Below are 288358 nucleotides of genomic sequence, written 5' to 3'. Positions count from 1 at the left end.
ACTTCAAATTAGGAAGAAAGACTTTGAAAATCTTCAATCAACACAAAGTGACCATCGACCTCAATGGGCTTCAATGGATGTAAATCGACGATATCTGATAAAGTTAGATGCAAGCTCACTCGAATATATAAGAAATATTGAAAATCGACTTCAAATTAGGAAGAAAGACTTTGAACATCTTCAATCAACACAAAGTGACAATCGACCTCAAAGGGCTTCAATGGATGTAAATCGACGATATCTGACAAAGTTAGATGCAACTCACTCAAATATATGAGAAATGTTGAAATTCGACTTCAAATTAGGAAGAAAGACTTTGAAAATCTTCAATCAACACAAAGTGACAATCGACCTCAATGGGCTTCAATGGATGTTAATTGACGATATCTGAAAAAGTTAGATGCAAACTCACTCAAATATATAAGAAATGTTGAAATTAGACTTTAAATTAGGAAGATAGACTTTGAAAATTTTCAATCAACACAAAGTGACAATCGACCTCAATGGGCTTCAATGGATGTTAATCGACGATATCTGAAAAAGTTAGATGCAAACTCACTCAAATACATAGGAAATGTTGAAATTCGACTTTAAATTAGGAAGATAGACTTTGAAAATTTTCAATCAACACAAAGTGACAATCGACCTCAAAGGGCTTCAATGGATGTAAATCGACGATATCTGATAAAGTTAGATGCAAGCTCACTCGAATATATAAGAAATGTTGAAAATCGACTTCAAATTAGGAAGAAAGACTTTGAACATCTTCAATCAACACAAAGTGACAATCGACCTCAAAGGGCTTCAATGGATGTTAATCGACGATATCTGACAAAGTTAGATGCAAACTCACTCAAATATATGAGAAATGTTGAATCTCGACTTCAAATTAGGAAGAAAGACTTTGAAAGTCTTCAATCAACACAAAGTGACAATCGACCTCAAAGGGCTTCAATGGATGTAAATCGACGATATCTGACAAAGTTAGATGCAACTCACTCTAATATATGAGAAATGTTGAAATTCGACTTCAAATTAGGAAGAAAGACTTTGAAAATCTTCAATCAACACAAAGTGACAATCGACCTCAATGGGCTTCAATGGATGTTACTCGACGGTATCTGACAAAGTTAGATGCAAACTCACTCGAATATATAAGAAATGTTGAAATTCGACTTCAAATTAGGAAAATAGACTTTGAAAATTTTCAATCAACACAAAGTGACAATCGACCTCAATGGGCTTCAATGGATGTTAATTGACGATATCTGAAAAAGTTAGATGCCAGCTTACTCAAATATATAAGAAATGTTGAAATTAGACTTTAAATTAGGTAGATAGACTTTGAAAATTTTCAATCAACACAAAGTGACAATCGACCTCAAAGGGCTTCAATGGATGTAAATCGACGATATCTGACAAAGTTAGATGCAACTCACTCTAATATATGAGAAATGTTGAAATTCGACTTCAAATTAGGAAAATAGATTTTGAAAATTTTCAATCAACACAAAGTGACAATCGACCTCAATGGGCTTCAATGGATGTTAATTGACGATATCTGAAAAAGTTAGATGCCAGCTTACTCAAATATATAAGAAATGTTGAAATTAGACTTTAAATTAGGAAGATAGACTTTGAAAATTTTCAATCAACACAAAGTGACAATCGACCTCAAAGGGCTTCAATGGATGTTAATCGACGATATCTGAAAAAGTTAGATGCAAACTCACTCAAATACATAAGAAATGTTGAAATTCGACTTTAAATTAGGAAGATAGACTTTGAAAATTTTCAATCAACACAAAGTGACAATCGACCTCAAAGGGCTTCAATGGATGTAAATCGACGATATCTGATAAAGTTAGATGCAAGCTCACTCGAATATATAAGAAATGTTGAAAATCGACTTCATATTAGGAAGAAAGACTTTGAACATCTTCAATCAACACAAAGTGACAATCGACCTCAAAGGGCTTCAATGGATGTTAATCGACGATATCTGACAAAGTTAGATGCAAACTCACTCAAATATATGAGAAATGTTGAAATTCGACTTCAAATTAGGAAGAAAGACTTTGAAAATCTTCAATCAACACAAAGTGACAATCGACCTCAAAGGGCTTCAATGGATGTAAATCGTCGATATCTGACAAAGTTAGATGCAACTCACTCTAATATATGAGAAATGTTGAAATTCGACTTTAAATTAGGAAGATAGACTTTGAAAATTTTCAATCAACACAAAGTGACAATCGACCTCAAAGGGCTTCAATGGATGTAAATCGACGATATCTGATAAAGTTAGATGCAAGCTCACTCGAATATATAAGAAATGTTGAAAATCGACTTCAAATTAGGAAGAAAGACTTTGAACATCTTCAATCAACACAAAGTGACAATCGACCTCAATGGGCTTCAATGGATGTTACTCGACGGTATCTGACAAAGTTAGATGCAAACTCACTCGAATATATAAGAAATGTTGAAATTCGACTTCAAATTAGGAAAATAGACTTTGAAAATTTTCAATCAACACAAAGTGACAATCGACCTCAATGGGCTTCAATGGATGTTAATTGACGATATCTGAAAAAGTTAGATGCCAGCTTACTCAAATATATGAGAAATGTTGAAATTCGACTTCAAATTAGGAAGAAAGACTTTGAAAATCTTCAATCAACACAAAGTGACAATCGACCTCAAAGGGCTTCAATGGATGTTAATCGACGATATCTGAAAAAGTTAGATGCAAACTCACTCAAATATATAAGAAATGTTGAAAATCGACTTCAAATTAGGAAAAAAGACTTTGAAAATCTTCAATCAACACAAAGTGACAATCGACCTCAAAGGGCTTCAATGGATGTAAATCGACGATATCTGACAAAGTTAGATGCAACTCACTCTAATATATGAGAAATGTTGAAATTCGACTTCAAATTAGGAAGAAAGACTTTGAAAATCTTCAATCAACACAAAGTGACAATCGACCTCAATGGGCTTCAATGGATGTTACTCGACGGTATCTGACAAAGTTAGATGCAAACTCACTCGAATATATAAGAAATGTTGAAATTCGACTTCAAATTAGGAAAATAGACTTTGAAAATTTTCAATCAACACAAAGTGACAATCGACCTCAATGGGCTTCAATGGATGTTAATTGACGATATCTGAAAAAGTTAGATGCCAGCTTACTCAAATACATAAGAAATGTTGAAATTAGACTTTAAATTAGGTAGATAGACTTTGAAAATTTTCAATCAACACAAAGTGACAATCGACCTCAAAGGGCTTCAATGGATGTAAATCGACGATATCTGATAAAGTTAGATGCAAGCTCACTCGAATATATAAGAAATGTTGAAATTCGACTTCAAATTAGGAAAATAGACTTTGAAAATTTTCAATCAACACAAAGTGACAATCGACCTCAATGGGCTTCAATGGATGTTAATTGACGATATCTGAAAAAGTTAGATGCCAGCTTACTCAAATATATGAGAAATGTTGAAATTCGACTTCAAATTAGGAAGAAAGACTTTGAAAATCTTCAATCAACACAAAGTGACAATCGACCTCAAAGGGCTTCAATGGATGTTAATCGACGATATCTGAAAAAGTTAGATGCAAACTCACTCAAATATATAAGAAATGTTGAAAATCGACTTCAAATTAGGAAGAAAGACTTTGAAAATCTTCAATCAACACAAAGTGACAATCGACCTCAAAGGGCTTCAATGGATGTAAATCGACGATATCTGACAAAGTTAGATGCAACTCACTCTAATATATGAGAAATGTTGAAATTCGACTTTAAATTAGGAAGATAGACTTTGAAAATTTTCAATCAACACAAAGTGACAATCGACCTCAAAGGGCTTCAATGGATGTAAATCGACGATATCTGATAAAGTTAGATGCAAGCTCACTCGAATATATAAGAAATGTTGAAAATCGACTTCAAATTAGGAAGAAAGACTTTGAACATCTTCAATCAACACAAAGTGACAATCGACCTCAAAGGGCTTCAATGGATGTTAATCGACGATATCTGACAAAGTTAGATGCAAACTCACTCAAATATATGAGAAATGTTGAAATTCGACTTCAAATTAGGAAGAAAGACTTTGAAAATCTTCAATCAACACAAAGTGACAATCGACCTCAATGGGCTTCAATGGATGTTAATTGACGATATCTGAAAAAGTTAGATGCAAACTCACTCAAATATATAAGAAATGTTGAAATTAGACTTTAAATTAGGAAGATAGACTTTGAAAATTTTCAATCAACACAAAGTGACAATCGACCTCAAAGGGCTTCAATGGATGTTAATCGACGATATCTGAAAAAGTTAGATGCAAACTCACTCAAATACATAAGAAATGTTGAAATTCGACTTTAAATTAGGAAGATAGACTTTGAAAATTTTCAATCAACACAAAGTGACAATCGACCTCAAAGGGCTTCAATGGATGTAAATCGACGATATCTGATAAAGTTAGATGCAAGCTCACTCGAATATATAAGAAATGTTGAAAATCGACTTCAAATTAGGAAGAAAGACTTTGAACATCTTCAATCAACACAAAGTGACAATCGACCTCAAAGGGCTTCAATGGATGTTAATCGACGATATCTGACAAAGTTAGATGCAAACTCACTCAAATATATGAGAAATGTTGAATCTCGACTTCAAATTAGGAAGAAAGACTTTGAAAATCTTCAATCAACACAAAGTGACAATCGACCTCAAAGGGCTTCAATGGATGTAAATCGACGATATCTGACAAAGTTAGATGCAACTCACTCTAATATATGAGAAATGTTGAAATTCGACTTCAAATTAGGCAGAAAGACTTTGAAAATCTTCAATCAACACAAAGTGACAATCGACCTCAATGGGCTTCAATGGATGTTACTCGACGGTATCTGACAAAGTTAGATGCAAACTCACTCGAATATATAAGAAATGTTGAAATTCGACTTCAAATTAGGAAAATAGACTTTGAAAATTTTCAATCAACACAAAGTGACAATCGACCTCAATGGGCTTCAATGGATGTTAATTGACGATATCTGAAAAAGTTAGATGCCAGCTTACTCAAATATATAAGAAATGTTGAAATTAGACTTTAAATTAGGTAGATAGACTTTGAAAATTTTCAATCAACACAAAGTGACAATCGACCTCAAAGGGCTTCAATGGATGTAAATCGACGATATCTGACAAAGTTAGATGCAACTCACTCTAATATATGAGAAATGTTGAAATTCGACTTCAAATTAGGAAAATAGATTTTGAAAATTTTCAATCAACACAAAGTGACAATCGACCTCAATGGGCTTCAATGGATGTTAATTGACGATATCTGAAAAAGTTAGATGCCAGCTTACTCAAATATATAAGAAATGTTGAAATTAGACTTTAAATTAGGAAGATAGACTTTGAAAATTTTCAATCAACACAAAGTGACAATCGACCTCAAAGGGCTTCAATGGATGTTAATCGACGATATCTGAAAAAGTTAGATGCAAACTCACTCAAATACATAAGAAATGTTGAAATTCGACTTTAAATTAGGAAGATAGACTTTGAAAATTTTCAATCAACACAAAGTGACAATCGACCTCAAAGGGCTTCAATGGATGTAAATCGACGATATCTGATAAAGTTAGATGCAAGCTCACTCGAATATATAAGAAATGTTGAAAATCGACTTCAAATTAGGAAGAAAGACTTTGAACATCTTCAATCAACACAAAGTGACAATCGACCTCAAAGGGCTTCAATGGATGTAAATCGACGATATCTGATAAAGTTAGATGCAAGCTCACTCGAATATATAAGAAATGTTGAAAATCGACTTCAAATTAGGAAGAAAGACTTTGAACATCTTCAATCAACACAAAGTGACAATCGACCTCAAAGGGCTTCAATGGATGTTAATCGACGATATCTGACAAAGTTAGATGCAAACTCACTCAAATATATGAGAAATGTTGAAATTCGACTTCAAATTAGGAAGAAAGACTTTGAAAATCTTCAATCAACACAAAGTGACAATCGACCTCAAAGGGCTTCAATGGATGTAAATCGACGATATCTGACAAAGTTAGATGCAACTCACTCTAATATATGAGAAATGTTGAAATTCGACTTTAAATTAGGAAGATAGACTTTGAAAATTTTCAATCAACACAAAGTGACAATCGACCTCAAAGGGCTTCAATGGATGTAAATCGACGATATCTGATAAAGTTAGATGCAAGCTCACTCGAATATATAAGAAATGTTGAAAATCGACTTCAAATTAGGAAGAAAGACTTTGAACATCTTCAATCAACACAAAGTGACAATCGACCTCAATGGGCTTCAATGGATGTTACTCGACGGTATCTGACAAAGTTAGATGCAAACTCACTCGAATATATAAGAAATGTTGAAATTCGACTTCAAATTAGGAAGAAAGACTTTGAAAATTTTCAATCAACACAAAGTGACAATCGACCTCAATGGGCTTCAATGGATGTTAATTGACGATATCTGAAAAAGTTAGATGCCAGCTTACTCAAATATATAAGAAATGTTGAAATTAGACTTTAAATTAGGTAGATAGACTTTGAAAATTTTCAATCAACACAAAGTGACAATCGACCTCAAAGGGCTTCAATGGATGTAAATCGACGATATCTGACAAAGTTAGATGCAACTCACTCTAATATATGAGAAATGTTGAAATTCGACTTCAAATTAGGAAAATAGACTTTGAAAATTTTCAATCAACACAAAGTGACAATCGACCTCAATGGGCTTCAATGGATGTTAATTGACGATATCTGAAAAAGTTAGATGCCAGCTTACTCAAATATATAAGAAATGTTGAAATTCGACTTCAAATTAGGAAGAAAGACTTTGAAAATCTTCAATCAACACAAAGTGACAATCGACCTCAAAGGGCTTCAATGGATGTAAATCGACGATATCTGACAAAGTTAGATGCAACTCACTCTAATATATGAGAAATGTTGAAATTCGACTTTAAATTAGGAAGATAGACTTTGAAAATTTTCAATCAACACAAAGTGACAATCGACCTCAAAGGGCTTCAATGGATGTAAATCGACGATATCTGATAAAGTTAGATGCAAGCTCACTCGAATATATAAGAAATGTTGAAAATCGACTTCAAATTAGGAAGAAAGACTTTGAACATCTTCAATCAACACAAAGTGACAATCGACCTCAATGGGCTTCAATGGATGTTACTCGACGGTATCTGACAAAGTTAGATGCAAACTCACTCGAATATATAAGAAATGTTGAAATTCGACTTCAAATTAGGAAAATAGACTTTGAAAATTTTCAATCAACACAAAGTGACAATCGACCTCAATGGGCTTCAATGGATGTTAATTGACGATATCTGAAAAAGTTAGATGCCAGCTTACTCAAATATATAAGAAATGTTGAAATTAGACTTTAAATTAGGTAGATAGACTTTGAAAATTTTCAATCAACACAAAGTGACAATCGACCTCAAAGGGCTTCAATGGATGTAAATCGACGATATCTGACAAAGTTAGATGCAACTCACTCTAATATATGAGAAATGTTGAAATTCGACTTCAAATTAGGAAAATAGACTTTGAAAATTTTCAATCAACACAAAGTGACAATCGACCTCAATGGGCTTCAATGGATGTTAATTGACGATATCTGAAAAAGTTAGATGCCAGCTTACTCAAATATATAAGAAATGTTGAAATTCGACTTCAAATTAGGAAGAAAGACTTTGAAAATCTTCAATCAACACAAAGTGACAATCGACCTCAAAGGGCTTCAATGGATGTTAATCGACGATATCTGAAAAAGTTAGATGCAAACTCACTCAAATATATAAGAAATGTTGAAATTCGACTTTAAATTAGGAAGATAGACTTTGAAAATTTTCAATCAACACAAAGTGACAATCGACCTCAAAGGGCTTCAATAGATGTAAATCGACGATATCTGACAAAGTTAGATGCAATCTCACTCAAATATATAAACAATGTTGAAAATCGACTCCAAATTAGGAAGAAAGACTTTGAACATCTTCAATCAACACAAAGTGACAATCGACCTCAAAGGGCTTCAATGGATGTTAATCGACGATATCTGACAAAGTTAGATGCAAACTCACTCAAATATATGAGAAATGTTGAAATTCGACTTCAAATTAGGAAGAAAGACTTTGAAAATCTTCAATCAACACAAAGTGACAATCGACCTCAAAGGGCTTCAATGGATGTAAATCGTCGATATCTGACAAAGTTAGATGCAACTCACTCTAATATATGAGAAATGTTGAAATTCGACTTTAAATTAGGAAGATAGACTTTGAAAATTTTCAATCAACACAAAGTGACAATCGACCTCAAAGGGCTTCAATGGATGTAAATCGACGATATCTGATAAAGTTAGATGCAAGCTCACTCGAATATATAAGAAATGTTGAAAATCGACTTCAAATTAGGAAGAAAGACTTTGAACATCTTCAATCAACACAAAGTGACAATCGACCTCAATGGGCTTCAATGGATGTTACTCGACGGTATCTGACAAAGTTAGATGCAAACTCACTCGAATATATAAGAAATGTTGAAATTCGACTTCAAATTAGGAAAATAGACTTTGAAAATTTTCAATCAACACAAAGTGACAATCGACCTCAATGGGCTTCAATGGATGTTAATTGACGATATCTGAAAAAGTTAGATGCCAGCTTACTCAAATATATGAGAAATGTTGAAATTCGACTTCAAATTAGGAAGAAAGACTTTGAAAATCTTCAATCAACACAAAGTGACAATCGACCTCAAAGGGCTTCAATGGATGTTAATCGACGATATCTGAAAAAGTTAGATGCAAACTCACTCAAATATATAAGAAATGTTGAAAATCGACTTCAAATTAGGAAAAAAGACTTTGAAAATCTTCAATCAACACAAAGTGACAATCGACCTCAAAGGGCTTCAATGGATGTAAATCGACGATATCTGACAAAGTTAGATGCAACTCACTCTAATATATGAGAAATGTTGAAATTCGACTTCAAATTAGGAAGAAAGACTTTGAAAATCTTCAATCAACACAAAGTGACAATCGACCTCAATGGGCTTCAATGGATGTTACTCGACGGTATCTGACAAAGTTAGATGCAAACTCACTCGAATATATAAGAAATGTTGAAATTCGACTTCAAATTAGGAAAATAGACTTTGAAAATTTTCAATCAACACAAAGTGACAATCGACCTCAATGGGCTTCAATGGATGTTAATTGACGATATCTGAAAAAGTTAGATGCCAGCTTACTCAAATACATAAGAAATGTTGAAATTAGACTTTAAATTAGGTAGATAGACTTTGAAAATTTTCAATCAACACAAAGTGACAATCGACCTCAAAGGGCTTCAATGGATGTAAATCGACGATATCTGATAAAGTTAGATGCAAGCTCACTCGAATATATAAGAAATGTTGAAATTCGACTTCAAATTAGGAAAATAGACTTTGAAAATTTTCAATCAACACAAAGTGACAATCGACCTCAATGGGCTTCAATGGATGTTAATTGACGATATCTGAAAAAGTTAGATGCCAGCTTACTCAAATATATGAGAAATGTTGAAATTCGACTTCAAATTAGGAAGAAAGACTTTGAAAATCTTCAATCAACACAAAGTGACAATCGACCTCAAAGGGCTTCAATGGATGTTAATCGACGATATCTGAAAAAGTTAGATGCAAACTCACTCAAATATATAAGAAATGTTGAAAATCGACTTCAAATTAGGAAGAAAGACTTTGAAAATCTTCAATCAACACAAAGTGACAATCGACCTCAAAGGGCTTCAATGGATGTAAATCGACGATATCTGACAAAGTTAGATGCAACTCACTCTAATATATGAGAAATGTTGAAATTCGACTTTAAATTAGGAAGATAGACTTTGAAAATTTTCAATCAACACAAAGTGACAATCGACCTCAAAGGGCTTCAATGGATGTAAATCGACGATATCTGATAAAGTTAGATGCAAGCTCACTCGAATATATAAGAAATGTTGAAAATCGACTTCAAATTAGGAAGAAAGACTTTGAACATCTTCAATCAACACAAAGTGACAATCGACCTCAAAGGGCTTCAATGGATGTTAATCGACGATATCTGACAAAGTTAGATGCAAACTCACTCAAATATATGAGAAATGTTGAAATTCGACTTCAAATTAGGAAGAAAGACTTTGAAAATCTTCAATCAACACAAAGTGACAATCGACCTCAATGGGCTTCAATGGATGTTAATTGACGATATCTGAAAAAGTTAGATGCAAACTCACTCAAATATATAAGAAATGTTGAAATTAGACTTTAAATTAGGAAGATAGACTTTGAAAATTTTCAATCAACACAAAGTGACAATCGACCTCAAAGGGCTTCAATGGATGTTAATCGACGATATCTGAAAAAGTTAGATGCAAACTCACTCAAATACATAAGAAATGTTGAAATTCGACTTTAAATTAGGAAGATAGACTTTGAAAATTTTCAATCAACACAAAGTGACAATCGACCTCAAAGGGCTTCAATGGATGTAAATCGACGATATCTGATAAAGTTAGATGCAAGCTCACTCGAATATATAAGAAATGTTGAAAATCGACTTCAAATTAGGAAGAAAGACTTTGAACATCTTCAATCAACACAAAGTGACAATCGACCTCAAAGGGCTTCAATGGATGTTAATCGACGATATCTGACAAAGTTAGATGCAAACTCACTCAAATATATGAGAAATGTTGAATCTCGACTTCAAATTAGGAAGAAAGACTTTGAAAATCTTCAATCAACACAAAGTGACAATCGACCTCAAAGGGCTTCAATGGATGTAAATCGACGATATCTGACAAAGTTAGATGCAACTCACTCTAATATATGAGAAATGTTGAAATTCGACTTCAAATTAGGCAGAAAGACTTTGAAAATCTTCAATCAACACAAAGTGACAATCGACCTCAATGGGCTTCAATGGATGTTACTCGACGGTATCTGACAAAGTTAGATGCAAACTCACTCGAATATATAAGAAATGTTGAAATTCGACTTCAAATTAGGAAAATAGACTTTGAAAATTTTCAATCAACACAAAGTGACAATCGACCTCAATGGGCTTCAATGGATGTTAATTGACGATATCTGAAAAAGTTAGATGCCAGCTTACTCAAATATATAAGAAATGTTGAAATTAGACTTTAAATTAGGTAGATAGACTTTGAAAATTTTCAATCAACACAAAGTGACAATCGACCTCAAAGGGCTTCAATGGATGTAAATCGACGATATCTGACAAAGTTAGATGCAACTCACTCTAATATATGAGAAATGTTGAAATTCGACTTCAAATTAGGAAAATAGATTTTGAAAATTTTCAATCAACACAAAGTGACAATCGACCTCAATGGGCTTCAATGGATGTTAATTGACGATATCTGAAAAAGTTAGATGCCAGCTTACTCAAATATATAAGAAATGTTGAAATTAGACTTTAAATTAGGAAGATAGACTTTGAAAATTTTCAATCAACACAAAGTGACAATCGACCTCAAAGGGCTTCAATGGATGTTAATCGACGATATCTGAAAAAGTTAGATGCAAACTCACTCAAATACATAAGAAATGTTGAAATTCGACTTTAAATTAGGAAGATAGACTTTGAAAATTTTCAATCAACACAAAGTGACAATCGACCTCAAAGGGCTTCAATGGATGTAAATCGACGATATCTGATAAAGTTAGATGCAAGCTCACTCGAATATATAAGAAATGTTGAAAATCGACTTCAAATTAGGAAGAAAGACTTTGAACATCTTCAATCAACACAAAGTGACAATCGACCTCAAAGGGCTTCAATGGATGTAAATCGACGATATCTGATAAAGTTAGATGCAAGCTCACTCGAATATATAAGAAATGTTGAAAATCGACTTCAAATTAGGAAGAAAGACTTTGAACATCTTCAATCAACACAAAGTGACAATCGACCTCAAAGGGCTTCAATGGATGTTAATCGACGATATCTGACAAAGTTAGATGCAAACTCACTCAAATATATGAGAAATGTTGAAATTCGACTTCAAATTAGGAAGAAAGACTTTGAAAATCTTCAATCAACACAAAGTGACAATCGACCTCAAAGGGCTTCAATGGATGTAAATCGACGATATCTGACAAAGTTAGATGCAACTCACTCTAATATATGAGAAATGTTGAAATTCGACTTTAAATTAGGAAGATAGACTTTGAAAATTTTCAATCAACACAAAGTGACAATCGACCTCAAAGGGCTTCAATGGATGTAAATCGACGATATCTGATAAAGTTAGATGCAAGCTCACTCGAATATATAAGAAATGTTGAAAATCGACTTCAAATTAGGAAGAAAGACTTTGAACATCTTCAATCAACACAAAGTGACAATCGACCTCAATGGGCTTCAATGGATGTTACTCGACGGTATCTGACAAAGTTAGATGCAAACTCACTCGAATATATAAGAAATGTTGAAATTCGACTTCAAATTAGGAAGAAAGACTTTGAAAATTTTCAATCAACACAAAGTGACAATCGACCTCAATGGGCTTCAATGGATGTTAATTGACGATATCTGAAAAAGTTAGATGCCAGCTTACTCAAATATATAAGAAATGTTGAAATTAGACTTTAAATTAGGTAGATAGACTTTGAAAATTTTCAATCAACACAAAGTGACAATCGACCTCAAAGGGCTTCAATGGATGTAAATCGACGATATCTGACAAAGTTAGATGCAACTCACTCTAATATATGAGAAATGTTGAAATTCGACTTCAAATTAGGAAAATAGACTTTGAAAATTTTCAATCAACACAAAGTGACAATCGACCTCAATGGGCTTCAATGGATGTTAATTGACGATATCTGAAAAAGTTAGATGCCAGCTTACTCAAATATATAAGAAATGTTGAAATTCGACTTCAAATTAGGAAGAAAGACTTTGAAAATCTTCAATCAACACAAAGTGACAATCGACCTCAAAGGGCTTCAATGGATGTAAATCGACGATATCTGACAAAGTTAGATGCAACTCACTCTAATATATGAGAAATGTTGAAATTCGACTTTAAATTAGGAAGATAGACTTTGAAAATTTTCAATCAACACAAAGTGACAATCGACCTCAAAGGGCTTCAATGGATGTAAATCGACGATATCTGATAAAGTTAGATGCAAGCTCACTCGAATATATAAGAAATGTTGAAAATCGACTTCAAATTAGGAAGAAAGACTTTGAACATCTTCAATCAACACAAAGTGACAATCGACCTCAATGGGCTTCAATGGATGTTACTCGACGGTATCTGACAAAGTTAGATGCAAACTCACTCGAATATATAAGAAATGTTGAAATTCGACTTCAAATTAGGAAAATAGACTTTGAAAATTTTCAATCAACACAAAGTGACAATCGACCTCAATGGGCTTCAATGGATGTTAATTGACGATATCTGAAAAAGTTAGATGCCAGCTTACTCAAATATATAAGAAATGTTGAAATTAGACTTTAAATTAGGTAGATAGACTTTGAAAATTTTCAATCAACACAAAGTGACAATCGACCTCAAAGGGCTTCAATGGATGTAAATCGACGATATCTGACAAAGTTAGATGCAACTCACTCTAATATATGAGAAATGTTGAAATTCGACTTCAAATTAGGAAAATAGACTTTGAAAATTTTCAATCAACACAAAGTGACAATCGACCTCAATGGGCTTCAATGGATGTTAATTGACGATATCTGAAAAAGTTAGATGCCAGCTTACTCAAATATATAAGAAATGTTGAAATTCGACTTCAAATTAGGAAGAAAGACTTTGAAAATCTTCAATCAACACAAAGTGACAATCGACCTCAAAGGGCTTCAATGGATGTTAATCGACGATATCTGAAAAAGTTAGATGCAAACTCACTCAAATATATAAGAAATGTTGAAATTCGACTTTAAATTAGGAAGATAGACTTTGAAAATTTTCAATCAACACAAAGTGACAATCGACCTCAAAGGGCTTCAATAGATGTAAATCGACGATATCTGACAAAGTTAGATGCAATCTCACTCAAATATATAAACAATGTTGAAAATCGACTCCAAATTAGGAAGAAAGACTTTGAACATCTTCAATCAACACAAAGTGACAATCGACCTCAAAGGGCTTCAATGGATGTTAATCGACGATATCTGACAAAGTTAGATGCAAACTCACTCAAATATATGAGAAATGTTGAAATTCGACTTCAAATTAGGAAGAAAGACTTTGAAAATCTTCAATCAACACAAAGTGACAATCGACCTCAATGGGCTTCAATGGATGTAAATCGACGATATCTGACAAAGTTAGATGCAAGCTCACTCAAATATATAAGAAATGTTGAAATTCGACTTCAAATTAGGAAGAAAGACTTTGAACATCTTCAATCAACACAAAATGACAATCTACCTCAAAGGGCTTCAATGGATGTTAATCGACGAGATATGACAAAGTAAGATGCAACTCACTCAAATATATGAGAAATGTTGAAATTCGACTTTAAATTAGGAAGATAGACTTTGAAAATTTTCAATCAACACAAAGTGACAATCGACCTCAAAGGGCTTCAATGGATGTTAATCGACGATATCTGAAAAAGTTAGATGCAAACTCACTCAAATATATAAGAAATGTTGAAATTCGACTTTAAATTAGGAAGATAGACTTTGAAAATTTTCAATCAACACAAAGTGACAATCGACCTCAAAGGGCTTCAATGGATGTAAATCGACGATATCTGACAAAGTTAGATGCAAGCTCACTCAAATATATAAGAAATGTTGAAAATCGACTTCAAATTAGGAAGAAAGACTTTGAACATCTTCAATCAACACAAAGTGACAATCGACCTCAAAGGGCTTCAATGGATGTTAATCGACGATATCTGACAAAATTAGATGCAAACTCACTCAAATATATGAGAAATGTTGAAATTCGACTTCAAATTAGGAAGAAAGACTTTGAAAATCTTCAATCAACACAAAGTGACAATCGACCTCAAAGGGCTTCAATGGATGTAAATCGACGATATCTGACAAAGTTAGATGCAAGCTCACTCAAATATATAAGAAATGTTGAAAATCGACTTCAAATTAGGAAGAAAGACTTTGAACATCTTCAATCAACACAAAGTGACAATCGACCTCAAAGGGCTTCAATGGATGTTAATCGACGATATCTGACAAAGTTAGATGCAACTCACTCTAATATATGAGAAATGTTGAAATTCGACTTCAAATTAGGAAGAAAGACTTTGAAAATCTTCAATCAACACAAAGTGACAATCGATCTCAAAGGGCTTCAATGGATGTTAATCGACGATATCTGACAAAGTTAGATGCAACTCACTCAAATATATGAGAAATGTTGAAATTCGACTTCAAATTAGGAAGATAGACTTTGAAAATTTTCAATCAACCCAAAGTTACAATCGACCTCAAAGGGCTTCAATGGATGTTAATTGACGATATCTGAAAAAGTTAGATGCCAGCTTACTCAAATATATAAGAAATGTTGAAATTAGACTTTAAATTAGGAAGATAGACTTTGAAAATTTTCAATCAACACAAAGTGACAATCGACCTCAAAGGGCTTCAATGGATGTTAATCGACGATATCTGAAAAAGTTAGATGCAAACTCACTCAAATACATAAGAAATGTTGAAATTCGACTTTAAATTAGGAAGATAGACTTTGAAAATTTTCAATCAACACAAAGTGACAATCGACCTCAAAGGGCTTCAATGGATGTAAATCGACGATATCTGATAAAGTTAGATGCAAGCTCACTCGAATATATAAGAAATGTTGAAAATCGACTTCAAATTAGGAAGAAAGACTTTGAACATCTTCAATCAACACAAAGTGACAATCGACCTCAAAGGGCTTCAATGGATGTTAATCGACGATATCTGACAAAGTTAGATGCAAACTCACTCAAATATATGAGAAATGTTGAAATTCGACTTCAAATTAGGAAGAAAGACTTTGAAAATCTTCAATCAACACAAAGTGACAATCGACCTCAAAGGGCTTCAATGGATGTAAATCGACGATATCTGACAAAGTTAGATGCAACTCACTCTAATATATGAAAAATGTTGAAATTCGACTTTAAATTAGGAAGATAGACTTTGAAAATTTTCAATCAACACAAAGTGACAATCGACCTCAAAGGGCTTCAATGGATGTAAATCGACGATATCTGATAAAGTTAGATGCAAGCTCACTCGAATATATAAGAAATGTTGAAAATCGACTTCAAATTAGGAAGAAAGACTTTGAACATCTTCAATCAACACAAAGTGACAATCGACCTCAATGGGCTTCAATGGATGTTACTCGACGGTATCTGACAAAGTTAGATGCAAACTCACTCGAATATATAAGAAATGTTGAAATTCGACTTCAAATTAGGAAAATAGACTTTGAAAATTTTCAATCAACACAAAGTGACAATCGACCTCAATGGGCTTCAATGGATGTTAATTGACGATATCTGAAAAAGTTAGATGCCAGCTTACTCAAATATATAAGAAATGTTGAAATTAGACTTTAAATTAGGTAGATAGACTTTGAAAATTTTCAATCAACACAAAGTGACAATCGACCTCAAAGGGCTTCAATGGATGTAAATCGACGATATCTGACAAAGTTAGATGCAACTCACTCTAATATATGAGAAATGTTGAAATTCGACTTCAAATTAGGAAAATAGACTTTGAAAATTTTCAATCAACACAAAGTGACAATCGACCTCAATGGGCTTCAATGGATGTTAATTGACGATATCTGAAAAAGTTAGATGCCAGCTTACTCAAATATATAAGAAATGTTGAAATTCGACTTCAAATTAGGAAGAAAGACTTTGAAAATCTTCAATCAACACAAAGTGACAATCGACCTCAAAGGGCTTCAATGGATGTAAATCGACGATATCTGACAAAGTTAGATGCAACTCACTCTAATATATGAGAAATGTTGAAATTCGACTTTAAATTAGGAAGATAGACTTTGAAAATTTTCAATCAACACAAAGTGACAATCGACCTCAAAGGGCTTCAATGGATGTAAATCGACGATATCTGATAAAGTTAGATGCAAGCTCACTCGAATATATAAGAAATGTTGAAAATCGACTTCAAATTAGGAAGAAAGACTTTGAACATCTTCAATCAACACAAAGTGACAATCGACCTCAATGGGCTTCAATGGATGTTACTCGACGGTATCTGACAAAGTTAGATGCAAACTCACTCGAATATATAAGAAATGTTGAAATTCGACTTCAAATTAGGAAAATAGACTTTGAAAATTTTCAATCAACACAAAGTGACAATCGACCTCAATGGGCTTCAATGGATGTTAATTGACGATATCTGAAAAAGTTAGATGCCAGCTTACTCAAATATATAAGAAATGTTGAAATTAGACTTTAAATTAGGTAGATAGACTTTGAAAATTTTCAATCAACACAAAGTGACAATCGACCTCAAAGGGCTTCAATGGATGTAAATCGACGATATCTGACAAAGTTAGATGCAACTCACTCTAATATATGAGAAATGTTGAAATTCGACTTCAAATTAGGAAAATAGACTTTGAAAATTTTCAATCAACACAAAGTGACAATCGACCTCAATGGGCTTCAATGGATGTTAATTGACGATATCTGAAAAAGTTAGATGCCAGCTTACTCAAATATATAAGAAATGTTGAAATTCGACTTCAAATTAGGAAGAAAGACTTTGAAAATCTTCAATCAACACAAAGTGACAATCGACCTCAAAGGGCTTCAATGGATGTTAATCGACGATATCTGAAAAAGTTAGATGCAAACTCACTCAAATATATAAGAAATGTTGAAATTCGACTTTAAATTAGGAAGATAGACTTTGAAAATTTTCAATCAACACAAAGTGACAATCGACCTCAAAGGGCTTCAATAGATGTAAATCGACGATATCTGACAAAGTTAGATGCAAGCTCACTCAAATATATAAACAATGTTGAAAATCGACTCCAAATTAGGAAGAAAGACTTTGAACATCTTCAATCAACACAAAGTGACAATCGACCTCAAAGGGCTTCAATGGATGTTAATCGACGATATCTGACAAAGTTAGATGCAAACTCACTCAAATATATGAGAAATGTTGAAATTCGACTTCAAATTAGGAAGAAAGACTTTGAAAATCTTCAATCAACACAAAGTGACAATCGACCTCAATGGGCTTCAATGGATGTAAATCGACGATATCTGACAAAGTTAGATGCAAGCTCACTCAAATATATAAGAAATGTTGAAATTCGACTTCAAATTAGGAAGAAAGACTTTGAACATCTTCAATCAACACAAAATGACAATCTACCTCAAAGGGCTTCAATGGATGTTAATCGACGAGATATGACAAAGTAAGATGCAACTCACTCAAATATATGAGAAATGTTGAAATTCGACTTTAAATTAGGAAGATAGACTTTGAAAATTTTCAATCAACACAAAGTGACAATCGACCTCAAAGGGCTTCAATGGATGTTAATCGACGATATCTGAAAAAGTTAGATGCAAACTCACTCAAATATATAAGAAATGTTGAAATTCGACTTTAAATTAGGAAGATAGACTTTGAAAATTTTCAATCAACACAAAGTGACAATCGACCTCAAAGGGCTTCAATGGATGTAAATCGACGATATCTGACAAAGTTAGATGCAAGCTCACTCAAATATATAAGAAATGTTGAAAATCGACTTCAAATTAGGAAGAAAGACTTTGAACATCTTCAATCAACACAAAGTGACAATCGACCTCAAAGGGCTTCAATGGATGTTAATCGACGATATCTGACAAAGTTAGATGCAAACTCACTCAAATATATGAGAAATGTTGAAATTCGACTTCAAATTAGGAAGAAAGACTTTGAAAATCTTCAATCAACACAAAGTGACAATCGACCTCAAAGGGCTTCAATGGATGTAAATCGACGATATCTGACAAAGTTAGATGCAAGCTCACTCAAATATATAAGAAATGTTGAAAATCGACTTCAAATTAGGAAGAAAGACTTTGAACATCTTCAATCAACACAAAGTGACAATCGACCTCAAAGGGCTTCAATGGATGTTAATCGACGATATCTGACAAAGTTAGATGCAACTCACTCTAATATATGAGAAATGTTGAAATTCGACTTCAAATTAGGAAGAAAGACTTTGAAAATCTTCAATCAACACAAAGTGACAATCGACCTCAAAGGGCTTCAATGGATGTAAATCGACGATATCTGACAAAGTTAGATGCAAGCTCACTCAAATATATAAGAAATGTTGAAAATCGACTTCAAATTAGGAAGAAAGACTTTGAACATCTTCAATCAACACAAAGTGACAATCGACCTCAAAGGGCTTCAATGGATGTTAATCGACGATATCTGACAAAGTTAGATGCAACTCACTCAAATATATGAGAAATGTTGAAATTCGACTTCAAATTAGGAAGAAAGACTTTGAACATCTTCAATCAACACAAAGTGACAATCGACCTCAATGGGCTTCAATGGATGTTACTCGACGGTATCTGACATAGTTAGATGCAAACTCACTCGAATATATAAGAAATGTTGAAATTCGACTTCAAATTAGGAAAATAGACTTTGAAAATTTTCAATCAACACAAAGTGACAATCGACCTCAATGGGCTTCAATGGATGTTAATTGACGATATCTGAAAAAGTTAGATGCCAGCTTACTCAAATATATAAGAAATGTTGAAATTAGACTTTAAATTAGGTAGATAGACTTTGAAAATTTTCAATCAACACAAAGTGACAATCGACCTCAAAGGGCTTCAATGGATGTAAATCGACGATATCTGACAAAGTTAGATGCAACTCACTCTAATATATGAGAAATGTTGAAATTCGACTTCAAATTAGGAAAATAGACTTTGAAAATTTTCAATCAACACAAAGTGACAATCGACCTCAATGGGCTTCAATGGATGTTAATTGACGATATCTGAAAAAGTTAGATGCCAGCTTACTCAAATATATAAGAAATGTTGAAATTCGACTTCAAATTAGGAAGAAAGACTTTGAAAATCTTCAATCAACACAAAGTGACAATCGACCTCAAAGGGCTTCAATGGATGTTAATCGACGATATCTGACAAAGTTAGATGCAAACTCACTCAAATATATGAGAAATGTTGAAATTCGACTTCAAATTAGGAAGAAAGACTTTGAAAATCTTCAATCAACACAAAGTGACAATCGACCTCAATGGGCTTCAATGGATGTAAATCGACGATATCTGACAAAGTTAGATGCAAGCTCACTCAAATATATAAGAAATGTTGAAATTCGACTTCAAATTAGGAAGAAAGACTTTGAACATCTTCAATCAACACAAAATGACAATCGACCTCAAAGGGCTTCAATGGATGTTAATCGACGAGATCTGACAAAGTTAGATGCAACTCACTCAAATATATGAGAAATGTTGAAATTCGACTTTAAATTAGGAAGATAGACTTTGAAAATTTTCAATCAACACAAAGTGACAATCGACCTCAAAGGGCTTCAATGGATGTTAATCGACGATATCTGAAAAAGTTAGATGCAAACTCACTCAAATATATAAGAAATGTTGAAATTCGACTTTAAATTAGGAAGATAGACTTAGAAAATTTTCAATCAACACAAAGTGACAATCGACCTCAAAGGGCTTCAATGGATGTAAATCGACGATATCTGACAAAGTTAGATGCAAGCTCACTCAAATATATAAGAAATGTTGAAAATCGACTTCAAATTAGGAAGAAAGACTTTGAACATCTTCAATCAACACAAAGTGACAATCGACCTCAAAGGGCTTCAATGGATGTTAATCGACGATATCTGACAAAGTTAGATGCAAACTCACTCAAATATATGAGAAATGTTGAAATTCGACTTCAAATTAGGAAGAAAGACTTTGAAAATCTTCAATCAACACAAAGTGACAATCGACCTCAAAGGGCTTCAATGGATGTAAATCGACGATATCTGACAAAGTTAGATGCAAGCTCACTCAAATATATAAGAAATGTTGAAAATCGACTTCAAATTAGGAAGAAAGACTTTGAACATCTTCAATCAACACAAAGTGACAATCGACCTCAAAGGGCTTCAATGGATGTTAATCGACGATATCTGACAAAGTTAGATGCAACTCACTCTAATATATGAGAAATGTTGAAATTCGACTTCAAATTAGGAAGAAAGACTTTGAAAATCTTCAATCAACACAAAGTGACAATCGACCTCAAAGGGCTTCAATGGATGTAAATCGACGATATCTGACAAAGTTAGATGCAAGCTCACTCAAATATATAAGAAATGTTGAAAATCGACTTCAAATTAGGAAGAAAGACTTTGAACATCTTCAATCAACACAAAGTGACAATCGACCTCAAAGGGCTTCAATGGATGTTAATCGACGATATCTGACAAAGTTAGATGCAAACTCACTCAAATATATGAGAAATGTTGAAATTCGACTTCAAATTAGGAAGAAAGACTTTGAAAATCTTCAATCAACACAAAGTGACAATCGACCTCAAAGGGCTTCAAAGGATGTAAATCGACGATATCTGACAAAGTTAGATGCAACTCACTCTAATATATGAGAAATGTTGAAATTCGACTTCAAATTAGGAAAATAGACTTTGAAAATTTTCAATCAACACAAAGTGACAATCGACCTCAATGGGCTTCAATGGATGTTAATTGACGATATCTGAAAAAGTTAGATGCAAACTCACTCAAATATATGAGAAATGTTGAAATTCGACTTCAAATTAGGAAGAAAGACTTTGAATCTCTTCAATCAACACAAAGTGACAATCGACCTCAAAGGGCTTCAATGGATGTTAATCGACGATATCTGACAAAGTTAGATGCAAACTCACTCAAATATATGAGAAATGTTGAAATTCGACTTTAAATTAGGAAGATAGACTTTGAAAATTTTCAATCAACACAAAGTGACAATCGACCTCAAAGGGCTTCAATGGATGTAAATCGACGATATCTGACAAAGTTAGATGCAAGCTCACTCAAATATATAAAAAATGTTGAAAATCGACTTCAAATTAGGAAGAAAAACTTTGAACATCTTCAATCAACACAAAGTGACAATCGACCTCAAAGGGCTTCAATGGATGTTAATCGACGATATCTGACAAAGTTAGATGCAAACTCACTCAAATATATGAGAAATGTTGAAATTCGACTTCAAATTAGGAAGAAAGACTTTGAAAATCTTCAATCAACACAAAGTGACAATCGACCTCAATGGGCTTCAATGGATGTAAATCGACGATATCTGACAAAGTTAGATGCAAGCTCACTCAAATATATAAGAAATGTTGAAATTCGACTTCAAATTAGGAAGAAAGACTTTGTACATCTTCAATCAACACAAAATGACAATCGACCTCAAAGGGCTTCAATGGATGTTAATCGACGAGATCTAACAAAGTTAGATGCAACTCACTCAAATATATGAGAAATGTTGAAATTCGACTTCAAATTAGGAAGAAAGACTTTGAAAATCTTCAATCAACACAAAGTGACAATCGACCTCAAAGGGCTTCAATGGATGTAAATCGACGATATCTGACAAAGTTAGATGCAAGCTCACTCAAATATATAAGAAATGTTGAAAATCGACTTCAAATTAGGAAGAAAGACTTTGAACATCTTCAATCAACACAAAATGACAATCGACCTCAAAGGGCTTCAATGGATGTTAATCGACGATATCTGACAAAGTTAGATGCAACTCACTCAAATATATGAGAAATGTTGAAATTCGACTTCAAATTAGGAAGAAAGACTTTGAAAATCTTCAATCAACACAAAGTGACAATCGACCTCAATGGGCTTCAATGGATGTTAATCGACGGTATCTGACAAAGTTAGATGCAAACTCACTCGAATATATAAGAAATGTTGAAATTCGACTTCAAATTAGGAAGATAGACTTTGAAAATTTTCAATCAACACAAAGTGACAATCGACCTCAATGGGCTTCAATGGATGTTAATTGACGATATCTGAAAAAGTTAGATGCAAACTCACTCAAATATATAAGAAATGTTGAAATTCGACTTTAAATTAGGAAGATAGACTTTGAAAATTTTCAATCAACACAAAGTGACAATCGACCTCAAAGGGCTTCAATGGATGTAAATCGACGATATCTGACAAAGTTAGATGCAAGCTCACTCAAATATATAAAAAATGTTGAAAATCGACTTCAAATTAGGAAGAAAAACTTTGAACATCTTCAATCAACACAAAGTGACAATCGACCTCAAAGGGCTTCAATGGATGTTAATCGACGATATCTGACAAAGTTAGATGCAAACTCACTCAAATATATGAGAAATGTTGAAATTCGACTTCAAATTAGGAAGAAAGACTTTGAAAATCTTCAATCAACACAAAGTGACAATCGACCTCAATGGGCTTCAATGGATGTAAATCGACGATATCTGACAAAGTTAGATGCAAGCTCACTCAAATATATAAGAAATGTTGAAATTCGACTTCAAATTAGGAAGAAAGACTTTGTACATCTTCAATCAACACAAAATGACAATCGACCTCAAAGGGCTTCAATGGATGTTAATCGACGAGATCTAACAAAGTTAGATGCAACTCACTCAAATATATGAGAAATGTTGAAATTCGACTTCAAATTAGGAAGAAAGACTTTGAAAATCTTCAATCAACACAAAGTGACAATCGACCTCAAAGGGCTTCAATGGATGTAAATCGACGATATCTGACAAAGTTAGATGCAAGCTCACTCAAATATATAAGAAATGTTGAAAATCGACTTCAAATTAGGAAGAAAGACTTTGAACATCTTCAATCAACACAAAGTGACAATCGACCTCAAAGGGCTTCAATGGATGTAAATCGACGATATCTGACAAAGTTAGATGCAACTCACTCAAATATATGAGAAATGTTGAAATTCGACTTCAAATTAGGAAGAAAGACTTTGAAAATCTTCAATCAACACAAAGTGACAATCGACCTCAATGGGCTTCAATGGATGTTAATCGACGGTATCTGACAAAGTTAGATGCAAACTCACTCGAATATATAAGAAATGTTGAAATTCGACTTCAAATTAGGAAGATAGACTTTGAAAATTTTCAATCAACACAAAGTGACAATCGACCTCAAAGGGCTTCAATGGATGTAAATCGACGATATCTGACAAAGTTAGATGCAACTCACTCAAATATATGAGAAATGTTGAAATTCGACTTCAAATTAGGAAGAAAGACTTTGAAAATCTTCAATCAACACAAAGTGACAATCGACCTCAAAGGGCTTCAATGGATGTAAATCGACGATATCTGACAAAGTTAGATGCAACTCACTCTAATATATGAGAAATGTTGAAATTCGACTTCAAATTAGGAAGCAAGACTTTGAAAATCTTCAATCAACACAAAGTGACAATCGACCTCAATGGGCTTCAATGGATGTTAATTGACGATATCTGAAAAAGTTAGATGCAAACTCACTCAAATATATAAGAAATGTTGAAATTAGACTTTAAATTAGGAAGATAGACTTTGAAAATTTTCAATCAACACAAAGTGACAATCGACCTCAAATGGCTTTAATGGATGTTAATCGACGATATCTGATAAAGTTAGATGCAAGCTCACTCAAATATATAAGAAATGTTGAAATTCGACTTTAAATTAGGAAGATAGACTTTGAAAATTTTCAATCAACACAAAGTGACAATCGACCTCAAAGGGCTTCAATGGATGTTAATCGACGATATCTGGAAAAGTTAGATGCAAACTCACTCAAATATATAAGAAATGTTGAAAATCGACTTCAAATTAGGAAGAAAGACTTTGAAAATCTTCAATCAACACAAAGTGACAATCGACCTCAAAGGGCTTCAATGGATGTAAATCGACGATATCTGACAAAGTTAGATGCAAGCTCACTCAAATATATAAGAAATGTTGAAAATCGACTTCAAATTAGGAAGAAAGACTTTGAACATCTTCAATCAACACAAAGTGACAATCGACCTCAAAGGGCTTCAATGGATGTTAATCGACGATATCTGACAAAGTTAGATGCAAACTCACTCAAATATATGAGAAATGTTGAAATTCGACTTCAAATTAGGAAGAAAGACTTTGAAAATCTTCAATCAACACAAAGTGACAATCGACCTCAAAGGGCTTCAATGGATGTTAATCGACGATATCTGAAAAAGTTAGATGCAAGCTCACTCAAATATATAAGAAATGTTGAAATTCGACTTCAAATTAGGAAGAAAGACTTTGAACATCTTCAATCAACACAAAATGACAATCGACCTCAAAGGGCTTCAATGGATGTTAATCGACGAGATCTGACAAAGTTAGATGCAACTCACTCAAATATATGAGAAATGTTGAAATTCGACTTTAAATTAGGAAGATAGACTTTGAAAATTTTCAATCAACACAAAGTGACAATCGACCTCAAAGGGCTTCAATGGATGTAAATCGACGATATCTGACAAAGTTAGATGCAACTCACTCAAATATATAAGAATTGTTGAAATTCGACTTCAAATTAGGAAGAAAGACTTTAAAAATTTTCAATCAACACAAAGTGACAATCGACCTCAATGGGCTTCAATGGATGTTAATCGACGGTATCTGACAAAGTTAGATGCAAACTCACTCGAATATATAAGAAATGTTGAAATTCGACTTCAAATTAGGAAGAAAGACTTTGAACATCTTCAATCAACACAAAATGACAATCGACCTCGAAGGGCTTCAATGGATGTTAATCGACGAGATCCGACAAAGTTAGATGCAACTCACTCAAATATATGAGAAATGTTGAAATTCGACTTCAAATTAGGAAGAAAGACTTTGAACATCTTCAATCAACACAAAGTGACAATCGACCTCAATGGGCTTCAATGGATGTTAATTGACGATATCTGAAAAAGTTAGATGCAAACTCACTCAAATATATAAGAAATGTTGAAATTAGACTTTAAATTAGGAAGATAGACTTTGAAAATTTTCAATCAACACAAAGTGACAATCGACCTCAAAGGGCTTCAATGGATGTAAATCGACGATATCTGACAAAGTTAGATGCAACTCACTCAAATATATAAGAATTGTTGAAAATCGACTTCAAATTAGGAAGAAAGACTTTGAACATCTTCAATCAACACAAAGAGACAATCGACCTCAATGGGCTTCAATGGATGTTAATCGACGGTATCTGACAAAGTTAGATGCAAACTCACTCGAATATATAAGAAATGTTGAAATTCGACTTCAAATTAGGAAGAAAGACTTTGAACATCTTCAATCAACACAAAATGACAATCGACCTCGAAGGGCTTCAATGGATGTTAATCGACGAGATCCGACAAAGTTAGATGCAACTCACTCAAATATATGAGAAATGTTGAAATTCGACTTCAAATTAGGAAGAAGGACTTCGAAAATCTTCAATCAACACAAAGTGACAATCGACCTCAATGGGCTTCAATGGATGTTAATCGACGATATCTGAAAAAGTTAGATGCAAACTCACTCAAATATATAAGAAATGTTGAAATTCGACTTTAAATTAGGAAGATAGACTTTGACAATTTTCAATCAACACTAAGTGACAGTTGACCTCAATGGGCTTCAATGGATGTTAATCGACGATATCTGACAAAGTTAGATGCAACTCACTCAAATATATGAGAAATGTTGAAATTCGACTTCAAATTAGGAAGATAGACTTTGAAAATTTTCAATCAACACAAAGTGACAATCGACCTCAATGGGCTTCAATGGATGTTAATTGACGATATCTGAAAAAGTTAGATGCAAACTCACTCAAATATATAAGAAATGTTGAAATTAGACTTTAAATTAGGAAGATAGACTTTGAAAATTTTCAATCAACACAAAGTGACAATCGACCTCAAAGGGCTTCAATGGATGTAAATCGACGATATCTGACAAAGTTAGATGCAACTCACTCAAATATATGAGAAATGTTGAAATTCGACTTCAAATTAGGAAGAAAGACTTTGAAAATCTTCAATCAACACAAAGTGACAATCGACCTCAAAGGGCTTCAATGGATGTTAATCGACGATATCTGAAAAAGTTAGATGCAAACTCACTCAAATATATGAGAAATGTTGAAAATCGACTTCAAATTAGGAAGAAAGACTTTGAAAATCTTCAATCAACACAAAGTGACAATCGACCTCAAAGGGCTTCAATGGATGTAAATCGACGATATCTGACAAAGTTAGATGCAACTCACTCTAATATATGAGAAATGTTGAAATTCGACTTCAAATTAGGAAGAAAGACTTTGAAAATCTTCAATCAACACAAAGTGACAATCGACCTCAATGGGCTTCAATGGATGTTAGTTGACGATATCTGAAAAAGTTAGATGCAAACTCACTCAAATATATAAGAAATGTTGAAATTCGACTTCAAATTAGGAAGAAAGACTTTGAAAATCTTCAATCAACACAAAGTGACAATCGACCTCAATGGGCTTCAATGGATGTAAATCGACGATATCTGACAAAGTTAGATGCAAGCTCACTCAAATATATAAGAAATGTTGAAATTCGACTACAAATTAGGAAGAAAGACTTTGAACATCTTCAATCAACACAAAATGACAATCGACCTCAAAGGGCTTCAATGGATGTTAATCGACGAGATCTGACAAAGTTAGATGCAACTCACTCAAATATATGAGAAATGTTGAAATTCGACTTTAAATTAGGAAGATAGACTTTGAAAATTTTCAATCAACACAAAGTGACAATCGACCTCAAAGGGCTTCAATGGATGTTAATCGACGATATCTGAAAAAGTTAGATGCAAACTCACTCAAATATATAAGAAATGTTGAAATTCGACTTTAAATTAGGAAGATAGACTTTGAAAATTTTCAATCAACACAAAGTGACAATCGACCTCAAATGGCTTTAATGGATGTTAATCGACGATATCTGATAAAGTTAGATGCAAGCTCACTCAAATATATAAGAAATGTTGAAATTCGACTTTAAATTAGGAAGATAGACTTTGAAAATTTTCAATCAACACAAAGTGACAATCGACCTCAAAGGGCTTCAATGGATGTTAATCGACGATATCTGGAAAAGTTAGATGCAAACTCACTCAAATATATAAGAAATGTTGAAAATCGACTTCAAATTAGGAAGAAAGACTTTGAAAATCTTCAATCAACACAAAGTGACAATCGACCTCAAAGGGCTTCAATGGATGTAAATCGACGATATCTGACAAAGTTAGATGCAAGCTCACTCAAATATATAAGAAATGTTGAAAATCGACTTCAAATTAGGAAGAAAGACTTTGAACATCTTCAATCAACACAAAGTGACAATCGACCTCAAAGGGCTTCAATGGATGTTAATCGACGATATCTGACAAAGTTAGATGCAAACTCACTCAAATATATGAGAAATGTTGAAATTCGACTTCAAATTAGGAAGAAAGACTTTGAAAATCTTCAATCAACACAAAGTGACAATCGACCTCAAAGGGCTTCAATGGATGTTAATCGACGATATCTGAAAAAGTTAGATGCAAGCTCACTCAAATATATAAGAAATGTTGAAATTCGACTTCAAATTAGGAAGAAAGACTTTGAACATCTTCAATCAACACAAAATGACAATCGACCTCAAAGGGCTTCAATGGATGTTAATCGACGAGATCTGACAAAGTTAGATGCAACTCACTCAAATATATGAGAAATGTTGAAATTCGACTTTAAATTAGGAAGATAGACTTTGAAAATTTTCAATCAACACAAAGTGACAATCGACCTCAAAGGGCTTCAATGGATGTAAATCGACGATATCTGACAAAGTTAGATGCAACTCACTCAAATATATAAGAATTGTTGAAATTCGACTTCAAATTAGGAAGAAAGACTTTAAAAATTTTCAATCAACACAAAGTGACAATCGACCTCAATGGGCTTCAATGGATGTTAATCGACGGTATCTGACAAAGTTAGATGCAAACTCACTCGAATATATAAGAAATGTTGAAATTCGACTTCAAATTAGGAAGAAAGACTTTGAACATCTTCAATCAACACAAAATGACAATCGACCTCGAAGGGCTTCAATGGATGTTAATCGACGAGATCCGACAAAGTTAGATGCAACTCACTCAAATATATGAGAAATGTTGAAATTCGACTTCAAATTAGGAAGAAAGACTTTGAACATCTTCAATCAACACAAAGTGACAATCGACCTCAATGGGCTTCAATGGATGTTAATTGACGATATCTGAAAAAGTTAGATGCAAACTCACTCAAATATATAAGAAATGTTGAAATTAGACTTTAAATTAGGAAGATAGACTTTGAAAATTTTCAATCAACACAAAGTGACAATCGACCTCAAAGGGCTTCAATGGATGTAAATCGACGATATCTGACAAAGTTAGATGCAACTCACTCAAATATATAAGAATTGTTGAAAATCGACTTCAAATTAGGAAGAAAGACTTTGAACATCTTCAATCAACACAAAGAGACAATCGACCTCAATGGGCTTCAATGGATGTTAATCGACGATATCTGATAAAGTTAGATGCAAGCTCACTCGAATATATAAGAAATGTTGAAAATCGACTTCAAATTAGGAAGAAAGACATTGAACATCTTCAATCAACACAAAGTGACAATCGACCTCAAAGGGCTTCAATGGATGTTAATCGACGATATCTGACAAAGTTAGATGCAAACTCACTCAAATATATGAGAAATGTTGAAATTCGACTTCAAATTAGGAAGAAAGACTTTGAAAATCTTCAATCAACACAAAATGACAATCGACCTCGAAGGGCTTCAATGGATGTTAATCGACGAGATCCGACAAAGTTAGATGCAACTCACTCAAATATATGAGAAATGTTGAAATTCGACTTCAAATTAGGAAGAAGGACTTCGAAAATCTTCAATCAACACAAAGTGACAATCGACCTCAATGGGCTTCAATGGATGTTAATCGACGATATCTGAAAAAGTTAGATGCAAACTCACTCAAATATATAAGAAATGTTGAAATTCGACTTTAAATTAGGAAGATAGACTTTGACAATTTTCAATCAACACTAAGTGACAGTTGACCTCAATGGGCTTCAATGGATGTTAATCGACGATATCTGACAAAGTTAGATGCAACTCACTCAAATATATGAGAAATGTTGAAATTCGACTTCAAATTAGGAAGATAGACTTTGAAAATTTTCAATCAACACAAAGTGACAATCGACCTCAATGGGCTTCAATGGATGTTAATTGACGATATCTGAAAAAGTTAGATGCAAACTCACTCAAATATATAAGAAATGTTGAAATTAGACTTTAAATTAGGAAGATAGACTTTGAAAATTTTCAATCAACACAAAGTGACAATCGACCTCAAAGGGCTTCAATGGATGTAAATCGACGATATCTGACAAAGTTAGATGCAACTCACTCAAATATATGAGAAATGTTGAAATTCGACTTCAAATTAGGAAGAAAGACTTTGAAAATCTTCAATCAACACAAAGTGACAATCGACCTCAAAGGGCTTCAATGGATGTTAATCGACGATATCTGAAAAAGTTAGATGCAAACTCACTCAAATATATGAGAAATGTTGAAAATCGACTTCAAATTAGGAAGAAAGACTTTGAAAATCTTCAATCAACACAAAGTGACAATCGACCTCAAAGGGCTTCAATGGATGTAAATCGACGATATCTGACAAAGTTAGATGCAACTCACTCTAATATATGAGAAATGTTGAAATTCGACTTCAAATTAGGAAGAAAGACTTTGAAAATCTTCAATCAACACAAAGTGACAATCGACCTCAATGGGCTTCAATGGATGTTAGTTGACGATATCTGAAAAAGTTAGATGCAAACTCACTCAAATATATAAGAAATGTTGAAATTCGACTTCAAATTAGGAAGAAAGACTTTGAAAATCTTCAATCAACACAAAGTGACAATCGACCTCAATGGGCTTCAATGGATGTAAATCGACGATATCTGACAAAGTTAGATGCAAGCTCACTCAAATATATAAGAAATGTTGAAATTCGACTACAAATTAGGAAGAAAGACTTTGAACATCTTCAATCAACACAAAATGACAATCGACCTCAAAGGGCTTCAATGGATGTTAATCGACGAGATCTGACAAAGTTAGATGCAACTCACTCAAATATATGAGAAATGTTGAAATTCGACTTTAAATTAGGAAGATAGACTTTGAAAATTTTCAATCAACACAAAGTGACAATCGACCTCAAAGGGCTTCAATGGATGTTAATCGACGATATCTGAAAAAGTTAGATGCAAACTCACTCAAATATATAAGAAATGTTGAAATTCGACTTTAAATTAGGAAGATAGACTTTGAAAATTTTCAATCAACACAAAGTGACAATCGACCTCAAAGGGCTTCAATGGATGTAAATCGACGATATCTGACAAAGTTAGATGCAAGCTCACTCAAATATATAAGAAATGTTGAAAATCGACTTCAAATTAGGAAGAAAGACTTTGAACATCTTCAATCAACCCAAAGTGACAATCGACCTCAAAGGGCTTCAATGGATGTTAATCGACGATATCTGACAAAGTTAGATGCAAACTCACTCAAATATATGAGAAATGTTGAAATTCGACTTCAAATTAGGAAGAAAGACTTTGAAAATCTTCAATCAACACAAAGTGACAATCGACCTCAAAGGGCTTCAATGGATGTTAATCGACGATATCTGACAAAGTTAGATGCAAACTCACTCAAATATATGAGAAATGTTGAAATTCGACTTCAAATTAGGAAGAAAGACTTTGAAAATCTTCAATCAACACAAAGTGACAATCGACCTCAAAGGGCTTCAATGGATGTAAATCGACGATATCTGACAAAGTTAGATGCAAGCTCACTCAAATATATGAGAAATGTTGAAAATCGACTTCAAATTAGGAAGAAAGACTTTGAACATCTTCAATCAACACAAAGTGACAATCGACCTCAAAGGGCTTCAATGGATGTTAATCGACGATATCTGACAAAGTTAGATGCAACTCACTCTAATATATGAGAAATGTTGAAATTCGACTTCAAATTAGGAAGAAAGACTTTGAAAATCTTCAATCAACACAAAGTGACAATCGACCTCAAAGGGCTTCAATGGATGTTAATTGACGATATCTGAAAAAGTTAGATGCAAACTCACTCAAATATATAAGAAATGTTGAAATTAGACTTTAAATTAGGAAGATAGACTTTGAAAATTTTCAATCAACACAAAGTGACAATCGACCTCAAAGGGCTTCAATGGATGTAAATCGACGATATCTGACAAAGTTAGATGCAACTCACTCAAATATATGAGAAATGTTGAAATTCGACTTCAAATTAGGAAGAAAGACTTTGAAAATCTTCAATCAACACAAAGTGACAATCGACCTCAAAGGGCTTCAATGGATGTTAATCGACGATATCTGAAAAAGTTAGATGCAAACTCACTCAAATATATAAGAAATGTTGAAAATCGACTTCAAATTAGGAAGAAAGACTTTGAAAATCTTCAATCAACACAAAGTGACAATCGACCTCAAAGGGCTTCAATGGATGTAAATCGACGATATCTGACAAAGTTAGATGCAACTCACTCAAATATATGAGAAATGTTGAAATTCGACTTCAAATTAGGAAGAAAGACTTTGAAAATCTTCAATCAACACAAAGTGACAATCGACCTCAATGGGCTTCAATGGATGTTAATTGACGATATCTGAAAAAGTTAGATGCAAACTCACTCAAATATATAAGAAATGTTGAAATTAGACTTTAAATTAGGAAGATAGACTTTGAAAATTTTCAATCAACACAAGGTGACAATCGACCTCAAAGGGCTTTAATGGATGTTAATCGACGATATCTGATAAAGTTAGATGCAAGCTCACTCAAATATATAAGAAATGTTGAAATTCGACTTTAAATTAGGAAGATAGACTTTGAAAATTTTCAATCAACACAAAGTGACAATCGACCTCAAAGGGCTTCAATGGATGTAAATCGACGATATCTGACAAAGTTAGATGCAAGCTCACTCAAATATATAAAAAATGTTGAAAATCGACTTCAAATTAGGAAGAAAGACTTTGAACATCTTCAATCAACACAAAGTGACAATCGACCTCAAAGGGCTTCAATGGATGTTAATCGACGATATCTGACAAAGTTAGATGCAAACTCACTCGAATATATGAGAAATGTTGAAATTCGACTTCAAATTAGGAAGAAAGACTTTGAAAATCTTCAATCAACACAAAGTGACAATCGACCTCAATGGGCTTCAATGGATGTAAATCGACGATATCTGACAAAGTTAGATGCAAGCTCACTCAAATATATAAGAAATGTTGAAATTCGACTTCAAATTAGGAAGAAAGACTTTGTACATCTTCAATCAACACAAAATGACAATCGACCTCAAAGGGCTTCAATGGATGTTAATCGACGAGATCTGACAAAGTTAGATGCAACTCACTCAAATATATGAGAAATTTTGAAATTCGACTTCAAATTAGGAAGAAAGACTTTGAAAATCTTCAATCAACACAAAGTGACAATCGACCTCAATGGGCTTCAATGGATGTTAATCGACGGTATCTGACAAAGTTAGATGCAAACTCACTCGAATATATAAGAAATGTTGAAATTCGACTTCAAATTAGGATGATAGACTTTGAAAATTTTCAATCAACACAAAGTGACAATCGACCTCAATGGGCTTCAATGGATGTTAATTGACGATATCTGAAAAAGTTAGATGCAAACTCACTCAAATATATAAGAAATGTTGAAATTAGACTTTAAATTAGGAAGATAGACTGAAAATTTTCAATCAACACAAAGTGACAATCGACCTCAAAGGGCTTCAATGGATGTAAATCGACGATATCTGACAAAGTTAGATGCAACTCACTCAAATATATAAGAATTGTTGAAATTCGACTTCAAATTAGGAAGAAAGACTTTAAAAATTTTCAATCAACACAAAGTGACAATCGACCTCAATGGGCTTCAATGGATGTTAATCGACGGTATCTGAAAAAGTTAGATGCAAACTCACTCGAATATATAAGAAATGTTGAAATTCGACTTCAAATTAGGAAGAAAGACTTTGAACATCTTCAATCAACACAAAATGACAATCGACCTCGAAGGGCTTCAATGGATGTTAATCGACGAGATCCGACAAAGTTAGATGCAACTCACTCAAATATATGAGAAATGTTGAAATTCGACTTCAAATTAGGAAGAAGGACTTCGAAAATCTTCAATCAACACAAAGTGACAATCGACCTCAATGGGCTTCAATGGATGTTAATCGACGATATCTGAAAAAGTTAGATGCAAACTCACTCAAATATATAAGAAATGTTGAAATTCGACTTTAAATTAGGAAGATAGACTTTGACAATTTTCAATCAACACTAAGTGACAGTTGACCTCAATGGGCTTCAATGGATGTTAATCGACGATATCTGACAAAGTTAGATGCAACTCACTCAAATATATGAGAAATGTTGAAATTCGACTTCAAATTAGGAAGATAGACTTTGAAAATTTTCAATCAACACAAAGTGACAATCGACCTCAATGGGCTTCAATGGATGTTAATTGACGATATCTGAAAAAGTTAGATGCAAACTCACTTAAATATATAAGAAATGTTGAAATTAGACTTTAAATTAGGAAGATAGACTTTGAAAATTTTCAATCAACACAAAGTGACAATCGACCTCAAAGGGCTTCAATGGATGTAAATCGACGATATCTGACAAAGTTAGATGCAACTCACTCAAATATATGAGAAATGTTGAAATTCGACTTCAAATTAGGAAGAAAGACTTTGAAAATCTTCAATCAACACAAAGTGACATTCGACCTCAAAGGGCTTCAATGGATGTTAATCGACGATATCTGACAAAGTTAGATGCAAGCTCACTCAAATATATAAGAAATGTTGAAAATCGACTTCAAATTAGGAAGAAAGACTTTGAAAATCTTCAATCAACACAAAGTGACAATCGACCTCAAAGGGCTTCAATGGATGTAAATCGACGATATCTGACAAAGTTAGATGCAACTCACTCTAATATATGAGATATGTTGAAATTCGACTTCAAATTAGGAAGAAAGACTTTGAAAATCTTCAATCAACACAAAGTGACAATCGACCTCAATGGGCTTCAATGGATGTTAATTGACGATATCTGAAAAAGTTAGATGCAAACTCACTCAAATATATAAGAAATGTTGAAATTAGACTTTAAATTAGGAAGATAGACTTTGAAAATTTTCAATCAACACAAAGTGACAATCGACCTCAAAGGGCTTTAATGGATGTTAATCGACGATATCTCATAAAGTTAGATGCAAGCTCACTCAAATATATAAGAAATGTTGAAATTCGACTTTAAATTAGGAAGATAGACTTTGAAAATTTTCAATCAACACAAAGTGACAATCGACCTCAAAGGGCTTCAAAGGATGTTAATCGACGATATCTGATAAAGTTAGATGCAAACTCACTCAAATATATAAGAAATGTTGAAAATCGACTTCAAATTAGGAAGAAAGACTTTGAAAATCTTCAATCAACACAAAGTGACAATCGACCTCAAAGGGCTTCAATGGATGTAAATCGACGATATCTGAAAAAGTTAGATGCAAACTCACTCAAATATATAAGAAATGTTGAAATTAGACTTTAAATTAGGAAGATAGACTTTGAAAATTTTCAATCAACACAAAGTGACAATCGACCTCAAAGGGCTTTAATGGATGTAAATCGACGATATCTGACAAAGTTAGATGCAACTCACTCAAATATATAAGAATTGTTGAAATTCGACTTCAAATTAGGAAGAAAGACTTTAAAAATTTTCAATCAACACAAAGTGACAATCGACCTCAATGGGCTTCAATGGATGTTAATCGACGGTATCTGAAAAAGTTAGATGCAAACTCACTCGAATATATAAGAAATGTTGAAATTCGACTTCAAATTAGGAAGAAAGACTTTGAACATCTTCAATCAACACAAAATGACAATCGACCTCGAAGGGCTTCAATGGATGTTAATCGACGAGATCCGACAAAGTTAGATGCAACTCACTCAAATATATGAGAAATGTTGAAATTCGACTTCAAATTAGGAAGAAGGACTTCGAAAATCTTCAATCAACACAAAGTGACAATCGACCTCAATGGGCTTCAATGGATGTTAATCGACGATATCTGAAAAAGTTAGATGCAAACTCACTCAAATATATAAGAAATGTTGAAATTCGACTTTAAATTAGGAAGATAGACTTTGACAATTTTCAATCAACACTAAGTGACAGTTGACCTCAATGGGCTTCAATGGATGTTAATCGACGATATCTGACAAAGTTAGATGCAACTCACTCAAATATATGAGAAATGTTGAAATTCGACTTCAAATTAGGAAGATAGACTTTGAAAATTTTCAATCAACACAAAGTGACAATCGACCTCAAAGGGCTTCAATGGATGTAAATCGACGATATCTGACAAAGTTAGATGCAACTCACTCAAATATATGAGAAATGTTGAAATTCGACTTCAAATTAGGAAGAAAGACTTTGAAAATCTTCAATCAACACAAAGTGACATTCGACCTCAAAGGGCTTCAATGGATGTTAATCGACGATATCTGAAAAAGTTAGATGCAAACTCACTCAAATATATAAGAAATGTTGAAAATCGACTTCAAATTAGGAAGAAAGACTTTGAAAATCTTCAATCAACACAAAGTGACAATCGACCTCAAAGGGCTTCAATGGATGTAAATCGACGATATCTGACAAAGTTAGATGCAACTCACTCTAATATATGAGAAATGTTGAAATTCGACTTCAAATTAGGAAGCAAGACTTTGAAAATCTTCAATCAACACAAAGTGACAATCGACCTCAATGGGCTTCAATGGATGTTAATTGACGATATCTGAAAAAGTTAGATGCAAACTCACTCAAATATATAAGAAATGTTGAAATTAGACTTTAAATTAGGAAGATAGACTTTGAAAATTTTCAATCAACACAAAGTGACAATCGACCTCAAATGGCTTTAATGGATGTTAATCGACGATATCTGATAAAGTTAGATGCAAGCTCACTCAAATATATAAGAAATGTTGAAATTCGACTTTAAATTAGGAAGATAGACTTTGAAAATTTTCAATCAACACAAAGTGACAATCGACCTCAAAGGGCTTCAATGGATGTTAATCGACGATATCTGATAAAGTTAGATGCAAACTCACTCAAATATATAAGAAATGTTGAAAATCGACTTCAAATTAGGAAGAAAGACTTTGAAAATCTTCAATCAACACAAAGTGACAATCGACCTCAAAGGGCTTCAATGGATGTAAATCGACGATATCTGACAAAGTTAGATGCAAGCTCACTCAAATATATAAAAAATGTTGAAAATCGACTTCAAATTAGGAAGAAAGACTTTGAACATCTTCAATCAACACAAAGTGACAATCGACCTCAATGGGCTTCAATGGATGTTAATCGACGATATCTGACAAAGTTAGATGCAAACTCACTCGAATATATGAGAAATGTTGAAATTCGACTTCAAATTAGGAAAAAAGACTTTGAAAATCTTCAATCAACACAAAGTGACAATCGACCTCAATGGGCTTCAATGGATGTAAATCGACGATATCTGACAAAGTTAGATGCAAGCTCACTCAAATATATAAGAAATGTTGAAATTCGACTTCAAATTAGGAAGAAAGACTTTGTACATCTTCAATCAACACAAAATGACAATCGACCTCAAAGGGCTTCAATGGATGTTAATCGACGAGATCTGACAAAGTTAGATGCAACTCACTCAAATATATGAGAAATGTTGAAATTCGACTTCAAATTAGGAAGAAAGACTTTGAAAATCTTCAATCAACACAAAGTGACAATCGACCTCAATGGGCTTCAATGGATGTTAATCGACGGTATCTGACAAAGTTAGATGCAAACTCACTCGAATATATAAGAAATGTTGAAATTCGACTTCAAATTAGGATGATAGACTTTGAAAATTTTCAATCAACACAAAGTGACAATCGACCTCAATGGGCTTCAATGGATGTTAATTGACGATATCTGAAAAAGTTAGATGCAAACTCACTCAAATATATAAGAAATGTTGAAATTAGACTTTAAATTAGGAAGATAGACTTTGAAAATTTTCAATCAACACAAAGTGACAATCGACCTCAAAGGGCTTCAATGGATGTAAATCGACGATATCTGACAAAGTTAGATGCAACTCACTCAAATATATAAGAATTGTTGAAATTCGACTTCAAATTAGGAAGAAAGACTTTAAAAATTTTCAATCAACACAAAGTGACAATCGACCTCAATGGGCTTCAATGGATGTTAATCGACGGTATCTGAAAAAGTTAGATGCAAACTCACTCGAATATATAAGAAATGTTGAAATTCGACTTCAAATTAGGAAGAAAGACTTTGAACATCTTCAATCAACACAAAATGACAATCGACCTCGAAGGGCTTCAATGGATGTTAATCGACGAGATCCGACAAAGTTAGATGCAACTCACTCAAATATATGAGAAATGTTGAAATTCGACTTCAAATTAGGAAGAAGGACTTCGAAAATCTTCAATCAACACAAAGTGACAATCGACCTCAATGGGCTTCAATGGATGTTAATCGACGATATCTGAAAAAGTTAGATGCAAACTCACTCAAATATATGAGAAATGTTGAAATTCGACTTCAAATTAGGAAGATAGACTTTGAAAATTTTCAATCAACACAAAGTGACAATCGACCTCAATGGGCTTCAATGGATGTTAATTGACGATATCTGAAAAAGTTAGATGCAAACTCACTCAAATATATAAGAAATGTTGAAATTAGACTTTAAATTAGGAAGATAGACTTTGAAAATCTTCAATCAACACAAAGTGACAATCGACCTCAAAGGGCTTCAATGGATGTTAATCGACGATATCTGATAAAGTTAGATGCAAACTCACTCAAATATATAAGAAATGTTGAAATTAGACTTTAAATTAGGAAGATAGACTTTGAAAATTTTCAATCAACACAAGGTGACAATCGACCTCAAAGGGCTTTAATGGATGTTAATCGACGATATCTGATAAAGTTAGATGCAAGCTCACTCAAATATATAAGAAATGTTGAAATTCGACTTTAAATTAGGAAGATAGACTTTGAAAATTTTCAATCAACACAAAGTGACAATCGACCTCAAAGGGCTTCAATGGATGTAAATCGACGATATCTGACAAAGTTAGATGCAAGCTCACTCAAATATATAAAAAATGTTGAAAATCGACTTCAAATTAGGAAGAAAGACTTTGAACATCTTCAATCAACACAAAGTGACAATCGACCTCAAAGGGCTTCAATGGATGTTAATCGACGATATCTGACAAAGTTAGATGCAAACTCACTCGAATATATGAGAAATGTTGAAATTCGACTTCAAATTAGGAAGAAAGACTTTGAAAATCTTCAATCAACACAAAGTGACAATCGACCTCAATGGGCTTCAATGGATGTAAATCGACGATATCTGACAAAGTTAGATGCAAGCTCACTCAAATATATAAGAAATGTTGAAATTCGACTTCAAATTAGGAAGAAAGACTTTGTACATCTTCAATCAACACAAAATGACAATCGACCTCAAAGGGCTTCAATGGATGTTAATCGACGAGATCTGACAAAGTTAGATGCAACTCACTCAAATATATGAGAAATTTTGAAATTCGACTTCAAATTAGGAAGAAAGACTTTGAAAATCTTCAATCAACACAAAGTGACAATCGACCTCAATGGGCTTCAATGGATGTTAATCGACGGTATCTGACAAAGTTAGATGCAAACTCACTCGAATATATAAGAAATGTTGAAATTCGACTTCAAATTAGGATGATAGACTTTGAAAATTTTCAATCAACACAAAGTGACAATCGACCTCAATGGGCTTCAATGGATGTTAATTGACGATATCTGAAAAAGTTAGATGCAAACTCACTCAAATATATAAGAAATGTTGAAATTAGACTTTAAATTAGGAAGATAGACTGAAAATTTTCAATCAACACAAAGTGACAATCGACCTCAAAGGGCTTCAATGGATGTAAATCGACGATATCTGACAAAGTTAGATGCAACTCACTCAAATATATAAGAATTGTTGAAATTCGACTTCAAATTAGGAAGAAAGACTTTAAAAATTTTCAATCAACACAAAGTGACAATCGACCTCAATGGGCTTCAATGGATGTTAATCGACGGTATCTGAAAAAGTTAGATGCAAACTCACTCGAATATATAAGAAATGTTGAAATTCGACTTCAAATTAGGAAGAAAGACTTTGAACATCTTCAATCAACACAAAATGACAATCGACCTCGAAGGGCTTCAATGGATGTTAATCGACGAGATCCGACAAAGTTAGATGCAACTCACTCAAATATATGAGAAATGTTGAAATTCGACTTCAAATTAGGAAGAAGGACTTCGAAAATCTTCAATCAACACAAAGTGACAATCGACCTCAATGGGCTTCAATGGATGTTAATCGACGATATCTGAAAAAGTTAGATGCAAACTCACTCAAATATATAAGAAATGTTGAAATTCGACTTTAAATTAGGAAGATAGACTTTGACAATTTTCAATCAACACTAAGTGACAGTTGACCTCAATGGGCTTCAATGGATGTTAATCGACGATATCTGACAAAGTTAGATGCAACTCACTCAAATATATGAGAAATGTTGAAATTCGACTTCAAATTAGGAAGATAGACTTTGAAAATTTTCAATCAACACAAAGTGACAATCGACCTCAATGGGCTTCAATGGATGTTAATTGACGATATCTGAAAAAGTTAGATGCAAACTCACTTAAATATATAAGAAATGTTGAAATTAGACTTTAAATTAGGAAGATAGACTTTGAAAATTTTCAATCAACACAAAGTGACAATCGACCTCAAAGGGCTTCAATGGATGTAAATCGACGATATCTGACAAAGTTAGATGCAACTCACTCAAATATATGAGAAATGTTGAAATTCGACTTCAAATTAGGAAGAAAGACTTTGAAAATCTTCAATCAACACAAAGTGACATTCGACCTCAAAGGGCTTCAATGGATGTTAATCGACGATATCTGACAAAGTTAGATGCAAGCTCACTCAAATATATAAGAAATGTTGAAAATCGACTTCAAATTAGGAAGAAAGACTTTGAAAATCTTCAATCAACACAAAGTGACAATCGACCTCAAAGGGCTTCAATGGATGTAAATCGACGATATCTGACAAAGTTAGATGCAACTCACTCTAATATATGAGATATGTTGAAATTCGACTTCAAATTAGGAAGAAAGACTTTGAAAATCTTCAATCAACACAAAGTGACAATCGACCTCAATGGGCTTCAATGGATGTTAATTGACGATATCTGAAAAAGTTAGATGCAAACTCACTCAAATATATAAGAAATGTTGAAATTAGACTTTAAATTAGGAAGATAGACTTTGAAAATTTTCAATCAACACAAAGTGACAATCGACCTCAAAGGGCTTTAATGGATGTTAATCGACGATATCTCATAAAGTTAGATGCAAGCTCACTCAAATATATAAGAAATGTTGAAATTCGACTTTAAATTAGGAAGATAGACTTTGAAAATTTTCAATCAACACAAAGTGACAATCGACCTCAAAGGGCTTCAATGGATGTTAATCGACGATATCTGATAAAGTTAGATGCAAACTCACTCAAATATATAAGAAATGTTGAAAATCGACTTCAAATTAGGAAGAAAGACTTTGAAAATCTTCAATCAACACAAAGTGACAATCGACCTCAAAGGGCTTCAATGGATGTAAATCGACGATATCTGAAAAAGTTAGATGCAAACTCACTCAAATATATAAGAAATGTTGAAATTAGACTTTAAATTAGGAAGATAGACTTTGAAAATTTTCAATCAACACAAAGTGACAATCGACCTCAAAGGGCTTTAATGGATGTAAATCGACGATATCTGACAAAGTTAGATGCAACTCACTCAAATATATAAGAATTGTTGAAATTCGACTTCAAATTAGGAAGAAAGACTTTAAAAATTTTCAATCAACACAAAGTGACAATCGACCTCAATGGGCTTCAATGGATGTTAATCGACGGTATCTGAAAAAGTTAGATGCAAACTCACTCGAATATATAAGAAATGTTGAAATTCGACTTCAAATTAGGAAGAAAGACTTTGAACATCTTCAATCAACACAAAATGACAATCGACCTCGAAGGGCTTCAATGGATGTTAATCGACGAGATCCGACAAAGTTAGATGCAACTCACTCAAATATATGAGAAATGTTGAAATTCGACTTCAAATTAGGAAGAAGGACTTCGAAAATCTTCAATCAACACAAAGTGACAATCGACCTCAATGGGCTTCAATGGATGTTAATCGACGATATCTGAAAAAGTTAGATGCAAACTCACTCAAATATATAAGAAATGTTGAAATTCGACTTTAAATTAGGAAGATAGACTTTGACAATTTTCAATCAACACTAAGTGACAGTTGACCTCAATGGGCTTCAATGGATGTTAATCGACGATATCTGACAAAGTTAGATGCAACTCACTCAAATATATGAGAAATGTTGAAATTCGACTTCAAATTAGGAAGATAGACTTTGAAAATTTTCAATCAACACAAAGTGACAATCGACCTCAAAGGGCTTCAATGGATGTAAATCGACGATATCTGACAAAGTTAGATGCAACTCACTCAAATATATGAGAAATGTTGAAATTCGACTTCAAATTAGGAAGAAAGACTTTGAAAATCTTCAATCAACACAAAGTGACATTCGACCTCAAAGGGCTTCAATGGATGTTAATCGACGATATCTGAAAAAGTTAGATGCAAACTCACTCAAATATATAAGAAATGTTGAAAATCGACTTCAAATTAGGAAGAAAGACTTTGAAAATCTTCAATCAACACAAAGTGACAATCGACCTCAAAGGGCTTCAATGGATGTAAATCGACGATATCTGACAAAGTTAGATGCAACTCACTCTAATATATGAGAAATGTTGAAATTCGACTTCAAATTAGGAAGCAAGACTTTGAAAATCTTCAATCAACACAAAGTGACAATCGACCTCAATGGGCTTCAATGGATGTTAATTGACGATATCTGAAAAAGTTAGATGCAAACTCACTCAAATATATAAGAAATGTTGAAATTAGACTTTAAATTAGGAAGATAGACTTTGAAAATTTTCAATCAACACAAAGTGACAATCGACCTCAAATGGCTTTAATGGATGTTAATCGACGATATCTGATAAAGTTAGATGCAAGCTCACTCAAATATATAAGAAATGTTGAAATTCGACTTTAAATTAGGAAGATAGACTTTGAAAATTTTCAATCAACACAAAGTGACAATCGACCTCAAAGGGCTTCAATGGATGTTAATCGACGATATCTGATAAAGTTAGATGCAAACTCACTCAAATATATAAGAAATGTTGAAAATCGACTTCAAATTAGGAAGAAAGACTTTGAAAATCTTCAATCAACACAAAGTGACAATCGACCTCAAAGGGCTTCAATGGATGTAAATCGACGATATCTGACAAAGTTAGATGCAAGCTCACTCAAATATATAAAAAATGTTGAAAATCGACTTCAAATTAGGAAGAAAGACTTTGAACATCTTCAATCAACACAAAGTGACAATCGACCTCAATGGGCTTCAATGGATGTTAATCGACGATATCTGACAAAGTTAGATGCAAACTCACTCGAATATATGAGAAATGTTGAAATTCGACTTCAAATTAGGAAGAAAGACTTTGAAAATCTTCAATCAACACAAAGTGACAATCGACCTCAATGGGCTTCAATGGATGTAAATCGACGATATCTGACAAAGTTAGATGCAAGCTCACTCAAATATATAAGAAATGTTGAAATTCGACTTCAAATTAGGAAGAAAGACTTTGTACATCTTCAATCAACACAAAATGACAATCGACCTCAAAGGGCTTCAATGGATGTTAATCGACGAGATCTGACAAAGTTAGATGCAACTCACTCAAATATATGAGAAATGTTGAAATTCGACTTCAAATTAGGAAGAAAGACTTTGAAAATCTTCAATCAACACAAAGTGACAATCGACCTCAATGGGCTTCAATGGATGTTAATCGACGGTATCTGACAAAGTTAGATGCAAACTCACTCGAATATATAAGAAATGTTGAAATTCGACTTCAAATTAGGATGATAGACTTTGAAAATTTTCAATCAACACAAAGTGACAATCGACCTCAATGGGCTTCAATGGATGTTAATTGACGATATCTGAAAAAGTTAGATGCAAACTCACTCAAATATATAAGAAATGTTGAAATTAGACTTTAAATTAGGAAGATAGACTTTGAAAATTTTCAATCAACACAAAGTGACAATCGACCTCAAAGGGCTTCAATGGATGTAAATCGACGATATCTGACAAAGTTAGATGCAACTCACTCAAATATATAAGAATTGTTGAAATTCGACTTCAAATTAGGAAGAAAGACTTTAAAAATTTTCAATCAACACAAAGTGACAATCGACCTCAATGGGCTTCAATGGATGTTAATCGACGGTATCTGAAAAAGTTAGATGCAAACTCACTCGAATATATAAGAAATGTTGAAATTCGACTTCAAATTAGGAAGAAAGACTTTGAACATCTTCAATCAACACAAAATGACAATCGACCTCGAAGGGCTTCAATGGATGTTAATCGACGAGATCCGACAAAGTTAGATGCAACTCACTCAAATATATGAGAAATGTTGAAATTCGACTTCAAATTAGGAAGAAGGACTTCGAAAATCTTCAATCAACACAAAGTGACAATCGACCTCAATGGGCTTCAATGGATGTTAATCGACGATATCTGAAAAAGTTAGATGCAAACTCACTCAAATATATGAGAAATGTTGAAATTCGACTTCAAATTAGGAAGATAGACTTTGAAAATTTTCAATCAACACAAAGTGACAATCGACCTCAATGGGCTTCAATGGATGTTAATTGACGATATCTGAAAAAGTTAGATGCAAACTCACTCAAATATATAAGAAATGTTGAAATTAGACTTTAAATTAGGAAGATAGACTTTGAAAATTTTCAATCAACACAAAGTGACAATCGACCTCAAAAGGCTTCAATGGATGTAAATCGACGATATCTGACAAAGTTAGATGCAAACTCACTCAAATATATAAGAAATGTTGAAATTAGACTTTAAATTAGGAAGATAGACTTTGAAAATTTTCAATCAACACAAAGTGACAATCGACCTCAAAGGGCTTTAATGGATGTTAATCGACGATATCTGATAAAGTTAGATGCAAGCTCACTCAAATATATAAGAAATGTTGAAATTCGACTTTAAATTAGGAAGATAGACTTTGAAAATTTTCAATCAACACAAAGTGACAATCGACCTCAAAGGGCTTCAATGGATGTAAATCGACGATATCTGACAAAGTTAGATGCAACTCACTCTAATATATGAGAAATGTTGAAATTCGACTTCAAATTAGGAAGAAAGACTTTGAAAATCTTCAATCAACACAAAGTGACAATCGACCTCAAAGTGCTTCAATGGATGTTAATCGACGATATCTGAAAAAGTTAGATGCAAACTCACTCAAATATATAAGAAATGTTGAAAATCGACTTCAAATTAGGAAGAAAGACTTTGAAAATCTTCAATCAACACAAGGTGACAATCGACCTCAAAGGGCTTCAATGGATGTAAATCGACGATATCTGACAAAGTTAGATGCAACTCACTCTAATATATGAGAAATGTTGAAATTCGACTTCAAATTAGGAAGAAAGACTTTGAAAATCTTCAATCAACACAAAGTGACAATCGACCTCAAAGGGCTTTAATGGATGTTAATCGACGATATCTGATAAAGTTAGATGCAAGCTCACTCAAATATATAAGAAATGTTGAAATTCGACTTCAAATTAGGAAGAAAGACTTTGAAAATTTTTAATCAACACAAAGTGACAATCGACCTCAATGGGCTTCAATGGATGTTAATCGACGGTATCTGACAAAGTTAGATGCAAACTCACTCGAATATATAAGAAATGTTGAAATTCGACTTCAAATTAGGAAGAAAGACTTTGAAAATTTTCAATCAACACAAAGTGACAATCGACCTCAAAGGGCTTCAATGGATGTTAATCGACGATATCTGATAAAGTTAGATGCAAGCTCACTCAAATATATAAGAAATGTTGAAAATCGACTTCAAATTAGGAAGAAAGACATTGAACATCTTCAATCAACACAAAGTGACAATCGACCTCAAAGGGCTTCAATGGATGTTAATCGACGATATCTGACAAAGTTAGATGCAAACTCACTCAAATATATGAGAAATGTTGAAATTCGACTTCAAATTAGGAAGAAAGACTTTGAAAATCTTCAATCAACACAAAGTGACAATCGACCTCAAAGTGCTTCAATGGATGTTAATCGACGATATCTGGAAAAGTTAGATGCAAACTCACTCAAATATATAAGAAATGTTGAAAATCGACTTCAAATTAGGAAGAAAGACTTTGAAAATCTTCAATCAACACAAAGTGACAATCGACCTCAAAGGGCTTCAATGGATGTAAATCGACGATATCTGACAAAGTTAGATGCAACTCACTCTAATATATGAGAAATGTTGAAATTCGACTTCAAATTAGGAAGAAAGACTTTGAAAATCTTCAATCAACACAAAATGACAATCGACCTCAATGGGCTTCAATGGATGTTAATTGACGATATCTGAAAAAGTTAGATGCAAACTCACTCAAATATATAAGAAATAGTGAAATTAGACTTTAAATTAGGAAGATAGACTTTGAAAATTTTCAATCAACACAAAGTGACAATCGACCTCAAAGGGCTTCAATGGATGTAAATCGACGATATCTGACAAAGTTAGATGCAACTCACTCAAATATATGAGAAATGTTGAAATTCGACTTCAAATTAGGAAGAAAGACTTTGAAAATCTTCAATCAACAGAAAGTGACAATCGACCTCAAAGGGCTTCAATGGATGTTAATCGACGATATCTAAAAAAGTTAGATGCAAACTCACTCAAATATATAAGAAATGTTGAAAATCGACTTCAAATTAGGAAGAAAGACTTTGAAAATCTTCAATCAACACAAAGTGACAATCGACCTCAAAGGGCTTCAATGGATGTAAATCGACGATATCTGACAAAGTTAGATGCAACTCACTCTAATATATGAGAAATGTTGAAATTCGACTTCAAATTAGGAAGAAAGACTTTGAAAATCATCAATCAACACAAAGTGACAATCGACCTCAATGGGCTTCAATGGATGTTAATTGACGATATCTGAAAAAGTTAGATGCAAACTCACTCAAATATATGAGAAATGTTGAAATTCGACTTCAAATTAGGAAGAAAGAATTTGAAAATCTTCAATCAACACAAAGTGACAATCGACCTCAAAGGGCTTCAATGGATGTTAATCGACGATATCTGAAAAAGTTAGATGCAAACTCACTCAAATATATAAGAAATGTTGAAAATCGACTTCAAATTAGGAAGAAAGACTTTGAAAATCTTCAATCAACACAAAGTGACAATCGACCTCAAAGGGCTTCAATGGATGTAAATCGACGATATCTGAAAAAGTTAGATGCAACTCACTCTAATATATGAGAAATGTTGAAATTCGACTTCAAATTAGGAAGAAAGACTTTGAAAATCTTCAATCAACACAAAGTGACAATCGACCTCAAAGTGCTTCAATGGATGTTAATCGACGATATCTGAAAAAGTTAGATGCAAACTCACTCAAATATATGAGAAATGTTGAAATTCGACTTCAAATTAGGAAGATAGACTTTGAAAATTTTCAATCAACACAAAGTGACAATCGACCTCAATGGGCTTCAATGGATGTTAATTGACGATATCTGAAAAAGTTAGATGCAAACTCACTCAAATATATAAGAAATGTTGAAATTAGACTTTAAATTAGGAAGATAGACTTTGAAAATTTTCAATCAACACATAGTGACAATCGACCTCAAAAGGCTTCAATGGATGTAAATCGACGATATCTGAAAAAGTTAGATGCAAACTCACTCAAATATATGAGAAATGTTGAAATTCGACTTCAAATTAGGAAGATAGACTTTGAAAATTTTCAATCAACACAAAGTGACAATCGACCTCAATGGGCTTCAATGGATGTTAATTGACGATATCTGAAAAAGTTAGATGCAAACTCACTCAAATATATAAGAAATGTTGAAATTAGACTTTAAATTAGGAAGATAGACTTTGAAAATTTTCAATCAACACATAGTGACAATCGACCTCAAAAGGCTTCAATGGATGTAAATCGACGATATCTGACAAAGTTAGATGCAAACTCACTCAAATATATAAGAAATGTTGAAAATCGACTTCAAATTAGGAAGAAAGACTTTGAAAATCTTCAATCAACACAAAGTGACAATCGACCTCAAAGGGCTTCAATGGATGTAAATCGACGATATCTGACAAAGTTAGATGCAAGCTCACTCAAATATATAAAAAATGTTGAAAATCGACTTCAAATTAGGAAGAAAGACTTTGAACATCTTCAATCAACACAAAGTGACAATCGACCTCAATGGGCTTCAATGGATGTTAATCGACGATATCTGACAAAGTTAGATGCAAACTCACTCGAATATATGAGAAATGTTGAAATTCGACTTCAAATTAGGAAGAAAGACTTTGAAAATCTTCAATCAACACAAAGTGACAATCGACCTCAATGGGCTTCAATGGATGTAAATCGACGATATCTGACAAAGTTAGATGCAAGCTCACTCAAATATATAAGAAATGTTGAAATTCGACTTCAAATTAGGAAGAAAGACTTTGTACATCTTCAATCAACACAAAATGACAATCGACCTCAAAGGGCTTCAATGGATGTTAATCGACGAGATCTGACAAAGTTAGATGCAACTCACTCAAATATATGAGAAATGTTGAAATTCGACTTCAAATTAGGAAGAAAGACTTTGAAAATCTTCAATCAACACAAAGTGACAATCGACCTCAATGGGCTTCAATGGATGTTAATCGACGGTATCTGACAAAGTTAGATGCAAACTCACTCGAATATATAAGAAATGTTGAAATTCGACTTCAAATTAGGATGATAGACTTTGAAAATTTTCAATCAACACAAAGTGACAATCGACCTCAATGGGCTTCAATGGATGTTAATTGACGATATCTGAAAAAGTTAGATGCAAACTCACTCAAATATATAAGAAATGTTGAAATTAGACTTTAAATTAGGAAGATAGACTTTGAAAATTTTCAATCAACACAAAGTGACAATCGACCTCAAAGGGCTTCAATGGATGTAAATCGACGATATCTGACAAAGTTAGATGCAACTCACTCAAATATATAAGAATTGTTGAAATTCGACTTCAAATTAGGAAGAAAGACTTTAAAAATTTTCAATCAACACAAAGTGACAATCGACCTCAATGGGCTTCAATGGATGTTAATCGACGGTATCTGAAAAAGTTAGATGCAAACTCACTCGAATATATAAGAAATGTTGAAATTCGACTTCAAATTAGGAAGAAAGAATTTGAAAATCTTCAATCAACACAAAGTGACAATCGACCTCAAAGGGCTTCAATGGATGTTAATCGACGATATCTGAAAAAGTTAGATGCAAACTCACTCAAATATATAAGAAATGTTGAAAATCGACTTCAAATTAGGAAGAAAGAATTTGAAAATCTTCAATCAACACAAAGTGACAATCGACCTCAAAGGGCTTCAATGGATGTTAATCGACGATATCTGAAAAAGTTAGATGCAAACTCACTCAAATATATAAGAAATGTTGAAAATCGACTTCAAATTAGGAAGAAAGACTTTGAAAATCTTCAATCAACACAAAGTGACAATCGACCTCAAAGGGCTTCAATGGATGTAAATCGACGATATCTGAAAAAGTTAGATGCAAACTCACTCAAATATATAAGAAATGTTGAAAATCGACTTCAAATTAGGAAGAAAGACTTTGAAAATCTTCAATCAACACAAAGTGACAATCGACCTCAAAGGGCTTCAATGGATGTAAATCGACGATATCTGACAAAGTTAGATGCAAGCTCACTCAAATATATAAAAAATGTTGAAAATCGACTTCAAATTAGGAAGAAAGACTTTGAACATCTTCAATCAACACAAAGTGACAATCGACCTCAATGGGCTTCAATGGATGTTAATCGACGATATCTGACAAAGTTAGATGCAAACTCACTCGAATATATGAGAAATGTTGAAATTCGACTTCAAATTAGGAAGAAAGACTTTGAAAATCTTCAATCAACACAAAGTGACAATCGACCTCAATGGGCTTCAATGGATGTAAATCGACGATATCTGACAAAGTTAGATGCAAGCTCACTCAAATATATAAGAAATGTTGAAATTCGACTTCAAATTAGGAAGAAAGACTTTGTACATCTTCAATCAACACAAAATGACAATCGACCTCAAAGGGCTTCAATGGATGTTAATCGACGAGATCTGACAAAGTTAGATGCAACTCACTCAAATATATGAGAAATGTTGAAATTCGACTTCAAATTAGGAAGAAAGACTTTGAAAATCTTCAATCAACACAAAGTGACAATCGACCTCAATGGGCTTCAATGGATGTTAATCGACGGTATCTGACAAAGTTAGATGCAAACTCACTCGAATATATAAGAAATGTTGAAATTCGACTTCAAATTAGGATGATAGACTTTGAAAATTTTCAATCAACACAAAGTGACAATCGACCTCAATGGGCTTCAATGGATGTTAATTGACGATATCTGAAAAAGTTAGATGCAAACTCACTCAAATATATAAGAAATGTTGAAATTAGACTTTAAATTAGGAAGATAGACTTTGAAAATTTTCAATCAACACAAAGTGACAATCGACCTCAAAGGGCTTCAATGGATGTAAATCGACGATATCTGACAAAGTTAGATGCAACTCACTCAAATATATAAGAATTGTTGAAATTCGACTTCAAATTAGGAAGAAAGACTTTAAAAATTTTCAATCAACACAAAGTGACAATCGACCTCAATGGGCTTCAATGGATGTTAATCGACGGTATCTGAAAAAGTTAGATGCAAACTCACTCGAATATATAAGAAATGTTGAAATTCGACTTCAAATTAGGAAGAAAGACTTTGAACATCTTCAATCAACACAAAATGACAATCGACCTCGAAGGGCTTCAATGGATGTTAATCGACGAGATCCGACAAAGTTAGATGCAACTCACTCAAATATATGAGAAATGTTGAAATTCGACTTCAAATTAGGAAGAAGGACTTCGAAAATCTTCAATCAACACAAAGTGACAATCGACCTCAATGGGCTTCAATGGATGTTAATCGACGATATCTGAAAAAGTTAGATGCAAACTCACTCAAATATATGAGAAATGTTGAAATTCGACTTCAAATTAGGAAGATAGACTTTGAAAATTTTCAATCAACACAAAGTGACAATCGACCTCAATGGGCTTCAATGGATGTTAATTGACGATATCTGAAAAAGTTAGATGCAAACTCACTCAAATATATAAGAAATGTTGAAATTAGACTTTAAATTAGGAAGATAGACTTTGAAAATTTTCAATCAACACAAAGTGACAATCGACCTCAAAAGGCTTCAATGGATGTAAATCGACGATATCTGACAAAGTTAGATGCAAACTCACTCAAATATATAAGAAATGTTGAAATTAGACTTTAAATTAGGAAGATAGACTTTGAAAATTTTCAATCAACACAAAGTGACAATCGACCTCAAAGGGCTTTAATGGATGTTAATCGACGATATCTGATAAAGTTAGATGCAAGCTCACTCAAATATATAAGAAATGTTGAAATTCGACTTTAAATTAGGAAGATAGACTTTGAAAATTTTCAATCAACACAAAGTGACAATCGACCTCAAAGGGCTTCAATGGATGTAAATCGACGATATCTGACAAAGTTAGATGCAACTCACTCTAATATATGAGAAATGTTGAAATTCGACTTCAAATTAGGAAGAAAGACTTTGAAAATCTTCAATCAACACAAAGTGACAATCGACCTCAAAGTGCTTCAATGGATGTTAATCGACGATATCTGAAAAAGTTAGATGCAAACTCACTCAAATATATAAGAAATGTTGAAAATCGACTTCAAATTAGGAAGAAAGACTTTGAAAATCTTCAATCAACACAAGGTGACAATCGACCTCAAAGGGCTTCAATGGATGTAAATCGACGATATCTGACAAAGTTAGATGCAACTCACTCTAATATATGAGAAATGTTGAAATTCGACTTCAAATTAGGAAGAAAGACTTTGAAAATCTTCAATCAACACAAAGTGACAATCGACCTCAAAGGGCTTTAATGGATGTTAATCGACGATATCTGATAAAGTTAGATGCAAGCTCACTCAAATATATAAGAAATGTTGAAATTCGACTTCAAATTAGGAAGAAAGACTTTGAAAATTTTTAATCAACACAAAGTGACAATCGACCTCAATGGGCTTCAATGGATGTTAATCGACGGTATCTGACAAAGTTAGATGCAAACTCACTCGAATATATAAGAAATGTTGAAATTCGACTTCAAATTAGGAAGAAAGACTTTGAAAATTTTCAATCAACACAAAGTGACAATCGACCTCAAAGGGCTTCAATGGATGTTAATCGACGATATCTGATAAAGTTAGATGCAAGCTCACTCAAATATATAAGAAATGTTGAAAATCGACTTCAAATTAGGAAGAAAGACATTGAACATCTTCAATCAACACAAAGTGACAATCGACCTCAAAGGGCTTCAATGGATGTTAATCGACGATATCTGACAAAGTTAGATGCAAACTCACTCAAATATATGAGAAATGTTGAAATTCGACTTCAAATTAGGAAGAAAGACTTTGAAAATCTTCAATCAACACAAAGTGACAATCGACCTCAAAGTGCTTCAATGGATGTTAATCGACGATATCTGGAAAAGTTAGATGCAAACTCACTCAAATATATAAGAAATGTTGAAAATCGACTTCAAATTAGGAAGAAAGACTTTGAAAATCTTCAATCAACACAAAGTGACAATCGACCTCAAAGGGCTTCAATGGATGTAAATCGACGATATCTGACAAAGTTAGATGCAACTCACTCTAATATATGAGAAATGTTGAAATTCGACTTCAAATTAGGAAGAAAGACTTTGAAAATCTTCAATCAACACAAAATGACAATCGACCTCAATGGGCTTCAATGGATGTTAATTGACGATATCTGAAAAAGTTAGATGCAAACTCACTCAAATATATAAGAAATAGTGAAATTAGACTTTAAATTAGGAAGATAGACTTTGAAAATTTTCAATCAACACAAAGTGACAATCGACCTCAAAGGGCTTCAATGGATGTAAATCGACGATATCTGACAAAGTTAGATGCAACTCACTCAAATATATGAGAAATGTTGAAATTCGACTTCAAATTAGGAAGAAAGACTTTGAAAATCTTCAATCAACAGAAAGTGACAATCGACCTCAAAGGGCTTCAATGGATGTTAATCGACGATATCTAAAAAAGTTAGATGCAAACTCACTCAAATATATAAGAAATGTTGAAAATCGACTTCAAATTAGGAAGAAAGACTTTGAAAATCTTCAATCAACACAAAGTGACAATCGACCTCAAAGGGCTTCAATGGATGTAAATCGACGATATCTGACAAAGTTAGATGCAACTCACTCTAATATATGAGAAATGTTGAAATTCGACTTCAAATTAGGAAGAAAGACTTTGAAAATCATCAATCAACACAAAGTGACAATCGACCTCAATGGGCTTCAATGGATGTTAATTGACGATATCTGAAAAAGTTAGATGCAAACTCACTCAAATATATGAGAAATGTTGAAATTCGACTTCAAATTAGGAAGAAAGAATTTGAAAATCTTCAATCAACACAAAGTGACAATCGACCTCAAAGGGCTTCAATGGATGTTAATCGACGATATCTGAAAAAGTTAGATGCAAACTCACTCAAATATATAAGAAATGTTGAAAATCGACTTCAAATTAGGAAGAAAGACTTTGAAAATCTTCAATCAACACAAAGTGACAATCGACCTCAAAGGGCTTCAATGGATGTAAATCGACGATATCTGAAAAAGTTAGATGCAACTCACTCTAATATATGAGAAATGTTGAAATTCGACTTCAAATTAGGAAGAAAGACTTTGAAAATCTTCAATCAACACAAAGTGACAATCGACCTCAAAGTGCTTCAATGGATGTTAATCGACGATATCTGAAAAAGTTAGATGCAAACTCACTCAAATATATGAGAAATGTTGAAATTCGACTTCAAATTAGGAAGATAGACTTTGAAAATTTTCAATCAACACAAAGTGACAATCGACCTCAATGGGCTTCAATGGATGTTAATTGACGATATCTGAAAAAGTTAGATGCAAACTCACTCAAATATATAAGAAATGTTGAAATTAGACTTTAAATTAGGAAGATAGACTTTGAAAATTTTCAATCAACACATAGTGACAATCGACCTCAAAAGGCTTCAATGGATGTAAATCGACGATATCTGACAAAGTTAGATGCAAACTCACTCAAATATATAAGAAATGTTGAAATTAGACTTTAAATTAGGAAGATAGACTTTGAAAATTTTCAATCAACACAAAGTGACAATCGACCTCAAAGGGCTTTAATGGATGTTAATCGACGATATCTGATAAAGTTAGATGCAAGCTCACTCAAATATATAAGAAATGTTGAAATTCGACTTTAAATTAGGAAGATAGACTTTGAAAATTTTCAATCAACACAAAGTGACAATCGACCTCAAAGGGCTTCAATGGATGTTAATCGACGATATCTGATAAAGTTAGATGCAAGCTCACTCAAATATATAAGAAATGTTGAAAATCGACTTCAAATTAGGAAGAAAGACATTGAACATCTTCAATCAACACAAAGTGACAATCGACCTCAAAGGGCTTCAATGGATGTAAATCGACGATATCTGACAAAGTTAGATGCAACTCACTCTAATATATGAGAAATGTTGAAATTCGACTTCAAATTAGGAAGAAAGACTTTGAAAATCTTCAATCAACACAAAGTGACAATCGACCTCAAAGGTCTTCAATGGATGTTAATCGACGATATCTGAAAAAGTTAGATGCAAACTCACTCAAATATATAAGAAATGTTGAAAATCGACTTCAAATTAGGAAGAAAGACTTTGAAAATCTTCAATCAACACAAAGTGACAATCGACCTCAAAGGGCTTCAATGGATGTAAATCGACGATATCTGACAAAGTTAGATGCAACTCACTCTAATATATGAGAAATGTTGAAATTCGACTTCAAATTAGGAAGAAAGACTTTGAAAATCTTCAATCAACACAAAGTGACAATCGACCTCAAAGTGCTTCAATGGATGTTAATCGACGATATCTGAAAAAGTTAGATGCAAACTCACTCAAATATATAAGAAATGTTGAAAATCGACTTCAAATTAGGAAGAAAGACTTTGAAAATCTTCAATCAACACAAGGTGACAATCGACCTCAAAGGGCTTCAATGGATGTAAATCGACGATATCTGACAAAGTTAGATGCAACTCACTCTAATATATGAGAAATGTTGAAATTCGACTTCAAATTAGGAAGAAAGACTTTGAAAATCTTCAATCAACACAAAGTGACAATCGACCTCAAAGGGCTTCAATGGATGTTAATCGACGATATCTGATAAAGTTAGATGCAAGCTCACTCAAATATATAAGAAATGTTGAAATTCGACTTTAAATTAGGAAGATAGACTTTGAAAATTTTCAATCAACACAAAGTGACAATCGACCTCAAAGGGCTTCAATGGATGTTAATCGACGATATCTGATAAAGTTAGATGCAAGCTCACTCAAATATATAAGAAATGTTGAAAATCGACTTCAAATTAGGAAGAAAGACATTGAACATCTTCAATCAACACAAAGTGACAATCGACCTCAAAGGGCTTCAATGGATGTTAATCGACGATATCTGACAAAGTTAGATGCAAACTCACTCAAATATATGAGAAATGTTGAAATTCGACTTCAAATTAGGAAGAAAGACTTTGAAAATCTTCAATCAACAGAAAGTGACAATCGACCTCAAAGGGCTTCAATGGATGTTAATCGACGATATCTGAAAAAGTTAGATGCAAACTCACTCAAATATATAAGAAATGTTGAAAATCGACTTCAAATTAGGAAGAAAGACTTTGAAAATCTTCAATCAACACAAAGTGACAATCGACCTCAAAGGGCTTCAATGGATGTAAATCGACGATATCTGACAAAGTTAGATGCAACTCACTCTAATATATGAGAAATGTTGAAATTCGACTTCAAATTAGGAAGAAAGACTTTGAAAATCATCAATCAACACAAAGTGACAATCGACCTCAATGGGCTTCAATGGATGTTAATTGACGATATCTGAAAAAGTTAGATGCAAACTCACTCAAATATATAAGAAATGTTGAAATTAGACTTTAAATTAGGAAGTTAGACTTTGAAAATTTTCAATCAACACAAAATGACAATCGACCTCAAAGGGCTTTAATGGATGTTAATCGACGATATCTGATAAAGTTAGATGCAAGCTCACTCAAATATATAAGAAATGTTGAAATTCGACTTTAAATTAGGAAGATAGACTTTGAAAATTTTCAATCAACACAAAGTGACAATCGACCTCAAAGGGCTTCAATGGATGTTAATCGACGATATCTGATAAAGTTAGATGCAAGCTCACTCGAATATATAAGAAATGTTGAAAATCGACTTCAAATTAGGAAGAAAGACATTGAACATCTTCAATCAACACAAAGTGACAATCGACCTCAAAGGGCTTCAATGGATGTTAATCGACGATATCTGACAAAGTTAGATGCAAACTCACTCAAATATATGAGAAATGTTGAAATTCGACTTCAAATTAGGAAGAAAGACTTTGAAAATCTTCAATCAACACAAAGTGACAATCGACCTCAAAGGGCTTCAATGGATGTTAATCGACGATATCTGAAAAAGTTAGATGCAAACTTACTCAAATATATAAGAAATGTTGAAAATCGACTTCAAATTAGGAAGAAAGACTTTGAAAATCTTCAATCAACACAAAGTGACAATCGACCTCAAAGGGCTTCAATGGATGTGAATCGACGATATCTGACAAAGTTAGATGCAACTCACTCTAATATATGAGAAATGTTGAAATTCGACTTCAAATTAGGAAGAAAGACTTTGAAAATCTTCAATCAACACAAAGTGACAATCGACCTCAAAGTGCTTCAATGGATGTTAATCGACGATATCTGAAAAAGTTAGATGCAAACTCACTCAAATATATAAGAAATGTTGAAAATCGACTTCAAATTAGGAAGAAAGACTTTGAAAATTTTCAATCAACACAAAGTGACAATCGACCTCAAAGGGCTTCAATGGATGTAAATCGACGATATCTGACAAAGTTAGATGCAACTCACTCAAATATATGAGAAATGTTGAAATTCGACTTCAAATTAGGAAGAAAGACTTTGAAAATCTTCAATCAACACAAAGTGACAATCGACCTCAAAGGGCTTCAATGGATGTAAATCGACGATATCTGACAAAGTTAGATGCAACTCACTCTAATATATGAGAAATGTTGAAATTCGACTTCAAATTAGGAAGAAAGACTTTGAAAATCTTCAATCAACACAAAGTGACAATCGACCTCAATGGGCTTCAATGGATGTTAATTGACGATATCTGATAAAGTTAGATGCAAGCTCACTCAAATATATAAGAAATGTTGAAATTCTACTTTAAATTAGGAAGATAGACTTTGAAAATTTTCAATCAACACAAAGTGACAATCGACCTCAAAGGGCTTCAATGGATTTTAATCGACGATATCTGATAAAGTTAGATGCAAGCTCACTCAAATATATAAGAAATGTTGAAAATCGACTTCAAATTAGGAAGAAAGACATTGAACATCTTCAATCAACACAAAGTGACAATCGACCTCAAAGGGCTTCAATGGATGTTAATCGACGATATCTGACAAAGTTAGATGCAAACTCACTCAAATATATGAGAAATGTTGAAATTCGACTTCAAATTAGGAAGAAAGACTTTGAAAATCTTCAATCAACACAAAGTGACAATCGACCTCAAAGGGCTTCAATGGATGTTAATCGACGATATCTGAAAAAGTTAGATGCAAACTCACTCAAATATATAAGAAATGTTGAAAATCGACTTCAAATTAGGAAGAAAGACTTTGAAAATCTTCAATCAACACAAAGTGACAATCGACCTCAAAGGGCTTCAATGGATGTAAATCGACGATATCTGACAAAGTTAGATGCAACTCACTCTAATATATGAGAAATGTTGAAATTCGACTTCAAATTAGGAAGAAAGACTTTGAAAATCTTCAATCAACACAAAGTGACAATCGACCTCAAAGTGCTTCAATGGATGTTAATCGACGATATCTGAAAAAGTTAGATGCAAACTCACTCAAATATATAAGAAATGTTGAAAATCGACTTCAAATTAGGAAGAAAGACTTTGAAAATCTTCGATCAACACAAGGTGACAATCGACCTCAAAGGGCTTTAATGGATGTTAATCGACGATATCTGATAAAGTTAGATGCAAGCTCACTCAAATATATAAGAAATGTTGAAATTCGACTTTAAATTAGGAAGATAGACTTTGAAAATTTTCAATCAACACAAAGTGACAATCGACCTCAAAGGGCTTCAATGGATGTTAATCGACGATATCTGATAAAGTTAGATGCAAGCTCACTCAAATATATAAGAAATGTTGAAAATCGACTTCAAATTAGGAAGAAAGACATTGAACATCTTCAATCAACACAAAGTGACAATCGACCTCAAAGGGCTTCAATGGATGTTAATCGACGATATCTGACAAAGTTAGATGCAAACTCACTCAAATATATGAGAAATGTTGAAATTCGACTTCAAATTAGGAAGAAAGACTTTGAAAATCTTCAATCAACACAAAGTGACAATCGACCTCAAAGGTCTTCAATGGATGTTAATCGACGATATCTGAAAAAGTTAGATGCAAACTCACTCAAATATATAAGAAATGTTGAAAATCGACTTCAAATTAGGAAGAAAGACTTTGAAAATCTTCAATCAACACAAAGTGACAATCGACCTCAAAGGGCTTCAATGGATGTAAATCGACGATATCTGACAAAGTTAGATGCAACTCACTCTAATATATGAGAAATGTTGAAATTCGACTTCAAATTAGGAAGAAAGACTTTGAAAATCTTCAATCAACACAAAGTGACAATCGACCTCAAAGTGCTTCAATGGATGTTAATCGACGATATCTGAAAAAGTTAGATGCAAACTCACTCAAATATATAAGAAATGTTGAAAATCGACTTCAAATTAGGAAGAAAGACTTTGAAAATCTTCAATCAACACAAGGTGACAATCGACCTCAAAGGGCTTCAATGGATGTAAATCGACGATATCTGACAAAGTTAGATGCAACTCACTCTAATATATGAGAAATGTTGAAATTCGACTTCAAATTAGGAAGAAAGACTTAGAAAATCTTCAATCAACACAAAGTGACAATCGACCTCAAAGGGCTTTAATGGATGTTAATCGACGATATCTGATAAAGTTAGATGCAAGCTCACTCAAATATATAAGAAATGTTGAAATTCGACTTTAAATTAGGAAGATAGACTTTGAAAATTTTCAATCAACACAAAGTGACAATCGACCTCAAAGGGCTTCAATGGATGTTAATCGACGATATCTGATAAAGTTAGATGCAAGCTCACTCAAATATATAAGAAATGTTGAAAATCGACTTCAAATTAGGAAGAAAGACATTGAACATCTTCAATCAACACAAAGTGACAATCGACCTCAAAGGGCTTCAATGGATGTTAATCGACGATATCTGACAAAGTTAGATGCAAACTCACTCAAATATATGAGAAATGTTGAAATTCGACTTCAAATTAGGAAGAAAGACTTTGAAAATCTTCAATCAACAGAAAGTGACAATCGACCTCAAAGGGCTTCAATGGATGTTAATCGACGATATCTGAAAAAGTTAGATGCAAACTCACTCAAATATATAAGAAATGTTGAAAATCGACTTCAAATTAGGAAGAAAGACTTTGAAAATCTTCAATCAACACAAAGTGACAATCGACCTCAAAGGGCTTCAATGGATGTAAATCGACGATATCTGACAAAGTTAGATGCAACTCACTCTAATATATGAGAAATGTTGAAATTCGACTTCAAATTAGGAAGAAAGACTTAGAAAATCATCAATCAACACAAAGTGACAATCGACCTCAATGGGCTTCAATGGATGTTAATTGACGATATCTGAAAAAGTTAGATGCAAACTCACTCAAATATATAAGAAATGTTGAAATTAGACTTTAAATTAGGAAGATAGACTTTGAAAATTTTCAATCAACACAAAGTGACAATCGACCTCAAAGGGCTTTAATGGATGTTAATCGACGATATCTGATAAAGTTAGATGCAAGCTCACTCAAATATATAAGAAATGTTGAAATTCGACTTTAAATTAGGAAGATAGACTTTGAAAATTTTCAATCAACACAAAGTGACAATCGACCTCAAAGGGCTTCAATGGATGTTAATCGACGATATCTGATAAAGTTAGATGCAAGCTCACTCGAATATATAAGAAATGTTGAAAATCGACTTCAAATTAGGAAGAAAGACATTGAACATCTTCAATCAACACAAAGTGACAATCGACCTCAAAGGGCTTCAATGGATGTTAATCGACGATATCTGACAAAGTTAGATGCAAACTCACTCAAATATATGAGAAATGTTGAAATTCGACTTCAAATTAGGAAGAAAGACTTTGAAAATCTTCAATCAACACAAAGTGACAATCGACCTCAAAGGGCTTCAATGGATGTTAATCGACGATATCTGAAAAAGTTAGATGCAAACTCACTCAAATATATAAGAAATGTTGAAAATCGACTTCAAATTAGGAAGAAAGACTTTGAAAATCTTCAATCAACACAAAGTGACAATCGACCTCAAAGGGCTTCAATGGATGTAAATCGACGATATCTGACAAAGTTAGATGCAACTCACTCTAATATATGAGAAATGTTGAAATTCGACTTCAAATTAGGAAGAAAGACTTTGAAAATCTTCAATCAACACAAAGTGACAATCGACCTCAAAGTGCTTCAATGGATGTTAATCGACGATATCTGAAAAAGTTAGATGCAAACTCACTCAAATATATAAGAAATGTTGAAAATCGACTTCAAATTAGGAAGAAAGACTTTGAAAATTTTCAATCAACACAAAGTGACAATCGACCTCAAAGGGCTTCAATGGATGTAAATCGACGATATCTGACAAAGTTAGATGCAACTCACTCAAATATATGAGAAATGTTGAAATTCGACTTCAAATTAGGAAGAAAGACTTTGAAAATCTTCAATCAACACAAAGTGACAATCGACCTCAAAGGGCTTCAATGGATGTTAATCGACGATATCTGAAAAAGTTAGATGCAAACTCACTCAAATATATAAGAAATGTTGAAAATCGACTTCAAATTAGGAAGAAAGACTTTGAAAATCTTCAATCAACACAAAGTGACAATCGACCTCAAAGGGCTTCAATGGATGTAAATCGACGATATCTGACAAAGTTAGATGCAACTCACTCTAATATATGAGAAATGTTGAAATTCGACTTCAAATTAGGAAGAAAGACTTTGAAAATCTTCAATCAACACAAAGTGACAATCGACCTCAATGGGCTTCAATGGATGTTAATTGACGATATCTGATAAAGTTAGATGCAAGCTCACTCAAATATATAAGAAATGTTGAAATTCGACTTTAAATTAGGAAGATAGACTTTGAAAATTTTCAATCAACACAAAGTGACAATCGACCTCAAAGGGCTTCAATGGATTTTAATCGACGATATCTGATAAAGTTAGATGCAAGCTCACTCAAATATATAAGAAATGTTGAAAATCGACTTCAAATTAGGAAGAAAGACATTGAACATCTTCAATCAACACAAAGTGACAATCGACCTCAAAGGGCTTCAATGGATGTTAATCGACGATATCTGAAAAAGTTAGATGCAAACTCACTCAAATATATAAGAAATGTTGAAAATCGACTTCAAATTAGGAAGAAAGACTTTGAAAATCTTCAATCAACACAAAGTGACAATCGACCTCAAAGGGCTTCAATGGATGTAAATCGACGATATCTGACAAAGTTAGATGCAACTCACTCTAATATATGAGAAATGTTGAAATTCGACTTCAAATTAGGAAGAAAGACTTTGAAAATCTTCAATCAACACAAAGTGACAATCGACCTCAAAGTGCTTCAATGGATGTTAATCGACGATATCTGAAAAAGTTAGATGCAAACTCACTCAAATATATAAGAAATGTTGAAAATCGACTTCAAATTAGGAAGAAAGGCTTTGAAAATCTTCAATCAACACAAGGTGACAATCGACCTCAAAGGGCTTCAATGGATGTAAATCGACGATATCTGACAAAGTTAGATGCAAACTCACTCTAATATATGAGAAATGTTGAAATTCGACTTCAAATTAGGAAGAAAGACTTTGAAAATCTTCAATCAACACAAAGTGACAATCGACCTCAATGGGCTTCAATGGATGTTAATTGACGATATCTGAAAAAGTTAGATGCAAACTCACTCAAATATATAAGAAATGTTGAAATTAGACTTTAAATTAGGAAGATAGACATTGAAAATTTTCAATCAACACAAAGTGACAATCGACCTCAAAGGGCTTTAATGGATGTTAATCGACGATATCTGATAAAGTTAGATGCAAGCTCACTCAAATATATAAGAAATGTTGAAATTCGACTTTAAATTAGGAAGATAGACTTTGAAAATTTTCAATCAACACAAGGTGACAATCGACCTCAAAGGGCTTCAATGGATGTAAATCGACGATATCTGACAAAGTTAGATGCAAACTCACTCTAATATATGAGAAATGTTGAAATTCGACTTCAAATTAGGAAGAAAGACTTTGAAAATCTTCAATCAACACAAAGTGACAATCGACCTCAATGGGCTTCAATGGATGTTAATTGACGATATCTGAAAAAGTTAGATGCAAACTCACTCAAATATATAAGAAATGTTGAAATTAGACTTTAAATTAGGAAGATAGACTTTGAAAATTTTCAATCAACACAAAGTGACAATCGACCTCAAAGGGCTTTAATGGATGTTAATCGACGATATCTGATAAAGTTAGATGCAAGCTCACTCAAATATATAAGAAATGTTGAAATTCGACTTTAAATTAGGAAGATAGACTTTGAAAATTTTCAATCAACACAAAGTGACAATCGACCTCAAAGGGCTTCAATGGATGTTAATCGACGATATCTGATAAAGTTAGATGCAAGCTCACTCAAATATATGAGAAATGTTGAAATTCGACTTCAAATTAGGAAGAAAGACTTTGAAAATCTTCAATCAACACAAAGTGACAATCGACCTCAAAGGGCTTCAATGGATGTTAATCGACGATATCTGAAAAAGTTAGATGCAAACTCACTCAAATATATAAGAAATGTTGAAAATCGACTTCAAATTAGGAAGAAAGACTTTGAAAATCTTCAATCAACACAAAGTGACAATCGACCTCAAAGGGCTTCAATGGATGTAAATCGACGATATCTGTCAAAGTTAGATGCAACTCACTCTAATATATGAGAAATGTTGAAATTCGACTTCAAATTAGGAAGAAAGACTTTGAAAATCTTCAATCAACACAAAGTGACAATCGACCTCAATGGGCTTCAATGGATGTTAATTGACGATATCTGATAAAGTTAGATGCAAGCTCACTCAAATATATGAGAAATGTTGAAATTCGACTTCAAATTAGGAAGAAAGACTTTGAAAATCTTCAATCAACACAAAGTGACAATCGACCTCAAAGGGCTTCAATGGATGTTAATCGACGATATCTGAAAAAGTTAGATGCAAACTCACTCAAATATATAAGAAATGTTGAAAATCGACTTCAAATTAGGAAGAAAGACTTTGAAAATCTTCAATCAACACAAAGTGACAATCGACCTCAAAGGGCTTCAATGGATGTAAATCGACGATATCTGACAAAGTTAGATGCAACTCACTCTAATATATGAGAAATGTTGAAATTCGACTTCAAATTAGGAAGAAAGACTTTGAAAATCTTCAATCAACACAAAGTGACAATCGACCTCGAAGGGCTTCAATGGATGTTAATCGACGATATCTGATAAAGTTAGATGCAAGCTCACTCAAATATATGAGAAATGTTGAAATTCGACTTCAAATTAGGAAGAAAGACTTTGAAAATCTTCAATCAACACAAAGTGACAATCGACCTCAAAGGGCTTCAATGGATGTTAATCGACGATATCTGAAAAAGTTAGATGCAAACTCACTCAAATATATAAGAAATGTTGAAAATCGACTTCAAATTAGGAAGAAAGACTTTGAAAATCTTCAATCAACACAAAGTGACAATCGACCTCAAAGGGCTTCAATGGATGTAAATCGACGATATCTGACAAAGTTAGATGCAACTCACTCTAATATATGAGAAATGTTGAAATTCGACTTCAAATTAGGAAGAAAGACTTTGAAAATCTTCAATCAACACAAAGTGACAATCGACCTCAATGGGCTTCAATGGATGTTAATTGACGATATCTGAAAAAGTTAGATGCAAACTCACTCAAATATATGAGAAATGTTGAAATTAGACTTTAAATTAGGAAGATAGACTTTGAAAATTTCCAATCAACACAAAGTGACAATCGACCTCAAAGGGCTTTAATGGATGTTAATCGACGATATCTGATAAAGTTAGATGCAAGCTCACTCAAATATATAAGAAATGTTGAAATTCGACTTTAAATTAGGAAGATAGACTTTGAAAATTTTCAATCAACACAAAGTGACAATCGACCTCAAAGGGCTTTAATGGATGTTAATCGACGATATCTGATAAAGTTAGATGCAAGCTCACTCAAATATATAAGAAATGTTGAAATTCGACTTTAAATTAGGAAGATAGACTTTGAAAATTTTCAATCAACACAAAGTGACAATCGACCTCAAAGGGCTTCAATGGATGTTAATCGACGATATCTGATAAAGTTAGATGCAAGCTCACTCAAATATATGAGAAATGTTGAAATTCGACTTCAAATTAGGAAGAAAGACTTTGAAAATCTTCAATCAACACAAAGTGACAATCGACCTCAAAGGGCTTCAATGGATGTTAATCGACGATATCTGAAAAAGTTAGATGCAAACTCACTCAAATATATAAGAAATGTTGAAAATCGACTTCAAATTAGGAAGAAAGACTTTGAAAATCTTCAATCAACACAAAGTGACAATCGACCTCAAAGGGCTTCAATGGATGTAAATCGACGATATCTGACAAAGTTAGATGCAACTCACTCTAATATATGAGAAATGTTGAAATTCGACTTCAAATTAGGAAGAAAGACTTTGAAAATCTTCAATCAACACAAAGTGACAATCGACCTCAATGGGCTTCAATGGATGTTAATTGACGATATCTGAAAAAGTTAGATGCAAACTCACTCAAATATATGAGAAATGTTGAAATTAGACTTTAAATTAGGAAGATAGACTTTGAAAATTTCCAATCAACACAAAGTGACAATCGACCTCAAAGGGCTTTAATGGATGTTAATCGACGATATCTGATAAAGTTAGATGCAAGCTCACTCAAATATATAAGAAATGTTGAAATTCGACTTTAAATTAGGAAGATAGACTTTGAAAATTTTCAATCAACACAAAGTGACAATCGACCTCAAAGGGCTTCAATGGATGTTAATCGACGATATCTGATAAAGTTAGATGCAAGCTCACTCAAATATATAAGAAATGTTGAAAATCGACTTCAAATTAGGAAGAAAGACATTGAACATCTTCAATCAACACAAAGTGACAATCGACCTCGAAGGGCTTCAATGGATGTTAATCGACGATATCTGACAAAGTTAGATGCAAACTCACTCAAATATATGAGAAATGTTGAAATTCGACTTCAAATTAGGAAGAAAGACTTTGAAAATCTTCAATCAACACAAAGTGACAATCGACCTCAAAGGGCTTCAATGGATGTAAATCGACGATATCTGACAAAGTTAGATGCAACTCACTCTAATATATGAGAAATGTTGAAATTCGACTTCAAATTAGGAAGATAGACTTTGAAAATTTTCAATCAACACAAAGTGACAATCGACCTCAAAGGGCTTCAATGGATGTAAATCGACGATATCTGACAAAGTTAGATGCAACTCACTCAAATATATAAGAATTGTTGAAATTCGACTTCAAATTAGGAAGAAAGACTTTAAAAATTTTCAATCAACACAAAGTGACAATCGACCTCAATGGGCTTCAATGGATGTTAATCGACGGTATCTGACAAAGTTAGATGCAAACTCACTCGAATATATAAGAAATGTTGAAATTCGACTTCAAATTAGGAAGAAAGACTTTGAACATCTTCAATCAACACAAAATGACAATCGACCTCGAAGGGCTTCAATGGATGTTAATCGACGAGATCCGACAAAGTTAGATGCAACTCACTCAAATATATGAGAAATGTTGAAATTCGACTTCAAATTAGGAAGAAGGACTTTGAAAATCTTCAATCAACACAAAGTGACAATCGACCTCAATGGGCTTCAATGGATGTTAATTGACGATATCTGAAAAAGTTAGATGCAAACTCACTCAAATATATAAGAAATGTTGAAATTCGACTTTAAATTAGGAAGATAGACTTTGACAATTTTCAATCAACACTAAGTGACAGTTGACCTCAATGGGCTTCAATGGATGTTAATCGACGATATCTGACAAAGTTAGATGCAACTCACTCAAATATATGAGAAATGTTGAAATTCGACTTCAAATTAGGAAGAAGGACTTTGAAAATCTTCAATCAACACAAAGTGACAATCGACCTCAATGGGCTTCAATGGATGTTAATTGACGATATCTGAAAAAGTTAGATGCAAACTCACTCAAATATATAAGAAATGTTGAAATTAGACTTTAAATTAGGAAGATAGACTTTGAAAATTTTCAATCAACACAAAGTGACAATCGACCTCAAAGGGCTTCAATGGATGTAAATCGACGATATCTGACAAAGTTAGATGCAACTCACTCAAATATATGAGAAATGTTGAAATTCGACTTCAAATTAGGAAGAAAGACTTTGAAAATCTTCAATCAACACAAAGTGACAATCGACCTCAAAGGGCTTCAATGGATGTTAATCGACGATATCTGACAAAGTTAGATGCAAACTCACTCAAATATATGAGAAATGTTGAAATTCGACTTCAAATTAGGAAGAAAGACTTTGAAAATCTTCAATCAACACAAAGTGACAATCGACCTCAAAGGGCTTCAATGGATGTTAATCGACGATATCTGAAAAAGTTAGATGCAAACTCACTCAAATATATAAGAAATGTTGAAATTCGACTTTAAATTAGGAAGATAGACTTTGACAATTTTCAATCAACACTAAGTGACAGTTGACCTCAATGGGCTTCAATGGATGTTAATCGACGATATCTGACAAAGTTATATGCAACTCACTCTAATATATGAGAAATGTTGAAATTCGACTTCAAATTAGGAAGAAAGACTTTGAAAATCTTCAATCAACACAAAGTGACAATCGACCTCAATGGGCTTCAATGGATGTTAATTGACGATATCTGAAAAAGTTAGATGCAAACTCACTCAAATATATAAGAAATGTTGAAATTCGACTTTAAATTAGGAAGATAGACTTTGAAAATTTTCAATCAACACAAAGTGACAATCGACCTCAAAGGGCTTCAATGGATGTTAATCGACGATATCTGATAAAGTTAGATGCAAGCTCACTCAAATATATAAGAAATGTTGAAAATCGACTTCAAATTAGGAAGAAAGACATTGAACATCTTCAATCAACACAAAGTGACAATCGACCTCAAAGGGCTTCAATGGATGTTAATCGACGATATCTGACAAAGTTAGATGCAAACTCACTCAAATATATGAGAAATGTTGAAATTCGACTTCAAATTAGGAAGAAAGACTTTGAAAATCTTCAATCAACACAAAGTGACAATCGACCTCAAAGGGCTTCAATGGATGTAAATCGACGATATCTGACAAAGTTAGATGCAACTCACTCTAATATATGAGAAATGTTGAAATTCGACTTCAAATTAGGAAGATAGACTTTGAAAATTTTCAATCAACACAAAGTGACAATCGACCTCAAAGGGCTTCAATGGATGTAAATCGACGATATCTGACAAAGTTAGATGCAACTCACTCAAATATATAAGAATTGTTGAAATTCGACTTCAAATTAGGAAGAAAGACTTTAAAAATTTTCAATCAACACAAAGTGACAATCGACCTCAATGGGCTTCAATGGATGTTAATCGAAGGTATCTGACAAAGTTAGATGCAAACTCACTCGAATATATAAGAAATGTTGAAATTCGACTTCAAATTAGGAAGAAAGACTTTGAACATCTTCAATCAACACAAAATGACAATCGACCTCGAAGGGCTTCAATGGATGTTAATCGACGAGATCCGACAAAGTTAGATGCAACTCACTCAAATATATGAGAAATGTTGAAATTCGACTTCAAATTAGGAAGAAGGACTTCGAAAATCTTCAATCAACACAAAGTGACAATCGACCTCAATGGGCTTCAATGGATGTTAATCGACGATATCTGAAAAAGTTAAATGCAAACTCACTCAAATATATAAGAAATGTTGAAATTCGACTTTAAATTAGGAAGATAGACTTTGACAATTTTCAATCAACACTAAGTGACAGTTGACCTCAATGGGCTTCAATGGATGTTAATCGACGATATCTGACAAAGTTAGATGCAACTCACTCAAATATATGAGAAATGTTGAAATTCGACTTCAAATTAGGAAGAAGGACTTCGAAAATCTTCAATCAACACAAAGTGACAATCGACCTCAATGGGCTTCAATGGATGTTAATCGACGATATCTGAAAAAGTTAGATGCAAACTCACTCAAATATATAAGAAATGTTGAAATTCGACTTTAAATTAGGAAGATAGACTTTGACAATTTTCAATCAACACTAAGTGACAGTTGACCTCAATGGGCTTCAATGGATGTTAATCGACGATATCTGACAAAGTTAGATGCAACTCACTCAAATATATGAGAAATGTTGAAATTCGACTTCAAATTAGGAAGATAGACTTTGAAAATTTTCAATCAACACAAAGTGACAATCGACCTCAATGGGCTTCAATGGATGTTAATTGACGATATCTGAAAAAGTTAGATGCAAACTCACTCAAATATATAAGAAATGTTGAAATTAGACTTTAAATTAGGAAGAAGGACTTTGAAAATCTTCAATCAACACAAAGTGACAATCGACCTCAATGGGCTTCAATGGATGTTAATTGACGATATCTGAAAAAGTTAGATGCAAACTCACTCAAATATATAAGAAATGTTGAAATTAGACTTTAAATTAGGAAGATAGACTTTGAAAATTTTCAATCAACACAAAGTGACAATCGACCTCAAAGGGCTTCAATGGATGTAAATCGACGATATCTGACAAAGTTAGATGCAACTCACTCAAATATATGAGAAATGTTGAAATTCGACTTCAAATTAGGAAGAAAGACTTTGAAAATCTTCAATCAACACAAAGTGACAATCGACCTCAAAGGGCTTCAATGGATGTTAATCGACGATATCTGACAAAGTTAGATGCAAACTCACTCAAATATATGAGAAATGTTGAAATTCGACTTCAAATTAGGAAGAAAGACTTTGAAAATCTTCAATCAACACAAAGTGACAATCGACCTCAAAGGGCTTCAATGGATGTTAATCGACGATATCTGAAAAAGTTAGATGCAAACTCACTCAAATATATCAGAAATGTTGAAATTCGACTTTAAATTAGGAAGATAGACTTTGACAATTTTCAATCAACACTAAGTGACAGTTGACCTCAATGGGCTTCAATGGATGTTAATCGACGATATCTGACAAAGTTATATGCAACTCACTCTAATATATGAGAAATGTTGAAATTCGACTTCAAATTAGGAAGAAAGACTTTGAAAATCTTCAATCAACACAAAGTGACAATCGACCTCAATGGGCTTCAATGGATGTTAATTGACGATATCTGAAAAAGTTAGATGCAAACTCACTCAAATATATAAGAAATGTTGAAATTCGACTTTAAATTAGGAAGATAGACTTTGAAAATTTTCAATCAACACAAAGTGACAATCGACCTCAAAGGGCTTCAATGGATGTTAATCGACGATATCTGATAAAGTTAGATGCAAGCTCACTCAAATATATAAGAAATGTTGAAAATCGACTTCAAATTAGGAAGAAAGACATTGAACATCTTCAATCAACACAAAGTGACAATCGACCTCAAAGGGCTTCAATGGATGTTAATCGACGATATCTGACAAAGTTAGATGCAAACTCACTCAAATATATGAGAAATGTTGAAATTCGACTTCAAATTAGGAAGAAAGACTTTGAAAATCTTCAATCAACACAAAGTGACAATCGACCTCAAAGGGCTTCAATGGATGTAAATCGACGATATCTGACAAAGTTAGATGCAACTCACTCTAATATATGAGAAATGTTGAAATTCGACTTCAAATTAGGAAGATAGACTTTGAAAATTTTCAATCAACACAAAGTGACAATCGACCTCAAAGGGCTTCAATGGATGTAAATCGACGATATCTGACAAAGTTAGATGCAACTCACTCAAATATATAAGAATTGTTGAAATTCGACTTCAAATTAGGAAGAAAGACTTTAAAAATTTTCAATCAACACAAAGTGACAATCGACCTCAATGGGCTTCAATGGATGTTAATCGACGGTATCTGACAAAGTTAGATGCAAACTCACTCGAATATATAAGAAATGTTGAAATTCGACTTCAAATTAGGAAGAAAGACTTTGAACATCTTCAATCAACACAAAATGACAATCGACCTCGAAGGGCTTCAATGGATGTTAATCGACGAGATCCGACAAAGTTAGATGCAACTCACTCAAATATATGAGAAATGTTGAAATTCGACTTCAAATTAGGAAGAAGGACTTCGAAAATCTTCAATCAACACAAAGTGACAATCGACCTCAATGGGCTTCAATGGATGTTAATCGACGATATCTGGAAAAGTTAAATGCAAACTCACTCAAATATATAAGAAATGTTGAAATTCGACTTTAAATTAGGAAGATAGACTTTGACAATTTTCAATCAACACTAAGTGACAGTTGACCTCAATGGGCTTCAATGGATGTTAATCGACGATATCTGACAAAGTTAGATGCAACTCACTCAAATATATGAGAAATGTTGAAATTCGACTTCAAATTAGGAAGAAGGACTTCGAAAATCTTCAATCAACACAAAGTGACAATCGACCTCAATGGGCTTCAATGGATGTTAATCGACGATATCTGAAAAAGTTAGATGCAAACTCACTCAAATATATAAGAAATGTTGAAATTCGACTTTAAATTAGGAAGATAGACTTTGACAATTTTCAATCAACACTAAGTGACAGTTGACCTCAATGGGCTTCAATGGATGTTAATCGACGATATCTGACAAAGTTAGATGCAACTCACTCAAATATATGAGAAATGTTGAAATTCGACTTCAAATTAGGAAGATAGACTTTGAAAATTTTCAATCAACACAAAGTGACAATCGACCTCAATGGGCTTCAATGGATGTTAATTGACGATATCTGAAAAAGTTAGATGCAAACTCACTCAAATATATAAGAAATGTTGAAATTAGACTTTAAATTAGCAAGATAGACTTTGAAAATTTTCAATCAACACAAAGTGACAATCGACCTCAAAGGGCTTCAATGGATGTAAATCGACGATATCTGACAAAGTTAGATGCAACTCACTCTAATATATGAGAAATGTTGAAATTCGACTTCAAATTAGGAAGATAGACTTTGAAAATTTTCAATCAACACAAAGTGACAATCGACCTCAAAGGGCTTCAATGGATGTAAATCGACGATATCTGACAAAGTTAGATGCAACTCACTCAAATATATAAGAATTGTTGAAATTCGACTTCAAATTAGGAAGAAAGACTTTAAAAATTTTCAATCAACACAAAGTGACAATCGACCTCAATGGGCTTCAATGGATGTTAATCGACGGTATCTGACAAAGTTAGATGCAAACTCACTCGAATATATAAGAAATGTTGAAATTCGACTTCAAATTAGGAAGAAAGACTTTGAACATCTTCAATCAACACAAAATGACAATCGACCTCGAAGGGCTTCAATGGATGTTAATCGACGAGATCCGACAAAGTTAGATGCAACTCACTTAAATATATGAGAAATGTTGAAATTCGACTTCAAATTAGGAAGAAGGACTTCGAAAATCTTCAATCAACACAAAGTGACAATCGACCTCAATGGGCTTCAATGGATGTTAATCGACGATATCTGAAAAAGTTAAATGCAAACTCACTCAAATATATAAGAAATGTTGAAATTCGACTTTAAATTAGGAAGATAGACTTTGACAATTTTCAATCAACACTAAGTGACAGTTGACCTCAATGGGCTTCAATGGATGTTAATCGACGATATCTGACAAAGTTAGATGCAACTCACTCAAATATATGAGAAATGTTGAAATTCGACTTCAAATTAGGAAGAAGGACTTCGAAAATCTTCAATCAACACAAAGTGACAATCGACCTCAATGGGCTTCAATGGATGTTAATCGACGATATCTGAAAAAGTTAGATGCAAACTCACTCAAATATATAAGAAATGTTGAAATTCGACTTTAAATTAGGAAGATAGACTTTGACAATTTTCAATCAACACTAAGTGACGGTTGACCTCAATGGGCTTCAATGGATGTTAATCGACGATATCTGACAAAGTTAGATGCAACTCACTCAAATATATGAGAAATGTTGAAATTCGACTTCAAATTAGGAAGATAGACTTTGAAAATTTTCAATCAACACAAAGTGACAATCGACCTCAATGGGCTTCAATGGATGTTAATTGACGATATCTGAAAAAGTTAGATGCAAACTCACTCAAATATATAAGAAATGTTGAAATTAGACTTTAAATTAGCAAGATAGACTTTGAAAATTTTCAATCAACACAAAGTGACAATCGACCTCAAAGGGCTTCAATGGATGTAAATCGACGATATCTGACAAAGTTAGATGCAACTCACTCTAATATATGAGAAATGTTGAAATTCGACTTCAAATTAGGAAGATAGACTTTGAAAATTTTCAATCAACACAAAGTGACAATCGACCTCAAAGGGCTTCAATGGATGTAAATCGACGATATCTGACAAAGTTAGATGCAACTCACTCAAATATATAAGAATTGTTGAAATTCGACTTCAAATTAGGAAGAAAGACTTTAAAAATTTTCAATCAACACAAAGTGACAATCGACCTCAATGGGCTTCAATGGATGTTAATCGACGGTATCTGACAAAGTTAGATGCAAACTCACTCGAATATATAAGAAATGTTGAAATTCGACTTCAAATTAGGAAGAAAGACTTTGAACATCTTCAATCAACACAAAATGACAATCGACCTCGAAGGGCTTCAATGGATGTTAATCGACGAGATCCGACAAAGTTAGATGCAACTCACTCAAATATATGAGAAATGTTGAAATTCGACTTCAAATTAGGAAGAAGGACTTCGAAAATCTTCAATCAACACAAAGTGACAATCGACCTCAATGGGCTTCAATGGATGTTAATCGACGATATCTGAAAAAGTTAAATGCAAACTCACTCAAATATATAAGAAATGTTGAAATTCGACTTTAAATTAGGAAGATAGACTTTGACAATTTTCAATCAACACTAAGTGACAGTTGACCTCAATGGGCTTCAATGGATGTTAATCGACGATATCTGACAAAGTTAGATGCAACTCACTCAAATATATGAGAAATGTTGAAATTCGACTTCAAATTAGGAAGAAGGACTTCGAAAATCTTCAATCAACACAAAGTGACAATCGACCTTAATGGGCTTCAATGGATGTTAATCGACGATATCTGAAAAAGTTAGATGCAAACTCACTCAAATATATAAGAAATGTTGAAATTCGACTTTAAATTAGGAAGATAGACTTTGACAATTTTCAATCAACACTAAGTGACAGTTGACCTCAATGGGCTTCAATGGATGTTAATCGACGATATCTGACAAAGTTAGATGCAACTCACTCAAATATATGAGAAATGTTGAAATTCGACTTCAAATTAGGAAGATAGACTTCGAAAATCTTCAATCAACACAAAGTGACAATCGACCTCAATGGGCTTCAATGGATGTTAATCGACGATATCTGAAAAAGTTAAATGCAAACTCACTCAAATATATAAGAAATGTTGAAATTCGACTTTAAATTAGGAAGATAGACTTTGACAATTTTCAATCAACACTAAGTGACAGTTGACCTCAATGGGCTTCAATGGATGTTAATCGACGATATCTGACAAAGTTAGATGCAACTCACTCAAATATATGAGAAATGTTGAAATTCGACTTCAAATTAGGAAGAAGGACTTTGAAAATCTTCAATCAACACAAAGTGACAATCGACCTCAATGGGCTTCAATGGATGTTAATCGACGATATCTGAAAAAGTTAGATGCAAACTCACTCAAATATATAAGAAATGTTGAAATTCGACTTTAAATTAGGAAGATAGACTTTGACAATTTTCAATCAACACTAAGTGACAGTTGACCTCAATGGGCTTCAATGGATGTTAATCGACGATATCTGACAAAGTTAGATGCAACTCACTCAAATATATGAGAAATGTTGAAATTCGACTTCAAATTAGGAAGATAGACTTTGAAAATTTTCAATCAACACAAAGTGACAATCGACCTCAATGGGCTTCAATGGATGTTAATTGACGATATCTGACAAAGTTAGATGCAACTCACTCAAATATATAAGAATTGTTGAAATTCGACTTCAAATTAGGAAGAAAGACTTTAAAAATTTTCAATCAACACAAAGTGACAATCGACCTCAATGGGCTTCAATGGATGTTAATCGACGATATCTGACAAAGTTAGATGCAACTCACTCTAATATATGAGAAATGTTGAAATTCGACTTCAAATTAGGAAGATAGACTTTGAAAATTTTCAATCAACACAAAGTGACAATCGACCTCAAAGGGCTTCAATGGATGTAAATCGACGATATCTGACAAAATTAGATGCAACTCACTCAAATATATAAGAATTGTTGAAATTCGACTTCAAATTAGGAAGAAAGACTTTAAAAATTTTCAATCAACACAAAGTGACAATCGACCTCAATGGGCTTCAATGGATGTTAATCGACGGTATCTGACAAAGTTAGATGCAAACTCACTCGAATATATAAGAAATGTTGAAATTCGACTTCAAATTAGGAAGAAAGACTTTGAACATCTTCAATCAACACAAAATGACAATCGACCTCGAAGGGCTTCAATGGATGTAAATCGACGATATCTGACAAAGTTAGATGCAAGCTCACTCAAATATATGAGAAATGTTGAAATTCGACTTCAAATTAGGAAGAAGGACTTCGAAAATCTTCAATCAACACAAAGTGACAATCGACCTCAATGGGCTTCAATGGATGTTAATCGACGATATCTGAAAAAGTTAAATGCAAACTCACTCAAATATATAAGAAATGTTGAAATTCGACTTTAAATTAGGAAGATAGACTTTGACAATTTTCAATCAACACTAAGTGACAGTTGACCTCAATGGGCTTCAATGGATGTTAATCGACGATATCTGACAAAGTTAGATGCAACTCACTCAAATATATGAGAAATGTTGAAATTCGACTTCAAATTAGGAAGAAGGACTTCGAAAATCTTCAATCAACACAAAGTGACAATCGACCTCAATGGGCTTCAATGGATGTTAATCGACGATATCTGAAAAAGTTAGATGCAAACTCACTCAAATATATAAGAAATGTTGAAATTCGACTTTAAATTAGGAAGATAGACTTTGACAATTTTCAATCAACACTAAGTGACAGTTGACCTCAATGGGCTTCAATGGATGTTAATCGACGATATCTGACAAAGTTAGATGCAACTCACTCAAATATATGAGAAATGTTGAAATTCGACTTCAAATTAGGAAGATAGACTTTGAAAATTTTCAATCAACACAAAGTGACAATCGACCTCAATGGGCTTCAATGGATGTTAATTGACGATATCTGAAAAAGTTAGATGCAAACTCACTCAAATATATAAGAAATGTTGAAATTAGACTTTAAATTAGCAAGATAGACTTTGAAAATTTTCAATCAACACAAAGTGACAATCGACCTCAAAGGGCTTCAATGGATGTAAATCGACGATATCTGACAAAGTTAGATGCAACTCACTCAAATATATGAGAAATGTTGAAATTCGACTTCAAATTAGGAAGAAAGACTTTGAAAATCTTCAATCAACACAAAGTGACAATCGACCTCAAAGGGCTTCAATGGAAGTTAATCGACGATATCTGAAAAAGTTAGATGCAAACTCACTCAAATATATAAGAAATGTTGAAAATCGACTTCAAATTAGGAAGAAAGACTTTGAAAATCTTCAATCAACACAAAGTGACAATCGACCTCAAAGGGCTTCAATGGATGTAAATCGACGATATCTGACAAAGTTAGATGCAACTCACTCTAATATATGAGAAATGTTGAAATTCGACTTCAAATTAGGAAGAAAGACTTTGAAAATCTTCAATCAACACAAAGTGACAATCGACCTCAATGGGCTTCAATGGATGTTAATTGACGATATCTGAAAAAGTTAGATGCAACTCACTCTAATATATGAGAAATGTTGAAATTCGACTTCAAATTAGGAAGAAAGACTTTGAAAATCTTCAATCAACACAAAGTGACAATCGACCTCAAAGGGCTTCAATGGATGTAAATCGACGATATCTGACAAAGTTAGATGCAACTCACTCTAATATATGAGAAATGTTGAAATTCGACTTCAAATTAGGAAGATAGACTTTGAAAATTTTCAATCAACACAAAGTGACAATCGACCTCAAAGGGCTTCAATGGATGTAAATCGACGATATCTGACAAAGTTAGATGCAACTCACTCAAATATATAAGAATTGTTGAAATTCGACTTCAAATTAGGAAGAAAGACTTTAAAAATTTTCAATCAACACAAAGTGACAATCGACCTCAATGGGCTTCAATGGATGTTAATCGACGGTATCTGACAAAGTTAGATGCAAACTCACTCGAATATATAAGAAATGTTGAAATTCGACTTCAAATTAGGAAGAAAGACTTTGAACATCTTCAATCAACACAAAATGACAATCGACCTCGAAGGGCTTCAATGGATGTTAATCGACGATATCTGGAAAAGTTAGATGCAAACTCATTCAAATATATAAGAAATGTTGAAATTCGACTTTAAATTAGGAAGATAGACTTTGACAATTTTCAATCAACACAAAGTGACAATCGACCTCAAAGGGCTTCAATGGATGTAAATCGACGATATCTGACAAAGTTAGATGCAACTCACTCAAATATATAAGAATTGTTGAAATTCGACTTCAAATTAGGAAGAAAGACTTTAAAAATTTTCAATCAACACAAAGTGACAATCGACCTCAATGGGCTTCAATGGATGTTAATCGACGGTATCTGACAAAGTTAGATGCAACTCACTCAAATATATGAGAAATGTTGAAATTCGACTTCAAATTAGGAAGAAGGACTTTGAAAATCTTCAATCAACACAAAGTGACAATCGACCTCAATGGGCTTCAATGGATGTTAATCGACGATATCTGAAAAAGTTAGATGCAAACTCACTCAAATATATAAGAAATGTTGAAATTCGACTTTAAATTAGGAAGATAGACTTTGACAATTTTCAATCAACACTAAGTGACAGTTGACCTCAATGGGCTTCAATGGATGTTAATCGACGATATCTGACAAAGTTAGATGCAACTCACTCAAATATATGAGAAATGTTGAAATTCGACTTCAAATTAGGAAGAAGGACTTCGAAAATCTTCAATCAACACAAAGTGACAATCGACCTCAATGGGCTTCAATGGATGTTAATCGACGATATCTGAAAAAGTTAGATGCAAACTCACTCAAATATATAAGAAATATTGAAATTCGACTTTAAATTAGGAAGATAGACTTTGACAATTTTCAATCAACACTAAGTGACAGTTGACCTCAATGGGCTTCAATGGATGTTAATCGACGATATCTGACAAAGTTAGATGCAAACTCACTCAAATATATAAGAAATGTTGAAAATCGACTTCAAATTAGGAAGAAAGACTTTGAAAATCTTCAATCAACACAAAGTGACAATCGACCTCAAAGGGCTTCAATGGATGTTAATCGACGATATCTGAAAAAGTTAGATGCAAACTCACTCAAATATATAAGAAATGTTGAAAATCGACTTTAAATTAGGAAGAAAGACTTTGAAAATCTTCAATCAACACAAAGTGACAATCGACCTCAATGGGCTTCAATGGATGTTAATTGACGATATCTGAAAAAGTTAGATGCAAACTCACTCAAATATATGAGAAATGTTGAAATTCGACTTCAAATTAGGAAGAAATACTTTGAAAATCTTCAATCAACACAAAGTGACAATCGACCTCAAAGGGCTTCAATGGATGTTAATCGACGATATCTGAAAAAGTTAGATGCAAACTCACTCAAATATATAAGAAATGTTGAAAATCGACTTCAAATTAGGAAGAAAGACTTTGAAAATCTTCAATCAACACAAAGTGACAATCGACCTCAAAGGGCTTCAATGGATGTAAATCGACGATATCTGACAAAGTTAGATGCAACTCACTCTAATATATGAGAAATGTTGAAATTCGACTTCAAATTAGGAAGAAAGACTTTGAAAATCTTCAAACAACACAAAGTGACAATCGACCTCAATGGGCTTCAATGGATGTTAATTGACGATATCTGAAAAAGTTAGATGCAAACTCACTCAAATATATAAGAAATGTTGAAATTAGACTTTAAATTAGGAAGATAGACTTTGAAAATTTTCAATCAACACAAAGTGACAATCGACCTCAAAGGGCTTTAATGGATGTTAATCGACGATATCTGATAAAGTTAGATGCAAGCTCACTCAAATATATAAGAAATGTTGAAATTCGACTTTAAATTAGGAAGATAGACTTTGAAAATTTTCAATCAACACAAAGTGACAATCGACCTCAAAGGGCTTCAATGGATGTTAATCGACGATATCTGATAAAGTTAGATGCAAGCTCACTCAAATATATGAGAAATGTTGAAAATCGACTTCAAATTAGGAAGAAAGACATTGAACATCTTCAATCAACACAAAGTGACAATCGACCTCAAAGGGCTTCAATGGATGTTAATCGACGATATCTGACAAAGTTAGATGCAAACTCACTCAAATATATGAGAAATGTTGAAATTCGACTTCAAATTAGGAAGATAGACTTTGAAAATTTTCAATCAACACAAAGTGACAATCGACCTCAAAGGGCTTCAATGGATGTAAATCGACGATATCTGACAAAGTTAGATGCAAACTCACTCAAATATATGAGAAATGTTGAAATTCGACTTCAAATTAGGAAGATAGACTTTGAAAATTTTCAATCAACACAAAGTGACAATCGACCTCAAAGGGCTTTAATGGATGTTAATCGACGATATCTGATAAAGTTAGATGCAAGCTCACTCAAATATATAAGAAATGTTGAAATTCGACTTTAAATTAGGAAGATAGACTTTGACAATTTTCAATCAACACAAAGTGACAATCGACCTCAAAGGGCTTCAATGGATGTAAATCGACGATATCTGACAAAGTTAGATGCAACTCACTCAAATATATAAGAATTGTTGAAATTCGACTTCAAATTAGGAAGAAAGACTTTAAAAATTTTCAATCAACACAAAGTGACAATCGACCTCAATGGGCTTCAATGGATGTTAATCGACGAAATCTGACAAAGTTAGATGCAACTCACTCAAATATATGAGAAATGTTGAAATTCGACTTCAAATTAGGAAGAAGGACTTTGAAAATCTTCAATCAACACAAAGTGACAATCGACCTCAATGGGCTTCAATGGATGTTAATCGACGATATCTGAAAAAGTTAGATGCAAACTCACTCAAATATATAAGAAATGTTGAAATTCGACTTTAAATTAGGAAGATAGACTTTGACAATTTTCAATCAACACTAAGTGACAGTTGACCTCAATGGGCTTCAATGGATGTTAATCGACGATATCTGACAAAGTTAGATGCAACTCACTCAAATATATGAGAAATGTTGAAATCCGACTTCAAATTAGGAAAATAGACTTTGAAAATTTTCAATCAACACAAAGTGACAATCGACCTCAATGGGCTTCAATGGATGTTAATCGACGATATCTGAAAAAGTTAGATGCAAACTCACTCAAATATATAAGAAATATTGAAATTCGACTTTAAATTAGGAAGATAGACTTTGACAATTTTCAATCAACACTAAGTGACAGTTGACCTCAATGGGCTTCAATGGATGTTAATCGACGATATCTGACAAAGTTAGATGCAAACTCACTCAAATATATAAGAAATGTTGAAAATCGACTTCAAATTAGGAAGAAAGACTTTGAAAATCTTCAATCAACACAAAGTGACAATCGACCTCAAAGGGCTTCAATGGATGTTAATCGACGATATCTGAAAAAGTTAGATGCAACTCACTCTAATATATGAGAAATGTTGAAATTCGACTTCAAATTAGGAAGAAAGACTTTGAAAATCTTCAAACAACACAAAGTGACAATCGACCTCAATGGGCTTCAATGGATGTTAATTGACGATATCTGAAAAAGTTAGATGCAAACTCACTCAAATATATAAGAAATGTTGAAAATCGACTTCAAATTAGGAAGAAAGACTTTGAAAATATTCAATCAACACAAAGTGACAATCGACCTCAAAGGGCTTCAATGGATGTAAATCGACGATATCTGACAAAGTTAGATGCAACTCACTCTAATATATGAGAAATGTTGAAATTCGACTTCAAATTAGGAAGAAAGACTTTGAAAATCTTCAAACAACACAAAGTGACAATCGACCTCAATGGGCTTCAATGGATGTTAATTGACGATATCTGAAAAAGTTAGATGCAAACTCACTCAAATATATAAGAAATGTTGAAATTAGACTTTAAATTAGGAAGATAGACTTTGAAAATTTTCAATCAACACAAAGTGACAATCGACCTCAAAGGGCTTTAATGGATGTTAATCGACGATATCTGATAAAGTTAGATGCAAGCTCACTCAAATATATAAGAAATGTTGAAATTCGACTTTAAATTAGGAAGATAGACTTTGAAAATTTTCAATCAACACAAAGTGACAATCGACCTCAAAGGGCTTCAATGGATGTTAATCGACGATATCTGATAAAGTTAGATGCAAGCTCACTCAAATATATGAGAAATGTTGAAAATCGACTTCAAATTAGGAAGAAAGACATTGAACATCTTCAATCAACACAAAGTGACAATCGACCTCAAAGGGCTTCAATGGATGTTAATCGACGATATCTGACAAAGTTAGATGCAAACTCACTCAAATATATGAGAAATGTTGAAATTCGACTTCAAATTAGGAAGATAGACTTTGAAAATTTTCAATCAACACAAAGTGACAATCGACCTCAAAGGGCTTCAATGGATGTAAATCGACGATATCTGACAAAGTTAGATGCAAACTCACTCAAATATATGAGAAATGTTGAAATTCGACTTCAAATTAGGAAGATAGACTTTGAAAATTTTCAATCAACACAAAGTGACAATCGACCTCAAAGGGCTTTAATGGATGTTAATCGACGATATCTGATAAAGTTAGATGCAAGCTCACTCAAATATATAAGAAATGTTGAAATTCGACTTTAAATTAGGAAGATAGACTTTGACAATTTTCAATCAACACAAAGTGACAATCGACCTCAAAGGGCTTCAATGGATGTAAATCGACGATATCTGACAAAGTTAGATGCAACTCACTCAAATATATAAGAATTGTTGAAATTCGACTTCAAATTAGGAAGAAAGACTTTAAAAATTTTCAATCAACACAAAGTGACAATCGACCTCAATGGGCTTCAATGGATGTTAATCGACGAAATCTGACAAAGTTAGATGCAACTCACTCAAATATATGAGAAATGTTGAAATTCGACTTCAAATTAGGAAGAAGGACTTTGAAAATCTTCAATCAACACAAAGTGACAATCGACCTCAATGGGCTTCAATGGATGTTAATCGACGATATCTGAAAAAGTTAGATGCAAACTCACTCAAATATATAAGAAATGTTGAAATTCGACTTTAAATTAGGAAGATAGACTTTGACAATTTTCAATCAACACTAAGTGACAGTTGACCTCAATGGGCTTCAATGGATGTTAATCGACGATATCTGACAAAGTTAGATGCAACTCACTCAAATATATGAGAAATGTTGAAATTCGACTTCAAATTAGGAAAATAGACTTTGAAAATTTTCAATCAACACAAAGTGACAATCGACCTCAATGGGCTTCAATGGATGTTAATCGACGATATCTGAAAAAGTTAGATGCAAACTCACTCAAATATATAAGAAATATTGAAATTCGACTTTAAATTAGGAAGATAGACTTTGACAATTTTCAATCAACACTAAGTGACAGTTGACCTCAATGGGCTTCAATGGATGTTAATCGACGATATCTGACAAAGTTAGATGCAAACTCACTCAAATATATAAGAAATGTTGAAAATCGACTTCAAATTAGGAAGAAAGACTTTGAAAATCTTCAATCAACACAAAGTGACAATCGACCTCAAAGGGCTTCAATGGATGTTAATCGACGATATCTGAAAAAGTTAGATGCAAACTCACTCAAATATATAAGAAATGTTGAAAATCGACTTCAAATTAGGAAGAAAGACTTTGAAAATCTTCAATCAACACAAAGTGACAATCGACCTCAATGGGCTTCAATGGATGTTAATTGACGATATCTGAAAAAGTTAGATGCAAACTCACTCAAATATATGAGAAATGTTGAAATTCGACTTCAAATTAGGAAGAAAGACTTTGAAAATCTTCAATCAACACAAAGTGACAATCGACCTCAAAGGGCTTCAATGGATGTTAATCGACGATATCTGAAAAAGTTAGATGCAAACTCACTCAAATATATGAGAAATGTTGAAATTCGACTTCAAATTAGGAAGATAGACTTTGAAAATTTTCAATCAACACAAAGTGACAATCGACCTCAATGGGCTTCAATGGATGTTAATTGACGATATCTGAAAAAGTTAGATGCAAACTCACTCAAATATATGAGAAATGTTGAAATTCGACTTCAAATTAGGAAGAAAGACTTTGAAAATCTTCAATCAACACAAAGTGACAATCGACCTCAAAGGGCTTCAATGGATGTAAATCGACGATATCTGACAAAGTTAGATGCAACTCACTCTAATATATGAGAAATGTTGAAATTCGACTTCAAATTAGGAAGAAAGACTTTGAAAATCTTCAATCAACACAAAGTGACAATCGACCTCAATGGGCTTCAATGGATGTTAATTGACGATATCTGAAAAAGTTAGATGCAAACTCACTCAAATATATAAGAAATGTTGAAATTAGACTTTAAATTAGGAAGATAGACTTTGAAAATTTTCAATCAACACAAAGTGACAATCGACCTCAAAGGGCTTTAATGGATGTTAATCGACGATATCTGATAAAGTTAGATGCAAGCTCACTCAAATATATAAGAAATGTTGAAATTCGACTTTAAATTAGGAAGATAGACTTTGAAAATTTTCAATCAACACAAAGTGACAATCGACCTCAAAGGGCTTCAATGGATGTAAATCGACGATATCTGACAAAGTTAGATGCAAACTCACTCAAATATATGAGAAATGTTGAAAATCGACTTCAAATTAGGAAGAAAGACATTGAACATCTTCAATCAACACAAAGTGACAATCGACCTCAAAGGGCTTCAATGGATGTTAATCGACGATATCTGACAAAGTTAGATGCAAACTCACTCAAATATATGAGAAATGTTGAAAATCGACTTCAAATTAGGAAGAAAGACATTGAACATCTTCAATCAACACAAAGTGACAATCGACCTCAAAGGGCTTCAATGGATGTTAATCGACGATATCTGACAAAGTTAGATGCAAACTCACTCAAATATATGAGAAATGTTGAAATTCGACTTCAAATTAGGAAGATAGACTTTGAAAATTTTCAATCAACACAAAGTGACAATCGACCTCAAAGGGCTTCAATGGATGTTAATCGACGATATCTGATAAAGTTAGATGCAAGCTCACTCAAATATATGAGAAATGTTGAAAATCGACTTCAAATTAGGAAGAAAGACATTGAACATCTTCAATCAACACAAAGTGACAATCGACCTCAAAGGGCTTCAATGGATGTTAATCGACGATATCTGACAAAGTTAGATGCAAACTCACTCAAATATATGAGAAATGTTGAAATTCGACTTCAAATTAGGAAGATAGACTTTGAAAATTTTCAATCAACACAAAGTGACAATCGACCTCAAAGGGCTTCAATGGATGTAAATCGACGATATCTGACAAAGTTAGATGCAAACTCACTCGAATATATAAGAAATGTTGAAATTCGACTTCAAATTAGGAAGAAAGACTTTGAACATCTTCAATCAACACAAAATGACAATCGACCTCGAAGGGCTTCAATGGATGTTAATCGACGATATCCGACAAAGTTAGATGCAACTCACTCAAATATATGAGAAATGTTGAAATTCGACTTCAAATTAGGAAGAAGGACTTCGAAAATCTTCAATCAACACAAAGTGACAATCGACCTCAATGGGCTTCAATGGATGTTAATCGACGATATCTGAAAAAGTTAGATGCAAACTCACTCAAATATATAAGAAATGTTGAAATTCGACTTTAAATTAGGAAGATAGACTTTGACAATTTTCAATCAACACTAAGTGACAGTTGACCTCAATGGGCTTCAATGGATGTTAATCGACGATATCTGACAAAGTTAGATGCAACTCACTCAAATATATGAGAAATGTTGAAATTCGACTTCAAATTAGGAAGAAGGACTTCGAAAATCTTCAATCAACACAAAGTGACAATCGACCTCAATGGGCTTCAATGGATGTTAATCGACGATATCTGAAAAAGTTAGATGCAAACTCACTCAAATATATAAGAAATGTTGAAATTCGACTTTAAATTAGGAAGATAGACTTTGACAATTTTCAATCAACACTAAGTGACAGTTGACCTCAATGGGCTTCAATGGATGTTAATCGACGATATCTGACAAAGTTAGATGCAACTCACTCAAATATATGAGAAATGTTGAAATTCGACTTCAAATTAGGAAGATAGACTTTGAAAATTTTCAATCAACACAAAGTGACAATCGTCCTCAATGGGCTTCAATGGATGTTAATTGACGATATCTGAAAAAGTTAGATGCAAACTCACTCAAATATATAAGAAATGTTGAAATTAGACTTTAAATTAGGAAGATAGACTTTGAAAATTTTCAATCAACACAAAGTGACAATCGACCTCAAAGGGCTTCAATGGATGTAAATCGACGATATCTGACAAAGTTAGATGCAACTCATTCAAATATATGAGAAATGTTGAAATTCGACTTCAAATTAGGAAGAAAGACTTTGAAAATCTTCAATCAACACAAAGTGACAATCGACCTCAAAGGGCTTCAATGGATGTTAATCGACGATATCTGAAAAAGTTAGATGCAAACTCACTCAAATATATAAGAAATGTTGAAAATCGACTTCAAATTAGGAAGAAAGACTTTGAAAATCTTCAATCAACACAAAGTGACAATCGACCTCAAAGGGCTTCAATGGATGTAAATCGACGATATCTGACAAAGTTAGATGCAACTCACTCTAATATATGAGAAATGTTGAAATTCGACTTCAAATTAGGAAGAAAGACTTTGAATATCTTCAATCAACACAAAGTGACAATCGACCTCAATGGGCTTCAATGGATGTTAATTGACGATATCTGAAAAAGTTAGATGCAAACTCACTCAAATATATAAGAAATGTTGAAATTAGACTTTAAATTAGGAAGATAGACTTTGAAAATTTTCAATCAACACAAAGTGACAATCGACCTCAAAGGGCTTTAATGGATGTTAATCGACGATATCTGATAAAGTTAGATGCAAGCTCACTCAAATATATAAGAAATGTTGAAATTCGACTTTAAATTAGGAAGATAGACTTTGAAAATTTTCAATCAACACAAAGTGACAATCGACCTCAAAGGGCTTCAATGGATGTTAATCGACGATATCTGATAAAGTTAGATGCAAGCTCACTCAAATATATAAGAAATGTTGAAAATCGACTTCAAATTAGGAAGAAAGACATTGAACATCTTCAATCAACACAAAGTGACAATCGACCTCAAAGGGCTTCAATGGATGTTAATCGACGATATCTGACAAAGTTAGATGCAAACTCACTCAAATATATGAGAAATGTTGAAATTCGACTTCAAATTAGGAAGAAAGACTTTGAAAATCTTCAATCAACAAAAAGTGACAATCGACCTCAAAGGGCTTCAATGGATGTAAATCGACGATATCTGACAAAGTTAGATGCAACTCACTCTAATATATGAGAAATGTTGAAATTCGACTTCAAATTAGGAAGAAAGACTTTGAAAATCTTCAATCAACACAAAGTGACAATAGACCTCAATGGGCTTCAATGGATGTTAATCGACGGTATCTGACAAAGTTAGATGCAAACTCACTCGAATATATAAGAAATGTTGAAATTCGACTTCAAATTAGGAAAATAGACTTTGAAAATTTTCAATCAACACAAAGTGACAATCGACCTCAATGGGCTTCAATAGATGTTAATTGACGATATCTGAGAAAGTTAGATGCCAGCTTACTCAAATATATAAGAAATGTTGAAATTAGACTTTAAATTAGGTAGATAGACTTTGAAAATTTTCAATCAACACAAAGTGACAATCGACCTCAAAGGGCTTCAATGGATGTAAATCGACGATATCTGACAAAGTTAGATGCAACTCACTCAAATATATGAGAAATGTTGAAATTCGACTTCAAATTAGGAAGAAAGACTTTGAAAAGTTTCAACGAACACAAAGTGACAATCGACCTCAAAGGGCTTCAATGGATGTAAATCGACGATATCTGACAAAGTTAGATGCAAGCTCACTCAAATATATAAGAAATGTTGAAATTCGACTTTAAATTAGGAAGATAGACTTTGAAAATTTTCAATCAACACAAAGTGACAATCGACCTCAAAGGGCTTCAATGGATGTTAATCGACGATATCTGACAAAGTTAGATGCAAGCTCACTCAAATATATAAGAAATGTTGAAAATCGACTTCAAATTAGGAAGAAAGACTTTGAACATCTTCAATCAACACAATGTGACAATCGACCTCAAAGGGCTTCAATGGATGTTAATCGACGATATCTGACAAAGTTAGATGCAAACTCACTCAAATATATGAGAAATGTTGAAATTCGACTTTAAATTAGGAAGATAGACTTTGAAAATTTTCAATCAACACAAAGTGACAATCGACCTCAAAGGGCTTCAATGGATGTAAATCGACGATATCTGAAAAAGTTAGATGCAAACTCACTCAAATATATAAGAAATGTTGAAATTCGACTTTAAATTAGGAAGATAGACTTTGAAAATTTTCAATCAACACAAAGTGACAATCGACCTCAAAGGGCTTCAATGGATGTAAATCGACGATATCTGACAAAGTTAGATGCAAGCTTACTCAAATATATAAGAAATGTTGAAATTAGACTTTAAATTAGGAAGATAGACTTTGAAAATTTTCAATCAACACAAAGTGACAATCGACCTCAAAGGGCTTCAATGGATGTAAATTGACGATATCTGACAAAGTTCGATGCAACTCACTCAAATATATGAGAAATGTTGAAATTCGACTTCAAATTAGGAAGATAGACTTTGAAAATTTTCAATCAACACAAAGTGACAATCGACCTCAAAGGGCTTTAATGGATGTAAATCGACGATATCTGATAAAGTTAGATGCAAGCTCACTCAAATATATAAGAAATGTTGAAAATCGACTTCAAATTAGGAAGAAATACTTTGAACATCTTTAATCAACACAAAGTGACAATCGACCTCAAAGGGCTTCAATGGATGTTAATCGACGATATCTGACAAAGTTAGATGAAAACTCACTCAAATATATGAGAAATGTTGAAATTAGACTTTAAATTAGGTAGACTTTGAAAATTTTCAATCAACACAATGTGACAATCGACCTCAAAGGGCTTCAATGGATGTTAATCGACGATATCTGACAAAGTTAGATGCAAGCTCACTCAAATATATAAGAAATGTTGAAAATCGACTTCAAATTAGGAAGATAGACTTTGAAAATTTTCAATCAACACAAAGTGACAATCGACCTCAAAGGGCTTCAATGGATGTTAATCGACGATATCTGAAAAAGTTAGATGCAAACTCACTCAAATATATGAGAAATGTTGAAATTCGACTTTAAATTAGGAAGATAGACTTTGAAAATTTTCAATCATCACAAAGTGACAATCGACCTCAATGGGCTTCAATGGATGTAAATCGACGATATCTGACAAAGTTAGATGCAAGCTCACTCAAATATATAAGAAATGTTGAAAATCGACTTCAAATTAGGAAGAAAGACTTTGAACATCTTCAATCAACACAATGTGACAATCGACCTCAAAGGGCTTCAATGGATGTTAATCGACGATATCTGACAAGGTTAGATGCAAACTCACTCAAATATATGAGAAATGTTGAAATTCGACTTTAAATTAGGAAGATAGACTTTGAAAATTTTCAATCAACACAAAGTGACAATCGACCTCAAAGGGCTTCAATGGATGTAAATCGACGATATCTGACAAAGTTAGATGCAAGCTCACTCAAATATATAAGAAATGTTGAAAATCGACTTCAAATTAGGAAGAAAGACTTTGAACATCTTCAATCAACACAAAGTGACAATCGACCTCAAAGGGCTTCAATGGATGTTAATCGACGATATCTGACAAAGTTAGATGCAAACTCACTCAAATATATGAGAAATGTTGAAATTCGACTTCAAATTAGGAAGAAAGACTTTGAAAATCTTCAATCAACACAAAGTGACAATCGACCTCAAAGGGCTTCAATGGATGTAAATCGACGATATCTGAAAAAGTTAGATGCAAACTCACTCAAATATATAAGAAATGTTGAAATTCGACTTTAAATTAGGAAGATAGACTTTGAAAATTTTCAATCAACACAAAGTGACAATCGACCTCAATGGGCTTCAATGGATGTTAATTGACGATATCTGAAAAAGTTAGATGCAAACTCTCTCAAATATATAAGAAATGTTGAAATTAGACTTTAAATTAGGAAGATAGACTTTGAAAATTTTCAATCAACACAAAGTGACAATCGACCTCAAAGGGCTTCAATGGATGTTAATCGACGATATCTGAAAGAGTTAGATGCAAACTCACTCAAATATATAAGAAATGTTGAAATTCGACTTTAAATTAGGAAGATAGACTTTGAAAATTTTCAATCAACACAAAGTGACAATCGACATCAAAGGGCTTCAATGGATGTTAATCGACGATATCTGAAAAAGTTAGATGCAAACTCACTCAAATATATAAGAAATGTTGAAATTCGACTTTAAATTAGGAAGATAGACTTTGAAAATTTTCAATCAACACAAAGTGACAATCGACCTCAAAGGGCTTCAATGGATGTAAATCGACGATATCTGATAAAGTTAGATGCAAGCTCACTCAAATATATAAGAAATGTTGAAAATCGACTTCAAATTAGGAAGAAAGACTTTGAACATCTTCAATCAACACAAAGTGACAATCGACCTCAAAGGGCTTCAATGGATGTTAATCGACGATATCTGACAAAGTTAGATGAAAACTCACTCAAATATATAAGAAATGTTGAAATTCGACTTTAAATTAGGAAGATAGACTTTGAACATCTTCAATCAACACAAAATGACAATCGACCTCAAAGGGCTTCAATGGATGTTAATCGACGAGATCTGACAAAGTTAGATGCAACTCACTCAAATATACGAGAAATGTTGAAATTCGACTTCAAATTAGGAAGAAAGACTTTGAAAATCTTCAATCAACACAAAGTGACAATCGACCTCAATGGGCTTCAATGGATGTTAATCGACGGTATCTGACAAAGTTAGATGCAAACTCACTCGAATATATAAGAAATGTTGAAATTCGACTTCAAATTAGGAAGATAGACTTTGAAAATTTTCAATCAACACAAAGTGACAATCGACCTCAATGGGCTTCAATGGATGTTTATTGACGATATCTGAAAAAGTTAGATGCAAACTCACTCAAATATATAAAAAATGTTGAAATTAGACTTTAAATTAGGAAGATAGACTTTGAAAATTTTCAATCAACACAAAGTGACAATCGACCTCAAAGGGCTTCAATGGATGTAAATCGACGATATCTGACAAAGTTAGATGCAACTCACCCAAATATATAAGAAATGTTGAAATTCGACTTCAAATTAGGAAGAAAGACTTTAAAAATTTTCAATCAACACAAAGTGACAATCGACCTCAAAGGGCTTCAATGGATGTAAATCGACGATATCTGACAAAGTTAAATGCAACTCACTCAAATATATGAGAAATGTTGAAATTCGACTTCAAATTAGGAAGAAAGACTTTGAAAATCTTCAATCAACACAAAGTGACAATCGACCTCAATGGGCTTCAATGGATGTTAATCGACGGTATCTGACAAAGTTAGATGCGAACTCACTCGAATATATAAGAAATGTTGAAATTCGACTTCAAATTAGGAAGATAGACTTTGAAAATTTTCAATCAACACAAAGTGACAATCGACCTCAATGGGCTTCAATGGATGTTAATTGACGATATCTGAAAAAGTTAGATGCAAACTTACTCAAATATATAAGAAATGTTGAAATTAGACTTTAAATTAGGAAGATAGACTTTGAAAATTTTCAATCAACACAAAGTGACAATCGACCTCAAAGGGCTTCAATGGATGTAAATCGACGATATCTGACAAAGTTAGATGCAACTCACTCAAATATATGAGAAATGTTGAAATTCGACTTCAAATTAGGAAGAAAGACTTTGAAAATCTTCAATCAACACAAAGTGACAATCGACCTCAAAGGGCTTCAATGGATGTTAATCGACGATATCTGAAAAAGTTAGATGCAAACTCACTCAAATATATAAGAAATGTTGAAATTCGACTTTAAATTAGGAAGATAGACTTTGAAAATTTTCAATCAACACAAAGTGACAATCGACCTCAAAGGGCTTCAATGGATGTAAATCGACGATATCTGACAAAGTTAGATGCAAGCTCACTCAAATATATAAGAAATGTTGAAAATCGACTTCAAATTAGGAAGAAAGACTTTGAACATCTTCAATCAACACAAAGTGACAATCGACCTCAAAGGGCTTCAATGGATGTTGATCGACGATATCTGAAAAAGTTAGATGCCAGCTTACTCAAATATATAAGAAATGTTGAAATTAGACTTTAAATTAGGAAGATAGACTTTGAAAATCTTCAATCAACACAAAGTGACAATCGAACTCAATGGGCTTCAATGGATGTTAATTGACGATATCTGAAAAAGTTAGATGCCAGCTTACTCAAATATATAAGAAATGTTGAAATTAGACTTTAAATTAGGTAGATAGACTTTGAAAATTTTCAATCAACACAAAGTGACAATCGACCTCAAAGGGCTTCAATGGATGTAAATCGACGATATCTGACAAAGTTAGATGCAAACTCACTCAAATATATAAGAAATGTTGAAATTCGACTTTAAATTATGAAGATAGACTTTGAAAATTTTCAATCAACACAAAGTGACAATCGACCTCAAAGGGCTGCAATGGATGTAAATCGACGATATCTGACAAAGTTAGATGCAAGCTCACTCAAATATATAAGAAATGTTGAAAATCGACTTCAAATTAGGAAGAAAGACTTTGAACATCTTCAATCAACACAAAGTGACAATCGACCTCAAAGGGCTTCAATGGATGTTGATCGACGACATCTTACAAAGTTAGATGCAAACTCACTCAAATATATGAGAAATGTTGAAATTCAACTTCAAATTAGGAAGATAGACTTTGAAAATTTTCAATCAACACAAAGTGACAATCGACCTCAATGGGCTTCAATGGATGTTAATTGACGATATCTGAAAAAGTTAGATGCCAGCTTACTCAAATATATAAGAAATGTTGAAATTAGACTTTAAATTAGGTAGATAGACTTTGAAAATTTTCAATCAACACAAAGTGACAATCGACCTCAAAGGGCTTCAATGGATGTAAATCGACGATATCTGACAAAGTTAGATGCAAACTCACTCAAATATATAAGAAATGTTGAAATTCGACTTTAAATTAGGAAGATAGATTTTGAAAATTTTCAATCAACACAAAGTGACAATCGACCTCAATGGGCTTCAATGGATGTTAATTGACGATATCTGAAAAAGTTAGATGCAAACTCTCTCAAATATATAAGAAATGTTGAAATTAGACTTTAAATTAGGAAGATAGACTTTGAAAATTTTCAATCAACACAAAGTGACAATCGACCTCAAAGGGCTTCAATGGATGTAAATCGACGATATCTGACAAAGTTCGATGCAACTCACTCAAATATATGAGAAATGTTGAAATTCGACTTCAAATTAGGAAGAAAGACTTTGAAAATCTTCAATCAACACAAAGTGACAATCGACCTCAAAGGGCTTCAATGGATGTAAATCGACGATATCTGAAAAAGTTAGATGCAAACTCACTCAAATATATAAGAAATGTTGAAATTCGACTTTAAATTAGGAAGATAAACTTTGAAAATTTTCAATCAACACAAAGTGACAATCGACCTCAATGGGCTTCAATGGATGTTAATTGACGATATCTGAAAAAGTTAGATGCAAACTCTCTCAAATATATAAGAAATGTTGAAATTAGACTTTAAATTAGGAAGATAGACTTTGAAAATTTTCGATCAACACAAAGTGACAATCGACCTCAAAGGGCTTCAATGGATGTAAATCGACGATATCTGACAAAGTTCGATGCAACTCACTCAAATATATGAGAAATGTTGAAATTCGACTTCAAATTAGAAAGAAAGACTTTGAAAATCTTCAATCAACACAAAGTGACAATCGACCTCAAAGGGCTTCAATGGATGTTAATCGACGATATCTGAAAAAGTTAGATGCAAACTCACTCAAATATATAAGAAATGTTGAAATTCGACTTTAAATTATGAAGATTGACTTTGAAAATTTTCAATCAACACAAAGTGACAATCGACCTCAAAGGGCTTCAATGGATGTTAATCGACGATATCTGAAAAAGTTAGATGCAAACTCATTCAAATATATAAGAAATGTTGAAATTCGACTTTAAATTAGGAAGATAGACTTTGAAAATTTTCAATCAACACAAAGTGACAATCGACCTCAAAGGGCTTCAATGGATGTAAATCGACGATATCTGACAAAGTTAGATGCAAGCTCACTCAAATATATAAGAAATGTTGAAAATCGACTTCAAATTAGGAAGAAAGACTTTGAACATCTTCAATCAACACAAAGTGACAATCGACCTCAAAGGGCTTCAATGGATGTTAATCGACGATATCTGACAAAGTTAGATGCAAACTCACTCAAATATATGAGAAATGTTGAAATTCGACTTCAAATTAGGAAGAAAGACTTTGAAAATCTTCAATCAACACAAAGTGACAATCGACCTCAATGGGCTTCAATGGATGTAAATCGACGATATCTGACAAAGTTAGATGCAAGCTCACTCAAATATATAAGAAATGTTGAAATTCGACTTCAAATTAGGAAGAATGACTTTGAACATCTTCAATCAACACAAAATGACAATCGACCTCAAAGGGCTTCAATGGATGTTAATCGACGAGATCTGACGAAGTTAGATGCAACTCACTCAAATATATGAGAAATGTTGAAATTCGACTTTAAATTAGGAAGATAGACTTTGAAAATTTTCAATCAACACAAAGTGACAATCGACCTCAAAGGGCTTCAATGGATGTTAATCGACGATATCTGAAAAAGTTAGATGCAAACTCACTCAAATATATAAGAAATGTTGAAATTCGACTTTAAATTAGGAAGATAGACTTTGAAAATTTTCAATCAACACAAAGTGACAATCGACCTCAAAGGGCTTCAATGGATGTAAATCGACGATATCTGACAAAGTTAGATGCAAGCTCACTCAAATATATAAGAAATGTTGAAAATCGACTTCAAATTAGGAAGAAAGACTTTGAACATCTTCAATCAACACAAAGTGACAATCGACCTCAAAGGGCTTCAATGGATGTTAATCGACGATATCTGAAAAAGTTAGATGCTAACTCACTCAAATATATAAGAAATGTTGAAATTCGACTTTAAATTAGGAAGATAGACTTTGAAAATTTTCAATCAACACAAAGTGACAATCGACCTCAAAGGGCTTCAATGGATGTAAATTGACGATATCTGACAAAGTTAGATGCAAGCTCACTCAAATATATAAGAAATGTTGAAAATCGACTTCAAATTAGGAAGAAAGACTTTGAACATCTTCAATCAACACAAAGTGACAATCGACCTCAAAGGGCTTCAATGGATGTTGATCGACGATATCTGACAAAGTTAGATGCAAACTCACTCAAATATATGAGAAATGTTGAAATTCAACTTCAAATTAGGAAGAAAGACTTTGAAAATCTTCAATCAACACAAAGTGACAATCGAACTCAATGGGCTTCAATGGATGTTAATTGACGATATCTGAAAAAGTTAGATGCCAGCTTACTCAAATATATAAGAAATGTTGAAATTAGACTTTAAATTAGGTAGATAGACTTTGAAAATTTTCAATCAACACAAAGTGACAATCGACCTCAAAGGGCTTCAATGGATGTAAATCGACGATATCTGACAAAGTTAGATGCAAGCTCACTCAAATATATAAGAAATGTTGAAAATCGACTTCAAATTAGGAAGAAAGACTTTGAACATCTTCAATCAACACAAAGTGACAATCGACCTCAAAGGGCTTCAATGGATGTTGATCGACGATATCTGAAAAAGTTAGATGCAAACTCACTCAACTATATAAGAAATGTTGAAATTCGACTTTAAATTATGAAGATAGACTTTGAAAATTTTCAATCAACACAAAGTGACAATCGACCTCAAAGGGCTTCAATGTATGTTAATCGACGATATCTGGAAAAGTTAGATGCAAACTCATTCAAATATAAAAGAAATGTTGAAATTCGACTTTAAATTAGGAAGATAGACTTTGAAAATTTTCAATCAACACAAAGTGACAATCGACCTCAATGGGCTTCAATGGATGTTAATTGACGATATCTGAAAAAGTTAGATGCCAGCTTACTCAAATATATAAGAAATGTTGAAATTAGACTTTAAATTAGGTAGATAGACTTTGAAAATTTTCAATCAACACAAAGTGACAATCGACCTCAAAGGGCTTCAATGGATGTAAATCGACGATATCTGACAAAGTTAGATGCAACTCACTCAAATATATGAGAAATGTTGAAATTCGACTTCAAATTAGGAAGAAAGACTTTGAAAATCTTCAATCAACACAAAGTGACAATCGACCTCAAAGGGCTTCAATGGATGTTAATCGACGATATCTGAAAAAGTTAGATGCAAACTCACTCAACTATATAAGAAATGTTGAAATTCGACTTTAAATTATGAAGATAGACTTTGAAAATTTTCAATCAACACAAAGTGACAATCGACCTCAAAGGGCTTCAATGGATGTTAATCGACGATATCTGGAAAAGTTAGATGCAAACTCACTCAAATATATGAGAAATGTTGAAATTCAACTTCAAATTAGGAAGATAGACTTTGAAAATTTTCAATCAACACAAAGTGACAATCGACCTCAATGGGCTTCAATGGATGTTAATTGACGATATCTGAAAAAGTTAGATGCCAGCTTACTCAAATATATAAGAAATGTTGAAATTAGACTTTAAATTAGGTAGATAGACTTTGAAAATTTTCAATCAACACAAAGTGACAATCGACCTCAAAGGGCTTCAATGGATGTAAATCGACGATATCTGACAAAGTTAGATGCAACTCACTCAAATATATGAGAAATGTTGAAATTCGACTTCAAATTAGGAAGAAAGACTTTGAAAATCTTCAATCAACACAAAGTGACAATCGACCTCAAAGGGCTTCAATGGATGTTAATCGACGATATCTGAAAAAGTTAGATGCAAACTCACTCAACTATATAAGAAATGTTGAAATTCGACTTTAAATTAGGTAGATAGACTTTGAAAATTTTCAATCAACACAAAGTGACAATCGACCTCAAAGGGCTTCAATGGATGTAAATCGACGATATCTGACAAAGTTAGATGCAACTCACTCAAATATATGAGAAATGTTGAAATTCGACTTCAAATTAGGAAGAAAGACTTTGAAAATCTTCAATCAACACAAAGTGACAATCGACCTCAAAGGGCTTCAATGGATGTTAATCGACGATATCTGGAAAAGTTAGATGCAAACTCATTCAAATATATAAGAAATGTTGAAATTCGACTTTAAATTAGGAAGATAGACTTTGAAAATTTTCAATCAACACAAAGTGACAATCGACCTCAAAGGTCTTCAATGGATGTAAATCGACGATATCTGACAAAGTTAGATGCAAGCTCACTCAAATATATAAGAAATGTTGAAAATCGACTTCAAATTAGGAAGAAAGACTTTGAACATCTTCAATCAACACAAAGTGACAATCGACCTCAAAGGGCTTCAATGGATGTTAATCGACGATATCTGGAAAAGTTAGATGCAAACTCATTCAAATATATAAGAAATGTTGAAATTCGACTTTAAATTAGGAAGATAGACTTTGAAAATTTTCAATCAACACAAAGTGACAATCGACCTCAATGGGCTTCAATGGATGTTAATTGACGATATCTGAAAAAGTTAGATGCCAGCTTACTCAAATATATAAGAAATGTTGAAATTAGACTCTAAATTAGGTAGATAGACTTTGGAAATTTTCAATCAACACAAAGTGACAATCGACCTCAAAGGGCTTCAATGGATGTAAATCGACGATATCTGACAAAGTTAGATGCAACTCACTCAAATATATGAGAAATGTTGAAATTCGACTTCAAATTAGGAAGAAAGACTTTGAAAATCTTCAATCAACACAAAGTGACAATCGACCTCAAAGGGCTTCAATGGATGTTAATCGACGATATCTGAAAAAGTTAGATGCAAACTCACTCAACTATATAAGAAATGTTGAAATTCGACTTTAAATTATGAAGATAGACTTTGAAAATTTTCAATCAACACAAAGTGACAATCGACCTCAAAGGGCTTCAATGGATGTTAATCGACGATATCTGGAAAAGTTAGATGCAAACTCACTCAAATATATGAGAAATGTTGAAATTCAACTTCAAATTAGGAAGATAGACTTTGAAAATTTTCAATCAACACAAAGTGACAATCGACCTCAATGGGCTTCAATGGATGTTAATTGACGATATCTGAAAAAGTTAGATGCCAGCTTACTCAAATATATAAGAAATGTTGAAATTAGACTTTAAATTAGGTAGATAGACTTTGAAAATTTTCAATCAACACAAAGTGACAATCGACCTCAAAGGGCTTCAATGGATGTAAATCGACGATATCTGACAAAGTTAGATGCAACTCACTCAAATATATGAGAAATGTTGAAATTCGACTTCAAATTAGGAAGAAAGACTTTGAAAATCTTCAATCAACTCAAAGTGACAATCGACCTCAAAGGGCTTCAATGGATGTTAATCGACGATATCTGAAAAAGTTAGATGCAAACTCACTCAACTATATAAGAAATGTTGAAATTCGACTTTAAATTATGAAGATAGACTTTGAAAATTTTCAATCAACACAAAGTGACAATCGACCTCAAAGGTCTTCAATGGATGTAAATCGACGATATCTGACAAAGTTAGATGCAAGCTCACTCAAATATATAAGAAATGTTGAAAATCGACTTCAAATTAGGAAGAAAGACTTTGAACATCTTCAATCAACACAAAATGACAATCGACCTCAAAGGGCTTCAATGGATGTTAATCGACGATATCTGACAAAGTTAGATGCAAACTCACTCAAATATATGAGAAATGTTGAAATTCGACTTCAAATTAGGAAGAAAGACTTTGAAAATCTTCAATCAACACAAAGTGACAATCGACCTCAATGGGCTTCAATGGATGTAAATCGACGATATCTGACAAAGTTAGATGCAAGCTCACTCAAATATATAAGAAATGTTGAAATTCGACTTCAAATTAGGAAGAATGACTTTGAACATCTTCAATCAACACAAAATGACAATCGACCTCAAAGGGCTTCAATGGATGTTAATCGACGAGATCTGACAAAGTTAGATGCAACTCACTCAAATATATGAGAAATGTTGAAATTCGACTTTAAATTAGGAAGATAGACTTTGAAAATTTTCAATCAACACAAAGTGACAATCGACCTCAAAGGGCTTCAATGGATGTTAATCGACGATATCTGAAAAAGTTAGATGCAAACTCACTCAAATATATAAGAAATGTTGAAATTCGACTTTAAATTAGGAAGATAGACTTTGAAAATTTTCAATCAACACAAAGTGACAATCGACCTCAAAGGGCTTCAATGGATGTTAATCGACGATATCTGAAAAAGTTAGATGCTAACTCACTCAAATATATAAGAAATGTTGAAATTCGACTTTAAATTAGGAAGATAGACTTTGAAAATTTTCAATCAACACAAAGTGACAATCGACCTCAAAGGGCTTCAATGGATGTAAATTGACGATATCTGACAAAGTTAGATGCAAGCTCACTCAAATATATAAGAAATGTTGAAAATCGACTTCAAATTAGGAAGAAAGACTTTGAACATCTTCAATCAACACAAAGTGACAATCGACCTCAAAGGGCTTCAATGGATGTTGATCGACGATATCTGACAAAGTTAGATGCAAACTCACTCAAATATATGAGAAATGTTGAAATTCAACTTCAAATTAGGAAGAAAGACTTTGAAAATCTTCAATCAACACAAAGTGACAATCGAACTCAATGGGCTTCAATGGATGTTAATTGACGATATCTGAAAAAGTTAGATGCCAGCTTACTCAAATATATAAGAAATGTTGAAATTAGACTTTAAATTAGGTAGATAGACTTTGAAAATTTTCAATCAACACAAAGTGACAATCGACCTCAAAGGGCTTCAATGGATGTAAATCGACGATATCTGACAAAGTTAGATGCAAGCTCACTCAAATATATAAGAAATGTTGAAAATCGACTTCAAATTAGGAAGAAAGACTTTGAACATCTTCAATCAACACAAAGTGACAATCGACCTCAAAGGGCTTCAATGGATGTTGATCGACGATATCTGAAAAAGTTAGATGCAAACTCACTCAACTATATAAGAAATGTTGAAATTCGACTTTAAATTATGAAGATAGACTTTGAAAATTTTCAATCAACACAAAGTGACAATCGACCTCAAAGGGCTTCAATGGATGTTAATCGACGATATCTGGAAAAGTTAGATGCAAACTCATTCAAATATAAAAGAAATGTTGAAATTCGACTTTAAATTAGGAAGATAGACTTTGAAAATTTTCAATCAACACAAAGTGACAATCGACCTCAATGGGCTTCAATGGATGTTAATTGACGATATCTGAAAAAGTTAGATGCCAGCTTACTCAAATATATAAGAAATGTTGAAATTAGACTTTAAATTAGGTAGATAGACTTTGAAAATTTTCAATCAACACAAAGTGACAATCGACCTCAAAGGGCTTCAATGGATGTAAATCGACGATATCTGACAAAGTTAGATGCAACTCACTCAAATATATGAGAAATGTTGAAATTCGACTTCAAATTAGGAAGAAAGACTTTGAAAATCTTCAATCAACACAAAGTGACAATCGACCTCAAAGGGCTTCAATGGATGTTAATCGACGATATCTGAAAAAGTTAGATGCAAACTCACTCAACTATATAAGAAATGTTGAAATTCGACTTTAAATTATGAAGATAGACTTTGAAAATTTTCAATCAACACAAAGTGACAATCGACCTCAAAGGGCTTCAATGGATGTTAATCGACGATATCTGGAAAAGTTAGATGCAAACTCACTCAAATATATGAGAAATGTTGAAATTCAACTTCAAATTAGGAAGATAGACTTTGAAAATTTTCAATCAACACAAAGTGACAATCGACCTCAATGGGCTTCAATGGATGTTAATTGACGATATCTGAAAAAGTTAGATGCCAGCTTACTCAAATATATAAGAAATGTTGAAATTCGACTTTAAATTAGGTAGATAGACTTTGAAAATTTTCAATCAACACAAAGTGACAATCGACCTCAAAGGGCTTCAATGGATGTAAATCGACGATATCTGACAAAGTTAGATGCAACTCACTCAAATATATGAGAAATGTTGAAATTCGACTTCAAATTAGGAAGAAAGACTTTGAAAATCTTCAATCAACACAAAGTGACAATCGACCTCAAAGGGCTTCAATGGATGTTAATCGACGATATCTGGAAAAGTTAGATGCAAACTCATTCAAATATATAAGAAATGTTGAAATTCGACTTTAAATTAGGAAGATAGACTTTGAAAATTTTCAATCAACACAAAGTGACAATCGACCTCAAAGGTCTTCAATGGATGTAAATCGACGATATCTGACAAAGTTAGATGCAAGCTCACTCAAATATATAAGAAATGTTGAAAATCGACTTCAAATTAGGAAGAAAGACTTTGAACATCTTCAATCAACACAAAGTGACAATCGACCTCAAAGGGCTTCAATGGATGTTAATCGACGATATCTGGAAAAGTTAGATGCAAACTCATTCAAATATATAAGAAATGTTGAAATTCGACTTTAAATTAGGAAGATAGACTTTGAAAATTTTCAATCAACACAAAGTGACAATCGACCTCAATGGGCTTCAATGGATGTTAATTGACGATATCTGAAAAAGTTAGATGCCAGCTTACTCAAATATATAAGAAATGTTGAAATTAGACTTTAAATTAGGTAGATAGACTTTGGAAATTTTCAATCAACACAAAGTGACAATCGACCTCAAAGGGCTTCAATGGATGTAAATCGACGATATCTGACAAAGTTAGATGCAACTCACTCAAATATATGAGAAATGTTGAAATTCGACTTCAAATTAGGAAGAAAGACTTTGAAAATTTTCAATCAACACAAAGTGACAATCGACCTCAAAGGGCTTCAATGGATGTTAATCGACGATATCTGGAAAAGTTAGATGCAAACTCACTCGAATATATAAGAAATGTTGAAATTCGACTTCAAATTAGGAAAATAGACTTTGAAAATTTTCAATCAACACAAAGTGACAATCGACCTCAATGGGCTTCAATGGATGTTAATTGACGATATCTGAAAAAGTTAGATGCCAGCTTACTCAAATATATAAGAAATGTTGAAATTAGACTTTAAATTAGGTAGATAGACTTTGAAAATTTTCAATCAACACAAAGTGACAATCGACCTCAAAGGGCTTCAATGGATGTTAATCGACGATATCTGACAAAGGTAGATGCAAACTCACTCAAATATATGAGAAATGTTGAAATTCGACTTCAAATTAGGAAGAAAGACTTTGAACATCTTCAATCAACACAAAGTGACAATCGACCTCAAAGGGCTTCAATGGATGTAAATCGACGATATCTGACAAAGTTAGATGCAACTCACTCAAATATATGAGAAATGTTGAAATTCGACTTCAAATTAGGAAGAAAGACTTTGAAAATCTTCAATCAACACAAAGTGACAATCGACCTCAAAGGGCTTCAATGGATGTTAATCGACGATATCTGGAAAAGTTAGATGCAAACTCATTCAAATATATAAGAAATGTTGAAATTCGACTTTAAATTAGGAAGATAGACTTTGAAAATTTTCAATCAACACAAAGTGACAATCGACCTCAAAGGTCTTCAATGGATGTAAATCGACGATATCTGACAAAGTTAGATGCAAGCTCACTCAAATATATAAGAAATGTTGAAAATCGACTTCAAATTAGGAAGAAAGACTTTGAACATCTTCAATCAACACAAAGTGACAATCGACCTCAAAGGGCTTCAATGGATGTTAATCGACGATATCTGGAAAAGTTAGATGCAAACTCATTCAAATATATAAGAAATGTTGAAATTCGACTTTAAATTAGGAAGATAGACTTTGAAAATTTTCAATCAACACAAAGTGACAATCGACCTCAATGGGCTTCAATGGATGTTAATTGACGATATCTGAAAAAGTTAGATGCCAGCTTACTCAAATATATAAGAAATGTTGAAATTAGACTTTAAATTAGGTAGATAGACTTTGGAAATTTTCAATCAACACAAAGTGACAATCGACCTCAAAGGGCTTCAATGGATGTTAATCGACGATATCGGATAAAGTTAGATGCAACTCACTCAAATATATGAGAAATGTTGAAATTCGACTTCAAATTAGGAAGAAAGACTTTGAAAATTTTCAATCAACACAAAGTGACAATCGACCTCAAAGGGCTTCAATGGATGTTAATCGACGATATCTGGAAAAGTTAGATGCAAACTCACTCAAATATATGAGAAATGTTGAAATTCAACTTCAAATTAGGAAGATAGACTTTGAAAATTTTCAATCAACACAAAGTGACAATCGACCTCAATGGGCTTCAATGGATGTTAATTGACGATATCTGAAAAAGTTAGATGCCAGCTTACTCAAATATATAAGAAATGTTGAAATTAGACTTTAAATTAGGTAGATAGACTTTGAAAATTTTCAATCAACACAAAGTGACAATCGACCTCAAAGGGCTTCAATGGATGTAAATCGACGATATCTGACAAAGTTAGATGCAACTCACTCAAATATATGAGAAATGTTGAAATTCGACTTCAAATTAGGAAGAAAGACTTTGAAAATCTTCAATCAACTCAAAGTGACAATCGACCTCAAAGGGCTTCAATGGATGTTAATCGACGATATCTGAAAAAGTTAGATGCAAACTCACTCAACTATATAAGAAATGTTGAAATTCGACTTTAAATTATGAAGATAGACTTTGAAAATTTTCAATCAACACAAAGTGACAATCGACCTCAAAGGTCTTCAATGGATGTAAATCGACGATATCTGACAAAGTTAGATGCAAGCTCACTCAAATATATAAGAAATGTTGAAAATCGACTTCAAATTAGGAAGAAAGACTTTGAACATCTTCAATCAACACAAAATGACAATCGACCTCAAAGGGCTTCAATGGATGTTAATCGACGATATCTGACAAAGTTAGATGCAAACTCACTCAAATATATGAGAAATGTTGAAATTCGACTTCAAATTAGGAAGAAAGACTTTGAAAATCTTCAATCAACACAAAGTGACAATCGACCTCAATGGGCTTCAATGGATGTAAATCGACGATATCTGACAAAGTTAGATGCAAGCTCACTCAAATATATAAGAAATGTTGAAATTCGACTTCAAATTAGGAAGAATGACTTTGAACATCTTCAATCAACACAAAATGACAATCGACCTCAAAGGGCTTCAATGGATGTTAATCGACGAGATCTGACAAAGTTAGATGCAACTCACTCAAATATATGAGAAATGTTGAAATTCGACTTTAAATTAGGAAGATAGACTTTGAAAATTTTCAATCAACACAAAGTGACAATCGACCTCAAAGGGCTTCAATGGATGTTAATCGACGATATCTGAAAAAGTTAGATGCAAACTCACTCAAATATATAAGAAATGTTGAAATTCGACTTTAAATTAGGAAGATAGACTTTGAAAATTTTCAATCAACACAAAGTGACAATCGACCTCAAAGGGCTTCAATGGATGTAAATCGACGATATCTGACAAAGTTAGATGCAAGCTCACTCAAATATATAAGAAATGTTGAAAATCGACTTCAAATTAGGAAGAAAGACTTTGAACATCTTCAATCAACACAAAGTGACAATCGACCTCAAAGGGCTTCAATGGATGTCAATCGACGATATCTGACAAAGTTAGATGCAAACTCACTCAAATATATGAGAAATGTTGAAATTCGACTTCAAATTAGGAAGAAAGACTTTGAAAATCTTCAATCAACACAAAGTGACAATCGACCTCAAAGGGCTTCAATGGATGTAAATCGACGATATCTGACAAAGTTAGATGCAAGCTCACTCAAATATAAAAGAAATGTTGAAAATCGACTTCAAATTAGGAAGAAAGACTTTGAACATCTTCAATCAACACAAAGTGACAATCGACCTCAAAGGGCTTCAATGGATGTTAATCGACGATATCGGATAAAGTTAGATGCAACTCACTCAAATATATGAGAAATGTTGAAATTCGACTTCAAATTAGGAAGAAAGACTTTGAAAATCTTCAATCAACACAAAGTGACAATCGACCTCAATGGGCTTCAATGGATGTTAATTGACGATATCTGAAAAAGTTAGATGCAAACTCTCTCAAATATATAAGAAATGTTGAAATTAGACTTTAAATTAGGAAGATAGACTTTGAAAATTTTCAATCAACACAAAGTGACAATCGACCTCAAAGGGCTTCAATGGATGTTAATCGACGATATCTGAAAAAGTTAGATGCAAACTCTCTCAAATATATAAGAAATGTTGAAATTAGACTTTAAATTAGGAAGATAGACTTTGAAAATTTTCAATCAACACAAAGTGACAATCGACCTCAAAGGGCTTCAATGGATGTTAATCGACGATATCTGAAAAAGTTAGATGCAAACTCACTCAAATACATAAGAAATGTTGAAATTCGACTTTAAATTAGGAAGATAGACTTTGAAAATTTTCAATCAACACAAAGTGACAATCGACCTCAAAGGGCTTCAATGGATGTAAATCGACGATATCTGATAAAGTTAGATGCAAGCTCACTCAAATATATAAGAAATGTTGAAAATCGACTTCAAATTAGGAAGAAAGACTTTGAACATCTTCAATCAACACAAAGTGACAATCGACCTCAAAGGGCTTCAATGGATGTTAATCGACGATATCTGACAAAGTTAGATGCAAGCTCACTCAAATATATAAGAAATGTTGAAAATCGACTTCAAATTAGGAAGAAAGACTTTGAACATCTTCAATCAACACAAAGTGACAATCGACCTCAAAGGGCTTCAATGGATGTCAATCGACGATATCTGACAAAGTTAGATGCAAACTCACTCAAATATATGAGAAATGTTGAAATTCGACTTCAAATTAGGAAGAAAGACTTTGAAAATCTTCAATCAACACAAAGTGACAATCGACCTCAAAGGGCTTCAATGGATGTAAATCGACGATATCTGACAAAGTTAGATGCAAGCTCACTCAAATATAAAAGAAATGTTGAAATTCGACTTTGAATTAGGAAGATAGACTTTGAAAATTTTCAATCAACACAAAGTGACAATCGACCTCAAAGGGCTTCAATGGATGTAAATCGACGATATCTGACAAAGTTAGATGCAAGCTCACTCAAATATATGAGAAATGTTGAAAATCGACTTCAAATTAGGAAGAAAGACTTTGAACATCTTCAATCAACACAAAGTGACAATCGACCTCAAAGGGCTTCAATGGATGTCAATCGACGATATCTGACAAAGTTAGATGCAAACTCACTCAAATATATGAGAAATGTTGAAATTCGACTTTAAATTAGGGAGAAAGACTTTGAACATCTTCAATCAACACAAAGTGACAATCGACCTCAAAGGGCTTCAATGGATGTCAATCGACGATATCTGACAAAGTTAGATGCAAACTCACTCAAATATATGAGAAATGTTGAAATTCGACTTCAAATTAGGAAGAAAGACTTTGAAAATCTTCAATCAACACAAAGTGACAATCGACCTCAAAGGGCTTCAATGGATGTAAATCGACGATATCTGACAAAGTTAGATGCAAGCTCACTCAAATATAAAAGAAATGTTGAAAATCGACTTCAAATTAGGAAGAAAGACTTTGAACATCTTCAATCAACACAAAGTGACAATCGACCTCAAAGGGCTTCAATGGATGTTAATCGACGATATCTGATAAAGTTAGATGCAACTCACTCAAATATATGAGAAATGTTGAAATTCGACTTCAAATTAGGAAGAAAGACTTTGAAAATCTTCAATCAACACAAAGTGACAATCGACCTCAATGGGCTTCAATGGATGTTAATTGACGATATCTGAAAAAGTTAGATGCAAACTCTCTCAAATATATAAGAAATGTTGAAATTAGACTTTAAATTAGGAAGATAGACTTTGAAAATTTTCAATCAACACAAAGTGACAATTGACCTCAAACGGCTTCAATGGATGTTAATCGACGATATCTGAAAAAGTTAGATGCAAACTCACTCAAATACATAAGAAATGTTGAAATTCGACTTTAAATTAGGAAGATAGACTTTGAAAATTTTCAATCAACACAAAGTGACAATCGACCTCAAATGGCTTCAATGGATGTAAATCGACGATATCTGATAAAGTTAGATGCAAGCTCACTCAAATATATAAGAAATGTTGAAAATCGACTTCAAATTAGGAAGAAAGACTTTGAACATCTTCAATCGACACAAAGTGACAATCGACCTCAAAGGGCTTCAATGGATGTTAATCGACGATATCTGACAAAGTTAGATGCAAACTCACTCAAATATATGAGAAATGTTGAAATTCGACTTCAAATTAGGAAGAAAGACTTTGAAAATCTTCAATCAACACAAAGTGACAATCGACCTCAAAGGGCTTCAATGGATGTAAATCGACGATATCTGACAAAGTTAGATGCAACTCACTCTAATATATGAGAAATGTTGAAATTCGACTTCAAATTAGGAAAATAGACTTTGAAAATTTTCAATCAACACAAAGTGACAATCGACCTCAATGGGCTTCAATGGATGTTAATTGACGATATCTGAAAAAGTTAGATGCAAACTCACTCAAATATATGAGAAATGTTGAAATTCCACTTCAAATTAGGAAGAAAGACTTTGAACATCTTCAATCAACACAAAGTGACAATCGACCTCAAAGGGCTTCAATGGATGTTAATCGACGATATCTGACAAAGTTAGATGCAAACTCACTCAAATATATGAGAAATGTTGAAATTCGACTTCAAATTAGGAAGAAAGACTTTGAACATCTTCAATCAACACAAAGTGACAATCGACCTCAAAGGGCTTCAATGGATGTTAATCGACGATATCTGACAAAGTTAGATGCAAACTCACTCGAATATATAAGAAATGTTGAAATTAGACTTTAAATTAGGTAGATAGACTTTGAAAATTTTCAATCAACACAAAGTGACAATCGACCTCGAAGGGCTTCAATGGATGTAAATCGACGATATCTGACAAAGTTAGATGCAACTCACTCAAATATATGAGAAATGTTGAAATTCGACTTCAAATTAGGAAGAAAGACTTTGAACATCTTCAATCAACACAAAGTGACAATCGACCTCAAAGGGCTTCAATGGATGTTAATCGACGATATCTGACAAAGTTAGATGCAAACTCACTCGAATATATAAGAAATGTTGAAATTCGACTTCAAATTAGGAAAATAGACTTTGAAAATTTTCAATCAACACAAAGTGACAATCGACCTCAATGGGCTTCAATGGATGTTAATTGACGATATCTGAAAAAGTTAGATGCCAGCTTACTCAAATATATAAGAAATGTTGAAATTAGACTTTAAATTAGGTAGATAGACTTTGAAAATTTTCAATCAACACAAAGTGACAATCGACCTCGAAGGGCTTCAATGGATGTAAATCGACGATATCTGACAAAGTTAGATGCAACTCACTCAAATATATGAGAAATGTTGAAATTCGACTTCAAATTAGGAAGAAAGACTTTGAAAATCTTCAATCAACACAAAGTGACAATCGACCTCAAAGGGCTTCAATGGATGTTAATCGACGATATCTGACAAAGTTAGATGCAAACTCACTCAAATATATGAGAAATGTTGAAATTCGACTTCAAATTAGGAAGAAAGACTTTGAACATCTTCAATCAACACAAAGTGACAATCGACCTCAAAGGGCTTCAATGGATGTTAATCGACGATATCTGACAAAGTTAGATGCAAACTCACTCGAATATATAAGAAATGTTGAAATTCGACTTCAAATTAGGAAAATAGACTTTGAAAATTTTCAATCAACACAAAGTGACAATCGACCTCAATGGGCTTCAATGGATGTTAATTGACGATATCTGAAAAAGTTAGATGCCAGCTTACTCAAATATATAAGAAATGTTGAAATTAGACTTTAAATTAGGTAGATAGACTTTGAAAATTTTCAATCAACACAAAGTGACAATCGACCTCGAAGGGCTTCAATGGATGTAAATCGACGATATCTGACAAAGTTAGATGCAACTCACTCAAATATATGAGAAATGTTGAAATTCGACTTCAAATTAGGAAGAAAGACTTTGAAAATCTTCAATCAACACAAAGTGACAATCGACCTCAATGGGCTTCAATGGATGTTAATCGACGGTATCTGACAAAGTTAGATGCAAACTCTCTCGAATATATAAGAAATGTTGAAATTCGACTTCAAATTAGGAAGATAGACTTTGAAAATTTTCAATCAACACAAAGTGACAATCGACCTCAATGGGCTTCAATGGATGTTAATCGACGGTATCTGACAAAGTTAGATGCAAACTCTCTCGAATATATAAGAAATGTTGAAATTCGACTTCAAATTAGGAAGATAGACTTTGAAAATTTTCAATCAACACAAAGTGACAATCGACCTCAATGGGCTTCAATGGATGTTAATTGACGATATCTGAAAAAGTTAGATGCCAGCTTACTCAAATATATAAGAAATGTTGAAATTAGACTTTAAATTAGGTAGATAGACTTTGAAAATTTTCAATCAACACAAATTGACAATCGACCTCGAAGGGCTTCAATGGATGTAAATCGACGATATCTGATAAAGTTAGATGCAAGCTCACTCAAATATATAAGAAATGTTGAAAATCGACTTCAAATTAGGAAGAAAGACTTTGAACATCTTCAATCAACACAAAGTGACAATCGACCTCAAAGGGCTTCAATGGATGTTAATCGACGATATCTGACAAAGTTAGATGCAAACTCACTCAAATATATGAGAAATGTTGAAATTCGACTTCAAATTAGGAAGAAAGACTTTGAAAATCTTCAATCAACACAAAGTGACAATCGACCTCAAAGGGCTTCAATGGATGTAAATCGACGATATCTGACAAAGTTAGATGCAACTCACTCTAATATATGAGAAATGTTGAAATTCGACTTCAAATTAGGAAAATAGACTTTGAAAATTTTCAATCAACACAAAATGACAATCGACCTCAAAGGGCTTCAATGGATGTTAATCGACGATATCTGACAAAGTTAGATGCAAACTCACTCAAATATATGAGAAATGTTGAAATTCGACTTCAAATTAGGAAGAAAGACTTTAAACATCTTCAATCAACACAAAGTGACAATCGACCTCAAAGGGCTTCAATGGATGTTAATCGACGATATCTGACAAAGTTAGATGCAAACTCACTCGAATATATAAGAAATGTTGAAATTCGACTTCAAATTAGGAAAATAGACTTTGAAAATTTTCAATCAACACAAAGTGACAATCGACCTCAATGGGCTTCAATGGATGTTAATTGACGATATCTGAAAAAGTTAGATGCCAGCTTACTCAAATATATAAGAAATGTTGAAATTAGACTTTAAATTAGGTAGATAGACTTTGAAAATTTTCAATCAACACAAAGTGACAATCGACCTCGAAGGGCTTCAATGGATGTAAATCGACGATATCTGACAAAGTTAGATGCAACTCACTCAAATATATGAGAAATGTTGAAATTCGACTTCAAATTAGGAAGAAAGACTTTGAAAATCTTCAATCAACACAAAGTGACAATCGACCTCAAAGGGCTTCAATGGATGTTAATCGACGATATCTGACAAAGTTAGATGCAAACTCACTCGAATATATAAGAAATGTTGAAATTCGACTTCAAATTAGGAAAAAAGACTTTGAAAATTTTCAATCAACACAAAGTGACAATCGACCTCAATGGGCTTCAATGGATGTAAATCGACGATATCTGACAAAGTTAGATGCAACTCACTCAAATATATGAGAAATGTTGAAATTCGACTTCAAATTAGGAAGAAAGACTTTGAAAATCTTCAATCAACACAAAGTGACAATCGACCTCAAAGGGCTTCAATGGATGTTAATCGACGATATCTGAAAAAGTTAGATGCAAACTCACTCGAATATATAAGAAATGTTGAAATTCGACTTCAAATTAGGAAAATAGACTTTGAAAATTTTCAATCAACACAAAGTGACAATCGACCTCAATGGGCTTCAATGGATGTTAATTGACGATATCTGAAAAAGTTAGATGCCAGCTTACTCAAATATATAAGAAATGTTGAAATTAGACTTTAAATTAGGTAGATAGACTTTGAAAATTTTCAATCAACACAAAGTGACAATCGACCTCAATGGGCTTCAATGGATGTTAATTGACGATATCTGAAAAAGTTAGATGCCAGCTTACTCAAATATATAAGAAATGTTGAAATTAGACTTTAAATTAGGTAGATAGACTTTGAAAATTTTCAATCAACACAAAGTGACAATCGACCTCAAAGGGCTTCAATGGATGTAAATCGACGATATCTGACAAAGTTAGATGCAACTCACTCAAATATATGAGAAATGTTGAAATTCGACTTCAAATTAGGAAGAAAGACTTTGAAAATCTTCAATCAACTCAAAGTGACAATCGACCTCAAATGGCTTCAATGGATGTTAATCGACGATATCTGAAAAAGTTAGATGCAAACTCACTCAACTATATAAGAAATGTTGAAATTCGACTTTAAATTATGAAGATAGACTTTGAAAATTTTCAATCAACACAAAGTGACAATCGACCTCAAAGGGCTTCAATGGATGTTAATCGACGATATCTGGAAAAGTTAGATGCAAACTCATTCAAATATATAAGAAATGTTGAAATTCGACTTTAAATTAGGAAGATAGACTTTGAAAATTTTCAATCAACACAAAGTGACAATCGACCTCAAAGGTCTTCAATGGATGTAAATCGACGATATCTGACAAAGTTAGATGCAAGCTCACTCAAATATATAAGAAATGTTGAAAATCGACTTCAAATTAGGAAGAAAGACTTTGAACATCTTCAATCAACACAAAGTGACAATCGACCTCAAAGGGCTTCAATGGATGTTAATCGACGATATCTGACAAAGTTAGATGCAAACTCACTCAAATATATGAGAAATGTTGAAATTCGACTTCAAATTAGGAAGAAAGACTTTGAAAATCTTCAATCAACACAAAGTGACAATCGACCTCAATGGGCTTCAATGGATGTAAATCGACGATATCTGACAAAGTTAGATGCAAGCTCACTCAAATATATAAGAAATGTTGAAATTCGACTTCAAATTAGGAAGAATGACTTTGAACATCTTCAATCAACACAAAATGACAATCGACCTCAAAGGGCTTCAATGGATGTTAATCGACGAGATCTGACAAAGTTAGATGCAACTCACTCAAATATATGAGAAATGTTGAAATTCGACTTTAAATTAGGAAGATAGACTTTGAAAATTTTCAATCAACACAAAGTGACAATCGACCTCAAAGGGCTTCAATGGATGTTAATCGACGATATCTGAAAAAGTTAGATGCAAACTCACTCAAATATATAAGAAATGTTGAAATTCGACTTTAAATTAGGAAGATAGACTTTGAAAATTTTCAATCAACACAAAGTGACAATCGACCTCAAAGGGCTTCAATGGATGTAAATCGACGATATCTGACAAAGTTAGATGCAAGCTCACTCAAATATATAAGAAATGTTGAAAATCGACTTCAAATTAGGAAGAAAGACTTTGAACATCTTCAATCAACACAAAGTGACAATCGACCTCAAAGGGCTTCAATGGATGTCAATCGACGATATCTGACAAAGTTAGATGCAAACTCACTCAAATATATGAGAAATGTTGAAATTCGACTTCAAATTAGGAAGAAAGACTTTGAAAATCTTCAATCAACACAAAGTGACAATCGACCTCAAAGGGCTTCAATGGATGTAAATCGACGATATCTGACAAAGTTAGATGCAAGCTCACTCAAATATAAAAGAAATGTTGAAAATCCACTTCAAATTAGGAAGAAAGACTTTGAACATCTTCAATCAACACAAAGTGACAATCGACCTCAAAGGGCTTCAATGGATGTTAATCGACGATATCGGATAAAGTTAGATGCAACTCACTCAAATATATGAGAAATGTTGAAATTCGACTTCAAATTAGGAAGAAAGACTTTGAAAATCTTCAATCAACACAAAGTGACAATCGACCTCAATGGGCTTCAATGGATGTTAATTGACGATATCTGAAAAAGTTAGATGCAAACTCTCTCAAATATATAAGAAATGTTGAAATTAGACTTTAAATTAGGAAGATAGACTTTGAAAATTTTCAATCAACACAAAGTGACAATCGACCTCAAAGGGCTTCAATGGATGTTAATCGACGATATCTGAAAAAGTTAGATGCAAACTCTCTCAAATATATAAGAAATGTTGAAATTAGACTTTAAATTAGGAAGATAGACTTTGAAAATTTTCAATCAACACAAAGTGACAATCGACCTCAAAGGGCTTCAATGGATGTTAATCGACGATATCTGAAAAAGTTAGATGCAAACTCACTCAAATACATAAGAAATGTTGAAATTCGACTTTAAATTAGGAAGATAGACTTTGAAAATTTTCAATCAACACAAAGTGACAATCGACCTCAAAGGGCTTCAATGGATGTAAATCGACGATATCTGATAAAGTTAGATGCAAGCTCACTCAAATATATAAGAAATGTTGAAAATCGACTTCAAATTAGGAAGAAAGACTTTGAACATCTTCAATCAACACAAAGTGACAATCGACCTCAAAGGGCTTCAATGGATGTTAATCGACGATATCTGACAAAGTTAGATGCAAGCTCACTCAAATATATAAGAAATGTTGAAAATCGACTTCAAATTAGGAAGAAAGACTTTGAACATCTTCAATCAACACAAAGTGACAATCGACCTCAAAGGGCTTCAATGGATGTCAATCGACGATATCTGACAAAGTTAGATGCAAACTCACTCAAATATATGAGAAATGTTGAAATTCGACTTCAAATTAGGAAGAAAGACTTTGAAAATCTTCAATCAACACAAAGTGACAATCGACCTCAAAGGGCTTCAATGGATGTAAATCGACGATATCTGACAAAGTTAGATGCAAGCTCACTCAAATATAAAAGAAATGTTGAAATTCGACTTTGAATTAGGAAGATAGACTTTGAAAATTTTCAATCAACACAAAGTGACAATCGACCTCAAAGGGCTTCAATGGATGTAAATCGACGATATCTGACAAAGTTAGATGCAAGCTCACTCAAATATATGAGAAATGTTGAAAATCGACTTCAAATTAGGAAGAAAGACTTTGAACATCTTCAATCAACACAAAGTGACAATCGACCTCAAAGGGCTTCAATGGATGTCAATCGACGATATCTGACAAAGTTAGATGCAAACTCACTCAAATATATGAGAAATGTTGAAATTCGACTTTAAATTAGGGAGAAAGACTTTGAACATCTTCAATCAACACAAAGTGACAATCGACCTCAAAGGGCTTCAATGGATGTCAATCGACGATATCTGACAAAGTTAGATGCAAACTCACTCAAATATATGAGAAATGTTGAAATTCGACTTCAAATTAGGAAGAAAGACTTTGAAAATCTTCAATCAACACAAAGTGACAATCGACCTCAAAGGGCTTCAATGGATGTAAATCGACGATATCTGACAAAGTTAGATGCAAGCTCACTCAAATATAAAAGAAATGTTGAAAATCGACTTCAAATTAGGAAGAAAGACTTTGAACATCTTCAATCAACACAAAGTGACAATCGACCTCAAAGGGCTTCAATGGATGTTAATCGACGATATCTGATAAAGTTAGATGCAACTCACTCAAATATATGAGAAATGTTGAAATTCGACTTCAAATTAGGAAGAAAGACTTTGAAAATCTTCAATCAACACAAAGTGACAATCGACCTCAATGGGCTTCAATGGATGTTAATTGACGATATCTGAAAAAGTTAGATGCAAACTCTCTCAAATATATAAGAAATGTTGAAATTAGACTTTAAATTAGGAAGATAGACTTTGAAAATTTTCAATCAACACAAAGTGACAATCGACCTCAAACGGCTTCAATGGATGTTAATCGACGATATCTGAAAAAGTTAGATGCAAACTCACTCAAATACATAAGAAATGTTGAAATTCGACTTTAAATTAGGAAGATAGACTTTGAAAATTTTCAATCAACACAAAGTGACAATCGACCTCAAATGGCTTCAATGGATGTAAATCGACGATATCTGATAAAGTTAGATGCAAGCTCACTCAAATATATAAGAAATGTTGAAAATCGACTTCAAATTAGGAAGAAAGACTTTGAACATCTTCAATCGACACAAAGTGACAATCGACCTCAAAGGGCTTCAATGGATGTTAATCGACGATATCTGACAAAGTTAGATGCAAACTCACTCAAATATATGAGAAATGTTGAAATTCGACTTCAAATTAGGAAGAAAGACTTTGAAAATCTTCAATCAACACAAAGTGACAATCGACCTCAAAGGGCTTCAATGGATGTAAATCGACGATATCTGACAAAGTTAGATGCAACTCACTCTAATATATGAGAAATGTTGAAATTCGACTTCAAATTAGGAAAATAGACTTTGAAAATTTTCAATCAACACAAAGTGACAATCGACCTCAATGGGCTTCAATGGATGTTAATTGACGATATCTGAAAAAGTTAGATGCAAACTCACTCAAATATATGAGAAATGTTGAAATTCCACTTCAAATTAGGAAGAAAGACTTTGAACATCTTCAATCAACACAAAGTGACAATCGACCTCAAAGGGCTTCAATGGATGTTAATCGACGATATCTGACAAAGTTAGATGCAAACTCACTCAAATATATGAGAAATGTTGAAATTCGACTTCAAATTAGGAAGAAAGACTTTGAACATCTTCAATCAACACAAAGTGACAATCGACCTCAAAGGGCTTCAATGGATGTTAATCGACGATATCTGACAAAGTTAGATGCAAACTCACTCGAATATATAAGAAATGTTGAAATTAGACTTTAAATTAGGTAGATAGACTTTGAAAATTTTCAATCAACACAAAGTGACAATCGACCTCGAAGGGCTTCAATGGATGTAAATCGACGATATTTGACAAAGTTAGATGCAACTCACTCAAATATATGAGAAATGTTGAAATTCGACTTCAAATTAGGAAGAAAGACTTTGAACATCTTCAATCAACACAAAGTGACAATCGACCTCAAAGGGCTTCAATGGATGTTAATCGACGATATCTGACAAAGTTAGATGCAAACTCACTCGAATATATAAGAAATGTTGAAATTCGACTTCAAATTAGGAAAATAGACTTTGAAAATTTTCAATCAACACAAAGTGACAATCGACCTCAATGGGCTTCAATGGATGTTAATTGACGATATCTGAAAAAGTTAGATGCCAGCTTACTCAAATATATAAGAAATGTTGAAATTAGACTTTAAATTAGGTAGATAGACTTTGAAAATTTTCAATCAACACAAAGTGACAATCGACCTCGAAGGGCTTCAATGGATGTAAATCGACGATATCTGACAAAGTTAGATGCAACTCACTCAAATATATGAGAAATGTTGAAATTCGACTTCAAATTAGGAAGAAAGACTTTGAAAATCTTCAATCAACACAAAGTGACAATCGACCTCAAAGGGCTTCAATGGATGTTAATCGACGATATCTGACAAAGTTAGATGCAAACTCACTCAAATATATGAGAAATGTTGAAATTCGACTTCAAATTAGGAAGAAAGACTTTGAACATCTTCAATCAACACAAAGTGACAATCGACCTCAAAGGGCTTCAATGGATGTTAATCGACGATATCTGACAAAGTTAGATGCAAACTCACTCGAATATATAAGAAATGTTGAAATTCGACTTCAAATTAGGAAAATAGACTTTGAAAATTTTCAATCAACACAAAGTGACAATCGACCTCAATGGGCTTCAATGGATGTTAATTGACGATATCTGAAAAAGTTAGATGCCAGCTTACTCAAATATATAAGAAATGTTGAAATTAGACTTTAAATTAGGTAGATAGACTTTGAAAATTTTCAATCAACACAAAGTGACAATCGACCTCGAAGGGCTTCAATGGATGTAAATCGACGATATCTGACAAAGTTAGATGCAACTCACTCAAATATATGAGAAATGTTGAAATTCGACTTCAAATTAGGAAGAAAGACTTTGAAAATCTTCAATCAACACAAAGTGACAATCGACCTCAATGGGCTTCAATGGATGTTAATCGACGGTATCTGACAAAGTTAGATGCAAACTCTCTCGAATATATAAGAAATGTTGAAATTCGACTTCAAACTAGGAAGATAGACTTTGAAAATTTTCAATCAACACAAAGTGACAATCGACCTCAATGGGCTTCAATGGATGTTAATCGACGGTATCTGACAAAGTTAGATGCAAACTCTCTCGAATATATAAGAAATGTTGAAATTCGACTTCAAATTAGGAAGATAGACTTTGAAAATTTTCAATCAACACAAAGTGACAATCGACCTCAATGGGCTTCAATGGATGTTAATTGACGATATCTGAAAAAGTTAGATGCCAGCTTACTCAAATATATAAGAAATGTTGAAATTAGACTTTAAATTAGGTAGATAGACTTTGAAAATTTTCAATCAACACAAATTGACAATCGACCTCGAAGGGCTTCAATGGATGTAAATCGACGATATCTGATAAAGTTAGATGCAAGCTCACTCAAATATATAAGAAATGTTGAAAATCGACTTCAAATTAGGAAGAAAGACTTTGAACATCTTCAATCAACACAAAGTGACAATCGACCTCAAAGGGCTTCAATGGATGTTAATCGACGATATCTGACAAAGTTAGATGCAAACTCACTCAAATATATGAGAAATGTTGAAATTCGACTTCAAATTAGGAAGAAAGACTTTGAAAATCTTCAATCAACACAAAGTGACAATCGACCTCAAAGGGCTTCAATGGATGTAAATCGACGATATCTGACAAAGTTAGATGCAACTCACTCTAATATATGAGAAATGTTGAAATTCGACTTCAAATTAGTAAAATAGACTTTGAAAATTTTCAATCAACACAAAATGACAATCGACCTCAAAGGGCTTCAATGGATGTTAATCGACGATATCTGACAAAGTTAGATGCAAACTCACTCAAATATATGAGAAATGTTGAAATTCGACTTCAAATTAGGAAGAAAGACTTTAAACATCTTCAATCAACACAAAGTGACAATCGACCTCAAAGGGCTTCAATGGATGTTAATCGACGATATCTGACAAAGTTAGATGCAAACTCACTCGAATATATAAGAAATGTTGAAATTCGACTTCAAATTAGGAAAATAGACTTTGAAAATTTTCAATCAACACAAAGTGACAATCGACCTCAATGGGCTTCAATGGATGTTAATTGACGATATCTGAAAAAGTTAGATGCCAGCTTACTCAAATATATAAGAAATGTTGAAATTAGACTTTAAATTAGGTAGATAGACTTTGAAAATTTTCAATCAACACAAAGTGACAATCGACCTCGAAGGGCTTCAATGGATGTAAATCGACGATATCTGACAAAGTTAGATGCAACTCACTCAAATATATGAGAAATGTTGAAATTCGACTTCAAATTAGGAAGAAAGACTTTGAAAATCTTCAATCAACACAAAGTGACAATCGACCTCAAAGGGCTTCAATGGATGTTAATCGACGATATCTGACAAAGTTAGATGCAAACTCACTCGAATATATAAGAAATGTTGAAATTCGACTTCAAATTAGGAAAAAAGACTTTGAAAATTTTCAATCAACACAAAGTGACAATCGACCTCAATGGGCTTCAATGGATGTAAATCGACGATATCTGACAAAGTTAGATGCAACTCACTCAAATATATGAGAAATGTTGAAATTCGACTTCAAATTAGGAAGAAAGACTTTGAAAATCTTCAATCAACACAAAGTGACAATCGACCTCAAAGGGCTTCAATGGATGTTAATCGACGATATCTGAAAAAGTTAGATGCAAACTCACTCGAATATATAAGAAATGTTGAAATTCGACTTCAAATTAGGAAAATAGACTTTGAAAATTTTCAATCAACACAAAGTGACAATCGACCTCAATGGGCTTCAATGGATGTTAATTGACGATATCTGAAAAAGTTAGATGCCAGCTTACTCAAATATATAAGAAATGTTGAAATTAGACTTTAAATTAGGTAGATAGACTTTGAAAATTTTCAATCAACACAAAGTGACAATCGACCTCGAAGGGCTTCAATGGATGTAAATCGACGATATCTGACAAAGTTAGATGCAACTCACTCAAATATATGAGAAATGTTGAAATTCGACTTCAAATTAGGAAGAAAGACTTTGAAAATTTTCAATCAACACAAAGTGACAATCGACCTCAAAGGGCTTCAATGGATGTTAATCGACGATATCTGAAAAAGTTAGATGCAAACTCACTCAAATATATAAGAAATGTTGAAATTCGACTTTAAATTAGGAAGATAGACTTTGAAAATTTTCAATCAACACAAAGTGACAATCGACCTCAAAGGGCTTCAATGGATGTAAATCGACGATATCTGACAAAGTTAGATGCAAGCTCACTCAAATATATAAGAAATGTTGAAAATCGACTTCAAATTAGGAAGAAAGACTTTGAACATCTTCAATCAACACAAAGTGAAAATCGACCTCAAAGGGCTTCAATGGATGTTAATCGACGATATCTGACAAAGTTAGATGCAAACTCACTCAAATATATGAGAAATGTTGAAATTCGACTTCAAATTAGGAAGAAAGACTTTGAACATCTTCAATCAACACAAAGTGACAATCGACCTCAAAGGGCTTCAATGGATGTTAATCGACGATATCTGACAAAGTTAGATGCAAACTCACTCGAATATATAAGAAATGTTGAAATTCGACTTCAAATTAGGAAAATAGACTTTGAAAATTTTCAATCAACACAAAGTGACAATCGACCTCAATGGGCTTCAATGGATGTTAATTGACGATATCTGAAAAAGTTAGATGCCAGCTTACTCAAATATATAAGAAATGTTGAAATTAGACTTTAAATTAGGTAGATAGACTTTGAAAATTTTCAATCAACACAAAGTGACAATCGACCTCAAAGGGCTTCAATGGATGTTAATCGACGATATCTGACAAAGTTAGATGCAAACTCACTCAAATATATGAGAAATGTTGAAATTCGACTTCAAATTAGGAAGAAAGACTTTGAACATCTTCAATCAACACAAAGTGACAATCGACCTCAAAGGGCTTCAATGGATGTTAATCGACGATATCTGACAAAGTTAGATGCAAACTCACTCGAATATATAAGAAATGTTGAAATTCGACTTCAAATTAGGAAAATAGACTTTGAAAATTTTCAATCAACACAAAGTGACAATCGACCTCAATGGGCTTCAATGGATGTTAATTGACGATATCTGAAAAAGTTAGATGCCAGCTTACTCAAATATATAAGAAATGTTGAAATTAGACTTTAAATTAGGTAGATAGACTTTGAAAATTTTCAATCAACACAAAGTGACAATCGACCTCGAAGGGCTTCAATGGATGTAAATCGACGATATCTGACAAAGTTAGATGCAACTCACTCAAATATATGAGAAATGTTGAAATTCGACTTCAAATTAGGAAGAAAGACTTTGAAAATTTTCAATCAACACAAAGTGACAATCGACCTCAAAGGGCTTCAATGGATGTTAATCGACGATATCTGAAAAAGTTAGATGCAAACTCACTCGAATATATAAGAAATGTTGAAATTCGACTTCAAATTAGGAAGATAGACTTTGAAAATTTTCAATCAACACAATGTGACAATCGACCTCAAAGGGCTTCAATGGATGTAAATCGACGATATCTGACAAAGTTAGATGCAAGCTCACTCAAATATATAAGAAATGTTGAAAATCGACTTCAAATTAGGAAGAAAGACTTTGAACATCTTCAATCAACACAAAGTGACAATCGACCTCAAAGGGCTTCAATGGATGTTAATCGACGATATCTGACAAAGTTAGATGCAAACTCACTCAAATATATGAGAAATGTTGAAATTCGACTTCAAATTAGGAAGAAAGACTTTGAACATCTTCAATCAACACAAAGTGACAATCGACCTCAAAGGGCTTCAATGGATGTTAATCGACGATATCTGACAAAGTTAGATGCAAACTCACTCGAATATATAAGAAATGTTGAAATTCGACTTCAAATTAGGAAAATAGACTTTGAAAATTTTCAATCAACACAAAGTGACAATCGACCTCAATGGGCTTCAATGGATGTTAATTGACGATATCTGAAAAAGTTAGATGCCAGCTTACTCAAATATATAAGAAATGTTGAAATTAGACTTTAAATTAGGTAGATAGACTTTGAAAATTTTCAATCAACACAAAGTGACAATCGACCTCAATGGGCTTCAATGGATGTTAATTGACGATATCTGAAAAAGTTAGATGCCAGCTTACTCAAATATATAAGAAATGTTGAAATTAGACTTTAAATTAGGTAGATAGACTTTGAAAATTTTCAATCAACACAAAGTGACAATCGACCTCAAAGGGCTTCAATGGATGTTAATCGACGATATCTGACAAAGTTAGATGCAAACTCACTCAAATATATGAGAAATGTTGAAATTCGACTTCAAATTAGGAAGAAAGACTTTGAACATCTTCAATCAACACAAAGTGACAATCGACCTCAAAGGGCTTCAATGGATGTTAATCGACGATATCTGACAAAGTTAGATGCAAACTCACTCGAATATATAAGAAATGTTGAAATTCGACTTCAAATTAGGAAAATAGACTTTGAAAATTTTCAATCAACACAAAGTGACAATCGACCTCAATGGGCTTCAATGGATGTTAATTGACGATATCTGAAAAAGTTAGATGCCAGCTTACTCAAATATATAAGAAATGTTGAAATTAGACTTTAAATTAGGTAGATAGACTTTGAAAATTTTCAATCAACACAAAGTGACAATCGACCTCGAAGGGCTTCAATGGATGTAAATCGACGATATCTGACAAAGTTAGATGCAACTCACTCAAATATATGAGAAATGTTGAAATTCGACTTCAAATTAGGAAGAAAGACTTTGAAAATTTTCAATCAACACAAAGTGACAATCGACCTCAAAGGGCTTCAATGGATGTTAATCGACGATATCTGAAAAAGTTAGATGCAAACTCACTCGAATATATAAGAAATGTTGAAATTCGACTTCAAATTAGGAAGATAGACTTTGAAAATTTTCAATCAACACAATGTGACAATCGACCTCAAAGGGCTTCAATGGATGTAAATCGACGATATCTGACAAAGTTAGATGCAAGCTCACTCAAATATATAAGAAATGTTGAAAATCGACTTCAAATTAGGAAGAAAGACTTTGAACATCTTCAATCAACACAAAGTGACAATCGACCTCAAAGGGCTTCAATGGATGTTAATCGACGATATCTGACAAAGTTAGATGCAAACTCACTCAAATATATGAGAAATGTTGAAATTCGACTTCAAATTAGGAAGAAAGACTTTGAACATCTTCAATCAACACAAAGTGACAATCGACCTCAAAGGGCTTCAATGGATGTTAATCGACGATATCTGACAAAGTTAGATGCAAACTCACTCGAATATATAAGAAATGTTGAAATTCGACTTCAAATTAGGAAAATAGACTTTGAAAATTTTCAATCAACACAAAGTGACAATCGACCTCAATGGGCTTCAATGGATGTTAATTGACGATATCTGAAAAAGTTAGATGCCAGCTTACTCAAATATATAAGAAATGTTGAAATTAGACTTTAAATTAGGTAGATAGACTTTGAAAATTTTCAATCAACACAAAGTGACAATCGACCTCGAAGGGCTTCAATGGATGTAAATCGACGATATCTGACAAAGTTAGATGCAACTCACTCAAATATATGAGAAATGTTGAAATTCGACTTCAAATTAGGAAGAAAGACTTTGAAAATCTTCAATCAACACAAAGTGACAATCGACCTCAAAGGGCTTCAATGGATGTTAATCGACGATATCTGAAAAAGTTAGATGCAAACTCACTCGAATATATAAGAAATGTTGAAATTCGACTTCAAATTAGGAAAATAGACTTTGAAAATTTTCAATCAACACAAAGTGACAATCGACCTCAATGGGCTTCAATGGATGTTAATTGACGATATCTGAAAAAGTTAGATGCAAACTCACTCAAATATATAAGAAATGTTGAAATTAGACTTTAAATTAGGAAGATAGACTTTGTAAATTTTCAATCAACACAAAGTGACAATCGACCTCAAAGGGCTTCAATGGATGTAAATCGACGATATCTGACAAAGTTAGATGCAACTCACTCAAATATATGAGAAATGTTGAAATTCGACTTCAAATTAGGAAGAAAGACTTTGAAAATCTTCAATCAACACAAAGTGACAATCGACCTCAAAGGGCTTCAATGGATGTTAATCGACGATATCTGAAAAAGTTAGATGCAAACTCACTCAAATATATAAGAAATGTTGAAAATCGACTTCAAATTAGGAAGAGAGACTTTGAAAATCTTCAATCAACACAAAGTGACAATCGACCTCAAAGGGCTTCAATGGATGTTAATCGACGATATCTGACAAAGTTAGATGCAAACTCACTCAAATATATGAGAAATGTTGAAATTCGACTTCAAATTAGGAAGAAAGACTTTGAAAATCTTCAATCAACACAAAGTGACAATCGACCTCAAAGGGCTTCAATGGATGTAAATCGACGATATCTGACAAAGTCAGATGCAACTCACTCTAATATATGAGAAATGTTGAAATTCGACTTCAAATTAGGAAAATAGACTTTGAAAATTTTCAATCAACACAAAGTGACAATCGACCTCAATGGGCTTCAATGGATGTTAATTGACGATATCTGAAAAAGTTAGATGCAAACTCACTCAAATATATGAGAAATGTTGAAATTCGACTTCAAATTAGGAAGAAAGACTTTGAACATCTTCAATCAACACAAAGTGACAATCGACCTCAAAGGGCTTCAATGGATGTTAATCGACGATATCTGACAAAGTTAGATGCAAACTCACTCGAATATATAAGAAATGTTGAAATTCGACTTCAAATTAGGAAAATAGACTTTGAAAATTTTCAATCAACACAAAGTGACAATCGACCTCAATGGGCTTCAATGGATGTTAATTGACGATATCTGAAAAAGTTAGATGCCAGCTTACTCAAATATATAAGAAATGTTGAAATTAGACTTCAAATTAGGTAGATAGACTTTGAAAATTTTCAATCAACACAAAGTGACAATCGACCTCAAAGGGCTTCAATGGATGTAAATCGACGATATCTGACAAAGTTAGATGCAACTCACTCAAATATATGAGAAATGTTGAAATTCGACTTCAAATTAGGAAGAAAGACTTTGAAAATCTTCAATCAACACAAAGTGACAATCGACCTCAAAGGGCTTCAATGGATGTTAATCGACGATATCTGAAAAAGTTAGATGCAAACTCACTCAAATATATAAGAAATGTTGAAATTCGACTTTAAATTAGGAAGATAGACTTGGAAAATTTTCAATCAACACAAAGTGACAATCGACCTCAAAGGGCTTCAATGGATGTTAATCGACGATATCTGAAAAAGTTAGATGCAAACTCACTCAAATATATAAGAAATGTTGAAATTAGACTTCAAATTAGGAAGAAAGACTTTGAACATCTTCAATCAACACAAAGTGACAATCGACCTTAAAGGGCTTCAATGGATGTAAATTGACGATATCTGACAAAGTTAGATGCAACTCACTCAAATATATGAGGAATGTTGAAATTCGACTTCAAATTAGGAAGAAAGACTTTGAAAATCTTCAATCAACACAAAGTGACAATCGACCTCAAAGGGCTTCAATGGATGTTAATCGACGATATCTGAAAAAGTTAGATGCAAACTCACTCAAATATATAAGAAATGTTGAAATTCGACTTTAAATTAGGAAGATAGACTTTGAAAATTTTCAATCAACACAAAGTGACAATCGACCTCGAAGGGCTCCAATGGATGTAAATCGACGATATCTGACAAAGTTAGATGCAACTCACTCAAATATATGAGAAATGTTGAAATTCGACTTCAAATTAGGAAGAAAGACTTTGAAAATCTTCAATCAACACAAAGTGACAATCGACCTCAAAGGGCTTCAATGGATGTTAATCGACGATATCTGAAAAAGTTAGATGCAAACTCACTCAAATATATAAGAAATGTTGAAATTCGACTTTAAATTAGGAAGATAGACTTTGAAAATTTTCAATCAACACAAAGTGACAATCGACCTCGAAGGGCTCCAATGGATGTAAATCGACGATATCTGACAAAGTTAGATGCAACTCACTCAAATATATGAGAAATGTTGAAATTCGACTTCAAATTAGGAAGAAAGACTTTGAAAATCTTCAATCAACACAAAGTGACAATCGACCTCAAAGGGCTTCAATGGATGTTAATCGACGATATCTGAAAAAGTTAGATGCAACTCACTCAAATATATGAGAAATGTTGAAATTCGACTTCAAATTAGGAAGATAGACTTTGAAAATTTTCAATCAACACAAAGTGACAATCGACCTCAATGGGCTTCAATGGATGTTAATTGACGATATCTGAAAAAGTTAGATGCAAACTCACTCAAATATATAAGAAATGTTGAAATTAGACTTTAAATTAGGAAGATAGACTTTGTAAATTTTCAATCAACACAAAGTGACAATCGACCTCAAAGGGCTTCAATGGATGTAAATCGACGATATCTGACAAAGTTAGATGCAACTCACTCAAATATATGAGAAATGTTGAAATTCGACTTCAAATTAGGAAGAAAGACTTTGAAAATCTTCAATCAACACAAAGTGACAATCGACCTCAAAGGGCTTCAATGGATGTTAATCGACGATATCTGAAAAAGTTAGATGCAAACTCACTCAAATTTATAAGAAATGTTGAAAATCGACTTCAAATTAGGAAGAGAGACTTTGAAAATCTTCAATCAACACAAAGTGACAATCGACCTCAAAGGGCTTCAATGGATGTAAATCGACGATATCTGACAAAGTTAGATGCAAGCTCACTCAAATATATCAGAAATGTTGAAAATCGACTTCAAATTAGGAAGAAAGACTTTGAACATCTTCAATCAACACAAAGTGACAATCGACCTCAAAGGGCTTCAATGGATGTTAATCGACGATATCTGACAAAGTTAGATGCAACTCACTCTAATATATGAGAAATGTTGAAATTCGACTTCAAATTAGGAAGAAAGACTTTGAAAATCTTCAATCAACACAAAGTGACAATCGACCTCAATGGGCTTCAATGGATGTTAATTGACGATATCTGAAAAAGTTAGATGCAAACTCATTCAAATATATAAGAAATGTTGAAATTAGACTTTAAATTAAGAAGATAGACTTTGAAAATTTTCAATCAACACAAAGTGACAATCGACCTCAAAATGCTTCAATGGATGTTAATCGACGATATCTGAAAAAGTTAGATGCAAACTCACTCAAATACATAAGAAATGTTGAAATTCGACTTTAAATTAGGAAGATAGACTTTGAAAATCTTCAATCAACACAAAGTGACAATCGACCTCAAAGGGCTTCAATGGATGTAAATCGACGATATCTGATAAAGTTAGATGCAAGCTCACTGAAATATATATGAAATGTTGAAAATCGACTTCAAATTAGGAAGAAAGACTTTGAACATCTTCAATCAACACAAAGTGACAATCGACCTCAAAGGGCTTCAATGGATGTTAATCGACGATATCTGACAAAGTTAGATACAAACTCACTCAAATATATGAGAAATGTTGAAATTCGACTTCAAATTAGGAAGAAAGACTTTGAAAATCTTCAATCAACACAAAGTGACAATCGACCTCAAAGGGCTTCAATGGATGTAAATCGACGATATCTGACAAAGTTAGATGCAACTCACTCTAATATATGAGAAATGTTGAAATTCGACTTCAAATTAGGAAAATAGACTTTGAAAATTTTCAATCAACACAAAGTGACAATCGACCTCAATGGGCTTCAATGGATGTTAATTGACGATATCTGAAAAAGTTAGATGCAAACTCACTCAAATATATGAGAAATGTTGAAATTCGACTTCAAATTAGGAAGAAAGACTTTGAACATCTTCAATCAACACAAAGTGACAATCGACCTCAAAGGGCTTCAATGGATGTTAATCGACGATATCTGACAAAGTTAGATGCAAACTCACTCGAATATATAAGAAATGTTGAAATTCGACTTCAAATTAGGAAAATAGACTTTGAAAATTTTCAATCAACACAAAGTGACAATCGACCTCAATGGGCTTCAATGGATGTTAATTGACGATATCTGAAAAAGTTAGATGCCAGCTTACTCAAATATATAAGAAATGTTGAAATTAGACTTCAAATTAGGTAGATAGACTTTGAAAATTTTCAATCAACACAAAGTGACAATCGACCTCAAAGGGCTTCAATGGATGTAAATCGACGATATCTGACAAAGTTAGATGCAACTCACTCAAATATATGAGAAATGTTGAAATTCGACTTCAAATTAGGAAGAAAGACTTTGAAAATCTTCAATCAACACAAAGTGACAATCGACCTCAAAGGGCTTCAATGGATGTTAATCGACGATATCTGAAAAAGTTAGATGCAAACTCACTCAAATATATAAGAAATGTTGAAATTAGACTTCAAATTAGGAAGAAAGACTTTGAACATCTTCAATCAACACAAAGTGACAATCGACCTTAAAGGGCTTCAATGGATGTAAATTGACGATATCTGACAAAGTTAGATGCAACTCACTCAAATATATGAGAAATGTTGAAATTCGACTTCAAATTAGGAAGAAAGACTTTGAAAATCTTCAATCAACACAAAGTGACAATCGACCTCAAAGGGCTTCAATGGATGTTAATCGACGATATCTGAAAAAGTTAGATGCAAACTCACTCAAATATATAAGAAATGTTGAAATTCGACTTTAAATTAGGAAGATAGACTTTGAAAATTTTCAATCAACACAAAGTGACAATCGACCTCAAAGGGCTTCAATGGATGTAAATCGACGATATCTGACAAAGTTAGATGCAACTCACTCAAATATATGAGAAATGTTGAAATTCGACTTCAAATTAGGAAGAAAGACTTTGAAAATCTTCAATCAACACAAAGTGACAATCGACCTCAAAGGGCTTCAATGGATGTTAATCGACGATATCTGAAAAAGTTAGATGCAAACTCACTCAAATACATAAGAAATGTTGAAATTCGACTTTAAATTAGGAAGATAGACTTTGAAAATTTTCAATCAACACAAAGTGACAATCGACCTCAAAGGGCTTCAATGGATGTAAATCGACGATATCTGATAAAGTTAGATGCAAGCTCACTGAAATATATATGAAATGTTGAAAATCGACTTCAAATTAGGAAGAAAGACTTTGAACATCTTCAATCAACACAAAGTGACAATCGACCTCAAAGGGCTTCAATGGATGTTAATCGACGATATCTGACAAAGTTAGATACAAACTCACTCAAATATATGAGAAATGTTGAAATTCGACTTCAAATTAGGAAGAAAGACTTTGAAAATCTTCAATCAACACAAAGTGACAATCGACCTCAAAGGGCTTCAATGGATGTAAATCGACGATATCTGACAAAGTTAGATGCAACTCACTCTAATATATGAGAAATGTTGAAATTCGACTTCAAATTAGGAAAATAGACTTTGAAAATTTTCAATCAACACAAAGTGACAATCGACCTCAATGGGCTTCAATGGATGTTAATTGACGATATCTGAAAAAGTTAGATGCAAACTCACTCAAATATATGAGAAATGTTGAAATTCGACTTCAAATTAGGAAGAAAGACTTTGAACATCTTCAATCAACACAAAGTGACAATCGACCTCAAAGGGCTTCAATGGATGTTAATCGACGATATCTGACAAAGTTAGATGCAAACTCACTCGAATATATAAGAAATGTTGAAATTCGACTTCAAATTAGGAAAATAGACTTTGAAAATTTTCAATCAACACAAAGTGACAATCGACCTCAATGGGCTTCAATGGATGTTAATTGACGATATCTGAAAAAGTTAGATGCCAGCTTACTCAAATATATAAGAAATGTTGAAATTAGACTTCAAATTAGGTAGATAGACTTTGAAAATTTTCAATCAACACAAAGTGACAATCGACCTCAAAGGGCTTCAATGGATGTAAATCGACGATATCTGACAAAGTTAGATGCAACTCACTCAAATATATGAGAAATGTTGAAATTCGACTTCAAATTAGGAAGAAAGACTTTGAAAATCTTCAATCAACACAAAGTGACAATCGACCTCAAAGGGCTTCAATGGATGTTAATCGACGATATCTGAAAAAGTTAGATGCAAACTCACTCAAATATATAAGAAATGTTGAAATTAGACTTCAAATTAGGAAGAAAGACTTTGAACATCTTCAATCAACACAAAGTGACAATCGACCTTAAAGGGCTTCAATGGATGTAAATTGACGATATCTGACAAAGTTAGATGCAACTCACTCAAATATATGAGAAATGTTGAAATTCGACTTCAAATTAGGAAGAAAGACTTTGAAAATCTTCAATCAACACAAAGTGACAATCGACCTCAAAGGGCTTCAATGGATGTTAATCGACGATATCTGAAAAAGTTAGATGCAAACTCACTCAAATATATAAGAAATGTTGAAATTCGACTTTAAATTAGGAAGATAGACTTTGAAAATTTTCAATCAACACAAAGTGACAATCGACCTCAAAGGGCTTCAATGGATGTAAATCGACGATATCTGACAAAGTTAGATGCAAGCTCACTCAAATATATAAGAAATGTTGAAAATCGACTTTAAATTAGGAAGATAGACTTTGAAAATCTTCAATCAACACAAAGTGACAATCGACCTCAAAGGGCTTCAATGGATGTTAATCGACGATATCTGAAAAAGTTAGATGCAAACTCACTCAAATATATAAGAAATGTTGAAATTCGACTTTAAATTAGGAAGATAGACTTTGAAAATCTTCAATCAACACAAAGTGACAATCGACCTCAAAGGGCTTCAATGGATGTTAATCGACGATATCTGAAAAAGTTAGATGCAAACTCACTCAAATATATAAGAAATGTTGAAATTCGACTTTAAATTAGGAAGATAGACTTTGAAAATTTTCAATCAACACAAAGTGACAATCGACCTCAAAGGGCTTCAATGGATGTTAATCGACGATATCTGAAAAAGTTAGATGCAAACTCACTCAAATATATAAGAAATGTTGAAATTAGACTTCAAATTAGGAAGAAAGACTTTGAACATCTTCAATCAACACAAAGTGACAATCGACCTTAAAGGGCTTCAATGGATGTTAATCGACGATATCTGACAAAGTTAGATGCAACTCACTCAAATTAATGAGAAATGTTGAAATTCGACTTCAAATTAGGAAGAAAGACTTTGAAAATCTTCAATCAACACAAAGTGACAATCGACCTCAAAGGGCTTCAATGGATGTTAATCGACGATATCTGAAAAAGTTAGATGCAAACTCACTCAAATATATAAGAAATATTGAAATTCGACTTTAAATTAGGAAGATAGACTTTGAAAATTTTCAATCAACACAAAGTGACAATCGACCTCAAAGGGCTTCAATGGATGTAAATCGACGATATCTGACAAAGTTAGATGCAAACTCACTCAAATATATAAGAAATGTTGAAATTAGACTTCAAATTAGGAAGAAAGACTTTGAACATCTTCAATCAACACAAAGTGACAATCGACCTTAAAGGGCTTCAATGGATGTTAATCGACGATATCTGACAAAGTTAGATGCAACTCACTCAAATTAATGAGAAATGTTGAAATTCGACTTCAAATTAGGAAGAAAGACTTTGAAAATCTTCAATCAACACAAAGTGACAATCGACCTCAAAGGGCTTCAATGGATGTTAATCGACGATATCTGAAAAAGTTAGATGCAAACTCACTCAAATATATAAGAAATATTGAAATTCGACTTTAAATTAGGAAGATAGACTTTGAAAATTTTCAATCAACACAAAGTGACAATCGACCTCAAAGGGCTTCAATGGATGTAAATCGACGATATCTGACAAAGTTAGATGCAAGCTCACTCAAATATATAAGAAATGTTGAAAATCGACTTCAAATTAGGAAGAAAGACTTTGAACATCTTCAATCAACACAAAGTGACAATCGACCTTAAAGGGCTTCAATGGATGTTTTCGACGATATCTGGAAAAGTTAGATGCAAACTCACTCAAATATATAAGAAATGTTGAAATTCGACTTTAAATTAGGAAGATAGACTTTGAAAATTTTCAATCAACACAAAGTGACAATCGACCTCAAAGGGCTTCAATGGATGTTAATCGACGATATCTGAAAAAGTTAGATGCAATCTCACTCAAATATATAAGAAATGTTGAAATTCGACTTTAAATTAGGAAGATAGACTTTGAAAATTTTCAATCAACACAAAGTGACAATCGACCTCAAAGGGCTTCAATGGATGTAAATCGACGATATCTGACAAAGTTAGATGCAAGCTCACTCAAATATATAAGAAATGTTGAAAATCGACTTCAAATTAGGAAGAAAGACTTTGAACATCTTCAATCAACACAAAGTGACAATCGACCTTAAAGGGCTTCAATGGATGTTAATCGACGATATCTGGAAAAGTTAGATGCAAACTCACTCAAATATATAAGAAATGTTGAAATTCGACTTTAAATTAGGAAGATAGACTTTGAAAATTTTCAATCAACACAAAGTGACAATCGACCTCAAAGGGCTTCAATGGATGTTAATCGACGATATCTGAAAAAGTTAGATGCAAACTCACTCAAATATATAAGAAAGCTGAAGTTTTTGTTATATTACATTATAGTAAACAATCTAAGAGGAACGATAAAAGAACATCAGACACGGAGTCCACTATGCTTATTTACACAGATGGTATTTGAAAAAAAAAAATGGTGATCTCCTTATTTGACTTTCTACTACTATAACCCTTTAGTACAATGAAATTATTTACGAACAAAGACGAAAATGTTGATGGTGGTATACAAATTCACTGGATTGAGATTTGAAGGGGAAGTACGTTGAACACAATTAATTAAAATGTTCTTACACTTGATATTAAGCAGAAATCAATACAAAATAAAAATTTATCAGATTTATTATTTCCATTTAATTTTATAACAAATAAGTATATTACAGTATAATACAGTAAATAACATGTGACGCTTAAACATCATGAATGAGGTAGGCAAGGCAGACAGTCTTAAACTTTTAAACATTAATGTCTCTTTTTTTGAATTATAAATACTTTCAATTTCAATTTAATTTAAGACCAATCGGTGCACAATGTTTTTGGTTAACCTGTCTTTAGCTAACACAAATAGATTCGACGGTTTCCCAACACGTGAACACGCAACATATAGTTGCCCATGAGAAAAACATGGATTTTCCAAATCTAAACCACAAATGGACATTGTTTGACCTTGAGATTTATTTATAGACATGGCGAAAGCTAAACGAATTGGAAACTGTAGCCTTTTGAAGGGTATGGTAGAATCTGATGGTATCATCGGAATACGTGGCAGCAAAACCACTTTTCCTTTAAACATAGCACATTGAAATAATAAGTGCTAAATAATAGAGATTAAATAAAAACAATAAAAAAAAATATTTGTACAACTATTGAAAAAGTGTAGGAAATTGTGTATCATTTTTTCATTGACATTTTAATTAAATTTTATAATTATGTGATAATACTTACATACATATATTCAAATTAAATTATAAAGTTTTGATCAATGAAGCACAAATAAGTAAAAAGCAGGATTAATTTCACTGTATTATCTTCATTATAATATGAATTCAATTAACATTTCAGTCTAAGTAACACGTGGCCGGCTATGCTAACACCAAAAATTTAAAAAGTGGAAATAATTGAATTATGCGGTATTTCGTTCACTACAAAATAAATTTAATTAATTTTATAGCGTCAACAACACGTGGTAATTATGCTGTGAAAATGTAGCTTATATGACACGTTCGTAGATTTACCATAGCAGCGCCATCTATTGATTACTTACTCAACCCAGTCGAAAGGTATCGACATCTGTTAGAATCATTTGGAGTTAACAGATAATTTTGACTGTCAAATAATAACAGACGAATAATTAGCAATAAATTAAAATTGCGACTATAATTTGAGATTTAAACTATCCTATCTCTCAAGTTGGATCGAACTGCACATGGTGTGCAAATTTTATTATAATCGGTTAAGTGGTTTAGGAGTCCATTGAGGACAAACATTGTGACACGAGATTTATATATATTAAGATGTTGAAATTCGACTTTAAATTAGGAAGATAGACTTTGAAAATTTTCAATCAACACAAAGTGACAATCGACCTCAAAGGGCTTCAATGGATGTAAATCGACGATATCTGACAAAGTTAGATGCAAGCTCACTCAAATATATAAGAAATGTTGAAAATCGACTTCAAATTAGGAAGAAAGACTTTGAACATCTTCAATCAACACAAAGTGACAATCGACCTTAAAGGGCTTCAATGGATGTTAATCGACGATATCTGACAAAGTTAGATGCAAACTCACTCAAATATATGAGAAATGTTGAAATTCGACTTCAAATTAGGAAGAAAGACTTTGAAAATCTTCAATCAACACAAAGTGACAATCGACCTCAATGGGCTTCAATGGATGTTAATCGACGGTATCTGACAAAGTTAGATGCAAACTCTCTCGAATATATAAGAAATGTTGAAATTCGACTTCAAATTAGGAAGATAGACTTTGAAAATTTTCAATCAACACAAAGTGACAATCGACCTCAATGGGCTTCGATGGATGTTAATTGACGATATCTGAAAAAGTTAGATGCAAACTCACTCAAATATATAAGAAATGTTGAAATTAGACTTTAAATTAGGAAGATAGACTTTGAAAATTTTCAATCAACACAAAGTGACAATCGACCTCAAAGGGCTTCAATGGATGTAAATTGACGATATCTGACAAAGTTAGATGCAACTCACTCAAATATATAAGAATTGTTGAAATTCGACTTCAAATTAGGAAAATAGACTTTGAAAATTTTCAATCAACACAAAGTGACAATCGACCTCAATGGGCTTCAATGGATGTTAATTGACGATATCTGACAAAGTTAGATGCCAGCTTACTCAAATATATAATAAATGTTGAAATTAGACTTTAAATCGTCGATTTACATCCATTCAAGCTCATTGAGGTCGATTGTCACTTTGTGTTAATTGAAAATTTTCAAAGTCTATCTTCCTAATTTGAAGTCGAATTTCAACATTTCTTATATATTTGAGTGAGTTTGCATCTAACTTTGTCAGATACCGTCGATTAACATCCATTGAAGCTCATTGAGGTCGATTGTCACTTTGTGTTGATTGAAAATTTTCAAAGTCTATCTTCCTAATTTGAAGTCGAATTTCAACATTTCTTATATATTTGAGTGAGTTTGCATCTAACTTTGTCAGATATCGTCGATTTACATCCATTGAAGCCGTTTGAGGTTGATTGTCACTTTGTGTTGATTGAAAATTTTCAAAGTCTATCTCCCTAATTTGAAGTCGAATTTCAACATTTCTTATATATTTGAGTGAGTTTGCATCTAACTTTGTCAGATTTCGTCGATTTACATCCATTGAAGCCGTTTGAGGTCGATTGTTACTTTCTGTAGATTGAAAATTTTCAAAGTCTATCTTCCTAATTTGAAGTCGAATTTCAACATTTCTTATATATTTGAGTGAGTTTGCATCTAACTTTGTCAGATATCGTCGATTTACATCCATTCAAGCTCATTGAGGTCGATTGTCACTTTGTGTTAATTGAAAATTTTCAAAGTCTATCTTCCTAATTTGAAGTCGAATTCCAACATTTCTTATATATTTGAGTGAGTTCGCATCTAACTTTGTCAGATATCGTCGATTTACATCCATTGAAGCCGTTTGAGGTCGATTGTCACTTTGTGTTGATTGAAAATTTTCAAAGTCTATCTTCCTAATTTAAAGTTGAATTTCAACATTTCTCATATATTTGAGTGAGTTTGCATCTAACATTGTCAGATATCGTCGATTTACATCCATTCAAGCTCATTGAGGTCGATTGTCACTTTGTGTTAATTGAAAATTTTCAAAGTCTATCTTCCTAATTTGAAGTCGAATTTCAACATTTCTTATATATTTGAGTGAGTTTGCATCTAACTTTGTCAGATATCGTCGATTTACATCCATTGAAGCCGTTTGAGGTTGATTGTCACTTTGTGTTGATTGAAAATTTTCAAAGTCTATCTCCCTAATTTGAAGTCGAATTTCAACATTTCTTATATATTTGAGTGAGTTTGCATCTAACTTTGTCAGATTTCGTCGATTTACATCCATTGAAGCCGTTTGAGGTCGATTGTTACTTTGTGTAGATTGAAAATTTTCAAAGTCTATCTTCCTAATTTGAAGTTGAATTTCAACATTTCTCATATATTTGAGTGAGTTTGAATCTAACTTTGTCAGATATCGTCAATTACATCCATTGAAGCCGTTTGAGGTCGATTGTCACTTTGTGTTGATTGAAAATTTTCAAAGTCTATCTTCCTAATTTGAAGTCGAATTCCAACATTTCTTATATATTTGAGTGAGTTCGCATCTAACTTTGTCAGATATCGTCGATTTACATCCATTGAAGCCGTTTGAGGTCGATTGTCACTTTGTGTTGATTGAAAATTTTCAAAGTCTATCTTCCTAATTTAAAGTTGAATTTCAACATTTCTCATATATTTGAGTGAGTTTGCATCTAACATTGTCAGATATCGTCGATTTACATCCATTCAAGCTCATTGAGGTCGATTGTCACTTTGTGTTAATTGAAAATTTTCAAAGTCTATCTTCCTAATTTGAAGTCGAATTTCAACATTTCTTATATATTTGAGTGAGTTTGCATCTAACTTTGTCAGATATCGTCGATTTACATCCATTGAAGCCGTTTGAGGTTGATTGTCACTTTGTGTTGATTGAAAATTTTCAAAGTCTATCTCCCTAATTTGAAGTCGAATTTCAACATTTCTTATATATTTGAGTGAGTTTGCATCTAACTTTGTCAGATTTCGTCGATTTACATCCATTGAAGCCGTTTGAGGTCGATTGTTACTTTGTGTAGATTGAAAATTTTCAAAGTCTATCTTCCTAATTTGAAGTTGAATTTCAACATTTCTCATATATTTGAGTGAGTTTGAATCTAACTTTGTCAGATATCGTCAATTACATCCATTGAAGCCGTTTGAGGTCGATTGTCACTTTGTGTTGATTGAAAATTTTCAAAGTCTATCTTCCTAATTTGAAGTCGAATTCCAACATTTCTTATATATTTGAGTGAGTTCGCATCTAACTTTGTCAGATATCGTCGATTTACATCCATTGAAGCCGTTTGAGGTCGATTGTCACTTTGTGTTGATTGAAAATTTTCAAAGTCTATCTTCCTAATTTAAAGTTGAATTTCAACATTTCTCATATATTTGAGTGAGTTTGCATCTAACTTTGTCAGATATCGTCGATTTACATCCATTCAAGCTCATTGAGGTCGATTGTCACTTTGTGTTAATTGAAAATTTTCAAAGTCTATCTTCCTAATTTGAAGTCGAATTCCAACATTTCTTATATATTTGAGTGAGTTCGCATCTAACTTAGTCAGATATCGTCGATTTACATCCATTGAAGCCGTTTGAGGTCGATTGTCACTTTGTGTTGATTGAAAATTTTCAAAGTCTATCTTTCTATTTAAAGTTGAATTTCAACATTTCTCATATATTTGAGTGAGTTTGCATCTAACTTTGTCAGATATCGTCGATTTACATCCATTCAATCTCATTGAGGTCGATTGTCACTTTGTGTTGATTGAAAATTTTCAAAGTCTATCTTCCTAATTTGAAGTCGAATTTCAACATTTCTTATATATTTGAGTGAGTTTGCATCTAACTTTGTCAGATATCGTCGATTTACATCCATTGAAGCCGTTTGAGGTCGATTGTCACTTTGTGTTGATTGAAAATTTTCAAAGTCTATCTTCCTAATTTGAAGTCGAATTCCAACATTTCTTATATATTTGAGTGAGTTCGCATCTAACTTTGTCAGATATCGTCGATTTACATCCATTGAAGCCGTTTGAGGTCGATTGTCACTTTGTATTGATTGAAAATTTTCAAAGTCTATCTCCCTAATTTGAAGTCGAATTTCAACATTTCTTATATATTTGAGTGAGTTTGCATCTAACTTTGTCAGATTTCGTCGATTTACATCCATTGAAGCCGTTTGAGGTCGATTGTCACTTTGTGTTGATTGAAAATTTTCAAAGTCTATCTTCCTAATTTGAAGTCGAATTTCAACATTTCTTATATATTTGAGTGAGTTTGCATCTAACTTTGTCAGATATCGTCGATTACATCCATTGAAGCCGTTTGAGGTCGATTGTCACTTTGTGTTGATTGAAAATTTTCAAAGTCTATTTTCCCAATTTGAAGTCGAATTTCAACATTTCTTATATATTTGAGTGAGTTTGCATCTAACTTTGTCAGATATCGTCGATTACATCCATTGAAGCCGTTTGAGGTCGATTGTCACTTTGTGTTGATTGAAAATTTTTAAAGTCTATCTTCCCAATTTGAAGTCGAATTTCAACATTTCTTATATATTTGAGTGAGGTCGCATCTAACTTTGTCAGATATCGTCGATTTACATCCATTCAAGCTCATTGAGGTCGATTGTCACTTTGTGTTAATTGAAAATTTTCAAAGTCTATCTTCCTAATTTGAAGTCGAATTTCAACATTTCTTATATATTTGAGTGAGTTTGCATCTAACTTTGTCAGATATCGTCGATTTACATCCATTGAAGCCGTTTGAGGTTGATTGTCACTTTGTGTTGATTGAAAATTTTCAAAGTCTATCTCCCTAATTTGAAGTCGAATTTCAACATTTCTTATATATTTGAGTGAGTTTGCATCTAACTTTGTCAGATTTCGTCGATTTACATCCATTGAAGCCGTTTGAGGTCGATTGTTACTTTGTGTAGATTGAAAATTTTCAAAGTCTATCTTCCTAATTTGAAGTCGAATTTCAACATTTCTTATATATTTGAGTGAGTTTGCATCTAACTTTGTCAGATATCGTCGATTTACATCCATTCAAGCTCATTGAGGTCGATTGTCACTTTGTGTTAATTGAAAATTTTCAAAGTCTATCTTCCTAATTTGAAGTCGAATTCCAACATTTCTTATATATTTGAGTGAGTTCGCATCTAACTTTGTCAGATATCGTCGATTTACATCCATTGAAGCCGTTTGAGGTCGATTGTCACTTTGTGTTGATTGAAAATTTTCAAAGTCTATCTTCCTAATTTAAAGTTGAATTTCAACATTTCACATATATTTGAGTGAGTTTGCATCTAACTTTGTCAGATATCGTCGATTTACATCCATTCAAGCTCATTGAGGTCGATTGTCACTTTGTGTTAATTGAAAATTTTCAAAGTCTATCTTCCTAATTTGAAGTCGAATTCCAACATTTCTTATATATTTGAGTGAGTTCGCATCTAACTTAGTCAGATATCGTCGATTTACATCCATTGAAGCCGTTTGAGGTCGATTGTCACTTTGTGTTGATTGAAAATTTTCAAAGTCTATCTTTCTAATTTAAAGTTGAATTTCAACATTTCTCATATATTTGAGTGAGTTTGCATCTAACTTTGTCAGATATCGTCGATTTACATCCATTCAAGCTCATTGAGGTCGATTGTCACTTTGTGTTGATTGAAAATTTTCAAAGTCTATCTTCCTAATTTGAAGTCGAATTCCAACATTTCTTATATATTTGAGTGAGTTCGCATCTAACTTTGTCAGATATCGTCGATTTACATCCATTGAAGCCGTTTGAGGTCGATTGTCACTTTGTATTGATTGAAAATTTTCAAAGTCTATCTCCCTAATTTGAAGTCGAATTTCAACATTTCTTATATATTTGAGTGAGTTTGCATCTAACTTTGTCAGATTTCGTCGATTTACATCCATTGAAGCCGTTTGAGGTCGATTGTCACTTTGTGTTGATTGAAAATTTTCAAAGTCTATCTTCCTAATTTGAAGTCGAATTTCAACATTTCTTATATATTTGAGTGAGTTTGCATCTAACTTTGTCAGATATCGTCGATTACATCCATTGAAGCCGTTTGAGGTCGATTGTCACTTTGTGTTGATTGAAAATTTTCAAAGTCTATTTTCCCAATTTGAAGTCGAATTTCAACATTTCTTATATATTTGAGTGAGTTTGCATCTAACTTTGTCAGATATCGTCGATTACATCCATTGAAGCCGTTTGAGGTCGATTGTCACTTTGTGTTGATTGAAAATTTTTAAAGTCTATCTTCCCAATTTGAAGTCGAATTTCAACATTTCTTATATATTTGAGTGAGGTCGCATCTAACTTTGTCAGATATCGTCGATTTACATCCATTCAAGCTCATTGAGGTCGATTGTCACTTTGTGTTAATTGAAAATTTTCAAAGTCTATCTTCCTAATTTGAAGTCGAATTTCAACATTTCTTATATATTTGAGTGAGTTTGCATCTAACTTTGTCAGATATCGTCGATTTACATCCATTGAAGCCGTTTGAGGTCGATTGTCACTTTGTGTTGATTGAAAATTTTCAAAGTCTATCTTCCTAATTTGAAGTCGAATTTCAACATTTCTTATATATTTGAGTGAGTTTGCATCTAACTTTGTCAGATATCGTCGATTACATCCATTGAAGCCGTTTGAGGTCGATTGTCACTTTGTGTTGATTGAAAATTTTCAAAGTCTATTTTCCCAATTTGAAGTCGAATTTCAACATTTCTTATATATTTGAGTGAGTTTGCATCTAACTTTGTCAGATATCGTCGATTACATCCATTGAAGCCGTTTGAGGTCGATTGTCACTTTGTGTTGATTGAAAATTTTTAAAGTCTATCTTCCCAATTTGAAGTCGAATTTCAACATTTCTTATATATTTGAGTGAGGTCGCATCTAACTTTGTCAGATATCGTCGATTTACATCCATTCAAGCTCATTGAGGTCGATTGTCACTTTGTGTTAATTGAAAATTTTCAAAGTCTATCTTCCTAATTTGAAGTCGAATTCCAACATTTCTTATATATTTGAGTGAGTTCGCATCTAACTTTGTCAGATATCGTCGATTTACATCCATTGAAGCCGTTTGAGGTCGATTGTCACTTTGTGTTGATTGAAAATTTTCAAAGTCTATCTTCCTAATTTAAAGTTGAATTTCAACATTTCACATATATTTGAGTGAGTTTGCATCTAACTTTGTCAGATATCGTCGATTTACATCCATTCAAGCTCATTGAGGTCGATTGTCACTTTGTGTTAATTGAAAATTTTCAAAGTCTATCTTCCTAATTTGAAGTCGAATTCCAACATTTCTTATATATTTGAGTGAGTTCGCATCTAACTTAGTCAGATATCGTCGATTTACATCCATTGAAGCCGTTTGAGGTCGATTGTCACTTTGTGTTGATTGAAAATTTTCAAAGTCTATCTTTCTAATTTAAAGTTGAATTTCAACATTTCTCATATATTTGAGTGAGTTTGCATCTAACTTTGTCAGATATCGTCGATTTACATCCATTCAAGCTCATTGAGGTCGATTGTCACTTTGTGTTGATTGAAAATTTTCAAAGTCTATCTTCCTAATTTGAAGTCGAATTCCAACATTTCTTATATATTTGAGTGAGTTCGCATCTAACTTTGTCAGATATCGTCGATTTACATCCATTGAAGCCGTTTGAGGTCGATTGTCACTTTGTATTGATTGAAAATTTTCAAAGTCTATCTCCCTAATTTGAAGTCGAATTTCAACATTTCTTATATATTTGAGTGAGTTTGCATCTAACTTTGTCAGATTTCGTCGATTTACATCCATTGAAGCCGTTTGAGGTCGATTGTCACTTTGTGTTGATTGAAAATTTTCAAAGTCTATCTTCCTAATTTGAAGTCGAATTTCAACATTTCTTATATATTTGAGTGAGTTTGCATCTAACTTTGTCAGATATCGTCGATTACATCCATTGAAGCCGTTTGAGGTCGATTGTCACTTTGTGTTGATTGAAAATTTTCAAAGTCTATTTTCCCAATTTGAAGTCGAATTTCAACATTTCTTATATATTTGAGTGAGTTTGCATCTAACTTTGTCAGATATCGTCGATTACATCCATTGAAGCCGTTTGAGGTCGATTGTCACTTTGTGTTGATTGAAAATTTTTAAAGTCTATCTTCCCAATTTGAAGTCGAATTTCAACATTTCTTATATATTTGAGTGAGGTCGCATCTAACTTTGTCAGATATCGTCGATTTACATCCATTCAAGCTCATTGAGGTCGATTGTCACTTTGTGTTAATTGAAAATTTTCAAAGTCTATCTTCCTAATTTGAAGTCGAATTTCAACATTTCTTATATATTTGAGTGAGTTTGCATCTAACTTTGTCAGATATCGTCGATTTACATCCATTGAAGCCGTTTGAGGTTGATTGTCACTTTGTGTTGATTGAAAATTTTCAAAGTCTATCTCCCTAATTTGAAGTCGAATTTCAACATTTCTTATATATTTGAGTGAGTTTGCATCTAACTTTGTCAGATTTCGTCGATTTACATCCATTGAAGCCGTTTGAGGTCGATTGTTACTTTGTGTAGATTGAAAATTTTCAAAGTCTATCTTCCTAATTTGAAGTCGAATTTCAACATTTCTTATATATTTGAGTGAGTTTGCATCTAACTTTGTCAGATATCGTCGATTTACATCCATTCAAGCTCATTGAGGTCGATTGTCACTTTGTGTTAATTGAAAATTTTCAAAGTCTATCTTCCTAATTTGAAGTCGAATTCCAACATTTCTTATATATTTGAGTGAGTTCGCATCTAACTTTGTCAGATATCGTCGATTTACATCCATTGAAGCCGTTTGAGGTCGATTGTCACTTTGTGTTGATTGAAAATTTTCAAAGTCTATCTTCCTAATTTAAAGTTGAATTTCAACATTTCACATATATTTGAGTGAGTTTGCATCTAACTTTGTCAGATATCGTCGATTTACATCCATTCAAGCTCATTGAGGTCGATTGTCACTTTGTGTTAATTGAAAATTTTCAAAGTCTATCTTCCTAATTTGAAGTCGAATTCCAACATTTCTTATATATTTGAGTGAGTTCGCATCTAACTTAGTCAGATATCGTCGATTTACATCCATTGAAGCCGTTTGAGGTCGATTGTCACTTTGTGTTGATTGAAAATTTTTAAAGTCTATCTTCCCAATTTGAAGTCGAATTTCAACATTTCTTATATATTTGAGTGAGTTCGCATCTAACTTTGTCAGATATCGTCGATTTACATCCATTGAAGCCGTTTGAGGTCGATTGTCACTTTGTGTTGATTGAAAATTTTCAAAGTCTATCTTCCTAATTTGAAGTCGAATTTCAACATTTCTTATATATTTGAGTGAGTTTGCATCTAACTTTGTCAGATATCGTCGATTTACATCCATTGAAGCCGTTTGAGGTTGATTGTCACTTTGTGTTGATTGAAAATTTTCAAAGTCTATTTTCCCAATTTGAAGTCGAATTTCAACATTTCTTATATATTTGAGTGAGTTTGCATCTAACTTTGTCAGATATCGTCGATTACATCCATTGAAGCCGTTTGAGGTCGATTGTCACTTTGTGTTGATTGAAAATTTTTAAAGTCTATCTTCCCAATTTGAAGTCGAATTTCAACATTTCTTATATATTTGAGTGAGGTCGCATCTAACTTTGTCAGATATCGTCAATTACATCCATTGAAGCCGTTTGAGGTCGATTGTCACTTTGTGTTGATTGGAAATTTTCAAAGTCTATCTTCCTAATTTGAAGTCGAATTTCAACATTTCTTATATATTTGAGTGAGTTTGCATCTAACTTTGTCAGATATCGTCGATTTACATCCATTGAAGCCGTTTGAGGTCGATTGTCACTTTGTGTTGATTGAAAATTTTCAAAGTCTATCTTCCTAATATGAAGTCGAATTTCAACATTTCTTATATATTTGAGTGAGTTTGCATCTAACTTTGTCAGATACCGTCGATTAACATCCATTGAAGCTCATTGAGGTCGATTGTCACTTTGTGTTGATTGAAAATTTTCAAAGTCTATCTTCCTAATTTGAAGTCGAATTTCAACATTTCTCATATATTTGAGTGAGTTTGCATCTAACTTTGTCAGATATCGTCGATTTACATCCATTCAAGCTCATTGAGGTCGATTGTCACTTTGTGTTGATTGAAAATTTTCAAAGTCTATCTTCCTAATTTGAAGTCGAATTTCAACATTTCTTATATATTTGAGTGAGTTTGCATCTAACTTTGTCAGATATCGTCGATTTACATCCATTGAAGCCGTTTGAGGTCGATTGTCACTTTGTGTTGATTGAAAATTTTCAAAGTCTATCTTCCTAATTTGAAGTCGAATTTCAACATTTCTTATATATTTGAGTGAGTTTGCATCTAACTTTGTCAGATTTCGTCGATTTACATCCATTGAAGCCGTTTGAGGTCGATTGTCACTTTGTGTTGATTGAAAATTTTCAAAGTCTATCTTCCTAATTTGAAGTCGAATTTCAACATTTCTTATATATTTGAGTGAGTTTGCATCTAACTTTGTCAGATATCGTCGATTTACATCCATTGAAGCCGTTTGAGGTTGATTGTCACTTTGTGTTGATTGAAAATTTTCAAAGTCTATTTTCCCAATTTGAAGTCGAATTTCAACATTTCTTATATATTTGAGTGAGTTTGCATCTAACTTTGTCAGATATCGTCGATTACATCCATTGAAGCCGTTTGAGGTCGATTGTCACTTTGTGTTGATTGAAAATTTTTAAAGTCTATCTTCCCAATTTGAAGTCGAATTTCAACATTTCTTATATATTTGAGTGAGGTCGCATCTAACTTTGTCAGATATCGTCAATTACATCCATTGAAGCCGTTTGAGGTCGATTGTCACTTTGTGTTGATTGGAAATTTTCAAAGTCTATCTTCCTAATTTGAAGTCGAATTTCAACATTTCTTATATATTTGAGTGAGTTTGCATCTAACTTTGTCAGATATCGTCGATTTACATCCATTGAAGCCGTTTGAGGTCGATTGTCACTTTGTGTTGATTGAAAATTTTCAAAGTCTATCTTCCTAATATGAAGTCGAATTTCAACATTTCTTATATATTTGAGTGAGTTTGCATCTAACTTTGTCAGATACCGTCGATTAACATCCATTGAAGCTCATTGAGGTCGATTGTCACTTTGTGTTGATTGAAAATTTTCAAAGTCTATCTTCCTAATTTGAAGTCGAATTTCAACATTTCTTATATATTTGAGTGAGTTTGCATCTAACTTTGTCAGATATCGTCGATTTACATCCATTGAAGCCGTTTGAGGTTGATTGTCACTTTGTGTTGATTGAAAATTTTCAAAGTCTATCTTCCCAATTTGAAGTCGAATTTCAACATTTCTTATATATTTGAGTGAGTTTGCATCTAACTTTGTCAGATTTCGTCGATTTACATCCATTGAAGCCGTTTGAGGTCGATTGTCACTTTGTGTTGATTGAAAATTTTCAAAGTCTATTTTCCCAATTTGAAGTCGAATTTCAACATTTCTTATATATTTGAGTGAGATGGCATCTAACTTTGTCAGATATCGTCGATTACATCCATTGAAGCCGTTTGAGGTCGATTGTCACTTTGTGTTGATTGAAAATTTTTAAAGTCTATCTTCCCAATTTGAAGTCGAATTTCAACATTTCTTATATATTTGAGTGAGGTCGCATCTAACTTTGTCAGATATCGTCAATTACATCCATTGAAGCCGTTTGAGGTCGATTGTCACTTTGTGTTGATTGAAAATTTTTAAAGTCTATCTTCCTAATTTGAAGTCGAATTTCAACATTTCTTATATATTTGAGTGAGTTTGCATCTAACTTTGTCAGATATCGTCGATTTACATCCATTCAAGCTCATTGAGGTCGATTGTCACTCTGTGTTAATTGAAAATTTTCAAAGTCTATCTTCTTAATTTGAAGTCGAATTCCAACATTTCTTATATATTTGAGTGAGTTCGCATCTAACTTTGTCAGATATCGTCGATTTACATCCATTGAAGCCGTTTGAGGTCGATTGTCACTTTGTGTTGATTGAAAATTTTTAAAGTCTATCTTCCCAATTTGAAGTCGAATTTCAACATTTCTTATATATTTGAGTGAGGTCGCATCTAACTTTGTCAGATATCGTCAATTACATCCATTGAAGCCGTTTGAGGTCGATTGTCACTTTGTGTTGATTGAAAATTTTTAAAGTCTATCTTCCTAATTTGAAGTCGAATTCCAACATTTCTTATATATTTGAGTGAGTTCGCATCTAACTTTGTCAGATATCGTCGATTTACATCCATTGAAGCCGTTTGAGGTCGATTGTCACTTTGTGTTGATTGAAAATTTTCAAAGTCTATCTTCCTAATTTAAAGTTGAATTTCAACATTTCTCATATATTTGAGTGAGTTTGCATCTAACTTTGTCAGATATCGTCGATTTACATCCATTCAAGCTCATTGAGGTCGATTGTCACTTTGTGTTAATTGAAAATTTTCAAAGTCTATCTTCCTAATTTGAAGTCGAATTTCAACATTTCTTATATAATTGAGTGAGTTTGCATCTAACTTTGTCAGATATCGTTGATTTACATCCATTGAAGCCGTTTGAGGTTGATTGTCACTTTGTGTTGATTGAAAATTTTCAAAGTCTATCTCCCTAATTTGAAGTCGAATTTCAACATTTCTTATATATTTGAGTGAGTTTGCATCTAACTTTGTCAGATTTCGTCGATTTACATCCATTGAAGCCGTTTGAGGTCGATTGTCACTTTGTGTTGATTGAAAATTTTCAAAGTCTATCTTCCTAATTTGAAGTCGAATTTCAACATTTCTTATATATTTGAGTGAGGTCGCATCTAACTTTGTCAGATATCGTCAATTACATCCATTGAAGCCGTTTGAGGTCGATTGTCACTTTGTGTTGATTGAAAATTTTCAAAGTCTATCTTTCTAATTTAAAGTTGAATTTCAACATTTCTCATATATTTGAGTGAGTTTGCATCTAACTTTGTCAGATATCGTCGATTTACATCCATTCAAGCTCATTGAGGTCGATTGTCACTTTGTGTTGATTGAAAATTTTCAAAGTCTATCTTCCTAATTTGAAGTCGAATTTCAACATTTCTTATATATTTGAGTGAGTTTGCATCTAACTTTGTCAGATATCGTCGATTTACATCCATTCAAGCTCATTGAGGTCGATTGTCACTTTGTGTAAATTGAAAATTTTCAAAGTCTATCTCCTTAATTTGAAGTCGAATTCCAACATTTCTTATATATTTGAGTGAGTTCGCATCTAACTTTGTCAGATTTCGTCGATTTACATCCATTGAAGCCGTTTGAGGTCGATTGTCACTTTGTGTTGATTGAAAATTTTCAAAGTCTATCTTCCTAATATGAAGTCGAATTTCAACATTTCTTATATATTTGAGTGAGGTCGCATCTAACTTTGTCAGATATCGTCAATTACATCCATTGAAGCCGTTTGAGGTCGATTGTCACTTTGTGTTGATTGAAAATTTTCAAAGTCTATCTTTCTAATTTAAAGTTGAATTTCAACATTTCTCATATATTTGAGTGAGTTTGCATCTAACTTTGTCAGATATCGTCGATTTACATCCATTCAAGCTCATTGAGGTCGATTGTCACTTTGTGTTGATTGAAAATTTTCAAAGTCTATCTTCCTAATTTGAAGTCGAATTTCAACATTTCTTATATATTTGGGTGAGTTTGCATCTAACTTTGTCAGATATCGTCGATTTACATCCATTCAAGCTCATTGAGGTCGATTGTCACTTTGTGTTAATTGAAAATTTTCAAAGTCTATCTTCTTAATTTGAAGTCGAATTCCAACATTTCTTATATATTTGAGTGAGTTCGCATCTAACTTTGTCAGATATCGTCGATTTACATCCATTGAAGCCGTTTGAGGTCGATTGTCACTTTGTGTTGATTGAAAATTTTCAAAGTCTATCTTCCTAATTTGAAGTCGAATTTCAACATTTCTTATATATTTGAGTGAGTTTGCATCTAACTTTGTCAGATATCGTCGATTTACATCCATTGAAGCCGTTTGAGGTCGATTGTCACTTTGTGTTGATTGAAAATTTTCAAAGTCTATCTTCCTAATTTGAAGTCGAATTTCAACATTTCTTATATATTTGAGTGAGTTTGCATCTAACTTTGTCAGATATCGTCGATTTACATCCATTGAAGCCGTTTGAGGTCGATTGTCACTTTGTGTTGATTGAAAATTTTCAAAGTCTATCTTCCTAATTTGAAGTCGAATTTCAACATTTCTTATATATTTGAGTGAGTTTGCATCTAACTTTGTCAGATATCGTCGATTTACATCCATTGAAGCCGTTTGAGGTCGATTGTCACTTTGTGTTGATTGAAAATTTTCAAAGTCTATCTTCCTAATTTGAAGTCGAATTTCAACATTTCTTATATATTTGAGTGAGTTTGCATCTAACTTTGTCAGATATCGTCAATTACATCCATTGAAGCCGTTTGAGGTCGATTGTCACTTTGTGTTGATTGAAAATTTTCAAAGTCTATCTTCCTAATTTGAAGTCGAATTTCAACATTTCTTATATATTTGAGTGAGTTTGCATCTAACTTTGTCAGGTATCGTCGATTTACATCCATTCAAGCTCATTGAGGTCGATTGTCACTTTGTGTTGATTGAAAATTTTCAAAGTCTATCTTCCTAATTTGAAGTCGAATTTCAACATTTCTTATATATTTGAGTGAGTTTGCATCTAACTTTGTCAGATTTCGTCGATTTACATCCATTGAAGCCGTTTGAGGTCGATTGTCACTTTGTGTTGATTGAAAATTTTCAAAGTCTATTTTCCCAATTTGAAGTCGAATTTCAACATTTCTTATATATTTGAGTGAGGTCGCATCTAACTTTGTCAGATATCGTCAATTACATCCATTGAAGCCGTTTGAGGTCGATTGTCACTTTGTGTTGATTGAAAATTTTCAAAGTCTATCTTCCTAATTTGAAGTCGAGTTCCAACATTTCTTATATATTTGAGTGAGTTCGCATCTAACTTTGTCAGATATCGTCGATTTACATCCATTGAAGCCGTTTGAGGTCGATTGTCACTTTGTGTTGATTGAAAATTTTCAAAGTCTATCTTTCTAATTTAAAGTTGAATTTCAACATTTCTCATATATTTGAGTGAGTTTGCATCTAACTTTGTCAGATATCGTCGATTTACATCCATTCAAGCTCATTGAGGTTGATTGTCACTTTGTGTTGATTGAAAATTTTCAAAGTCTATCTTCCTAATTTGAAGTCGAGTTCCAACATTTCTTATATATTTGAGTGAGTTCGCATCTAACTTTGTCAGATATCGTCGATTTACATCCATTGAAGCCGTTTGAGGTCGATTGTCACTTTGTGTTGATTGAAAATTTTCAAAGTCTATCTTCCTAATTTAAAGTCGAATTTCAACATTTCTTATATATTTGAGTGAGTTTGCATCTAACTTTGTCAGATATCGTCGATTTACATCCAATGAAGCCGTTTGAGGTCGATTGTCACTTTGTGTTGATTGAAAATTTTCAAAGTCTATCTTCCTAATTTGAAGTCGAATTTCAACATTTCTTATTTATTTGAGTGAGTTTGCATCTAACTTTGTCAGATATCGTCGATTTACATCCATTGAAGCCGTTTGAGGTCGATTGTCACTTTGTGTTGATTGAAAATTTTCAAAGTCTATCTTTCTAATTTAAAGTTGAATTTCAACATTTCTCATATATTTGAGTGAGTTTGCATCTAACTTTGTCAGATATCGTCGATTTACATCCATACAAGCTCATTGAGGTCGATTGTCACTTTGTGTTGATTGAAAATTTTCAAAGTCTATCTTCCTAATTTGAAGTCGAATTTCAACATTTCTTATATATTTGAGTGAGTTTTCATCTAACTTTGTCAGATATCGTCGATTTACATCCATTGAAGCCGTTTGAGGTCGATTGTCACTTTGTGTTGATTGAAAATTTTCAAAGTCTATCTTCCTAATTTGAAGTCGAGTTCCAACATTTCTTATATATTTGAGTGAGTTCGCATCTAACTTTGTCAGATATCGTCGATTTACATCCATTGAAGCCGTTTGAGGTCGATTGTCACTTTGTGTTGATTGAAAATTTTCAAAGTCTATCTTTCTAATTTAAAGTTGAATTTCAACATTTCTCATATATTTGAGTGAGTTTGCATCTAACTTTGTCAGATATCGTCAATTACATCCATTGAAGCCGTTTGAGGTCGATTGTCACTTTGTGTTGATTGAAAATTTTCAAAGTCTATCTTCCTAATTTGAAGTCGAATTTCAACATTTCTTATATATTTGAGTGAGTTTGCATCTAACTTTGTCAGATATCGTCGATTTACATCCATTAAAGCCGTTTGAGGTCGATTGTCACTTTGTGTTGATTGAAAATTTTCAAAGTCTATCTTCCTAATTTTAAGTCGAGTTCCAACATTTCTTATATATTTGAGTGAGTTCGCATCTAACTTTGTCAGATATCGTCGATTTACATCCATTGAAGCCGTTTGAGGTCGATTGTCACTTTGTGTTGATTGAAAATTTTCAAAGTCTATCTTTCTAATTTAAAGTTGAATTTCAACATTTCTCATATATTTGAGTGAGTTTGCATCTAACTTTGTCAGATATCGTCAATTACATCCATTGAAGCCGTTTGAGGTCGATTGTCACTTTGTGTTGATTGAAAATTTTCAAAGTCTATCTTCCTAATTTAAAGTTGAATTTCAACATTTCTCATATATTTGAGTGAGTTTGCATCTAACTTTGTCAGATATCGTCGATTTACATCCATTCAAGCTCATTGAGGTCGATTGTCACTTTGTGTTAATTGAAAATTTTCAAAGTCTATCTTCTTAATTTGAAATCGAATTCCAACATTTCTTATATATTTGAGTGAGTTCGCATCTAACTTTGTCAGATATCGTCGATTTACATCCATTGAAGCCGTTTGAGGTCGATTGTCACTTTGTGTTGATTGAAAATTTTCAAAGTCTATCTTCCTAATTTGAAGTCGAATTTCAACATTTCTTATATATTTGAGTGAGTTCGCATCTAACTTTGTCAGATATCGTCGATTTACATCCATTGAAGCCGTTTGAGGTCGATTGTCACTTTGTGTTGATTGAAAATTTTCAAAGTCTATCTTTCTAATTTAAAGTTGAATTTCAACATTTCTCATATATTTGAGTGAGTTTGCATCTAACTTTGTCAGATATCGTCGATTTACATCCATTCAAGCTCATTGAGGTAGATTGTCACTTTGTGTTGATTGAAAATTTTCAAAGTCTATCTTTCTAATTTAAAGTTGAATTTCAACATTTCTCATATATTTGAGTGAGTTTGCATCTAACTTTGTCAGATATCGTCAATTACATCCATTGAAGCCGTTTGAGGTCGATTGTCACTTTGTGTTGATTGAAAATTTTCAAAGTCTATCTTCCTAATTTAAAGTTGAATTTCAACATTTCTCATATATTTGAGTGAGTTTGCATCTAACTTTGTCAGATATCGTCGATTTACATCCATTCAAGCTCATTGAGGTCGATTGTCACTTTGTGTTAATTGAAAATTTTCAAAGTCTATCTTCTTAATTTGAAATCGAATTCCAACATTTCTTATATATATGAGTGAGTTCGCATCTAACTTTGTCAGATATCGTCGATTTACATCCATTGAAGCCGTTTGAGGTCGATTGTCACTTTGTGTTGATTGAAAATTTTCAAAGTCTATCTTCCTAATTTGAAGTCGAATTTCAACATTTCTTATATATTTGAGTGAGTTTGCATCTAACTTTGTCAGATATCGTCGATTTACATCCATTGAAGCCGTTTGAGGTCGATTGTCACTTTGTGTTGATTGAAAATTTTCACAGTCTATCTTCCTAATTTGAAGTCGAATTTCAACATTTCTTATATATTTGAGTGAGTTTGCATCTAACTGCGTCAGATATCGTCGATTTACATCCATTGAAGCCGTTTGAGGTCGATTGTCACTTTGTGTTGATTGAAAATTTTTAAAGTCTATCTTCCCAATTTGAAGTCGAATTTCAACATTTCTTATATATTTGAGTGAGGTCGCATCTAACTTTGTCAGATATCGTCAATTACATCCATTGAAGCCGTTTGAGGTCGATTGTCACTTTGTGTTGATTGAAAATTTTCAAAGTCTATCTTCCTAATTTAAAGTTGAATTTCAACATTTCTCATATATTTGAGTGAGTTTGCATCTAACTTTGTCAGATATCGTCGATTTACATCCATTCAAGCTCATTGAGGTCGATTGTCACTTTGTGTTAATTGAAAATTTTCAAAGTCTATCTTCTTAATTTGAAGTCGAATTCCAACATTTCTTATATATTTGAGTGAGTTCGCATCTAACTTTGTCAGGTATCGTCGATTTACATCCATTGAAGCCGTTTGAGGTCGATTGTCACTTTGTGTTGATTGAAAATTTTCAAAGTCTATCTTCCTAATTTGAAGTCGAATTTCAACATTTCTTATATATTTGAGTGAGTTTGCATCTACCTTTGTCAGATATCGTCGATTTACATCCATTGAAGCCGTTTGAGGTCGATTGTCACTTTGTGTTGATTGAAAATTTTCAAAGTCTATCTTTCTAATTTAAAGTTGAATTTCAACATTTCTCATATATTTGAGTGAGTTTGCATCTAACTTTGTCAGATATCGTCGATTTACATCCATTCAAGCTCATTGAGGTCGATTGTCACTTTGTGTTGATTGAAAATTTTCAAAGTCTATCTTCCTAATTTGAAGTCGAATTTCAACATTTCTTATATATTTGAGTGAGTTTGCATCTAACTTTGTCAGATATCGTCGATTTACATCCATTGAAGCCGTTTGAGGTCGATTGTCACTTTGTGTTGATTGAAAATTTTCAAAGTCTATCTTCCTAATTTGAAGTCGAATTTCAACATTTCTTATATATTTGAGTGAGTTTTCATCTAACTTTGTCAGATATCGTCGATTTACATCCATTGAAGCCGTTTGAGGTCGATTGTCACTTTGTGATGATTGAAAATTTTCAAAGTCTATCTTCCTAATTTAAAGTTGAATTTCAACATTTCTCATATATTTGAGTGAGTTTGCATCTAACTTTGTCAGATATCGTCGATTTACATCCATTGAAGCCGTTTGAGGTCGATTGTCACTTTGTGTTGATTGAAAATTTTCACAGTCTATCTTCCTAATTTGAAGTCGAATTTCAACATTTCTTATATATTTGAGTGAGTTTGCATCTAACTGCGTCAGATATCGTCGATTTACATCCATTGAAGCCGTTTGAGGTCGATTGTCACTTTGTGTTGATTGAAAATTTTTAAAGTCTATCTTCCCAATTTGAAGTCGAATTTCAACATTTCTTATATATTTGAGTGAGGTCGCATCTAACTTTGTCAGATATCGTCAATTACATCCATTGAAGCCGTTTGAGGTCGATTGTCACTTTGTGTTGATTGAAAATTTTCAAAGTCTATCTTCCTAATTTAAAGTTGAATTTCAACATTTCTCATATATTTGAGTGAGTTTGCATCTAACTTTGTCAGATATCGTCGATTTACATCCATTCAAGCTCATTGAGGTCGATTGTCACTTTGTGTTAATTGAAAATTTTCAAAGTCTATCTTCTTAATTTGAAGTCGAATTCCAACATTTCTTATATATTTGAGTGAGTTCGCATCTAACTTTGTCAGGTATCGTCGATTTACATCCATTGAAGCCGTTTGAGGTCGATTGTCACTTTGTGTTGATTGAAAATTTTCAAAGTCTATCTTCCTAATTTGAAGTCGAATTTCAACATTTCTTATATATTTGAGTGAGTTTGCATCTACCTTTGTCAGATATCGTCGATTTACATCCATTGAAGCCGTTTGAGGTCGATTGTCACTTTGTGTTGATTGAAAATTTTCAAAGTCTATCTTTCTAATTTAAAGTTGAATTTCAACATTTCTCATATATTTGAGTGAGTTTGCATCTAACTTTGTCAGATATCGTCGATTTACATCCATTCAAGCTCATTGAGGTCGATTGTCACTTTGTGTTGATTGAAAATTTTCAAAGTCTATCTTCCTAATTTGAAGTCGAATTTCAACATTTCTTATATATTTGAGTGAGTTTGCATCTAACTTTGTCAGATATCGTCGATTTACATCCATTGAAGCCGTTTGAGGTCGATTGTCACTTTGTGTTGATTGAAAATTTTCAAAGTCTATCTTCCTAATTTGAAGTCGAATTTCAACATTTCTTATATATTTGAGTGAGTTTTCATCTAACTTTGTCAGATATCGTCGATTTACATCCATTGAAGCCGTTTGAGGTCGATTGTCACTTTGTGATGATTGAAAATTTTCAAAGTCTATCTTCCTAATTTAAAGTTGAATTTCAACATTTCTCATATATTTGAGTGAGTTTGCATCTAACTTTGTCAGATATCGTCGATTTACATCCATTCAAGCTCATTGAGGTCGATTGTCACTTTGTGTTAATTGAAAATTTTCAAAGTCTATCCTCTTAATTTGAAGTCGAATTCCAACATTTCTTATATATTTGAGTGAGTTCGCATCTAACTTTGTCAGATATCGTCGATTTACATCCATTGAAGCCGTTTGAGGTCGATTGTCACTTTGTGTTGATTGAAAATTTTCAAAGTCTATCTTCCTAATTTGAAGTCGAATTTCAACATTTCTTATATATTTGAGTGAGTTTTCATCTAACTTTGTCAGATATCGTCGATTTACATCCATTGAAGCCGTTTGAGGTCGATTGTCACTTTGTGTTGATTGAAAATTTTCAAAGTCTATCTTCCTAATTTGAAGTCAAATTTCAACATTTCTTATATATTTGAGTGAGTTTTCATCTAACTTTGTCAGATATCGTCGATTTACATCCATTGAAGCCGTTTGAGGTCGATTGTCACTTTGTGTTGATTGAAAATTTTCAAAGTCTATCTTCCTAATTTAAAGTTGAATTTCAACATTTCTCATATATTTGAGTGAGTTTGCATCTAACTTTGTCAGATATCGTCGATTTACATCCATTCAAGCTCATTGAGGTCGATTGTCACTTTGTGTTAATTGAAAATTTTCAAAGTCTATCCTCTTAATTTGAAGTCGAATTCCAACATTTCTTATATATTTGAGTGAGTTCGCGTCTATTTTTGTCAGATATCGTCGATTTACATCCATTGAAGCCGTTTGAGGTCGATTGTCACTTTGTGTTGATTGAAAATTTTCAAAGTCTATCTTCCTAATTTAAACTGAATTTCAACATTTCTCATATATTTGAGTGAGTTTGCATCTAACTGTGTCAGATATCGTCGATTTACATCCATTCAAGCTCATTGAGGTCGATTGTCACTTTGTGTTAATTGAAAATTTTCAAAGTCTATCTTCCTAATTTGAAGTCGAGTTCCAACATTTCTTATATATTTGAGTGAGTTCGCATCTAACTTTGTCAGATATCGTCGATTTACATCCATTGAAGCCGTTTGAGGTCGATTGTCACTTTGTGTTGATTGAAAATTTTCAAAGTCTATCTTCCTAATTTGAAGTCGAATTTCAACATTTCTTATATATTTGAGTGAGTTTGCATCTAACTTTGTCAGATATCGTCGATTTACATCCATTGAAGCCGTTTGAGGTCGATTGTCACTTTGTGTTGATTGAAAATTTTCAAAGTCTATCTTTCTAATTTAAAGTTGAATTTCAACATTTCTCATATATTTGAGTGAGTTTGCATCTAACTTTGTCAGATATCGTCGATTTACATCCATTCAAGCTCATTGAGGTCGATTGTCACTTTGTGTTGATTGAAAATTTTCAAAGTCTATCTTCCTAATTTGAAGTCGAATTTCAACATTTCTTATATATTTGAGTGAGTTTGCATCTAACTTTGTCAGATATCGTCGATTTACATCCATTGAAGCCGTTTGAGGTCGATTGTCACTTTGTGTTGATTGAAAATTTTCAAAGTCTATCTTCCTAATTTGAAGTCGAATTTCAACATTTCTTATATATTTGAGTGAGTTTTCATCTAACTTTGTCAGATATCGTCGATTTACATCCATTGAAGCCGTTTGAGGTCGATTGTCACTTTGTGTTGATTGAAAATTTTCAAAGTCTATCTTCCTAATTTAAAGTTGAATTTCAACATTTCTCATATATTTGAGTGAGTTTGCATCTAACTTTGTCAGATATCGTCGATTTACATCCATTCAAGCTCATTGAGGTCGATTGTCACTTTGTGTTAATTGAAAATTTTCAAAGTCTATCCTCTTAATTTGAAGTCGAATTCCAACATTTCTTATATATTTGAGTGAGTTCGCATCTAACTTTGTCAGATATCGTCGATTTACATCCATTGAAGCCGTTTGAGGTCGATTGTCACTTTGTGTTGATTGAAAATTTTCAAAGTCTATCTTCCTAATTTGAAGTCGAATTTCAACATTTCTTATATATTTGAGTGAGTTTTCATCTAACTTTGTCAGATATCGTCGATTTACATCCATTGAAGCCGTTTGAGGTCGATTGTCACTTTGTGTTGATTGAAAATTTTCAAAGTCTATCTTCCTAATTTGAAGTCAAATTTCAACATTTCTTATATATTTGAGTGAGTTTTCATCTAACTTTGTCAGATATCGTCGATTTACATCCATTGAAGCCGTTTGAGGTCGATTGTCACTTTGTGTTGATTGAAAATTTTCAAAGTCTATCTTCCTAATTTAAAGTTGAATTTCAACATTTCTCATATATTTGAGTGAGTTTGCATCTAACTTTGTCAGATATCGTCGATTTACATCCATTCAAGCTCATTGAGGTCGATTGTCACTTTGTGTTAATTGAAAATTTTCAAAGTCTATCTTCCTAATTTGAAGTCGAGTTCCAACATTTCTTATATATTTGAGTGAGTTCGCATCTAACTTTGTCAGATATCGTCGATTTACATCCATTGAAGCCGTTTGAGGTCGATTGTCACTTTGTGTTGATTGAAAATTTTCAAAGTCTATCTTTCTAATTTAAAGTTGAATTTCAACATTTCTCATATATTTGAGTGAGTTTGCATCTAACTTTGTCAGATATCGTCGATTTACATCCATTGAAGCCGTTTGAGGTCGATTGTCACTTTGTGTTGATTGAAAATTTTCAAAGTCTATCTTCCTAATTTAAAGTTGAATTTCAACATTTCTCATATATTTGAGTGAGTTTGCATCTAACTTTGTCAGATATCGTCGATTTACATCCATTCAAGCTCATTGAGGTCGATTGTCACTTTGTGTTAATTGAAAATTTTCAAAGTCTATCCTCTTAATTTGAAGTCGAATTCCAACATTTCTTATATATTTGAGTGAGTTCGCATCTAACTTTGTCAGATATCGTCGATTTACATCCATTGAAGCCGTTTGAGGTCGATTGTCACTTTGTGTTGATTGAAAATTTTCAAAGTCTATCTTCCTAATTTGAAGTCGAATTTCAACATTTCTTATATATTTGAGTGAGTTTTCATCTAACTTTGTCAGATATCGTCGATTTACATCCATTGAAGCCGTTTGAGGTCGATTGTCACTTTGTGTTGATTGAAAATTTTCAAAGTCTATCTTCCTAATTTAAAGTTGAATTTCAACATTTCTCATATATTTGAGTGAGTTTGCATCTAACTTTGTCAGATATCGTCGATTTACATCCATTGAAGCCGTTTGAGGTCGATTGTCACTTTGTGTTGATTGAAAATTTTCAAAGTCTATCTTCCTAATTTAAAGTTGAATTTCAACATTTCTCATATATTTGAGTGAGTTTGCATCTAACTTTGTCAGATATCGTCGATTTACATCCATTAAAGCCGTTTGAGGTCGATTGTCACTTTGTGTTGATTGAAAATTTTCAAAGTCTATCTTCCTAATTTAAAGTTGAATTTCAACATTTCTCATATATTTGAGTGAGTTTGCATCTAACTTTGTCAGATATCGTCGATTTACATCCATTAAAGCCGTTTGAGGTCGATTGTCACTTTGTGTTGATTGAAAATTTTCAAAGTCTATCTTCCTAATTTTAAGTCGAGTTCCAACATTTCTTATATATTTGAGTGAGTTCGCATCTAACTTTGTCAGATATCGTCGATTTACATCCATTGAAGCCGTTTGAGGTCGATTGTCACTTTGTGTTGATTGAAAATTTTCAAAGTCTATCTTTCTAATTTAAAGTTGAATTTCAACATTTCTCATATATTTGAGTGAGTTTGCATCTAACTTTGTCAGATATCGTCAATTACATCCATTGAAGCCGTTTGAGGTCGATTGTCACTTTGTGTTGATTGAAAATTTTCAAAGTCTATCTTCCTAATTTAAAGTTGAATTTCAACATTTCTCATATATTTGAGTGAGTTTGCATCTAACTTTGTCAGATATCGTCGATTTACATCCATTCAAGCTCATTGAGGTCGATTGTCACTTTGTGTTAATTGAAAATTTTCAAAGTCTATCTTCTTAATTTGAAGTCGAATTCCAACATTTCTTATATATTTGAGTGAGTTCGCATCTAACTTTGTCAGATATCGTCGATTTACATCCATTGAAGCCGTTTGAGGTCGATTGTCACTTTGTGTTGATTGAAAATTTTCAAAGTCTATCTTCCTAATTTGAAGTCAAATTTCAACATTTCTTATATATTTGAGTGAGTTTTCATCTAACTTTGTCAGATATCGTCGATTTACATCCATTGAAGCCGTTTGAGGTCGATTGTCACTTTGTGTTGATTGAAAATTTTCAAAGTCTATCTTCCTAATTTAAAGTTGAATTTCAACATTTCTCATATATTTGAGTGAGTTTGCATCTAACTTTGTCAGATATCGTCGATTTACATCCATTCAAGCTCATTGAGGTCGATTGTCACTTTGTGTTAATTGAAAATTTTCAAAGTCTATCTTCCTAATTTGAAGTCGAGTTCCAACATTTCTTATATATTTGAGTGAGTTCGCATCTAACTTTGTCAGATATCGTCGATTTACATCCATTGAAGCCGTTTGAGGTCGATTGTCACTTTGTGTTGATTGAAAATTTTCAAAGTCTATCTTCCTAATTTGAAGTCGAATTTCAACATTTCTTATATATTTGAGTGAGTTTTCATCTAACTTTGTCAGATATCGTCGATTTACATCCATTGAAGCCGTTTGAGGTCGATTGTCACTTTGTGTTGATTGAAAATTTTCAAAGTCTATCTTCCTAATTTGAAGTCAAATTTCAACATTTCTTATATATTTGAGTGAGTTTTCATCTAACTTTGTCAGATATCGTCGATTTACATCCATTGAAGCCGTTTGAGGTCGATTGTCACTTTGTGTTGATTGAAAATTTTCAAAGTCTATCTTCCTAATTTAAAGTTGAATTTCAACATTTCTCATATATTTGAGTGAGTTTGCATCTAACTTTGTCAGATATCGTCGATTTACATCCATTCAAGCTCATTGAGGTCGATTGTCACTTTGTGTTAATTGAAAATTTTCAAAGTCTATCTTCCTAATTTGAAGTCGAGTTCCAACATTTCTTATATATTTGAGTGAGTTCGCATCTAACTTTGTCAGATATCGTCGATTTACATCCATTGAAGCCGTTTGAGGTCGATTGTCACTTTGTGTTGATTGAAAATTTTCAAAGTCTATCTTTCTAATTTAAAGTTGAATTTCAACATTTCTCATATATTTGAGTGAGTTTGCATCTAACTTTGTCAGATATCGTCGATTTACATCCATTGAAGCCGTTTGAGGTCGATTGTCACTTTGTGTTGATTGAAAATTTTCAAAGTCTATCTTCCTAATTTAAAGTTGAATTTCAACATTTCTCATATATTTGAGTGAGTTTGCATCTAACTTTGTCAGATATCGTCGATTTACATCCATTCAAGCTCATTGAGGTCGATTGTCACTTTGTGTTAATTGAAAATTTTCAAAGTCTATCCTCTTAATTTGAAGTCGAATTCCAACATTTCTTATATATTTGAGTGAGTTCGCATCTAACTTTGTCAGATATCGTCGATTTACATCCATTGAAGCCGTTTGAGGTCGATTGTCACTTTGTGTTGATTGAAAATTTTCAAAGTCTATCTTCCTAATTTGAAGTCGAATTTCAACATTTCTTATATATTTGAGTGAGTTTTCATCTAACTTTGTCAGATATCGTCGATTTACATCCATTGAAGCCGTTTGAGGTCGATTGTCACTTTGTGTTGATTGAAAATTTTCAAAGTCTATCTTCCTAATTTAAAGTTGAATTTCAACATTTCTCATATATTTGAGTGAGTTTGCATCTAACTTTGTCAGATATCGTCGATTTACATCCATTGAAGCCGTTTGAGGTCGATTGTCACTTTGTGTTGATTGAAAATTTTCAAAGTCTATCTTCCTAATTTAAAGTTGAATTTCAACATTTCTCATATATTTGAGTGAGTTTGCATCTAACTTTGTCAGATATCGTCGATTTACATCCATTAAAGCCGTTTGAGGTCGATTGTCACTTTGTGTTGATTGAAAATTTTCAAAGTCTATCTTCCTAATTTAAAGTTGAATTTCAACATTTCTCATATATTTGAGTGAGTTTGCATCTAACTTTGTCAGATATCGTCGATTTACATCCATTAAAGCCGTTTGAGGTCGATTGTCACTTTGTGTTGATTGAAAATTTTCAAAGTCTATCTTCCTAATTTTAAGTCGAGTTCCAACATTTCTTATATATTTGAGTGAGTTCGCATCTAACTTTGTCAGATATCGTCGATTTACATCCATTGAAGCCGTTTGAGGTCGATTGTCACTTTGTGTTGATTGAAAATTTTCAAAGTCTATCTTTCTAATTTAAAGTTGAATTTCAACATTTCTCATATATTTGAGTGAGTTTGCATCTAACTTTGTCAGATATCGTCAATTACATCCATTGAAGCCGTTTGAGGTCGATTGTCACTTTGTGTTGATTGAAAATTTTCAAAGTCTATCTTCCTAATTTAAAGTTGAATTTCAACATTTCTCATATATTTGAGTGAGTTTGCATCTAACTTTGTCAGATATCGTCGATTTACATCCATTCAAGCTCATTGAGGTCGATTGTCACTTTGTGTTAATTGAAAATTTTCAAAGTCTATCTTCTTAATTTGAAGTCGAATTCCAACATTTCTTATATATTTGAGTGAGTTCGCATCTAACTTTGTCAGATATCGTCGATTTACATCCATTGAAGCCGTTTGAGGTCGATTGTCACTTTGTGTTGATTGAAAATTTTCAAAGTCTATCTTCCTAATTTGAAGTCGAATTTCAACATTTCTTATATATTTGAGTGAGTTTGCATCTAACTTTGTCAGATATCGTCGATTTACATCCATTGAAGCCGTTTGAGGTCGATTGTCACTTTGTGTTGATTGAAAATTTTCACAGTCTATCTTCCTAATTTGAAGTCGAATTTCAACATTTCTTATATATTTGAGTGAGTTTGCATCTAACTGCGTCAGATATCGTCGATTTACATCCATTGAAGCCGTTTGAGGTCGATTGTCACTTTGTGTTGATTGAAAATTTTCAAAGTCTATCTTCTTAATTTGAAGTCGAATTCCAACATTTCTTATATATTTGAGTGAGTTTGCATCTAACTTTGTCAGATATCGTCGATTTACATCCATTGAAGCCGTTTGAGGTCGATTGTCACTTTGTGTTGATTGAAAATTTTCACAGTCTATCTTCCTAATTTGAAGTCGAATTTCAACATTTCTTATATATTTGAGTGAGTTTGCATCTAACTGCGTCAGATATCGTCGATTTACATCCATTGAAGCCGTTTGAGGTCGATTGTCACTTTGTGTTGATTGAAAATTTTCAAAGTCTATCTTCCTAATTTAAAGTTGAATTTCAACATTTCTCATATATTTGAGTGAGTTTGCATCTAACTTTGTCAGATATCGTCGATTTACATCCATTCAAGCTCATTGAGGTAGATTGTCACTTTGTGTTGATTGAAAATTTTCAAAGTCTATCTTCCTAATTTGAAGTCGAATTCCAACATTTCTTATATATTTGAGTGAGTTTGCATCTAACTTTGTCAGATACCGTCGATTGACATCCATTGAAGCTCATTGAGGTCGATTGTCATTTTGTGTTGATTGAAAATTTTCAAAGTCTATCTTCCTAATTTGAAGTCGAATTTCAACATTTCTTATATATTTGAGTGAGTTTGCATCTAACTGCGTCAGATATCGTCGATTTACATCCATTGAAGCCGTTTGAGGTCGATTGTCACTTTGTGTTGATTGAAAATTTTCAAAGTCTATCTTCCTAATTTGAAGTCGAATTTCAACATTTAATATATATTTGAGTGAGTTTGCATCTAACTTTGTCAGATATCGTCGATTTACATCCATTGAAGCCGTTTGAGGTCGATTGTCACTTTGTGTTGATTGAAAATTTTCAAAATCTATCTTTCTAATTTAAAGTTGAATTTCAACATTTCTCATATATTTGAGTGAGTTTGCATCTAACTTTGTCAGATACCGTCGATTGACATCCATTGAAGCTCATTGAGGTCGATTGTCATTTTGTGTTGATTGAAAATTTTCAAAGTCTATCTTCCTAATTTGAAGTCGAATTTCAACATTTCTTATATATTTGAGTGAGTTTGCATCTAACTGCGTCAGATATCGTCGATTTACATCCATTGAAGCCGTTTGAGGTCGATTGTCACTTTGTGTTGATTGAAAATTTTCAAAGTCTATCTTCCTAATTTGAAGTCGAATTTCAACATTTAATATATATTTGAGTGAGTTTGCATCTAACTTTGTCAGATACCGTCGATTGACATCCATTGAAGCTCATTGAGGTCGATTGTCACTTTGTGTTGATTGAAAATTTTCAAAGTCTATCTTCCTAATTTGAAGTCGAATTTCAACATTTCTTATATATTTGAGTGAGTTTGCATCTAACTTTGTCAGATATCGTCGATTTACATCCATTGAAGCCGTTTTGAGGTCGATTGTCACTTTGTGTTGATTTAAAATTTTCAAAGTCTATCTTCCTAATTTGAAGTCGAATTTCAACATTTCTTATATATTTGAGTGAGTTTGCATCTAACTGCGTCAGATATCGTCGATTTACATCCATTGAAGCCGTTTGAGGTCGATTGTCACTTTGTGTTGATTGAAAATTTTCAAAGTCTATCTTCCTAATTTGAAGTCGAATTTCAACATTTCTTATATATTTGAGTGAGTTTGCATCTAACTTTGTCAGATATCGTCGATTTACATCCATTGAAGCCGTTTGAGGTCGATTGTCACTTTGTGTTGATTGAAAATTTTCAAAGTCTATCTTCCTAATTTAAAGTTGAATTTCAACATTTCTCATATATTTGAGTGAGTTTGCATCTAACTTTGTCAGATATCGTCGATTTACATCCATTCAAGCTCATTGAGGTCGATTGTCACTTTGTGTTAATTGAAAATTTTCAAAGTCTATCCTCTTAATTTGAAGTCGAATTCCAACATTTCTTATATATTTGAGTGAGTTCGCATCTAACTTTGTCAGATATCGTCGATTTACATCCATTGAAGCCGTTTGAGGTCGATTGTCACTTTGTGTTGATTGAAAATTTTCAAAGTCTATCTTCCTAATTTGAAGTCGAATTTTAACATTTCTTATATATTTCAGTGAGTTTTCATCTAACTTTGTCAGATATCGTCGATTTACATCCATTGAAGCCGTTTGAGGTCGATTGTCACTTTGTGTTGATTGAAAATTTTCAAAGTCTATCTTCCTAATTTGAAGTCGAATTTCAACATTTCTTATATATTTGAGTGAGTTTTCATCTAACTTTGTCAGATATCGTCGATTTACATCCATTGAAGCCGTTTGAGGTCGATTGTCACTTTGTGTTGATTGAAAATTTTCAAAGTCTATCTTCCTAATTTGAAGTCAAATTTCAACATTTCTTATATATTTGAGTGAGTTTTCATCTAACTTTGTCAGATATCGTCGATTTACATCCATTGAAGCCGTTTGAGGTCGATTGTCACTTTGTGTTGATTGAAAATTTTCAAAGTCTATCTTCCTAATTTAAAGTTGAATTTCAACATTTCTCATATATTTGAGTGAGTTTGCATCTAACTTTGTCAGATATCGTCGATTTACATCCATTCAAGCTCATTGAGGTCGATTGTCACTTTGTGTTAATTGAAAATTTTCAAAGTCTATCCTCTTAATTTGAAGTCGAATTCCAACATTTCTTATATATTTGAGTGAGTTCGCGTCTATTTTTGTCAGATATCGTCGATTTACATCCATTGAAGCCGTTTGAGGTCGATTGTCACTTTGTGTTGATTGAAAATTTTCAAAGTCTATCTTCCTAATTTAAACTGAATTTCAACATTTCTCATATATTTGAGTGAGTTTGCATCTAACTTTGTCAGATATCGTCGATTTACATCCATTCAAGCTCATTGAGGTCGATTGTCACTTTGTGTTAATTGAAAATTTTCAAAGTCTATATTCCTAATTTGAAGTCGAGTTCCAACATTTCTTATATATTTGAGTGAGTTCGCATCTAACTTTGTTAGATATCGTCGATTTACATCCATTGAAGCCGTTTGAGGTCGATTGTCACTTTGTGTTGATTGAAAATTTTCAAAGTCTATCTTTCTAATTTAAAGTTGAATTCCAACATTTCTCATATATTTGAGTGAGTTTGCATATAACTTTGTCAGATATCGTCGATTTACATCCATTCAAGCTCATTGAGGTAGATTGTCACTTTGTGTTGATTGAAAATTTTCAAAGTCTATCTTCCTAATTTGAAGTCGAGTTCCAACATTTCTTATATATTTGAGTGAGTTCGCATCTAACTTTGTCAGATATCGTCGATTTACATCCATTGAAGCCGTTTGAGGTCGATTGTCACTTTGTGTTGATTGAAAATTTTCAAAGTCTATCTTCCTAATTTAAAGTCGAATTTCAACATTTCTTATATATTTGAGTGAGTTTGCATCTAACTTTGTCAGATATCGTCTATTTACATCCATTGAAGCCGTTTGAGGTCGATTGTCACTTTGTGTTGATTGAAAATTTTCAAAGTCTATCTTCCTAATTTGAAGTCGAATTTCAACATTTCTTATATATTTGAGTGAGTTTTCATCTAACTTTGTCAGATATCGTCGATTTACATCCATTGAAGCCGTTTGAGGTCGATTGTCACTTTGTGTTGATTGAAAATTTTCAAAGTCTATCTTTCTAATTTGAAGTCGAATTTCAACATTTCTTATATATTTGAGTGAGTTTTCATCTAACTTTATCAGATATCGTCGATTTACATCCATTGAAGCCGTTTGAGGTCGATTGTCACTTTGTGTTGATTGAAAATTTTCAAAGTCTATCCTCTTAATTTGAAGTCGAATTCCAACATTTCTTATATATTTGAGTGAGTTCGCATCTAACTTTGTCAGATATCGTCGATTTACATCCATTGAAGCCGTTTGAGGTCGATTGTCACTTTGTGTTGATTGAAAATTTTCAAAGTCTATCTTTCTAATTTGAAGTCGAATTTCAACATTTCTTATATATTTGAGTGAGTTTTCATCTAACTTTATCAGATATCGTCGATTTACATCCATTCAAGCTCATTGAGGTCGATTGTCACTTTGTGTTAATTGAAAATTTTCAAAGTCTATCCTCTTAATTTGAAGTCGAATTCCAACATTTCTTATATATTTGAGTGAGTTCGCATCTAACTTTGTCAGATATCGTCGATTTACATCCATTGAAGCCGTTTGAGGTCGATTGTCACTTTGTGTTGATTGAAAATTTTCAAAGTCTATCTTTCTAATTTGAAGTCGAATTTCAACATTTCTTATATATTTGAGTGAGTTTTCATCTAACTTTATCAGATATCGTCGATTTACATCCATTGAAGCCGTTTGAGGTCGATTGTCACTTTGTGTTGATTGAAAATTTTCAAAGTCTATCTTCCTAATTTGAAGTCAAATTTCAACATTTCTTATATATTTGAGTGAGTTTTCATCTAACTTTGTCAGATATCGTCGATTTACATCCATTGAAGCCGTTTGAGGTCGATTGTCACTTTGTGTTGATTGAAAATTTTCAAAGTCTATCTTCCTAATTTGAAGTCGAATTTCAACATTTCTTATATATTTGAGTGAGTTTTCATCTAACTTTGTCAGATATCGTCGATTTACATCCATTGAAGCCGTTTGAGGTCGATTGTCACTTTGTGTTGATTGAAAATTTTCAAAGTCTATCTTCCTAATTTGAAGTCAAATTTCAACATTTCTTATATATTTGAGTGAGTTTTCATCTAACTTTGTCAGATATCGTCGATTTACATCCATTGAAGCCGTTTGAGGTCGATTGTCACTTTGTGTTGATTGAAAATTTTCAAAGTCTATCTTCCTAATTTAAAGTTGAATTTCAACATTTCTCATATATTTGAGTGAGTTTGCATCTAACTTTGTCAGATATCGTCGATTTACATCCATTCAAGCTCATTGAGGTCGATTGTCACTTTGTGTTAATTGAAAATTTTCAAAGTCTATCCTCTTAATTTGAAGTCGAATTTCAACATTTCTTATATATTTGAGTCAGTTCGCGTCTATTTTTGTCAGATATCGTCGATTTACATCCATTGAAGCCGTTTGAGGTCGATTGTCACTTTGTGTTGATTGAAAATTTTCAAAGTCAATCTTCCTAATTTAAAGTCGAATTTCAACATTTCTTATATATTTGAGTGAGTTTTCATCTAACTTTGTCAGATATCGTCGATTTACATCCATTGAAGCCGTTTGAGGTCGATTGTCACTTTGTGTTGATTGAAAATTTTCAAAGTCTATCTTCCTAATTTAAAGTTGAATTTCAACATTTCTCATATATTTGAGTGAGTTTGCATCTAACTTTGTCAGATATCGTCGATTTACATCCATTCAAGCTCATTGAGGTCGATTGTCACTTTGTGTTAATTGAAAATTTTCAAAGTCTATCCTCTTAATTTGAAGTCGAATTCCAACATTTCTTATATATTTGAGTGAGTTCGCGTCTATTTTTGTCAGATATCGTCGATTTACATCCATTGAAGCCGTTTGAGGTCGATTGTCACTTTGTGTTGATTGAAAATTTTCAAAGTCTATCTTTCTAATTTAAAGTTGAATTTCAACATTTCTCATATATTTGAGTGAGTTTGCATCTAACTTTGTCAGATATCGTCGATTTACATCCATTCAAGCTCATTGAGGTAGATTGTCACTTTGTGTTAATTGAAAATTTTCAAAGTCTATCTTCCTAATTTGAAGTCGAGTTCCAACATTTCTTATATATTTGAGTGAGTTCGCATCTAACTTTGTCAGATATCGTCGATTTACATCCATTGAAGCCGTTTGAGGTCGATTGTCACTTTGTGTTGATTGAAAATTTTCAAAGTCTATCTTTCTAATTTAAAGTTGAATTTCAACATTTCTCATATATTTGAGTGAGTTTGCATCTAACTTTGTCAGATATCGTCGATTTACATCCATTCAAGCTCATTGAGGTAGATTGTCACTTTGTGTTGATTGAAAATTTTCAAAGTCTATCTTCCTAATTTGAAGTCGAGTTCCAACATTTCTTATATATTTGAGTGAGTTCGCATCTAACTTTGTCAGATATCGTCGATTTACATCCATTGAAGCCGTTTGAGGTCGATTGTCACTTTGTGTTGATTGAAAATTTTCAAAGTCTATCTTCCTAATTTAAAGTCGAATTTCAACATTTCTTATATATTTGAGTGAGTTTGCATCTAACTTTGTCAGATATCGTCTATTTACATCCATTGAAGCCGTTTGAGGTCGATTGTCACTTTGTGTTGATTGAAAATTTTCAAAGTCTATCTTCCTAATTTGAAGTCGAATTTCAACATTTCTTATTTATTTGAGTGAGTTTGCATCTAACTTTGTCAGATATCGTCGATTTACATCCATTGAAGCCGTTTGAGGTCGATTGTCACTTTGTGTTGATTGAAAATTTTCAAAGTCTATCTTTCTAATTTAAAGTTGAATTTCAACATTTCTCATATATTTGAGTGAGTTTGCATCTAACTTTGTCAGATATCGTCGATTTACATCCATACAAGCTCATTGAGGTCGATTGTCACTTTGTGTTGATTGAAAATTTTCAAAGTCTATCCTCTTAATTTGAAGTCGAATTCCAACATTTCTTATATATTTGAGTGAGTTCGCATCTAACTTTGTCAGATATCGTCGATTTACATCCATTGAAGCCGTTTGAGGTCGATTGTCACTTTGTGTTGATTGAAAATTTTCAAAGTCTATCTTCCTAATTTGAAGTCGAATTTCAACATTTCTTATATATTTGAGTGAGTTTTCATCTAACTTTGTCAGATATCGTCGATTTACATCCATTGAAGCCGTTTGAGGTCGATTGTCACTTTGTGTTGATTGAAAATTTTCAAAGTCTATCTTCCTAATTTGAAGTCAAATTTCAACATTTCTTATATATTTGAGTGAGTTTTCATCTAACTTTGTCAGATATCGTCGATTTACATCCATTGAAGCCGTTTGAGGTCGATTGTCACTTTGTGTTGATTGAAAATTTTCAAAGTCTATCTTTCTAATTTAAAGTTGAATTTCAACATTTCTCATATATTTGAGTGAGTTTGCATCTAACTTTGTCAGATATCGTCGATTTACATCCATTCAAGCTCATTGAGGTCGATTGTCACTTTGTGTTAATTGAAAATTTTCAAAGTCTATCCTCTTAATTTGAAGTCGAATTCCAACATTTCTTATATATTTGAGTCAGTTCGCATCTAACTTTGTCAGATATCGTCGATTTACATCCATTGAAGCCGTTTGAGGTCGATTGTCACTTTGTGTTGATTGAAAATTTTCAAAGTCTATCTTCCTAATTTGAAGTCAAATTTCAACATTTCTTATATATTTGAGTGAGTTTTCATCTAACTTTGTCAGATATCGTCGATTTACATCCATTGAAGCCGTTTGAGGTCGATTGTCACTTTGTGTTGATTGAAAATTTTCAAAGTCTATCTTCCTAATTTAAAGTTGAATTTCAACATTTCTCATATATTTGAGTGAGTTTGCATCTAACTTTGTCAGATATCGTCGATTTACATCCATTCAAGCTCATTGAGGTCGATTGTCACTTTGTGTTAATTGAAAATTTTCAAAGTCTATCCTCTTAATTTGAAGTCGAATTCCAACATTTCTTATATATTTGAGTGAGTTCGCGTCTATTTTTGTCAGATATCGTCGATTTACATCCATTGAAGCCGTTTGAGGTCGATTGTCACTTTGTGTTGATTGAAAATTTTCAAAGTCTATCTTCCTAATTTAAACTGAATTTCAACATTTCTCATATATTTGAGTGAGTTTGCATCTAACTTTGTCAGATATCGTCGATTTACATCCATTCAAGCTCATTGAGGTCGATTGTCACTTTGTGTTAATTGAAAATTTTCAAAGTCTATATTCCTAATTTGAAGTCGAGTTCCAACATTTCTTATATATTTGAGTGAGTTCGCATCTAACTTTGTTAGATATCGTCGATTTACATCCATTGAAGCCGTTTGAGGTCGATTGTCACTTTGTGTTGATTGAAAATTTTCAAAGTCTATCTTTCTAATTTAAAGTTGAATTCCAACATTTCTCATATATTTGAGTGAGTTTGCATATAACTTTGTCAGATATCGTCGATTTACATCCATTCAAGCTCATTGAGGTAGATTGTCACTTTGTGTTGATTGAAAATTTTCAAAGTCTATCTTCCTAATTTGAAGTCGAGTTCCAACATTTCTTATATATTTGAGTGAGTTCGCATCTAACTTTGTCAGATATCGTCGATTTACATCCATTGAAGCCGTTTGAGGTCGATTGTCACTTTGTGTTGATTGAAAATTTTCAAAGTCTATCTTCCTAATTTAAAGTCGAATTTCAACATTTCTTATATATTTGAGTGAGTTTGCATCTAACTTTGTCAGATATCGTCTATTTACATCCATTGAAGCCGTTTGAGGTCGATTGTCACTTTGTGTTGATTGAAAATTTTCAAAGTCTATCTTCCTAATTTGAAGTCGAATTTCAACATTTCTTATATATTTGAGTGAGTTTTCATCTAACTTTGTCAGATATCGTCGATTTACATCCATTCAAGCTCATTGAGGTCGATTGTCACTTTGTGTTAATTGAAAATTTTCAAAGTCTATCCTCTTAATTTGAAGTCGAATTCCAACATTTCTTATATATTTGAGTGAGTTCGCATCTAACTTTGTCAGATATCGTCGATTTACATCCATTGAAGCCGTTTGAGGTCGATTGTCACTTTGTGTTGATTGAAAATTTTCAAAGTCTATCTTTCTAATTTGAAGTCGAATTTCAACATTTCTTATATATTTGAGTGAGTTTTCATCTAACTTTATCAGATATCGTCGATTTACATCCATTGAAGCCGTTTGAGGTCGATTGTCACTTTGTGTTGATTGAAAATTTTCAAAGTCTATCTTCCTAATTTGAAGTCAAATTTCAACATTTCTTATATATTTGAGTGAGTTTTCATCTAACTTTGTCAGATATCGTCGATTTACATCCATTGAAGCCGTTTGAGGTCGATTGTCACTTTGTGTTGATTGAAAATTTTCAAAGTCTATCTTCCTAATTTGAAGTCGAATTTCAACATTTCTTATATATTTGAGTGAGTTTTCATCTAACTTTGTCAGATATCGTCGATTTACATCCATTGAAGCCGTTTGAGGTCGATTGTCACTTTGTGTTGATTGAAAATTTTCAAAGTCTATCTTCCTAATTTGAAGTCAAATTTCAACATTTCTTATATATTTGAGTGAGTTTTCATCTAACTTTGTCAGATATCGTCGATTTACATCCATTGAAGCCGTTTGAGGTCGATTGTCACTTTGTGTTGATTGAAAATTTTCAAAGTCTATCTTCCTAATTTAAAGTTGAATTTCAACATTTCTCATATATTTGAGTGAGTTTGCATCTAACTTTGTCAGATATCGTCGATTTACATCCATTCAAGCTCATTGAGGTCGATTGTCACTTTGTGTTAATTGAAAATTTTCAAAGTCTATCCTCTTAATTTGAAGTCGAATTTCAACATTTCTTATATATTTGAGTCAGTTCGCGTCTATTTTTGTCAGATATCGTCGATTTACATCCATTGAAGCCGTTTGAGGTCGATTGTCACTTTGTGTTGATTGAAAATTTTCAAAGTCAATCTTCCTAATTTAAAGTCGAATTTCAACATTTCTTATATATTTGAGTGAGTTTTCATCTAACTTTGTCAGATATCGTCGATTTACATCCATTGAAGCCGTTTGAGGTCGATTGTCACTTTGTGTTGATTGAAAATTTTCAAAGTCTATCTTCCTAATTTAAAGTTGAATTTCAACATTTCTCATATATTTGAGTGAGTTTGCATCTAACTTTGTCAGATATCGTCGATTTACATCCATTCAAGCTCATTGAGGTCGATTGTCACTTTGTGTTAATTGAAAATTTTCAAAGTCTATCCTCTTAATTTGAAGTCGAATTCCAACATTTCTTATATATTTGAGTGAGTTCGCGTCTATTTTTGTCAGATATCGTCGATTTACATCCATTGAAGCCGTTTGAGGTCGATTGTCACTTTGTGTTGATTGAAAATTTTCAAAGTCTATCTTTCTAATTTAAAGTTGAATTTCAACATTTCTCATATATTTGAGTGAGTTTGCATCTAACTTTGTCAGATATCGTCGATTTACATCCATTCAAGCTCATTGAGGTAGATTGTCACTTTGTGTTAATTGAAAATTTTCAAAGTCTATCTTCCTAATTTGAAGTCGAGTTCCAACATTTCTTATATATTTGAGTGAGTTCGCATCTAACTTTGTCAGATATCGTCGATTTACATCCATTGAAGCCGTTTGAGGTCGATTGTCACTTTGTGTTGATTGAAAATTTTCAAAGTCTATCTTTCTAATTTAAAGTTGAATTTCAACATTTCTCATATATTTGAGTGAGTTTGCATCTAACTTTGTCAGATATCGTCGATTTACATCCATTCAAGCTCATTGAGGTAGATTGTCACTTTGTGTTGATTGAAAATTTTCAAAGTCTATCTTCCTAATTTGAAGTCGAGTTCCAACATTTCTTATATATTTGAGTGAGTTCGCATCTAACTTTGTCAGATATCGTCGATTTACATCCATTGAAGCCGTTTGAGGTCGATTGTCACTTTGTGTTGATTGAAAATTTTCAAAGTCTATCTTCCTAATTTAAAGTCGAATTTCAACATTTCTTATATATTTGAGTGAGTTTGCATCTAACTTTGTCAGATATCGTCTATTTACATCCATTGAAGCCGTTTGAGGTCGATTGTCACTTTGTGTTGATTGAAAATTTTCAAAGTCTATCTTCCTAATTTGAAGTCGAATTTCAACATTTCTTATTTATTTGAGTGAGTTTGCATCTAACTTTGTCAGATATCGTCGATTTACATCCATTGAAGCCGTTTGAGGTCGATTGTCACTTTGTGTTGATTGAAAATTTTCAAAGTCTATCTTTCTAATTTAAAGTTGAATTTCAACATTTCTCATATATTTGAGTGAGTTTGCATCTAACTTTGTCAGATATCGTCGATTTACATCCATACAAGCTCATTGAGGTCGATTGTCACTTTGTGTTGATTGAAAATTTTCAAAGTCTATCCTCTTAATTTGAAGTCGAATTCCAACATTTCTTATATATTTGAGTGAGTTCGCATCTAACTTTGTCAGATATCGTCGATTTACATCCATTGAAGCCGTTTGAGGTCGATTGTCACTTTGTGTTGATTGAAAATTTTCAAAGTCTATCTTCCTAATTTGAAGTCGAATTTCAACATTTCTTATTTATTTGAGTGAGTTTGCATCTAACTTTGTCAGATATCGTCGATTTACATCCATTGAAGCCGTTTGAGGTCGATTGTCACTTTGTGTTGATTGAAAATTTTCAAAGTCTATCTTTCTAATTTAAAGTTGAATTTCAACATTTCTCATATATTTGAGTGAGTTTGCATCTAACTTTGTCAGATATCGTCGATTTACATCCATACAAGCTCATTGAGGTCGATTGTCACTTTGTGTTGATTGAAAATTTTCAAAGTCTATCCTCTTAATTTGAAGTCGAATTCCAACATTTCTTATATATTTGAGTGAGTTCGCATCTAACTTTGTCAGATATCGTCGATTTACATCCATTGAAGCCGTTTGAGGTCGATTGTCACTTTGTGTTGATTGAAAATTTTCAAAGTCTATCTTCCTAATTTGAAGTCGAATTTCAACATTTCTTATATATTTGAGTGAGTTTTCATCTAACTTTGTCAGATATCGTCGATTTACATCCATTGAAGCCGTTTGAGGTCGATTGTCACTTTGTGTTGATTGAAAATTTTCAAAGTCTATCTTCCTAATTTGAAGTCAAATTTCAACATTTCTTATATATTTGAGTGAGTTTTCATCTAACTTTGTCAGATATCGTCGATTTACATCCATTGAAGCCGTTTGAGGTCGATTGTCACTTTGTGTTGATTGAAAATTTTCAAAGTCTATCTTTCTAATTTAAAGTTGAATTTCAACATTTCTCATATATTTGAGTGAGTTTGCATCTAACTTTGTCAGATATCGTCGATTTACATCCATTCAAGCTCATTGAGGTCGATTGTCACTTTGTGTTAATTGAAAATTTTCAAAGTCTATCCTCTTAATTTGAAGTCGAATTCCAACATTTCTTATATATTTGAGTCAGTTCGCATCTAACTTTGTCAGATATCGTCGATTTACATCCATTGAAGCCGTTTGAGGTCGATTGTCACTTTGTGTTGATTGAAAATTTTCAAAGTCTATCTTTCTAATTTAAAGTTGAATTTCAACATTTCTCATATATTTGAGTGAGTTTGCATCTAACTTTGTCAGATATCGTCGATTTACATCCATTCAAGCTCATTGAGGTCGATTGTCACTTTGTGTTAATTGAAAATTTTCAAAGTCTATCTTCCTAATTTGAAGTCGAGTTCCAACATTTCTTATATATTTGAGTGAGTTCGCATCTAACTTTGTCAGATATCGTCGATTTACATCCATTCAAGCTCATTGAGGTAGATTGTCACTTTGTGTTGATTGAAAATTTTCAAAGTCTATCTTCCTAATTTGAAGTCGAGTTCCAACATTTCTTATATATTTGAGTGAGTTCGCATCTAACTTTGTCAGATATCGTCGATTTACATCCATTGAAGCCGTTTGAGGTCGATTGTCACTTTGTGTTGATAGAAAATTTTCAAAGTCTATCTTTCTAATTTAAAGTTGAATTTCAACATTTCTCATATATTTGAGTGAGTTTGCATCTAACTTTGTCAGATATCGTCGATTTACATCCATACAAGCTCATTGAGGTCGATTGTCACTTTGTGTTGATTGAAAATTTTCAAAGTCTATCTTCCTAATTTGAAGTCGAATTTCAACATTTCTTATATATTTGAGTGAGTTTTCATCTAACTTTGTCAGATATCGTCGATTTACATCCATTGAAGCCGTTTGAGGTCGATTGTCACTTTGTGTTGATTGAAAATTTTCAAAGTCTATCTTCCTAATTTAAAGTTGAATTTCAACATTTCTCATATATTTGAGTGAGTTTGCATCTAACTTTGTCAGATATCGTCGATTTACATCCATTGAAGCCGTTTGAGGTCGATTGTCACTTTGTGTTGATTGAAAATTTTCAAAGTCTATCTTCCTAATTTAAAGTTGAATTTCAACATTTCTCATATATTTGAGTGAGTTTGCATCTAACTTTGTCAGATATCGTCGATTTACATCCATTCAAGCTCAATGAGGTCGATTGTCACTTTGTGTTAATTGAAAATTTTCAAAGTCTATCTTCCTAATTTGAAGTCGAGTTCCAACATTTCTTATATATTTGAGTGAGTTCGCATCTAACTTTGTCAGATATCGTCGATTTACATCCATTGAAGCCGTTTGAGGTCGATTGTCACTTTGTGTTGATTGAAAATTTTCAAAGTCTATCTTTCTAATTTAAAGTTGAATTTCAACATTTCTCATATATTTGAGTGAGTTTGCATCTAACTTTGTCAGATATCGTCGATTTACATCCATTCAAGCTCATTGAGGTAGATTGTCACTTTGTGTTGATTGAAAATTTTCAAAGTCTATCTTCCTAATTTGAAGTCGAGTTCCAACATTTCTTATATATTTGAGTGAGTTCGCATCTAACTTTGTCAGATATCGTCGATTTACATCCATTGAAGCCGTTTGAGGTCGATTGTCACTTTGTGTTGATTGAAAATTTTCAAAGTCTATCTTCCTAATTTGAAGTCGAATTTCAACATTTCTTATATATTTGAGTGAGTTTTCATCTAACTTTGTCAGATATCGTCGATTTACATCCATTGAAGCCGTTTGAGGTCGATTGTCACTTTGTGTTGATTGAAAATTTTCAAAGTCTATCTTCCTAATTTGAAGTCAAATTTCAACATTTCTTATATATTTGAGTGAGTTTTCATCTAACTTTGTCAGATATCGTCGATTTACATCCATTGAAGCCGTTTGAGGTCGATTGTCACTTTGTGTTGATTGAAAATTTTCAAAGTCTATCTTCCTAATTTAAAGTTGAATTTCAACATTTCTCATATATTTGAGTGAGTTTGCATCTAACTTTGTCAGATATCGTCGATTTACATCCATTCAAGCTCATTGAGGTCGATTGTCACTTTGTGTTAATTGAAAATTTTCAAAGTCTATCTTCCTAATTTGAAGTCGAGTTCCAACATTTCTTATATATTTGAGTGAGTTCGCATCTAACTTTGTCAGATATCGTCGATTTACATCCATTGAAGCCGTTTGAGGTCGATTGTCACTTTGTGTTGATTGAAAATTTTCAAAGTCTATCTTCCTAATTTAAAGTTGAATTTCAACATTTCTCATATATTTGAGTGAGTTTGCATCTAACTTTGTCAGATATCGTCGATTTACATCCATTCAAGCTCATTGAGGTCGATTGTCACTTTGTGTTAATTGAAAATTTTCAAAGTCTATCCTCTTAATTTGAAGTCGAATTCCAACATTTCTTATATATTTGAGTGAGTTCGCATCTAACTTTGTCAGATATCGTCGATTTACATCCATTGAAGCCGTTTGAGGTCGATTGTCACTTTGTGTTGAATGAAAATTTTCAAAGTCTATCTTTCTAATTTAAAGTTGAATTTCAACATTACTCATATATTTGAGTGAGTTTGCATCTAACTTTGTCAGATATCGTCGATTTACATCCATTCAAGCTCATTGAGGTAGATTGTCACTTTGCGTTGATTGAAAATTTTCAAAGTCTATCTTCCTAATTTGAAGTCGAGTTCCAACATTTCTTATATATTTGATTGAGTTCGCATCTAACTTTGTCAGATATCGTCGATTTACATCCATTGAAGCCGTTTGAGGTCGATTGTCACTTTGTGTTGATTGAAAATTTTCAAAGTCTATCTTCCTAATTTAAAGTCGAATTTCAACATTTCTTATATATTTGAGTGAGTTTGCATCTAACTTTGTCAGATATCGTCGATTTACATCCATTGAAGCCGTTTGAGGTCGATTGTCACTTTGTGTTGATTGAAAATTTTCAAAGTCTATCTTCCTAATTTGAAGTCGAGTTCCAACATTTCTTATATATTTGAGTGAGTTCGCATCTAACTTTGTCAGATATCGTCGATTTACATCCATTGAAGCCGTTTGAGGTCGATTGTCACTTTGTGTTGATTGAAAATTTTCAAAGTCTATCTTCCTAATTTAAAGTTGAATTTCAACATTTCTCATATATTTGAGTGAGTTTGCATCTAACTTTGTCAGATATCGTCGATTTACATCCATTCAAGCTCATTGAGGTCGATTGTCACTTTGTGTTAATTGAAAATTTTCAAAGTCTATCCTCTTAATTTGAAGTCGAATTCCAACATTTCTTATTTATTTGAGTGAGTTTGCATCTAACTTTGTCAGATATCGTCGATTTACATCCATTGAAGCCGTTTGAGGTCGATTCTCACTTTGTGTTGATTGAAAATTTTCAAAGTCTATCTTTCTAATTTAAAGTTGAATTTCAACATTTCTCATATATTTGAGTGAGTTTGCATCTAACTTTGTCAGATATCGTCGATTTACATCCATTCAAGCTCATTGAGGTCGATTGTCACTTTGTGTTGATTGAAAATTTTCAAAGTCTATCTTCCTAATTTGAAGTCGAATTTCAACATTTCTTATATATTTGAGTGAGTTTTCATCTAACTTTGTCAGATATCGTCGATTTACATCCATTGAAGCCGTTTGAGGTCGATTGTCACTTTGTGTTGATTGAAAATTTTCAAAGTCTATCTTCCTAATTTAAAGTCGAATTTCAACATTTCTTATATATTTGAGTGAGTTTGCATCTAACTTTGTCAGATATCGTCGATTTACATCCATTGAAGCCGTTTGAGGTCGATTGTCACTTTGTGTTGATTGAAAATTTTCAAAGTCTATCTTCCTAATTTGAAGTCGAATTTCAACATTTCTTATTTATTTGAGTGAGTTTGCATCTAACTTTGTCAGATATCGTCGATTTACATCCATTGAAGCCGTTTGAGGTCGATTGTCACTTTGTGTTGATTGAAAATTTTCAAAGTCTATCTTCCTAATTTAAAGTTGAATTTCAACATTTCTCATATATTTGAGTGAGTTTGCATCTAACTTTGTCAGATATCGTCGATTTACATCCATTCAAGCTCATTGAGGTCGATTGTCACTTTGTGTTAATTGAAAATTTTCAAAGTCTATCCTCTTAATTTGAAGTCGAATTCCAACATTTCTTATATATTTGAGTGAGTTCGCATCTAACTTTGTCAGATATCGTCGATTTACATCCATTGAAGCCGTTTGAGGTCGATTGTCACTTTGTGTTTATTGAAAATTTTCAAAGTCTATCTTCCTAATTTAAAGTCGAATTTCAACATTTCTTATATATTTGAGTGAGTTTGCATCTAACTTTGTCAGATATCGTCGATTTACATCCATTGAAGCCGTTTGAGGTCGATTCTCACTTTGTGTTGATTGAAAATTTTCAAAGTCTATCTTTCTAATTTAAAGTTGAATTTCAACATTTCTCATATATTTGAGTGAGTTTGCATCTAACTTTGTCAGATATCGTCGATTTACATCCATTCAAGCTCATTGAGGTCGATTGTCACTTTGTGTTGATTGAAAATTTTCAAAGTCTATCTTCCTAATTTGAAGTCGAATTTCAACATTTCTTATATATTTGAGTGAGTTTTCATCTAACTTTGTCAGATATCGTCGATTTACATCCATTGAAGCCGTTTGAGGTCGATTGTCACTTTGTGTTGATTGAAAATTTTCAAAGTCTATCTTCCTAATTTAAAGTCGAATTTCAACATTTCTTATATATTTGAGTGAGTTTGCATCTAACTTTGTCAGATATCGTCGATTTACATCCATTGAAGCCGTTTGAGGTCGATTGTCACTTTGTGTTGATTGAAAATTTTCAAAGTCTATCTTCCTAATTTGAAGTCGAATTTCAACATTTCTTATTTATTTGAGTGAGTTTGCATCTAACTTTGTCAGATATCGTCGATTTACATCCATTGAAGCCGTTTGAGGTCGATTGTCACTTTGTGTTGATTGAAAATTTTCAAAGTCTATCTTCCTAATTTAAAGTTGAATTTCAACATTTCTCATATATTTGAGTGAGTTTGCATCTAACTTTGTCAGATATCGTCGATTTACATCCATTCAAGCTCATTGAGGTCGATTGTCACTTTGTGTTGATTGAAAATTTTCAAAGTCTATCTTCCTAATTTGAAGTCGAGTTCCAACATTTCTTATATATTTGAGTGAGTTCGCATCTAACTTGTCAGATATCGTCGATTTACATCCATTGAAGCCGTTTGAGGTCGATTGTCACTTTGTGTTTATTGAAAATTTTCAAAGTCTATCTTCCTAATTTAAAGTCGAATTTCAACATTTCTTATATATTTGAGTGAGTTTGCATCTAACTTTGTCAGATATCGTCGATTTACATCCATTGAAGCCGTTTGAGGTCGATTGTCACTTTGTGTTGATTGAAAATTTTCAAAGTCTATCTTCCTAATTTGAAGTCGAATTTCAACATTTCTTATTTATTTGAGTGAGTTTGCATCTAACTTTGTCAGATATCGTCGATTTACATCCATTGAAGCCGTTTGAGGTCGATTGTCACTTTGTGTTGATTGAAAATTTTCAAAGTCTATCTTCCTAATTTGAAGTCGAATTTCAACATTTCTTATTTATTTGAGTGAGTTTGCATCTAACTTTGTCAGATATCGTCGATTTACATCCATTGAAGCCGTTTGAGGTCGATTGTCACTTTGTGTTGATTGAAAATTTTCAAAGTCTATCTTCCTAATTTAAAGTTGAATTTCAACATTTCTCATATATTTGAGTGAGTTTGCATCTAACTTTGTCAGATATCGTCGATTTACATCCATTCAAGCTCATTGAGGTCGATTGTCACTTTGTGTTAATTGAAAATTTTCAAAGTCTATCCTCTTAATTTGAAGTCGAATTTCAACATTTCTTATTTATTTGAGTGAGTTCGCATCTAACTTTGTCAGATATCGTCGATTTACATCCATTGAAGCCGTTTGAGGTCGATTGTCACTTTGTGTTTATTGAAAATTTTCAAAGTCTATCTTCCTAATTTAAAGTCGAATTTCAACATTTCTTATATATTTGAGTGAGTTTGCATCTAACTTTGTCAGATATCGTCGATTTACATCCATTCAAGCTCATTGAGGTAGATTGTCACTTTGTGTTGATTGAAAATTTTCAAAGTCTATCTTCCTAATTTGAAGTCGAGTTCCAACATTTCTTATATATTTGAGTGAGTTTGCATCTAACTTTGTCAGATATCGTCGATTTACATCCATTCAAGCTCATTGAGGTCGATTGTCACTTTGTGTTGATTGAAAATTTTCAAAGTCTATCTTCCTAATTTGAAGTCGAATTTCAACATTTCTTATATATTTGAGTGAGTTTTCATCTAACTTTGTCAGATATCGTCGATTTACATCCATTGAAGCCGTTTGAGGTCGATTGTCACTTTGTGTTGATTGAAAATTTTCAAAGTCTATCTTCCTAATTTAAAGTCGAATTTCAACATTTCTTATATATTTGAGTGAGTTTGCATCTAACTTTGTCAGATATCGTCGATTTACATCCATTGAAGCCGTTTGAGGTCGATTGTCACTTTGTGTTGATTGAAAATTTTCAAAGTCTATCTTCCTAATTTGAAGTCGAATATCAACATTTCTTATTTATTTGAGTGAGTTTGCATCTAACTTTGTCAGATATCGTCGATTTACATCCATTGAAGCCGTTTGAGGTCGATTCTCACTTTGTGTTGATTGAAAATTTTCAAAGTCTATCTTTCTAATTTAAAGTTGAATTTCAACATTTCTCATATATTTGAGTGAGTTTGCATCTAACTTTGTCAGATATCGTCGATTTACATCCATTCAAGCTCATTGAGGTCGATTGTCACTTTGTGTTGATTGAAAATTTTCAAAGTCTATCTTCCTAATTTGAAGTCGAATTTCAACATTTCTTATATATTTGAGTGAGTTTTCATCTAACTTTGTCAGATATCGTCGATTTACATCCATTGAAGCCGTTTGAGGTCGATTGTCACTTTGTGTTGATTGAAAATTTTCAAAGTCTATCTTCCTAATTTAAAGTCGAATTTCAACATTTCTTATATATTTGAGTGAGTTTGCATCTAACTTTGTCAGATATCGTCGATTTACATCCATTGAAGCCGTTTGAGGTCGATTGTCACTTTGTGTTGATTGAAAATTTTCAAAGTCTATCTTCCTAATTTGAAGTTGAATTTCAACATTTCTCATATATTTGAGTGAGTTTGCATCTAACTTTGTCAGATATCGTCGATTTACATCCATTCAAGCTCATTGAGGTCGATTGTCACTTTGTGTTAATTGAAAATTTTCAAAGTCTATCCTCTTAATTTGAAGTCGAATTCCAACATTTCTTATATATTTGAGTGAGTTCGCATCTAACTTTGTCAGATATCGTCGATTTACATCCATTGAAGCCGTTTGAGGTCGATTGTCACTTTGTGTTTATTGAAAATTTTCAAAGTCTATCTTCCTAATTTAAAGTCGAATTTCAACATTTCTTATATATTTGAGTGAGTTTGCATCTAACTTTGTCAGATATCGTCGATTTACATCCATTGAAGCCGTTTGAGGTCGATTCTCACTTTGTGTTGATTGAAAATTTTCAAAGTCTATCTTTCTAATTTAAAGTTGAATTTCAACATTTCTCATATATTTGAGTGAGTTTGCATCTAACTTTGTCAGATATCGTCGATTTACATCCATTCAAGCTCATTGAGGTCGATTGTCACTTTGTGTTGATTGAAAATTTTCAAAGTCTATCTTCCTAATTTGAAGTCGAATTTCAACATTTCTTATATATTTGAGTGAGTTTTCATCTAACTTTGTCAGATATCGTCGATTTACATCCATTGAAGCCGTTTGAGGTCGATTGTCACTTTGTGTTGATTGAAAATTTTCAAAGTCTATCTTCCTAATTTAAAGTCGAATTTCAACATTTCTTATATATTTGAGTGAGTTTGCATCTAACTTTGTCAGATATCGTCGATTTACATCCATTGAAGCCGTTTGAGGTCGATTGTCACTTTGTGTTGATTGAAAATTTTCAAAGTCTATCTTCCTAATTTGAAGTCGAATTTCAACATTTCTTATTTATTTGAGTGAGTTTGCATCTAACTTTGTCAGATATCGTCGATTTACATCCATTGAAGCCGTTTGAGGTCGATTGTCACTTTGTGTTGATTGAAAATTTTCAAAGTCTATCTTCCTAATTTAAAGTTGAATTTCAACATTTCTCATATATTTGAGTGAGTTTGCATCTAACTTTGTCAGATATCGTCGATTTACATCCATTCAAGCTCATTGAGGTAGATTGTCACTTTGTGTTGATTGAAAATTTTCAAAGTCTATCTTCCTAATTTGAAGTTGAATTTCAACATTTCTCATATATTTGAGTGAGTTTGCATCTAACTTTGTCAGATATCGTCGATTTACATCCATTAAAGCCGTTTGAGGTCGATTGTCACTTTGTGTTGATTGAAAATTTTCAAAGTCTATCTTCCTAATTTGAAGTCGAATTTCAACATTTCTTATATATTTGAGTGAGTTTTCATCTAACTTTGTCAGATATCGTCGATTTACATCCATTGAAGCCGTTTGAGGTCGATTGTCACTTTGTGTTGATTGAAAATTTTCAAAGTCTATCTTCCTAATTTAAAGTCGAATTTCAACATTTCTTATATATTTGAGTGAGTTTGCATCTAACTTTGTCAGATATCGTCGATTTACATCCATTGAAGCCGTTTGAGGTCGATTGTCACTTTGTGTTGATTGAAAATTTTCAAAGTCTATCTTCCTAATTTGAAGTCGAATTTCAACATTTCTTATTTATTTGAGTGAGTTTGCATCTAACTTTGTCAGATATCGTCGATTTACATCCATTGAAGCCGTTTGAGGTCGATTGTCACTTTGTGTTGATTGAAAATTTTCAAAGTCTATCTTCCTAATTTAAAGTTGAATTTCAACATTTCTCATATATTTGAGTGAGTTTGCATCTAACTTTGTCAGATATCGTCGATTTACATCCATTCAAGCTCATTGAGGTCGATTGTCACTTTGTGTTAATTGAAAATTTTCAAAGTCTATCTTCCTAATTTGAAGTCGAGTTCCAACATTTCTTATATATTTGAGTGAGTTCGCATCTAACTTTGTCAGATATCGTCGATTTACATCCATTGAAGCCGTTTGAGGTCGATTGTCACTTTGTGTTGATTGAAAATTTTCAAAGTCTATCTTCCTAATTTAAAGTTGAATTTCAACATTTCTCATATATTTGAGTGAGTTTGCATCTAACTTTGTCAGATATCGTCGATTTACATCCATTCAAGCTCATTGAGGTAGATTGTCACTTTGTGTTGATTGAAAATTTTCAAAGTCTATCTTCCTAATTTGAAGTCGAGTTCCAACATTTCTTATATATTTGAGTGAGTTCGCATCTAACTTTGTCAGATATCGTCGATTTACATCCATTGAAGCCGTTTGAGGTCGATTGTCACTTTGTGTTGATTGAAAATTTTCAAAGTCTATCTTCCTAATTTAAAGTCGAATTTCAACATTTCTTATATATTTGAGTGAGTTCGCATCTAACTTTGTCAGATATCGTCGATTTACATCCATTCAAGCTCATTGAGGTCGATTGTCACTTTGTGTTAATTGAAAATTTTCAAAGTCTATCCTCTTAATTTGAAGTCGAATTCCAACATTTCTTATATATTTGAGTAAGTTCGCATCTAACTTTGTCAGATATCGTCGATTTACATCCATTGAAGCCGTTTGAGGTCGATTGTCACTTTGTGTTGATTGAAAATTTTCAAAGTCTATCTTCCTAATTTAAAGTTGAATTTCAACATTTCTCATATATTTGAGTGAGTTTGCATCTAACTTTGTCAGATATCGTCGATTTACATCCATTCAAGCTCATTGAGGTCGATTGTCACTTTGTGTTAATTGAAAATTTTCAAAGTCTATCCTCTTAATTTGAAGTCGAATTCCAACATTTCTTATATATTTGAGTGAGTTCGCATCTAACTTTGTCAGATATCGTCGATTTACATCCATTGAAGCCGTTTGAGGTCGATTGTCACTTTGTGTTGATTGAAAATTTTCAAAGTCTATCTTCCTAATTTAAAGTTGAATTTCAACATTTCTCATATATTTGAGTGAGTTTGCATCTAACTTTGTCAGATATCGTGTATTTACATCCATTCAAGCTCATTGAGGTCGATTGTCACTTTGTGTTAATTGAAAATTTTCAAAGTCTATCTTCCTAATTTGAAGTCGAGTTCCAACATTTCTTATATATTTGAGTGAGTTCGCATCTAACTTTGTCAGATATCGTCGATTTACATCCATTCAAGCTCATTGAGGTAGATTGTCACTTTGTGTTGATTGAAAATTTTCAAAGTCTATCTTCCTAATTTGAAGTCGAGTTCCAACATTTCTTATATATTTGAGTGAGTTCGCATATAACTTTGTCAGATATCGTCGATTTACATCCATTGAAGCCGTTTGAGGTCGATTGTCACTTTGTGTTGATTGAAAATTTTCAAAGTCTATCTTCCTAATTTAAAGTCGAATTTCAACATTTCTTATATATTTGAGTGAGTTTGCATCTAACTTTGTCAGATATCGTCGATTTACATCCATTGAAGCCGTTTGAGGTCGATTGTCACTTTGTGTTGATTGAAAATTTTCAAAGTCTATCTTCCTAATTTGAAGTCGAATTTCAACATTTCTTATTTATTTGAGTGAGTTTGCATCTAACTTTGTCAGATATCGTCGATTTACATCCATTGAAGCCGTTTGAGGTCGATTGTCACTTTGTGTTGATTGAAAATTTTCAAAGTCTATCTTCCTAATTTGAAGTCGAATTTCAACATTTCTTATATATTTGAGTGAGTTTTCATCTAACTTTGTCAGATATCGTCGATTTACATCCATTGAAGCCGTTTGAGGTCGATTGTCACTTTGTGTTGATTGAAAATTTTCAAAGTCTATCTTCCTAATTTAAAGTTGAATTTCAACATTTCTCATATATTTGAGTGAGTTTGCATCTAACTTTGTCAGATATCGTCGATTTACATCCATTCAAGCTCATTGAGGTCGATTGTCACTTTGTGTTAATTGAAAATTTTCAAAGTCTATCCTCTTAATTTGAAGTCGAATTCCAACATTTCTTATATATTCGAGTGAGTTCGCATCTAACTTTGTCAGATATCGTCGATTTACATCCATTGAAGCCGTTTGAGGTCGATTGTCACTTTGTGTTGATTGAAAATTTCCAAAGTCTATCTTCCTAATTTAAAGTTGAATTTCAACATTTCTCATATATTTGAGTGAGTTTGCATCTAACTTTGTCAGATATCGTCGATTTACATCCATTCAAGCTCATTGAGGTCGATTGTCACTTTGTGTTAATTGAAAATTTTCAAAGTCTATCTTCCTAATTTTAAGTCGAGTTCCAACATTTCTTATATATTTGAGTGAGTTCGCATCTAACTTTGTCAGATATCGTCGATTTACATCCATTGAAGCCGTTTGAGGTCGATTGTCACTTTGTGTTGATTGAAAATTTTCAAAGTCTATCTTCCTAATTTAAAGTTGAATTTCAACATTTCTCATATATTTGAGTGAGTTTGCATCTAACTTTGTCAGATATCGTCGATTTACATCCATTCAAGCTCATTGAGGTCGATTGTCACTTTGTGTTAATTGAAAATTTTCAAAGTCTATCTTCCTAATTTGAAGTCGAATTCCAACATTTCTTATATATTTGAGTGAGTTTGTATCTAAATTTGTCAGATTTCGTCGATTTACATCCATTGAAGCCGTTTGAGGTCGATTGTCACTTTGTGTTGATTGAAAATTTTCAAAGTCTATCTTCCTAATTTGAAGTCGAATTTCAACATTTCTTATATATTTGAGTGAGTTTGCATCTAACTTTGTCAGATTTCGTCGATTTACATCCATTGAAGCCGTTTGAGGTCGATTGTCACTTTGTGTTGATTGAAAATTTTCAAAGTCTATCTTCCTAATTTAAAGTTGAATTTCAACATTTCTCATATATTTGAGTGAGTTTGTATCTAAATTTGTCAGATTTCGTCGATTTACATCCATTGAAGCCGTTTGAGGTCGATTGTCACTTTGTGTTGATTGAAAATTTTCAAAGTCTATCTTCCTAATTTGAAGTCGAATTTCAACATTTCTTATATATTTGAGTGAGTTTGCATCTAACTTTGTCAGATTTCGTCGATTTACATCCATTGAAGCCGTTTGAGGTCGATTGTCACTTTGTGTTGATTGAAAATTTTCAAAGTCTATCTTCCTAATTTAAAGTTGAATTTCAACATTTCTCATATATTTGAGTGAGTTTGCATCTAACTTTGTCAGATATCGTCGATTTACATCCATTCAAGCTCATTGAGGTCGATTGTCACTTTGTGTTAATTGAAAATTTTCAAAGTCTATCCTCTTAATTTGAAGTCGAATTCCAACATTTCTTATATATTTGAGTGAGTTCGCATCTAACTTTGTCAGATATCGTCGATTTACATCCATTGAAGCCGTTTGAGGTCGATTGTCACTTTGTGTTGATTGAAAATTTTCAAAGTCTATCTTCCTAATTTAAAGTTGAATTTCAACATTTCTCATATATTTGAGTGAGTTTGCATCTAACTTTGTCAGATATCGTGTATTTACATCCATTCAAGCTCATTGAGGTCGATTGTCACTTTGTGTTAATTGAAAATTTTCAAAGTCTATCTTCCTAATTTGAAGTCGAGTTCCAACATTTCTTATATATTTGAGTGAGTTCGCATCTAACTTTGTCAGATATCGTCGATTTACATCCATTCAAGCTCATTGAGGTAGATTGTCACTTTGTGTTGATTGAAAATTTTCAAAGTCTATCTTCCTAATTTGAAGTCGAGTTCCAACATTTCTTATATATTTGAGTGAGTTCGCATATAACTTTGTCAGATATCGTCGATTTACATCCATTGAAGCCGTTTGAGGTCGATTGTCACTTTGTGTTGATTGAAAATTTTCAAAGTCTATCTTCCTAATTTAAAGTCGAATTTCAACATTTCTTATATATTTGAGTGAGTTTGCATCTAACTTTGTCAGATATCGTCGATTTACATCCATTGAAGCCGTTTGAGGTCGATTGTCACTTTGTGTTGATTGAAAATTTTCAAAGTCTATCTTCCTAATTTGAAGTCGAATTTCAACATTTCTTATTTATTTGAGTGAGTTTGCATCTAACTTTGTCAGATATCGTCGATTTACATCCATTGAAGCCGTTTGAGGTCGATTGTCACTTTGTGTTGATTGAAAATTTTCAAAGTCTATCTTCCTAATTTGAAGTCGAATTTCAACATTTCTTATATATTTGAGTGAGTTTTCATCTAACTTTGTCAGATATCGTCGATTTACATCCATTGAAGCCGTTTGAGGTCGATTGTCACTTTGTGTTGATTGAAAATTTTCAAAGTCTATCTTCCTAATTTAAAGTTGAATTTCAACATTTCTCATATATTTGAGTGAGTTTGCATCTAACTTTGTCAGATATCGTCGATTTACATCCATTCAAGCTCATTGAGGTCGATTGTCACTTTGTGTTAATTGAAAATTTTCAAAGTCTATCCTCTTAATTTGAAGTCGAATTCCAACATTTCTTATATATTCGAGTGAGTTCGCATCTAACTTTGTCAGATATCGTCGATTTACATCCATTGAAGCCGTTTGAGGTCGATTGTCACTTTGTGTTGATTGAAAATTTCCAAAGTCTATCTTCCTAATTTAAAGTTGAATTTCAACATTTCTCATATATTTGAGTGAGTTTGCATCTAACTTTGTCAGATATCGTCGATTTACATCCATTCAAGCTCATTGAGGTCGATTGTCACTTTGTGTTAATTGAAAATTTTCAAAGTCTATCTTCCTAATTTTAAGTCGAGTTCCAACATTTCTTATATATTTGAGTGAGTTCGCATCTAACTTTGTCAGATATCGTCGATTTACATCCATTGAAGCCGTTTGAGGTCGATTGTCACTTTGTGTTGATTGAAAATTTTCAAAGTCTATCTTCCTAATTTAAAGTTGAATTTCAACATTTCTCATATATTTGAGTGAGTTTGCATCTAACTTTGTCAGATATCGTCGATTTACATCCATTCAAGCTCATTGAGGTCGATTGTCACTTTGTGTTAATTGAAAATTTTCAAAGTCTATCTTCCTAATTTGAAGTCGAATTCCAACATTTCTTATATATTTGAGTGAGTTTGTATCTAAATTTGTCAGATTTCGTCGATTTACATCCATTGAAGCCGTTTGAGGTCGATTGTCACTTTGTGTTGATTGAAAATTTTCAAAGTCTATCTTCCTAATTTGAAGTCGAATTTCAACATTTCTTATATATTTGAGTGAGTTTGCATCTAACTTTGTCAGATTTCGTCGATTTACATCCATTGAAGCCGTTTGAGGTCGATTGTCACTTTGTGTTGATTGAAAATTTTCAAAGTCTATCTTCCTAATTTAAAGTTGAATTTCAACATTTCTCATATATTTGAGTGAGTTTGCATCTAACTTTGTCAGATATCGTCGATTTACATCCATTCAAGCTCATTGAGGTCGATTGTCACTTTGTGTTAATTGAAAATTTTCAAAGTCTATCTTCCCAATTTGAAGTCGAGTTCCAACATTTCTTATATATTTGAGTGAGTTCGCATCTAACTTTGTCAGATATCGTCGATTTACATCCATTGAAGCCGTTTGAGGTCGATTGTCACTTTGTGTTAATTGAAAATTTTCAAAGTCTATCTTCCTAATTTTAAGTCGAGTTCCAATATTTCTTATATATTTGAGTGAGTTCGCATCTAACATTGTCAGATATCGTCGATTTACATCCATTGAAGCCGTTTGAGGTCGATTGTCACTTTGTGTTGATTGAAAATTTTCAAAGTCTATCTTCCTAATTTAAAGTTGAATTTCAACATTTCTCATATATTTGAGTGAGTTTGCATCTAACTTTGTCAGATACCGTCGATTTACATCCATTCAAGCTCATTGAGGTCGATTGTCACTTTGTGTTAATTGAAAATTTTCAAAGTCTATCTTCCTAATTTGAAGTCGAATTTCAACATTTCTTATATATTTGAGTGAGTTTTCATCTAACTTTGTCAGATATCGTCGATTTACATCCATTGAAGCCGTTTGAGGTCGATTGTCACTTTGTGTTGATTGAAAATTTTCAAAGTCTATCTTCCTAATTTAAAGTCGAATTTCAACATTTCTTATATATTTGAGTGAGTTTGCATCTAACTTTGTCAGATATCGTCGATTTACATCCATTGAAGCCGTTTGAGGTCGATTGTCACTTTGTGTTGATTGAAAATTTTCAAAGTCTATCTTCCTAATTTGAAGTCGAATTTCAACATTTCTTATTTATTTGAGTGAGTTTGCATCTAACTTTGTCAGATATCGTCGATTTACATCCATTGAAGCCGTTTGAGGTCGATTGTCACTTTGTGTTGATTGAAAATTTTCAAAGTCTATCTTCCTAATTTAAAGTTGAATTTCAACATTTCTCATATATTTGAGTGAGTTTGCATCTAACTTTGTCAGATATCGTCGATTTACATCCATTCAAGCTCATTGAGGTCGATTGTCACTTTGTGTTAATTGAAAATTTTCAAAGACTATCTTCCTAATTTGAAGTCGAGTTCCAACATTTCTTATATATTTGAGTGAGTTCGCATCTAACTTTGTCAGATATCGTCGATTTACATCCATTGAAGCCGTTTGAGGTCGATTGTCACTTTGTGTTGATTGAAAATTTTCAAAGTCTATCTTCCTAATTTAAAGTTGAATTTCAACATTTCTCATATATTTGAGTGAGTTCGCATATAACTTTGTCAGATATCGTCGATTTACATCCATTGAAGCCGTTTGAGGTCGATTGTCACTTTGTGTTGATTGAAAATTTTCAAAGTCTATCTTCCTAATTTGAAATCGAGTTCCAACATTTCTTATATATTTGAGTGAGTTCGCATCTAACTTTGTCAGATATCGTCGATTTACATCCATTGAAGCCGTTTGAGGTCGATTGTCACTTTGTGTTGATTGAAAATTTTCAAAGTCTATCTTCCTAATTTAAAGTCGAATTTCAACATTTCTTATATATTTGAGTGAGTTCGCATATAACTTTGTCAGATATCGTCGATTTACATCCATTCAAGCTCATTGAGGTCGATTGTCACTTTGTGTTGATTGAAAATTTTCAAAGTCTATCTTCCTAATTTAAAGTCGAATTTCAACATTTCTTATATATTTGAGTGAGTTTGCATCTAACTTTGTCAGATATCGTCGATTTACATCCATTGAAGCCGTTTGAGGTCGATTGTCACTTTGTGTTGATTGAAAATTTTCAAAGTCTATCTTCCTAATTTGAAGTCGAATTTCAACATTTCTTATTTATTTGAGTGAGTTTGCATCTAACTTTGTCAGATATCGTCGATTTACATCCATTGAAGCCGTTTGAGGTCGATTGTCACTTTGTGTTGATTGAAAATTTTCAAAGTCTATCTTCCTAATTTGAAGTCGAATTTCAACATTTCTTATATATTTGAGTGAGTTTTCATCTAACTTTGTCAGATTTCGTCGATTTACATCCATTGAAGCCGTTTGAGGTCGATTGTCACTTTGTGTTGATTGAAAATTTTCAAAGTCTATTTTCCCAATTTGAAGTCGAATTTCAACATTTCTTATATATTTGAGTGAGTTTGCATCTAACTTTGTCAGATACCGTCGATTGACATCCATTGAAGCTCATTGAGGTCGATTGTCACTTTGTGTTGATTGAAAATTTTCAAAGTCTATCTTCCTAATTTGAAGTCGAATTTCAACATTTCTCATATATTTGAGTGAGTTTGCATCTAACTTTGTCAGATATCGTCGATTTACATCCATTCAAGCTCATTGAGGTCGATTGTCACTTTGTGTTAATTGAAAATTTTCAAAGTCTATATTCCTAATTTGAAGTCGAGTTCCAACATTTCTTATATATTTGAGTGAGTTTGCATCTAACTTTGTCAGATATCGTCGATTTACATCCATTCAAGCTCATTGAGGTCGATTGTCACTTTGTGTTGATTGAAAATTTTCAAAGTCTATCTTCCTAATTTGAAGTCGAATTTCAACATTTCTTATATATTTGAGTGAGTTTACATCTAACTTTGTCAGATATCGTCGATTTACATCCATTGAAGCCGTTTGAGGTCGATTGTCACTTTGTGTTGATTGAAAATTTTCAAAGTCTATCTTCCTAATTTGTAGTCGAATTTCAACATTTCTTATATATTTGAGTGAGTTTGCATCTAACTTTGTCAGATTTCGTCGATTTACATCCATTGAAGCCGTTTGAGGTCGATTGTCACTTTGTGTTGATTGAAAATTTTCAAAGTCTATTTTCCCAATTTGAAGTCGAATTTCAACATTTCTTATATATTTGAGTGAGGTCGCATCTAACTTTGTCAGATATCGTCAATTACATCCATTGAAGCCGTTTGAGGTCGATTGTCACTTTGTGTTGATTGAAAATTTTCAAAGTCTATCTTCCTAATTTGAAGTCGAATTTCAACATTTCTTATATATTTGAGTGAGTTTGCATCTAACTTTGTCAGATATCGTCGATTTACATCCATTCAAGCTCATTGAGGTAGATTGTCACTTTGTGTTGATTGAAAATTTTCAAAGTCTATCTTCCTAATTTGAAGTCGAATTTCAACATTTCTTATATATTTGAGTGAGTTTGCATCTAACTTTGTCAGATATCGTCGATTTACATCCATTGAAGCCGTTTGAGGTCGATTGTCACTTTGTGTTGATTGAAAATTTTCAAAGTCTATCTTCCTAATTTGAAGTCGAATTTCAACATTTCTTATATATTTGAGTGAGTTTGCATCTAAATTTGTCAGATTTCGTCGATTTACATCCATTGAAGCCGTTTGAGGTCGATTGTCACTTTGTGTTGATTGAAAATTTTCAAAGTCTATTTTCCCAATTTGAAGTCGAATTTCAACATTTCTTATATATTTGAGTGAGGTCGCATCTAACTTTGTCAGATATCGTCAATTACATCCATTGAAGCCGTTTGAGGTCGATTGTCACTTTGTGTTGATTGAAAATTTTCAAAGTCTATCTTCCTAATTTGAAGTCGAATTTCAACATTTCTTATATATTTGAGTGAGTTTGCATCTAACTTTGTCAGATATCGTCGATTTACATCCATTCAAGCTCATTGAGGTAGATTGTCACTTTGTGTTGATTGAAAATTTTCAAAGTCTATCTTCCTAATTTGAAGTCGAATTTCAACATTTCTTATATATTTGAGTGAGTTTGCATCTAACTTTGTCAGATATCGTCGATTTACATCCATTCAAGCTCATTGAGGTCGATTGTCACTTTGTGTTAATTGAAAATTTTCAAAGTCTATCTTCCCAATTTGAAGTCGAGTTCCAACATTTCTTATATATTTGAGTGAGTTCGCATCTAACTTTGTCAGATATCGTCGATTTACATCCATTGAAGCCGTTTGAGGTCGATTGTCACTTTGTGTTAATTGAAAATTTTCAAAGTCTATCTTCCTAATTTTAAGTCGAGTTCCAACATTTCTTATATATTTGAGTGAGTTCGCATCTAACTTTGTCAGATATCGTCGATTTACATCCATTGAAGCCGTTTGAGGTCGATTATCACTTTGTGTTGATTGAAAATTTTCAAAGTCTATCTTCCTAATTTAAAGTTGAATTTCAACATTTCTCATATATTTGAGTGAGTTTGCATCTAACTTTGTCAGATATCGTCGATTTACATCCATTCAAGCTCATTGAGGTCGATTGTCACTTTGTGTTAATTGAAAATTTTCAAAGTCTATCCTCTTAATTTGAAGTCGAATTCCAACATTTCTTATATATTTGAGTGAGTTCGCATCTAACTTTGTCAGATATCGTCGATTTACATCCATTCAAGCTCATTGAGGTCGATTGTCACTTTGTGTTGATTGAAAATTTTCAAAGTCTATCTTCCTAATTTGAAGTCGAATTTCAACATTTCTTATATATTTGAGTGAGTTTTCATCTAACTTTGTCAGATATCGTCGATTTACATCCATTGAAGCCGTTTGAGGTCGATTGTCACTTTGTGTTGATTGAAAATTTTCAAAGTCTATCTTCCTAATTTAAAGTTGAATTTCAACATTTCTCATATATTTGAGTGAGTTTGCATCTAACTTTGTCAGATATCGTCGATTTACATCCATTCAAGCTCATTGAGGTCGATTGTCACTTTGTGTTGATTGAAAATTTTCAAAGTCTATCTTCCTAATTTGAAGTCGAATTTCAACATTTCTTATATATTTGAGTGAGTTTGCATCTAACTTTGTCAGATATCGTCGATTTACATCCATTCAAGCTCATTGAGGTCGATTGTCACTTTGTGTTGATTGAAAATTTTCAAAGTCTATTTTCCCAATTTGAAGTCGAATTTCAACATTTCTTATATATTTGAGTGAGGTCGCATCTAACTTTGTCAGATATCGTCAATTACATCCATTGAAGCCGTTTGAGGTCGATTGTCACTTTGTGTTGATTGAAAATTTTCAAAGTCTATCTTCCTAATTTGAAGTCGAATTTCAACATTTCTTATATATTTGAGTGAGTTTGCATCTAACTTTGTCAGATATCGTCGATTTACATCCATTCAAGCTCATTGAGGTAGATTGTCACTTTGTGTTGATTGAAAATTTTCAAAGTCTATCTTCCTAATTTGAAGTCGAATTTCAACATTTCTTATATATTTGAGTGAGTTTGCATCTAACTTTGTCAGATATCGTCGATTTACATCCATTCAAGCTCATTGAGGTCGATTGTCACTTTGTGTTGATTGAAAATTTTCAAAGTCTATTTTCCCAATTTGAAGTCGAATTTCAACATTTCTTATATATTTGAGTGAGTTTGCATCTAACTTTGTCAGATATCGTCGATTACATCCATTGAAGCCGTTTGAGGTCGATTGTCACTTTGTGTTGATTGAAAATTTTCAAAGTCTATCTTCCTAATTTGAAGTCGAATTTCAACATTTCTTATATATTTGAGTGAGTTTGCATCTAACTTTGTCAGATATCGTCGATTTACATCCATTGAAGCCGTTTGAGGTCGATTGTCACTTTGTGTTGATTGAAAATTTTAAAAGTCTATCTTCCTAATTTAAAGTTGAATTTCAACATTTCTCATATATTTGAGTGAGTTTGCATCTAACTTTGTCAGATATCGTCAATTACATCCATTGAAGCCGTTTGAGGTCGATTGTCACTTTGTGTTGATTGAAAATTTTCAAAGTCTATCTTCCTAATTTAAAGTTGAATTTCAACATTTCTCATATATTTGAGTGAGTTTGCATCTAACTTTGTCAGATATCGTCGATTTACATCCATTCAAGCTCATTGAGGTCGATTGTCACTTTGTGTTAATTGAAAATTTTCAAAGTCTATCTTCCCAATTTGAAGTCGAATTTCAACATTTCTTATATATTTGAGTGAGGTCGCATCTAACTTTGTCAGATATCGTCAATTACATCCATTGAAGCCGTTTGAGGTCGATTGTCACTTTGTGTTGATTGAAAATTTTCAAAGTCTATCTTCCTAATTTGAAGTCGAATTTCAACATTTCTCATATATTTGAGTGAGTTTGCATCTAACTTTGTCAGATTTCGTCGATTTACATCCATTGAAGCCGTTTGAGGTCGATTGTCACTTTGTGTTGATTGAAAATTTTCAAAGTCTATTTTCCCAATTTGAAGTCGAATTTCAACATTTCTTATATATTTGAGTGAGTTTGCATCTAACTTTGTCAGATACCGTCGATTGACATCCATTGAAGCTCATTGAGGTCGATTGTCACTTTGTGTTGATTGAAAATTTTCAAAGTCTATCTTCCTAATTTGAAGTCGAATTTCAACATTTCTCATATATTTGAGTGAGTTTGCATCTAACTTTGTCAGATATCGTCGATTTACATCCATTCAAGCTCATTGAGGTCGATTGTCACTTTGTGTTAATTGAAAATTTTCAAAGTCTATCTTCCTAATTTGAAGTCGAATTCCAACATTTCTTATATATTTGAGTGAGTTTGTATCTAAATTTGTCAGATTTCGTCGATTTACATCCATTGAAGCCGTTTGAGGTCGATTGTCACTTTGTGTTGATTGAAAATTTTCAAAGTCTATCTTCCTAATTTGAAGTCGAATTTCAACATTTCTTATATATTTGAGTGAGTTTGCATCTAACTTTGTCAGATTTCGTCGATTTACATCCATTGAAGCCGTTTGAGGTCGATTGTCACTTTGTGTTGATTGAAAATTTTCAAAGTCTATTTTCCCAATTTGAAGTCGAATTTCAACATTTCTTATATATTTGAGTGAGGTCGCATCTAACTTTGTCAGATATCGTCAATTACATCCATTGAAGCCGTTTGAGGTCGATTGTCACTTTGTGTTGATTGAAAATTTTCAAAGTCTATCTTCCTAATTTGAAGTCGAATTTCAACATTTCTTATATATTTGAGTGAGTTTGCATCTAACTTTGTCAGATATCGTCGATTTACATCCATTCAAGCTCATTGAGGTAGATTGTCACTTTGTGTTGATTGAAAATTTTCAAAGTCTATCTTCCTAATTTGAAGTCGAATTTCAACATTTCTTATATATTTGAGTGAGTTTGCATCTAACTTTGTCAGATATCGTCGATTTACATCCATTGAAGCCGTTTGAGGTCGATTGTCACTTTGTGTTGATTGAAAATTTTCAAAGTCTATCTTCCTAATTTAAAATTGAATTTCAACATTCCTCATATATTTGAGTGAGTTTGCATCTAACTTTGTCAGATATCGTCGATTTACATCCATTCAAGCTCATTGAGGTCGATTGTCACTTTGTGTTAATTGAAAATTTTCAAAGTCTATCTTCCCAATTTGAAGTCGAGTTCCAACATTTCTTATATATTTGAGTGAGTTCGCATCTAACTTTGTCAGATATCGTCGATTTACATCCATTGAAGCCGTTTGAGGTCGATTGTCACTTTGTGTTAATTGAAAATTTTCAAAGTCTATCTTCCTAATTTTAAGTCGAGTTCCAACATTTCTTATATATTTGAGTGAGTTCGCATCTAACTTTGTCAGATATCGTCGATTTACATCCATTGAAGCCGTTTGAGGTCGATTGTCACTTTGTGTTGATTGAAAATTTTCAAAGTCTATCTTCCTAATTTAAAGTTGAATTTCAACATTTCTCATATATTTGAGTGAGTTTGCATCTAACTTTGTCAGATATCGTCGATTTACATCCATTCAAGCTCATTGAGGTCGATTGTCACTTTGTGTTAATTGAAAATTTTCAAAGTCTATCCTCTTAATTTGAAGTCGAATTCCAACATTTCTTATATATTTGAGTGAGTTCGCATCTAACTTTGTCAGATATCGTCGATTTACATCCATTCAAGCTCATTGAGGTCGATTGTCACTTTGTGTTGATTGAAAATTTTCAAAGTCTATCTTCCTAATTTGAAGTCGAATTTCAACATTTCTTATATATTTGAGTGAGTTTTCATCTAACTTTGTCAGATATCGTCGATTTACATCCATTGAAGCCGTTTGAGGTCGATTGTCACTTTGTGTTGATTGAAAATTTTCAAAGTCTATCTTCCTAATTTAAAGTTGAATTTCAACATTTCTCATATATTTGAGTGAGTTTGCATCTAACTTTGTCAGATATCGTCGATTTACATCCATTCAAGCTCATTGAGGTCGATTGTCACTTTGTGTTGATTGAAAATTTTCAAAGTCTATCTTCCTAATTTGAAGTCGAATTTCAACATTTCTTATATATTTGAGTGAGTTTGCATCTAACTTTGTCAGATATCGTCGATTTACATCCATTCAAGCTCATTGAGGTCGATTGTCACTTTGTGTTGATTGAAAATTTTCAAAGTCTATTTTCCCAATTTGAAGTCGAATTTCAACATTTCTTATATATTTGAGTGAGGTCGCATCTAACTTTGTCAGATATCGTCAATTACATCCATTGAAGCCGTTTGAGGTCGATTGTCACTTTGTGTTGATTGAAAATTTTCAAAGTCTATCTTCCTAATTTGAAGTCGAATTTCAACATTTCTTATATATTTGAGTGAGTTTGCATCTAACTTTGTCAGATATCGTCGATTTACATCCATTCAAGCTCATTGAGGTAGATTGTCACTTTGTGTTGATTGAAAATTTTCAAAGTCTATCTTCCTAATTTGAAGTCGAATTTCAACATTTCTTATATATTTGAGTGAGTTTGCATCTAACTTTGTCAGATATCGTCGATTTACATCCATTCAAGCTCATTGAGGTCGATTGTCACTTTGTGTTGATTGAAAATTTTCAAAGTCTATTTTCCCAATTTGAAGTCGAATTTCAACATTTCTTATATATTTGAGTGAGTTTGCATCTAACTTTGTCAGATATCGTCGATTACATCCATTGAAGCCGTTTGAGGTCGATTGTCACTTTGTGTTGATTGAAAATTTTCAAAGTCTATCTTCCTAATTTGAAGTCGAATTTCAACATTTCTTATATATTTGAGTGAGTTTGCATCTAACTTTGTCAGATATCGTCGATTTACATCCATTGAAGCCGTTTGAGGTCGATTGTCACTTTGTGTTGATTGAAAATTTTAAAAGTCTATCTTCCTAATTTAAAGTTGAATTTCAACATTTCTCATATATTTGAGTGAGTTTGCATCTAACTTTGTCAGATATCGTCAATTACATCCATTGAAGCCGTTTGAGGTCGATTGTCACTTTGTGTTGATTGAAAATTTTCAAAGTCTATCTTCCTAATTTAAAGTTGAATTTCAACATTTCTCATATATTTGAGTGAGTTTGCATCTAACTTTGTCAGATATCGTCGATTTACATCCATTCAAGCTCATTGAGGTCGATTGTCACTTTGTGTTAATTGAAAATTTTCAAAGTCTATCTTCCCAATTTGAAGTCGAATTTCAACATTTCTTATATATTTGAGTGAGGTCGCATCTAACTTTGTCAGATATCGTCAATTACATCCATTGAAGCCGTTTGAGGTCGATTGTCACTTTGTGTTGATTGAAAATTTTCAAAGTCTATCTTCCTAATTTGAAGTCGAATTTCAACATTTCTCATATATTTGAGTGAGTTTGCATCTAACTTTGTCAGATTTCGTCGATTTACATCCATTGAAGCCGTTTGAGGTCGATTGTCACTTTGTGTTGATTGAAAATTTTCAAAGTCTATTTTCCCAATTTGAAGTCGAATTTCAACATTTCTTATATATTTGAGTGAGTTTGCATCTAACTTTGTCAGATACCGTCGATTGACATCCATTGAAGCTCATTGAGGTCGATTGTCACTTTGTGTTGATTGAAAATTTTCAAAGTCTATCTTCCTAATTTGAAGTCGAATTTCAACATTTCTCATATATTTGAGTGAGATGGCATCTAACTTTGTCAGATATCGTCGATTTACATCCATTCAAGCTCATTGAGGTCGATTGTCACTTTGTGTTAGCTGAAAATTTTCAAAGTCTATCTTCCTAATTTGAAGTCGAGTTCCAACATTTCTTATATATTTGAGTGAGTTTGCATCTAACTTTGTCAGATATCGTCGATTTACATCCATTCAAGCTCATTGAGGTCGATTGTCACTTTGTGTTGATTGAAAATTTTCAAAGTCTATCTTCCTAATTTGAAGTCGAATTTCAACATTTCTTATATATTTGAGTGAGTTTACATCTAACTTTGTCAGATATCGTCGATTTACATCCATTGAAGCCGTTTGAGGTCGATTGTCACTTTGTGTTGATTGAAAATTTTCAAAGTCTATCTTCCTAATTTGTAGTCGAATTTCAACATTTCTTATATATTTGAGTGAGTTTGCATCTAACTTTGTCAGATTTCGTCGATTTCCATCCATTGAAGCCGTTTGAGGTCGATTGTCACTTTGTGTTGATTGAAAATTTTCAAAGTCTATTTTCCCAATTTGAAGTCGAATTTCAACATTTCTTATATATTTGAGTGAGGTCGCATCTAACTTTGTCAGATATCGTCAATTACATCCATTGAAGCCGTTTGAGGTCGATTGTCACTTTGTGTTGATTGAAAATTTTCAAAGTCTATCTTCCTAATTTGAAGTCGAATTTCAACATTTCTTATATATTTGAGTGAGTTTGCATCTAACTTTGTCAGATATCGTCGATTTACATCCATTCAAGCTCATTGAGGTAGATTGTCACTTTGTGTTGATTGAAAATTTTCAAAGTCTATCTTCCTAATTTGAAGTCGAATTTCAACATTTCTTATATATTTGAGTGAGTTTGCATCTAACTTTGTCAGATATCGTCGATTTACATCCATTGAAGCCGTTTGAGGTCGATTGTCACTTTGTGTTGATTGAAAATTTTCAAAGTCTATCTTCCTAATTTGAAGTCGAATTTCAACATTTCTTATATATTTGAGTGAGTTTGCATCTAACTTTGTCAGATTTCGTCGATTTACATCCATTGAAGCCGTTTGAGGTCGATTGTCACTTTGTGTTGATTGAAAATTTTCAAAGTCTATTTTCCCAATTTGAAGTCGAATTTCAACATTTCTTATATATTTGAGTGAGGTCGCATCTAACTTTGTCAGATATCGTCAATTACATCCATTGAAGCCGTTTGAGGTCGATTGTCACTTTGTGTTGATTGAAAATTTTCAAAGTCTATCTTCCTAATTTGAAGTCGAATTTCAACATTTCTTATATATTTGAGTGAGTTTGCATCTAACTTTGTCAGATATCGTCGATTTACATCCATTCAAGCTCATTGAGGTAGATTGTCACTTTGTGTTGATTGAAAATTTTCAAAGTCTATCTTCCTAATTTGAAGTCGAATTTCAACATTTCTTATATATTTGAGTGAGTTTGCATCTAACTTTGTCAGATATCGTCGATTTACATCCATTGAAGCCGTTTGAGGTCGATTGTCACTTTGTGTTGATTGAAAATTTTCAAAGTCTATCTTCCTAATTTAAAATTGAATTTCAACATTTCTCATATATTTGAGTGAGTTTGCATCTAACTTTGTCAGATATCGTCGATTTACATCCATTCAAGCTCATTGAGGTCGATTGTCACTTTGTGTTAATTGAAAATTTTCAAAGTCTATCTTCCCAATTTGAAGTCGAGTTCCAACATTTCTTATATATTTGAGTGAGTTCGCATCTAACTTTGTCAGATATCGTCGATTTACATCCATTGAAGCCGTTTGAGGTCGATTGTCACTTTGTGTTAATTGAAAATTTTCAAAGTCTATCTTCCTAATTTTAAGTCGAGTTCCAACATTTCTTATATATTTGAGTGAGTTCGCATCTAACTTTGTCAGATATCGTCGATTTACATCCATTGAAGCCGTTTGAGGTCGATTGTCACTTTGTGTTGATTGAAAATTTTCAAAGTCTATCTTCCTAATTTAAAGTTGAATTTCAACATTTCTCATATATTTGAGTGAGTTTGCATCTAACTTTGTCAGATATCGTCGATTTACATCCATTCAAGCTCATTGAGGTCGATTGTCACTTTGTGTTAATTGAAAATTTTCAAAGTCTATCCTCTTAATTTGAAGTCGAATTCCAACATTTCTTATATATTTGAGTGAGTTCGCATCTAACTTTGTCAGATATCGTCGATTACATCCATTGAAGCCGTTTGAGGTCGATTGTCACTTTGTGTTGATTGAAAATTTTAAAAGTCTATCTTCCTAATTTAAAGTTGAATTTCAACATTTCTCATATATTTGAGTGAGTTTGCATCTAACTTTGTCAGATATCGTCGATTTACATCCATTCAAGCTCATTGAGGTCGATTGTCACTTTGTGTTAATTGAAAATTTTCAAAGTCTATCTTCCTAATTTGAAGTCGAATTTCAACATTTCTCATATATTTGAGTGAGTTTGCATCTAACTTTGTCAGATATCGTCGATTTACATCCATTGAAGCCGTTTGAGGTCGATTGTCACTTTGTGTTGATTGAAAATTTTAAAAGTCTATCTTCCTAATTTAAAGTTGAATTTCAACATTTCTCATATATTTGAGTGAGTTTGCATCTAACTTTGTCAGATATCGTCAATTACATCCATTGAAGCCGTTTGAGGTCGATTGTCACTTTGTGTTGATTGAAAATTTTCAAAGTCTATCTTCCTAATTTAAAGTTGAATTTCAACATTTCTCATATATTTGAGTGAGTTTGCATCTAACTTTGTCAGATATCGTCGATTTACATCCATTCAAGCTCATTGAGGTCGATTGTCACTTTATGTTAATTGAAAATTTTCAAAGTCTATCTTCCCAATTTGAAGTCGAATTTCAACATTTCTTATATATTTGAGTGAGGTCGCATCTAACTTTGTCAGATATCGTCAATTACATCCATTGAAGCCGTTTGAGGTCGATTGTCACTTTGTGTTGATTGAAAATTTTCAAAGTCTATCTTCCTAATTTGAAGTCGAATTTCAACATTTCTCATATATTTGAGTGAGTTTGCATCTAACTTTGTCAGATTTCGTCGATTTACATCCATTGAAGCCGTTTGAGGTCGATTGTCACTTTGTGTTGATTGAAAATTTTCAAAGTCTATTTTCCCAATTTGAAGTCGAATTTCAACATTTCTTATATATTTGAGTGAGTTTGCATCTAACTTTGTCAGATACCGTCGATTGACATCCATTGAAGCTCATTGAGGTCGATTGTCACTTTGTGTTGATTGAAAATTTTCAAAGTCTATCTTCCTAATTTGAAGTCGAATTTCAACATTTCTCATATATTTGAGTGAGATGGCATCTAACTTTGTCAGATATCGTCGATTTACATCCATTCAAGCTCATTGAGGTCGATTGTCACTTTGTGTTAGCTGAAAATTTTCAAAGTCTATCTTCCTAATTTGAAGTCGAGTTCCAACATTTCTTATATATTTGAGTGAGTTTGCATCTAACTTTGTCAGATATCGTCGATTTACATCCATTCAAGCTCATTGAGGTCGATTGTCACTTTGTGTTGATTGAAAATTTTCAAAGTCTATCTTCCTAATTTGAAGTCGAATTTCAACATTTCTTATATATTTGAGTGAGTTTACATCTAACTTTGTCAGATATCGTCGATTTACATCCATTGAAGCCGTTTGAGGTCGATTGTCACTTTGTGTTGATTGAAAATTTTCAAAGTCTATCTTCCTAATTTGTAGTCGAATTTCAACATTTCTTATATATTTGAGTGAGTTTGCATCTAACTTTGTCAGATTTCGTCGATTTCCATCCATTGAAGCCGTTTGAGGTCGATTGTCACTTTGTGTTGATTGAAAATTTTCAAAGTCTATTTTCCCAATTTGAAGTCGAATTTCAACATTTCTTATATATTTGAGTGAGGTCGCATCTAACTTTGTCAGATATCGTCAATTACATCCATTGAAGCCGTTTGAGGTCGATTGTCACTTTGTGTTGATTGAAAATTTTCAAAGTCTATCTTCCTAATTTGAAGTCGAATTTCAACATTTCTTATATATTTGAGTGAGTTTGCATCTAACTTTGTCAGATATCGTCGATTACATCCATTGAAGCCGTTTGAGGTCGATTGTCACTTTGTGTTGATTGAAAATTTTTAAAGTCTATCTTCCCAATTTGAAGTCGAATTTCAACATTTCTTATATATTTGAGTGAGGTCGCATCTAACTTTGTCAGATATCGTCGATTTACATCCATTGAAGCCGTTTGAGGTCGATTGTCACTTTGTGTTGATTGAAAATTTTCAAAGTCTATCTTCCTAATTTAAAATTGAATTTCAACATTTCTCATATATTTGAGTGAGTTTGCATCTAACTTTGTCAGATATCGTCGATTTACATCCATTCAAGCTCATTGAGGTCGATTGTCACTTTGTGTTAATTGAAAATTTTCAAAGTCTATCTTCCTAATTTGAAGTCGAGTTCCAACATTTCTTATATATTTGAGTGAGTTTGCATCTAACTTTGTCAGATATCGTCGATTTACATCCATTCAAGCTCATTGAGGTCGATTGTCACTTTGTGTTGATTGAAAATTTTCAGTCTATCTTCCTAATTTGAAGTCGAATTTCAACATTTCTTATATATTTGAGTGAGTTTGCATCTAACTTTGTCAGATATCGTCGATTTACATCCATTGAAGCCGTTTGAGGTCGATTGTCACTTTGTGTTGATTGAAAATTTTCAAAGTCTATCTTCCTAATTTGAAGTCGAATTTCAACATTTCTTATATATTTGAGTGAGTTTGCATCTAACTTTGTCAGATATCGTCGATTTACATCCATTCAAGCTCATTGAGGTAGATTGTCACTTTGTGTTGATTGAAAATTTTCAAAGTCTATCTTCCTAATTTGAAGTCGAATTTCAACATTTCTTATATATTTGAGTGAGTTTGCATCTAACTTTGTCAGATATCGTCGATTTACATCCATTGAAGCCGTTTGAGGTCGATTGTCACTTTGTGTTGATTGAAAATTTTCAAAGTCTATCTTCCTAATTTAAAATTGAATTTCAACATTTCTCATATATTTGAGTGAGTTTGCATCTAACTTTGTCAGATATCGTCGATTTACATCCATTCAAGCTCATTGAGGTCGATTGTCACTTTGTGTTAATTGAAAATTTTCAAAGTCTATCTTCCCAATTTGAAGTCGAGTTCCAACATTTCTTATATATTTGAGTGAGTTCGCATCTAACTTTGTCAGATATCGTCGATTTACATCCATTGAAGCCGTTTGAGGTCGATTGTCACTTTGTGTTAATTGAAAATTTTCAAAGTCTATCTTCCTAATTTTAAGTCGAGTTCCAACATTTCTTACATATTTGAGTGAGTTCGCATCTAATTTTGTCAGATATCGTCGATTTACATCCATTCAAGCTCATTGAGGTAGATTGTCACTTTGTGTTGATTGAAAATTTTCAAAGTCTATCTTCCTAATTTGAAGTCGAATTTCAACATTTCTTATATATTTGAGTGAGTTTGCATCTAACTTTGTCAGATATCGTCGATTTACATCCATTCAAGCTCATTGAGGTCGATTGTCACTTTGTGTTAATTGAAAATTTTCAAAGTCTATCTTCCCAATTTGAAGTCGAGTTCCAACATTTCTTATATATTTGAGTGAGTTCGCATCTAACTTTGTCAGATATCGTCGATTTACATCCATTGAAGCCGTTTGAGGTCGATTGTCACTTTGTGTTGATTGAAAATTTTCAAAGTCTATCTTCCTAATTTAAAATTGAATTTCAACATTTCTCATATATTTGAGTGAGTTTGCATCTAACTTTGTCAGATATCGTCGATTTACATCCATTCAAGCTCATTGAGGTCGATTGTCACTTTGTGTTAATTGAAAATTTTCAAAGTCTATCTTCCCAATTTGAAGTCGAGTTCCAACATTTCTTATATATTTGAGTGAGTTCGCATCTAACTTTGTCAGATATCGTCGATTTACATCCATTGAAGCCGTTTGAGGTCGATTGTCACTTTGTGTTGATTGAAAATTTTCAAAGTCTATCTTCCTAATTTAAAGTTGAATTTCAACATTTCTCATATATTTGAGTAAGTTTGCATCTAACTTTGTCAGATATCGTCGATTTACATCCATTCAAGCTCATTGAGGTCGATTGTCACTTTGTGTTAATTGAAAATTTTCAAAGTCTATCCTCTTAATTTGAAGTCGAATTTCAACATTTCTTATATATCTGAGTGAGTTTTCATCTAACTTTGTCAGATATCGTCGATTTACATCCATTGAAGCCGTTTGAGGTCGATTGTCACTTTGTGTTGATTGAAAATTTTCAAAGTCTATCTTCCTAATTTAAAGTTGAATTTCAACATTTCTCATATATTTGAGTGAGTTTGCATCTAACTTTGTCAGATATCGTCGATTTACATCCATTCAAGCTCATTGAGGTCGATTGTCACTTTGTGTTGATTGAAAATTTCCAAAGTCTATCTTCCTAATTTAAAGTTGAATTTCAACATTTCTTATATATTTGAGTGAGGTCGCATCTAACTTTGTCAGATATCGTCAATTACATCCATTGAAGCCGTTTGAGGTCGATTGTCACTTTGTGTTGATTGAAAATTTTCAAAGTCTATCTTCCTAATTTGAAGTCGAATTTCAACATTTCTTATATATTTGAGTGAGTTTGCATCTAACTTTGTCAGATATCGTCGATTTACATCCATTCAAGCTCATTGAGGTAGATTGTCACTTTGTGTTGATTGAAAATTTTCAAAGTCTATCTTCCTAATTTGAAGTCGAGTTCCAACATTTCTCATATATTTGAGTGAGTTTTCATCTAACTTTGTCAGATATCGTCGATTTACATCCATTGAAGCCGTTTGAGGTCGATTGTCACTTTGTGTTGATTGAAAATTTTCAAAGTCTATCTTCCTAATTTAAAGTTGAATTTCAACATTTCTCATATATTTGAGTGAGTTTGCATCTAACTTTGTCAGATATCGTCGATTTACATCCATTCAAGCTCATTGAGGTCGATTGTCACTTTGTGTTGATTGAAAATTTCCAAAGTCTATCTTCCTAATTTAAAGTTGAATTTCAACATTTCTTATATATTTGAGTGAGGTCGCATCTAACTTTGTCAGATATCGTCAATTACATCCATTGAAGCCGTTTGAGGTCGATTGTCACTTTGTGTTGATTGAAAATTTTCAAAGTCTATCTTCCTAATTTGAAGTCGAATTTCAACATTTCTTATATATTTGAGTGAGTTTGCATCTAACTTTGTCAGATATCGTCGATTTACATCCATTCAAGCTCATTGAGGTAGATTGTCACTTTGTGTTGATTGAAAATTTTCAAAGTCTATCTTCCTAATTTGAAGTCGAGTTCCAACATTTCTTATATATTTGAGTGAGTTTTCATCTAACTTTGTCAGATATCGTCGATTTACATCCATTGAAGCCGTTTGAGGTCGATTGTCACTTTGTGTTGATTGAAAATTTTCAAAGTCTATCTTCCTAATTTAAAGTTGAATTTCAACATTTCTCATATATTTGAGTGAGTTTGCATCTAACTTTGTCAGATATCGTCGATTTACATCCATTCAAGCTCATTGAGGTCGATTGTCACTTTGTGTTAATTGAAAATTTTCAAAGTCTATCCTCTTAATTTGAAGTCGAATTCCAACATTTCTTATATATTTGAGTGAGTTCGCATCTAACTTTGTCAGATATCGTCGATTTACATCCATTGAAGCCGTTTGAGGTCGATTGTCACTTTGTGTTGATTGAAAATTTCCAAAGTCTATCTTCCTAATTTAAAGTTGAATTTCAACATTTCTCATATATTTGAGTGAGTTCGCATCTAACTTTGTCAGATATCGTCGATTTACATCCATTGAAGCCGTTTGAGGTCGATTGTCACTTTGTGTTAATTGAAAATTTTCAAAGTCTATCTTCCTAATTTTAAGTCGAGTTCCAACATTTCTTATATATTTGAGTGAGTTCGCATCTAACTTTGTCAGATATCGTCGATTTACATCCATTGAAGCCGTTTGAGGTCGATTGTCACTTTGTGTTGATTGAAAATTTTCAAAGTCTATCTTCCTAATTTAAAGTCGAATTTCAACATTTCTTATATATTTGAGTGAGTTTGCATCTAACTTTGTCAGATATCGTCAATTACATCCATTGAAGCCGTTTGAGGTCTATTGTCACTTTGTGTTGATTGAAAATTTTCAAAGTCTATCTTCCTAATTTAAAGTTGAATTTCAACATTTCTCATATATTTGAGTGAGTTTGCATCTAACTTTGTCAGATATCGTCGATTTACATCCATTCAAGCTCATTGAGGTCGATTGTCACTTTGTGTTAATTGAAAATTTTCAAAGTCTATCTTCCTAATTTGAAGTCGAATTCCAACATTTCTTATATATTTGAGTGAGTTTGCATCTAACTTTGTCAGATTCCGTCGATTTACATCCATTGAAGCCGTTTGAGGTCGATTGTCACTTTGTGTTGATTGAAAATTTTCAAAGTCTATCTTCCTAATTTGAAGTCTAATTTCAACATTTCTTATATATTTGAGTGAGTTTGCATCTAACTTTGTCAGATATCGTCGATTTACATCCATTGAAGCCGTTTGAGGTTGATTGTCACTTTGTGGTGATTGAAAATTTTCATAGTCTATCTTCCCAATTTGAAGACGAATTTCAACATTTCTTATATATTTGAGTGAGTTTGCATCTAACTTTGTCAGATTTCGTCGATTTACATCCATTGAAGCCGTTTGAGGTCGATTGTCACTTTGTGTTGATTGAAAATTTTCAAAGTCTATTTTCCCAATTTGAAGTCGAATTTCAACATTTCTTATATATTTGAGTGAGTTTGCATCTAACTTTGTCAGATATCGTCGATTACATCCATTGAAGCCGTTTGAGGTCGATTGTCACTTTGTGTTGATTGAAAATTTTTAAAGTCTATCTTCCCAATTTGAAGTCGAATTTCAACATTTCTTATATATTTGAGTGAGGTCGCATCTAACTTTGTCAGATATCGTCGATTTACATCCATTGAAGCCGTTTGAGGTCGATTGTCACTTTGTGTTGATTGAAAATTTTCAAAGTCTATCTTCCTAATTTAAAATTGAATTTCAACATTTCTCATATATTTGAGTGAGTTTGCATCTAACTTTGTCAGATATCGTCGATTTACATCCATTCAAGCTCATTGAGGTCGATTGTCACTTTGTGTTGATTGAAAATTTCCAAAGTCTATCTTCCTAATTTAAAGTTGAATTTCAACATTTCTTATATATTTGAGTGAGGTCGCATCTAACTTTGTCAGATATCGTCAATTACATCCATTGAAGCCGTTTGAGGTCGATTGTCACTTTGTGTTGATTGAAAATTTTCAAAGTCTATCTTCCTAATTTGAAGTCGAATTTCAACATTTCTTATATATTTGAGTGAGTTTGCATCTAACTTTGTCAGATATCGTCGATTTACATCCATTCAAGCTCATTGAGGTAGATTGTCACTTTGTGTTGATTGAAAATTTTCAAAGTCTATCTTCCTAATTTGAAGTCGAGTTCCAACATTTCTTATATATTTGAGTGAGTTTTCATCTAACTTTGTCAGATATCGTCGATTTACATCCATTGAAGCCGTTTGAGGTCGATTGTCACTTTGTGTTGATTGAAAATTTTCAAAGTCTATCTTCCTAATTTGAAGTTGAATTTCAACATTTCTCATATATTTGAGTGAGTTTGCATCTAACTTTGTCAGATATCGTCGATTTACATCCATTCAAGCTCATTGAGGTCGATTGTCACTTTGTGTTAATTGAAAATTTTCAAAGTCTATCCTCTTAATTTGAAGTCGAATTCCAACATTTCTTATATATTTGAGTGAGTTCGCATCTAACTTTGTCAGATATCGTCGATTTACATCCATTGAAGCCGTTTGAGGTCGATTGTCACTTTGTGTTGATTGAAAATTTCCAAAGTCTATCTTCCTAATTTAAAGTTGAATTTCAACATTTCTCATATATTTGAGTGAGTTCGCATCTAACTTTGTCAGATTTCGTCGATTTACATCCATTGAAGCCGTTTGAGGTCGATTGTCACTTTGTGTTAATTGAAAATTTTCAAAGTCTATCTTCCTAATTTGAAGTCGAATTTCAACATTTCTTATATATTTGAGTGAGTTTGCATCTAACTTTGTCAGATATCGTCGATTTACATCCATTCAAGCTCATTGAGGTAGATTGTCACTTTGTGTTGATTGAAAATTTTCAAAGTCTATCTTCCTAATTTGAAGTCGAGTTCCAACATTTCTCATATATTTGAGTGAGTTTTCATCTAACTTTGTCAGATATCGTCGATTTACATCCATTGAAGCCGTTTGAGGTCGATTGTCACTTTGTGTTGATTGAAAATTTTCAAAGTCTATCTTCCTAATTTAAAGTTGAATTTCAACATTTCTCATATATTTGAGTGAGTTTGCATCTAACTTTGTCAGATATCGTCGATTTACATCCATTCAAGCTCATTGAGGTCGATTGTCACTTTGTGTTGATTGAAAATTTCCAAAGTCTATCTTCCTAATTTAAAGTTGAATTTCAACATTTCTTATATATTTGAGTGAGGTCGCATCTAACTTTGTCAGATATCGTCAATTACATCCATTGAAGCCGTTTGAGGTCGATTGTCACTTTGTGTTGATTGAAAATTTTCAAAGTCTATCTTCCTAATTTGAAGTCGAATTTCAACATTTCTTATATATTTGAGTGAGTTTGCATCTAACTTTGTCAGATATCGTCGATTTACATCCATTCAAGCTCATTGAGGTAGATTGTCACTTTGTGTTGATTGAAAATTTTCAAAGTCTATCTTCCTAATTTGAAGTCGAGTTCCAACATTTCTTATATATTTGAGTGAGTTTTCATCTAACTTTGTCAGATATCGTCGATTTACATCCATTGAAGCCGTTTGAGGTCGATTGTCACTTTGTGTTGATTGAAAATTTTCAAAGTCTATCTTCCTAATTTAAAGTTGAATTTCAACATTTCTCATATATTTGAGTGAGTTTGCATCTAACTTTGTCAGATATCGTCGATTTACATCCATTCAAGCTCATTGAGGTCGATTGTCACTTTGTGTTAATTGAAAATTTTCAAAGTCTATCCTCTTAATTTGAAGTCGAATTCCAACATTTCTTATATATTTGAGTGAGTTCGCATCTAACTTTGTCAGATATCGTCGATTTACATCCATTGAAGCCGTTTGAGGTCGATTGTCACTTTGTGTTGATTGAAAATTTCCAAAGTCTATCTTCCTAATTTAAAGTTGAATTTCAACATTTCTCATATATTTGAGTGAGTTCGCATCTAACTTTGTCAGATATCGTCGATTTACATCCATTGAAGCCGTTTGAGGTCGATTGTCACTTTGTGTTAATTGAAAATTTTCAAAGTCTATCTTCCTAATTTTAAGTCGAGTTCCAACATTTCTTATATATTTGAGTGAGTTCGCATCTAACTTTGTCAGATATCGTCGATTTACATCCATTGAAGCCGTTTGAGGTCGATTGTCACTTTGTGTTGATTGAAAATTTTCAAAGTCTATCTTCCTAATTTAAAGTCGAATTTCAACATTTCTTATATATTTGAGTGAGTTTGCATCTAACTTTGTCAGATATCGTCAATTACATCCATTGAAGCCGTTTGAGGTCTATTGTCACTTTGTGTTGATTGAAAATTTTCAAAGTCTATCTTCCTAATTTAAAGTTGAATTTCAACATTTCTCATATATTTGAGTGAGTTTGCATCTAACTTTGTCAGATATCGTCGATTTACATCCATTCAAGCTCATTGAGGTCGATTGTCACTTTGTGTTAATTGAAAATTTTCAAAGTCTATCTTCCTAATTTGAAGTCGAATTCCAACATTTCTTATATATTTGAGTGAGTTTGCATCTAACTTTGTCAGATTCCGTCGATTTACATCCATTGAAGCCGTTTGAGGTCGATTGTCACTTTGTGTTGATTGAAAATTTTCAAAGTCTATCTTCCTAATTTGAAGTCTAATTTCAACATTTCTTATATATTTGAGTGAGTTTGCATCTAACTTTGTCAGATATCGTCGATTTACATCCATTGAAGCCGTTTGAGGTTGATTGTCACTTTGTGGTGATTGAAAATTTTCATAGTCTATCTTCCCAATTTGAAGTCGAATTTCAACATTTCTTATATATTTGAGTGAGTTTGCATCTAACTTTGTCAGATTTCGTCGATTTACATCCATTGAAGCCGTTTGAGGTCGATTGTCACTTTGTGTTGATTGAAAATTTTCAAAGTCTATTTTCCCAATTTGAAGTCGAATTTCAACATTTCTTATATATTTGAGTGAGTTTGCATCTAACTTTGTCAGATATCGTCGATTACATCCATTGAAGCCGTTTGAGGTCGATTGTCACTTTGTGTTGATTGAAAATTTTTAAAGTCTATCTTCCCAATTTGAAGTCGAATTTCAACATTTCTTATATATTTGAGTGAGGTCGCATCTAACTTTGTCAGATATCGTCGATTTACATCCATTGAAGCCGTTTGAGGTCGATTGTCACTTTGTGTTGATTGAAAATTTTCAAAGTCTATCTTCCTAATTTAAAATTGAATTTCAACATTTCTCATATATTTGAGTGAGTTTGCATCTAACTTTGTCAGATATCGTCGATTTACATCCATTCAAGCTCATTGAGGTCGATTGTCACTTTGTGTTGATTGAAAATTTCCAAAGTCTATCTTCCTAATTTAAAGTTGAATTTCAACATTTCTTATATATTTGAGTGAGGTCGCATCTAACTTTGTCAGATATCGTCAATTACATCCATTGAAGCCGTTTGAGGTCGATTGTCACTTTGTGTTGATTGAAAATTTTCAAAGTCTATCTTCCTAATTTGAAGTCGAATTTCAACATTTCTTATATATTTGAGTGAGTTTGCATCTAACTTTGTCAGATATCGTCGATTTACATCCATTCAAGCTCATTGAGGTAGATTGTCACTTTGTGTTGATTGAAAATTTTCAAAGTCTATCTTCCTAATTTGAAGTCGAGTTCCAACATTTCTTATATATTTGAGTGAGTTTTCATCTAACTTTGTCAGATATCGTCGATTTACATCCATTGAAGCCGTTTGAGGTCGATTGTCACTTTGTGTTGATTGAAAATTTTCAAAGTCTATCTTCCTAATTTAAAGTTGAATTTCAACATTTCTCATATATTTGAGTGAGTTTGCATCTAACTTTGTCAGATATCGTCGATTTACATCCATTCAAGCTCATTGAGGTCGATTGTCACTTTGTGTTAATTGAAAATTTTCAAAGTCTATCCTCTTAATTTGAAGTCGAATTCCAACATTTCTTATATATTTGAGTGAGTTCGCATCTAACTTTGTCAGATATCGTCGATTTACATCCATTGAAGCCGTTTGAGGTCGATTGTCACTTTGTGTTGATTGAAAATTTCCAAAGTCTATCTTCCTAATTTAAAGTTGAATTTCAACATTTCTCATATATTTGAGTGAGTTCGCATCTAACTTTGTCAGATATCGTCGATTTACATCCATTGAAGCCGTTTGAGGTCGATTGTCACTTTGTGTTAATTGAAAATTTTCAAAGTCTATCTTCCTAATTTTAAGTCGAGTTCCAACATTTCTTATATATTTGAGTGAGTTCGCATCTAACTTTGTCAGATATCGTCGATTTACATCCATTGAAGCCGTTTGAGGTCGATTGTCACTTTGTGTTGATTGAAAATTTTCAAAGTCTATCTTCCTAATTTAAAGTCGAATTTCAACATTTCTTATATATTTGAGTGAGTTTGCATCTAACTTTGTCAGATATCGTCAATTACATCCATTGAAGCCGTTTGAGGTCGATTGTCACTTTGTGTTGATTGAAAATTTTCAAAGTCTATCTTCCTAATTTAAAGTTGAATTTCAACATTTCTCATATATTTGAGTGAGTTTGCATCTAACTTTGTCAGATATCGTCGATTTACATCCATTCAAGCTCATTGAGGTCGATTGTCACTTTGTGTTAATTGAAAATTTTCAAAGTCTATCTTCCTAATTTGAAGTCGAATTCCAACATTTCTTATATATTTGAGTGAGTTTGCATCTAACTTTGTCAGATTTCGTCGATTTACATCCATTGAAGCCGTTTGAGGTCGATTGTCACTTTGTGTTGATTGAAAATTTTCAAAGTCTAACTTCCTAATTTGAAGTCGAATTTCAACATTTCTTATATATTTGAGTGAGTTTGCATCTAACTTTGTCAGATATCGTCGATTTACATCCATTGAAGCCGTTTGAGGTTGATTGTCACTTTGTGGTGATTGAAAATTTTCATAGTCTATCTTCCCAATTTGAAGTCGAATTTCAACATTTCTTATATATTTGAGTGAGTTTGCATCTAACTTTGTCAGATTTCGTCGATTTACATCCATTGAAGCCGTTTGAGGTCGATTGTCACTTTGTGTTGATTGAAAATTTTCAAAGTCTATTTTCCCAATTTGAAGTCGAATTTCAACATTTCTTATATATTTGAGTGAGTTTGCATCTAACTTTGTCAGATATCGTCGATTACATCCAATGAAGCCGTTTGAGGTCGATTGTCACTTTGTGTTGATTGAAAATTTTTAAAGTCTATCTTCCCAATTTGAAGTCGAATTTCAACATTTCTTATATATTTGAGTGAGGTCGCATCTAACTTTGTCAGATATCGTCGATTTACATCCATTGAAGCCGTTTGAGGTCGATTGTCACTTTGTGTTGATTGAAAATTTTCAAAGTCTATCTTCCTAATTTAAAATTGAATTTCAACATTTCCCATATATTTGAGTGAGTTTGCATCTAACTTTGTCAGATATCGTCGATTTACATCCATTCAAGCTCATTGAGGTCGATTGTCACTTTGTGTTAATTGAAAATTTTCAAAGTCTATCTTCCCAATTTGAAGTCGAGTTCCAACATTTCTTATATATTTGAGTGAGTTCGCATCTAACTTTGTCAGATATCGTCGATATACATCCATTGAAGCCGTTTGAGGTCGATTGTAACTTTGTGTTAATTGAAAATTTTCAAAGTCTATCTTCCTAATTTGAAGTCGAATTTCAACATTTCTTATATATTTGAGTGAGTTTGCATCTAACTTTGACAGATTTCGTCGATTTACATCCATTGAAGCCGTTTGAGGTCGATTGTCACTTTGTGTTGATTGAAAATTTTCAAAGTCTATTTTCCCAATTTGAAGTCGAATTTCAACATTTCTTATATATTTGAGTGAGTTTGCATCTAACTTTGTCAGATATCGTCGATTACATCCATTGAAGCCGTTTGAGGTCGATTGTCACTTTGTGTTGATTGAAAATTTTTAAAGTCTATCTTCCCAATTTGAAGTCGAATTTCAACATTTCTTATATATTTGAGTGAGGTCGCATCTAACTTTGTCAGATATCGTCGATTTACATCCATTGAAGCCGTTTGAGGTCGATTGTCACTTTGTGTTGATTGAAAATTTTCAAAGTCTATCTTCCTAATTTAAAATTGAATTTCAACATTTCTCATATATTTGAGTGAGTTTGCATCTAACTTTGTCAGATATCGTCGATTTACATCCATTCAAGCTCATTGAGGTCGATTGTCACTTTGTGTTAATTGAAAATTTTCAAAGTCTATCTTCCCAATTTGAAGTCGAGTTCCAACATTTCTTATATATTTGAGTGAGTTCGCATCTAACTTTGTCAGATATCGTCGATTTACATCCATTGAAGCCGTTTGAGGTCGATTGTCACTTTGTGTTAATTGAAAATTTTCAAAGTCTATCTTCCTAATTTTAAGTCGAGTTCCAACATTTCTTATATATTTGAGTGAGTTCGCATCTAACTTTGTCAGATATCGTCGATTTACATCCATTGAAGCCGTTTGAGGTCGATTGTCACTTTGTGTTGATTGAAAATTTTCAAAGTCTATCTTCCTAATTTAAAGTTGAATTTCAACATTTCTCATATATTTGAGTGAGTTTGCATCTAACTTTGTCAGATATCGTCGATTTACATCCATTCAAGCTCATTGAGGTCGATTGTCACTTTGTGTTGATTGAAAATTTTCAAAGTCTATCTTCCTAATTTGAAGTCGAATTTCAACATTTCTTATATATTTGAGTGAGTTTTCATCTAACTTTGTCAGATATCGTCGATTTACATCCATTCAAGCCGTTTGAGGTCGATTGTCACTTTGTGTTGATTGAAAATTTTCAAAGTCTATCTTCCCAATTTGAAGTCGAATTTCAACATTTCTTATATATTTGAGTGAGGTCGCATCTAACTTTGTCAGATATCGTCAATTACATCCATTGAAGCCGTTTGAGGTCGATTGTCACTTTGTGTTGATTGAAAATTTTCAAAGTCTATCTTCCTAATTTGAAGTCGAATTTCAACATTTCTTATATATTTGAGTGAGTTTGCATCTAACTTTGTCAGATATCGTCGATTTACATCCATTCAAGCTCATTGAGGTAGATTGTCACTTTGTGTTGATTGAAAATTTTCAAAGTCTATCTTCCTAATTTGAAGTCGAGTTCCAACATTTCTTATATATTTGAGTGAGTTTTCATCTAACTTTGTCAGATATCGTCGATTTACATCCATTGAAGCCGTTTGAGGTCGATTGTCACTTTGTGTTGATTGAAAATTTTCAAAGTCTATCTTCCTAATTTAAAGTTGAATTTCAACATTTCTCATATATTTGAGTGAGTTTGCATCTAACTTTGTCAGATATCGTCGATTTACATCCATTCAAGCTCATTGAGGTCGATTGTCACTTTGTGTTAATTGAAAATTTTCAAAGTCTATCCTCTTAATTTGAAGTCGAATTCCAACATTTCTTATATATTTGAGTGAGTTCGCATCTAACTTTGTCAGATATCGTCGATTTACATCCATTGAAGCCGTTCGAGGTCGATTGTCACTTTGTGTTGATTGAAAATTTCCAAAGTCTATCTTCCTAATTTAAAGTTGAATTTCAACATTTCTCATATATTTGAGTGAGTTCGCATCTTACTTTGTCAGATATCGTCGATTTACATCCATTAAAGCCGTTTGAGGTCGATTGTCACTTTGTGTTAATTGAAAATTTTCAAAGTCTATCTTCCTAATTTTAAGTCGAGTTCCAACATTTCTTATATATTTGAGTGAGTTCGCATCTAACTTTGTCAGATATCGTCGATTTACATCCATTGAAGCCGTTTGAGGTCGATTGTCACTTTGTGTTGATTGAAAATTTTCAAAATCTATCTTCCTAATTTAAAGTCGAATTTCAACATTTCTTATATATTTGAGTGAGTTTGCATCTAACTTTGTCAGATATCGTCAATTACATCCATTGAAGCCGTTTGAGGTCGATTGTCACTTTGTGTTGATTGAAAATTTTCAAAGTCTATCTTCCTAATTTAAAGTTGAATTTCAACATTTCTCATATATTTGAGTGAGTTTGCATCTAACTTTGTCAGATATCGTCGATTTACATCCATTCAAGCTCATTGAGGTCGATTGTCACTTTGTGTTAATTGAAAATTTTCAAAGTCTATCTTCCTAATTTGAAGTCGAATTCCAACATTTCTTATATATTTGAGTGAGTTTGCATCTAACTTTGTCAGATTTCGTCGATTTACATCCATTGAAGCCGTTTGAGGTCGATTGTCACTTTGTGTTAATTGAAAATTTTCAAAGTCTATCTTCCCAATTTGAAGTCGAGTTCCAACATTTCTTATATATTTGAGTGAGTTCGCATCTAACTTTGTCAGATATCGTCGATTTACATCCATTGAAGCCGTTTGAGGTCGATTGTGACTTTGTGTTAATTGAAAATTTTCAAAGTCTATCTTCCTAATTTTAAGTCGAGTTCCAACATTTCTTATATATTTGAGTGAGTTCGCATCTAACTTTGTCAGATATCGTCGATTTACATCCATTGAAGCCGTTTGAGGTCGATTGTCACTTTGTGTTAATTGAAAATTTTCAAAGTCTATCTTCCTAATTTTAAGTCGAGTTCCAACATTTCTTATATATTTGAGTGAGTTCGCATCTAACTTTGTCAGATATCGTCGATTTACATCCATTCAAGCTCATTGAGGTCGATTGTCACTTTGTGTTAATTGAAAATTTTCAAAGTCTATCCTCTTAATTTGAAGTCGAATTCCAACATTTCTTATATATTTGAGTGAGTTCGCATCTAACTTTGTCAGATATCGTCGATTTACATCCATTCAAGCTCATTGAGGTCGATTGTCACTTTGTGTTGATTCAAAATTTTTAAAGTCTATCTTCCTAATTTGAAGTCGAATTTCAACATTTCTTATATATTTGAGTGAGTTTTCATCTAACTTTGTCAGATATCGTCGATTTACATCCATTGAAGCCGTTTGAGGTCGATTGTCACTTTGTGTTGATTGAAAATTTTCAAAGTCTATCTTCCTAATTTAAAGTTGAATTTCAACATTTCTCATATATTTGAGTGAGTTTGCATCTAACTTTGTCAGATATCGTCGATTTACATCCATTCAAGCTCATTGAGGTCGATTGTCACTTTGTGTTGATTGAAAATTTCCAAAGTCTATCTTCCTAATTTAAAGTTGAATTTCAACATTTCTCATATATTTGAGTGAGTTTGCATCTAACTTTGTCAGATATCGTCGATTTACATCCATTCAAGCTCATTGAGGTCGATTGTCACTTTGTGTTAATTGAAAATTTTCAAAGTCTATCTTCCCAATTTGAAGTCGAATTTCAACATTTCTTATATATTTGAGTGAGGTCGCATCTAACTTTGTCAGATATCGTCAATTACATCCATTGAAGCCGTTTGAGGTCGATTGTCACTTTGTGTTGATTGAAAATTTTCAAAGTCTATCTTCCTAATTTGAAGTCGAATTTCAACATTTCTTATATATTTGAGTGAGTTTGCATCTAACTTTGTCAGATATCGTCGATTTACATCCATTCAAGCTCATTGAGGTAGATTGTCACTTTGTGTTGATTGAAAATTTTCAAAGTCTATCTTCCTAATTTGAAGTCGAGTTCCAACATTTCTTATATATTTGAGTGAGTTTTCATCTAACTTTGTCAGATATCGTCGATTTACATCCATTGAAGCCGTTTGAGGTCGATTGTCACTTTGTGTTGATTGAAAATTTTCAAAGTCTATCTTCCTAATTTAAAGTTGAATTTCAACATTTCTCATATATTTGAGTGAGTTTGCATCTAACTTTGTCAGATATCGTCGATTTACATCCATTCAAGCTCATTGAGGTCGATTGTCACTTTGTGTTAATTGAAAATTTTCAAAGTCTATCCTCTTAATTTGAAGTCGAATTCCAACATTTCTTATATATTTGAGTGAGTTCGCATCTAACTTTGTCAGATATCGTCGATTTACATCCATTGAAGCCGTTCGAGGTCGATTGTCACTTTGTGTTGATTGAAAATTTCCAAAGTCTATCTTCCTAATTTAAAGTTGAATTTCAACATTTCTCATATATTTGAGTGAGTTCGCATCTTACTTTGTCAGATATCGTCGATTTACATCCATGGAAGCCGTTTGAGGTCGATTGTCACTTTGTGTTAATTGAAAATTTTCAAAGTCTATCTTCCTAATTTTAAGTCGAGTTCCAACATTTCTTATATATTTGAGTGAGTTCGCATCTAACTTTGTCAGATATCGTCGATTTACATCCATTGAAGCCGTTTGAGGTCGATTGTCACTTTGTGTTGATTGAAAATTTTCAAAATCTATCTTCCTAATTTAAAGTCGAATTTCAACATTTCTTATATATTTGAGTGAGTTTGCATCTAACTTTGTCAGATATCGTCAATTACATCCATTGAAGCCGTTTGAGGTCGATTGTCACTTTGTGTTGATTGAAAATTTTCAAAGTCTATCTTCCTAATTTAAAGTTGAATTTCAACATTTCTCATATATTTGAGTGAGTTTGCATCTAACTTTGTCAGATATCGTCGATTTACATCCATTCAAGCTCATTGAGGTCGATTGTCACTTTGTGTTAATTGAAAATTTTCAAAGTCTATCTTCCTAATTTGAAGTCGAATTCCAACATTTCTTATATATTTGAGTGAGTTTGCATCTAACTTTGTCAGATTTCGTCGATTTACATCCATTGAAGCCGTTTGAGGTCGATTGTCACTTTGTGTTGATTGAAAATTTTCAAAGTCTATCTTCCTAATTTGAAGTCGAATTTCAACATTTCTTATATATTTGAGTGAGTTTGCATCTAACTTTGTTAGATATCGTCGATTTACATCCATTGAAGCCGTTTGAGGTTGATTGTCACTTTGTGGTGATTGAAAATTTTCATAGTCTATCTTCCCAATTTGAAGTCGAATTTCAACATTTCTTATATATTTGAGTGAGTTTGCATCTAACTTTGTCAGATTTCGTCGATTTACATCCATTGAAGCCGTTTGAGGTCGATTGTCACTTTGTGTTGATTGAAAATTTTCAAAGTCTATTTTCCCAATTTGAAGTCGAATTTCAACATTTCTTATATATTTGAGTGAGTTTGCATCTAACTTTGTCAGATATCGTCGATTTACATCCATTCAAGCTCATTGAGGTCGATTGTCACTTTGTGTTGATTGAAAATTTCCAAAGTCTATCTTCCTAATTTAAAGTTGAATTTCAACATTTCTCATATATTTGAGTGAGTTTGCATCTAACTTTGTCAGATATCGTCGATTTACATCCATTCAAGCTCATTGAGGTCGATTGTCACTTTGTGTTGATTGAAAATTTCCAAAGTCTATCTTCCTAATTTAAAGTTGAATTTCAATATTTCTCATATATTTGAGTGAGTTTGCATCTAACTTTGTCAGATTTCGTCGATTTACATCCATTGAAGCCGTTTGAGGTCGATTGTCACTTTGTGTTGATTGAAAATTTTCAAAGTCTATCTTCCTAATTTAAAGTTGAATTTCAACATTTCTCATATATTTGAGTGAGTTTGCATCTAACTTTGTCAGATATCGTCGATTTACATCCATTCAAGCTCATTGAGGTCGATTGTCACTTTGTGGTGATTGAAAATTTTCATAGTCTATCTTCCCAATTTGAAGTCGAATTTCAACATTTCTTATATATTTGAGTGAGTTTGCATCTAACTTTGTCAGATATCGTCGATTTACATCCATTGAAGCCGTTTGAGGTCGATTGTCACTTTGTGTTGATTGAAAATTTCCAAAGTCTATCTTCCTAATTTAAAGTTGAATTTCAACATTTCTCATATATTTGAGTGAGTTCGCATCTTACTTTGTCAGATATCGTCGATTTACATCCATTGAAGCCGTTTGAGGTCGATTGTCACTTTGTGTTAATTGAAAATTTTCAAAGTCTATCTTCCTAATTTAAAGTCGAGTTCCAACATTTCTTATATATTTGAGTGAGTTCGCATCTAACTTTGTCAGATATCGTCGATTTACATCCATTGAAGCCGTTTAAGGTCGATTGTCACTTTGTGTTGATTGAAAATTTTCAAAGTCTATCTTCCTAATTTGAAGTCGAATTTCAACATTTCTTATATATTTGAGTGAGTTTGCATCTAACTTTGTTAGATATCGTCGATTCACATCCATTGAAGCCGTTTAAGGTCGATTGTCACTTTGTGTTGATTGAAAATTTTCAAAATCTATCTTCCTAATTTAAAGTCGAATTTCAACATTTCTTATATATTTGAGTGAGTTTGCATCTAACTTTGTCAGATATCGTCAATTACATCCATTGAAGCCGTTTGAGGTCGATTGTCACTTTGTGTTGATTGAAAATTTTCAAAGTCTATTTTCCCAATTTGAAGTCGAATTTCAACATTTCTTATATATTTGAGTGAGTTTGCATCTAACTTTGTCAGATATCGTCAATTACATCCATTGAAGCCGTTTGAGGTCGATTGTCACTTTGTGTTGATTGAAAATTTTCAAAGTCTATCTTCCTAATTTAAAGTTGAATTTCAACATTTCTCATATATTTGAGTGAGTTTGCATCTAACTTTGTCAGATATCGTCGATTTACATCCATTCAAGCTCATTGAGGTCGATTGTCACTTTGTGTTAATTGAAAATTTTCAAAGTCTATCTTCCTAATTTGAAGTCGAATTCCAACATTTCTTATATATTTGAGTGAGTTTGCATCTAACTTTGTCAGATTTCGTCGATTTACATCCATTGAAGCCGTTTGAGGTCGATTGTCACTTTGTGTTGATTGAAAATTTTCAAAGTCTATCTTCCTAATTTGAAGTCGAATTTCAACATTTCTTATATATTTGAGTGAGTTTGCATCTAACTTTGTCAGATATCGTCAATTACATCCATTGAAGCCGTTTGAGGTCGATTGTCACTTTGTGTTGATTGAAAATTTTCAAAGTCTATCTTCCTAATTTGAAGTCGAATTTCAACATTTCTTATATATCTGAGTGAGTTTTCATCTAACTTTGTCAGATATCGTCGATTTACATCCATTGAAGCCGTTTGAGGTCGATTGTCACTTTGTGTTGATTGAAAATTTTCAAAGTCTATCTTCCTAATTTAAAGTTGAATTTCAACATTTCTCATATATTTGAGTGAGTTTGCATCTAACTTTGTCAGATATCGTCGATTTACATCCATTCAAGCTCATTGAGGTCGATTGTCACTTTGTGTTGATTGAAAATTTCCAAAGTCTATCTTCCTAATTTAAAGTTGAATTTCAACATTTCTTATATATTTGAGTGAGGTCGCATCTAACTTTGTCAGATATCGTCAATTACATCCATTGAAGCCGTTTGAGGTCGATTGTCACTTTGTGTTGATTGAAAATTTTCAAAGTCTATCTTCCTAATTTAAAGTTGAATTTCAACATTTCTCATATATTTGAGTGAGTTTGCATCTAACTTTGTCAGATATCGTCGATTTACATCCATTCAAGCTCATTGAGGTCGATTGTCACTTTGTGTTGATTGAAAATTTCCAAAGTCTATCTTCCTAATTTAAAGTTGAATTTCAACATTTCTCATATATTTGAGTGAGTTTGCATCTAACTTTGTCAGATTTCGTCGATTTACATCCATTGAAGCCGTTTGAGGTCGATTGTCACTTTGTGTTGATTGAAAATTTTCAAAGTCTATCTTCCTAATTTAAAGTTGAATTTCAACATTTCTCATATATTTGAGTGAGTTTGCATCTAACTTTGTCAGATATCGTCGATTTACATCCATTCAAGCTCATTGAGGTCGATTGTCACTTTGTGTTAATTGAAAATTTTCAAAGTCTATCCTCTTAATTTGAAGTCGAATTCCAACATTTCTTATATATTTGAGTGAGTTCGCATCTAACTTTGTCAGATATCGTCGATTTACATCCATTGAAGCCGTTTAAGGTCGATTGTCACTTTGTGTTGATTGAAAATTTTCAAAATCTATCTTCCTAATTTAAAGTCGAATTTCAACATTTCTCATATATTTGAGTGAGTTTGCATCTAACTTTGTCAGATATCGTCGATTTACATCCATTCAAGCTCATTGAGGTCGATTGTCACTTTGTGTTAATTGAAAATTTTCAAAGTCTATCCTCTTAATTTGAAGTCGAATTCCAACATTTCTTATATATTTGAGTGAGTTTGCATCTAACTTTGTCAGATATCGTCAATTACATCCATTGAAGCCGTTTGAGGTCGATTGTCACTTTGTGTTGATTGAAAATTTTCAAAGTCTATCTTCCTAATTTGAAGTCGAATTTCAACATTTCTTATATATCTGAGTGAGGTCGCATCTAACTTTGTCAGATATCGTCAATTACATCCATTGAAGCCGTTTGAGGTCGATTGTCACTTTGTGTTGATTGAAAATTTTCAAAGTCTATCTTCCTAATTTGAAGTCGAATTTCAACATTTCTTATATATCTGAGTGAGTTTTCATCTAACTTTGTCAGATATCGTCGATTTACATCCATTGAAGCCGTTTGAGGTCGATTGTCACTTTGTGTTGATTGAAAATTTCCAAAGTCTATCTTCCTAATTTAAAGTTGAATTTCAACATTTCTCATATATTTGAGTGAGTTCGCATCTTACTTTGTCAGATATCGTCGATTTACATCCATTGAAGCCGTTTGAGGTCGATTGTCACTTTGTGTTAATTGAAAATATTCAAAGTCTATCTTCCTAATTTTAAGTCGAGTTCCAACATTTCTTATATATTTGAGTGAGTTCGCATCTAACTTTGTCAGATATCGTCGATTTACATCCATTGAAGCCGTTTAAGGTCGATTGTCACTTTGTGTTGATTGAAAATTTTCAAAATCTATCTTCCTAATTTAAAGTCGAATTTCAACATTTCTTATATATTTGAGTGAGTTTGCATCTAACTTTGTCAGATATCGTCAATTACATCCATTGAAGCCGTTTGAGGTCGATTGTCACTTTGTGTTGATTGAAAATTTTCAAAGTCTATCTTCCTAATTTAAAGTTGAATTTCAACATTTCTCATATATTTGAGTGAGTTTGCATCTAACTTTGTCAGATATCGTCGATTTACATCCATTCAAGCTCATTGAGGTCGATTGTCACTTTGTGTTAATTGAAAATTTTCAAAGTCTATCTTCCTAATTTGAAGTCGAATTCCAACATTTCTTATATATTTGAGTGAGTTTGCATCTAACTTTGTCAGATTTCGTCGATTTACATCCATTGAAGCCGTTTGAGGTCGATTGTCACTTTGTGTTGATTGAAAATTTTCAAAGTCTATCTTCCTAATTTGAAGTCGAATTTCAACATTTCTTATATATTTGAGTGAGTTTGCATCTAACTTTGTCAGATATCGTCAATTACATCCATTGAAGCCGTTTGAGGTCGATTGTCACTTTGTGTTGATTGAAAATTTTCAAAGTCTATCTTCCTAATTTGAAGTCGAATTTCAACATTTCTTATATATCTGAGTGAGTTTTCATCTAACTTTGTCAGATATCGTCGATTTACATCCATTGAAGCCGTTTGAGGTCGATTGTCACTTTGTGTTGATTGAAAATTTTCAAAGTCTATCTTCCTAATTTAAAGTTGAATTTCAACATTTCTCATATATTTGAGTGAGTTTGCATCTAACTTTGTCAGATATCGTCGATTTACATCCATTCAAGCTCATTGAGGTCGATTGTCACTTTGTGTTGATTGAAAATTTCCAAAGTCTATCTTCCTAATTTAAAGTTGAATTTCAACATTTCTTATATATTTGAGTGAGGTCGCATCTAACTTTGTCAGATATCGTCAATTACATCCATTGAAGCCGTTTGAGGTCGATTGTCACTTTGTGTTGATTGAAAATTTTCAAAGTCTATCTTCCTAATTTGAAGTCGAATTTCAACATTTCTTATATATTTGAGTGAGTTTGCATCTAACTTTGTCAGATATCGTCGATTTACATCCATTGAAGCCGTTTGAGGTCGATTGTCACTTTGTGTTAATTGAAAATTTTCAAAGTCTATCTTCCTAATTTGAAGTCGAGTTCCAACATTTCTTATATATTTGAGTGAGTTTTCATCTAACTTTGTCAGATATCGTCGATTTACATCCATTGAAGCCGTTTGAGGTCGATTGTCACTTTGTGTTGATTGAAAATTTTCAAAGTCTATCTTCCTAATTTAAAGTTGAATTTCAACATTTCTCATATATTTGAGTGAGTTTGCATCTAACTTTGTCAGATATCGTCGATTTACATCCATTCAAGCTCATTGAGGTCGATTGTCACTTTGTGTTAATTGAAAATTATCAAAGTCTATCCTCTTAATTTGAAGTCGAATTCCAACATTTCTTATATATTTGAGTGAGTTCGCATCTAACTTTGTCAGATATCGTCGATTTACATCCATTGAAGCCGTTTGAGGTCGATTGTCACTTTGTGTTGATTGAAAATTTCCAAAGTCTATCTTCCTAATTTAAAGTTGAATTTCAACATTTCTCATATATTTGAGTGAGTTCGCATCTAACTTTGTCAGATATCGTCGATTTACATCCATTGAAGCCGTTTGAGGTCGATTGTCACTTTGTGTTAATTGAAAATTTTCAAAGTCTATCTTCCTAATTTTAAGTCGAGTTCCAACATTTCTTATATATTTGAGTGAGTTTGCATCTAACTTTGTCAGATATCGTCAATTACATCCATTGAAGCCGTTTGAGGTCGATTGTCACTTTGTGTTGATTGAAAATTTTCAAAGTCTATCTTCCTAATTTAAAGTTGAATTTCAACATTTCTCATATATTTGAGTGAGTTTGCATCTAACTTTGTCAGATATCGTCGATTTACATCCATTCAAGCTCATTGAGGTCGATTGTCACTTTGTGTTAATTGAAAATTTTCAAAGTCTATCTTCCTAATTTGAAGTCGAATTCCAACATTTCTTATATATTTGAGTGAGTTTGCATCTAACTTTGTCAGATTTCGTCGATTTACATCCATTGAAGCCGTTTGAGGTCGATTGTCACTTTGTGTTAATTGAAAATTTTCAAAGTCTATCTTCCCAATTTGAAGTCGAGTTCCAACATTTCTTATATATTTGAGTGAGTTCGCATCTAACTTTGTCAGATATCGTCGATTTACATCCATTGAAGCCGTTTGAGGTCGATTGTCACTTTGTGTTAATTGAAAATTTTCAAAGTCTATCTTCCTAATTTGAAGTCGAATTTCAACATTTCTTATATATTTGAGTGAGTTTGCATCTAACTTTGTCAGATTTCGTCGATTTACATCCATTGAAGCCGTTTGAGGTCGATTGTCACTTTGTGTTGATTGAAAATTTCCAAAGTCTATTTTCCCAATTTGAAGTCGAATTTCAACATTTCTTATATATTTGAGTGAGTTTGCATCTAACTTTGTCAGATATCGTCGATTACATCCATTGAAGCCGTTTGAGGTCGATTGTCACTTTGTGTTGATTGAAAATTTTTAAAGTCTATCTTCCCAATTTGAAGTCGAATTTCAACATTTCTTATATATTTGAGTGAGGTCGCATCTAACTTTGTCAGATATCGTCGATTTACATCCATTGAAGCCGTTTGAGGTCGATTGTCACTTTGTGTTGATTGAAAATTTTCAAAGTCTATCTTCCTAATTTAAAATTGAATTTCAACATTTCTCATATATTTGAGTGAGTTTGCATCTAACTTTGTCAGATATCGTCGATTTACATCCATTCAAGCTCATTGAGGTCGATTGTCACTTTGTGTTAATTGAAAATTTTCAAAGTCTATCTTCCCAATTTGAAGTCGAGTTCCAACATTTCTTATATATTTGAGTGAGTTCGCATCTAACTTTGTCAGATATCGTCGATTTACATCCATTGAAGCCGTTTGAGGTCGATTGTCACTTTGTGTTAATTGAAAATTTTCAAAGTCTATCTTCCTAATTTTAAGTCGAGTTCCAACATTTCTTATATATTTGAGTGAGTTCGCATCTAACTTTGTCAGATATCGTCGATTTACATCCATTGAAGCCGTTTGAGGTCGATTGTCACTTTGTGTTGATTGAAAATTTTCAAAGTCTATCTTCCTAATTTAAAGTTGAATTTCAACATTTCTTATATATTTGAGTGAGGTCGCATCTAACTTTGTCAGATATCGTCAATTACATCCATTGAAGCCGTTTGAGGTCGATTGTCACTTTGTGTTGATTGAAAATTTTCAAAGTCTATCTTCCTAATTTGAAGTCGAATTTCAACATTTCTTATATATTTGAGTGAGTTTGCATCTAACTTTGTCAGATATCGTCGATTTACATCCATTCAAGCTCATTGAGGTAGATTGTCACTTTGTGTTGATTGAAAATTTTCAAAGTCTATCTTCCTAATTTGAAGTCGAGTTCCAACATTTCTTATATATTTGAGTGAGTTTTCATCTAACTTTGTCAGATATCGTCGATTTACATCCATTGAAGCCGTTTGAGGTCGATTGTCACTTTGTGTTGATTGAAAATTTTCAAAGTCTATCTTCCTAATTTAAAGTTGAATTTCAACATTTCTCATATATTTGAGTGAGTTTGCATCTAACTTTGTCAGATATCGTCGATTTACATCCATTCAAGCTCATTGAGGTCGATTGTCACTTTGTGTTAATTGAAAATTTTCAAAGTCTATCCTCTTAATTTGAAGTCGAATTCCAACATTTCTTATATATTTGAGTGAGTTCGCATCTAACTTTGTCAGATATCGTCGATTTACATCCATTGAAGCCGTTTGAGGTCGATTGTCACTTTGTGTTGATTGAAAATATCCAAAGTCTATCTTCCTAATTTAAAGTTGAATTTCAACATTTCTCATATATTTGAGTGAGTTCGCATCTTACTTTGTCAGATATCGTCGATTTACATCCATTGAAGCCGTTTGAGGTCGATTGTCACTTTGTGTTAATTGAAAATTTTCAAAGTCTATCTTCCTAATTTTAAGTCGAGTTCCAACATTTCTTATATATTTGAGTGAGTTCGCATCTAACTTTGTCAGATATCGTCGATTTACATCCATTGAAGCCGTTTGAGGTCGATTGTCACTTTGTGTTGATTGAAAATTTTCAAAATCTATCTTCCTAATTTAAAGTCGAATTTCAACATTTCTTATATATTTGAGTGAGTTTGCATCTAACTTTGTCAGATATCGTCAATTACATCCATTGAAGCCGTTTGAGGTCGATTGTCACTTTGTGTTGATTGAAAATTTTCAAAGTCTATCTTCCTAATTTAAAGTTGAATTTCAACATTTCTCATATATTTGAGTGAGTTTGCATCTAACTTTGTCAGATATCGTCGATTTACATCCATTCAAGCTCATTGAGGTCGATTGTCACTTTGTGTTAATTGAAAATTTTCAAAGTCTATCTTCCTAATTTGAAGTCGAATTCCAACATTTCTTATATATTTGAGTGAGTTTGCATCTAACTTTGTCAGATTTCGTCGATTTACATCCATTGAAGCCGTTTGAGGTCGATTGTCACTTTGTGTTGATTGAAAATTTTCAAAGTCTATCTTCCTAATTTGAAGTCGAATTTCAACATTTCTTATATATTTGAGTGAGTTTGCATCTAACTTTGTTAGATATCGTCGATTTACATCCATTGAAGCCGTTTGAGGTTGATTGTCACTTTGTGGTGATTGAAAATTTTCATAGTCTATCTTCCCAATTTGAAGTCGAATTTCAACATTTCTTATATATTTGAGTGAGTTTGCATCTAACTTTGTCAGATTTCGTCGATTTACATCCATTGAAGCCGTTTGAGGTCGATTGTCACTTTGTGTTGATTGAAAATTTTCAAAGTCTATTTTCCCAATTTGAAGTCGAATTTCAACATTTCTTATATATTTGAGTGAGTTTGCATCTAACTTTGTCAGATATCGTCGATTACATCCATTGAAGCCGTTTGAGGTCGATTGTCACTTTGTGTTGATTGAAAATTTTTAAAGTCTATCTTCCCAATTTGAAGTCGAATTTCAACATTTCTTATATATTTGAGTGAGGTCGCATCTAACTTTGTCAGATATCGTCAATTACATCCATTGAAGCCGTTTGAGGTCGATTGTCACTTTGTGTTGATTGAAAATTTTCAAAGTCTATCTTCCTAATTTGAAGTCGAATTTCAACATTTCTTATATATTTGAGTGAGTTTGCATCTAACTTTGTCAGATATCGTCGATTTACATCCATTCAAGCTCATTGAGGTAGATTGTCACTTTGTGTTGATTGAAAATTTTCAAAGTCTATCTTCCTAATTTGAAGTCGAGTTCCAACATTTCTTATATATTTGAGTGAGTTTTCATCTAACTTTGTCAGATATCGTCGATTTACATCCATTGAAGCCGTTTGAGGTCGATTGTCACTTTGTGTTGATTGAAAATTTTCAAAGTCTATCTTCCTAATTTAAAGTTGAATTTCAACATTTCTCATATATTTGAGTGAGTTTGCATCTAACTTTGTCAGATATCGTCGATTTACATCCATTCAAGCTCATTGAGGTCGATTGTCACTTTGTGTTAATTGAAAATTTTCAAAGTCTATCCTCTTAATTTGAAGTCGAATTCCAACATTTCTTATATATTTGAGTGAGTTCGCATCTAACTTTGTCAGATATCGTCGATTTACATCCATTGAAGCCGTTTGAGGTCGATTGTCACTTTGTGTTGATTGAAAATTTCCAAAGTCTATCTTCCTAATTTAAAGTTGAATTTCAACATTTCTCATATATTTGAGTGAGTTCGCATCTTACTTTGTCAGATATCGTCGATTTACATCCATTGAAGCCGTTTGAGGTCGATTGTCACTTTGTGTTAATTGAAAATTTTCAAAGTCTATCTTCCTAATTTTAAGTCGAGTTCCAACATTTCTTATATATTTGAGTGAGTTCGCATCTAACTTTGTCAGATATCGTCGATTTACATCCATTGAAGCCGTTTGAGGTCGATTGTCACTTTGTGTTGATTGAAAATTTTCAAAATCTATCTTCCTAATTTAAAGTCGAATTTCAACATTTCTTATATATTTGAGTGAGTTTGCATCTAACTTTGTCAGATATCGTCAATTACATCCATTGAAGCCGTTTGAGGTCGATTGTCACTTTGTGTTGATTGAAAATTTTCAAAGTCTATCTTCCTAATTTAAAGTTGAATTTCAACATTTCTCATATATTTGAGTGAGTTTGCATCTAACTTTGTCAGATATCGTCGATTTACATCCATTTAAGCTCATTGAGGTCGATTGTCACTTTGTGTTAATTGAAAATTTTCAAAGTCTATCTTCCTAATTTGAAGTCGAATTCCAACATTTCTTATATATTTGAGTGAGTTTGCATCTAACTTTGTCAGATTTCGTCGATTTACATCCATTGAAGCCGTTTGAGGTCGATTGTCACTTTGTGTTGATTGAAAATTTTCAAAGTCTATCTTCCTAATTTGAAGTCGAATTTCAACATTTCTTATATATTTGAGTGAGTTTGCATCTAACTTTGTCAGATATCGTCGATTTACATCCATTCAAGCTCATTGAGGTCGATTGTCACTTTGTGTTAATTGAAAATTTTCAAAGTCTATCTTCCTAATTTGAAGTCGAATTCCAACATTTCTTATATATTTGAGTGAGTTTGCATCTAACTTTGTTAGATATCGTCGATTTACATCCATTGAAGCCGTTTGAGGTTGATTGTCACTTTGTGGTGATTGAAAATTTTCATAGTCTATCTTCCCAATTTGAAGTCGAATTTCAACATTTCTTATATATTTGAGTGAGTTTGCATCTAACTTTGTCAGATTTCGTCGATTTACATCCATTGAAGCCGTTTGAGGTCGATTGTCACTTTGGGTTGATTGAAAATTTTCAAAGTCTATTTTCCCAATTTGAAGTCGAATTTCAACATTTCTTATATATTTGAGTGAGTTTGCATCTAACTTTGTCAGATATCGTCGATTTACAACCATTGAAGCCGTTTGAGGTCGATTGTCACTTTGTGTTGATTGAAAATTTTCAAAGTCTATCTTCCTAATTTAAAGTTGAATTTCAACATTTCATATATATTTGAGTGAGGTCGCATCTAACTTTGTCAGATATCGTCAATTACATCCATTGAAGCCGTTTGAGGTCGATTGTCACTTTGTGTTGATTGAAAATTTTCAAAGTCTATCTTCCTAATTTGAAGTCGAATTTCAACATTTCTTATATATTTGAGTGAGTTTGCATCTAACTTTGTCAGATATCGTCGATTTACATCCATTGAAGCCGTTTGAGGTCGATTGTCACTTTGTGTTGATTGAAAATTTTAAAAGTCTATCTTCCTAATTTAAAGTTGAATTTCAACATTTCTCATATATTTGAGTGAGTTTGCATCTAACTTTGTCAGATATCGTCAATTACATCCATTGAAGCCGTTTGAGGTCGATTGTCACTTTGTGTTGATTGAAAATTTTTAAAGTCTATCTTCCTAATTTAAAGTTGAATTTCAACATTTCTCATATATTTGAGTGAGGTCGCATCCTACTTTGTCAGATATCGTCAATTACATCCATTGAAGCCGTTTGAGGTCGATTGTCACTTTGTGTTGATTGAAAATTTTCAAAGTCTATCTTCCTAATTTGAAGTCGAATTTCAACATTTCTTATATATTTGAGTGAGTTTGCATCTAACTTTGTCAGATATCGTCGATTTACATCCATTGAAGCCGTTTGAGGTCGATTGTCACTTTGTGTTGATTGAAAATTTTAAAAGTCTATCTTCCTAATTTAAAGTTGAATTTCAACATTTCTCATATATTTGAGTGAGTTTGCATCTAACTTTGTCAGATATCGTCAATTACATCCATTGAAGCCGTTTGAGGTCGATTGTCACTTTGTGTTGATTGAAAATTTTCAAAGTCTATCTTCCTAATTTGAAGTCGAATTTCAACATTTCTTATATATTTGAGTGAGTTTGCATCTAACTGCGTCAGATATCGTCGATTTACATCCATTGAAGCCGTTTGAGGTCGATTGTCACTTTGTGTTGATTGAAAATTTTCAAAGTCTATCTTCCTAATTTGAAGTCGAATTTCAACATTTCTTATATATTTGAGTGAGTTTGCATCTAACTTTGTCAGATATCGTCGATTTACATCCATTGAAGCCGTTTGAGGTCGATTGTCACTTTGTGTTTATTGAAAATTTTCAAAGTCTATCTTTCTAATTTAAAGTTGAATTTCAACATTTCTCATATATTTGAGTGAGTTTGCATCTAACTTTGTCAGATATCGTCGATTTACATCCATTCAAGCTCATTGAGGTCGATTGTCACTTTGTGTTGATTGAAAATTTTCAAAGTCTATCTTCCTAATTTGAAGTCGAATTTCAACATTTCTTATATATTTGAGTGAGTTTGCATCTAACTTTGTCAGATATCGTCGATTTACATCCATTGAAGCCGTTTGAGGTCGATTGTCACTTTGTGTTGATTGAAAATTTTAAAAGTCTATCTTCCTAATTTAAAGTTGAATTTCAACATTTCTCATATATTTGAGTGAGTTTGCATCTAACTTTGTCAGATATCGTCAATTACATCCATTGAAGCCGTTTGAGGTCGATTGTCACTTTGTGTTGATTGAAAATTTTCAAAGTCTATCTTCCTAATTTAAAGTTGAATTTCAACATTTCTCATATATTTGAGTGAGGTCGCATCTAACTTTGTCAGATATCGTCAATTACATCCATTGAAGCCGTTTGAGGTCGATTGTCACTTTGTGTTGATTGAAAATTTTCAAAGTCTATCTTCCTAATTTGAAGTCGAATTTCAACATTTCTTATATATTTGAGTGAGTTTGCATCTAACTTTGTCAGATATCGTCGATTTACATCCATTGAAGCCGTTTGAGGTCGATTGTCACTTTGTGTTGATTGAAAATTTTAAAAGTCTATCTTCCTAATTTAAAGTTGAATTTCAACATTTCTCATATATTTGAGTGAGTTTGCATCTAACTTTGTCAGATATCGTCAATTACATCCATTGAAGCCGTTTGAGGTCGATTGTCACTTTGTGTTGATTGAAAATTTTCAAAGTCTATCTTCCTAATTTGAAGTCGAATTTCAACATTTCTTATATATTTGAGTGAGTTTGCATCTAACTGCGTCAGATATCGTCGATTTACATCCATTGAAGCCGTTTGAGGTCGATTGTCACTTTGTGTTGATTGAAAATTTTCAAAGTCTATCTTCCTAATTTGAAGTCGAATTTCAACATTTCTTATATATTTGAGTGAGTTTGCATCTAACTTTGTCAGATATCGTCGATTTACATCCATTGAAGCCGTTTGAGGTCGATTGTCACTTTGTGTTTATTGAAAATTTTCAAAGTCTATCTTTCTAATTTAAAGTTGAATTTCAACATTTCTCATATATTTGAGTGAGTTTGCATCTAACTTTGTCAGATATCGTCGATTTACATCCATTCAAGCTCATTGAGGTCGATTGTCACTTTGTGTTGATTGAAAATTTTCAAAGTCTATCTTCCTAATTTGAAGTCGAATTTCAACATTTCTTATATATTTGAGTGAGTTTGCATCTAACTTTGTCAGATATCGTCGATTTACATCCATTGAAGCCGTTTGAGGTCGATTGTCACTTTGTGTTGATTGAAAATTTTCAAAGTCTATCTTCCTAATTTGAAGTCGAATTTCAACATTTCTTATATATTTGAGTGAGTTTGCATCTAACTTTGTCAGATTTCGTCGATTTACATCCATTGAAGCCGTTTGAGGTCGATTGTCACTTTGTGTTGATTGAAAATTTTCAAAGTCTATTTTCCCAATTTGAAGTCGAATTTCAACATTTCTCATATATTTGAGTGAGTTCGCATCTAACTTTGTCAGATATCGTCGATTTACATCCATTGAAGCCGTTGAGGTCGATTGTCACTTTGTGTTGATTGAAAATTTTCAAAGTCTATCTTCCTAATTTGAAGTCGAATTTCAACATTTCTTATATATTTGAGTGAGTTTTCATCTAACTTTGTCAGATATCGTCGATTTACATCCATTGAAGCCTTTTGAGGTCGATTGTCACTTTGTGTTGATTGAAAATTTTCAAAGTCTATCTTCCTAATTTAAAGTTGAATTTCAACATTTCTCATATATTTGAGTGAGTTTGCATCTAACTTTGTCAGATATCGTCAATTACATCCATTGAAGCCGTTTGAGGTCGATTGTCACTTTGTGTTGATTGAAAATTTTCAAAGTCTATCTTCCTAATTTGAAGTCGAATTTCAACATTTCTTATATATTTGAGTGAGTTTGCATCTAACTGCGTCAGATATCGTCGATTTACATCCATTGAAGCCGTTTGAGGTCGATTGTCACTTTGTGTTGATTGAAAATTTTCAAAGTCTATCTTCCTAATTTGAAGTCGAATTTCAACATTTCTTATATATTTGAGTGAGTTTGCATCTAACTTTGTCAGATATCGTCGATTTACATCCATTGAAGCCGTTTGAGGTCGATTGTCACTTTGTGTTTATTGAAAATTTTCAAAGTCTATCTTTCTAATTTAAAGTTGAATTTCAACATTTCTCATATATTTGAGTGAGTTTGCATCTAACTTTGTCAGATATCGTCGATTTACATCCATTCAAGCTCATTGAGGTCGATTGTCACTTTGTGTTGATTGAAAATTTTCAAAGTCTATCTTCCTAATTTGAAGTCGAATTTCAACATTTCTTATATATTTGAGTGAGTTTGCATCTAACTTTGTCAGATATCGTCGATTTACATCCATTGAAGCCGTTTGAGGTCGATTGTCACTTTGTGTTGATTGAAAATTTTAAAAGTCTATCTTCCTAATTTAAAGTTGAATTTCAACATTTCTCATATATTTGAGTGAGTTTGCATCTAACTTTGTCAGATATCGTCAATTACATCCATTGAAGCCGTTTGAGGTCGATTGTCACTTTGTGTTGATTGAAAATTTTCAAAGTCTATCTTCCTAATTTAAAGTTGAATTTCAACATTTCTCATATATTTGAGTGAGGTCGCATCTAACTTTGTCAGATATCGTCAATTACATCCATTGAAGCCGTTTGAGGTCGATTGTCACTTTGTGTTGATTGAAAATTTTCAAAGTCTATCTTCCTAATTTGAAGTCGAATTTCAACATTTCTTATATATTTGAGTGAGTTTGCATCTAACTTTGTCAGATATCGTCGATTTACATCCATTGAAGCCGTTTGAGGTCGATTGTCACTTTGTGTTGATTGAAAATTTTAAAAGTCTATCTTCCTAATTTAAAGTTGAATTTCAACATTTCTCATATATTTGAGTGAGTTTGCATCTAACTTTGTCAGATATCGTCAATTACATCCATTGAAGCCGTTTGAGGTCGATTGTCACTTTGTGTTGATTGAAAATTTTCAAAGTCTATCTTCCTAATTTGAAGTCGAATTTCAACATTTCTTATATATTTGAGTGAGTTTGCATCAAACTGCGTCAGATATCGTCGATTTACATCCATTGAAGCCGTTTGAGGTCGATTGTCACTTTGTGTTGATTGAAAATTTTCAAAGTCTATCTTCCTAATTTGAAGTCGAATTTCAACATTTCTTATATATTTGAGTGAGTTTGCATCTAACTTTGTCAGATATCGTCGATTTACATCCATTGAAGCCGTTTGAGGTCGATTGTCACTTTGTGTTTATTGAAAATTTTCAAAGTCTATCTTTCTAATTTAAAGTTGAATTTCAACATTTCTCATATATTTGAGTGAGTTTGCATCTAACTTTGTCAGATATCGTCGATTTACATCCATTCAAGCTCATTGAGGTCGATTGTCACTTTGTGTTGATTGAAAATTTTCAAAGTCTATCTTCCTAATTTGAAGTCGAATTTCAACATTTCTTATATATTTGAGTGAGTTTGCATCTAACTTTGTCAGATATCGTCGATTTACATCCATTGAAGCCGTTTGAGGTCGATTGTCACTTTGTGTTGATTGAAAATTTTCAAAGTCTATCTTCCTAATTTGAAGTCGAATTTCAACATTTCTTATATATTTGAGTGAGTTTGCATCTAACTTTGTCAGATTTCGTCGATTTACATCCATTGAAGCCGTTTGAGGTCGATTGTCACTTTGTGTTGATTGAAAATTTTCAAAGTCTATTTTCCCAATTTGAAGTCGAATTTCAACATTTCTCATATATTTGAGTGAGTTCGCATCTAACTTTGTCAGATATCGTCGATTTACATCCATTGAAGCCGTTGAGGTCGATTGTCACTTTGTGTTGATTGAAAATTTTCAAAGTCTATCTTCCTAATTTGAAGTCGAATTTCAACATTTCTTATATATTTGAGTGAGTTTTCATCTAACTTTGTCAGATATCGTCGATTTACATCCATTGAAGCCTTTTGAGGTCGATTGTCACTTTGTGTTGATTGAAAATTTTCAAAGTCTATCTTCCTAATTTAAAGTTGAATTTCAACATTTCTCATATATTTGAGTGAGTTTGCATCTAACTTTGTCAGATATCGTCGATTTACATCCATTCAAGCTCATTGAGGTCGATTGTCACTTTGTGTTAATTGAAAATTTTCAAAGTCTATCCTCTTAATTTGAAGTCGAATTCCAACATTTCTTATATATTTGAGTGAGTTCGCATCTAACTTTGTCAGATATCGTCGATTTACATCCATTGAAGCCGTTTGAGGTCGATTGTCACTTTGTGTTGATTGAAAATTTTCAAAGTCTATCTTCCTAATTTGAAGTTGAATTTCAACATTTCTCATATATTTGAGTGAGTTTGCATCTAACTTTGTCAGATATCGTCGATTTACATCCATTCAAGCTCATTGAGGTCGATTGTCACTTTGTGTTAATTGAAAATTTTCAAAGTCTATCTTCCTAATTTGAAGTCGAGTTCCAACATTTCTTATATATTTGAGTGAGTTCGCATCTAACTTTGTCAGATATCGTCGATTTACATCCATTCAAGCTCATTGAGGTCGATTGTCACTTTGTGTTGATTGTAAATTTTCAAAGTCTATCTTCCTAATTTGAAGTCGAATTTCAACATTTCTTATATATTTGAGTGAGTTTGCATCTAACTTTGTCAGATATCGTCGATTTACATCCATTGAAGCCTTTTGAGGTCGATTGTCACTTTGTGTTGATTGAAAATTTTCAAAGTCTATCTTCCTAATTTGAAGTCGAATTTCAACATTTCTTATATATTTGAGTGAGTTTTCATCTAACTTTGTCAGATTTCGTCGATTTACATCCATTGAAGCCGTTTGAGGTCGATTGTCACTTTGTGTTGATTGAAAATTTTCAAAGTCTATTTTCCCAATTTGAAGTCGAATTTCAACATTTCTTATATATTTGAGTGAGTTTGCATCTAACTTTGTCAGATATCGTCGATTACATCCATTGAAGCCGTTTGAGGTCGATCGTCACTTTGTGTTGATTGAAAATTTTTAAAGTCTATCTTCCCAATTTGAAGTCGAATTTCAACATTTCTTATATATTTGAGTGAGGTCGCATCTAACTTTGTCAGATATCGTCGATTTACATCCATTGAAGCCGTTTGAGGTCGATTGTCACTTTGTGTTGATTGAAAATTTTCAAAGTCTATTTTCCCAATTTGAAGTCGAATTTCAACATTTCTTATATATTTGAGTGAGTTTGCATCTAACTTTGTCAGATATCGTCGATTTACATCCATTGAAGCCGTTTGAGGTCGATTGTCACTTTGTGTTGATTGAAAATTTTCAAAGTCTATCTTCCTAATTTAAAGTTGAATTTCAACATTTCTCATATATTTGAGTGAGTTTGCATCTAACTTTGTCAGATATCGTCGATTTACATCCATTCAAGCTCATTGAGGTCGATTGTCACTTTGTGTTAATTGAAAATTTTCAAAGTCTATCTTCCCAATTTGAAGTCGAATTTCAACATTTCTTATATATTTGAGTGAGGTCGCATCTAACTTTGTCAGATATCGTCAATTACATCCATTGAAGCCGTTTGAGGTCGATTGTCACTTTGTGTTGATTGAAAATTTTCAAAGTCTGTCTTCCTAATTTGAAGTCGAATTTCAACATTTCTTATATATTTGAGTGAGTTTGCATCTAACTTTGTCAGATATCGTCGATTTACATCCATTGAAGCCGTTTGAGGTCGATTGTCACTTTGTGTTAATTGAAAATTTTCAAAGTCTATCTTCCTAATTTTAAGTCGAGTTCCAACATTTCTTATATATTTGAGTGAGTTCGCATCTAACTTTGTCAGATATCGTCGATTTACATCCATTGAAGCCGTTTGAGGTCGATTGTCACTTTGTGTTGATTGAAAATTTTCAAAGTCTATCTTCCTAATTTAAAGTCGAATTTCAACATTTCTTATATATTTGAGTGAGTTTGCATCTAACTTTGTCAGATATCGTCAATTACATCCATTGAAGCCGTTTGAGGTCGATTGTCACTTTGTGTTGATTGAAAATTTTCAAAGTCTATCTTCCTAATTTAAAGTTGAATTTCAACATTTCTCATATATTTGAGTGAGTTTGCATCTAACTTTGTCAGATATCGTCGATTTACATCCATTCAAGCTCATTGAGGTCGATTGTCACTTTGTGTTAATTGAAAATTTTCAAAGTCTATCTTCCTAATTTGAAGTCGAATTCCAACATTTCTTATATATTTGAGTGAGTTTGCATCTAACTTTGTCAGATTTCGTCGATTTACATCCATTGAAGCCGTTTGAGGTCGATTGTCACTTTGTGTTGATTGAAAATTTTCAAAGTCTATCTTCCTAATTTGAAGTCGAATTTCAACATTTCTTATATATTTGAGTGAGTTTGCATCTAACTTTGTCAGATATCGTCGATTTACATCCATTGAAGCCGTTTGAGGTTGATTGTCACTTTGTGGTGATTGAAAATTTTCATAGTCTATCTTCCCAATTTGAAGTCGAATTTCAACATTTCTTATATACTTGAGTGAGTTTGCATCTAACTTTGTCAGATTTCGTCGATTTACATCCATTGAAGCCGTTTGAGGTCGATTGTCACTTTGTGTTGATTGAAAATTTTCAAAGTCTATCTTCCTAATTTAAAATTGAATTTCAACATTTCTCATATATTTGAGTGAGTTTGCATCTAACTTTGTCAGATATCGTCGATTACATCCATTGAAGCCGTTTGAGGTCGATTGTCACTTTGTGTTGATTGAAAATTTTTAAAGTCTATCTTCCCAAATTGAAGTCGAATTTCAACATTTCTTATATATTTGAGTGAGGTCGCATCTAACTTTGTCAGATATCGTCAATTACATCCATTGAAGCCGTTTGAGAACGATTGTCACTTTGTGTTGATTGAAAATTTTCAAAGTCTATCTTCCTAATTTGAAGTCGAATTTCAACATTTCTTATATATTTGAGTGAGTTTGCATCTAACTTTGTCAGATATCGTCGATTTACATCCATTGAAGCCGTTTGAGGTCGATTGTCACTTTGTGTTGATTGAAAATTTTCAAAGTCTATCTTCCTAATTTAAAGTTGAATTTCAACATTTCTCATATATTTGAGTGAGTTTGCATCTAACTTTGTCAGATATCGTCGATTTACATCCATTCAAGCTCATTGAGGTCGATTGTCACTTTGTGTTAATTGAAAATTTTCAAAGTCTATCTTCCCAATTTGAAGTCGAATTTCAACATTTCTTATATATTTGAGTGAGGTCGCATCTAACTTTGTCAGATATCGTCAATTACATCCATTGAAGCCGTTTGAGGTCGATTGTCACTTTGTGTTGATTGAAAATTTTCAAAGTCTGTCTTCCTAATTTGAAGTCGAATTTCAACATTTCTTATATATTTGAGTGAGTTTGCATCTAACTTTGTCAGATATCGTCGATTTACATCCATTGAAGCCGTTTGAGGTCGATTGTCACTTTGTGTTAATTGAAAATTTTCAAAGTCTATCTTCCTAATTTTAAGTCGAGTTCCAACATTTCTTATATATTTGAGTGAGTTCGCATCTAACTTTGTCAGATATCGTCGATTTACATCCATTGAAGCCGTTTGAGGTCGATTGTCACTTTGTGTTGATTGAAAATTTTCAAAGTCTATCTTCCTAATTTAAAGTCGAATTTCAACATTTCTTATATATTTGAGTGAGTTTGCATCTAACTTTGTCAGATATCGTCAATTACATCCATTGAAGCCGTTTGAGGTCGATTGTCACTTTGTGTTGATTGAAAATTTTCAAAGTCTATCTTCCTAATTTAAAGTTGAATTTCAACATTTCTCATATATTTGAGTGAGTTTGCATCTAACTTTGTCAGATATCGTCGATTTACATCCATTCAAGCTCATTGAGGTCGATTGTCACTTTGTGTTAATTGAAAATTTTCAAAGTCTATCTTCCTAATTTGAAGTCGAATTCCAACATTTCTTATATATTTGAGTGAGTTTGCATCTAACTTTGTCAGATTTCGTCGATTTACATCCATTGAAGCCGTTTGAGGTCGATTGTCACTTTGTGTTGATTGAAAATTTTCAAAGTCTATCTTCCTAATTTGAAGTCGAATTTCAACATTTCTTATATATTTGAGTGAGTTTGCATCTAACTTTGTCAGATATCGTCGATTTACATCCATTGAAGCCGTTTGAGGTTGATTGTCACTTTGTGGTGATTGAAAATTTTCATAGTCTATCTTCCCAATTTGAAGTCGAATTTCAACATTTCTTATATACTTGAGTGAGTTTGCATCTAACTTTGTCAGATTTCGTCGATTTACATCCATTGAAGCCGTTTGAGGTCGATTGTCACTTTGTGTTGATTGAAAATTTTCAAAGTCTATCTTCCTAATTTAAAATTGAATTTCAACATTTCTCATATATTTGAGTGAGTTTGCATCTAACTTTGTCAGATATCGTCGATTACATCCATTGAAGCCGTTTGAGGTCGATTGTCACTTTGTGTTGATTGAAAATTTTTAAAGTCTATCTTCCCAAATTGAAGTCGAATTTCAACATTTCTTATATATTTGAGTGAGGTCGCATCTAACTTTGTCAGATATCGTCAATTACATCCATTGAAGCCGTTTGAGAACGATTGTCACTTTGTGTTGATTGAAAATTTTCAAAGTCTATCTTCCTAATTTGAAGTCGAATTTCAACATTTCTTATATATTTGAGTGAGTTTGCATCTAACTTTGTCAGATATCGTCGATTTACATCCATTGAAGCCGTTTGAGGTCGATTGTCACTTTGTGTTGATTGAAAATTTTCAAAGTCTATCTTCCTAATTTAAAGTTGAATTTCAACATTTCTCATATATTTGAGTGAGGTCGCATCTAACTTTGTCAGATATCGTCAATTACATCCATTGAAGCCGTTTGAGGTCGATTGTCACTTTGTGTTGATTGAAAATTTTCAAAGTCTATCTTCTTAATTTGAAGTCGAATTTCAACATTTCTTATATATTTGAGTGAGTTTGCATCTAACTTTGTCAGATATCGTCGATTTACATCCATTGAAGCCGTTTGAGGTCGATTGTCACTTTGTGTTGATTGAAAATTTTAAAAGTCTATCTTCCTAATTTAAAGTTGAATTTCAACATTTCTCATATATTTGAGTGAGTTCGCATCTAACTTTGTCAGATATCGTCAATTACATCCATTGAAGCCGTTTGAGGTCGATTGTCACTTTGTGTTGATTGAAAATTTTCAAAGTCTATCTTCCTAATTTGAAGTCGAATTTCAACATTTCTTATATATTTGAGTGAGTTTGCATCTAACTTTGTCAGATATCGTCGATTTACATCCATTGAAGCCGTTTGAGGTCGAATGTCACTTTGTGTTGATTGAAAATTTTCAAAGTCTATCTTTCTAATTTAAAGTTGAATTTCAACATTTCTCATATATTTGAGTGAGTTTGCATCTAACTGTCAGATATCGTCGATTTACATCCATTCAAGCTCATTGAGGTCGATTGTCACTTTGTGTTGATTGAAAATTTTCAAAGTCTATCTTCCTAATTTGAAGTCGAATTTCAACATTTCTTATATATTTGAGTGAGTTTGCATCTAACTTTGTCAGATATCGTCGATTTACATCCATTGAAGCCGTTTGAGGTCGATTGTCACTTTGTGTTGATTGAAAATTTTCAAAGTCTATCTTCCTAATTTGAAGTCGAATTTCAACATTTCTTATATATTTGAGTGAGTTTGCATCTAACTTTGTCAGATTTCGTCGATTTACATCCATTGAAGCCGTTTGAGGTCGATTGTCACTTTGTGTTGATTGAAAATTTTCAAAGTCTATTTTCCCAATTTGAAGTCGAATTTCAACATTTCTCATATATTTGAGTGAGTTCGCATCTAACTTTGTCAGATATCGTCGATTTACATCCATTGAAGCCGTTTGAGGTCGATTGTCACTTTGTGTTGATTGAAAATTTTCAAAGTCTATCTTCCTAATTTGAAGTCGAATTTCAACATTTCTTATATATTTGAGTGAGTTTGCATCTAACTGCGTCAGATATCGTCGATTTACATCCATTGAAGCCGTTTGAGGTCGATTGTCACTTTGTGTTGATTGAAAATTTTCAAAGTCTATCTTCCTAATTTGAAGTCGAATTTCAACATTTCTTATATATTTGAGTGAGTTTGCATCTAACTGCGTCAGATATCGTCGATTTACATCCATTGAAGCCGTTTGAGGTCGATTGTCACTTTGTGTTGATTGAAAATTTTCAAAGTCTATCTTCCTAATTTGAAGTCGAATTTCAACATTTCTTATATATTTGAGTGAGTTTGCATCTAACTTTGTCAGATATCGTCGATTTACATCCATTGAAGCCGTTTGAGGTCGATTGTCACTTTGTGTTTATTGAAAATTTTCAAAGTCTATCTTTCTAATTTAAAGTCGAATTTCAACATTTCTTATATACTTGAGTGAGTTTGCATCTAACTTTGTCAGATTTCGTCGATTTACATCCATTGAAGCCGTTTGAGGTCGATTGTCACTTTGTGTTGATTGAAAATTTTCAAAGTCTATCTTCCTAATTTAAAATTGAATTTCAACATTTCTCATATATTTGAGTGAGTTTGCATCTAACTTTGTCAGATATCGTCGATTACATCCATTGAAGCCGTTTGAGGTCGATTGTCACTTTGTGTTGATTGAAAATTTTTAAAGTCTATCTTCCCAAATTGAAGTCGAATTTCAACATTTCTTATATATTTGAGTGAGGTCGCATCTAACTTTGTCAGATATCGTCAATTACATCCATTGAAGCCGTTTGAGAACGATTGTCACTTTGTGTTGATTGAAAATTTTCAAAGTCTATCTTCCTAATTTGAAGTCGAATTTCAACATTTCTTATATATTTGAGTGAGTTTGCATCTAACTTTGTCAGATATCGTCGATTTACATCCATTGAAGCCGTTTGAGGTCGATTGTCACTTTGTGTTGATTGAAAATTTTCAAAGTCTATCTTCCTAATTTAAAGTTGAATTTCAACATTTCTCATATATTTGAGTGAGTTTGCATCTAACTTTGTCAGATATCGTCGATTTACATCCATTCAAGCTCATTGAGGTCGATTGTCACTTTGTGTTAATTGAAAATTTTCAAAGTCTATCTTCCCAATTTGAAGTCGAATTTCAACATTTCTTATATATTTGAGTGAGGTCGCATCTAACTTTGTCAGATATCGTCAATTACATCCATTGAAGCCGTTTGAGGTCGATTGTCACTTTGTGTTGATTGAAAATTTTCAAAGTCTGTCTTCCTAATTTGAAGTCGAATTTCAACATTTCTTATATATTTGAGTGAGTTTGCATCTAACTTTGTCAGATATCGTCGATTTACATCCATTGAAGCCGTTTGAGGTCGATTGTCACTTTGTGTTAATTGAAAATTTTCAAAGTCTATCTTCCTAATTTTAAGTCGAGTTCCAACATTTCTTATATATTTGAGTGAGTTCGCATCTAACTTTGTCAGATATCGTCGATTTACATCCATTGAAGCCGTTTGAGGTCGATTGTCACTTTGTGTTGATTGAAAATTTTCAAAGTCTATCTTCCTAATTTAAAGTCGAATTTCAACATTTCTTATATATTTGAGTGAGTTTGCATCTAACTTTGTCAGATATCGTCAATTACATCCATTGAAGCCGTTTGAGGTCGATTGTCACTTTGTGTTGATTGAAAATTTTCAAAGTCTATCTTCCTAATTTAAAGTTGAATTTCAACATTTCTCATATATTTGAGTGAGTTTGCATCTAACTTTGTCAGATATCGTCGATTTACATCCATTCAAGCTCATTGAGGTCGATTGTCACTTTGTGTTAATTGAAAATTTTCAAAGTCTATCTTCCTAATTTGAAGTCGAATTCCAACATTTCTTATATATTTGAGTGAGTTTGCATCTAACTTTGTCAGATTTCGTCGATTTACATCCATTGAAGCCGTTTGAGGTCGATTGTCACTTTGTGTTGATTGAAAATTTTCAAAGTCTATCTTCCTAATTTGAAGTCGAATTTCAACATTTCTTATATATTTGAGTGAGTTTGCATCTAACTTTGTCAGATATCGTCGATTTACATCCATTGAAGCCGTTTGAGGTTGATTGTCACTTTGTGGTGATTGAAAATTTTCATAGTCTATCTTCCCAATTTGAAGTCGAATTTCAACATTTCTTATATACTTGAGTGAGTTTGCATCTAACTTTGTCAGATTTCGTCGATTTACATCCATTGAAGCCGTTTGAGGTCGATTGTCACTTTGTGTTGATTGAAAATTTTCAAAGTCTATCTTCCTAATTTAAAATTGAATTTCAACATTTCTCATATATTTGAGTGAGTTTGCATCTAACTTTGTCAGATATCGTCGATTACATCCATTGAAGCCGTTTGAGGTCGATTGTCACTTTGTGTTGATTGAAAATTTTTAAAGTCTATCTTCCCAAATTGAAGTCGAATTTCAACATTTCTTATATATTTGAGTGAGGTCGCATCTAACTTTGTCAGATATCGTCAATTACATCCATTGAAGCCGTTTGAGAACGATTGTCACTTTGTGTTGATTGAAAATTTTCAAAGTCTATCTTCCTAATTTGAAGTCGAATTTCAACATTTCTTATCTATTTGAGTGAGTTTGCATCTAACTTTGTCAGATATCGTCGATTTACATCCATTGAAGCCGTTTGAGGTCGATTGTCACTTTGTGTTGATTGAAAATTTTCAAAGTCTATCTTCCTAATTTAAAGTTGAATTTCAACATTTCTCATATATTTGAGTGAGGTCGCATCTAACTTTGTCAGATATCGTCAATTACATCCATTGAAGCCGTTTGAGGTCGATTGTCACTTTGTGTTGATTGAAAATTTTCAAAGTCTATCTTCTTAATTTGAAGTCGAATTTCAACATTTCTTATATATTTGAGTGAGTTTGCATCTAACTTTGTCAGATATCGTCGATTTACATCCATTGAAGCCGTTTGAGGTCGATTGTCACTTTGTGTTGATTGAAAATTTTAAAAGTCTATCTTCCTAATTTAAAGTTGAATTTCAACATTTCTCATATATTTGAGTGAGTTCGCATCTAACTTTGTCAGATATCGTCAATTACATCCATTGAAGCCGTTTGAGGTCGATTGTCACTTTGTGTTGATTGAAAATTTTCAAAGTCTATCTTCCTAATTTGAAGTCGAATTTCAACATTTCTTATATATTTGAGTGAGTTTGCATCTAACTTTGTCAGATATCGTCGATTTACATCCATTGAAGCCGTTTGAGGTCGATTGTCACTTTGTGTTGATTGAAAATTTTCAAAGTCTATCTTTCTAATTTAAAGTTGAATTTCAACATTTCTCATATATTTGAGTGAGTTTGCATCTAACTGTCAGATATCGTCGATTTACATCCATTCAAGCTCATTGAGGTCGATTGTCACTTTGTGTTGATTGAAAATTTTCAAAGTCTATCTTCCTAATTTGAAGTCGAATTTCAACATTTCTTATATATTTGAGTGAGTTTGCATCTAACTTTGTCAGATATCGTCGATTTACATCCATTGAAGCCGTTTGAGGTCGATTGTCACTTTGTGTTGATTGAAAATTTTCAAAGTCTATCTTCCTAATTTGAAGTCGAATTTCAACATTTCTTATATATTTGAGTGAGTTTGCATCTAACTTTGTCAGATTTCGTCGATTTACATCCATTGAAGCCGTTTGAGGTCGATTGTCACTTTGTGTTGATTGAAAATTTTCAAAGTCTATTTTCCCAATTTGAAGTCGAATTTCAACATTTCTCATATATTTGAGTGAGTTCGCATCTAACTTTGTCAGATATCGTCGATTTACATCCATTGAAGCCGTTTGAGGTCGATTGTCACTTTGTGTTGATTGAAAATTTTCAAAGTCTATCTTCCTAATTTGAAGTCGAATTTCAACATTTCTTATATATTTGAGTGAGTTTGCATCTAACTGCGTCAGATATCGTCGATTTACATCCATTGAAGCCGTTTGAGGTCGATTGTCACTTTGTGTTGATTGAAAATTTTCAAAGTCTATCTTCCTAATTTGAAGTCGAATTTCAACATTTCTTATATATTTGAGTGAGATTGCATCTAACTTTGTCAGATATCGTCGATTTACATCCATTGAAGCCGTTTGAGGTCGATTGTCACTTTGTGTTTATTGAAAATTTTCAAAGTCTATCTTTCTAATTTAAAGTTGAATTTCAACATTTCTCATATATTTGAGTGAGTTTGCATCTAACTTTGTCAGATATCGTCGATTTACATCCATTGAAGCCGTTTGAGGTCGATTGTCACTTTGTGTTGATTGAAAATTTTCAAAGTCTATCTTCCTAATTTGAAGTCGAATTTCAACATTTCTTATATATTTGAGTGAGTTTGCATCTAACTTTGTCAGATATCGTCGATTTACATCCATTGAAGCCGTTTGAGGTCGATTGTCACTTTGTGTTGATTGAAAATTTTAAAAGTCTATCTTCCTAATTTAAAGTTGAATTTCAACATTTCTCATATATTTGAGTGAGTTTGCATCTAACTTTGTCAGATATCGTCAATTACATCCATTGAAGCCGTTTGAGGTCGATTGTCACTTTGTGTTGATTGAAAATTTTCAAAGTCTATCTTCCTAATTTAAAGTTGAATTTCAACATTTCTCATATATTTGAGTGAGGTCGCATCTAACTTTGTCAGATATCGTCAATTACATCCATTGAAGCCGTTTGAGGTCGATTGTCACTTTGTGTTGATTGAAAATTTTCAAAGTCTATCTTCCTAATTTGAAGTCGAATTTCAACATTTCTTATATATTTGAGTGAGTTTGCATCTAACTTTGTCAGATATCGTCGATTTACATCCATTGAAGCCGTTTGAGGTCGATTGTCACTTTGTGTTGATTGAAAATTTTAAAAGTCTATCTTCCTAATTTAAAGTTGAATTTCAACATTTCTCATATATTTGAGTGAGTTTGCATCTAACTTTGTCAGATATCGTCAATTACATCCATTGAAGCCGTTTGAGGTCGATTGTCACTTTGTGTTGATTGAAAATTTTCAAAGTCTATCTTCCTAATTTGAAGTCGAATTTCAACATTTCTTATATATTTGAGTGAGTTTGCATCTAACTGCGTCAGATATCGTCGATTTACATCCATTGAAGCCGTTTGAGGTCGATTGTCACTTTGTGTTGATTGAAAATTTTCAAAGTCTATCTTCCTAATTTGAAGTCGAATTTCAACATTTCTTATATATTTGAGTGAGTTTGCATCTAACTTTGTCAGATATCGTCGATTTACATCCATTGAAGCCGTTTGAGGTCGATTGTCACTTTGTGTTTATTGAAAATTTTCAAAGTCTATCTTTCTAATTTAAAGTTGAATTTCAACATTTCTCATATATTTGAGTGAGTTTGCATCTAACTTTGTCAGATATCGTCGATTTACATCCATTCAAGCTCATTGAGGTCGATTGTCACTTTGTGTTGATTGAAAATTTTCAAAGTCTATCTTCCTAATTTGAAGTCGAATTTCAACATTTCTTATATATTTGAGTGAGTTTGCATCTAACTTTGTCAGATATCGTCGATTTACATCCATTGAAGCCGTTTGAGGTCGATTGTCACTTTGTGTTGATTGAAAATTTTCAAAGTCTATCTTCCTAATTTGAAGTCGAATTTCAACATTTCTTATATATTTGAGTGAGTTTGCATCTAACTTTGTCAGATTTCGTCGATTTACATCCATTGAAGCCGTTTGAGGTCGATTGTCACTTTGTGTTGATTGAAAATTTTCAAAGTCTATTTTCCCAATTTGAAGTCGAATTTCAACATTTCTCATATATTTGAGTGAGTTCGCATCTAACTTTGTCAGATATCGTCGATTTACATCCATTGAAGCCGTTGAGGTCGATTGTCACTTTGTGTTGATTGAAAATTTTCAAAGTCTATCTTCCTAATTTGAAGTCGAATTTCAACATTTCTTATATATTTGAGTGAGTTTTCATCTAACTTTGTCAGATATCGTCGATTTACATCCATTGAAGCCTTTTGAGGTCGATTGTCACTTTGTGTTGATTGAAAATTTTCAAAGTCTATCTTCCTAATTTAAAGTTGAATTTCAACATTTCTCATATATTTGAGTGAGTTTGCATCTAACTTTGTCAGATATCGTCGATTTACATCCATTCAAGCTCATTGAGGTCGATTGTCACTTTGTGTTAATTGAAAATTTTCAAAGTCTATCCTCTTAATTTGAAGTCGAATTCCAACATTTCTTATATATTTGAGTGAGTTCGCATCTAACTTTGTCAGATATCGTCGATTTACATCCATTGAAGCCGTTTGAGGTCGATTGTCACTTTGTGTTGATTGAAAATTTTCAAAGTCTATCTTCCTAATTTGAAGTTGAATTTCAACATTTCTCATATATTTGAGTGAGTTTGCATCTAACTTTGTCAGATATCGTCGATTTACATCCATTGAAGCCGTTTGAGGTCGATTGTCACTTTGTGTTGATTGAAAATTTTAAAAGTCTATCTTCCTAATTTAAAGTTGAATTTCAACATTTCTCATATATTTGAGTGAGTTTGCATCTAACTTTGTCAGATATCGTCAATTACATCCATTGAAGCCGTTTGAGGTCGATTGTCACTTTGTGTTGATTGAAAATTTTCAAAGTCTATCTTCCTAATTTGAAGTCGAATTTCAACATTTCTTATATATTTGAGTGAGTTTGCATCTAACTGCGTCAGATATCGTCGATTTACATCCATTGAAGCCGTTTGAGGTCGATTGTCACTTTGTGTTGATTGAAAATTTTCAAAGTCTATCTTCCTAATTTGAAGTCGAATTTCAACATTTCTCATATATTTGAGTGAGTTTGCATCTAACTTTGTCAGATATCGTCAATTACATCCATTGAAGCCGTTTGAGGTCGATTGTCACTTTGTGTTGATTGAAAATTTTCAAAGTCTATCTTCCTAATTTGAAGTCGAATTTCAACATTTCTTATATATTTGAGTGAGTTTGCATCTAACTTTGTCAGATATCGTCGATTTACATCCATTCAAGCTCATTGAGGTCGATTGTCACTTTGTGTTGATTGAAAATTTTCAAAGTCTATCTTCCTAATTTGAAGTCGAATTTCAACATTTCTTATATATTTGAGTGAGTTTGCATCTAACTTTGTCAGATATCGTCGATTTACATCCATTGAAGCCGTTTGAGGTCGATTGTCACTTTGTGTTTATTGAAAATTTTCAAAGTCTATCTTTCTAATTTAAAGTTGAATTTCAACATTTCTCATATATTTGAGTGAGTTTGCATCTAACTTTGTCAGATATCGTCGATTTACATCCATTCAAGCTCATTGAGGTCGATTGTCACTTTGTGTTGATTGAAAATTTTCAAAGTCTATCTTCCTAATTTGAAGTCGAATTTCAACATTTCTTATATATTTGAGTGAGTTTGCATCTAACTTTGTCAGATATCGTCGATTTACATCCATTGAAGCCGTTTGAGGTCGATTGTCACTTTGTGTTGATTGAAAATTTTCAAAGTCTATCTTCCTAATTTGAAGTCGAATTTCAACATTTCTTATATATTTGAGTGAGTTTGCATCTAACTTTGTCAGATTTCGTCGATTTACATCCATTGAAGCCGTTTGAGGTCGATTGTCACTTTGTGTTGATTGAAAATTTTCAAAGTCTATCTTCCTAATTTGAAGTCGAATTTCAACATTTCTTATATATTTGAGTGAGTTTGCATCTAACTTTGTCAGATTTCGTCGATTTACATCCATTGAAGCCGTTTGAGGTCGATTGTCACTTTGTGTTGATTGAAAATTTTCAAAGTCTATTTTCCCAATTTGAAGTCGAATTTCAACATTTCTTATATATTTGAGTGAGTTTGCATCTAACTTTGTCAGATATCGTCGATTACATCCATTGAAGCCGTTTGAGGTCGATTGTCACTTTGTGTTGATTGAAAATTTTTAAAGTCTATCTTCCCAATTTGAAGTCGAATTTCAACATTTCTTATATATTTGAGTGAGGTCGCATCTAACTTTGTCAGATATCGTCGATTTACATCCATTGAAGCCGTTTGAGGTCGATTGTCACTTTGTGTTGATTGAAAATTTTCAAAGTCTATCTTCCTAATTTAAAATTGAATTTCAACATTTCTCATATATTTGAGTGAGTTTGCATCTAACTTTGTCAGATATCGTCGATTTACATCCATTCAAGCTCATTGAGGTCGATTGTCACTTTGAGTTAATTGAAAATTTTCAAAGTCTATCTTCCCAATTTGAAGTCGAGTTCCAACATTTCTTATATATTTGAGTGAGTTTTCATCTAACTTTGTCAGATATCGTCGATTTACATCCATTGAAGCCGTTTGAGGTCGATTGTCACTTTGTGTTGATTGAAAATTTTCAAAGTCTATCTTCCTAATTTAAAGTTGAATTTCAACATTTCTCATATATTTGAGTGAGTTTGCATCTAACTTTGTCAGATATCGTCGATTTACATCCATTCAAGCTCATTGAGGTCGATTGTCACTTTGTGTTAATTGAAAATTTTCAAAGTCTATCTTCCCAATTTGAAGTCGAATTTCAACATTTCTTATATATTTGAGTGAGGTCGCATCTAACTTTGTCAGATATCGTCAATTACATCCATTGAAGCCGTTTGAGGTCGATTGTCACTTTGTGTTGATTGAAAATTTTCAAAGTCTGTCTTCCTAATTTGAAGTCGAATTTCAACATTTCTTATATATTTGAGTGAGTTTGCATCTAACTTTGTCAGATATCGTCGATTTACATCCATTGAAGCCGTTTGAGGTCGATTGTCACTTTGTGTTAATTGAAAATTTTCAAAGTCTATCTTCCTAATTTTAAGTCGAGTTCCAACATTTCTTATATATTTGAGTGAGTTCGCATCTAACTTTGTCAGATATCGTCGATTTACATCCATTGAAGCCGTTTGAGGTCGATTGTCACTTTGTGTTGATTGAAAATTTTCAAAGTCTATCTTCCTAATTTAAAGTCGAATTTCAACATTTCTTATATATTTGAGTGAGTTTGCATCTAACTTTGTCAGATATCGTCAATTACATCCATTGAAGCCGTTTGAGGTCGATTGTCACTTTGTGTTGATTGAAAATTTTCAAAGTCTATCTTCCTAATTTAAAGTTGAATTTCAACATTTCTCATATATTTGAGTGAGTTTGCATCTAACTTTGTCAGATATCGTCGATTTACATCCATTCAAGCTCATTGAGGTCGATTGTCACTTTGTGTTAATTGAAAATTTTCAAAGTCTATCTTCCTAATTTGAAGTCGAATTCCAACATTTCTTATATATTTGAGTGAGTTTGCATCTAACTTTGTCAGATTTCGTCGATTTACATCCATTGAAGCCGTTTGAGGTCGATTGTCACTTTGTGTTGATTGAAAATTTTCAAAGTCTATCTTCCTAATTTGAAGTCGAATTTCAACATTTCTTATATATTTGAGTGAGTTTGCATCTAACTTTGTCAGATATCGTCGATTTACATCCATTGAAGCCGTTTGAGGTTGATTGTCACTTTGTGGTGATTGAAAATTTTCATAGTCTATCTTCCCAATTTGAAGTCGAATTTCAACATTTCTTATATACTTGAGTGAGTTTGCATCTAACTTTGTCAGATTTCGTCGATTTACATCCATTGAAGCCGTTTGAGGTCGATTGTCACTTTGTGTTGATTGAAAATTTTCAAAGTCTATCTTCCTAATTTAAAATTGAATTTCAACATTTCTCATATATTTGAGTGAGTTTGCATCTAACTTTGTCAGATATCGTCGATTACATCCATTGAAGCCGTTTGAGGTCGATTGTCACTTTGTGTTGATTGAAAATTTTTAAAGTCTATCTTCCCAAATTGAAGTCGAATTTCAACATTTCTTATATATTTGAGTGAGGTCGCATCTAACTTTGTCAGATATCGTCAATTACATCCATTGAAGCCGTTTGAGAACGATTGTCACTTTGTGTTGATTGAAAATTTTCAAAGTCTATCTTCCTAATTTGAAGTCGAATTTCAACATTTCTTATATATTTGAGTGAGTTTGCATCTAACTTTGTCAGATATCGTCGATTTACATCCATTGAAGCCGTTTGAGGTCGATTGTCACTTTGTGTTGATTGAAAATTTTCAAAGTCTATCTTCCTAATTTAAAGTTGAATTTCAACATTTCTCATATATTTGAGTGAGTTTGCATCTAACTTTGTCAGATATCGTCGATTTACATCCATTCAAGCTCATTGAGGTCGATTGTCACTTTGTGTTAATTGAAAATTTTCAAAGTCTATCTTCCCAATTTGAAGTCGAATTTCAACATTTCTTATATATTTGAGTGAGGTCGCATCTAACTTTGTCAGATATCGTCAATTACATCCATTGAAGCCGTTTGAGGTCGATTGTCACTTTGTGTTGATTGAAAATTTTCAAAGTCTGTCTTCCTAATTTGAAGTCGAATTTCAACATTTCTTATATATTTGAGTGAGTTTGCATCTAACTTTGTCAGATATCGTCGATTTACATCCATTGAAGCCGTTTGAGGTCGATTGTCACTTTGTGTTAATTGAAAATTTTCAAAGTCTATCTTCCTAATTTTAAGTCGAGTTCCAACATTTCTTATATATTTGAGTGAGTTCGCATCTAACTTTGTCAGATATCGTCGATTTACATCCATTGAAGCCGTTTGAGGTCGATTGTCACTTTGTGTTGATTGAAAATTTTCAAAGTCTATCTTCCTAATTTAAAGTCGAATTTCAACATTTCTTATATATTTGAGTGAGTTTGCATCTAACTTTGTCAGATATCGTCAATTACATCCATTGAAGCCGTTTGAGGTCGATTGTCACTTTGTGTTGATTGAAAATTTTCAAAGTCTATCTTCCTAATTTAAAGTTGAATTTCAACATTTCTCATATATTTGAGTGAGTTTGCATCTAACTTTGTCAGATTTCGTCGATTTACATCCATTGAAGCCGTTTGAGGTCGATTGTCACTTTGTGTTGATTGAAATTTTTCAAAGTCTATTTTCCCAATTTGAAGTCGAATTTCAACATTTCTCATATATTTGAGTGAGTTCGCATCTAACTTTGTCAGATATCGTCGATTTACATCCATTGAAGCCGTTTGAGGTCGATTGTCACTTTGTGTTGATTGAAAATTTTCAAAGTCTATCTTCCTAATTTGAAGTCGAATTTCAACATTTCTTATATATTTGAGTGAGTTTTCATCTAACTTTGTCAGATATCGTCGATTTACATCCATTGATGCCGTTTGAGGTCGATTGTCACTTTGTGTTGATTGAAAATTTTCAAAGTCTATCTTCCTAATTTGAAGTCAAATTTCAACATTTCTTATATATTTGAGTGAGTTTTCATCTAACTTTGTCAGATATCGTCGATTTACATCCATTCAAGCTCATTGAGGTCGATTGTCACTTTGTGTTAATTGAAAATTTTCAAAGTCTATCTTCCTAATTTGAAGTCGAGTTCCAACATTTCTTATATATTTGAGTGAGTTCGCATCTAACTTTGTCAGATATCGTCGATTTACATCCATTCAAGCTCATTGAGGTCGATTGTCACTTTGTGTTGATTGAAAATTTTCAAAGTCTATCTTCCTAATTTGAAGTCGAATTTCAACATTTCTTATATATTTGAGTGAGTTTTCATCTAACTTTGTCAGATATCGTCGATTTACATCCATTGAAGCCGTTTGAGGTCGATTGTCACTTTGTGTTGATTGAAAATTTTCAAAGTCTATCTTCCTAATTTAAAATTGAATTTCAACATTTCTCATATATTTGAGTGAGTTTGCATCTAACTTTGTCAGATATCGTCGATTACATCCATTGAAGCCGTTTGAGGTCGATTGTCACTTTGTGTTGATTGAAAATTTTTAAAGTCTATCTTCCCAAATTGAAGTCGAATTTCAACATTTCTTATATATTTGAGTGAGGTCGCATCTAACTTTGTCAGATATCGTCAATTACATCCATTGAAGCCGTTTGAGAACGATTGTCACTTTGTGTTGATTGAAAATTTTCAAAGTCTATCTTCCTAATTTGAAGTCGAATTTCAACATTTCTTATATATTTGAGTGAGTTTGCATCTAACTTTGTCAGATATCGTCGATTTACATCCATTGAAGCCGTTTGAGGTCGATTGTCACTTTGTGTTGATTGAAAATTTTCAAAGTCTATCTTCCTAATTTAAAGTTGAATTTCAACATTTCTCATATATTTGAGTGAGGTCGCATCTAACTTTGTCAGATATCGTCAATTACATCCATTGAAGCCGTTTGAGGTCGATTGTCACTTTGTGTTGATTGAAAATTTTCAAAGTCTATCTTCTTAATTTGAAGTCGAATTTCAACATTTCTTATATATTTGAGTGAGTTTGCATCTAACTTTGTCAGATATCGTCGATTTACATCCATTGAAGCCGTTTGAGGTCGATTGTCACTTTGTGTTGATTGAAAATTTTAAAAGTCTATCTTCCTAATTTAAAGTTGAATTTCAACATTTCTCATATATTTGAGTGAGTTCGCATCTAACTTTGTCAGATATCGTCAATTACATCCATTGAAGCCGTTTGAGGTCGATTGTCACTTTGTGTTGATTGAAAATTTTCAAAGTCTATCTTCCTAATTTGAAGTCGAATTTCAACATTTCTTATATATTTGAGTGAGTTTGCATCTAACTTTGTCAGATATCGTCGATTTACATCCATTGAAGCCGTTTGAGGTCGATTGTCACTTTGTGTTGATTGAAAATTTTCAAAGTCTATCTTTCTAATTTAAAGTTGAATTTCAACATTTCTCATATATTTGAGTGAGTTTGCATCTAACTGTCAGATATCGTCGATTTACATCCATTCAAGCTCATTGAGGTCGATTGTCACTTTGTGTTGATTGAAAATTTTCAAAGTCTATCTTCCTAATTTGAAGTCGAATTTCAACATTTCTTATATATTTGAGTGAGTTTGCATCTAACTTTGTCAGATATCGTCGATTTACATCCATTGAAGCCGTTTGAGGTCGATTGTCACTTTGTGTTGATTGAAAATTTTCAAAGTCTATCTTCCTAATTTGAAGTCGAATTTCAACATTTCTTATATATTTGAGTGAGTTTGCATCTAACTTTGTCAGATTTCGTCGATTTACATCCATTGAAGCCGTTTGAGGTCGATTGTCACTTTGTGTTGATTGAAATTTTTCAAAGTCTATTTTCCCAATTTGAAGTCGAATTTCAACATTTCTCATATATTTGAGTGAGTTCGCATCTAACTTTGTCAGATATCGTCGATTTACATCCATTGAAGCCGTTTGAGGTCGATTGTCACTTTGTGTTGATTGAAAATTTTCAAAGTCTATCTTCCTAATTTGAAGTCGAATTTCAACATTTCTTATATATTTGAGTGAGTTTTCATCTAACTTTGTCAGATATCGTCGATTTACATCCATTGATGCCGTTTGAGGTCGATTGTCACTTTGTGTTGATTGAAAATTTTCAAAGTCTATCTTCCTAATTTGAAGTCAAATTTCAACATTTCTTATATATTTGAGTGAGTTTTCATCTAACTTTGTCAGATATCGTCGATTTACATCCATTCAAGCTCATTGAGGTCGATTGTCACTTTGTGTTAATTGAAAATTTTCAAAGTCTATCTTCCTAATTTGAAGTCGAGTTCCAACATTTCTTATATATTTGAGTGAGTTCGCATCTAACTTTGTCAGATATCGTCGATTTACATCCATTCAAGCTCATTGAGGTCGATTGTCACTTTGTGTTGATTGAAAATTTTCAAAGTCTATCTTCCTAATTTGAAGTCGAATTTCAACATTTCTTATATATTTGAGTGAGTTTGCATCTAACTTTGTCAGATATCGTCGATTTACATCCATTGAAGCCGTTTGAGGTCGATTGTCACTTTGTGTTGATTGAAAATTTTCAAAGTCTATCTTCCTAATTTGAAGTCGAATTTCAACATTTCTTATATATTTGAGTGAGTTTTCATCTAACTTTGTCAGATATCGTCGATTTACATCCATTGAAGCCGTTTGAGGTCGATTGTCACTTTGTGTTGATTGAAAATTTTCAAAGTCTATCTTCCTAATTTGAAGTCGAATTTCAACATTTCTTATATATTTGAGTGAGTTTGCATCTAACTTTGTCAGATATCGTCGATTTACATCCATTGAAGCCGTTTGAGGTTGATTGTCACTTTGTGGTGATTGAAAATTTTCATAGTCTATCTTCCCAATTTGAAGTCGAATTTCAACATTTCTTATATATTTGAGTGAGTTTGCATCTAACTTTGTCAGATTTCGTCGATTTACATCCATTGAAGCCGTTTGAGGTCGATTGTCACTTTGTGTTGATTGAAAATTTTCAAAGTCTATTTTCCCAATTTGAAGTCGAATTTCAACATTTCTTATATATTTGAGTGAGTTTGCATCTAACTTTGTCAGATATCGTCGAATACATCCATTGAAGCCGTTTGAGGTCGATTGTCACTTTGTGTTGATTGAAAATTTTTAAAGTCTATCTTCCCAATTTGAAGTCGAATTTCAACATTTCTTATATATTTGAGTGAGGTCGCATCTAACTTTGTCAGATATCGTCAATTACATCCATTGAAGCCGTTTGAGGTCGATTGTCACTTTGTGTTGATTGAAAATTTTCAAAGTCTATCTTCCTAATTTGAAGTCGAATTTCAACATTTCTTATATATTTGAGTGAGTTTGCATCTAACTTTGTCAGATATCGTCGATTTACATCCATTGAAGCCGTTTGAGGTCGATTGTCACTTTGTGTTGATTGAAAATTTTCAAAGTCTATCTTCCTAATTTGAAGTTGAATTTCAACATTTCTCATATATTTGAGTGAGTTTGCATCTAACTTTGTCAGATATCGTCGATTTACATCCATTCAAGCTCATTGAGGTCCATTGTCACTTTGTGTTAATTGAAAATTTTCAAAGTCTATCTTCCTAATTTGAAGTCGAGTTCCAACATTTCTTATATATTTGAGTGAGTTCGCATCTAACTTTGTCAGATATCGTCGATTTACATCCATTCAAGCTCATTGAGGTCGATTGTCACTTTGTGTTGATTGAAAATTTTCAAAGTCTATCTTCCTAATTTAAAGTTGAATTTCAACATTTCTTATATATTTGAGTGAGTTTGCATCTAACTTTGTCAGATATCGTCGATTACATCCATTCAAGCTCATTGAGGTCGATTGTCACTTTGTGTTGATTGAAAATTTTCAAAGTCTATCTTCCTAATTTGAAGTCGAATTTCAACATTTCTTATATATTTGAGTGAGTTTGCATCTAACTTTGTCAGATTTCGTCGATTTACATCCATTGAAGCCGTTTGAGGTCGATTGTCACTTTGTGTTGATTGAAAATTTTCAAAGTCTATCTTCCTAATTTAAAGTTGAATTTCAACATTTCTCATATATTTGAGTGAGTTTGCATCTAACTTTGTCAGATATCGTCGATTACATCCATTCAAGCTCATTGAGGTCGATTGTCACTTTGTGTTAATTGAAAATTTTCAAAGTCTATCCTCTTAATTTGAAGTCGAATTCCAACATTTCTTATATATTTGAGTGAGTTCGCATCTAACTTTGTCAGATATCGTCGATTTACATCCATTGAAGCCGTTTGAGGTCGATTGTCACTTTGTGTTGATTGAAAATTTCCAAAGTCTATCTTCCTAATTTAAAGTTGAATTTCAACATTTCTCATATATTTGAGTGAGTTTGCATCTAACTTTGTCAGATATCGTCGATTACATCCATTGAAGCCGTTTGAGGTCGATTGTCACTTTGTGTTGATTGAAAATTTTCAAAGTCTATCTTCCTAATTTAAAATTGAATTTCAACATTTCTCATATATTTGAGTGAGTTTGCATCTAACTTTGTCAGATATCGTCGATTTACATCCATTCAAGCTCATTGAGGTCGATTGTCACTTTGTGTTAATTGAAAATTTTCAAAGTCTATCTTCCCAATTTGAAGTCGAGTTCCAACATTTCTTATATATTTGAGTGAGTTCGCATCTAACTTTGTCAGATATCGTCGATTTACATCCATTGAAGCCGTTTGAGGTCGATTGTCACTTTGTGTTAATTGAAAATTTTCAAAGTCTATCCTCTTAATTTGAAGTCGAATTCCAACATTTCTTATATATTTGAGTGAGTTTTCATCTAACTTTGTCAGATATCGTCGATTTACATCCATTGAAGCCGTTTGAGGTCGATTGTCACTTTGTGTTGATTGAAAATTTTCAAAGTCTATCTTTCTAATTTAAAGTTGAATTTCAACATTTCTCATATATTTGAGTGAGTTTGCATCTAACTTTGTCAGATATCGTCGATTTACATCCATTCAAGCTCATTGAGGTCGATTGTCACTTTGTGTTGATTGAAAATTTTCAAAGTCTATCCTCTTAATTTGAAGTCGAATTCCAACATTTCTCATATATTTGAGTGAGTTCGCATCTAACTTTGTCAGATATCGTCGATTTACATCCATTGAAGCCGTTTGAGGTCGATTGTCACTTTGTGTTGATTGAAAATTTTCAAAGTCTATCTTCCTAATTTGAAGTCGAATTTCAACATTTCTTATATATTTGAGTGAGTTTTCATCTAACTTTGTCAGATATCGTCGATTTACATCCATTGAAGCCGTTTGAGGTCGATTGTCACTTTGTGTTGATTGAAAATTTTCAAAGTCTATCTTCCTAATTTGAAGTCAAATTTCAACATTTCTTATATATTTGAGTGAGTTTTCATCTAACTTTGTCAGATATCGTCGATTTACATCCATTGAAGCCGTTTGAGGTCGATTGTCACTTTGTGTTGATTGAAAATTTTCAAAGTCTATCTTCCTAATTTAAAGTTGAATTTCAACATTTCTCATATATTTGAGTGAGTTTGCATCTAACTTTGTCAGATATCGTCGATTTACATCCATTCAAGCTCATTGAGGTCGATTGTCACTTTGTGTTAATTGAAAATTTTCAAAGTCTATCCTCTTAATTTGAAGTCGAATTCCAACATTTCTTATATATTTGAGTGAGTTCGCATCTAACTTTGTCAGATATCGTCGATTTACATCCATTGAAGCCGTTTGAGGTCGATTGTCACTTTGTGTTGATTGAAAATTTTCAAAGTCTATCTTCCTAATTTGAAGTTGAATTTCAACATTTCTCATATATTTGAGTGAGTTTGCATCTAACTTTGTCAGATATCGTCGATTTACATCCATTCAAGCTCATTGAGGTCGATTGTCACTTTGTGTTAATTGAAAATTTTCAAAGTCTATCTTCCTAATTTGAAGTCGAGTTCCAACATTTCTTATATATTTGAGTGAGTTCGCATCTAACTTTGTCAGATATCGTCGATTTACATCCATTCAAGCTCATTGAGGTCGATTGTCACTTTGTGTTGATTGAAAATTTTCAAAGTCTATCTTCCTAATTTGAAGTCGAATTTCAACATTTCTTATATATTTGAGTGAGTTTGCATCTAACTTTGTCAGATATCGTCGATTTACATCCATTGAAGCCGTTTGAGGTCGATTGTCACTTTGTGTTGATTGAAAATTTTCAAAGTCTATCTTCCTAATTTGAAGTCGAATTTCAACATTTCTTATATATTTGAGTGAGTTTTCATCTAACTTTGTCAGATATCGTCGATTTACATCCATTGAAGCCGTTTGAGGTCGATTGTCACTTTGTGTTGATTGAAAATTTTCAAAGTCTATCTTCCTAATTTAAAGTTGAATTTCAACATTTCTCATATATTTGAGTGAGTTTGCATCTAACTTTGTCAGATATCGTCGATTTACATCCATTCAAGCTCATTGAAGTCGATTGTCACTTTGTGTTGATTGAAAATTTCCAAAGTCTATCTTCCTAATTTAAAGTTGAATTTCAACATTTCTCATATATTTGAGTGAGTTTGCATCTAACTTTGTCAGATATCGTCGATTTACATCCATTCAAGCTCATTGAGGTCGATTGTCACTTTGTGTTAATTGAAAATTTTCAAAGTCTATCTTCCCAATTTGAAGTCGAATTTCAACATTTCTTATATATTTGAGTGAGGTCGCATCTAACTTTGTCAGATATCGTCAATTACATCCATTGAAGCCGTTTGAGGTCGATTGTCACTTTGTGTTGATTGAAAATTTTCAAAGTCTATCTTCCTAATTTGAAGTCGAATTTCAACATTTCTTATATATTTGAGTGAGTTTGCATCTAACTTTGTCAGATATCGTCGATTTACATCCATTCAAGCTCATTGAGGTAGATTGTCACTTTGTGTTGATTGAAAATTTTCAAAGTCTATCTTCCTAATTTGAAGTCGAGTTCCAACATTTCTTATATATTTGAGTGAGTTTTCATCTAACTTTGTCAGATATCGTCGATTTACATCCATTGAAGCCGTTTGAGGTCGATTGTCACTTTGTGTTGATTGAAAATTTTCGAAGTCTATCTTCCTAATTTGAAGTCGAATTTCAACATTTCTTATATATTTGAGTGAGTTTGCATCTAACTTTGTCAGATTTCGTCGATTTACATCCATTGAAGCCGTTTGAGGTCGATTGTCACTTTGTGTTGATTGAAAATTTTCAAAGTCTATTTTCCCAATTTGAAGTCGAATTTCAACATTTCTTATATATTTGAGTGAGTTTGCATCTAACTTTGTCGGATATCGTCGATTACATCCATTGAAGCCGTTTGAGGTCGATTGTCACTTTGTGTTGATTGAAAATTTTCAAAGTCTATCTTCCTAATTTAAAATTGAATTTCAACATTTCTCATATATTTGAGTGAGTTTGCATCTAACTTTGTCAGATATCGTCGATTTACATCCATTCAAACTCATTGAGGTCGATTGTCACTTTGTGTTAATTGAAAATTTTCAAAGTCTATCTTCCCAATTTGAAGTCGAGTTCCAACATTTCTTATATATTTGAGTGAGTTCGCATCTAACTTTGTCAGATATCGTCGATTTACATCCATTGAAGCCGTTTGAGGTCGATTGTCACTTTGTGTTAATTGAAAATTTTCAAAGTCTATCTTCCTAATTTTAAGTCGAGTTCCAACATTTCTTATATATTTGAGTGAGTTCGCATCTAACTTTGTCAGATATCGTCCATTTACATCCATTGAAGCCGTTTGAGGTCGATTGTCACTTTGTGTTGATTGAAAATTTTCAAAGTCTATCTTCCTAATTTAAAGTTGAATTTCAACATTTCTCATATATTTGAGTGAGTTTGCATCTAACTTTGTCAGATATCGTCGATTTACATCCATTCAAGCTCATTGAGGTCGATTGTCACTTTGTGTTAATTGAAAATTTTCAAAGTCTATCCTCTTAATTTGAAGTCGAATTCCAACATTTCTTATATATTTGAGTGAGTTCGCATCTAACTTTGTCAGATATCGTCGATTTACATCCATTCAAGCTCATTGAGGTCGATTGTCACTTTGTGTTTATTGAAAATTTTCAAAGTCTATCTTCCTAATTTGAAGTCGAATTTCAACATTTCTTATATATTTGAGTGAGTTTTCATCTAACTTTGTCAGATATCGTCGATTTACATCCATTGAAGCCGTTTGAGGTCGATTGTCACTTTGTGTTGATTGAAAATTTTCAAAGTCTATCTTCCTAATTTAAAGTTGAATTTCAACATTTCTCATATATTTGAGTGAGTTTGCATCTAACTTTGTCAGATATCGTCGATTTACATCCATTCAAGCTCATTGAGGTCGATTGTCACTTTGTGTTGATTGAAAATTTCCAAAGTCTATCTTCCTAATTTAAAGTTGAATTTCAACATTTCTCATATATTTGAGTGAGTTTGCATCTAACTTTGTCAGATATCGTCGATTTACATCCATTCAAGCTCATTGAGGTCGATTGTCACTTTGTGTTAATTGAAAATTTTCAAAGTCTATCTTCCCAATTTGAAGTCGAATTCCAACATTTCTTATATATTTGAGTGAGTTTTCATCTAACTTTGTCAGATATCGTCGATTTACATCCATTCAAGCTCATTGAGGTAGATTGTCACTTTGTGTTGATTGAAAATTTTCAAAGTCTATCTTCCTAATTTGAAGTCGAGTTCCAACATTTCTTATATATTTGAGTGAGGTCGCATCTAACTTTGTCAGATATCGTCAATTACATCCATTGAAGCCGTTTGAGGTCGATTGTCACTTTGTGTTGATTGAAAATTTTCAAAGTCTATCTTCCTAATTTGAAGTTGAATTTCAACATTTCTCATATATTTGAGTGAGTTTGCATCTAACTTTGTCAGATATCGTCGATTACATCCATTGAAGCCGTTTGAGGTCGATTGTCACTTTGTGTTGATTGAAAATTTTCAAAGTCTATCTTCCTAATTTAAAATTGAATTTCAACATTTCTCATATATTTGAGTGAGTTTGCATCTAACTTTGTCAGATATCGTCGATTTACATCCATTCAAGCTCATTGAGGTCGATTGTCACTTTGTGTTAATTGAAAATTTTCAAAGTCTATCTTCCCAATTTGAAGTCGAATTCCAACATTTCTTATATATTTGAGTGAGTTTTCATCTAACTTTGTCAGATATCGTCGATTTACATCCATTCAAGCTCATTGAGGTAGATTGTCACTTTGTGTTGATTGAAAATTTTCAAAGTCTATCTTCCTAATTTGAAGTCGAGTTCCAACATTTCTTATATATTTGAGTGAGGTCGCATCTAACTTTGTCAGATATCGTCGATTACATCCATTGAAGCCGTTTGAGGTCGATTGTCACTTTGTGTTGATTGAAAATTTTCAAAGTCTATCTTCTTAATTTAAAATTGAATTTCAACATTTCTCATATATTTGAGTGAGTTTGCATCTAACTTTGTCAGATATCGTCGATTTACATCCATTCAAGCTCATTGAGGTCGATTGTCACTTTGTGTTAATTGAAAATTTTCAAAGTCTATCTTCCCAATTTGAAGTCGAGTTCCAACATTTCTTATATATTTGAGTGAGTTCGCATCTAACTTTGTCAGATATCGTCGATTTACATCCATTGAAGCCGTTTGAGGTCGATTGTCACTTTGTGTTAATTGAAAATTTTCAAAGTCTATCTTCCTAATTTAAAGTTGAATTTCAACATTTCTCATATATTTGAGTGAGTTTGCATCTAACTTTGTCAGATATCGTCGATTTACATCCATTCAAGCTCATTGAGGTCGATTGTCACTTTGTGTTAATTGAAAATTTTCAAAGTCTATCCTCTTAATTTGAAGTCGAATTCCAACATTTCTTATATATTTGAGTGAGTTCGCATCTAACTTTGTCAGATATCGTCGATTTACATCCATTCAAGCTCATTGAGGTCGATTGTCACTTTGTGTTTATTGAAAATTTTCAAAGTCTATCTTCCTAATTTGAAGTCGAATTTCAACATTTCTTATATATTTGAGTGAGTTTTCATCTAACTTTGTCAGATATCGTCGATTTACATCCATTGAAGCCGTTTGAGGTCGATTGTCACTTTGTGTTGATTGAAAATTTTCAAAGTCTATCTTTCTAATTTAAAGTTGAATTTCAACATTTCTCATATATTTGAGTGAGTTTTCATCTAACTTTGTCAGATATCGTCGATTTACATCCATTGAAGCCGTTTGAGGTCGATTGTCACTTTGTGTTGATTGAAAATTTTCAAAGTCTATCTTCCTAATTTAAAGTTGAATTTCAACATTTCTCATATATTTGAGTGAGTTTGCATCTAACTTTGTCAGATATCGTCGATTTACATCCATTCAAGCTCATTGAGGTCGATTGTCACTTTGTGTTGATTGAAAATTTCCAAAGTCTATCTTCCTAATTTAAAGTTGAATTTCAACATTTCTCATATATTTGAGTGAGTTTGCATCTAACTTTGTCAGATATCGTCGATTTACATCCATTGAAGCCGTTTGAGGTCGATTGTCACTTTGTGTTGATTGAAAATTTTTAAAGTCTATCTTCCCAATTTGAAGTCGAATTTCAACATTTCTTATATATTTGAGTGAGGTCGCATCTAACTTTGTCAGATATCGTCGATTTACATCCATTGAAGCCGTTTGAGGTCGATTGTCACTTTGTGTTGATTGAAAATTTTCAAAGTCTATCTTCCTAATTTAAAATTGAATTTCAACATTTCTCATATATTTGAGTGAGTTTGCATCTAACTTTGTCAGATATCGTCGATTTACATCCATTCAAGCTCATTGAGGTCGATTGTCACTTTGAGTTAATTGAAAATTTTCAAAGTCTATCTTCCCAATTTGAAGTCGAGTTCCAACATTTCTTATATATTTGAGTGAGTTTTCATCTAACTTTGTCAGATATCGTCGATTTACATCCATTGAAGCCGTTTGAGGTCGATTGTCACTTTGTGTTGATTGAAAATTTTCAAAGTCTATCTTCCTAATTTAAAGTTGAATTTCAACATTTCTCATATATTTGAGTGAGTTTGCATCTAACTTTGTCAGATATCGTCGATTTACATCCATTCAAGCTCATTGAGGTCGATTGTCACTTTGTGTTAATTGAAAATTTTCAAAGTCTATCTTCCCAATTTGAAGTCGAATTTCAACATTTCTTATATATTTGAGTGAGGTCGCATCTAACTTTGTCAGATATCGTCAATTACATCCATTGAAGCCGTTTGAGGTCGATTGTCACTTTGTGTTGATTGAAAATTTTCAAAGTCTGTCTTCCTAATTTGAAGTCGAATTTCAACATTTCTTATATATTTGAGTGAGTTTGCATCTAACTTTGTCAGATATCGTCGATTTACATCCATTGAAGCCGTTTGAGGTCGATTGTCACTTTGTGTTAATTGAAAATTTTCAAAGTCTATCTTCCTAATTTTAAGTCGAGTTCCAACATTTCTTATATATTTGAGTGAGTTCGCATCTAACTTTGTCAGATATCGTCGATTTACATCCATTGAAGCCGTTTGAGGTCGATTGTCACTTTGTGTTGATTGAAAATTTTCAAAGTCTATCTTCCTAATTTAAAGTCGAATTTCAACATTTCTTATATATTTGAGTGAGTTTGCATCTAACTTTGTCAGATATCGTCAATTACATCCATTGAAGCCGTTTGAGGTCGATTGTCACTTTGTGTTGATTGAAAATTTTCAAAGTCTATCTTCCTAATTTAAAGTTGAATTTCAACATTTCTCATATATTTGAGTGAGTTTGCATCTAACTTTGTCAGATATCGTCGATTTACATCCATTCAAGCTCATTGAGGTCGATTGTCACTTTGTGTTAATTGAAAATTTTCAAAGTCTATCTTCCTAATTTGAAGTCGAATTTCAACATTTCTTATATATTTGAGTGAGTTTGCATCTAACTTTGTCAGATATCGTCGATTTACATCCATTGAAGCCGTTTGAGGTTGATTGTCACTTTGTGGTGATTGAAAATTTTCATAGTCTATCTTCCCAATTTGAAGTCGAATTTCAACATTTCTTATATACTTGAGTGAGTTTGCATCTAACTTTGTCAGATTTCGTCGATTTACATCCATTGAAGCCGTTTGAGGTCGATTGTCACTTTGTGTTGATTGAAAATTTTCAAAGTCTATCTTCCTAATTTAAAATTGAATTTCAACATTTCTCATATATTTGAGTGAGTTTGCATCTAACTTTGTCAGATATCGTCGATTACATCCATTGAAGCCGTTTGAGGTCGATTGTCACTTTGTGTTGATTGAAAATTTTTAAAGTCTATCTTCCCAAATTGAAGTCGAATTTCAACATTTCTTATATATTTGAGTGAGGTCGCATCTAACTTTGTCAGATATCGTCAATTACATCCATTGAAGCCGTTTGAGAACGATTGTCACTTTGTGTTGATTGAAAATTTTCAAAGTCTATCTTCCTAATTTGAAGTCGAATTTCAACATTTCTTATATATTTGAGTGAGTTTGCATCTAACTTTGTCAGATATCGTCGATTTACATCCATTGAAGCCGTTTGAGGTCGATTGTCACTTTGTGTTGATTGAAAATTTTCAAAGTCTATCTTCCTAATTTAAAGTTGAATTTCAACATTTCTCATATATTTGAGTGAGTTTGCATCTAACTTTGTCAGATATCGTCGATTTACATCCATTCAAGCTCATTGAGGTCGATTGTCACTTTGTGTTAATTGAAAATTTTCAAAGTCTATCTTCCCAATTTGAAGTCGAATTTCAACATTTCTTATATATTTGAGTGAGGTCGCATCTAACTTTGTCAGATATCGTCAATTACATCCATTGAAGCCGTTTGAGGTCGATTGTCACTTTGTGTTGATTGAAAATTTTCAAAGTCTGTCTTCCTAATTTGAAGTCGAATTTCAACATTTCTTATATATTTGAGTGAGTTTGCATCTAACTTTGTCAGATATCGTCGATTTACATCCATTGAAGCCGTTTGAGGTCGATTGTCACTTTGTGTTAATTGAAAATTTTCAAAGTCTATCTTCCTAATTTTAAGTCGAGTTCCAACATTTCTTATATATTTGAGTGAGTTCGCATCTAACTTTGTCAGATATCGTCGATTTACATCCATTGAAGCCGTTTGAGGTCGATTGTCACTTTGTGTTGATTGAAAATTTTCAAAGTCTATCTTCCTAATTTAAAGTCGAATTTCAACATTTCTTATATATTTGAGTGAGTTTGCATCTAACTTTGTCAGATATCGTCAATTACATCCATTGAAGCCGTTTGAGGTCGATTGTCACTTTGTGTTGATTGAAAATTTTCAAAGTCTATCTTCCTAATTTAAAGTTGAATTTCAACATTTCTCATATATTTGAGTGAGTTTGCATCTAACTTTGTCAGATATCGTCGATTTACATCCATTCAAGCTCATTGAGGTCGATTGTCACTTTGTGTTAATTGAAAATTTTCAAAGTCTATCTTCCTAATTTGAAGTCGAATTCCAACATTTCTTATATATTTGAGTGAGTTTGCATCTAACTTTGTCAGATTTCGTCGATTTACATCCATTGAAGCCGTTTGAGGTCGATTGTCACTTTGTGTTGATTGAAAATTTTCAAAGTCTATCTTCCTAATTTGAAGTCGAATTTCAACATTTCTTATATATTTGAGTGAGTTTGCATCTAACTTTGTCAGATATCGTCGATTTACATCCATTGAAGCCGTTTGAGGTTGATTGTCACTTTGTGGTGATTGAAAATTTTCATAGTCTATCTTCCCAATTTGAAGTCGAATTTCAACATTTCTTATATACTTGAGTGAGTTTGCATCTAACTTTGTCAGATTTCGTCGATTTACATCCATTGAAGCCGTTTGAGGTCGATTGTCACTTTGTGTTGATTGAAAATTTTCAAAGTCTATCTTCCTAATTTAAAATTGAATTTCAACATTTCTCATATATTTGAGTGAGTTTGCATCTAACTTTGTCAGATATCGTCGATTACATCCATTGAAGCCGTTTGAGGTCGATTGTCACTTTGTGTTGATTGAAAATTTTTAAAGTCTATCTTCCCAAATTGAAGTCGAATTTCAACATTTCTTATATATTTGAGTGAGGTCGCATCTAACTTTGTCAGATATCGTCAATTACATCCATTGAAGCCGTTTGAGAACGATTGTCACTTTGTGTTGATTGAAAATTTTCAAAGTCTATCTTCCTAATTTGAAGTCGAATTTCAACATTTCTTATATATTTGAGTGAGTTTGCATCTAACTTTGTCAGATATCGTCGATTTACATCCATTGAAGCCGTTTGAGGTCGATTGTCACTTTGTGTTGATTGAAAATTTTCAAAGTCTATCTTCCTAATTTAAAGTTGAATTTCAACATTTCTCATATATTTGAGTGAGGTCGCATCTAACTTTGTCAGATATCGTCAATTACATCCATTGAAGCCGTTTGAGGTCGATTGTCACTTTGTGTTGATTGAAAATTTTCAAAGTCTATCTTCTTAATTTGAAGTCGAATTTCAACATTTCTTATATATTTGAGTGAGTTTGCATCTAACTTTGTCAGATATCGTCGATTTACATCCATTGAAGCCGTTTGAGGTCGATTGTCACTTTGTGTTGATTGAAAATTTTAAAAGTCTATCTTCCTAATTTAAAGTTGAATTTCAACATTTCTCATATATTTGAGTGAGTTCGCATCTAACTTTGTCAGATATCGTCAATTACATCCATTGAAGCCGTTTGAGGTCGATTGTCACTTTGTGTTGATTGAAAATTTTCAAAGTCTATCTTCCTAATTTGAAGTCGAATTTCAACATTTCTTATATATTTGAGTGAGTTTGCATCTAACTTTGTCAGATATCGTCGATTTACATCCATTGAAGCCGTTTGAGGTCGATTGTCACTTTGTGTTGATTGAAAATTTTCAAAGTCTATCTTTCTAATTTAAAGTTGAATTTCAACATTTCTCATATATTTGAGTGAGTTTGCATCTAACTGTCAGATATCGTCGATTTACATCCATTCAAGCTCATTGAGGTCGATTGTCACTTTGTGTTGATTGAAAATTTTCAAAGTCTATCTTCCTAATTTGAAGTCGAATTTCAACATTTCTTATATATTTGAGTGAGTTTGCATCTAACTTTGTCAGATATCGTCGATTTACATCCATTGAAGCCGTTTGAGGTCGATTGTCACTTTGTGTTGATTGAAAATTTTCAAAGTCTATCTTCCTAATTTGAAGTCGAATTTCAACATTTCTTATATATTTGAGTGAGTTTGCATCTAACTTTGTCAGATTTCGTCGATTTACATCCATTGAAGCCGTTTGAGGTCGATTGTCACTTTGTGTTGATTGAAATTTTTCAAAGTCTATTTTCCCAATTTGAAGTCGAATTTCAACATTTCTCATATATTTGAGTGAGTTCGCATCTAACTTTGTCAGATATCGTCGATTTACATCCATTGAAGCCGTTTGAGGTCGATTGTCACTTTGTGTTGATTGAAAATTTTCAAAGTCTATCTTCCTAATTTGAAGTCGAATTTCAACATTTCTTATATATTTGAGTGAGTTTTCATCTAACTTTGTCAGATATCGTCGATTTACATCCATTGATGCCGTTTGAGGTCGATTGTCACTTTGTGTTGATTGAAAATTTTCAAAGTCTATCTTCCTAATTTGAAGTCAAATTTCAACATTTCTTATATATTTGAGTGAGTTTTCATCTAACTTTGTCAGATATCGTCGATTTACATCCATTCAAGCTCATTGAGGTCGATTGTCACTTTGTGTTAATTGAAAATTTTCAAAGTCTATCTTCCTAATTTGAAGTCGAGTTCCAACATTTCTTATATATTTGAGTGAGTTCGCATCTAACTTTGTCAGATATCGTCGATTTACATCCATTCAAGCTCATTGAGGTCGATTGTCACTTTGTGTTGATTGAAAATTTTCAAAGTCTATCTTCCTAATTTGAAGTCGAATTTCAACATTTCTTATATATTTGAGTGAGTTTGCATCTAACTTTGTCAGATATCGTCGATTTACATCCATTGAAGCCGTTTGAGGTCGATTGTCACTTTGTGTTGATTGAAAATTTTCAAAGTCTATCTTCCTAATTTGAAGTCGAATTTCAACATTTCTTATATATTTGAGTGAGTTTTCATCTAACTTTGTCAGATATCGTCGATTTACATCCATTGAAGCCGTTTGAGGTCGATTGTCACTTTGTGTTGATTGAAAATTTTCAAAGTCTATCTTCCTAATTTGAAGTCGAATTTCAACATTTCTTATATATTTGAGTGAGTTTGCATCTAACTTTGTCAGATATCGTCGATTTACATCCATTGAAGCCGTTTGAGGTTGATTGTCACTTTGTGGTGATTGAAAATTTTCATAGTCTATCTTCCCAATTTGAAGTCGAATTTCAACATTTCTTATATATTTGAGTGAGTTTGCATCTAACTTTGTCAGATTTCGTCGATTTACATCCATTGAAGCCGTTTGAGGTCGATTGTCACTTTGTGTTGATTGAAAATTTTCAAAGTCTATTTTCCCAATTTGAAGTCGAATTTCAACATTTCTTATATATTTGAGTGAGTTTGCATCTAACTTTGTCAGATATCGTCGAATACATCCATTGAAGCCGTTTGAGGTCGATTGTCACTTTGTGTTGATTGAAAATTTTTAAAGTCTATCTTCCCAATTTGAAGTCGAATTTCAACATTTCTTATATATTTGAGTGAGGTCGCATCTAACTTTGTCAGATATCGTCAATTACATCCATTGAAGCCGTTTGAGGTCGATTGTCACTTTGTGTTGATTGAAAATTTTCAAAGTCTATCTTCCTAATTTGAAGTCGAATTTCAACATTTCTTATATATTTGAGTGAGTTTGCATCTAACTTTGTCAGATATCGTCGATTTACATCCATTGAAGCCGTTTGAGGTCGATTGTCACTTTGTGTTGATTGAAAATTTTCAAAGTCTATCTTCCTAATTTGAAGTTGAATTTCAACATTTCTCATATATTTGAGTGAGTTTGCATCTAACTTTGTCAGATATCGTCGATTTACATCCATTCAAGCTCATTGAGGTCGATTGTCACTTTGTGTTAATTGAAAATTTTCAAAGTCTATCTTCCTAATTTGAAGTCGAGTTCCAACATTTCTTATATATTTGAGTGAGTTCGCATCTAACTTTGTCAGATATCGTCGATTTACATCCATTCAAGCTCATTGAGGTCGATTGTCACTTTGTGTTGATTGAAAATTTTCAAAGTCTATCTTCCTAATTTAAAGTTGAATTTCAACATTTCTTATATATTTGAGTGAGTTTGCATCTAACTTTGTCAGATATCGTCGATTACATCCATTCAAGCTCATTGAGGTCGATTGTCACTTTGTGTTGATTGAAAATTTTCAAAGTCTATCTTCCTAATTTGAAGTCGAATTTCAACATTTCTTATATATTTGAGTGAGTTTGCATCTAACTTTGTCAGATTTCGTCGATTTACATCCATTGAAGCCGTTTGAGGTCGATTGTCACTTTGTGTTGATTGAAAATTTTCAAAGTCTATCTTCCTAATTTAAAGTTGAATTTCAACATTTCTCATATATTTGAGTGAGTTTGCATCTAACTTTGTCAGATATCGTCGATTACATCCATTCAAGCTCATTGAGGTCGATTGTCACTTTGTGTTAATTGAAAATTTTCAAAGTCTATCCTCTTAATTTGAAGTCGAATTCCAACATTTCTTATATATTTGAGTGAGTTCGCATCTAACTTTGTCAGATATCGTCGATTTACATCCATTGAAGCCGTTTGAGGTCGATTGTCACTTTGTGTTGATTGAAAATTTCCAAAGTCTATCTTCCTAATTTAAAGTTGAATTTCAACATTTCTCATATATTTGAGTGAGTTTGCATCTAACTTTGTCAGATATCGTCGATTACATCCATTGAAGCCGTTTGAGGTCGATTGTCACTTTGTGTTGATTGAAAATTTTCAAAGTCTATCTTCCTAATTTAAAATTGAATTTCAACATTTCTCATATATTTGAGTGAGTTTGCATCTAACTTTGTCAGATATCGTCGATTTACATCCATTCAAGCTCATTGAGGTCGATTGTCACTTTGTGTTAATTGAAAATTTTCAAAGTCTATCTTCCCAATTTGAAGTCGAGTTCCAACATTTCTTATATATTTGAGTGAGTTCGCATCTAACTTTGTCAGATATCGTCGATTTACATCCATTGAAGCCGTTTGAGGTCGATTGTCACTTTGTGTTAATTGAAAATTTTCAAAGTCTATCCTCTTAATTTGAAGTCGAATTCCAACATTTCTTATATATTTGAGTGAGTTTTCATCTAACTTTGTCAGATATCGTCGATTTACATCCATTGAAGCCGTTTGAGGTCGATTGTCACTTTGTGTTGATTGAAAATTTTCAAAGTCTATCTTTCTAATTTAAAGTTGAATTTCAACATTTCTCATATATTTGAGTGAGTTTGCATCTAACTTTGTCAGATATCGTCGATTTACATCCATTCAAGCTCATTGAGGTCGATTGTCACTTTGTGTTGATTGAAAATTTTCAAAGTCTATCCTCTTAATTTGAAGTCGAATTCCAACATTTCTCATATATTTGAGTGAGTTCGCATCTAACTTTGTCAGATATCGTCGATTTACATCCATTGAAGCCGTTTGAGGTCGATTGTCACTTTGTGTTGATTGAAAATTTTCAAAGTCTATCTTCCTAATTTGAAGTCGAATTTCAACATTTCTTATATATTTGAGTGAGTTTTCATCTAACTTTGTCAGATATCGTCGATTTACATCCATTGAAGCCGTTTGAGGTCGATTGTCACTTTGTGTTGATTGAAAATTTTCAAAGTCTATCTTCCTAATTTGAAGTCAAATTTCAACATTTCTTATATATTTGAGTGAGTTTTCATCTAACTTTGTCAGATATCGTCGATTTACATCCATTGAAGCCGTTTGAGGTCGATTGTCACTTTGTGTTGATTGAAAATTTTCAAAGTCTATCTTCCTAATTTAAAGTTGAATTTCAACATTTCTCATATATTTGAGTGAGTTTGCATCTAACTTTGTCAGATATCGTCGATTTACATCCATTCAAGCTCATTGAGGTCGATTGTCACTTTGTGTTAATTGAAAATTTTCAAAGTCTATCCTCTTAATTTGAAGTCGAATTCCAACATTTCTTATATATTTGAGTGAGTTCGCATCTAACTTTGTCAGATATCGTCGATTTACATCCATTGAAGCCGTTTGAGGTCGATTGTCACTTTGTGTTGATTGAAAATTTTCAAAGTCTATCTTCCTAATTTGAAGTTGAATTTCAACATTTCTCATATATTTGAGTGAGTTTGCATCTAACTTTGTCAGATATCGTCGATTTACATCCATTCAAGCTCATTGAGGTCGATTGTCACTTTGTGTTAATTGAAAATTTTCAAAGTCTATCTTCCTAATTTGAAGTCGAGTTCCAACATTTCTTATATATTTGAGTGAGTTCGCATCTAACTTTGTCAGATATCGTCGATTTACATCCATTCAAGCTCATTGAGGTCGATTGTCACTTTGTGTTGATTGAAAATTTTCAAAGTCTATCTTCCTAATTTGAAGTCGAATTTCAACATTTCTTATATATTTGAGTGAGTTTGCATCTAACTTTGTCAGATATCGTCGATTTACATCCATTGAAGCCGTTTGAGGTCGATTGTCACTTTGTGTTGATTGAAAATTTTCAAAGTCTATCTTCCTAATTTGAAGTCGAATTTCAACATTTCTTATATATTTGAGTGAGTTTTCATCTAACTTTGTCAGATATCGTCGATTTACATCCATTGAAGCCGTTTGAGGTCGATTGTCACTTTGTGTTGATTGAAAATTTTCAAAGTCTATCTTCCTAATTTAAAGTTGAATTTCAACATTTCTCATATATTTGAGTGAGTTTGCATCTAACTTTGTCAGATATCGTCGATTTACATCCATTCAAGCTCATTGAAGTCGATTGTCACTTTGTGTTGATTGAAAATTTCCAAAGTCTATCTTCCTAATTTAAAGTTGAATTTCAACATTTCTCATATATTTGAGTGAGTTTGCATCTAACTTTGTCAGATATCGTCGATTTACATCCATTCAAGCTCATTGAGGTCGATTGTCACTTTGTGTTAATTGAAAATTTTCAAAGTCTATCTTCCCAATTTGAAGTCGAATTTCAACATTTCTTATATATTTGAGTGAGGTCGCATCTAACTTTGTCAGATATCGTCAATTACATCCATTGAAGCCGTTTGAGGTCGATTGTCACTTTGTGTTGATTGAAAATTTTCAAAGTCTATCTTCCTAATTTGAAGTCGAATTTCAACATTTCTTATATATTTGAGTGAGTTTGCATCTAACTTTGTCAGATATCGTCGATTTACATCCATTCAAGCTCATTGAGGTAGATTGTCACTTTGTGTTGATTGAAAATTTTCAAAGTCTATCTTCCTAATTTGAAGTCGAGTTCCAACATTTCTTATATATTTGAGTGAGTTTTCATCTAACTTTGTCAGATATCGTCGATTTACATCCATTGAAGCCGTTTGAGGTCGATTGTCACTTTGTGTTGATTGAAAATTTTCAAAGTCTATCTTCCTAATTTGAAGTCGAATTTCAACATTTCTTATATATTTGAGTGAGTTTGCATCTAACTTTGTCAGATTTCGTCGATTTACATCCATTGAAGCCGTTTGAGGTCGATTGTCACTTTGTGTTGATTGAAAATTTTCAAAGTCTATTTTCCCAATTTGAAGTCGAATTTCAACATTTCTTATATATTTGAGTGAGTTTGCATCTAACTTTGTCGGATATCGTCGATTACATCCATTGAAGCCGTTTGAGGTCGATTGTCACTTTGTGTTGATTGAAAATTTTCAAAGTCTATCTTCCTAATTTAAAATTGAATTTCAACATTTCTCATATATTTGAGTGAGTTTGCATCTAACTTTGTCAGATATCGTCGATTTACATCCATTCAAGCTCATTGAGGTCGATTGTCACTTTGTGTTAATTGAAAATTTTCAAAGTCTATCCTCTTAATTTGAAGTCGAATTCCAACATTTCTTATATATTTGAGTGAGTTCGCATCTAACTTTGTCAGATATCGTCGATTTACATCCATTCAAGCTCATTGAGGTCGATTGTCACTTTGTGTTTATTGAAAATTTTCAAAGTCTATCTTCCTAATTTGAAGTCGAATTTCAACATTTCTTATATATTTGAGTGAGTTTTCATCTAACTTTGTCAGATATCGTCGATTTACATCCATTGAAGCCGTTTGAGGTCGATTGTCACTTTGTGTTGATTGAAAATTTTCAAAGTCTATCTTCCTAATTTAAAGTTGAATTTCAACATTTCTCATATATTTGAGTGAGTTTGCATCTAACTTTGTCAGATATCGTCGATTTACATCCATTCAAGCTCATTGAGGTCGATTGTCACTTTGTGTTGATTGAAAATTTCCAAAGTCTATCTTCCTAATTTAAAGTTGAATTTCAACATTTCTCATATATTTGAGTGAGTTTGCATCTAACTTTGTCAGATATCGTCGATTTACATCCATTCAAGCTCATTGAGGTCGATTGTCACTTTGTGTTAATTGAAAATTTTCAAAGTCTATCTTCCCAATTTGAAGTCGAATTCCAACATTTCTTATATATTTGAGTGAGTTTTCATCTAACTTTGTCAGATATCGTCGATTTACATCCATTCAAGCTCATTGAGGTAGATTGTCACTTTGTGTTGATTGAAAATTTTCAAAGTCTATCTTCCTAATTTGAAGTCGAGTTCCAACATTTCTTATATATTTGAGTGAGGTCGCATCTAACTTTGTCAGATATCGTCAATTACATCCATTGAAGCCGTTTGAGGTCGATTGTCACTTTGTGTTGATTGAAAATTTTCAAAGTCTATCTTCCTAATTTGAAGTTGAATTTCAACATTTCTCATATATTTGAGTGAGTTTGCATCTAACTTTGTCAGATATCGTCGATTACATCCATTGAAGCCGTTTGAGGTCGATTGTCACTTTGTGTTGATTGAAAATTTTCAAAGTCTATCTTCCTAATTTAAAATTGAATTTCAACATTTCTCATATATTTGAGTGAGTTTGCATCTAACTTTGTCAGATATCGTCGATTTACATCCATTCAAGCTCATTGAGGTCGATTGTCACTTTGTGTTAATTGAAAATTTTCAAAGTCTATCTTCCCAATTTGAAGTCGAATTCCAACATTTCTTATATATTTGAGTGAGTTTTCATCTAACTTTGTCAGATATCGTCGATTTACATCCATTCAAGCTCATTGAGGTAGATTGTCACTTTGTGTTGATTGAAAATTTTCAAAGTCTATCTTCCTAATTTGAAGTCGAGTTCCAACATTTCTTATATATTTGAGTGAGGTCGCATCTAACTTTGTCAGATATCGTCGATTACATCCATTGAAGCCGTTTGAGGTCGATTGTCACTTTGTGTTGATTGAAAATTTTCAAAGTCTATCTTCTTAATTTAAAATTGAATTTCAACATTTCTCATATATTTGAGTGAGTTTGCATCTAACTTTGTCAGATATCGTCGATTTACATCCATTCAAGCTCATTGAGGTCGATTGTCACTTTGTGTTAATTGAAAATTTTCAAAGTCTATCTTCCCAATTTGAAGTCGAGTTCCAACATTTCTTATATATTTGAGTGAGTTCGCATCTAACTTTGTCAGATATCGTCGATTTACATCCATTGAAGCCGTTTGAGGTCGATTGTCACTTTGTGTTAATTGAAAATTTTCAAAGTCTATCTTCCTAATTTAAAGTTGAATTTCAACATTTCTCATATATTTGAGTGAGTTTGCATCTAACTTTGTCAGATATCGTCGATTTACATCCATTCAAGCTCATTGAGGTCGATTGTCACTTTGTGTTAATTGAAAATTTTCAAAGTCTATCCTCTTAATTTGAAGTCGAATTCCAACATTTCTTATATATTTGAGTGAGTTCGCATCTAACTTTGTCAGATATCGTCGATTTACATCCATTCAAGCTCATTGAGGTCGATTGTCACTTTGTGTTTATTGAAAATTTTCAAAGTCTATCTTCCTAATTTGAAGTCGAATTTCAACATTTCTTATATATTTGAGTGAGTTTTCATCTAACTTTGTCAGATATCGTCGATTTACATCCATTGAAGCCGTTTGAGGTCGATTGTCACTTTGTGTTGATTGAAAATTTTCAAAGTCTATCTTTCTAATTTAAAGTTGAATTTCAACATTTCTCATATATTTGAGTGAGTTTTCATCTAACTTTGTCAGATATCGTCGATTTACATCCATTGAAGCCGTTTGAGGTCGATTGTCACTTTGTGTTGATTGAAAATTTTCAAAGTCTATCTTCCTAATTTAAAGTTGAATTTCAACATTTCTCATATATTTGAGTGAGTTTGCATCTAACTTTGTCAGATATCGTCGATTTACATCCATTCAAGCTCATTGAGGTCGATTGTCACTTTGTGTTGATTGAAAATTTCCAAAGTCTATCTTCCTAATTTAAAGTTGAATTTCAACATTTCTCATATATTTGAGTGAGTTTGCATCTAACTTTGTCAGATATCGTCGATTTACATCCATTCAAGCTCATTGAGGTCGATTGTCACTTTGTGTTAATTGAAAATTTTCAAAGTCTATCTTCCCAATTTGAAGTCGAATTTCAACATTTCTTATATATTTGAGTGAGGTCGCATCTAACTTTGTCAGATATCGTCAATTACATCCATTGAAGCCGTTTGAGGTCGATTGTCACTTTGTGTTGATTGAAAATTTTCAAAGTCTATCTTCCTAATTTGAAGTCGAATTTCAACATTTCTTATATATTTGAGTGAGTTTGCATCTAACTTTGTCAGATATCGTCGATTTACATCCATTCAAGCTCATTGAGGTAGATTGTCACTTTGTGTTGATTGAAAATTTTCAAAGTCTATCTTCCTAATTTGAAGTCGAGTTCCAACATTTCTTATATATTTGAGTGAGTTTTCATCTAACTTTGTCAGATATCGTCGATTTACATCCATTGAAGCCGTTTGAGGTCGATTGTCACTTTGTGTTGATTGAAAATTTTCAAAGTCTATCTTCCTAATTTGAAGTCGAATTTCAACATTTCTTATATATTTGAGTGAGTTTGCATCTAACTTTGTCAGATTTCGTCGATTTACATCCATTGAAGCCGTTTGAGGTCGATTGTCACTTTGTGTTGATTGAAAATTTTCAAAGTCTATTTTCCCAATTTGAAGTCGAATTTCAACATTTCTTATATATTTGAGTGAGTTTGCATCTAACTTTGTCGGATATCGTCGATTACATCCATTGAAGCCGTTTGAGGTCGATTGTCACTTTGTGTTAATTGAAAATTTTCAAAGTCTATCTTCCCAATTTGAAGTCGAGTTCCAACATTTCTTATATATTTGAGTGAGTTCGCATCTAACTTTGTCAGATATCGTCGATTTACATCCATTGAAGCCGTTTGAGGTCGATTGTCACTTTGTGTTAATTGAAAATTTTCAAAGTCTATCTTCCTAATTTTAAGTCGAGTTCCAACATTTCTTATATATTTGAGTGAGTTCGCATCTAACTTTGTCAGATATCGTCCATTTACATCCATTGAAGCCGTTTGAGGTCGATTGTCACTTTGTGTTGATTGAAAATTTTCAAAGTCTATCCTCTTAATTTGAAGTCGAATTCCAACATTTCTTATATATTTGAGTGAGTTCGCATCTAACTTTGTCAGATATCGTCGATTTACATCCATTCAAGCTCATTGAGGTCGATTGTCACTTTGTGTTTATTGAAAATTTTCAAAGTCTATCTTCCTAATTTGAAGTCGAATTTCAACATTTCTTATATATTTGAGTGAGTTTTCATCTAACTTTGTCAGATATCGTCGATTTACATCCATTGAAGCCGTTTGAGGTCGATTGTCACTTTGTGTTGATTGAAAATTTTCAAAGTCTATCTTCCTAATTTAAAGTTGAATTTCAACATTTCTCATATATTTGAGTGAGTTTGCATCTAACTTTGTCAGATATCGTCGATTACATCCATTGAAGCCGTTTGAGGTCGATTGTCACTTTGTGTTGATTGAAAATTTTCAAAGTCTATCTTCCTAATTTAAAATTGAATTTCAACATTTCTCATATATTTGAGTGAGTTTGCATCTAACTTTGTCAGATATCGTCGATTTACATCCATTCAAGCTCATTGAGGTCGATTGTCACTTTGTGTTAATTGAAAATTTTCAAAGTCTATCTTCCCAATTTGAAGTCGAGTTCCAACATTTCTTATATATTTGAGTGAGTTCGCATCTAACTTTGTCAGATATCGTCGATTTACATCCATTGAAGCCGTTTGAGGTCGATTGTCACTTTGTGTTAATTGAAAATTTTCAAAGTCTATCTTCCTAATTTTAAGTCGAGTTCCAACATTTCTTATATATTTGAGTGAGTTCGCATCTAACTTTGTCAGATATCGTCGATTTACATCCATTGAAGCCGTTTGAGGTCGATTGTCACTTTGTGTTGATTGAAAATTTTCAAAGTCTATCTTCCTAATTTAAAGTTGAATTTCAACATTTCTCATATATTTGAGTGAGTTTGCATCTAACTTTGTCAGATATCGTCGATTTACATCCATTCAAGCTCATTGAGGTCGATTGTCACTTTGTGTTAATTGAAAATTTTCAAAGTCTATCCTCTTAATTTGAAGTCGAATTCCAACATTTCTTATATATTTGAGTGAGTTCGCATCTAACTTTGTCAGATATCGTCGATTTACATCCATTCAAGCTCATTGAGGTCGATTGTCACTTTGTGTTTATTGAAAATTTTCAAAGTCTATCTTCCTAATTTGAAGTCGAATTTCAACATTTCTTATATATTTGAGTGAGTTTTCATCTAACTTTGTCAGATATCGTCGATTTACATCCATTGAAGCCGTTTGAGGTCGATTGTCACTTTGTGTTGATTGAAAATTTTCAAAGTCTATCTTTCTAATTTAAAGTTGAATTTCAACATTTCTCATATATTTGAGTGAGTTTTCATCTAACTTTGTCAGATATCGTCGATTTACATCCATTGAAGCCGTTTGAGGTCGATTGTCACTTTGTGTTGATTGAAAATTTTCAAAGTCCATCTTCCTAATTTAAAGTTGAATTTCAACATTTCTCATATATTTGAGTGAGTTTGCATCTAACTTTGTCAGATATCGTCGATTTACATCCATTCAAGCTCATTGAGGTCGATTGTCACTTTGTGTTGATTGAAAATTTCCAAAGTCTATCTTCCTAATTTAAAGTTGAATTTCAACATTTCTCATATATTTGAGTGAGTTTGCATCTAACTTTGTCAGATATCGTCGATTTACATCCATTCAAGCTCATTGAGGTCGATTGTCACTTTGTGTTGATTGAAAATTTCCAAAGTCTATCTTCCTAATTTAAAGTTGAATTTCAACATTTCTCATATATTTGAGTGAGTTTGCATCTAACTTTGTCAGATATCGTCGATTTACATCCATTCAAGCTCATTGAGGTCGATTGTCACTTTGTGTTAATTGAAAATTTTCAAAGTCTATCTTCCCAATTTGAAGTCGAATTCCAACATTTCTTATATATTTGAGTGAGTTTGCATCTAACTTTGTCAGATATCGTCGATTTACATCCATTCAAGCTCATTGAGGTAGATTGTCACTTTGTGTTGATTGAAAATTTTCAAAGTCTATCTTCCTAATTTGAAGTCGAGTTCCAACATTTCTTATATATTTGAGTGAGGTCGCATCTAACTTTGTCAGATATCGTCAATTACATCCATTGAAGCCGTTTGAGGTCGATTGTCACTTTGTGTTGATTGAAAATTTTCAAAGTCTATCTTCCCAATTTGAAGTCGAATTCCAACATTTCTTATATATTTGAGTGAGTTTGCATCTAACTTTGTCAGATATCGTCGATTTACATCCATTCAAGCTCATTGAGGTAGATTGTCACTTTGTGTTGATTGAAAATTTTCAAAGTCTATCTTCCTAATTTGAAGTCGAATTTCAACATTTCTTATATATTTGAGTGAGTTTTCATCTAACTTTGTCAGATATCGTCGATTTACATCCATTGAAGCCGTTTGAGGTCGATTGTCACTTTGTGTTGATTGAAAATTTTCAAAGTCTATCTTTCTAATTTAAAGTTGAATTTCAACATTTCTCATATATTTGAGTGAGTTTTCATCTAACTTTGTCAGATATCGTCGATTTACATCCATTGAAGCCGTTTGAGGTCGATTGTCACTTTGTGTTGATTGAAAATTTTCAAAGTCCATCTTCCTAATTTAAAGTTGAATTTCAACATTTCTCATATATTTGAGTGAGTTTGCATCTAACTTTGTCAGATATCGTCGATTTACATCCATTCAAGCTCATTGAGGTCGATTGTCACTTTGTGTTGATTGAAAATTTCCAAAGTCTATCTTCCCAATTTGAAGTCGAATTCCAACATTTCTTATATATTTGAGTGAGTTTGCATCTAACTTTGTCAGATATCGTCGATTTACATCCATTCAAGCTCATTGAGGTAGATTGTCACTTTGTGTTGATTGAAAATTTTCAAAGTCTATCTTCCTAATTTGAAGTCGAGTTCCAACATTTCTTATATATTTGAGTGAGGTCGCATCTAACTTTGTCAGATATCGTCAATTACATCCATTGAAGCCGTTTGAGGTCGATTGTCACTTTGTGTTGATTGAAAATTTTCAAAGTCTATCTTCCTAATTTGAAGTCGAATTTCAACATTTCTTATATATTTGAGTGAGTTTGCATCTAACTTTGTCAGATATCGTCGATTTACATCCATTCAAGCTCATTGAGGTAGATTGTCACTTTGTGTTGATTGAAAATTTTCAAAGTCTATCTTCCTAATTTGAAGTCGAGTTCCAACATTTCTTATATATTTGAGTGAGTTTTCATCTAACTTTGTCAGATATCGTCGATTTACATCCATTGAAGCCGTTTGAGGTCGATTGTCACTTTGTGTTGATTGAAAATTTTCAAAGTCTATCTTCCTAATTTAAAGTTGAATTTCAATATTTCTCATATATTTGAGTGAGTTTGCATCTAACTTTGTCAGATATCGTCGATTTACATCCATTCAAGCTCATTGAGGTCGATTGTCACTTTGTGTTGATTGAAAATTTCCAAAGTCTATCTTCCTAATTTAAAGTTGAATTTCAACATTTCTCATATATTTGAGTGAGTTTGCATCTAACTTTGTCAGATATCGTCGATTTACATCCATTCAAGCTCATTGAGGTCGATTGTCACTTTGTGTTAATTGAAAATTTTCAAAGTCTATCTTCCCAATTTGAAGTCGAATTCCAACATTTCTTATATATTTGAGTGAGTTTTCATCTAACTTTGTCAGATATCGTCGATTTACATCCATTCAAGCTCATTGAGGTAGATTGTCACTTTGTGTTGATTGAAAATTTTCAAAGTCTATCTTCCTAATTTGAAGTCGAGTTCCAACATTTCTTATATATTTGAGTGAGGTCGCATCTAACTTTGTCAGATATCGTCAATTACATCCATTGAAGCCGTTTGAGGTCGATTGTCACTTTGTGTTGATTGAAAATTTTCAAAGTCTATCTTCCTAATTTGAAGTCGAATTTCAACATTTCTTATATATTTGAGTGAGTTTGCATCTAACTTTGTCAGATATCGTCGATTTACATCCATTCAAGCTCATTGAGGTAGATTGTCACTTTGTGTTGATTGAAAATTTTCAAAGTCTATCTTCCTAATTTGAAGTCGAGTTCCAACATTTCTTATATATTTGAGTGAGTTTTCATCTAACTTTGTCAGATATCGTCGATTTACATCCATTGAAGCCGTTTGAGGTCGATTGTCACTTTGTGTTGATTGAAAATTTTCAAAGTCTATCTTCCTAATTTAAAGTTGAATTTCAATATTTCTCATATATTTGAGTGAGTTTGCATCTAACTTTGTCAGATATCGTCGATTTACATCCATTCAAGCTCATTGAGGTCGATTGTCACTTTGTGTTAATTGAAAATTTTCAAAGTCTATCCTCTTAATTTGAAGTCGAATTCCAACATTTCTTATATATTTGAGTGAGTTCGCATCTAACTTTGTCAGATATCGTCGATTTACATCCATTGAAGCCGTTTAAGGTCGATTGTCACTTTGTGTTGATTGAAAATTTTCAAAGTCTATTTTCCCAATTTGAAGTCGAATTTCAACATTTCTTATATATTTGAGTGAGTTTGCATCTAACTTTGTCAGATATCGTCGATTACATCCATTGAAGCCGTTTGAGGTCGATTGTCACTTTGTGTTGATTGAAAATTTTTAAAGTCTATCTTCCCAATTTGAAGTCGAATTTCAACATTTCTTATATATTTGAGTGAGGTCGCATCTAACTTTGTCAGATATCGTCAATTACATCCATTGAAGCCGTTTGAGGTCGATTGTCACTTTGTGTTGATTGAAAATTTTCAAAGTCTGTCTTCCTAATTTGAAGTCGAATTTCAACATTTCTTATATATTTGAGTGAGTTTGCATCTAACTTTGTCAGATATCGTCGATTTACATCCATTGAAGCCGTTTGAGGTCGATTGTCACTTTGTGTTGATTGAAAATTTTCAAAGTCTATCTTCCTAATTTAAAGTTGAATTTCAACATTTCTCATATATTTGAGTGAGTTTGCATCTAACTTTGTCAGATATCGTCAATTACATCCATAGAAGCCGTTTGAGGTCGATTGTCACTTTGTGTTGATTGAAAATTTTCAAAGACTATCTTCCTAATTTAAAGTTGAATTTCAACATTTCTCATATATTTGAGTGAGGTCGCTTCTAACTTTGTCAGATATCGTCAATTACATCCATTGAAGCCGTTTGAGGTCGATTGTCACTTTGTGTTGATTGAAAATTTTCAAAGTCTATCTTCCTAATTTGAAGTCGAATTTCAACATTTCTTATATATTTGAGTGAGTTCGCATCTAACTTTGTCAGATATCGTCGATTTACATCCATTGAAGCCGTTTGAGGTCGATTGTCACTTTGTGTTAATTGAAAATTTTCAAAGTCTATCTTCCCAATTTGAAGTCGAATTCCAACATTTCTTATATATTTGAGTGAGTTTTCATCTAACTTTGTCAGATATCGTCGATTTACATCCATTCAAGCTCATTGAGGTAGATTGTCACTTTGTGTTGATTGAAAATTTTCAAAGTCTATCTTCCTAATTTGAAGTCGAGTTCCAACATTTCTTATATATTTGAGTGAGGTCGCATCTAACTTTGTCAGATATCGTCAATTACATCCATTGAAGCCGTTTGAGGTCGATTGTCACTTTGTGTTGATTGAAAATTTTCAAAGTCTATCTTCCTAATTTGAAGTTGAATTTCAACATTTCTCATATATTTGAGTGAGTTTGCATCTAACTTTGTCAGATATCGTCGATTACATCCATTGAAGCCGTTTGAGGTCGATTGTCACTTTGTGTTGATTGAAAATTTTCAAAGTCTATCTTCCTAATTTAAAATTGAATTTCAACATTTCTCATATATTTGAGTGAGTTTGCATCTAACTTTGTCAGATATCGTCGATTTACATCCATTCAAGCTCATTGAGGTCGATTGTCACTTTGTGTTAATTGAAAATTTTCAAAGTCTATCTTCCCAATTTGAAGTCGAATTCCAACATTTCTTATATATTTGAGTGAGTTTTCATCTAACTTTGTCAGATATCGTCGATTTACATCCATTCAAGCTCATTGAGGTAGATTGTCACTTTGTGTTGATTGAAAATTTTCAAAGTCTATCTTCCTAATTTGAAGTCGAGTTCCAACATTTCTTATATATTTGAGTGAGGTCGCATCTAACTTTGTCAGATATCGTCGATTACATCCATTGAAGCCGTTTGAGGTCGATTGTCACTTTGTGTTGATTGAAAATTTTCAAAGTCTATCTTCTTAATTTAAAATTGAATTTCAACATTTCTCATATATTTGAGTGAGTTTGCATCTAACTTTGTCAGATATCGTCGATTTACATCCATTCAAGCTCATTGAGGTCGATTGTCACTTTGTGTTAATTGAAAATTTTCAAAGTCTATCTTCCCAATTTGAAGTCGAGTTCCAACATTTCTTATATATTTGAGTGAGTTCGCATCTAACTTTGTCAGATATCGTCGATTTACATCCATTGAAGCCGTTTGAGGTCGATTGTCACTTTGTGTTAATTGAAAATTTTCAAAGTCTATCTTCCTAATTTAAAGTTGAATTTCAACATTTCTCATATATTTGAGTGAGTTTGCATCTAACTTTGTCAGATATCGTCGATTTACATCCATTCAAGCTCATTGAGGTCGATTGTCACTTTGTGTTAATTGAAAATTTTCAAAGTCTATCCTCTTAATTTGAAGTCGAATTCCAACATTTCTTATATATTTGAGTGAGTTCGCATCTAACTTTGTCAGATATCGTCGATTTACATCCATTCAAGCTCATTGAGGTCGATTGTCACTTTGTGTTTATTGAAAATTTTCAAAGTCTATCTTCCTAATTTGAAGTCGAATTTCAACATTTCTTATATATTTGAGTGAGTTTTCATCTAACTTTGTCAGATATCGTCGATTTACATCCATTGAAGCCGTTTGAGGTCGATTGTCACTTTGTGTTGATTGAAAATTTTCAAAGTCTATCTTTCTAATTTAAAGTTGAATTTCAACATTTCTCATATATTTGAGTGAGTTTTCATCTAACTTTGTCAGATATCGTCGATTTACATCCATTGAAGCCGTTTGAGGTCGATTGTCACTTTGTGTTGATTGAAAATTTTCAAAGTCTATCTTCCTAATTTAAAGTTGAATTTCAACATTTCTCATATATTTGAGTGAGTTTGCATCTAACTTTGTCAGATATCGTCGATTTACATCCATTCAAGCTCATTGAGGTCGATTGTCACTTTGTGTTGATTGAAAATTTCCAAAGTCTATCTTCCTAATTTAAAGTTGAATTTCAACATTTCTCATATATTTGAGTGAGTTTGCATCTAACTTTGTCAGATATCGTCGATTTACATCCATTCAAGCTCATTGAGGTCGATTGTCACTTTGTGTTAATTGAAAATTTTCAAAGTCTATCTTCCCAATTTGAAGTCGAATTTCAACATTTCTTATATATTTGAGTGAGGTCGCATCTAACTTTGTCAGATATCGTCAATTACATCCATTGAAGCCGTTTGAGGTCGATTGTCACTTTGTGTTGATTGAAAATTTTCAAAGTCTATCTTCCTAATTTGAAGTCGAATTTCAACATTTCTTATATATTTGAGTGAGTTTGCATCTAACTTTGTCAGATATCGTCGATTTACATCCATTCAAGCTCATTGAGGTAGATTGTCACTTTGTGTTGATTGAAAATTTTCAAAGTCTATCTTCCTAATTTGAAGTCGAGTTCCAACATTTCTTATATATTTGAGTGAGTTTTCATCTAACTTTGTCAGATATCGTCGATTTACATCCATTGAAGCCGTTTGAGGTCGATTGTCACTTTGTGTTGATTGAAAATTTTCAAAGTCTATCTTCCTAATTTGAAGTCGAATTTCAACATTTCTTATATATTTGAGTGAGTTTGCATCTAACTTTGTCAGATTTCGTCGATTTACATCCATTGAAGCCGTTTGAGGTCGATTGTCACTTTGTGTTGATTGAAAATTTTCAAAGTCTATTTTCCCAATTTGAAGTCGAATTTCAACATTTCTTATATATTTGAGTGAGTTTGCATCTAACTTTGTCGGATATCGTCGATTACATCCATTGAAGCCGTTTGAGGTCGATTGTCACTTTGTGTTAATTGAAAATTTTCAAAGTCTATCTTCCCAATTTGAAGTCGAGTTCCAACATTTCTTATATATTTGAGTGAGTTCGCATCTAACTTTGTCAGATATCGTCGATTTACATCCATTGAAGCCGTTTGAGGTCGATTGTCACTTTGTGTTAATTGAAAATTTTCAAAGTCTATCTTCCTAATTTTAAGTCGAGTTCCAACATTTCTTATATATTTGAGTGAGTTCGCATCTAACTTTGTCAGATATCGTCCATTTACATCCATTGAAGCCGTTTGAGGTCGATTGTCACTTTGTGTTGATTGAAAATTTTCAAAGTCTATCCTCTTAATTTGAAGTCGAATTCCAACATTTCTTATATATTTGAGTGAGTTCGCATCTAACTTTGTCAGATATCGTCGATTTACATCCATTCAAGCTCATTGAGGTCGATTGTCACTTTGTGTTTATTGAAAATTTTCAAAGTCTATCTTCCTAATTTGAAGTCGAATTTCAACATTTCTTATATATTTGAGTGAGTTTTCATCTAACTTTGTCAGATATCGTCGATTTACATCCATTGAAGCCGTTTGAGGTCGATTGTCACTTTGTGTTGATTGAAAATTTTCAAAGTCTATCTTCCTAATTTAAAGTTGAATTTCAACATTTCTCATATATTTGAGTGAGTTTGCATCTAACTTTGTCAGATATCGTCGATTACATCCATTGAAGCCGTTTGAGGTCGATTGTCACTTTGTGTTGATTGAAAATTTTCAAAGTCTATCTTCCTAATTTAAAATTGAATTTCAACATTTCTCATATATTTGAGTGAGTTTGCATCTAACTTTGTCAGATATCGTCGATTTACATCCATTCAAGCTCATTGAGGTCGATTGTCACTTTGTGTTAATTGAAAATTTTCAAAGTCTATCTTCCCAATTTGAAGTCGAGTTCCAACATTTCTTATATATTTGAGTGAGTTCGCATCTAACTTTGTCAGATATCGTCGATTTACATCCATTGAAGCCGTTTGAGGTCGATTGTCACTTTGTGTTAATTGAAAATTTTCAAAGTCTATCTTCCTAATTTTAAGTCGAGTTCCAACATTTCTTATATATTTGAGTGAGTTCGCATCTAACTTTGTCAGATATCGTCGATTTACATCCATTGAAGCCGTTTGAGGTCGATTGTCACTTTGTGTTGATTGAAAATTTTCAAAGTCTATCTTCCTAATTTGAAGTCGAATTTCAACATTTCTTATATATTTGAGTGAGTTTGCATCTAACTTTGTCAGATATCGTCGATTTACATCCATTCAAGCTCATTGAGGTAGATTGTCACTTTGTGTTGATTGAAAATTTTCAAAGTCTATCTTCCTAATTTGAAGTCGAGTTCCAACATTTCTTATATATTTGAGTGAGTTTTCATCTAACTTTGTCAGATATCGTCGATTTACATCCATTGAAGCCGTTTGAGGTCGATTGTCACTTTGTGTTGATTGAAAATTTTCAAAGTCTATCTTCCTAATTTGAAGTCGAATTTCAACATTTCTTATATATTTGAGTGAGTTTGCATCTAACTTTGTCAGATTTCGTCGATTTACATCCATTGAAGCCGTTTGAGGTCGATTGTCACTTTGTGTTGATTGAAAATTTTCAAAGTCTATTTTCCCAATTTGAAGTCGAATTTCAACATTTCTTATATATTTGAGTGAGTTTGCATCTAACTTTGTCGGATATCGTCGATTACATCCATTGAAGCCGTTTGAGGTCGATTGTCACTTTGTGTTAATTGAAAATTTTC

The sequence above is a fragment of the Diorhabda carinulata genome, chromosome 5 (assembly GCF_026250575.1).
Source record: "Diorhabda carinulata isolate Delta chromosome 5, icDioCari1.1, whole genome shotgun sequence".
Classification (NCBI taxonomy): domain Eukaryota; kingdom Metazoa; phylum Arthropoda; class Insecta; order Coleoptera; family Chrysomelidae; genus Diorhabda; species Diorhabda carinulata.
This window is presented reverse-complemented; position numbering follows the sequence as displayed.